The 252,275-nt window shown below is 38.3% G+C and overlaps 2 protein-coding genes across 5 annotated transcripts in view; one reads left to right on the plus strand and one right to left on the minus strand.

Moving 5' to 3' along the window:
* Positions 1–14,577, plus strand: part of LOC136884947 (calmodulin) — a 24,941-nt gene extending 10,364 nt beyond the window's left edge. Inside the window, exons 3-4 of the mRNA XM_067157282.2 lie at positions 8,471–8,713; positions 13,806–14,577. Coding sequence (XP_067013383.1) covers positions 8,471–8,713; positions 13,806–13,834 — 272 coding nt within the window. The 3' untranslated portion in view covers positions 13,835–14,577. The remainder of the gene's footprint in view (positions 1–8,470; positions 8,714–13,805) is intronic.
* Positions 14,578–66,248: 51,671 nt separating this feature from the next.
* Positions 66,249–239,609, minus strand: Ttc7 (tetratricopeptide repeat domain 7). 4 transcript variants are annotated; one of them, XM_068230171.1, is made up of 18 exons: positions 239,399–239,609; positions 232,099–232,250; positions 229,064–229,232; positions 227,317–227,481; positions 213,674–213,800; positions 209,665–209,798; positions 179,265–179,379; positions 174,523–174,670; positions 168,710–168,898; positions 161,398–161,576; positions 157,136–157,418; positions 146,341–146,494; positions 138,553–138,681; positions 128,681–128,919; positions 117,573–117,677; positions 111,693–111,784; positions 81,499–81,649; positions 66,249–66,430 (listed from the first exon to the last, which is right to left on the minus strand). In XM_068230171.1, the coding sequence occupies exons 1-17, from the start codon at positions 239,520–239,522 to the stop codon at positions 81,517–81,519; spliced, it is 2,637 nt and encodes an 878-aa protein (XP_068086272.1). In that variant the 5' UTR covers positions 239,523–239,609; the 3' UTR covers positions 66,249–66,430; positions 81,499–81,516. The 4 variants fall into 4 exon arrangements, with proteins under 4 accessions (XP_068086272.1, XP_068086271.1, XP_068086274.1 ...); XM_068230170.1 differs by having other exon boundaries at positions 227,299–227,481; XM_068230173.1 differs by lacking the exon at positions 138,553–138,681.
* Between the last annotated feature and the right edge of the window lie 12,666 nt (positions 239,610–252,275).

Consider the following 252,275-nt stretch of genomic DNA (forward strand, 5'->3'; position numbering starts at 1 on the left):
ACTTGTGTTGAAATATTAGATTTATCACATATACTAAGTTCACTTGGCAGTGCTGCAACAATGCTAAGGAGGTCCTGAGAAAAAGGAAGTCTTTCTTTCGTACATTTTAGGTGCCTTTACTGTTTTTTATTTGAACGGTCATTGTTAAATCTAAATTGTTACATAGGAAATACATTTTTGGAATTTCAGGAGGTAATTGTAGGTCATTGGAGTGCATTGACTAAAACACATAGGTGACGAGGTCAGAACGGAAGCTGCTACCCACTGTTAACTGGATAGTTCAAGCCCCCATGAACAAAATTACATTGTTGCACTCAAATTCGTGTAACACAAAACTTATTATAGATAATGGCCTCATTGAGATCTTAATATTATATTTCTTTGGAAGGAAATTGTGTATTTTCAGGCTTGCATCATTGACATTAAAAATAAGCCAAACTTGATTTGAATCAAATGTGTGAACCAGAGATTACTGGTTGTAGAAACTGGTACAATTAATGTTTTTTCTTGGTTCTGCACAACATAACCAGTTAATCGTGTTTAATGTGGAGATGGGTTTTGTTGCAGCTCATCTGAATTGTCATGTTGTCTTACTTGAAGCCAGGTTGTATTTGGACATTTTATTTTCTATATATATTTTTTTGACCCGATGGAAGCTCTGCTTAAGGTATTTCAGTTGGGGTCACTTTATTTTGGTGTAGTAATAAAGTTCTTTATAGTGGCTTGTCCTTCCCAGATTGGAAATTTTTGAATCTGGTTGCAAAATTAGGCAGTTCATATTTATAATTGATGAGTAAATTGTTCACAAGCTGTTGATCCTCTTGCTTAGTCTGTAGGCTCTGTGGAGTTGTCATTGATGACTGATCAAGCCAATCTTTACATGAAACATGCAGCCATGCAGGTTGCATCTAAAAGTGGGTGGAGGAACGTTACTTTCCTGTCTTCTCTTAGGTATATTGGTAGTTTTTAGGAAGTCTGCTGCTTCACAGAATGTAAGGCGATTCATTCCTCGTGGAATATATAATTTGCAGTTGGCTTTCTACTTAAAGTTGCAGAATGTAACTTTTTCTCTGAAGTGTTGTTTTTACTCTTGTCTTTACTGGCATTCAGCCAGGAGTTGCTAGGAATTTCCAGTCATCATACATCAGAATCTTCTGGAAATAGAATGTACAAATTTTTGTGAAAAGAGGGGGGGGGGGGGGTAGCGTAGCTAGACAGTTTGTTTGTGTTATTGAGCTACCAGAGCCCTATTACATAAGTTACGATTTTACAGGTGATAGGAATTTGTCAGGCAGGTTTGCATATTGACAGTTTTGTTTTGTTTTACAAATGTCTGTTTTATAAAACTTGACAGGTAAAAAGCTGACAAATTGTCAAATTGTAGCCTACATATAGTGTTAATGAAATAGATGTCATTTCTTGACATGGCAGTTCTATAAATATGTAAATTGCAGAGGTGACAGATGGGCCTTTTAATATCTTTATATGATTACTGTTAAAAGTGTGCAATTTGTAAATGTTAATAGTATTGAATAAGCTGCAACCAGAATTAATTCCTTTCGAGGTTACGATTTGTCGAGTTTTATGAAACAAGGCCCAGTATGGTGGGATGTTAACTTAGAATTCCTTAATTCCATTTATACAAAACAAATAAGTTAATATTCATTACATCACCTGCTGCTTGTTGACTAGTTGTAGGTGCTTGAGAGAACACCACATCAGTGACTCCTTGATTTCTTCTGAATTACTGTGATTGATTAGTATTGTATTGCTTGCCCGGGCAGTTCAGGTGTTAGAATGTAGTTTTCTTTGACCAAAATACTTGATGTGCTGGTTAATCTATTTCGTTTAATCAGATGCTAATATTGTTGGCTCAACTCAGGCAAGAATTAGTGATCAATGCATATTTTAAGGTTTAAAAATATTCTAATATTCAAGTAATGGAAAGGGACAGGTGACAAATCAAGCCTTATAAAGGAAGATAAGAACATTCTAGGATAAACTTGATTACCGGTTAGAGTAGAAAGAGGAGAAAAGGAGAAACATGAAGACTGACAAGGACAATGTTCATATCTTTATCGGGAGGCTGGGCATCAACACTCATTGCGGGAGGGGCTTTTGATGACGAGAGAGCCAATCTGTTTGAAGACGGTGATGTATGTAGATGTGTATATTGTCCTTTTAGGTTTTTGATGTTTGACCTTTTCTCTCTTTATTGCATTTCCTCCTCCTGGACTGACCTTCCATTATGTTTGTGATTGTATTGTGTTCCTACATTTATAAGTAGAAGCACCTGTTTTTTACAAAGCGCAAAATGTTTGTAAAATTGTTCATATTCGGCTCAAAACAAAGGTATTTACCTTTAAGCAAGGTCACAAAATAATTGACAAAATTATGTTGAATCGCTCCTTGGTCCAAGAAGGGTAATGAAAGGTGATTTAGAAAATGAAGTCGCTCATCTAATACAGCAAATTACCATCCTACAAGAACCTTCAGCATCAGAATATCTTCAACCATACACAATGTTTAGAGATCTATAATGGTTCCCTCATTCATTGAGAGAAGGTAAAGATATCGATGTGATAGCCATTCTTCTTTCCTTGAAATCGAAATAAATCATTTTGTGGAAGCTGTTGAGAAGGCTTTATGGATCCCGGTCATGAGAGGTCATTCTCAGCATAATGTACTATGACAAGAGAACAGGTCCTATCTGCTTTTTTTTCAAACTGATGTGCGTAAATTAAAAGTATTTATACTTCGCAAGGACTTTGTCGCTCGACCTTGGCCGCCAGTGGCGGTTCAGTTGCCGGGTACCGCGCGTGCGTATGTACGGCAGAATACTGTGCTCAAAACCATTGTCATGCATTTTATTCACCATGTTTACAGTTTATGCTAAAAATCTTTATCATGCACTTATGATCCTCATACCAAACACGCTTCAGTAAGGAGATAACTACCTTTACGTCTATTTTTATTGTTTACTGAACCTGTACGTTTGAATCTCTTGGCTAGTTGTTTTATTGTCCGATTGGTAGGAATGGGTCTCCCTGGGAAATTTCGCTCCAAACTTTTGTCTTGTCCTAGCGCACGATTTTCTGCACTTAACACGTTCGCGGCCGATGACAACACGTGCGTCATGACTCCACTTTCACTCAGTGCCGATGACACGTGCGTCACATTCCGCACCAAATATTAAAGCTCGTATTTCAGCCAGTGTATATGTAAACAGACCGACCTCTTATCTGTTCATTGTTAAGGTGTTAATAAACATATGCGCCATCCGGGCATCAGATCAATTGTTACAGTCTCTGTAGCTATTACAAGTCTGCATACATTTCCGCGTTGTCAAGAGGGAACAGTGAAGTTTCAGAACCTTCTCACCTGAAGAAACGTCTTAGCGGGATAAACAGGCGATTTTCAATTAATGATGATAGCCTGGAAGCTCTCCTGAACGCTAGTGACAATGACAGCATTGATAGTGATGAGTGTGAAAAGTGACTGTAGCCATTTGAGTGAGAATTTTAATCACGGATGCGTGTCGAGTGTCTACTCCCAATTCTCACATTGCAGAAGATGAGGAAGACGTAAGTAATATCTCGCCTCCAAATCTCCCGCAAAATAACATGGGCGATATTTCAGGGGTCATTTCTTGGAGTTCAGATTCGTCCTCAGTGAAACAAACAAACTTTATTGGTCGACCGGTAGTGCCGCTGATGCAGCGTGTGAGTCATGGCTCGCACGCACATAATATTGAAATAATTAAAATAATAATCTAAAATGCATAAGGACACAGAAATGAACTCCTGTAAACAAAGTATTACGGTACCATGGTAATGGTTGCCGATATCCGAGTGGCCACGAACGTGTTAATGTAAGTATTGTGCAGATATACACGTTCACGTAACGAATATTTCACATACATTACAGCACTATACACAATCGCAATAAAACACTACACAATAAGACATACAGTATGCAGTAGCTTCATTAAACACCCTACTATCTCAGAGTTCAGCTCTCAGCAATTGCAAGAAGTGCCGGAAACCCCGCGCGCCAGCGGCTGGTAGCAGCCTGTCATCGGCGGCCAAGGTCGAGCGAGAAAGTCCTTGCCAAGCATAAATAAAGACCCTGTATGTACATAAGTTAGGCCCTATGTCTTAAGTGGCAGGATCATTTTTTTTTCTTTCCAAACCTTCTTGTTATGCAATATGTGTTTTCAGCACAAGTATAAATCTCATTTTTCTTTTACTTATGCAAAAATAAAATATGATTTGTTGAAAATACGCTAATACGGCTTGATATTCTAAATTACCGTAACTTCACTAGTAGAAATCACTGGTTCCGTGAAAAACTGCAGGATATTGTGGGAAGTGCGAACTTGAAACGATATCCTCAGTTAATTAACAGTTCTTGTTATATGATATGTGGCAGAAGTAATGTGTGGATAAGGCAACGTGTGAATTGTTTTGAAATTTCTGCGCAAATTCATTTCATAGAAATGAAAACTGAATGCCCAGTTCCATTTCTGAACATCTTAATTGCTAGAATGTATAAGTCGGTCATTTTGGTAGCATTCTTGTGTGATCAATATTCTTGGAACATCGCCATTGGGATACAGCTGTTACAACAGGTTTGAAACCTGTTTTCATAAGGTTTAGTTATACACTGTCTTAAAACAGCATTTCCTTTAAAAATCAAACTTGCTATAAAATTGGGGGTGGTTACATTTTATAATAAATTAATTGCCTGTGGCTTTGCTCAAGTGTTCAGAGATAAGGATAGCTCCTTCTAGTGTGTTTACATTATGACTATGGTATGTTGGCCTACTTGAATTAAATCATAATTGAGGCGCACAGTTCCAAAATCTGCCTTATCCATTTTAGAAAATTTTCCAGGAGACGAAAAAAACGTTTCTTGCTCATCTTCATTAGAATAAAAGTATTTATTCATGTTTATTATATCAATGTACTTGCATGTGTTATAATTGAAGAAGATATTTACAAATCAAGATTGGATAAGGCGTGTTTTGGAACTTAACATTGGATAAGGAGGGTTTTGGAACTGTCATCGTGATAAGGCCAGGGTTTGCAAATGTAGCTAAAATTTTATACTAATTTTCATCATTAATTGACATTATAATCAACATTCTTTTATTATTTATGCTCTTTGAAATCATAAAATATATTTTAATCATACTATATAAAAATATAAAGGATATGAATGTTGGTGATTAAACTCAATATCATAGTGTGATAAACTAGCACGAAATTATCGGGAATAGTATTGCCAACAGTTTCAAAGAACAGACCGTGAACCTGGAACATCATAAACATCGTACTAATGCTTGCTTCGAGTATTATTTGAGATAAATTTGTTACGGTACCCCGTGTTTGGATAAGGCAGATTTTGGAAACACCACCTTAGAAAAAAAGATGGTAAATCGTATGAGTTAATAGAGATAAGCTAAGAACTCCATTTTCATAAAAAATGGATAAGGTGGATTTTGGAACTGTGCTCCTCATACCTTCCTAGGTGGGGCCAGCCTGATGTATGTGTGATGCTAATAAAACATAAAACGAGGTAAAACTGTTAAAATACAGAGGGTTAAAACTGCCAAATGGGTCAGCACATTTACTTTTGTTTGTTACAAGACTTATGCAGTAGATTTTCCTTCTCTCATTAGTCTGTGTTACCGATTGGTGTGAGAACTGCAGGCCACATCAAAGTCATTGTTCATGTTTCAATGTGTCTGTGCTGCACATACTGGAAGTATGTACAAAATTTCCATTCATTAGTTATTTTTTTCATCTTTCACTGCACACTAGTGATGCTTGTCTAGTTTTCAACTGAAATAAATTCTATTGTGAAATTATATGCTGACCTGATCGAGCTGATTAGCAACATTGCATAGAATACCATTTTGTTAGGGCTCTATGCTGGTTATCTGAACCAGTCGGGTGACATTGTCATTAGCTTACCACCGTCTCTCTTTTGAGATAACTTGGTTCTTTATTCCCATGGTAGAATGCTTGCAGTTAGCATAGGAGTTCTATTTGTAATTACTTAGTAACCAACTGTTGCTAGCCGAATTAGTCTGGCAGATTTCTTTATAAATACCTATGCTATTGTCCAACCAGACACCCCCCCCAATAGCACGTAACATGTTAACAGTGAACATACCGGGTGAGTTGGCCGTGCGGTTAGGGACACGTGGCTGCGAGCTTGCATCCGGGAGATTGGGGGGGTCGAATCCCACTGTCAGCAGCCCTGAAGATGGTTTTCCGTGGTTTCCCATTTTCACACCAGGCAAATGCTGGGGCTGTACCTTAGGCCACAACTCCTAGGCCTTTCGTATCCCATCATCGCCATAAGACTTATCTGTGTTGATGCGACATAAAGTCAGTAGAAAAAAGTAAGTGAGCATTGGCATGAGTGGCTAACTTAAGACTTCTGCTTTATAATAAATCTGACTAGGTGGTAACCAATCTGTGCATGTGTAGCTTACTGACTGAATAATCTCCGGAAAGCTAAATTTTCCTATAAGCAGTTAAAGTAACCACTATATCGTTAGCTGTTCTGTTAAATGAAATCATCTGCTTGGTTGTTGGGCAACTTATTTACAAAGTACTTTCGAAGGCAATATCTCAAAGGCTCGTCAGCATTAAATTTACCTACAGGATAGGTCACTTTTATGAATGGTGTCGGGTGTCTGTGATAATCTTGCTTATTGTGAGCAGTCTGTTGGAGATAGACATATGCTTCCAGTTACATTAACGTAGGTCTAATTAAGAGAAAATAATTACAACTTTTGCTCTCTGCATTTTTACTTTTTTTTTAAACTTCCTTGACCTTTCCTGTTACTGCATTCATCTTGTTCGAGTTATCTTTATTGTATAGTACAGTCTAATATTAAAAGTTAAGAATACTCCTACATATACAACTAATTCCATTGAAATATCTCCTGCAGTTTCCAAACATGGCAGAAGAAAGATATGAACGTCACTCTTTTATGTATAGAGGAATAGATTGTTGAATGGAATGCATCATTACAAAATTATTGGTACCATAGTTCATCATCATCATCTGTTTACCCTCCAGGTTCGGTTTTTCCCTCGGACTTAGCGAGGGATCCCACCTCTACCGCCTCAAGGGCAGTGTCCTGGAGCTCCCGACTCTTGGTCGGGGGATACAACTGGGGAGTATGACCAGTACCTCGCCCAGGCGGCCTCACCTGCTATGCTGAACAGGGGCCTTCTGGAGGGATGGGAAGATTGGAAGGGATAGGCAAGGAAGAGGGAAGGAAGCGGCCGTGGCCTTAAGTTAGGTACCATCCCGGCATTCGCCTGGAGGAGAAGTGGGAAACCACGGAAAATCACTTCGAAGATGGCTGAGGTGGGAATCGAACCCACCTCTACTCAGTTGACCTCCCGAGGCTGAGTGGACCCCGTTCCAGCCCTCGTACCACTTTTCAAATTTTCGTGGCAGAGCCGGGAATCGAACCCGGACCTCCGGGGGTGGCAGCTAATCACGCTAACCACTACACCACAGAGGCGGCATGGTACCATAGTTAATGAATTTTATTAGAAACACCAAAATGCAAATTTTTACTTTCCTTAATTATCTTTCTTTTGAATATGCCTGGATAAAAATCTAGAGGAAAAATCATGAACAAGTCTGTGTAGTGAGGCTCCTGGTAATCTTTGTTGAAGGAAGTTTTCTTTGCTGTCGTGTAAAATTCCATTAAAATAACTGTTTCAAACCGTACTTCATAACCCCTTGCTTTTTTTTATCTAAAGCATCAAGAATGAACAAAAATCTTCATTTCCTGACGTTTCAGTTTCTTCTGTCAGCATCCTTAGACCCTGATCAATTACATTGGACATGTTTTCAATCGCCTCGTAAACATATTTTCGGAATTCATCCCAGCACTGAATTATTTCTCAACGGAAAATTTCATTTGACTAGTAGTTTTCTACGTAATATTATTGAATCTGCACTGATCAAGTTTTGAGAAGCGTCACTATTTCCCGTTTGAAAATATTTTAACCTCATGAAAAATTGGATTTTTGTAAGTTGGAGGGCTCTTTTTTCTTTACTGAAATGAAACAAGGTCTGTTTTTATAGAAGGAACATTCATCAAAGTTTTCCTGCACATCTTCATTGACATTAGGCTGTCTTTCTGAAGTTATTGCAATCCCATCCTAATAGTATTGGGATAGTGAAATGATTCTCTGTTCAAAATATGCAGACTGAAGCAACAAGACGAGCATTTGCGAACTTTGACATGTAATCAGACGCGAGTCCTGATATCTTGATAGGACACATGCAACTTCTAGAGTTTTAGGTAATGTTCAATTTGTTTGGTTTGGACCTGTTGTTAGTAATGTGTTGTGGTTTATTAACAGTTGCTCCAACATTCTTGACATTTCTGTTGGGACATTTAAGTAATGATGCCTTGTAATTCTTCCAGGTAATGGCACAATTGACTTTCCCGAATTCCTCACCATGATGGCGAGAAAAATGAAGGACACGGATAGTGAGGAGGAAATCCGCGAGGCGTTCCGAGTATTCGACAAGGATGGAAACGGCTTCATCAGTGCAGCAGAGCTTAGGCATGTGATGACCAACCTGGGAGAGAAGTTGACTGACGAGGAGGTCGACGAGATGATCCGGGAAGCAGATATCGACGGCGACGGTCAAGTCAACTATGAAGGTAGGGGAATGAGGCAGTCATGGTGCATGCTACACACTCCTCACACTGCCTGACCTTATTGCTGAGAGATGGTGCTCACTGTTGCCCATGGAGAAAAGAAACTCGTTGGCTTTTTCGTAGCACATTTTAAATTTTATTAGTATTCAAACTCGGTATTGCTGTTTAGCATTTGGGTTACAAAACAAGAGTTCTTGATGGGCAATTTTGTTGTGGCATTAGGACCACCCACCTCTTGCATTTGGGTCAGGTGTATTTGTCTAACTGCACTTTTGAGTATCTTTTCAGATCTGCTCGGTTTTGTATGTACTGGAGGTACCTCATATGCCAGTTTTTTTAAATAAAGCTTTTTTTTTTTCTTCTTGTCTTTTTCTCATTCAAGGTAATTTGTTTGGGCTGTACACTGATTTGAGATTGGTTCGTGCTCGTGGGCTTTGCTGTAGTTAGGCGTGTCACATCTGGTACACATGTGTTTTTAGAACAAGACAACTTATGCTCGGCTAAACCATTTTTTATTTCTTTCACTTGCTCTTTAACCTTTCTTTAATAAAGTTTATTCTTAGGCCTGGCTTTTAGGCTTCTTAATGGGGGCAGACAGTAATCTTTTGAAGGTTTGATCTGTGTGTTTTGTATGACCGTAGCACTTAGGGTTGCAGTCGTTTGCATCAGGGTGTGGTATCTTTTGTCAAACAGAATTGCTTCTTGTGTTTGCACTGTTGGAAGGCTATACAGAACATAGCAGTTCTTTTAACACTTTGTTGTAAAGGAACAGTATTTGATTTAAAACTGACTGTGCTTGTACCAAGAGAGGTCATTTTCTCCATATATGCACTAGAATGCAGATGTAAACACTGTAGTCAGTTTTATGTTACATTAGGTTATCTACTAGGAATGTGCTTTTTGTCTGTTTTTGAACTTCTTAGGATTGGAGTGGCGTGTGGCTTACCTACCTGGCAGTACAGTGGAAGTCCTACTTTTTTCTTCCTTATTTTTTTTTTTCATTCCTAATTTCTTGTAAGGGAGGAAGATAATCTCTCGATTTAGACGTAAAATGATATGTCAAGGGCAGGACAGGAAAATATATAATTTTTCTACATTTTTTTGGGAGAGAATAGAATGGTTTCCAACAATGTATGGACTTGGGAAAAGGGCGGAAATGATTCGGGATTTCACTGTACTACTGTACGTTAAAAATTTCCTTTATAATCTCGGTGTATTTATTTAACACATCCCAGTACTTCATTAGATATTCTTAAATGCTCTTTGTTATTCATAATTTTTCAAAGTTTTTCTTTGTGATATATTTTTTCGTCTCTAGAATTCCTCTAGCATGAAATTCTGAGTGAAGCATGAAAGGGAAAGTATAAATGAAAACAAAACTTTGATTGTGGCAAATCTGAGGTGTTTGATATTGCACATTTGATTTAATACAGATAATGAATGGCATGTTTGCTACTGAAGGAAATTTTCACTCTGCTTTGTGGTTTGTTCATAAGAATGGTGATTGGTGATAATTTTAATGATGTCATTAAAAGTATCCTTGTTTGGCCAGGCAGAGGTGATAATCCAAATGGCTTTTGGGAATTTCTAATCAAGGTTTTGTTATTTGTCGGATCTCCAGTGCTTAGCTGAGTAACTTTTAGCTGTATGTATTATGACTATCTTTTTTCTTTCCGTACTAGATTGAATTCATTTACAGATTTTCTTATTCCTCTTCAGTGTTCTGAATATTATACGGGTGTGTTTGGGTGGCCCACTTTGGGAACGAACCATAATCCTTGCACACAGTCTGTTTGTCAATGCCACAAGCATGGCAATGAAAAATGGGGCATGTCTAATTTGTTCTTATATGTATAGCAGATTGATTGATTGGTTGGTTGATTGACTGATTGATTTTTCTTTTGTACTTTGTTGCTCTGGAAAGTAAGAAGTGTTTTGGACTAACTTACATTTTCAGTATTGTGGGATTCAAAAATTTACTGAGGAAAAGTATTTTGCTTCAATGTCTGTCATTAACTTCATTCTTTGCTTGTTTCACAGAGGGCTAGTGCAACTATCTTGGGATTTTAGTTGAAATAATGCACTGAAAGCGTGTTATTGTCCACGCCATTGCTGAGATTGCATTTGTTTCTGCTAGCTTGTGTAATATTATCACCTGCTCTTTTTCATTAATGGTTTATTTTGTAATACTTCTTATAAACTTGTTTTGGTTATACTTAGGTTTTCCCTTTGCTTTAGTTATTTTCTAGATTAATTATACTTAAATTGTTCCCTCTATATTCCATTACTATTTGAAGAAATTATCTCCGTGTATTTCTTTGCGTGTTTATATTAGTGTGTTCTGTGATCCTGTTTGTTCTTGTGATTTCTGTCTTAGAATTATTTTTTGTGATGTTCTAGTTTTCATTTTTCTAAGCTGGAGTGTAAGAAAGGCAGACTGTGTGAAGGGATATATTGTTCTTATTTGATATACACTTGTGTTTGATATATTATTTGGCGTGACGTAATTATCTATGTCTGCACTGTTGTGTTTCTTTTTTTAGAGCATATTCACTTGCAAAAGTTTGTCCTGTAACAATCTGTCTGAAACAATGAGTGGATGGTTGCGTTGTGCCAAGATTGTTGCTCTGTTAAAGGTCGTTTTAATTTCAAAGACCAAAGAAAAGTTGCAAGACGTACATTTGCAGGCATTGGTTGTAAGAAAAGCAAATTTCTCCTTTGCAGATTTCCATGCGCTTGCTCAAATAATTTTCACTCGATGTACCCGATAAGACTCCGCGTCACTCAGGCCAAACTCGGTGGTCAGTGCTTTAACTGCTTTTTTACGGAATGTTATTTGTCTTCAAGCACCCCCAGTATAATGTTCTCAGTCATACTTTATTTAGTCTCGTTTTTTAATATTATTACTACTACTCTAATTTTTTTTTTCTATTTTTATCTAACCCATTTTTCATGCAACCAATTCCAATGCATCATACATAGAAAATGAATCTCTAACCCAACACTTCCACGGTAGGTAGACAGAGTCTACTGCTAGGCTGTACCTGGTGACGCTCCGAGAACATGATATTGGATTTGAGAATGTGGCTTTTTGTTTTCTTTATCACCAGAATGGCTAAAAGCTTTCATTGTTCTTATCTAACTTCATTCCTGTTGGCGTTCTCTCATGATGTGTTAGTTGTACATAGTCTTGTTTTGTCGTTGGCATGCACGTTTATATTTGTAGGTAACCAAGTGACCGACGTTTTGTGGGTAACTTTGCCATCATGTTACGGAGCATGGTTCCAAAACAAAGCATTTATTCCTCTTTATTTAAAAAAAAAACATTCTCAATAAATCAACTACTAATTATCTGCCACACTTTTGTTTTCCGTCATTTGAATGATTCTATTTAAAATGGTAATGTTTTTTTTAAAAATTGGATGCCTTGTTTTTGAGTTGGGCATGGATGGGTCACCTGCAAGCCAAGCTGAGCTAGTGAATGTTTGCAGGGCTTAGGCTTGACTAACTTTAGTGCAGAGTATGATGTTCTAATGCCTATGACAGGATTGTGGAAAAAGCCACCTTATTTTTCAAAGTTTGAATTCCCTTGTGTTATTAGATTGTGGCTATATGAAGATGGTGTCTTTGTTCCAGTTGTCTTGTTAGCTGTGCTCTCTATATATAAAAGTACATAATTTGCTTCTCTTGAACTAAACTGTGTGAATTGTTTAGAGTAATCTTTGCCTTTACGTTGATGCTTATGCGAGATTGAGAAAAATGTTAGATTAACTAATGGTAATGGGAGAGTTTTGCTTGTACATGTTCTCATTGAAAAACACAGCCGTGCATCTTATGTATTAGCCTGCCACCGTTAGAAGTATTTGTAAACTGGAACCTAGCACATAGCCCTGTGCTAGAATGTTGATGTAAATATTAACAGACATAACAAGTTTGGCTTGTAAATTTGATACCTGTTTGATATTTTGCACAGCGTTCGTTTTGTTGGTGTGAGTTAGGAAGGGTGGCATTAAGTGTTGTTTACATACACAAAACATATTGCAGCATGCCACTGTTTTGTGAGGTTTTCTTTTAACTAAGCAGATAAATTTTTATTGGACGTCAGTTTTATGAACCTTTACTCTTCTTGAATTGTAAACATTTGAAATTATATATATATGAGTATATTATATATATTTTTTATTTTACTTTCATCCAAGAAGATAGGTGAATGTTACTGAAACTGGTGGTGTTGATTTGAACCCTGGAATTTTCAATGCGAGGTTATGTGCCGGCCTGTTTTAGTTGGAAAGAAGCTCACAAATTATTGCATCCGTTGTATTGTTGTAGGGGGTGTAAGGTTTCTTTGTATGCAGCTTAAATCTTGACCTATTTTCCAGAGTATCATCTGAATGTATCTTAACCTTGGTAATCTGTTAATAAATGTCAGCTTGGGGTTTTCTAAAATACTGTATACAAAATTAACGTATGTAATGTTGTTCTGGAATCTGCTCGTATATTTTCAGACCTAGTACACAAGATTTAGTGCACCGTATCGTGCTGCATGTAGATTCCAGAATGCCGGCCCTTGCCTTGGAAGTAACATTAAACAGCCTTATAATTAAGAGTTCAGTTGACTTCCAAAGTGTCGGCAGTAGGAGTTGCCGAATGAAGAAGAGTTATTTTTCTTTTGCATGCTCTTTTTTCTTTTAGTGTGAGTGGACAAGTTGATAGTCCCACCCAACTGGACAGTTGCAGCTTTTTGTTTTGTAGATAAACCCCAAGTGAAGTTTTCTGCCTCCCAAGAGTTGAGGAAGAATCTTCTAGATGTACTGTTAACCAGACCTGTGCAATAATGATATGTGCTGCGATGTCTCTGTTTCAGTGTTTCTTAGGTAGCACAGTGCCACTTAATAGTATCCATCGACTTAACTTGATGCGATTCAGCAAAAGTGTAATCTTTAAGACTGGTTTTCTTTTAGTGTTGCTGTCCCTCTTAGTAGCGAGTTCAACCTTAACTTTTGAAATTGCTGGTTAAGTCGATGTTTTAACTGTTTGTGTGAGAGTGAAGAAAGTATGTACCATGGCTGACCCGTTTCCCATTTTAATTTTTCAGAATTCGTGACCATGATGACATCAAAGTGAAGGCTCTCGCGATGTCGTAAGAAACTAATGTTAATACCAAGAAGAATGATAAGAGACCTGCATTTCTGCTTTCCAATTCTGACCTGACACTACATGAATGAGAAGTGTAGGCTTGATGTATTTCAGTGGTCGTTTTGAGAAGTGAATTCAAGGGATGCAAGTTTTTTTTTTGTGTAAATTTTTGTAAAATATTTCTCCCCCAGTCATGCAGTTTGTGGTTTATTAAATATTGTTTAATTGTGAATTTGTGTCCGTTTAAAAAGAGGAGAAATTCAGGAGTGGATTATGTGCCGTCAAATTAAGCCTGTTTTAAAAAGAACTTGTTCTTCATGAATGCTCCCATGGTCCTGTTAAAAATTCCTACCAGGCTTTTAACGATCGTTAAACTCACGGGATGTCTTTCAGTCACTTCTTTGTTCGTTTGTTAAGTAGAATAAGTTGTCCTTCATCAGTTTGTTTGCTACACATCTTTGTGTAGCATGTGGAGCAGGATGGCCAGACCAACCTGTTAACATTCCTTCAATCAACCCGTTGCTAAGTTGGTGGTGATGTGGCAGGCAGGCCGGCCGGGACTGTGAGTGCGTGCGTACGTGTGTGAGTGTGTGGAACTGTCTGTAGTGGGGCAGCCAACCCACACATAGGACACTTAGACTTCTTCCTCCACAGCATCATACTTTACATGTATTTGGTGACCTTAGATTGCATTGAATATAAAAGACAAAATAAATGTGTTTCTTCATTGATGGATGTTATATTAATGTTTACCTAAGTGCCCTTCACCCATCATATTCCTTGGTCTCATTATGATAGTTTTCTGAGAAAATGATAATGGTAGTGTTATATGGAACACAACATTGCAGGTCTCAGGACACGCATAGTCATTGCGATGTTCATATTAAGAAGCGATATGTGTATAGATCTCTTCTTAAATTAGTGTTTGTGAGTGAATTTGCTGTTTTTAAATAATATGGTGTTATTGTAGAATAAGGCATGTTCAGCCATGAGCATTACTACCGTATTTTCTTGCATAATTTATACCCTTCCATAATTTAATATCCCAATATTTTTGGGTCCAAAGTAGAGAAAAAGAAATGTTCACGCATTTTTCTTCGAACATCCATCATGCAGCTTTGGATGAGTTTCAAAATAAAGATGTAAACTACTAAAGTAGCAGCCTTTCTATTGCGAAATGCATTCCGAATACTGGGCAACGGGCTGTTATCAGTCAATAGGAAATACTACTGCACTATTTCAGTGAGAAAATCAGCGCTGAAGTTAGTGACGCTCTATTCCAGTCTGGTACAAACATATTTTACGATTGTTTCAAGTACGCGACATGCGTTTTCTGTGATCTCAAAATTGTTTGATAGTCCATAGTGAGCAAGAATTAGAGTAATACAGCACCATATAAACTCACGGTGATCATTACGCTGAACCATACGGGCAGTGGGCTGGAAGTACTCGGTGTCCAAATGCAACTTGCACTACCGCGGTAACAGAGAAGCGCACTTCAAGCGACCAACAAGTCTCGCAGCGCATTTCACGGATCAAAAGGCAGAAAGTTTCCTAAAGTAGAGGAGGATCTGCTTAAATGTATGATTTCATCAATGTTGGATAAGCCGTTTATCACGAAATGCTAGATTTTAAAGGACGAGAAATAGCTGCTGCTCGTGGAATCAGTGTCTTAGATTTGAAGGTTAAACCGTAGCTGGATGATTAATTTTATTAGGAGAGAGAGTTTCTCTTCGAACAATATTATGCCAAAAAATGCCGAATAATTTCAACCAAAAAGTAATTGATTTTCATCGCTTTGTGATTGAGAAGCTTAAAGGAATATTTGATTTCCCAAATAGGAACCACGGGTCAGAGGCCTATTGATTTCCATATGCTACAGAGTCGAACAATCGATACAAAAGTGACAAGAGTGTTATCGCACGCACCAATGGAAGTGAAAAATGCTGTACTGCAATGCTTGCTGTAACAGCTGATGGCAGAAAGCTTCCGCCTTACGTTGTTTTGAAATGAAAAACTGCCTAAAAGTAAAATTTCTGCATTCGTATCCTAGAAAAAGGGTGGATAGACACGCGACTCGTACAAGATTGGATACGAACGGTTTGAAGAAATCTAGCAGGATCCCTCCTTCGATGCCCGGCCCTATTCATGTTGGACTTTTTTTTCCCCTGGTATTTCATTATGTACTTCCATGAATTGTGCTTTTATTAGTTCATTTCACTTCAGGCCGTATTCTCAGTTCGTAACTGGAAGAATATTTACCAATGTCGGTACTTCATACCCACATCTGCAACTTGTCTGATGTACTTGGTACCTTATTTGACTTTTCAGGAAAAATCTCACGCCGGAATTTTACGTCAAATGACGATAACTGCAAACGAGTTGGACCAATTGTGTTTATATTTTATTTGATGTATCTTTTAAATGTAAATGAATTGTAAATAATTTTTTTAAATATCTAAATTCCGTGAATAATTTGCGCATTTGAAGTTTTCAATTGTATTTTTTATCAAAGTGCATTAATTACATGAGAAAATATGGTATGTACAAGCTACTCCAGATGTATACAGTATAACCTCTTTAAGGATTTTCTGCAGGGGACAAGGAAAAAGAACATGTTAGCAAGAACACTTATACAGAATACACAAAAACTATCCAACAGGGATATAGAAACACTGGATATGATTTTTTTCGATATGATAGTGTATTTTACGTCAGGTATCCGCGGGTATAGTGAAAACTATACAGTTTCTAAAGATGAGCAGAGATTATTATAAAGTGTGAAACACAAGAGAGCAAATATGAAACTCTTTCCTGCTGGGATTATGCAATAACAGTGCACTGAAAGGTGTAAAAAGAAAAACACGATAACAAATATGAAAACATTTATAAGGGGCCCATGAAAATAAAGTATTGTTGCAGATCACACCCTTTCCGAAACGAATGGTGGTAGAAGAATTTTATTTTGGACCAGTGGGTTATATTTAAACTTTATTTTCTGGTCACACTCTTAGACATTGAATTGGAGGTTACACTCTACCCCGACCATGTGACTTAATCTGTCATTTTGAATTGACAAAACTTCGATTCGACCAACTCGAGTGATTGAGTTGAAACTCGAAGGTGTAACTTTCAACATTAATACTACCTCTGCGCACTTAAAGATGCACGTGCCTGTCCATTTTCTGATGGATTTTAATCATGTCTTCATTAGTAAGGAATTTAAAGACTTTTCTGAATCCATAACTAGGCTGTCACAAGATAAATATGCACCACACTAGTCTACTTTACACGATTATGTTTCAAGGCTATCAGGTGACAAACATTCTCTACCCTTCACTGTACCACTCGACACATAAATTTCTGAATGGAGTGTGAAATAAAAGCACAAACGGGGTTGCTGTGTTCAACAATCTTGCTGCTAACCAGAAAGCAAAACTGAACATTCCTGATTCATGAGACTAACGGCTTGCTCTCTGAATTTGCAACTTATCCTGTGAAGTTCAGGAATTCAAGGTCTTTTCCCTTTATCAGGCTACTGGAGCGAGGGCTCTTTCTTACCTGAGTTGGAAATCACGTTCCTCACAAGGGACTACGAATAACATTTCCAGGGCTACGAAAAATGTGATCGTACTAAGCGGTAATATTGAACATTTATGGCGCGATAAGTAAGATATTTTTATATAGATACTCATCGTGAGTATCGGGACTTTAAATTTACGACGTGCTAGGCGGAAAAACGTGTTAACCCATTGAGCAGTACTGCCGTCTATTTACGGCAGTGTTGCGTGTGGCCCACGGGAGTACTGCCGTCTATTAACGTTCTCAAAGTTTGCTCTTGAACAGCACCGCCGTCTATTCACGTTTGAGGATGAAAGTTTGAAATTATTTCCTGACATCGTACTGGCGGGTTTTTAGAACAAAGTTGGGGGATATTTGACATGTTCAGTGAACTTTATTCTGTGTTTTATCACAACATCTCGTATGCTCTGTGAAGAAGTTCTGTCGCAGCATCCGTAGTACGTAACCTAACTTCTTACGGGATTGTGCTACAAATTACAACACCCGGGAACTGTTTTCTATTATTGTTTCCTGCGAGTGCATTGCATGAATATTCCTTGACAACACACATTATTTGTCTTTCCCCTCATCTCTGGTTTCCGTCAAAACAAAAACCCTATGATAGTAAACAAACACACGTGGTAATGGCGGAATTGAATCAAGGATGCGAGCTTGCTCCGGGAGATATAAGTAATATTTTGACTAACAAGGAGTTCGACGATGAAATTGATATTAGTGATAGTGAATGTATTTTGTCCGATGATAGGGAAATTAGTTATTCCTCAAAAGAAGACAACGCGGAAATTGAGGACGAAGTGCCGCGCTCCGCTGTTGCAAAGAAGGCCAACCTGTCAGCTACTCAAACCGAAGGAGAAAAGTGGAGTTCTGTAGGCAGGTTTCTTGCTATGCTTTCTGCTCATTTTGATCCATCAAATTCAGGCATTAGTGATAATCTTCATTTGAATGATAATAATTCAAGACATGGGGTGTCGATTTTCAAAGAAGTTGTTGATCGTAATATTAATGAACTTGATAGTGTCAGGAATGAACAAGTAGCCTACTGCTTATTTGTTACGGAAAATGCGGACGTAAAGGAAAAGTCGAAGTTACATACGTGGCAAGGCATAACCTTAGAGACTCGCTATCTTTTCCTGGCAACTGTTTTGTTGATAGGCCATGTGGGGAAAAAAAATTTTTTTTAAAAATGAAAAACTATTGGTAAATAAATAAATTGTTCAAAACTCCGATGTTCCGTAAAGTGACCCCTCTCAACAATTTCTCCCTCCTTCTAAGGCTGCTTCACTTTTCGAACAATTTACAACCCCAGATGAGAGACTTTACAAAATTAGGCATATAATAAACTATTTCAGAGAGACATTCCGATCTATATTCTAGCCCTTCCAAAATATCTATATTGATGAGAGCCTAGTTGCTTGGAAAGGTTGCCTAAAATGGAAAGAGTACATTCCATAAAAGCGATACAGGTTTCGTATGAAGGTGTTTATATTCTGCGACTGAAACTGGGTTTATCCCTGATTTTACTGCGTACACTGGAAAGGATATGGACATTAAACACAATGAAAAACTGGATAGCTGGGGTCAGTATCATACCCTAAAGATATATTGATAAGTGAAACTGTTGTAAAATCAAGTCGGTGTGTTGTAAAGTTTACAAACTTGATCACATAGAGAATAGACATAATTTTGTCAATTTTACTATTCTTTTCATTATTTTTAGAAAAATATTATCTGCGCCACTGATTCAATTAAATTGAAGATATCAGTTACGTATCTAAGTGTAAATTATGTAAATTTATTAATAGAGAAAAGTTAGAATCAAAATAACATAAAATTAAGAAATCAAAATTGTCAAGAGAAAGCTCGCTCCTGGTGGCCTGTGAGTGTCACCAAAACTCACTGATCAAAATGTTAATAAGAACACACTGATGAGGTTCCACTGTACTGTATGATGATAGTTTGTTAAAACAGTTACAGTATAGTATTTATTAATGAAGATATTGTTCACATTCAAATAAAAGTTCAATAGTAACTTAACTGATCTATAATGGAGTTTTTCATTTTCAAAAGATGCACAGTCTTTGTCATGAACATTTAATACCATAAACTGATCTTACTTTGTGACAGTTTTGATTTCTTCATTATAATCGAAATATCATTATTATGTAACAAGGTTTTTCTATAGGCTTTCATCATTTGTGGTTTGCAACAACTTTTAGATGTATATTTGCATTAAATCACTCAGTATTTCAAGAACTTGTCACAGTATTATACCCATTAGTGGGGAGGGGGTTACTTTGTGACAGTTTTTTTACCATTGCATTTCTGCGTTTGTAGATGTCGCAAAGTTACCCCCATTAAGTGGTTACTTACGATTTTAGCTAAATATCAAAGGAGAATTTCTTTCACAGCCATGTTAATACAATACTGGATATTTTTTTAAACCCTCAGATATAAACACTTGAAATATTTGCGTCATTCAGGGTAGAATAGTTGACGGATTGTTTACTTTGCACTGTGTTTTGTGAGTTATGGAGTGCCATACATTGCAGGTTTTCTGTTTTGTATGGTTGGATTAATTTTTCTTCCTATTTCATCTGCATTCTAGATTTAATCATTGGTATCTGGCCACTCTGCAGCGCTGTCCACTGCACTGATAAATGCACCTCATTTGTATACTTTCATTATGTTTCCTAGATAGTACTTGCCTTTGAATATTATGATTACGTGTGTTCAACAGTCTTAACGAATTCAAAGGTATGATTTTTAAGAATAGGAGGTTCTTCAGGGTCAGAATTATTGTTCTCCATGCAGTGAATTGTCTTAATTCAGTACAGATATCATTGTCATTTTTACTTGAATCCTCTGTTCAGGTGTTTTTATTGTTCTTTGAGCAACAGTTCCTGTTGGTGCTGCCACAGCTAGGAATCTCATCTGCAGTGTCAAAATCTGAAACTGTCATACGTCTCCCAGATGGCACATCTATGCATCTCCCCTTTCTTCAGCCATTAGTTGTTACCTCACCTCATTTGTGATTCAGGTGCTCAATGAAACTTACTCACAGCTTGTTTCACAGCATCACCTGCATCCATTGCCCTATTGTACAGGTGCTTCACCACTTCTTCCTGGTTCAGAGAGCAAATAAATTTCCTGAATCAAGAACATGGATTAATGGATTATTCGGACCATTTTCAATTAGCTCTAAAAAAAAAGCTAAGTCATCTCTATACAGGCCATTGAAGGCCCTTGGAGGGGTGGAAGGTAAAGGTTTCCACTATCCATAACCTCAGCACTTGGTGAGGGTAGAGTGGTCAGCACTTTGCCTAGCTGCCTTTACCCCCAGGAATTAACCTTGTACTAATGTTTTAGGTTGGCTGAGTGAACCTCATGGCCATATGCACCGCCGAAAGTGGAAATCACGTTTCTTGCATTTTTGTACTTCCTAGAAGGGAATCAAACCCACGTCCTTCCAGGTGAACCGAGCACGCCTTTACTGCCTCGACCAGGCAGCCCCTAAACTAGTTCTCAATTAAATCTGAACAAGAAATGGACATTCTTACTTCGGTATAGTGGAACTTCACTTTCTGTCTCCAGATTACTAAATCAGGCAATTTTAGAACTTGAGCCAGCCCCGTGGTGTAGGGGTAGCGTGTCTGCCTCTTACCCGGAGGCCCCGGGTTCGATTCCCGGCCAGGTCAGGGATTTTTACCTAGACCTGAGGGCTGGTTCGAGGTCCACTCAGCCTACGTGATTAGAATTGAGGAGCTATCTGACGGTGAGATGGCGGCCCCGGTCTAGAAAGCCAAGAATAACAGCAGAGAGGATTCGTTGCGCTGACCACACGACACCTCGTAATCTGCAGGCCTTCGGGCTGAGCAGTGGTCGCTTGGTAGGCCAAGGCCCTTCAAGGGCTGTAGTGCGGTAGGTTTTTTATTTTATTTCAAGAACTTGTCACAATATTACCCCATTGGGGGGGGGGGTTACTTTGTGACAGATTTTTTAATATTGCATGCATTTCCGCATTTGTAGATGTCACAAAGTTACCCCCATTAAGTGGTTACTTGCGATTTTGGCTAAATATCAAAGGAGAATTTCTTTCACAGCCATGATAACACAACATTGTATATTTTTTAAACCCTCAGATATAAACACTTGAACATTGTGACAGAGCCATTGTTGTCACAAGTTACCTTAAACTTCTCTTCTTTTATTTTAACATAAATAACTGAAAGTAAGCTTAAAACAACATGAGAATCGTGCATGTTTATCAGGAAACGTGAAATTAATATTTCCACTAACTTTGATGTGTGTGCCTCATTAATGTTTTCTGTTGCCGACAAAAGTTCCCTGCTGTTCACGAAACCATGCGCTCGGTACAACGCACCAAAAGGCTCTGTTGCCAACAATCCCAACACTTAAGTTATTGTACACACACGTAGCAGTATTATTGAGGAGTAAGAACATATGCTGTTCATTGTCAGAAGATTGATGCATATTCTGCAAAATATGAAATAGATATTTGGTGTGCAACTGTCACAAAGTAACCCTGGTTTACTGTATGAAAAATTACTTGCAAACAGCCATAATATTCAAGTACTCGGTCAAAATAGCTTCCAAAGAGTCCTGTTTCTTTCATTTCCTTGAAGCTGGTGTCTGATTCTAGTATCAGCCATCCTCTGTTTCAGTAACACTTCTTGTACATAAGGTGTTAGATCCCACAAGTGAACTGGCAGTCCTAATACGTTGATGAACAACAAACCACACACATTTTCAATCAAAAGATGATTCCTAGTTGGCATTGTGAAGTTTTCCTTTCACAGTCAACACTGGTTTTTAGCAGTGTTGATGAGGCCAATTTCACTTTATTCAGATTGTCTTTTGCACATATACTGTACAAAATCCCTAAATTCTTCACAATCCATGTATAATGGTATGCATATCCTTTTACATAGTTGTGCAAAATCTACTGGTCGTGTAGAAGTTTCCAGTATTGGGATTTGTTAGGTCAGTGCTTTGAACACCGATGTATTAGCAGCAACACTCAGTTGGAGGAAATTGTTGTCGGCAATCTATATTTCAGATTCTCAGGCGGTTTGTGGAGAAATGTATCCTCATTTATCTCCATCACAGACCTTTTTTAAATGGAACGTCTCAAAAATTTCCATTCTGTATGGCAAATTTCACCTTTATCACATATTTTCCAGGACATTCTTTCAGTAGCACAAATGCTTCTATGAATTATGCTGTAGACATCAATTAAGACTAGTAGAATCTTTCTACAAAAACTTATAAATTATTATAACTTTTTCGAAAACATCTGTTAATAGTGCTCATACAAATCATCAAATGCCGTTAGAAAATGTTCATACAAAGTTGTGTAACTCAACAGCTCTGCAAGACGAAACTACCGAGTGCACAGACGAAAGTCGCCTACTTCTGCTATTTGCAGTCCTAGCTCGTTTGCACAGGTCTGTAGTTGATACTGATTTTTTCAGGGGATCTATGGCACAATGAACAGATTTTATCCATAAAAATCTCAAATGTATTCACTCCAGACACTTGAGTTTACCGTATTGATACTTGGTTCTGCTATTCTGTGACAATATTTTTCTTCCTCTTCTTAGCATTTATCCTGCTTCATTGCAGGGTCTGATGTTCTGCATTTTTTTGTACTTGATGTGGTCTTTTGCATCTTAAGGAGAGACTTTCGCCACATGCATGTCCTCCTGCAGAGTGTCGAGCCAGCGCTTCTTTGGTCGCCCTTGTGGCCTGCGACCCTCAGGACTTAAGTTTAATGTCCTCCTTGCAACTGAAGAACCGTTTCTGCCAGTTAATATTTGGATACTTCAGATTCGGTAATTTCAGCACATCAGATTTTCTACTGCTAGAATATAAGCAGTTATGAAGGGTAAAACTGGGTTTTAGGATATTGTGGATTCATCTATAAAAACCGACAATTCAGAATCTGCGGAAGCTATTCCCTTGCATAACTATTTTTTGCATTTCTGAACTGATACACTTAATTATACTGGTGGCTGATGAATAACTGGAGTCCTATACCTATATCCAGTCTATTGGCTACCTGTTGATCAATTAAATTAGGGTATTTGTTACATGAAATGCAATTTTTTGCTACACTGTATGCTGTACGAAGAACCTTAAGTACTGGTATTTGCATGCTGTTTACCAAGTTCACAATTCGCATGCTTAGGATCATAAGGGCGTATCTACATTTCTGCCATTTTGAGAAAATCAGAAATATCACCACACAATTTATTTAAGAGTAAATCACCAGTACAAGATAAGTACCAGCACATGATGATGCAATTAAATGGTTTCATTTAGGTTTGAATTAAGCAAAAAAGCAAGTAATTCAAAACAAGTTCGAATAATATTGTTCCTAACTTTATTTTAAAATTCTTTTCCCTGACATACGCCCTTTTGTTATTCACAATTTTCAATGAGTCAGGTGGCGTAAGTACTTGTCTGGTACTTTAAAACTTTAAATAACGGCAAGGCGTAAGTCGAACTGTCCAAGAAAAATGAGATAATAATAATAATAATAATAATAATAATATTTTTATTGTTACGATACAGTAACGTGATCATTACATTATTAACACAACACTGACTGAAAACTTGCGTTTTACATGAAAAAAATGCCTAATAAACTCAATATGTTTGTGATGCAGAACACTCCAAAGTTACAACAGAACATCCATACAATATTTTATCTAGACTATGCTAAATTCAGACTGATAATAAGACTGATAGTTACTACATTAAACTTTGATAAATATGTAGATCATTGCTGATTTAAAGCATAACAAAACTAAACTAAAGCAATATGCCTAATACAGTAGACCAGTTTTGAATATTTTTCATATTGCTAATAAAAAACGGCACTGACATAACTTTGATGAAATCCGTAAGCAATAATTGCAAGAATCAATAAAGGAAAAGGATACTCATTAATTGCCAACATCATCTAGATCATTGTCACTCTCTTGGCTTGTGGTGACTGACTTCAGGGACATATAAAATTTATGATACTTGGATTTAGTAATACCTTGTTTGCAAAGTTCTTGAAAATCTTTTAACTTTCCAACCGAAATTGGAAGAGGTTGTGAATAGATCCTCTCTAACACTGTTACAGTTCTGTTTCCTCCTAAGTGCTAATCTCTTGTTTCCTACAATATGCATTTTGTTGAATTTTTCATGCATGTTGTACTTGAAGTAAACATGTTTGGGATCCTCTTTCAAGTAAGTTACTTCAACCACAGAATTTTCATCTAATTTTGACCACTTTTTTTTCGCTAGTTGTTTTACGTCGCTCCGACACAGATAGGTCTTACGGCGACGATGGGATAGGAAAGGGCTAGAAGTGGGAAGGAAGCGGCCGTGGCCTTAATTAAGGTACAGCCCCAGCATTTGCCTGGTGTGAAAATGGAAAACCACGGAAAACCATTTTCAGGGCTGCCGACAGTGGGGTTCGAACCTACTATCTCCCGAATACTGGATACTGGCCGCACTTAAGCGACTGCAGCTATCGAGCTCGGTAATTTTGACCACTAACATCTACTGTTGTTTGTTTATAGGGGCCTGCTTTACTTTTCTAAAATCAAAGAAATCATCTTGTGACATAACTTCTACTTCGTAAGGTGATTTTCTTGCTAGGCGGGTGACTGTCTTCCAACCAGATGGCTCAAATATGTGAACACTCTTCTTCTTTTTTTCGATCATAGAATGTACCAAATCAACCTCCATCTGTGTGTGGCCTGGAGTAAGATATTTGTGGTTGATTTCAGGTATATTTAATTGTTTTACAGCAAAGAGACACATTGCACAGATATACGCATTCCTATTTTGGCCACTACACGTATCTGTATAAAAACAATCTCTTTGCCATTTGCATTTTGAGTAAGAATCTTATAAACACATGATACTATTTCAGATGACCCTCTCTTAGCTATAGTCTCATTCAACGTGTAACAGACAGCACTATTTGCAACTGCATTTAACACTGTTAGGTTGTAGAAAGCTAGTCTTCTTTTGTAAAACAATGCTTTGGCATTTGTATGTGGCCAGTTCAGTACAGCTTGTAAATCGAATTCAATGAGTAGCCACTCACCTTTGCATCATCATCACATTTCTTAAATCACCCATATTTTCTTCAATGCTTGACAACGCATTACGGCATTCCAAATGGGGTAACTTGGAACACAACCAGCCACACACATATGCATGTTCCTTAATTAAATCAAAACCCACAGATCACACCTACAACAACACATCAGTATTGAAGGTTAACTGCTGCGCTAATACAATAAAATAAGCTTATTATAATATTTTAAGCCAGTTAAAATATGGGGCGCGCAGGTCAGAAGTTTAGGAAGTAGGCCTTCTATAAAAATATCTTTGTAACTGGAAGGATATATATGCAAACACAGTATTTACTTACATTTTCAGGTCACGGGGGAAGCGGAAGAAAGACCGCGAATCCTTCTGCACTTCATAGTTATTGCAGCCAAACGCAGCATATATCCTTCCACTCATATTGACAGGAGATATAAAGGAATGACACACGTTACTATTTACTTATGTCATCTTAATACAAACGTATAAATAACCCCCAAAACTTTGCAAACAAATACACGTACTCTTATGACAGAATCAGTAACTCTCAGGTCACTCCGCTAGATTGAGATCTAATCGCTGTCCCTCAATATTTCGCAGAGTGTCGCGTATTGTCTCTACTGTATTTGGTAATATACTTTGCTGATTTGTGTGGCTCATATTTTAGACTCACCTTCTTCATTTATAGTATTATTCTAGTTTTAAAACACTATCAAGTATTTCATTACTCTTATAGTGCTCGAAAATAGAGAAACTAATTCACCTCACAAAACGGTGATATGTTTAACACACGCTAGTTACACAGGTTTCCATAGAGAATAAACGAAATAATAGAGTGAAAGTGGCGTATCAGGTGTTACGCCATTTTGTTTCTAAAGTATTAGCCTCATGTCTTACGTGTTCGTGAGTAACAAATGAGCGTATACTCATACGCCCTTTTGTTATTTACTAAAACAAATCTCTTAATGACTTACGCCATGCAAATTTTAAAAACTAGCATAGTTAGAGATACGCCGTTCTGTTACTCAAATAAAGCATTCTTTCTGCATTGCAATGATATCATAACCTCAAAATGTCAAAAATTGTAGATACGCCCTTATGATCCTAGTCTTGTTAGTTGCCTCTCTGCAAGGTTAACTTTATATGAGCTGTGTGACTTTTTATGGTCATATATTTTCTTCCTTAGTGATGTTTGGTGTTTTGCTTTTGTGCTTCCATAATACAAAACCTCTCAGTTTGGCCATTCTTTTGAAATATAGAGCCCTGACTTTTCAATACCTAACCCCTATTTTCAGTCCTTTCGAATATATATTACAACCAATTTCCTGAGCTTCTACAGCTAGCCAAAGGTATAAATTCAAGAAAGTTTCTGATTCTTGGGCAGTCCAGCATTTTGGATATGAAGACAAACTTGGGTTGCTGCACAGTTAGAACTAGTACTGGCATATGAACTTACATCACTTAACATTAATCACAGGCCAGCATCAATCAGTAATGTTTCTTTTGTGAGTAGTAGATTCTCCAGATTCTTTGTAGAATGGGCATTCACTGTTTATTAAACTTAACTTTCTATAAACTTGATAAACACTCCAAGACTTCCAGAAGAAAAAAGCTGACCCAAGCAGGACCTATGTATACACCAAAAAGGAAAAAGGAAATTATACTACTTGTAGGATTTTAGTTGATTGCCGGCCCCGTGGTGTAGGGGTAGTGTGCTTGCCTCTTACCCGGAGGCCCCAGGTTCGATTCCCGGCCGGGTCAGGGATTTTTACCTGGACCTGAGGGCTGGTTCGAGGTCCACTCAGCCTACGTGATTAGAATTGAGGAGCTATCTGACTGTGAGATAGCGGCCTCAGTCTAGATAGCCAAGAATAACGGCCGAGAGGATCCTTCGTGTTGACCACACGACACCTTGTAATCTGCAGGCCTTCGGGCTGAGCAGCGGTTACTTGGTAGGCCAAGGCCCTTCAAGGGCTGTAGTGCCATGGGGTTAGGATTATAGTAGATTAGTATAATATTCTTAGATTTTCATAGGAAATGCTAATCACCAAGACAGTATTGAAGCCACAATTCTCATAGGTCCTGGGGGACCAGTGAGGATTTATAGCCCGTCGACCTAAAGGCCTTGAGTGCTATTTCTTGGTAACTATTGTATCAGGGGCAGAATTGGTGTGGTAGTTTGTGGACTATTTTGGGGGATCCAACTGGCCAGAATATGGCCTGCGCCCCTTGCGGGGCAGATGTTGGGAGCGGGGGGCGTTGGTTCTCTGTTACCAGAGGCCAACGGAAGGGATGAAGCGATGTCGGGTGGAGAGTAACCCATCCATTGGGTGACCACGCCCGATGTTGCTTATTGTCTTAACGTTTCCTTTTGTTAATGTGCTTAGATCAAGATAGGGGGGCTGATATTTGGTGGTGGTGGGGGGGTTCTGATACGGGCTTGTAATGTGGATGAGGAGTTAAATCATCTTGGTGCTGGGGAGGATTAGCTAATAACTAGCCGTCTGCTTGGCAATGAAGGCGGGTTTAGGGGCGAAAGTAACTGGATAAGGAGAAGGTTTAGCGGGGTGGAGTTGTCATAGCTTGGCAGGGCAGTATGCGGGTGGTTGATGGTACTGGGTTCAAGGGGAGAGTTACTTGGTGCCTAGGCGGTTTGGGGGGGGGGGGGTTGGTATGTGAGTGTTCGAGTGTTGCGAATGTCTGTAGTGTGAATTGCCTTTTTCAGGAAGGGGCAGCCAGGAAAGGAGGCAGCGCGATTGTCCTGGCAATTCGCACACCTCGCCTGGTCCCTTGGTACCGTGCAAACAGTGTGGTGTTAAGGACCGCTGCACCTATTACAGCGGGTAGCATCTGAGCACGAGGCTACAGAGTGGTTTAGATTCAGGCAATTGAAGCACTGAGTTATGAGTAGCTGTTTTGGAGGTGTAAAGTGTTGGTGTAGGTTTGGGCGTGGGGGCTGGTTTTTTACGCCTGCTTCCAGTCTGAGTATGTTTGGTTTGTGTGTCCTTGCCCGGTTGTGAAATTGAAGGGGTCTCACTTCTGGGCTCGGGAAGTGGCAGGGAGTCAGCGTGTGGTGGTGGTGTGATTGTGGATCGTGTTGTCTGGTGATCAGGTGGGAGTGTGATGTCGGATTGTGTGGGTCTGGAAATCTTGGGGGGAAGGTGGGAGAATAGAGTTTGAGTGTATTTGTGATTGATGGATGGGGATGTCTGGGTAGAGGTCTCAGTCCTGGCCGTGGTTTGTGTTGTCTGGTGTTGTCTCTTGATGATGTTAATTATACTGAACTATTCTTTGCCTGTTATGTATTATCAGTTGTGTTATATGTAGGAAAACCTCTTGGTTCTTATAATTCTCATTCCTTTCACACTACTAAAAAGATTAGTTTTTTTTCAGTTAATTTAAAAACAAAATGTTCCGTCACACTTGGAAGTTTGATTAATCGTTATCATGCATTCCAGAGCTTTATGAAGCAGTGTAGGTAGAAATACAGTTGGCAGTACTGATTAGATGCGGAAGTTCTTCACTAGCCCTCTGAAAAAATGCGGGAGATTTAAGCATCTTATAAAGCAAACTTCAGCCAATTAAAAGAAAAATAGGTTTCACACTGCGTTCCGTTTTTCCAGATAGATTTCAGACTTTGTTCTGGTGTGTTCTGCACCACTACATCTCTGACTATTGCAGTGCAATTACTATTCAATCCACAAGTAGGCTATTTGTAACGCTATTGCAGCATGGTAACAGGTTATGAAAATTCAAGAGAAAGGGCGATTTGCTTATGCAAGACTTCAAGGCGCTTCGTGTAATAGACTACTTTGATTCCTCTTCTAAGATGTGTGACACTAGACTGGTTTACGGCAATGGTTTTCAGTAACGGATTCCTTGACAGAGCTCTTGTTGGATATGGTAGTGATTCTCGTTTTTTGTGTGTGTGTGTGTGTGTGTGTGTGCAGGGGGGGGGGGGTTGGTGCAAAGTGAAATTATCAACCCCCCCCAATACACTAGAAGTTGCCAAGAAATTCTTAAGTACATCATTAGTCTACTCTCAGGAGACAGATCTGCTGTTGACTTTATTATAGGCTGATTTTAGTTAGAGCATTTCTGGTAGAGAGAGTGAAGTTCTGTCTTTCATAGAGATCTAAGTACTCATTCAGAAAGTGGGCCATGGTGAAATTAACCAAACAATAGAGACCTCTCTCATATGGGTATTCCATGTCTTATCATAGGACAGAGGGTCCCCACACTGCAGTACTTTCCTTATTTACTCACTAACTGTATCTACCTCTCTTTTTTGCTAGTGGTTTAACATCTTGCTAATTCCACCCATCTTCACAGGTTGTACAAAATGCAAATATTCCAAAAGACAATGCTAGTTTTATGTTGCCTACTGTAGAGACTTAAAGTCAACATGGTCCTTGCCCATTGCACTTCACTGCCTGGAGCAATGTACAGTAACATAAGATATTGATACACACAAAGCATACGTAACTTCAAAAATGGCTTTCACGGCCGCAGATCTTAAAATCTCGGGAACAGGGACCAGCTTTTGGGTGGTTAGGCCATGTGCGTTTGCAGAGTTTTGCCCAAACGTGCCATTTGGGCTCATCAGTTGGTTTGGAACGCCCTTCGAAGACTCTCTCACAAGGAAGGTTACCCAACTGTTGTGCACATTTTGAACTTATATAGTGTGTTGAATAAACAATATTGAAATATGCAAACCATGAAAAATTACAGCTGTTATGGACGAGAAACCTATGAGCTGCCAAATATAGACTATGAGAACACATAAAGATGGGAATCCTCGTGCAGATTTGTCCAAACATGGCTGAATATTGTAGATGGGCAACCAAATGCATTCAGAAACTTTTAAATACTGGAAATAAAATATATTACGGACCTATGGCAGTTCAAGTGCAGTAGACACGAAGGTCGATAAGTAATCCGTGGTCTAGACATAGACATCTTTCACAGTGAGCACATCGAATGAAGGCAAGCTGAACACAGTAATATTTGAAACATTCTTCTTCCAAACCACTCTCGAAACAGTATTCAGAAGGTGTCTGAAATGATCCTGGATGTTCATTGGTGTAACCACATTTGAAGAAAACAAATGGGATCAATTGTTTGAATCAATTTGCCGAAAATTTGAAATACACAAACAGTTGAATGCAAAGCAATTGTTCTCTTTGCCACACTTTAATTGTAGACGATAATACTATTGTATCTGTGATGAACCGTACATACTTTTGAATGGACGGAGGAAGAAAACATCCGCTGGTTGTACCAATCCAGTACATTTTTCATGGTTCAGCTTCTTGTGAAATTCAACATCTTTTGGAACTGTCTCATTGTATAGAGCATCATCTTTATTTGCTGTCCAAGAATCAACCAAAAGAATAATTTGATCTCTGCCGTGAAAATCTGGCCTTAATACCTGTTCCAGGGACTCTTCCAAATCCCATTTTGTCATGTTTGGTGATTTTCTAGCATATGCTTTCACACTGAGTAATTCAAGTACCAAGCTTGCTCGAAATGTCCCACTGGATTCTGAGACAACATACATGTATGGAAGAAGGGTGCCGTCCATTAAAATAACAGGCATTATAATGTATGAATGGGTGGTTGCTGCAGCTGAACCCATCTTACAATAAATTGTCTTTGCTCCCTTAATTGTCAAGAGTTTTCTCAGAACGTAACTCTTTACAAAATCTTGACTGATCTGCATTAAGTATCTGGTCTGGTGTAAAATTATACTCTTCAATAAAACGCCTTACTTCTGCAACAAACTCATCAGTTTTCTCTTCCATATCAGTGGCATCGCCAACAAATCTGCTGCCAACTTTATGTGTGATCTTGCGAGAAACATCAATGATTTGGAAGCTTTGAATATTAGTGTTGTTTGGATCAATTTTTGCGTGGTCCTGCCGTGTTAGCAAATAGGGATTGCTAACCTGCTAAAAGAGAAGTAAATTCTCCATTTTTTAAAATATGTACTCCCCATGGAGACACAATGTCAAACATGGCTATTATGGCTGCATATCTTAAAATCTCGGGAATAGGAACCAGCTTTTGGGTGGTTAGAGCATAAATTAGGAAAATGTTGTGTAGTTTTCCAGTTATAACAAATCAGCACTAGATGCACCCACTGCTGGGCAATTCCGCTAGGACTTGGGCTGTAAAACTTTCCGTTAACATCTCCCTTGCTGTTCCTCCTTATCAAAAATGTACATAAAAATATATATATATATATATTGAAATTAAGATTTCCAGTAGGTGTAAGGTTGGCTGATTTCCATTAAGTTTGATCACAGATATTTTTGGGAGAGTAAAAACATCGTTTTGGTTTTTCTATAATCCCCCAGTCCTTTCTGGGATTTTGAAATGGTATTAAACCTAAAACCTACCTTTGAATAAGTGAATTCTAAATGGTGAAGTTTAGTTGCAATATCTCCAGTAGGTTTGTTAATAGTCTTGTTGCACTCTTCACAGGTAACATAATACAAGTATTAGTGTTTTGCAGGGTCCATAAACAAAAATCTTTTTCACCTTGGAAGAAGTAGTTAACAGGAACTGTTGTTTCTCTTTACTGAGGCAGGAAATATGATAATCATTGAGAAGAGACCACAAAAAATGGACTTTTCAGTGTCTAATTTGTTACTGTTGTGCATTGCAGACAACGGTTGTACTACCTTTGCCTTTTTTTTTTTTTTTTTTTTTTTTTTTTTTTTGTGTGTGTGTGTGTGTGTGTTACGTAAGACACCAGAGACGTGTCATACTGGAATCCAAACATTGTGGATCCAACCTCATGATTTATTCATTAGAAATTCAGGGTGTATATCCCTCTTATTTTGTTTCTACTCTTTGCTTTACGTCGCAACGACACAGATATGTCTTACGGCGACGATGGGATAGGAAAGGCCTAGGAATTGGAAGGAAGTGGCCGTGGCCTTAATGTACACCCCCGGCATTTGCCTGGTGTGAAAATGGGAAACCACGTAAAACCATCTTCAGGGCTGCCGACAGTGGGGCTGGAACCCACTATCTCCCGATTACTGGATACTGGCTGCACACAAGGGACTGCAGCTATCGAGCTTGGTTTGTTTTGTTTCAGTTCCTAAGAAGAACATCAGTCCTTCTTCTAGTATGTATTCAGCTAATTGAATGCTGCTGTAATACTCTGGCGGAAAAAAAAAATGGATCACTTTAATTTAAGAGCAAGAACTGTATTTACCTTTAGCCTTGCTTTTTCTTCATTCCTACAACGTTATTATAAAATGAAGTTAACTAGTGTTCTGCATACTTCATTCTAATTATTGAAGTTGGTTTTTTTTTTAAATTTATCCTCTCTTGGATGCTGTCATTTATGAAAAAGTCGTTACCTTAAAAATTCCTACAACGTTATTATAAAATGAAGTTAACTAGTGTTCTGCATACTTCATTGTGGTTATTGAAGTTGTTTTTTTTTAGTTTACCCTCTCTTGGATGCTGTCATTTATGAAAAAGTCGTTACCTTAAATTAACTTTGCATTACACTGAGCAGTCTTATGAACATACCATTGAAAGTTTTCTTGATGACACCAAGGCAATATAAGTGTAAAGTACTGGGCGTTACCACCCCTGGTGATTATTACGGGGTCCATCCTTCTGCGACATGCTACCTAGAAGTTCGTGGATCATTTCCTGGGGGATGAGTGCTCATTCTTCCAGTAATATTACCCGCATTTCGTTGGAAGGTTTCAAAGTTGCGACACTGGACGTTTTGGCCACGCACATGTCACAGATGTTCTTTGGGATTGAGTCTGGACAGTCGAGTATTCGTATCCTGACATTGCATAGATATTCTGTCATACGTAATCTTTAGCTTTTGTTTTACACTGTATTATGCTAGATATTCTGTCACGCAGTGAGCGGCATGGAAGCGTGCATTATCATGCATTGCCAACTAAAATAGCATTGGGGATTATACGCTCTGCTAACATCAGAATGATGTAACGGTATGCAGTCAGAGCTCCTCCATCGATGAACAGAAGTTCCGTCCGGTCTCAAATTAGTGTCCCAGGTATATCGCGACATGATGCTATATTTATGGCCTATTCTATTAAAAGTCCCAAGTTCAAATCAAAAATAATTTCATATAGAGATCTACGAAGAATTGATAAGATTAAACTTTTACAAGACGCAGTTGCAGTCCCCCAAAGACATAAATGACAAAGTGACTCTCTTCAATCAACTTATGACTGAACTGTACGATGGGCACGTCCCTGAAAAGAAGGCTCGAGTTACGCGGAAGCCAGCTCCCTGGCTCTCAGATGAGATTAGAGCACTAATGGCTGAACGCGATGCTGCTTATAGACGAGTTAAGAAACATTGCACTCCTGACAATCTACTGAACTATAAGAGACTGAGAAACGCTACGACCCAACAGATTAGAAATGCGAAACTACGACACGCTCACAGTTTAATTCAACCAAATGTTTCAACAGCTGTGTTGTGGAAATCCATAAAGAGCTTTGGAATTAACAAAGGACGAAATGATGATGAAATAAATATACCCTTGGAAAAACTGAACGATCATTTTTCATCTAACTGCACATTAAATGCAGCCCTGAAACAGGAAGTTCTAGACGGGAATTATGCAAAGACGCGGACAGATAGAGAAAACTTCTACTTCCGTCCAGCAACCCACTCACAAGTCAGGTTTGCTATAAATCTGATAACATCAACGGCAAAAGGAAATGACAGTATAGGAATAGAGATGATAAAAATTATTCTGGATGTGATATTACCTGCACAAATTAACATATTTAACTCTTCCCTTGTAGAGAGCACATCTCCCGAAATATGGAAAGCGGGCATTATACGTCCTCTAAATAAAGTAGCTTCCCCTTCTGAACCATCTGACTACAGAGCCATCTGCATACTTTCTGCTTTATCCAAAGCTAGAGTTCATCGCTCGTAGACAAATAACAGACGACATGATGACTTACAACTTATTTGACCCACTACAATCTGGTTTTCGTCAAGCACACAGTACTACAACGGCACTACTGAAGGTCACAGAAGACATCCGAGAAGCTATGGACAACAAGGAAGTGACATTTTTTATATACTCCTAGATTTGAGCAAAGCTTTTGACTCTGTTGACATTGACATTTTGCTCTCGAAATTGTATTCCCTCCATTTCTCGGACAGCGCCCTCCTGTGGTTGCATTCCTACCTGCATGGCCGTCGGCAGTGTGTTACAGATAGAATAAACAAATCAACTTGGCGGTCTGTGCAGTGTGGTGTGCCCCAAGGGTCAGTGTTAGGACCTCTTCTTTTTTCTATTTACATTAATGATGTCTCCCAAAACCTAACGCACTGCAAATACCATATTTATGCTGATGATGTACAAATGTACCTCCATACATCTCCAAATCTAATACTTTCGGCCATAGACAAAATCAATCAGGATCTAACATCGTTTTCTTCTTGGTCTTTGAGATGTGGGCTTAGGTTAAACCCAGCAAAAACGCAAGCCATCATCCTTGGATACCCAAAACTACTTGCGAAGGTCAATCGACCAGAGATTCCATCTATAAGGTTGTGTAATACTAACATACCATTCATGTCATCAGTAAAAGTCCTAGGCATTACTTTCGATGATGACATGTCATGGAAAACGCATATCACGAACATCACCCAGAAAACATTCTCTGCATTGCACATGCTGCGTGGGTATAAATACTTATTTCCTGAAAAACTCAAAAAAATGCTGGTAGAAAGTCTGGTTTTCCCTCATTTCGACTATTGTGACGCGATTTATAGAGGCGCTCGAGGCAAGTTATTGAGCAGATTACAACGTGGTCAAAATGCTTGTGTGAGATACGTCTGTAACCTACGGTACTATGACCACGTAACTCCTTCATATAACCATCTATCTTGGCCCCGACTAGAAATCCGTCGCACTGTGCATTCCCTATGCCATCTCCATAAAATCCTTCATTCTTCACAACCATTTTACCTTACTTCATATTTCAAATACTTATCCTCTTATCACAGTCTTAACACCAGATCCACTAATAATTCCATCCTTGCTTTACCTACCCATAGAACTGCCATCTATGATAAATCATTCACAGTAATTGCCTGCCGTGAGTGGAGCCTCCTTCCCGAAAATATCGGGGTTAAGCGCTATTCGCACTTTCAAGAAAGCACTTTGGAGACATTTTATGCACCAGTAAGGATCATCTGTAAACTTGATGCTGCTACTTACAACCATTCTATTGTTATGGATGTCCTGGTAGAGAGTCTAAAATTCTTATCCGATTTGTCTTTAAAATCAAATTATATGTACTGCCTTTTTTTCTTTACATGTAGGATATTAGTTTTAAGAATTTATCCCTTTTTATATCTGATTTATTTCATCTTAATTTAATCTTAATTTATTTCATCTTAATGTAATCTCACCATTCTTGTATTATTATTAATTTAATTTGTATTACATGTAGTTATTGTAAGTAATGCAATGCAATATATGTATATGTCAGTTCCTGGTTAGATGGAAGAGAAGGCCTGAAGGCCTTAATCTTGCCAGGTAAAATAAAACATTACTAAACTAAAGCTGATACCATGTTGAGCCACCCCCAAATGATGAACCCTCAGAGATGTTGCAAGGTGAATATTGCTCCCCATGCTTTCTCCGCCTGCGCGCGTGTGCATGCTCACACTCTCTCTCTCACACATACACACACAACAGGTGACTGGAGGCAAAATCGTGGCTCACCTGTAGTAGATTTCTGGCATTGACAGTGGTAGTTTGGCGTTCTCTCAAGACTTGGATGACCAGAAACCTATTGTCCCTAGCAGATGTAGACCTCAGACGGCCTGATCCAGGTTGTCTATGGTAGGTACTGAGTTCACAAAATCATCTTAGAGCAGCTCTTGCAACAACTTCGGGGCTAAGAGGCATCTTAACTTGTCAAATATGAAAGAGAAACTGAAGGAAAATGTTCCTTTGTGATAGATAATTGTGTCACACACTGATAATCCATCAATAGCTTCCGCACCAGTATCGTAAAACTTAAAAAAGATTTTACTTTTTTTTTTGCTAGGGACTTTATGTCGCACTGACACAGATAGGTCTTATGGCGACGTTGGGATAGGAAAGGCCTAGGAGTTGGAAGGAAGCGGCCGTGGCCTTAATTAAGGTATAACCCCAGCATTTGCCTGGTGTGAAAATGGGAAACCACAGAAAACCATCTTCAGGGCTGCCGATAGTGGGATTCGAACCTACTATCTCCCGGATGCAAGCGCACAGCCGCACGCCTCTATGTGCACGGCCAACTCGCCCGGTAAAGATTTTACTATAATAATAATAATATAAAAGAATTTATTGGACTCCAACCTATTCAATACATTACTGGATGTTAACATTTTTAGTTAAACATCGTTAAAATGGAGACATGTTTCGCCCTCCATGTGGGGCATCATCAATCATATCAAAACACCTCAAAATTAAACCAGACGTCTGGTTGGAAATTATGAACGATATATGTAAGAAAGAATACATTAAAAACACGTACAAAATCCTATCCTAAACGAAATAACAACAGACTAGTTACACATAGTAAAATACGCTAGTGGTTTCTTAATATTAAAATGAGGTTATCATATGCACAGTATAAAAATGGAAGTAATCAAAGTCCGTATGATATTGAGTTCGATGGTAGTTCTGCGTAGTATATACAAATGTTGGCAAAATAAAACACAATTTATAATTACTGTACACTTATTTCTAATTGTTAAAATTGATGAGGTAAAACATTCCAATTTGTCTATTTGTAATTTGGCTCCAACCAAAATAATTCGCCCTAGGATTCATGAGGTAGTCAACTCCGTTGGTCACTCTCTATTTGAATGGAGTGCACAGTGCAAGTGAACAGCTTTTGTTGTTGTTCATTACTTGCAAAGATTTTACTGCCAGTCAATGCAATAATAAGATTGAGTGCCTAGCACTTAGGAGTTGAAAAGGGCTTCTTAAGTTTATTTGTGATCTCTAAACATTATATTCTTCTCCAAAACTGCCTTAACATATATAACAATGCAATCAAGGGAACAATTCGCTCTAATACCGGTAATTGTTATTTAAGAATTACGATTTCATTTTGACGAAGTGTTCCACTTTTTTTGTCTGCCAGTGAAGTACCTGTCACATTTCTTTTAGAATATTTTATTGGAACTGTCTGTCTCTTTACAATGTCTGTAGGCTTGTTCGACATAGAGTAAGGCCCCACAGTTTGTTTTCCGCAGTATATTTCCGGTTGTAAGTGTAGAAGATTTTACTGCTTCACATTGCTTACAACTTTATCCCATATTTTGCTAGTTTTAGGGACATAAATTGAACAAACCCACACCAGCCACAATAAGCAACTAACATTTCATCATTAGTGACAAATTGCCCTACATTGTAGCTACCTTGGCAATTAGTGACAAATTGTGCGCGAAACTCTCAAATAGCTGCCAGTTTTATGGTCTTTTGATGTTCTTGCAATTTACAAACTTCATCATATAGGTCCATATTGCTACAGCTTTACACTTTACAAGTGAGAACACCTTCAACGTTAACATATTTGTATAACATATTGTTATTATTATTGATGAATATCCAAGTGCAAACCTTATTTTAAACATGGTACATTAGGGCTCTAGATAACAAAAGTAGATTAAAACATAAAATAACAACATATTTGTATAACATATTTTAACACTGAATGTGTTCTCACTTGTAAAGTGAAGTGTATTGATTGGGTGGACAATTAAACCTAATACTATTTTTTAATTAGTTCTTTAGACGTTCACCAGGCTGAGTGACTCAGACAGTTGTAGCGCTGGCCTTCTGACCCCAACTTGGCCGGTTCGATTATGGCTCAGTCCAGTGGTATTTGAAGGTGCTCAAATGCGTCAGCGTCGTGTTGGTAGATTTACTGGCACGTAAAAGATCTCCTGTGGGACTAAATTCCAGCACCTTGGCGTCTCCAAAAACCATAAAAGTAGTTAGTGGGTCGTAAAGCCAATACCATTATTATTATTATTATTATTATTATTAATGTTATTATTATTATTATTATTATTATTATTATTATTATTATTATTATTATTATTATTATTATTATTATTATTCTTTTGACGTTCAGCTCATGCTGATATATTGTTGAAATTAAGGACTCGCATAAGAAAAAAGAAATTGCCTGCTATTGAAATTTACTTGGAGGATAGTCAAACCAGTATCATCAGTGTTCCAAAGTTCTAGGGTATTAGCACGATTTTCTTTCTTCAGAGCAATCAAAAATATGACACCATTGAGAGCCAGTATCTCTGATCGTGAGGTTTCTTTGTAGTCTCTGTCCCGGCCATGCCGATTTTCCATATATATATATATATATTTTTTTTTTTTCTTGGCAGTGTAGATGTTTGTGTACTTGACAATATTAACAACCCTATCAAGATGAATAATGTCCAAAAAAGTATCCATTGGTGCATGCTTTTGGCACTGAGTGGATGGCTGTGCGGTTTGGGTCACATAGATTACATTTGGGAGATAATGGTTTCAAAACACTGTCGGCAGCCCTGAAGATAATTTTTCGTGGTTTCTCATTTTCACACCAGGCAAATATTAGGGTTGTACCTTAATTAAGGCCACGGCCGCTTCCTTCCCACTCCTAGCCTATCGTCGCCATAAGACGCGACATAAAACAAGTTGAAAAAATGCTTATGGTGCACAGATCCTCTTGATCCAGGGAAAATGTTGACAGTGTTTTCCTGTTTTATTTTAGATTTCAGGCGTACTTAGCATCAGAGTAACCTCAGCTGATGAAAACTAGTGTGCAATGTAGGTTTATCAAACGTGAATTAGTTTAGTAGCACAAAGAGTAGGGACTTTTTCAGATGTGTGTGATGATTGAGATTGGTATAGTTGCCTTTTTTTTTTCCCGTGTGTGTGTAATTATATTTGATGTGTAGGGGAGTTAGAGGAGTGGTAAGGGGACCAAATCTATTCTGCTGAAATTGGGAGAATTTTTATGTGGCTAAAGTCTATACGTCTTGGCATGTATTAGAAAATGGATACACATTCATGATTTTGAACAAAAAATTGTATTTTAATGATTTAAAGAGTACTTCATGACTTTATTCTCATTTTATGCCTAAGTTCATAGAATTCAGTACAGATAAGAAGTATAACGCTAACCCATATTCAAGATGTACGCACTTTGCATCATATTAACCTCTAGTGGATTTCATTAAGAGCTGATGAAACAGAGTAAAATTTTGTTTTATCAGAATTGAATTAATTTAGTAGTGCGAAGAGGGGGGAAATTTTCCAGATGTGATTGATCATTGAGGTCTTTGTGGTTGGTTTCTTTTGCAATGTGTACTTCTATTGCTTCCTTTTATGTTTAATGATATGCTTTTATTTTTGATATGTAAAATTGTAAGATCTGTGTTGGCATCTATGAAATTGTGGGAGTTCTTGAATACGTGTTCTCTGAATGTTGATTGGTGACTGTGTCTAACTGCATTTTTGTCTGTTGTATCTGGTGTGGAAATTGCAAGTTGTTTGGTCTATATATTTGGTGTTGGAATTAGGTTTTTTTTAAAATATTTAATTAAATAAACTTCTGATTTGGAGAAATGGTCTTTCTTGTTTAGTTTGCATTTGCTCATGTAGTTTTGTCTGTTGTATCTGGTGTGGAAATTGCGAATTGTTTGGTCTACATATTTGGCGTTGTAATTAGGTTCTTTTATATTTAATTAAATAAAATTCTGATTTGGAGAAATGTTCTTTCTTGTTGAGTTTCAATTTGCTTATGTCTTTGTAACATGTTCGTTCTTAAAGCTAATTTTAGACCTTGTTTTTAGAAAGTGTTAGCTATCTTGTATATGTTCTTATTTATGTAATTGAGGTCAATATAGTTTTAGTTTTTATGTGTGGTTTTTCTGGTGTTTTTCCGTTTTTCTTTAATAATAGTTGATCTACTGTGTTAGGGGCAAAAGATCTCTATAGGTCGATGCCCCGAACAAATAGTAAATAAAAGAAAGATCCACTGTGTTAGGAGGGTGTTTTTCTTTTTTTTAAATTCTGTTTTATTATTTATATTTCTTTACCAAAATCTGTTATGTTCAATGGTATGGATATTGCTCTGTATCATTGTATTCAGTCCTGCTAAATTGTGTGTGTACAGAGGGTTGGATTCCTTGTATTTTTGTGCGAGTGGGTTTTCTGTATATTTTGTATGGCAGGTTGTTGTTATTGCTACTGATTGTGATGTCTAAAAAATGCATCTTCTTGTTAGTTTCTGGTTCCATTGTGAAACTGATTGACTTGTGTAAGGAATTCAGTGTATTTAATAAGTGCTGTGATGGGATTATCATACATGCATTTTATTTCATCTAGATATCTGCTCTAATGTAAGATGTTATTCAAGAAAATATTTGCTATTATTCCTGATTAGGTCAGCCCATTGTTAACCCTTCCTTTTGACAGATTTTGTTCTTGAATGTGAAACTGTTTTGGTTTACAGTTGTTTTTAGAAGGTTAATTATTTTGTTTGTTTCTTGGTGAATTGTTATCTTTTAGATGGTTTACCATAATTTTAATTGATTCTCCCATTGGTACATTAGTGTACATATTGGTGATAATAATAATAATAATAATAATAATAATAATAATAATAATAATAATAATAATAATAAATTAAATGCAAGAATAAGAGATACACTCTCATCAACTGTCACCCCCCGATCAACGAAGACAACAAGAAGAACCCACAGAAAGTTGATGACTTCTGGGATCTTCTGGAAACTGAAATCACCCGGATACCCAAGAGCAACGTAAAAATCCTGCTGGGAGACTTCAACGCACAGATTGGGAAGGAACGAAAGTACAGAGACATCGTAGGGGAATATCCAGCACATAAGAGGACAACCAAGAATGGGGAAAGGCTCATTGGACTCTGCAAAGCTTTTCAGTTGAAACTTATGTCAACACACTTCAAGAAACTCCCGAAAAAATCAAAGACATGGGTATCTCCGAATCCCGAACTAGGGGAATTCCAATTGGATCACAAGAAAAAACTCAAAGGAGGTGATGAACATCAAAGTAATTAGGAACGGTGAATTTGATTCCGACCATTATCTCTCCAAAGTTAAAATCCGTTTTCTCCCAATAGGACAAAAGAGAGACTCACCTAAAATAATCAGATACAACACAAACAAAATGAACATCACTGAGGACATCATTAGAAACTTCAGGGACGAAATCCAGGCCAGCAGAAAGGGGAACTGGCAAGAACTATGCGCAGGAATCAATGAAGCCGCAAAGAAAACACTCGGACAGTCTAGGAGGAAAAGAGAAATATGGTGGAATGAAGAGTGCATGGAAGCTCTCAGGGAGAGGTCCGAGAAATGGAGAAAATGGAAATGCTCCAGAGGAAAGGAACAAATGGAACAATTCAGGCAGCAGAGGAAAGAAACATCCAGAATATTTCGAAGGACTAAACGATCATTTGAAAGAGCTCAACTGGAAGAGATCCAGACCGACTTTGTCAAGAACAATTCCAGAGTCTTTTATCGGACCTTCAAGAGAAAACTCAAAGGATACCAAGCGCCAAGTTTGAGCTTCAGAAACGAACAGGGTAAAATCGGACTGAATAACCAAGAAAACTGAGATATTAGCCAGATACTTCCACACTCTCTTGAATTGTCCTTCCCCAACCTTTAAACTAGAATTTCCAGACATACCAGAGAACTCAGAAGATGACGAACCACCAACAAAGGATGAAGTCAAGGAAGCTCTTGTAAACCTCACCAAAACAACAGGGCAAGTGGAGAGGACTCAATAACGGCAGAAATGTTGAAATGGGCAGAACCGGAAATCTTAGATGATCTTCACCAAATCATCAAGGAAATCTGGGAGAAGGAGACAATCCCAGAAGAATGGAAAACAGCACTTATCCATCCGCTGCATAAGAAAGGGGACAAGCAGGATGTCAACAACTATAGAGGCGTGTCCCTCCTCCCGATCGCCTATAAAATTCTCTCAAAACTGCTTCTTAATAGAATAGAAGGTAATCTGGACCAACAACTAGGGGAATACCAAGCAAAGTTTAGGAAAGGCCGCTCCTGTATCGAACAAATATTCAACCTGAAGTCAGTACTCCTCCACAGAATGTTGAATGGTAAGAAAATTGTGGTGTCGTTTATAGACTTCAAAAAAGCCTTCGATTCGGTGGACAGAGAGACTTTAGATAAGATCATTAGGGAATTTGGAGTCAAAACCAAACTGGCAAATATAATCAGAGAGACCCTAACAGGCACAACCTCCAAGGTAAAATTCTTCGGGCATCTCTCACAATCATTTGAAATCAAGACAGGCGTGAGGCAAGGAGATGGACTATCCCCACTCCTATTCAACTGTGTCCTAGAAAAGATAGTGAGAATATGGAACTCAGAACTTTAACATCAAGGGATAATCCCGATCTGTCTAGGGAGAAAATCAGGTGGGATTAAAGTCAACTGCTTGGCTTTTGTTGACGACTTTGCTATACTATCAAAAAGTCCAGAGGTCGCAACCATCCAGATTAACCTCTTGGAAAGAATCGCCAGCCAAACAGGACTGAGGATCTCAGCAGAAAAGACCAAATTCATGACGAACATCAAAGATGGACCAAAATTCTTGGAAACAGAGATAGGACGGATAGAAAGGGTCAAGAAGTTCAAGTACCTTGGTGAGACGATACAGGAGAATGGACTAGAAAAAGCTGCAGTGGAAGATCGGATCTCAAAAATGGAGAGAGCATATGGCTTGACAAAAAACATCTACAATAAGAAGTGCTTATCTTGGAATTCCAAATTAAAACATTACAGCACGTGGTCAAAACAGAATGCCTGTATGCCAGTGAATGCCTGTCCATGAACTACAAGCTGGAGAAGCTAGAGGTCCTGGAAAGAAGAATCCTCAGAAAAATTATGGGAGCTGTCCAAACTGAAAGTGGATGGAAACTTCGGAGTAACAAAGAAGTTTACCAGAAGGTGGAAAGAATCTCAGAGACCATGAAGAAAAGGAGGCTGGCGTTTCTTGGACATCTATACAGAATGAACGCAAACAGACTTACTAAACAGATATTTGATTACTTCTGGAGAAAAAAAGACCACTACAGCATGGATTAAGGAAACGAAGAAGGATATGGAAAGGTTAAGCATCTTGGAAGACCAGCTGTTAGAAAGGAATACGTTTAGGAACACACTGAAGAATTTGGAAGGTGTTCAAGCCGCAGGAAGAACTAGGAAGACCGGAAGAGCCTGGACAGATGAACAATGGAAGCAGGCCAGCGAACGCATGAAGGAGTATTGGACAGAGAGAAAACTCCACACGAACAGAAAGAAATGAAGTTGTAGCGTGGTCCTTAGTGGTCCATTCGCTTGTAAAAAAAATAAAAAATAATAATTTTAATAATAATAATAATAATCATATGGTCTCAGCTACCGTGTGCAGACATTTCAATTTGACGCCATCTGGCTGTCTTGCTCGTCAATTTCAACGTTCCGTTTTACTCTAGGCCCACTAGATGGCAGACCGAGTAAACCGAAACTCTCTTGGGCGTCTATTGCTTAGATTTAATGAATTTTGTCGGGTAAACACGAAATGTGTCACCAGAGATCTTTTACGTGCCGACATCGTACGACATGGAGTGTCGAATGGACTTTTTTCCGCCGTTCAAAAATCCAACCACCTCTGTCGGGTTTGAACCCGCTGTCATAAGATATCATTCTTGTGCTCTCTGTTATTTTTAGATTATTTAGTTCTTCAATTAATGCTAGGGTGTTTTTAATCAAACTGTCTTCTTTGATAAAGATTTTTTTTCTGTTTAGCATTTGGTTGAATAGTTTACATGCATTGTAACTCAGTGGGTGTTTGAAATTTATTGTTGGTGATGGGACAAAAGTGTTTGTGTATTCTGGGGAGGGCTCTTAGGAGGGGAGTTTGGGATTTTTGATGGTAAATCTTATTCTCACAAAACAGGAAAAAGATGAACTTTCCATCAAAAATCCCAAACTCCCAACAACAAGAGCTCTCCCTAAAATACACGACGACTCGTCCCATCAGACCAATAGTAAATTTCAAACACCCACCAGCTACTCAATGAAATGCTAAACGAATAAATCTCTATCAAAGAAGACAGCTTATGTAAAAACTCCCTTGAACTAATTAAAGAGCCAGATAACATAAGTATAACAGGGCACAAGAATGATATCCTTTGACATTATCAATGTGTTCTCTAATGTACCAATAGGAGAATCAACTAAAATTATAGAAATCAGTCTAAAAGATAACAAACACCATAAGAAACAAACAAATTAATTCACCTTCTAAAATCAACTTTAAACCAAAACAGTTTTACATTCAAAACAAAATTCACTGTCAAAAGGAAGGGTTGAACATGGGCTGTCCATTATCAGGAGTAATAGCAATATTTTGCTAAATAACATTAAAATGAAATGAAAACCTACAACCTGTTTTCCAGTCAATGACGGGGTCAGGGACGGGATGAATGAAGCCCCCAACTTGCGGCGAGGATAGGAATTGTGCCGGCTGCCAAGGCCTGTCGCACTCCTCTGGGGCAATGATTAATGACTGACAGATGAAATGAAATGATAGTGGAGAGTGTTGCTGGAATGAAAGATGACAGGGAAAATCGGAGTACCTGGAGAAAAACTTGTCCCGCCTCTTCTCTGTCCAGCACAAATCTCACATGGAGTGACCGGGATTTGAACCACGGTATCCGGTGATGAGAGGCTGCCGCCTGAGCCATGGAGGCTCTAAATAATATTGAAAACAATTTCTTAACCAACCAGCTATCTAAATAAATCTTACACTAGAACAAATATGTAGATGACATAATATGTATGCGTGATAATCACATCACAAATGTAAAGAACATAATATTAAACATAGTGAATTCCTTACGCAAGTCAAATCAAATTCACAATGGAATCAGAAATCATCAAGATGATCTAGTTTTTTTAGACCCCACAGTCAGTAGCAATAACCTGTCATACAAAATATACAGAAACCTCACTCACACACAATAGACAATCGAACCATCTGTACACACACAAATTAACAGGACTAAATACAATGATACAATGAACACAAAAGATTTGAATTAATGAAATACAAATAATAAAATGGATTCCAAAAGAAAAAGGATACCCTCCTGACACAGTGGATCGATCATTACAGAAACAAAGGAAAAACGCCAGGAAAAAACATGAAAAAAAATAATACATTCCTCAATTACGTAAATAAGAACACGTACAGGACAGCTAATATATTGGTCCAAAAGTAGCTTTCAGAATGACCCCAAGGACACATTAGCAAATGCAACCAATAAAATAATTTCTCCATATCAGGAGTTTATTAAATTAAATATCAGAATCTTATTGCAATGCCACTTATAAAGACCAAACAAATTGCAATTTCCACATCAGATATGATGGACACAAAAATGCATTTATATACAATCAGCATTCAGAGAACATGCATACAACTGCTTCCATGATTTCACCGACATCAGTGCAAATCTTAAAATTTTACTCATAAAAAATAAAAGCAAATCATTAAACAGATAGGCAATAGAAATACACATAGTAAAAATGCCAACCAGACTGACCACAGCAATCATAAACATCTAACACCACCCCCTTTGCACTGCTAACCTAATTCAATTTCGGTAAAACAAAATTTTACACTATGCTTCATCAACTCTTACTGAATCTCACTGGATGTTACTCTAATGGAAAGTGCATACATCCGGAATGCGAGTTAGGTTATACTTCTTACCTGGACTAACTTCTCTATGAATTTAGGCTGTGGTCAGCCACTCAGGACCATTATGTAAGTTATTATTTTATCATTAAAAATAGTCATACAAGTACTCTTTAATTCATTAATGCGCATTTTTCATCCAAAATCATTTGCATGCATCCATTTTCTAATACATGCCAAGATATAGAATTTAGCCGTGTAGCAATACCCTCTCTCTTAGCAGAACAGATTTGGTCCCGTCACTTCCCCATCAACTCCTCTACAGATAGGTTAACAAGCCAAAAGCAAAGCATAACAAGTGGGAAGAGACAAATCATATCCGTGAAAGCAAGAAAATGTGTATCTTTTTTGGTACTTGTTTAACGTCGCACTAACACATCAAAGGTTTTCGGAGACGCAACGATTGGAGGGGACTTGGCTTTGGAAGATAGTGGTCTTGGCCTTCATTGAGGTACAGCCTGATGTGAAAATGGAAAACCATCTTCAGGGCTGCCGACAATGGGATTCGAACCCCCTACCTTTCAAATGCAAGCTCACAGCTGCACGACCAAACTTGTTCGGTCAAGAAAATATCGTTTGTGAGCAAAAAGTTTTTGAGGGAAGCACTGAAAGTGACTGCAAATGTCACTGTCAGAAGTGTTATTATAATCTATCACTTTGTATACAAGGCAAACATATTTTAATTCTTTTATACTTGTTAGGTTCTTCAGTCTGTCAAAACTAGTTTATGAATAAATACATTTAGAAACTACCTGAAAAAAAGAAACAACTAAAAATAGAATAAAATATTTCATTTTTGTAAGTACATCATCAGATTCTATCAAATCACGCTAAAAAATATTTAGAAACTAGCTGATGTACCCGTGCTTCTCTACAGGATTCTCAGAAAGAGTGTCTTTGTGGTTTTCCTAACTGAATCAACTTAGGACATTACAAAAACGTCAGTAGGAATGTAGCGATTAAGAGCAATGTTATCATATAAAATACTCGATCAAATGAAAAACCGCATATTTTCTCACTTTTAACGAACAGTACTACGGTGCCGATCTAACAGTCCAAAGTTCCAATGCTGGAATGACCAGGCTGCAACAGCCATGAACACTCCTCTGCCATTATTCTGTAAAATATGCACACTGCACATTCCAATCAGTGCCTCAGAGTAGGGATTGAATAGCTCTAATTCTGTGATGATCCAGGAACATCATCACGAAAATTCTGTTATGCTGATGATGTAACACTAGCCACTCAACATCGGGACCATAGTGTGACAAAAGAGACCTGATTTCACTTGAAACGTACTTCAAGAAATGGCGACTGAATCCTAACCCTAACAAAACAGAAGTGTCATGTTTTCACCTGAATAATTGCCAAGCTGGCATTAAATTTCACATACGTTTTTATCTTCGTGAACTTTGGCACAGCTGGTATCCACAATATTTGGGCATTACACTTGATCGCACACTATCTTACAAACATCTTATGAATCTGTCCAAAAAAATCAAAAACACGTTATAATATCCTTCAGAAATTGTGTGGCTCATGTTGGGGTTCATCAGCAAAGACTTTAAGATCTTCTGCTTTGGGACTGGTTTTCTCGTGGGCTGAGTACTGTGCACCAGTTTGGCTGAATAGCCCATGTACAAGACTCATTGATACTCAACTGAATGCTAGCTTGCGATTAATATCTGGTACTGTCCAGTCCACACCACTTTATTGGCTCCCAATTCTGTCAGGTATAATTCCGCCTGATTTAAGGAGATCAAATGTTCTCATTCGAGAGTTCAAGAAGATAGAAATGAACCCTCAACTGCGTGTTCTGGATGATATTCCTGTTCTCAAGATAACGAGGCTCAAGTCACATCATCCATCTTTGCGTGATGCTGTCACATTGGCTGATGGGAATTTTCACCCTTTTTGAAGAATGGAGAAGTCTCTGGAAAGTTGCTACAGAGAGTTCCTTACACATCTTTTCTGGTGAACATCTTCCTAGTGGACATCATCTACTGCATAAGATTTGGACCACTATGAATCGGGTGAGAACAAATCATGGACAGTGCAGGGATGCCCTTTATAAGTGGAAATATATTTCATCACCAGAGCGCGACTGTTGGTGCATCTCAGCAGATGATCCCCCATATTGTAAGTGAATGTACACGACGTTCCTACACAGGTACCCGAGTGACTTTTTGGAACCAACAGAGGAAGCCATACAGTCGATCACCCAACTGGACATTCTGCTATAAAATATGTTTCTTGTCTGTGTATATTTGTAAATATTATATACTTGTACATATGTATCTAAGTTGTTGCCATACACGAATAATAATAATATGATGATCCAGTGTGTTACCTACCAGTAGTATCAAAAAATTTATGAACCAGAGGAATGGCATATTAAAGAAGAAAGTTATCAAACTCCCCAGCTACTTCCCGCAAATTTCAGGCAGGCTGTTATACTTCGTACAACCGGGCGAGTTGGCCGTGTGGTTAGGGGCGCGCAGCTCTGAGCTTGCATCCGGGGGTAGTAGGTTCGAACCCCACTGTCGACAACCCTGAAGATTTTTTCCGTGGACCCCCAGTTTCACACCAGGCAATTGCTGGGGCTGTACCGTAATTAAGGCCAGGGCCGCTTCCTTCCCACTCCTAGCCCCTTCCTATCCCATCGTCGCCATAAGACGGTCATAATCTACAAGTTTCATTTCCGTATTGATTATATTCACAAATATGAAGTTTTGAAGCTTCCACCTAATCAATACATATATTTATATATTATTGTTCTACAGTACCAGTTTCAACCTTGTGAAGGTTATCCTCAGCTGACAATCATAACATACAATTAAAACATCACAATAAGAATGTCACATGATATGAGTGAAAACATATTCACTGCAATTGTTTAGTTTAAATAATCGTCTACAGTAACTGATATAATAATTAAAAACTTAACATTACTATATGTACATGAATGATGTATGTTAAAATATGTTTTCTTAAATTATAAAGGTGTCACATAGTATTGATAAAAACTTAATCAATTTGCAAATGTTTTTCGTCTTATCTTCGTCTACATTAATCGGTATGAGAGTTAAAACTTTGCAACACTATTATGTGCACAGGTGATATATGTTGAATGTACAATATTCTTGAATTGTGAAGTGTCCACTGTTTCACATTAAAACTTATGGCTAGATGAATAAAACATTTTGAAGTACAAATTAATTCTTGCGGCGTGTTGTATATGCGACTATGTTATCCAGCCGTGTTCGTCAACTGTTGGTATAATGGTATGAATTTCTTGAAGTGATATGAACACTTATGTTGAAATCAGGTAGTTGTCCGGTGTTTAGTGCGGGACTTTGTCGCCACAAGGCTTATAGTTTATGCTAAGACTGAATTGACCATAAAATACGGTATATAAATGTAGATAAGTTGTTGTTTTAGCGACGTGCTTCCTTTAGTTTATATGTTATTTGATTTCGTCAAATGTCAGTATGTATTAGGTAATACTTGATTTCAACATATTTTGTGTTTTAGTTAGCGTGAAAGCTTCTTTCTTCACTTTGTGTTGTAGGACGTATTTTGTATCTGTAAATAGAAATAAGGTGTAAGAAATGTTGCATCTGTCAAGTTTGTTCGAAGTCGGTGCGACGTAAAGCAGATGCAAAAAAAAAAAAAAAAAAACTGTATACAGCTGTATACAGCAGTAATCCCATCTATCGGAGATGAGTGGGAACAGAAGACACAAGGCACATCACAACAAACAATGGTCAATGTAATGTTATTGTTGATCAATGTTATGAGCTTTCTATATTGTAGGTTTTCACATTTAGTTTTCTTTCAACTCTGTGATATTACGGCGTCTTACAACATTATTCACAGTGTAGACTGTAGTTCATTATTCCCCGACTTTACATACCGATTTTCATTAAATTCTGTTTACCCATTTTCTGACTCGGAGCTGATATGGACTTGGCAACAAAATACCAAAATTCATGAATACCGGTATCTCAGTTATTATAACTGGTATGGTAAAAATGTATAAGACATAAATGATCGGAAATTTAATACTATATAACTTTAGTTATGTAGTATTTGTCAATAGGACCACTAATAACACAAATATTTGAGAATTAAATTTTAGGCCTTCCCCTAAACTACCATTTCACTCAGCGTGAATAAAATTATTTACGGCGTAGATTGTATTGACTTATTCTCCGACATTGCATACTGATTTTTATTGAGATAGGACCACTAATAACATAAATATTTGAGAATTAAATTTTAGGTCTTCCCCTAAACTACCATTTCTCTCAGTGTGAATAAGATTATTTATGGCCTAGATTGTAGCAACATTTCCGGACATACCAATTTTCATTCAGTTCTCTTCTGCCATTTTCTCGTGATGCGTGTACATACATGCAGACATTATGTAAATTTAAAAAGTGCATTTCCTTGTTACTATGGACACAACCGATATATAAATACCATCCCTTTTTAAATTCTGAGCAATGTGCAGACAAAACTCTTGTTTTTTTAATATATATATATATAAAACCATTTTAAGTTGAAATTCTGTTTGAATTCCTCATCATCATCATCATCTTCTGCAGTTTCCAGCTGTTGGCCAGGTCTGCTTGTTTAAATCCTTAAATACTGAAATTTGTAACTTACCTTAATGAAGTCCTCTGCAGTTCTCTTCTGTCAGTAGCGGCGATTTGGGGGGGGGGGGGGGGGTAGCTGCCCCCCCCCACTTTGTAGGGAATTTTTTAAATTCCATTTTAGCCACCTAACTTTTTTTAAAGTTTCGACAGACTGAAGAACCAAAGAGTTATTTAAAAATCGTCTGGAACTAGAAATTATAATTTAAAAAAAAGCAATTTGTACAATCTCTATTGTTTTTCAGCTAATTCCTTCCTTTAATTTCTTTAATTATTAAGGCAAACACTGAGCGGAAATACTCACAAAATAACGTTCGTTGCGACTAACCGATTCATACAGCGCAGTAGCGTGTAGCACATGATGCGATGGAAGGTAGTGGGGGTATACTTTTGCCAAGGTCATGGACACGTATGATTCACCCTCTTGCCGCTCGCTTTCGTCATTCTGGCAGTCTCACTCAGTAAATGTGTCTGTGTAGTTCTATCTAGTGTCTGTAGCTTTGTTAGTATGTAGTCAAATACTAAATTACATTTTAATTGTATAATCTCGCCGAATTTCTATTTAAATGTAATACATCTGTAATTATTGTCCCTTTGGTGAAAGTTTTATTGTATAGTAGTATTATTACCGCATTAAAGTTGGTAGGCTCAAACTTCGTCTCTGTAAAAATTCGCTCAGAGAGCATTAAAAAGGCTTACCATTTTGTAGCTATATTTTTTCAATTTTTATGCCCTATGTAAAAAGAAATCATCCTGGTGGTGTTGCAAACAGCCAAGCTCATGGGGAGGAGGAAAATGATGTTGGTGAAATTATGCTTGAGGAAGTGGAAAGGATGGTAAAAAAACTCCATTGTCATAAGGCAGCAGGAATAGATGAAATTAGACCCGAAATGGTGAAGTATAGTGGGAAGGCAGGGATGAAATGGCTTCATAGAGTAGTAAAATTAGCGTGGAGTGTTGGTAAGGTACCTTCAGATTGGACAAAAGCAGTAATTGCCCCTATCTATAAGCAAGGGAACAGGAAGGATTGCAATAACTATGGAGGTATCTCATTGATTAGTATACCCGGCAAAGTATTCACTGGCATCTTGGAAGGGAGGGTGCGATCAGTCGTTGAGAGGAAGTTGGATGAAAACCAGTGTGGTTTCAGACCACAGAGAGGCTGTCAGGATCAGATTTTCAGTATGCGCCAGGTAATTGAAAAATGCTACGAGAGGAATAGGCAGTTGTGTTTATGTTTCGTAGATCTAGTGAAAGCATATGACAGGGTACCGAGGGAAAAGATGTTCGCTATACTGGGGGACTATGGAATTAAAGGTAGATTATTAAAATCAATCAAAGGCATTTATGTTGACAATTGGGCTTCAGTGAGAATTGATGGTAGAATGAGTTCTTGGTTTAGGGTACTTACAGGAGTTAGACAAGGCTGTAATCTTTCACCTTTGCTGTTTGTAGTTTACATGGATCATATGCTGAAAGGTATAAAATGGCAGGGAGGGATTCAGTTAGGTGGAAATGTAGTAAGCAGTTTGGCCTATGCTGACGACTTGGTTTTAATGGCAGACTATGCCGAAAGCCTGCAGTCTAACATCTTGGAATAATATATAAGTAATAATAATAATAACGTAAATGTTTCCACCTTTTCAATACAATATATTCACAAAATTACAAAATTATACGGTACTAGTTTCGACCCATCTAGGGGTCATCATCAGCCGTATTGGAGCAAAGATCATTTGTGGCGAAATCCTAAGACAATATTATTTTAAAGAATAACAAGTGAAATGAGATGTTATGGTAATAGTTAATAATACAAGGAATATACATACTAAGAGGTTTTTAACAAAGAATAAAGTATAAATGGGGTGTTGTAAAAATTATAATCATGGAAATCAGTAAGTTCTTGTATTGAAATGAAATATGGCTTAGGAAGAGGGCTTAAGGTGGGGTTGAAGGGTGCGGGAGAAAGTGTAATTGTCTTGGAAAAGTACCTTTGATTAAATTTAGGATTGAGTTTAGGTTGGCTGCATTATTGTTTCTGAGGAAAGTGATAAATAGATCGAAGAGTATGTTGGGTTTCTCTGAGATTTCATTGAGATTGTGACTGGCATTAAAGTATTGGTCTAGGTGTATGTAGTAATTTTCCATTATGTTCAGTAAAGGGCCCTTGTTTGCTAATACGAGGATGTCCATGTCTTGTTCAATATTGGTGAAATTATGGTTATAATCTTGCATGTGTTGGCCGATGGCTGAAAACTTGTTGTATTTTATTGCGTTAGTGTGCTCGTGGTATCTGATAATGAAGTTTCTCCCGGTTTGCCCGATGTAGGTATTTTTACAGGTGGTACATTTGATCCTATAAACTCCTGATTTTAAAAAACTGCTGGTCTTGTTGATGTGTGAAGTATTGTATAAAACATTCATGTTCTTATTGTTGGTTTTGAAGGCTATTTTAACGCCTTGTTTCTTAAAGATGTTGGTTAACTTGTAGATATCATTGTTGAATGTGAAGGTGGAAAATGTTAGAGGTTTGGTTATTTCTTTTTTGAGGGTAGTTTTTGGGCGATGTTTGTGTTTATTGATTATCCTTTCTATAAAATGATTGCTGAAGCCGTTGAATTTTGCGATTCCGCGGATTGTGTTGAGTTCGTTTTTTAGATCTTTATTGGACATAGGTATGCTGAAGGCTCGGTGAACTAGGCTGTTGTATGTGGCTCGTTTGTGGGACTGGGGGTGCACTGAATCTTGGCGAATGGTGGAGGCTGTTTGAGTGGGTTTTCTGAAAATTTTATAACTGAAAGAATCTGAGTTTCTAGTGATGGTTAAATCTAGAAAGTTGATTTTTTGATTTGATTCGGATTCTAGTGTGAATTTGATATGAGGATCAATATTGTTGAGTCTTAAGAGGGTGGTGGGTGCGTTAATTGATTTCTCATTCATGATTACAAAGACATCGTCGACATATCTGGCCCAAAAGAGAATGTTTTCGAATTCGTTGTCAATTTTGGTGTATTCGAGGAAGTCCAGGTATATTTCTGCTAAGATACCTGAGGCCGGTGACCCCATTGCCAAACCATTTTGTTGATATATGACATTGTCAAAAGTGAAGAAGTTATTGTCGATGATAAGTTTTAATATTGTGATAAAATCTTGTATCTCTAGTTTGCTTAAGTGGCTGTTTTTGTTTAAATTGTTTATAATTATCGGAATTAATTTTGATACTTGTATGCTTGGGTACATGTTTACAATATCGAAAGAGTGGATGGAGTGATCCGGTTGCAAATTGAACTTGTTTAGTTTTTCTACTAGCTCAGATGTGTTTTTAATAGACTTTTTGGATAAGAATTGATAATTTTTTCTTAAGAAACATTGGATGAATTGTGATATTCTGTATAAGGGGCTCGGTCTATAGTTGATAATTGGCCGGATGGGAATTCCGGTTTTGTGAATTTTGGGAAGAGCTTTAGCAGTGGGGAGTCCTAGGTTCATATGTATGAGTTTGGAAATAACCAAACCTCTAACATTTTCCACCTTCACGTTCAACAATGATATCTACAAGTTAACCAACATCTTTAAGAAACAAGGCGTTAAAATAGCCTTCAAAACCAACAATAAGAACATGAATGTTTTATACAATACTTCACACATCAACAAGACCAGCAGTTTTTTAAAATCAGGAGTTTATAGGATCAAATGTACCACCTGTAAAAAAACCTACATCGGGCAAACCGGGAGAAACTTCATTATCAGATACCACAAGCACACTAACGCAATAAAATACAACAAGTTTTCAGCCATCGGCCAACACATGCAAGATTATAACCATAATTTCACCAATATTGAACAAGACATGGACATCCTCGTATTAGCAAACAAGGGCCCTTTACTGAACATAATGGAAAATTACTACATACACCTAGACCAATACTTTAATGCCAGTCACAATCTCAATGAAATCTCAGAGAAACCCAACATACTCTTCGATCTATTTATCACTTTCCTCAGAAACAATAATGCAGCCAACCTAAACTCAATCCTAAATTTAATCAAAGGTACTTTTCCAAGACAATTACACTTTCTCCCGCACCCTTCAGCCCCACCTTAAGCCCTCTTCCTAAGCCATATTTCATTTCAATACAAGAACTTACTGATTTCCATGATTATAATTTTTACAACACCCCATTTATACTTTATTCTTTGTTAAAAACCTCTTAGTATGTATATTCCTTGTATTATTAACTATTACCATAACATCTCATTTCACTTGTTATTCTTTAAAATAATATTGTCTTAGGATTTCGCCACAAATGATCTTTGCTCCAATACGGCTGATGATGACCCCTAGATGGGTCGAAACTAGTGCCGTATAATTTTGTAATTTTGTGAATATATTGTATTGAAAAGGTGGAAACATTTACGTTATTATTATTATTACTTATATATTATTCTCAGTTCAATACGGACCAAAAACATGAAATTCATAACCATCAATAACATCTTGGAACTTGAAAATAGGTGCATTGAGTATGGTATGAAAATTAGCCTCTCGAAGACTAAATTGATGTCAGTAGGTAAGAAATTCAACAGAATTAAATGTCAGATTGGTGATACAAAGCTAGAACAGGTCGATAATTTCAAGTATTTAGGTTTCTGTTCTCCCAGGACGGTAATATAGTGAGATTGAATCAAGGTGTAGTAAAGCTAATGCAGTGAGCTCGCAGTTGCGATCAGCAGTATTCTGTAAGAAGGAAGTCAGCTCCCAGACGAAACTATCTTTACATCGGTCTGTTTTCAGACCAACTTTGCTTTACGGGAGCGAAAGCTGGGTGGACTCAGGATATCTTATTCATAAGTTAGAAGTAACAGACATGAAAGTATCAAGAATGATTGCTGGTACAAACAGGTGGGAACAATGGCAGGAGGAAACTCGGAATGAGGAGATAAAGGCTAATTTAGGAATGAACTCGATGGATGAAGCTGTACGCATAAACCGGCTTCGGTGGTGGGGTCATGTGAGGCGAATGGAGTAGGATAGGTTACCTAGGAGAATAATGGACTGTGTTATGGAGGGTAAGAGAAGTAGAGGGAGACCAAGACTACGATGGTTAGACTCTGTTTCTAACGATTTAAAGATAAGAGGTATAGAACTAAATGAAGCCACAACACTAGTTGCAAATCGAGGATTGTGGCGACGTTTAGTAAATTCTCAGAGGCTTGCAGACTGAACGCTGAAAGGCATAACAGTCTATAATGATAATGTAATGTAATGTATATGCCCTACAACCCCCTCCCCTTCTCTGCTCTAGCCCTTAAACCCGGGCACTTTCTGCTGTCTATAATGTTTCTGCCCTCCCCACTTCTAACTCCCAATCGCCGCTACTGTCTCCTGTCTAGCATTGAATGTAGGGTGGTGTAATACTCTGTTATTGGCGTGATTCAAGTTGGCTGGTTAGTTCATTTTCCATTGCATCATGCTCTGGTTAGGTCAATGACATGCTGAACTGTACTTTTAGTTATTAGTATTATTCTTAGTGCTTCCATTGTTATTGTTATAATCATCTTTTAATTCTTTTATAAATTATGTAGGGGTTCTTTAATGGGCTGGCTAGTTTACTAGTAATTATCCATTATGTCATTTTCCATTGATATGAATGCCTTTTCCTGGAACTGTACGTTCATTAATATTAGTATTATAATTTCTGGTGAAATTTTCTATATCTCCTTAATGCTTTTATTTTTGATGTGTAAATTTTTAGATCTGTGTTGATGTCTTTGACCACGTGTGAATTGTCGTATACGTGCTTTTAATCGCATTTGTGTGTTCTGGTGTGGAAACTGTAAGTTTTGTTTATCCTATATACGTGGTGTTGCAGTTTGTTTCTTGACAGATGAGTTCATTCAAATTATGCTACCATTTTTATTTTTATTGTTATACTAGTACTTTATTTTAATTGCTTCTGAATAATCAATTTAAGGGTTGTTAAACGAGCTTTTAATGGGAACCCCTTTTGTGGAACTCTACTTGTAGTTATTATTATTATTGTGTATTTAGGTTAATGATTCAATGGAGCAGGGTATGAATTAAATTAAATAGTATCTTTTAAGACATTATTTTTATTGATAAGTGGTAACCTAATAAAACATCTGGAGTGGCCAATACGCTGTGTAAATTCAGAGAACTTACTTTTCTTTTTCTTTTTTTTTTTTGCTAGGGGCTTTACGTCGCGCCGACACAGATAGGTCTTATGGCGACGATGGGATAGGAAAGGCCTAGGAGTTGGAAGGAAGCGGCCGTGGCCTTAATTAAGGTACAGCCCCAGCATTTGCCTGGTGTGAAAATGGGAAACCACGGAAAACCATTTTCAGGGCTGCCGATAGTGGGATTCGAACCTACTATCTCCCGAATGCAAGCTCACAGCCGCGCGCCTCGACACGCACGGCCAACTCGCCCGGTGAGAACTTACTACAGATAAGAATATCCTAACTCACATTCCAGACATTTACGTCAAGAGTAACCCCCTGAGGGATTCATTAAGCACTAATGCAAAAAAAAAAGGTGGACTGTTAATCAGAAATTAAGTAGTACGAAGAGAGGTGGATTTTTAATTATGTGTTGTCATTGAGGTCAGCTTGGTAAAGTAATGTAAATTTCAATACCTTCTTTAACGTTCAGTGATTTGCTTTTATTTTCGATGTGTAAAATTTTTAGATCTGTGTTGATGTCTCTGAAGTGGTGCGAGTTGTCATATATGTGTCTAGCGAAGACTTAAGTGTCTGTTGTGTCTAATTGCATTTGTGTGTCCTTTGTACCTGGTGTGGAAATTACATTTCATCTGACCGATGTACAGTTTTGTTCTTAGTTTTTGAGTTCATATATACCTGATTTAGAGATATTTTTTCCCCCAATTTTTCCATTTTATTTTTAGTGTGTTGTTTGTTCTGAATGCTATATTAAATCCTTCCTTTTTAAAAAAAAATGCTTTTATTCATATAATTAAGAATCACATATTTATTGTTTTCTGCTAGGGGTTTGTTTAGGTTTTCTGTTGTTATTTTAATAGCCAGTCTACTGTGTTGGGATGATGGTTGTATTCAACCACAGTTTGTTTTATTTGTATTTCATTGTTAAAATCTGTTTTGTTCATTGGTATGGTTATAACTCTGTGTACCAACATGTTCAGTGTTGCTGATTTGTATGTGGTTGGGTGATTGGAATCATTGGCTATTGTCTGTGATATTTGAGTTGGTTTCCTGTATAATTTCTAAGACAGTTTACCTTTATTTCTACTGATTGTGATGTCCAAAAGTTGATCCTCTCATTTGTTTCTTGTTTAATTGGGAACTTGATTGCATTGTGTAAAGAGTGTAGTGTGTTAAATTGTTCTGCAATGTTGACGTCATTATCATATTTCACGTATTATGTCATCAACGTATCTGCTCCAATGCATTGTTCGTGTGGCGCATTGGTCTGTTAAGAGTTTGTTCCCAATGCTATTTAAGAATATGATCGCTATTATTCCCGACACTGGTGAACTCATGGCTAATCCTTCTTTTTTTGTAAATATGTACAAACATGTTTTGGTTTAAAATAGCTTTTAACAGATTGATTATTTCTTCTGTTTTTCATGTTGAATTGCTTTCTTTTAGATGTCTTTGTATAATTTTAACTGACTTCTATAGGTATGTTAGCATACATGTTGGTTATGTTATGTTATGTCTTGTGCTTTGTTATTTTCAGTTTATTTAGGCTTTCTTGTTAGTTGCAATGCATTTTTAATCAACATGTCATTTTTAATTGTTATCTTTTCTTTTAGCATTTTGTTGAGAAATTCATTAAATTGAAACTAGGTGTGTTTTTGAAATTTACTTTGAGTCTGATGGGACTTGTGTCTTTTTGTATTTTGGGGTTTGTGTTGATAATTTTTTCTGTTTCCTTATCATCAAAACCCCAAAATTCCAAAACTAAGATCACTCCTCAAAATACAAAAAGACGCATGTCCCATCACCAATAGTAAATTTCAAAACGCACCAAGTTTCAATGCAAACAAATGTCCCAACAAAATGCTAAAAGAAAAGATAATTACAAATGACAGATCAATTAAAAACACATTAGAACTAATGTAAGAACTATAAAACAGAAAGCACAAGAATTATATCTCTTGATATAACCAACATGTAAGCTGTGGAAGAACTGATTAAAATTATAGAAAAACATCTAAAAAAAGCAATTCAACATAAGAAACAGAAGAAATAATCTATCTGTTGAAAACAACCAAAACATGTTCGTGTTGAACAACAAATTATAGTCACAAAAAAGAATTAGCCATGGGTTCACCAGTATCGGGAATAATAACAAACATATTCTTAACCGATCAACGCGCAAAAGGAATAATGCCCTAGATCAGATACGTTGATTAAATACTATACAAAGTATGGTAATCACTTCACAAATGCAGAACACTTACTTGACACACTCACTTCGTAATACAATTCATTCAAGTTCACGATGGAACCGAAAACAAATGGGAGGATAAACTTTTTGGACATCAAGACCAGCAGGAATAAATAAACTGTCTTACAAGATATAGAGGAAACCTACTCAAACATCACACACAATAGACAACAGTCCAATCACCTAACCACACACAATTTAGCAGGACTGAACATGATGGTGCACAGAGCTAGAACCATACTAATGAACAAAACAGATTTTAACATTGAAATACAAATAATAAAACAAATCATGATAGAAAACAACCATCACCCCAACACAGTAGGCAGCTATTTAAAACACAATGGAAAACCTGAACAAACTCCTACCAAAAAACAATAAATATGAGGTTCTTAATATGGTAAATAAAAAAACGTACAAAATAGCCAATGTATTCAAAAAGGAAGGATTTAATATAGCATTCAGAACAAACAACACATTACTAAAACAAATTGATAAATGTAATTGAAATAAAAAAGACCATTTCTCTAAATCAGGAATACGGTATGTGAACTCAAATGCCAAGATCCAAATTGTAAAGCTACATACATCGGTCAGATAAAACATAATTTCCACACCAAGTACAAAGAACACAAAAACACAATTAAACACAACAGCCACTCAACCTTCAGTAAACACATATATTACAACTCGCACCATTAGATATATAGCACAGATCTAAAAATTTTACATATCGAAAATAAAAGGAAATCACTGAATATTAAAAAGGTACTGATATGTACATCACAAATAAAAGCTAACCAAGCCAACCTCCACGAGCACAGGCAATTTAAAAATTCATCCCCCTTTGCACTACTTAATTTTTGAACAACATTCCACACATTTTGCATTAGCGCTTAATGAATTCCACATGAGGTTACTCTGACTTAAATGTCTGGAATGATGGTTAGGATATTCTTATCTGTATAAATTCTCTTAATTTACACAGCATCTTGGTCACTCTGGATGTTTTATTAAGATATCTTTTATGAATAAAATTAATATCTTACAAGATGCTCTGTAATTCAAATCAGTAACTTTTGACAATGTTCATTGGAAAAGGCTGTTCAAAATTATGAAGGACATTCATTTGGACTGGAAAGACAGAAAAGCAATACTTAACCTCTACATCAATCAAAGAATAAACATCGAAAGTGATGATAAAGTATGCAAGGTGAGAATCAGGAAAGGAGTAAGACAGGGGTGTTCCTTATCACCATCTCTATTTAATCTGTACATTGAAGAGGCCATGAAAATTTTTAAATCCAAAACACCTGGCATTAAAATAAATGGAACAACTGTACACTGTATTTGATTTGCCGACGATATTGCACTTCTGGCTGACAATGAGAAGAACATGCAGATCATGCTCAACAAATTAACATCCATCTTAAAAGATTTCCAACTTAACATTAATGTAAATAAAACTAATGTTATGGTTGTAAGCAAATCTAAAATGAAGCCAGAGGCACAGCTCAGAATTGGAAATATTTTAATAAAACAGGTGCACAAGTTCTGCTACTTAGGATCAGTTATTACCGATGACAACAGATGCACTGTGGAAATAAAAAGAAGGATTTCCCTGTGTAAGAAAGCCTTTGAGGAGAAGAAGCAGCTCTTAACTAATAAATACTTAAATACTGAACAAAAGAAATTATTTATCAAAACGTTCATTTGGAGTGTGCTGCTATACGGCTGTGAAGGATGGACTCTCTTGAAGGAGGACGTGAAACGACTAGAGGCAGCGGAAATGTGGCTATGGAGGAAGATGACAAGAACCAGCTGGATTGAGAAGAAAACTAATGAAGCAGTGCTTAGAGAAATAAACACCCAGAGACATTTAATAACAACGATAAAAAGGAGAAAAGCATCAGTTTTCGGTCACATTCTCCGGCATAATAACTTCATAAAGAACTTGTTTGAAGGCAAGGTGATGGGAAAGAAAGGCAGAGGGAAACCACGGAAGAAGATCATTGAAGAGGTAGTTGAGATGATGGGATGCCAAGGTTATGGAGAGATGAAAAGGATCGCAGAGAGAAGAGATCAATGGTTGCAGCGACAAGGCGAAGCCTTTAGATGATGATGAACTTAAATTTACCCCCAAATACACAACAATAATAATAATAATAATAATAATAATAATAATAATAATAATAATCATAATAATAAAAACTATATCGTAAGTATAGTTCCAAGAAAGGCTTTCCCATTGAAAGCTGATTTGACAACCCTTAAATAACCTTCAAAAACAATTAAAATATGATAATAATGTAACAATAACAATAGAAATGGTAGTGTAATTTGAATAATTCTAATGGCAAGAAACAAACTTCTACGCCACATATACAAGTCAAACAAAACTTAATTTCCAAACCAGATACAAAGTACACAAAAATGTGATTAGATACAACCGGCGTTCAGCCTTCAGAAGGCATGTAAACGACAACACAGATCTAATAATTTACACATTAAAAATTAAAGCAAATACATAGGTATTGAGGAGATATCAAAATTTACATTGATAACAATAATAATAATAACAATAATAATAATAATAATGATGATGATGATGAATGCCTTTGCTGGCAAGATGTAGTGTTTACAGTGCATTTTGTCTTCTGGTATGGACTAGAATAAATTTGTTATTTTCATTGACCTGTCACAGTCTCCTCCTTAGCTTTGACAATATGAAAGTGACTGAGGTATTAGCGATGCTAGTAATAACATTCCTTATGCAGCCAGTTCCTGTTATGAATGGTGTGAAAATATTGCTCATAGTATCTGTACCGGGGGGTACACCTCTACGCCGTACATTTAAATCTTGCGCCAATTAGAACTCCTCTACAGGAGAAACACTGAACTTGAAACTAGACCTATTTAAACGTTTCCTCTGAAGATGTCACTACCGTAATTTTGTGATTATGAAGTTGCCAGTACTATGTGAATTTCAACTTGTTTTTGTTTTCTGTTCATCAAGAAATTTGGACATTCTCTCAGAGAGGTCACTACGAAAACTATGATCCATGCACCCTGGTGTGAAGTGAAGAAACTTTTTTGAAGAAATTGTGTATTCATAAGTTTTTTCTTCACTAAATTTTGTTCATTCATCTTTGGGTTGGCAATATTTATCTTTTCTTTCCGCCAGTTTTGAATTCAGCCAATCCCTAATTTCTGTAATTAATTTTCAGCCTATCAGGTATTTCTTCTTTGGTTTTTAGTGTAACTTTTGATTTTAACCAATAAAACGCCGTGGGTGTGTCTTGATTATTCAGGAAAGGTCTCGAACCTTCCCCAAGGGTTTATAAACTGCAGATTTTCACGTCTCTTGGCCACTTGATCAACATCTGTGTGTATGTGAAGCAGGAGGCGGGAGGTGCCTCTTTCATCAGTCAGCAGTACTTCGACAAGGTATGGCCACTTAACATCTTCACCTTTTGCTAGCTCCGTAGTTTAACCCGAGGGATAGGTCCGAAACTTTTCCATGTATCCTACTTTTCTAAATATGTAATTTTTTGCCGGCTTATGTGAAACTTCATAAAATCTTTAACTGTAAATCGGGCAAAGAGAGTGCTGTACCCTCTCGAGCCCCCTTCATATTGGTTTGAGGTGACAACGTTTCGTAACTGGTTTTCTTCATTTCTGTTATGTCTTAAATTATTCACCTCCATAGTTTTGGAATAGCCCCTGTTTCATCGGCCTAGTGCCTTTTAGGTTTTAGAATGAGTATTTAGGAGTGCAAATACACGCCTCCATTTATTTTGAAATTTCGGGCCATTTACTTATCCTGTTCTTTTTCCGCTAAGGCCCAGTAGGTTGGGTACAAGATACCCCCGTGTCATTTTTGTAAGTTGTGCCTTGATGGCAATTAATTGTAAAGTCTGGTATTGCCTTTAAGAGGCTTGAAAAACTGAGAGCAGGTCAGCTCTTTTGAAGTGTTGTAAAGGTGCCTCTGGGAGGCTTGACATTGACATTCTGGGAGCATGTGTTCCAGGCATTAGGGGATTTCTGCCCTTAAGTAAGGTTATTAGGTTGAGTGTGTAGCTCAGGAAGTGTAAAGTGAGGGCTTGAAGCCCAAGTTCTATTTATACCACCAATCTTGTCTTTCCTAGACTCGATTTTTTACCTTGTTACTTTTTTTTAAGGGAGAAAAAAAAAACCTTGTTACAGTTTTAAATTAACTTTGATTTGGTAGTTAGACCCATTCACCCCGGCACCTTCTTTCACCTCTGCTGATCCACCAACCACGGTAACAGTATCAGTTGGTGCATGTATTTCAGTGGGCTTGGCAGACTGATATGTAATAGCAACTTCTGGCTAAGTGATGAAAGCAATGGGAAACTTGTTTTTTCCGTATTGAAAGAATCTTAATATAATATAAGAAAATTTATTCTAACTTCAACCTATTCAATACAGTACATCCAATTTGAATTACGACATAATGCATCATTTTTACATGAGCTGGTCATAATACCACATACAAAATTTCACATCTTGAAGCTAATTCTGATTAAACTACATCAAGAACGTAATACTGAGGTTAAAAAAAAAAAATTATGGAAACTAATACAAATTTGGAATGCTTTTCCACAACATTTTACAATGTAAAATATGTGTACAGCAATTGTAATTATATGTATTCTGCACTCATTCACAATATTTGTATATAAATTTTAAACTGTCTTCGAACTTACCATCAAATAAGACTTTGAACTACCATTATTGTCAATACTGTACATATGACGGCCTTGTTTTAAGTAAAAATTCACCAATGTGTTCACTAGTGTAACATTTTTTAATCAATTTGATATTTTGTTAATGATAAGATCTTGTAAATGTTTTTTTAATGTATTCACTCATGCAACATATTTTTATAATTTCCAACCAGACGTCTGGTAGAATTTTGAGGTATTGATATGACTGATGATGCCCCACAGAAGGGGCGAAACGTGTCTCAACTATTTTAACGATGTTTGACTAATACGTTAACATCTTGTACTGTATTGAATAGGTTGAAGTTAGAATAAATTTTCTTATATTATATTGATCATAATGCTTGCGAACACTTGGATTAAATTCACTGTGGTCTTTTATAAAACCTCCTAAAACTTTGCTAACACTGTCTTCTTTCACTTCCTCAACCAGACTTGCTTTCATTGCATTTTGCAAAGTCATATAACGATGGAAGATGTTCACGGATATGCTCTTTCTCCCCAGTCGGGGATGAGTAGCTCAGATGGTTAAGGCGCTGGCTTTTTGACCCCAATTGGCAGGTTCGATCCTGGCTCAGTCCGGTGGTATTTGAAGGAGTTCAAATACGTCAGCCTCGTGTCACTAGTTTACTGGCACGTAAAAGAACTCTTACGGGACAACATTCAGGTGTCTCAATGTCTCCGGAAGACGTAAAAGTGATTAGTGGGACATAAAAACAATAACATTATGACTACTGAAACAGGCGATTTATTTACAATAGGCTTACCAATACTGTCATATATTACAGTATTATTTATCTTTCGTTTTATATTCATCCTCTTCCTCATGCCAGGATTCTCCAATTTTTCTAGAGGAATGTTGGCTTGCATAAATGCTTTTTTGTCTCTATTACAAATTGCTCTCTATAATTTTTCAACACCTTTACGATGTGTAAAATATCGCCAATTGTTATTTGCCGCTTAGAATTATGTTCATTTGCTTCATTTTGATTCTCTGCAGTGTTTATCGCACGTTCCCACTTTACGAATATTACCGGTACACTATTTATACATTATAATCTTTCTTGCAGCATCAAATACTATTGTATTCCTCGGCCCTCGGAAAACCTGTTGTGACTTCAGTTTTCAGCATTATTATACTTAAATTTTAGAAATTTGCCGATAAATGTTCGTAAGTAATGAACTCTCATTGCGAACTGCTGTATCTACGACCGGTCTTGCAGATATTCATTTTTATCGACTGCCTTATAGATCGCGGAACTGAATACACAGTGTGCACCGCTTTGTGAACATTTGTGTGGAGAATATACAGCGCTATCAAGCAAATGAGAAGGAAACTACGATAGTCAAGTTCTCAGAAGCATTTAAACGTTTATTGGAGAGCTCTTCCGGTGCCATTTCACATTTTTCGCACCAAGTGGTGTATATTTTGTGATTATTAGCGCAATAAATCAGATTTTGTGATATTTCGCGATTTCATTTTGCTAAAATACTGTATTTTTAGTACCTGGGAAGTCGTATATAGACAAGAAAGAAGATATCAAAAAACTTGTGCATATCGTTATTAAACGTAAGGAACTTCATCTTTTGGTCCGTATTGAACTGAGATCACAATTAAATTAGAATCTAGCGGGTTCCACCTTTTCAATACAAAATACAATGTTGTTGGATGGTATTTACAACATTATTTATTACAGGATAAATAAATAAATAATGTTGTAAATACCATCCAACAACATTGTATTTTGTATTGAAAAGGTGGAACCCGCTATATTCTAATTTTATTGTCATATCGTTATTACCAAAAAATACGGCCCCTACTAATCATCCTTTCTGTCTTTAAATGTACTTCCTTAAATGTTTGGTGTTCCTTGAGGTATGTTAAAATCATGACTACATGTAAAGCTTCTTTGGAAAGAAGGAATGAACATGCAATAAAAGACCCTTTTTTTTTTTTTTTTTGTAATATTCACATTTTTAAAAGTAAATTTATTACACATATACAACATTTACACTACGTACAATAGCCACTTCAAAAATACATATCTCGGGCTGTGAATGTGACTCGTTCCATTGGCACAATGAAGTCTGCATCAGCGGTGATGTTTAAAAATGGAATGTTTCTTATAATATAGGTCTTTATTGGGCCTGGAACAAGGGAAACATATCTTTAAGTCAAAAATAATAGAGATGGAAATTTTGGATTTCAAACTATTAACAGCATGCAATGTTACAAAGACCTTACAATATCAGTACAACAATAGATGGCAACAGCTGACTGTGAAACTCCATTTTATCATACACTGTACCATGGAAATACTTTCTCTTCTTGGAGATAAAATAGTTTAAAATATGAGAAATAGCAGTGCCTTTCAAAAAAAAAAAAAAAAAAAAGTCTCCTGAATTCTATGGTCAGAAGTAAAGACTGAGTAGGGTATCAGAATCATTGCACCCATATTCCAAGATCAATGTCAGTCATCAGTTTTCTACCCCTTCTAATAGCTCACAGTTTGTTCAAAGGTCTACACCATCTTAGCAGCATGTTACAATATCTACTCATCAATATGATGAAAAGGACCTTGTAACTATTTGACCTGGGTAAGAGAAAAGGGTGATTATTTTATTTATTTAGTGTGCGACATTATACAAAGCACATACATTTTGGAAACGAGCAATACTATTAAATAAATAACAGAAAACAGCTAGCCTATGAGTACTCCCAACCGAGCTCGATAGCTGCAGGTGCTTAAGTGCGGCCAGTATCCAGTTTTCGGGAGATAGTAGGTTCGAACCCCACTGTCGGCAGCCCTGAAAATGGTTTTCCGTGGTTTCCCATTTTCACACCAGGCAAATGCTGGGGCTGTACCTTAATTAAGGCCACGGCCGCTTCCTTCCCACTCCTAGCCCTTTCCTGTCCCATCGTCGCCGTAAGACCAATCTGTTACAAGTGATGAAAATCATTTTTATCCGTATTGAAAATTTAGTTAAGTATATAGGAAAATATTTAAAATTTTATTTCCACCTATTCAATACAATATAAGATATTGACATTTAACTTAAAACATTTTTCAAAAGTGAGACATGTTTCGCCTCATATCTTGAGGCATCTTCAGTCACTAATCAAAATCTTATTATTTCTGTCAGACAATGTTTCCAAATATTCTACAGTTATACAAATGTTCATGAAATAACTAAAACTCTATTGTAGTGATGAAAACATGTGTTGTTCACTTGATGAAAAGGACGTCATAAGGTGGTACAGTATTACAGAAGATGGCTTGAAGCCTTAGTCAGTATTAAATTTCAAATACATAGTGGAAAGCATATAAAATCATTTCATTAAAAATATACAATACATTTAAATGATATTAAAATAGTAGGTTCTTAGGTGGTACACTTAAAAATGGAGGTATCTTATAATTATGAGTGACAGTTGATGGCTTAAAGCCGTAGTCATTGATGCATAGGTAGAATAACACGTTAATATGAGATCCAAGATTACATTAATGAACATAAAAGATAAAGAAAAAACATTCCAAAATGCTGGGCAATTGTTGTTGACGCCAGCGTATATTTGCCCGTAATATTTAATGGTCAAACAGTTAGTTTAGCGAGATTGTGTTTACACGAAGTTTAAAGTTGGCTTAAATTTATTTTGAATCATCGGAGTAAGTTTGTAGAGATGATGATAAGCAGTTATTCTCTACGTTGGTAAGATTTGACATGAGGTTGAATAGCTGTTGTTTTCATAACTGATTGACAATTATTTTCAAAGTGTTGATATTGGAAATTTTATCTTATTGACGAATGTTGTGGAAGTTTGATGGGGCTGTTGAAATAATGTTGTAGATTGGTTGGTTCTGAAATGAAGAAAAAACTGTATTAATTTTGATGAGAATGGAAGAAAAAACTTGGGAAGGTTTTGTAAAAGTGTTGATGAAAAGAGGATGTTTGTGCTTACCTATGGCGTTGTTGGCCTGTTTGACTTGTTGTGAGAATCGTTGTCAGGATACTAGTGGTCGCTAACGTTTTTACTCCTTGTGTTGTACGCATGTCGTCTGTTTGGAGGGGGCGGGGCTGTAGGTTTGTGATTGGCGCACGGAAGGGAGTTGTGTATGGTGGGGGAAGCGGAGGGGTGTGAAGCATTTTTAGGCTTAAGATTGGCCCGTGGAGGTGAGTTACGTAAATTGGGAGGGGAAGGGGGGTGTGATGTGTTTGTTGACGTGGAAGGAGTGTTTATTAAAACTGTAAAGAAAATACTGAAGAAATTTTTGTCCTGAAAGTTTACCTTATCAAACAATGCCACCAATTGGTCATATAAAGGGCTTCTATTGTCTATTGGATCATTTACATTTTTATTAGCATTGAATTTTTGATCCAAAAATATATATAAATTCTCAAATTCCGTCATGAGTCTACCTTTTTTTAATCTTTTTAAAATTTGAAGGTGCTGTTCAATTGTGGTAAAATTGTGCCCAGTTTGCTGGGTGTTTATTATGTTTCTGAGCATTGAAATGTTCAGAGTACCTAGTTATGAAGCTTCTTCCTGTTTGTCCGATGTATGAGCTGAGGCACTCATTACATTTTAATCTATAGATACCGGAGCCTGAGTATTTATTATTTTCCGAATTTATTGAATTGTGGTTGAAGAACATTTTTTGGTTTGAATTTTGAGTTTGAAAGCTATTTTGATCTCTTGTTTTTTTTAAGGTACTGGTTATTTGATGTATGGTTGGGTTGGTGTATGTAAAGGTTGCGTACTTTGATTTTTCATTTTTTATTGGGGAGAGGTTTGTGGATAGTTTCAGTTTAACCTTATTAATTAGTTTGTCTATGATGGAAGGGTTATATCCATTGAAAGAGGCTATTCTTTTATTGTATTTATTTCTTTTTTTAAATTGATGGTTGAAAGGGGAATTTTTACAGCTCTGTATACCATACTGTAAAAAGAGGACTGTTTGTGTGATTGTGGATGTAGGGAATTTTGTTTAATAGTTGTAGGTGTGAATGTGGGCTTTCTGTAAATTTGGAAATCAAACTTGTTGAAAATTCTTGTTATTGTGATGTCAAGAAAATTAATAGAGTTATGGTTCTCATCCTCTTTAGTGAATTTGATGTTGTTATCTAGATTATTTAAATAAGTTAATATGTTCTCACTGTTGTTGAGATTTTTGTCAATTATTGCTAGCGTGTCATCGACATAGCGTAGCCATAGATTTAATCCATGGATGTTTTTTATTATTTTGTTGTTTTCGAGGTTATCTATATAAATTTCAGCAAGGATTCCTGACAAAGGATCTCCCATGGCCAGGCCTTCTTGTTTGTATATTTTATCGTTGAAAGTGAAATAGTTGTTTTGTAAGACAAAGTTTAGTACTTTTAAGAGTTCTTCTATTTCTATTTTGCTTAGACTGCTATGTTTGGAAAGATTGTTTTTTATTATTTCTATAGTTTTCTTAGAGGGAATGTTTGAATACATGTTAGTGACGTCGAAAGAGCACATTATGTGATTAGGTTTTAAGTTGAATTTTTTAAGGGTTTCACATAATTCTATTGAATTTTTAGGGTGTTTGTTAGGGAATTTAAAATGTTTTTTGAGCAATTTTTGGAGGAATTATGAAGTTTTATATGTCGGGCTATTTTGGCTGTTTATGATCGGTCGAATGGGAACGTCCTTTTTATGTACCTTAGGTAATGGTCTGACGGTGGGTAATTTGGGGTTCATATTAATGAGACTTAGGTATTCATGTTCATTAAATAAAAATGGAGAGTCTTTTAAAAGTGTTTTTAGGTTACGTTGAGTTTTTGTAGAGGGATCTTTTGGGATTATTGTGTAAGTTTCATTAGAGAAGAACTCCTCTGTTTTACGGATGTAATCTTGTTTTTTTCATTAAGACTATAGTATTGCCTTTGTCGGCTTTAGATACTATGATTTTATTAGTGTCAACTATTTTTCTTAGTTCTAGGATCTGTTTTTGTGAGCTGGAGTTATTTTTGTTAGAAATTTCTTTTACAAGAGCAGGTAATTTCTTTTTAATTTCATATTTAACATCATTCTGTTTGTCTGTTGGAATTTGTTTATTTATGTTAGCTTCAACCTCGGCTATTGTGGTAATTATATCTTCTGCTTTATGTGGGTTGGGCCAATTATATTTTAGGCCATGGTTAAACAATTGTGTTTCTTTGTCTGAAAAAGTGATGTCAGATAGATTGATTGTAGTAGGAACATTGTTCCAAGGGGAGGGGGATATTTTTATACTACTGTTCTGATTTAGCGATTTTGCTTTTTCTTCTTTTAAATATGTTAATTTGTGATTTAGAGTTTCTTGTTCAATGTAATCTGTGTTTTATATAAAATGTGTTGTTGATAAGAATTCCATTCTAGAGGTGATGACGATTGCGCGATAATCAAATGTTCGCGATAAAGTTGTGTATTCAAAAAATATTTCTTTTTATACAGTAGTTTTATTTCATTTTTGAGCCAAATGTTGTTGATTTTATTTTGAATGTCTTTAGATTTATGTTTCGAAATGTTTTTCCTTTGAGTTGATTTTAAAAACTTTGGCACTAAATTGGATCTTACACATTCTTTTAGGAACTGAATATCCTTTGAGATCTTGCTAATTTTAGATACTTGTTTTTATTAGCCTGGTTGGCTTTATTATTACAAGTGATGAAAATCAAAAACATTTGGCTCAAAAATGAAATAAAACACTGTATAAAAAGAAATCTTTTTTGAATACACAACTTTATCGCAAACATTTGATTATCGCGCAATCGTCATCACCTTTTAGAATGGAATTCTTATCAACAACACATTTTATATAAAATACAGATTACATTGAACAAAAAACAAGAAACTCTAAATCGCAAATTAATATATTTAAAAGAAGAAAAAGCAAAATCGTAAATCAGAACAGTAGTATGAAAATATCCCCCTTCCCTTGGAACAATGTTCCTACTACAATCAATCTATCTGACATCACTTTTTCAGACAAAGAAACACAACTGTTTAACCATGGCCTAAAATAATTGGCCCAACCCACATAAAGCAGAAGATATAATCACCACAATAGCCGAGGTTGAAGCTAACATAAATAAACAAATTCCAACAGACAAACAGAATGATGTTAAATATGAAATTAAAAAGAAATTACCTGCTCTTGTAAAAGAAATTTCTAACAAAAATAACTCCAGCTCACAAAAACAGATCCTAGAACTAAGAAAAAAAGTTGACACTAATAAAATCATAGTCGCTAAAGCCGACAAAGGCAATACTATAGTCTTAATGAAAAAAAAAGATTACATCTGTAAAACAGGAGTTCTTCTCTAATGAAACTTACACAATAATCCCAAAAGATCCCACTACAAAAACTCAACGTAACCTAAAAACACTTTTAAAAGATTCTCCATCTTTATTTAATGAACACGAATACGTAAGTCTCATTAATATGAACCCCAATTTACCCACCTTCAGATCATTACCTAAGGTACATAAAAAGGACATTACCATTCGACCGATCATAAACAGCCAAAATTGCTCAAAAAACATTTTAAATTCCCTAACAAACACCCTAAAAATTCAATAGAATTATGTGAAACCCTTAAAAAATTCAACTTAAAACCTAATCACATACTATGCTCTTTCGACGTCACTAACATGTATTCAAACATTCCCGCTAAGAAAACTATAGAAATAATAAAAAACAATCTTTCCAAACATAGCAGTCTAAGCAAAATAGAAATAGAAGAACTCTTAAAAGTACTAAACTTTGTCTTACAAAACAACTATTTCACTTTCAACGATAAAATATACAAACAAGAAGGCCTGGCCATGGGAGATCCTTTGTCAGGAATCCTTGCTGAAATTTATATGGATAACCTCGAAAACAACAAAATAATAAAAAACATCCGTGGATTAAATCTATGGCTACGCTATGTCGATGACACGCTAGTAATAATTGACAAAAATCTCAACAACAGTGAGAACATTAACTTATTTAAATAATCTAGATAACAACATCAAATTCACTAAAGAGGATGAGAACCGTAACTCTATTAACTTTCTTGACATCACAATAACAAGAATTTTCAACAAGTTTGATTTCCAAATTTACAGAAAGCCCACATTCACACCTACAACTATTAAACAAAATTCCCTACATCCACAATCACACAAACAGTCCTCTTTTTACAGTATGGTATACAGAGCTGTAAAAATTCCCCTTTCAACCATCAATTTTAAAAAAGAAATAAATACAATAAAAGAATAGCCTCTTTCAATGGATATAACCCCTCCATCATAGACAAACTAATTAATAAGGTTAAACTGAAACTATCCACAAACCTCTCCCCAATAAAAAAATGAAAAATCAAAGTACGCAACCTTTACATACACCAACCCAACCATACATCAAATAACCAGTACCTTAAAAAAACAAGAGATCAAAATAGCTTTCAAACTCAAAATTCAAACCAAAAAATGTTCTTCAACCACAATTCAATAAATTCGGAAAATAATAAATACTCAGGCTCTGGTATCTATAGATTAAAATGTAATGAGTGCCTCAGCTCATACATCGGACAAACAGGAAGAAGCTTCATAACTAGGTACTCCGAACATTTCAATGCTCAGAAACATAATAAACACTCAGCAATGAGCAATCACATGAAAGAAACTGGGCAGAATTTTACCACAATTGAACAGGCCCTTCAAATTTTAAAAAGATTATAAATTCTCGTTTGCAGACAGATTTCACTTTCTCTACCCTAGGCCTAGAGATACTTAGTTCACTACAAATCAAATAGTGGTCTGTATCATCGAAAAATCCCCGGAAAACTCATACATTCCTAACAGATTTCCTGAATTCGAAGTCTGTTAAGATATAGTCTATTATGGATCTGGTACCCCTAACCTGCCATACGTAGCGGTGAATAGCCTTATGCTTGAAGAATGTATTCGTAACAGCTAAACCCATCGAGGATTGTGGCAACGTTTAGTAAATTCACAGAGGCTTGCAGACTGAACGCTGAAAGGCATAACAGTCTATAATGATTATGTATGTATGTATGTATGTATGTATGTATGTATGTATGTATGTATGTATATAAATTCTCGGATTCAGTCGTGAGTCTACCTTTTTTAATATATTTTTGGATCAAAAATTCAATGCTAATAAAAATTTAAATGATCGAATAGACAATAGAAGCCCTTTATATGACCAATTAGTGGCATTGTTTGATAAAGAAAACTTTCAGGACAAAAATTTCTACAACATTTTCAATACAGTTTTAATAAACACTCCTTCCACGTCAACAAACACATCACAACCCCCCCCCCCTTCCCCTCCCAATTTACGTAACTCACCTCCACAGGCCAATCTTAGGCCTAAAAATGCTTCACATCCCTCTGCTTCCCCCACCATACACAACAACCTTTCATGCGCCAATCACAAACCTACAGCCCCGCCCCCTCCAAACAGACGACATGCGTACAACACAAGGAGTAAAAACGTTAGCGACCACTAGTATCCTGACAACGATTCTCACAACAAGTCAAACAGGCCAACAACGCCATAGGTAAGCACCAACATCCTCTTTTCATCAACACTTTTACAAAACCTTCCCAAGTTTTTTCTTCCATTCTCATCAAAATTAATACAGTTTTTTCTTCATTTCAGAACCAACCAATCTACAACATTATTTCAACAGCCCCATCAAACTTCCACAACATTCGTCAATAAGATAAAATTTCCAATATCAACACTTTGAAAATAATTGTCAATCAGTTATGAAAACAACAGCTATTCAACCTCATGTCAAATCTTACCAACGTAGAGAATAACTGCTTATCATCATCTCTACAAACTTACTCCGATGATTCAAAATAAATTTAAGCCAACTTTAAACTTCGTGTAAACACAATCTCGCTGAACCAACTGTTTGACCATTAAATATTACGGGCAAATATACGCTGGCGTTAACAACAATTGCCCAGCATTTTGGAATGTTTTTTCTTTATCTTTTATATTCATTAATGTAATCTTTTTCATATTCTTGTACCTCATATTAACGTGTTATTCTACTTATGCATCAAACTCTGACAACGGCTTTAAGCCGTCAACTGTCACTCATAATTATAAGATACCTCCATTTTTAAGTGTACCACCTAAGAACCTACTATTTTAATATCATTTAAATGTATTGTATAATTTTAATGAAATGATTTTATATGCTTTCCACTATGTATTTAAAATTTAATGTTGACTAAGGCTTCAGTATCTTCTGTAATACTGTACCATCTTATGACGTCCTTTTCATCAAGTGAACAACACATGTTTTCATCACTACAACAGAGTTTTAGTTATTTCGTGAACATTTGTATAATAGCTGTAAAATATTTGGAAACGTTGTCTGACAGAAATAATAAGGTTTTGATTAGTGACTGAAGATGCCTCAAAATAGGAGGCGAAACATGTCTCACTTTTGAAAAATGGTTTAAGTTAAATGTCAATATCTTATATTGTATTGAATAGGTGAAAATAAAATTTTAAATATTTTCCTATATACTTAGACCTATCTGTGTCGGTGCGACGTAAAACAACTAGGGAAAAAAAAAGCAGTACTCCCAGATGACAGTCAAGATTCTTCAGCTACCCAACTGCTTAAGGAGTAATACAAAGTCTTGTCTGCTGCCTCAGTAACTCCTGATGGGACATTCAAATAGTCTGCTTATTGTTTCCAACCCCACAAAATTGCTGAGGCAGCATAGCACAGTTCGTTTGCACTAAATTTTGGCTGGCCCATAATGGGAAGAGATGAAATTCTGGAGGTACAACATTTTGCCACAAGATGCCATTTCTAGAGGTGCCTTGCTAGACCTCTCCTCTTCTCAATTTTGTTCCAGGTTGAAGATCTACATTGAATAGATGATTTCTGTAGATATCGGGAATTTTATTGAAGTTAGTCGAAGTTTTAAGGTTTTCTCGTCTGAAACACCTTTTTTTTTTTTACAAGTTTATTTACGTCGCACTGACACAGGTAGGTCACATGGCGACCGTCTGAAATATCAGAATGGACAATATCTTTTTACACTGTCGATTTGGAGCGTTTTGCCTTCTGGGATGTGGAAGAAGGAGGTGGCAGTAATTATTGTTTTAAGAGGAAGTACAACTGGGCAACCACTCTCCGTTAAAAAAACCCACTTGTGTCCTTGTCCTGAGGTGATGTAGCTCTTTTCAGGCACATCGCCAATAGAGGTGAGCTGTATGTACCATTTTGACCACACATCAGCTCTCCTGACAATCTTAAATCTCTGGCATTACTGGCAATCGAACCCGGGCCTCTCAGGATGGTAGGTAATAGTGCTAACCAGTACACTATGGAGGCGGACCTGTTAACACTAATCAGAGGGGAAAAATGGAAAGCCTCTGACACTTTGAAAAATGAAGGTTGGCAGCCAAAAAATGACAAGGGCCACGAAGGGCGTAAAAATGGAAGAGTCCCTAGATGCGTAAACCTAATACTGTTGGGTCAGAGCAGTTTGGCACAAGTAAGTGGAAGCAATGCCAGGACTCAGCTAAGGGCCCCGTGGTCACCAACCCACGCTCTCAAGTTAAGAGCTCTTGGGACCCTTTTAGTCAACTCTTACGGCAGGCAGGGGATACCCATAGGGGCGGATGAAGAAGACTGCACCTGTCAAGCCAGACTGACACACAGTCTTCAGCTAGAGAGTGTAAACTCGAGTCTTCATAATTTATCTGACAGGAGTTCAGGTGCAGGCATGCACTGTACGCTTGCTTGAGCACTCCCTGAGGTGGTCTTCAAATTATAGCCCCAGAGGCTTGATGTCAAGTAAGTTAAACTGGCATTGACTAATCTTCAAATTTTAAAGTTGTTTTTCCACAGTACATTATAACATAACAATGGTTAGTGAGGGCTACTATTTACAACTTTCTTGTAGAGCTTTTGATGTTACAGTTTATTGTTTTTATGTCCGTATTGATGAAGTTCATGACTATAAAATGGGGATAATTCCACCTAATCAATACTACTTAAAAATACACTATTTGCAATACCGGTTTCGATCTGTATCAATCATCCTCAGCTGCCTTAAGAACATGACCTAAAACAACTTGTACAAATCATTGGACTTTACTTAGTTTAAGAATGTGATTAAAAAGCATGATGAACAACATTAATAACAAGTTAAAATCAATGAAATTTAAAATGTGTCCTTAGGTCCCTTATAGCACCCATTACACCTGTTGTAGTTCTATCTTCTTCATAATTGAGGTGCGCTTAAAAGTCCCGGTGTTTTGTTAGACACTTTGTATCTTGTGTGACACTTATTCTGGTGAGGTGTGGGCTTGTCAAATATAGTGCTGAAGTGTGTTGCTTTTTGTGCTAGCGGGGCTGTCTTAATGTCAGGTAAAAGATTGACTAATCTTCAAATTTGCTTGTGAAGATTGATGATGTGTTCTTTTAGGAAAGGTTTACTTGTTATTTATTATACATTGGAGTAGGTGGAATCATCTATGGCAGGGCCTCTCAGGGTGCATGCGCGTGGTGCATGCACTGTGCACGGTGCAAAAGACGACTTCACTTGGTTGACCAGAGTGCAGACCCCCACTCCTCTCTCCCTACACCTGTCTCCCCGTTCGGCCTGTCTCCGCGTTCCTCACCTTCACTGCTGTTTCTCCCCCACTGCGAAATGTTTACGTGTGGTGAGCGGAGACGCTCAGTTGTATGGGACAAGGTTACCAGTGTTATTAAAAAATTAAAAAAGTGAATTCGAAATGCACATACATGTTTGAGAGGAATGTAAACATAATTTTTAAAAAATGCAGAACCCGTAACCAAAATGAAAATGCTACAGTACTGGAACAAAACTCATTTGTGGATATAGAAGCTGTTTCAACTTCCTTAATTCTTTCTCTCTGCCGTCTCCTATGATTTCACAATAATTTTCCGAATGTAGTTTGTTGTAGTGTCTTTCAATAGATGATTTTCTTACGCACGTAATTATCGTCCCACAGATTAAGCATTTGGCGTTATTGTCACGACAAACAAACAAACAAAAATACGAAAGTTCCCAGTTCGATTGAAATGGACTTTCGGAAGTCTTTGCTTTCTTCGAAACAGGTTGCTCCATTATTATGTTGTTGTCGTGCGCTTGTCTATTTCACTGATAAACACGTCGTCTACCACCAAACGCTTCGTCGCTCTCAGCACACTACACCATCCGAGTCAAGCCGAGTTGAGGCGAAGCGTACCGATGCACAGTGCACAGAGCCTATGCACCTCGCTCTGCACGCGTGAGAGTTTGGGCGTTTGAGAGGCCCTGATCTATGGGATAGTAGTTGTGGAATCTAAATTGAAAAGAGAGAGATTGCATTTGAGAGAACATCTGTTCTGTGTGATACAAAGTGGGAGCTGTGTGTATTAGTTTACTCGCTCAGTTGGAAAGGCTAGATGCTGTCGCCCTGCTGGAAGCACATAGAGCACTGCTCCTCGTGTGGCGAGGGATAGCGCTGGGAGTAGTCGAGGTGGGGAGAGGGAGGGGCTGTGTCTTGTGGGGGACACGTTGAATGTTTTTGTTGTTGTTTATTCCTTAGGTAATGGCTTTGGAGTAATCGAGTGATTGTGTCATAAAGAATTGTTTTATCGGTTCGTTCATTTAAGTTGTGAATTGGATTAAAGTATTGGTCCATATGTATACAGAAATCCTGTGGTAATATTGAGTAAAGTGCCTTTAGGGGCTATTTTTAGGATAGCCATGTCTTTTTCAATGTTGGAAAACTTATGTCAACAATCCACTATATATTGTCCAAAGGAAGAAAACCTGTTATAGGGGCCGATGACTTAGATGTTAGGCCCCTTTAAACAACAAGCATCACCACCACCACCACCACCACCACCACCACCATCATCAAAACCTGTTATACTTGACAGCATTAATATGTTCTGTTTAGCGGGTGTTAAAACTTTGGCCAGTTTGTCCTACACAGCTTTTTTCACAATTCATGCATTCCAATCTATAGAGACCTGGTTGGTTGTACATATTGTTCTTATTGATCGACTTGGTGTTGTAAATTATTGCTGAGTAGTTGTTAGTGGTTTTAAAAGCTATGTTTAAATTATGTCTCTTAAATATGTTGGCTGTATGCTAGTATTATTGAATGTGAAGGTAGCATAATTTTTCTTGGAATTGGTTTCTTTGGTTAATGTGGTTTTAGATGGATGTTTAATTTTCTGAATGACTTTATTTATTGACTCATTAGAGTATCCGTTGTGTTTAGCTATTTGATGAATTGTGTCTAGTTCTTTAGTCAGGTTTTCGTCCAATAGGGGAATGTGGTTGAATGCCCTATTAATCATGTTGTAACAGGCCGCTCTTTTATGTGCCTCAGGGTGGGTGGAATTCTTTTATATGGTCTGAGCTGTGCTTGTAGGCTTCCTATAGATTTTATATGTTAGGTGGTTGTCATTTCTGGATTTTCATCATAATAGATGAACGGTTCACTAATGGCAACACCATACTGGAGCAAATCAATAGACTGGATCAGAATATAAAATTCACCATGGAGACTGAGATAGATTGCACTCTTAATTACTTAAGATGTATCAGTCACCAGGCATGACAACCACCTAACATATAACATTCATAGGAAGCCTACAAGCACAGCTAACACCCTAAAGAAGAACTCCACCCATCCTGAGGCACATAAAAGCCTGGCCTATTACAACATGATTAATAGGGCATTCAACCACATTCCCCTATTGGACGAAAACCTGACTAAAGAACTAGACACAATTCATCAAATAGCTAAACACAACGGATACTCTAATGAGTCAATAAATAAGGTCATTCAGAAAATTAAACATCCATCTAAAACCACATTAACCAAAGAAACCAATTCCAAGAAAAATTATGCAACCTTCACATTCAATAATACTAGCATACAGCCAACATATTTAAGAGACATAATTTAAACATAGCTTTTAAAACCACTAACAACTACTCAGCAATAATTTACAACACCAAGTCGATCAATAAGAACAATATGTACAACCAACCAGGTCTCTATAGATTGGAATGCATGAATTGTGAAAAAAGCTGTGTAGGACAAACTGGCCAAAGTTTTAACACCCGCTAAACAGAACATATTAATGCTGTCAAGTATAACAGGTTTTGATGATGATGGTGGTGGTAGTGGTGGTGGTGGTGGTGGTGGTGGTGGTGGTGGTGGTGGTGGTGGTGATGATGATGCTTGTTGTTTAAAGGGGCCTAACATCTAAGTCATCGGCCCCTATAACAGGTTTTCTTCCTTTGGACAATATATAGTGGATTGTTGACATAAGTTTTCCAACATTGAAAAAGACATGGCTATCCTAAAAATAGCCCCTAAAGGCACTTTACTCAATATTACCACAGGATTTCTGTATACATATGGACCAATACTTTAATCCAATTCACAACTTAAATGAACGAACCGATAAAACAATTCTTTATGACACAATCACTCGATTACTCCAAAACCATTACCTAAGGAATAAACAACAACAAAAACATTCAACGTGTCCCCCACAAGACACAGCCCCTCCCTCTCCCCACCTCGACTACTCCCAGCGCTATCCCTCGCCACACGAGGAGCAGTGCTCTATGTGCTTCCAGCAGGGCGACAGCATCTAGCCTTTCCAACTGAGCGAGTAAACTAATACACACAGCTCCCACTTTGTATCACACAGAACAGATGTTCTCTCAAATGCAATCTCTCTCTTTTCAATTTAGATTCCACAACTACTATCCCATAGATGATTCCACCTACTCCAATGTATAATAAATAACAAGTAAACCTTTCCTAAAAGAACACATCATCAATCTTCACAAGCAAATTTGAAGATTAGTCAATCTTTTACCTGACATTAAGACAGCCCCGCTAGCACAAAAAGCAACACACTTCAGCACTATATTTGACAAGCCCACACCTCACCAGAATAAGTGTCACACAAGATACAAAGTGTCTAACAAAACACCAGGACTTTTAAGCGCACCTCAATTATGAAGAAGACAGAACTACAACAGGTGTAATGGGTGCTATAAGGGACCTAAGGACACATTTTAAATTTCATTGATTTTAACTTGTTATTAATGTTGTTCATCATGCTTTTTAATCACATTCTTAAATTAAGTAAAGCCCAATGATATGTACAAGTTGTTTTATCTCACGTTCTTAAGACCGCTGAGGATGATTTATACAGATCAAAACCGGTATGGCTAATAGTGTATTTTTAAGTAGAAACACATCATACTTTTAATAAGCAGTATTGATAAGGTGGAATTATCCCCATTTTATAATTGATCTTTTGATGCTCAACCATTGTTTCACATATACTCGGAGTATGTTGTTGATAGCTTATACTCCGTACGGCTCTACTTCTAAATCGACGTTTTGGCAGATTTTGGCTCCGTCTGGTGATTATGCATGATTATCCCAATCTGCCATTCATATTGATTTATATCGGCAGAGCACGATCTCGAAACCCAGTTGCCAACTCTAATATTTACATTCGCCACGTGGTTAACCTATCTCTCGCTCAGCATGTATGGTATTTGGTACGCTTCGTGATCTTTTGCATGTTCCTTCAGTAATTAGTGTTGTTTTTCATATTGTTGGAGGGTTCTAGTGACTGAGATCAGTGGAGTGCTCCCTTTGTAGGCCATAACCTCCTTTCTGTGTCAGCCATTAGCAGCGAGTGATGTTTTATTTCCTCATTCTCTTTTATTCTTAATAATATATTCTCTTATTAGTGTCAGATGTTGTTAGTAAGTGTAGTTTTTGTGAATTTGTTTTCAATCCATGTTCATTAGTTTTTCTGAGTACAGTATTACATTTTACAAGGGCTGTTTACCGCGGTCGTATTGCATCAGCTGTTCTCGCGGGCGTAGCGCGCTGGCAACAGAGGAGAGGCGATGCTCGTTTGTTTTGCGAAACTTCAATTTAGCAGTAAGGCCGTGAAGAGTATAGGCAGTGTAAGCCAAGAGTGTGTTTGGATGGTCTTTTTTTAATAAATGTTCTCAACGGTGAAAACCAGATCCAAATCCAGTTGGTCATCATTAGTTTAGTACACACAGACACACACACCTATCAGGGACTTTTAGTTTTAAATACGGTTATTTTGTTTACATGATTAACATGGTGGTGACAACTTACGTTGCTTGCAACAATGGCTCAGTCAAATGTCAAGGGGATGGACGAGTATGGAAGGATGGGGCTGCACGTTTCCACTTCAAGAGCAGTTGCCATGCAGTCACTTGCTGAATCAAATTCACCGAGCGATTCCAACACCCTGCCAAGGTTGTACCTGCAAAAGAAAAGTCATTATAGCACTTTGGTCAAGAACTGACAAGACCAATGATAAAAAGCCTTTGATATATTAAGTTGGAAACTATGATTAAAGTTTCATTAAATTTCTCGACAAGAATCAGGTGTAATAGTGGCTATTCACATAAGAATCCTATTCGTTTTCTAGATTGGTACACTCTGAGAGCTTCACCTTTCCAACTAGTAATTAAGACATGCTAGAATATTTATCAAGTACGGTATGTATGAAATTCAACGATGGTTACCCCTAGTCAAGCTTGAGAAACCATGTGATTCTACTTAAGTTAGTCTAGTACTTGTACTTTGGAGTTCTGTAGCTCTTGAGATATGGCATAAGAGGGGGACAACATTAGAGGGTGGAAAATGTCATGCTTGTATTTTCACGTTTACCCTTTTCCTATTGCTGCTTCTTCCCCAGCAATGGGAAGTACAACAACAACAGTAGCTGGACTGATTTCCAGTTACCTGGGAAAAACTTTACTCAATTACAATTTACTTTTCTGAGACAGAGAGTGGGTGTGTATATCTGTCCAAATCTCATCCAATTTATCCACGGTGTCGTGTATGAAACAGAGATGAACCTTCGTAGCAAGTTTTTGCAATGAGATGCCATTCCTGATGTCAAAATCATCAGAGGAATTAATGTGATTGACTGAATGATGTGATATATGATAGTAAGAAGAGAGAGGATGAAAACCAATGCCGGCACATAGCCTACTCCTGTCGAATAGTACCGAGGGGTCTGCACAAGGCTTAATGGACAAATTATCAACAGTATCATATGCTCTCCATATGAACACTATGGGAATATTTAGAAATGGATCCAGACTTTTGGCATGCAAAATAATGATTAGAAATTGTACCTGTACTACTTTTTAAAATTTTTGCTTTACGTTACACCAACACAGATAGGTTTTACGGCGACCATGGGATAGAAGAGAGCTAGGAGTGGGAAGGAAGCAGCTGTGGCCTTAATTAAGGTACGGCCCCAGCATTTGCCTGGTGTGAAAATGGGGAAACCACGGAAAACCATTTTCAGGGCTGCAGACAGTGGGGGTCAAACCCATCTCCTGGATGCAAGCTCACAGCTGCGCACCCCTAACTGCATGGCCAACTCGCCTGGTACCTGTACTACTATACAGACAAATGTGTTCCACCTATCAATACTTTATTATTTATTATAAACGGATTTACATCAGTACCGCTTTCGGCCTTCCACGGCCACCATCAGCTGGTATATTACAATACTGTAGCCATTAGACATATGTCACAAAGATGTTATTATGATTAGATCATCTGGATGTCTAATGGGGTTAAAAGTAAAATATATTGTAGTAATGTTTGGTCTATGTGGGGTTAAAATAGTATCTATGATCAATGTGGCAGTGAAGGCTACAGTATATTAAAACTTATTGAGTATACATTCGACATATTGAGCACATTAAACATATTAAAATACATAAAGCACAGCACTAAAATATAAGGTACATGTATGTTAAAACACTTGTTAAAATTTTGAGAGTTCATGTTGTGTGGAGTTCCTTCTTCAAGCTTCCTTATAGTTCTTGCACTTCTATGTCTATGTTAATTTTGTTGCGTGAAGTGATCTTCGAGAATATTCTATTTGGCTGATATATGTCATGTTAATTCGTGGTGAAAACCCTTGTCGTAAAAATGTATCAAGTACTGTTGTGATTCAACCGTTGATATACTTCAAGTTTTGTGACAGACTGCAAAGTCTTGAGTTTTAAAAATTTTGATTAAAGGAGCTGTTGGTAGCAACACCTCTCTCGTCTGTATTTGTGTTGTAGATATTGCTGTTATCTGTGAAGATAAGCTAGTATAAGTATAGTGTGCGTATGAAGGAATGCCTGAGGTGTGTATGGGAGTGTAAAGGGTACTTACTGTTGTTGTGGAGGTCGTGTAGCGTTGTGTTTTGAAGCTTGCTGTGTTCTACTGTGAGTGCGTCTGGGACTTCTGTTCGCTGTGGAGAGGGATATAGGTGGAGGGGAAGGAGGAAAGGCTATTGTGGGGGGTAGGAGTGAGGTTAGGCATGTGATTCGTCGGTCTTTTGGGGCGCGCTATGTTCTGTTTGTTTACTATTTTGAGATAGTCATTTTTTAATGCAGGAATGGCTTTATCAAAGATGATGCAGTTTTTTATGTTTTTTTTTTGCTAGTGGCTTTACGTCGCACTGACACAGATAGGTTCTATGGCAACGATGGGATAGGAAAGGCCTAGGAGTTGGAAGGAAGCGGCCGTGTCCTTAATTAAGGTACAACTCTAGCATTTGCCTTGTGTGAAAATGGAAAACCACAGAAAACCATCTTCAGGGCTGCCCGCTATCTCCCGGATGCAAGCTCACAGCCGCGCGCCTCTAACCGCACGGTGATGCTGGTTTTCTCTGTAATGTCATCAATATTGGGATTGGGATTGGCGTATTGGTCCAGGGAAATATAGAAATCTTTGGTTATGTTGAGCAGGGGGCCCTTAGAGTTAATGTTTAATATCGTCATATCATTATAGATGTCTGTGAAACTATGCTTAATTTCTTCTACAAGCTGGCCTATTGATGAAAAATGGATGTGTTTTACTGCGTTTATATGTTTATTGTAGCAGATGGCGAAGTTTCTGCCTGTGTGTCCAATATAACTTGTGTCACACTTGTTGCATTTGATACGGTCACCTGATTGGTTATATTTGTTGTTATTGTTGACTGTCCTGGTGTTGTGTATGGTGTTGTGTGTGGTTTTGAATGTTATTTTCAGGTTATGCTTCTTGAAAATATTAGTTATAGTGTATATATGGGTATTGTTGAAGGTAAATAAGGCATAATCTTTCTTGGGTTTGACTGTTTTTGTTTATTTGGTTTTAGGTTGGGATTTTATTTTGTGGATGATTTTGTTGACTATTTCTTTGCTGTATCCGTTATGTTTGGCTATGTTGTGGATTAATTTTAATTCGTTATTTAGATCTTCCATTGTCATTGGAATATTAAGGCTCTATATACCATGCTATAATAGGCTGCTCTTTTATGTGTGTTAGGATGAATAGAATCTATTTTTAATGGTATTTAAGGTGTGAGTGGGTTTCCTATAGATTTGTAAGATAAGTGGTTGTCATGTCCGGTTATTGTCAAGTCTAAATAATTTAAGGTACGGTTATTTTCAGTCTCTTTGGTGAATTTAATTTGGGGATCCAATGTGTTAAGTTTATCTAGTATAGTCTGCATCAGTGGATCTATTATCTCTGATTACAAAGATGTCATCAACGAATCTGCACCAAAAATATATATTATCTATTTTATTGATTGACGTGTGTTCTAGGTAGTCTCTGTCAGTTTCTGGTAATATTCCAGAGGCAGGAGATCCCATAGGTAGGCCTTGTTGCTGGTATATATTGTATCATGAAATCTGAAGCAGTTATTGTTTATGGCAAATTCAAGTAAATTCATGAATTCATCTATTTCTAAGGTGCTCAAGTTGCTGTGGTTTTTTAAATTGGATTCTATTATTTTGATTGTTTGTTTGATAGGAATGTTAGGGTACATGTTTTTTATATCAAATGAAGCAGGGGTATGGTGTTGTTCGATCTTTAGTTCTTTGGTTCTGTTGAAAAAATCTATTCAGTTTTGTATTGTTTTGTTTGCTAAAAATTAATAATGCTTTTTCAGAATTTTCTGAATGAATTGCAACAGTTTATAGGTTGGACTGGCTCTATAGTTTATGATCGGTCTCATGGGTACATTTTCTTTGTGTATTTTAGGCTAGGCTTTTGCGGTTGGTAATTGAGGGTTCATTGTTGTAAGTTTAGCAGATTCTGTTTCGGTGAGAAGAAAGTGTGTGTTCTTGAGTAGATTTTTTAAATTCCTCTGTATGTTATTGGTTGGATATCAGCGGTTGATTGAAAAAGTGTTGTCTTGGAAACATTCTTTAGTCTTTGTTATGTATTCATTCTTATCCATAATGACCGTAGTGTTGTCTTTGTCGGCTTTTGTTATTAGAAGATTGTCCTGTTTTATTTTGTTTTTGAGTTTGTTTAGGTGTGGTTTATTGATGGTATTGATATTTAGGTTATTATTATGAATGTTATTGATGCATTGCAGGATCTTTTTACTGATTTCGTGTCTAACTTCATCTCGTATGTCATATGGGATTTTCTGTAAGGCAAGTTCTGTTTCGGTAACGGTAGTTATGATATTCTGATAGGATGATGCGTTACCCCAGTTGTGTTTGGGTCCCTTGCTCAACATAGCCGTCTATATATCGTCAAATGCGGTTTGTGTGAGATTTTTTATGGGTGGGTGGAATTTGTGTTGGGAATTCTTGTTGAAATGGAAAAGATCTTTGTGTTAGATTACGGTTGGTGGTTTTGATTTGCTTTGTTGTTTCAGTGTTTCCAGTTTCTTGTTTAGTGTGTTTTGTTTCTTTATGGCTAAATCTTCTATTTTATCTTTAGAAATGTGTTGAATGTAATTCCAGTAGCTGTGTGGGAGTTCATGGGATGCTTTAAGATGTGTTGAGTAAAGTTCATTATTGAGGTGTTGTTTCTTGCGATATAGGATAAAAAATCTCACATAAACCGCATTTGACGATATAGAGGCGGCTATGTTGAGCAAGGAACCCAAACACAACTGGGGTAACGCATCATCCTATTAGAATATCATAACTACCGTTACCGAAACAGAACTTGCCTTACAGAAAATCCCATATGACATACGAGATGAAGTTAGACACGAAATCAGTAAAAAGATCCCGCAATGCATCAAAACATTCATAATAATAACCTAAATATCAATACCACCAATAAATCACACCTAAACAAACTCAAAAACAAAATAAAACAGGACAATCTACTAATAACAAAAGCCGACAAAGGCAACACTACGGTCATTATGGATAAGAATGAATACATAACAAAGACTAAAGAATGTTTCCAAGACAACACTTTTTCAATCAACCGCTGATATCCAACCAATAACATACAGAGGAATTTAAAAAATCTACTCAAGAACACACACTTTCTTCTCACCGAAACAGAATCTGCTGAACTTATAACAATGAACCCTCAATTACCAACCGCAAAAGCCTAGCCTAAAATACACAAAGAAAATGTACCCATGAGACCGATCATAAACTATAGAGCCAGTCCAACCTATAAACTGTTGCAAATCATTCAAAAAATTCTGAAAGAGCATTATTCACTTTTAGCAAACAAAACGATACAAAACTGAATAGATTTTTTCAACAGAACCAAAGAACTAAAGATGGAACAACACTATACCCTTGCTTCATTCGATATAAAAAACATGTACCCTAACATTCCTATCAAACAAACAATCAAAATAGAATCCAATTTAAAAAACCACAGCAACTTGAGCACCTTAGAAATAGATGAATTCATGAATTTACTTGAATTTGCCATAAACAATAACTGCTTCAGATTTCATGATACAATATATACCAGCAACAAGGCCTACCTATGGGATCTCCTGTCTCTGGAATATTAGCAGAAATTTACATAGACTACTTAGAACACACGTCAATCAATAAAATAGATAATATATCTTTTTGGTGCAGATTTGTTGACGACATTTTTGCAATCATAGATAATAGATCCACTGATGCAGATACTATACTAGATAAACTTGACACATTGGACCCCCAAATTAAATTCACCAAAGAGACTGAATATAACCGTACTTTAAATTATTTAGACTTGACAATAACCAGACACGACAACCACTTATCTTACAAAATCTACAGGAAACACACACACACACACACACACCTTAAGTACCATAAAAATTGATTCTATTCATCCTAACACACATAAAAGAGCAGCCTATTATGGCATGGTATATAGAGCCTTGCCGGCCCCGTGGTGTAGGGGTAGCATGCCTACCTCTTACCCGGAGGCCTCGGGTTCGATTCCCGGCCAGGACAGGGATTTTTACCTGGACCTGAGGGCTGGTTCGAGGTCCACTCAGCCTACGTGATTAGAATTGAGGAGCTATCTGACGGTGAGATAGTGGCCCCGGTCTAGAAAGCCAAGAATAACGGCCGAGAGGATTCATCATGCTGACCACACGACACCTCATAATCTGCAGGCCTTTGGGCTGAGCAGCGGTCGCTGGTAGGCCAAGGCCCTTCAAGGGCTGTAGTGCGATGGGGTTTGGTTTTTTTAATATAGAGCCTTTAATATTCCAATGACAATAGAAGATCTAAATAATGAATTAAAATTAATCCACAACATAGCCAAATATAACGGATACAGCAAAGAAATGGTCAACAAAATCATCCACAAAATAAAATCCCAACCTAAAACCAAATTAACAAAAATAGTCAAACACAAGAAAGATTATGCCTTATTTAGCTTCAACAATACCCACATATACACTATAACTAATATTTTCAAAAAGTGTAACCTGAAAATAGCATTCAAAACCACACACAACAGCACCAACACCATACACAACACCAGGACAGTCAACAATAACAATAAATATAACCAATCAGGTGTTTACCGTATGAAATGCAACAAGTGTGACACAAGTTATATTGGACACACAGGCAGAAACTTCGCCATCCGCTACAATAAACATATAAATGCAGTAAAACACATCCATTTTTCATCAATAGGCCAGTATGTAGAAGAATTTAAGCATAGTTTCACAGACATCAATATTGATATGATAATATTAAAAATGAACTCTAAGGGCCCCCTGCTCAATATAACCGAAAATTTCTATATTTCCCTGGACCAATACGCCAATCCCAATATTAATGACATTACAGAGAAAACCAGCATCACCGGGCAAGTTGGCCGTGTGGTTAGAGGTACGCGGCTGTGAGCTTGCATCTGGGAGATAGCGGGTTCAAATCCCACTGTCGGGAGCCCTGAAGATAGTTTTCCGTGGTTTTCCATTTTCACACCAGGCAAATGCTAGGGTTGTACCTTAATTAAGGCCACGGCCGCTTCCTTCCAACTCCTAGGCCTTTCCTATCCCAGCATCGCCATAAGACCGATCTGTGTCGGTGCGACGTAAAGCCACTAGCAAAAAAACAACAAAAAAACCACCAGCATCATCTTTGATAAAGCCATTCCTGCAATAAAAAAATGACTATCTCAAAATAGTAAACAAACAGAACATAGCACGCCCCAAAACACCAACGAATCACAAGCCTAACCCCACCCCTACCCCCGCAATAGCCACTCCTCCTACCCCTCCACCTATATCCCTCTCCACAGGTAACATAAGTCCCAGATGCACTCGCAGTAGTACACAGCAAGCTTCAAAACACAACGCTACACGACCACAACAACAACAACAACAACAACAACAACAACAACAACAACAACAAGTACCCTTTTCACCTCCATACACACCTAAGGCATTCCTTTATACGCACACTATACTTATACTAGCTTATCTTTACAGATAACAGCAATATCTACAACACGAATACAGACGAGAGAGGTGTTTCTACCAACAGCTCCTTTAATAAAAATTTTTAAAACTCAAGACTTCGCAGTCTGTCACAAAACTTACTGAAGTTAATCAACGGTTGAACGGTTGAATCACAACAGTACTTGATAAATTTTTACGACAAGGGTTTTCACCACGAACTAACATGACATATATCAGGCAAATAGAATATTCTCATGCAACAAAATTAACATATACATACAAGTGCAAGAACTATAAGGAAGCTTGAAGAAGGAACTCCACACAACACGAACTCTCAAAATTTTAATAAGTGTTTTAACATACATGTACCTTATATTTTAGTGTGTTTAAAATTGTCAAGTGTTTTATACTGTGCTTTGTGTATTTTAATATGTTTAATGTGCTCAATATGTCCAATGTATACTCAATAAGTTTTAGTTTACTGTAGCCTTCATGGCCACATTAATCATAGATACTATTTTAACCCCACATAGACAAAACATTACTACAATATATTTTACTTTTAACCCCATTGGACATCTAGATGATCTAATCATAATAACATCTCTGTGACATATGTCTAATGGCTACAATATTGTAATATACCAGCTGATGATGGCCGTGGAAGGCCGAAAGCGGTACTGACGTAAATCCGTTTATAATAAATAATAAAGTATTGATAGGTGGAACACATTTCTTGTCTATATAGTGCATCCAATCATACGGAAAATGAAACTTATAAATAATAATACCTCTACTACTGGTCAAGCTTGAGAAACCATACGATTCTATTTATGTTAGTTTAGTACTTGTGCTTTGGAATTCCCTAACTCTTGAGATGTGCAATAAGAGGAGGACAATATCCGAAGGTGGAAGAAGTCATATTTATGTTTTCACGTTTGTTTGACTATTCCCCCCCTTGACTAATGGGACTTGAACCGGTGTCAGACCATACAGGTCTTGACAATCATGGCCATTGGGCAGGCTACATTTTCTACAAGTAATCAGTGTAATTACAATTACTTCAAAGAATGTCAGAAAAGTTCAGATGCTGTATGAGAACTGTACCAGCTGTGTGCGATTGGGTGACGGACATTCATCCTGGTTCAAGACCAAACGGGGAGTCCAGCAAGGCAGTCCACAATCCCCATTATTGTTTATCACCATCATGGATGACATAATGAAGAACATCAAGAAAACCTCTGGTGAACTAAATGCAATGGCCTTTGCTGAAGATGTTATGATCTGGGGAGAAACTGAGGAACAAGTACGGTCGAGACTCAATGAATGGAAGGTTAAGTTCCAGGAGTTCAATCTCAAGATAAGCACACTGAAAACAGTAGTGATGGCAATAAACAGAGAGGGACGACCAGCGAACATCATGCTATGAAACCATCCACTAGAAAGTGTGGAAAGCTTTACATATCTCGGCAGTGTAATATCTCGGGATACAGTAGCCATAAAGGAGGTGGGGTGTGGCAAATAGAGTGCAGAAGAGCTCTCACTTTTACCAGCAAGTACGAACACTCCTCTGGCATGCCAAAGTACCAACAAAATCAAAGCTGATGATGTTCCATCAGTACTTCATACCAATCTTAATGTATGGTATCGAAACCTGCATCCTCACTAAGAAAGACTCATCAAGGTTGCAGGCATCCGAGATGAAGTTCCTTAGGTCCACAATTCAAAAAACCAAACTGGACAAGTTGAGGAATGGAGACATGTGGCAGGGAAACAGATGGTGGGAAGATCAAGAACCCACTGGATGGACATCGTAAAGATGGACATTGCAGATCAGGGAAGGACACTGGAGGAAGTCATTAACATCAGAACGTATCTCAATAAAACAGAATGGAAGAGGCTCGCCAGCAGTACCCGGGAAAGTGGAACTGTTAAATGATGATTATGATGATGATGAATGTCAGTCATAAGGAAATCACTGATATGCTGACATGTCTTATGGCCAGGGGTCATCTGAAACTAGTGATACATACTGTGTGACCCACCCAATGTTACCTAGCAACCGTGCAGGCTCTGATGTGAAGTACTGATGGATGGCCATGACTTCTATCAGAGAGGCCACATCTTATCACACTCTAGAGAACTGATTATATCATTCGTGGTAGTTTCATACGCCCTAAGACAGTTTTCCCCTTTCGATGTACTGAATCCTACACTTGTAGACTCAAAATCCCATGCAGATATATCTCGAAGACAATTCGTTAGATGCAAATAAACTGGCCATTATCAATTTGAGTTTCACTTATTCAAAGACATTTATGATCATTTGAGATTCTCAAGGGAAAATATGATGCCAGTCTTTTTTCCACACGGAGCTGGTACAAAAATGAAATTCACAAAAAAAAACAAGTCCTACATTTTGTATTTTTTAGCATAGAGACATCGAAGTGGCTATTGTCGCTACATGAGACTTCGCATTAGAATTTTCAAAATGATTTTTTTCCTCTCAATTTTATAGTTAGCGGCCAGTCCTGCCACAAAATAAAGTCTACCATGTAACTTTCCAATATGTTATCGGCCTTTTCATATTTTATGCAGTTTTGAATGATTTAAGGGATGCTTAATGAGCATTTAGTGAATTATATAATTTAATGGAGTTTCAACTGTTTGTTTTCTTGATATGAGATTTAATTTATTATAGTGAAGACCGGGGAATCTTTTCGCTGGGTTTGAACATTGAGGTTTCTTTAATGTTATGTTCTGGTGACATCATTGGCTTTTGCGCAACTGTAACTTTTTAATATTATTATCGTATCTCAAACTGTTTTGGAAATATTTTAACGGATGTGTGTGATCGTTGGGGTTATTGCACTTGGCTTTCTTTTTGCCTCCTCTATGTTTAAAGCTTTTCTGTTATTTTCGATGTGTAATATTCTAAGACCTGTGCTGATGTCTGTGAAGCGGTGGGCATTGACATATCTGTGTTTGCAGAAGACTGAGTGTCTTATGTCTAATTGCGTTTTTGTGTTCTTTGTACCTTGTGTGGAAAATACATTTTGTTTGGCCGACGTATGTGGCATTACAATTTGGTTCTTGGCATTTGAGTTCATACATTCCTGACATGGAGAAAGTTTTTAAAAAAAAATTCAATTGCATTTACTAGTTTGTTTTTGTAATGTGTTTGATCAGAATGCCATTCTAAAACCTTGCTTTCTAATGTGTTAGCTATATACGAGTTTTTATTCATGACACTGAGAACAAATTCCCAATGCTAAGAGCACTTCCAGAATACACAAAAGATACATGTCCCATTAGACCAATAATATATATATTTTTAACTACCAAGTGACGATGCAAACAAACTTCTCAACAAAATGCTAAAAGATACGATAATCAATCAGAAATGACTGGTCGATTAAAAACCATTAGAACTAACGTAAGAACTAAATAAACTGAAAATAACAGCACAAGAATGATATCTTTTGATACAACCAACATGTACGCTACCACACCAATAGAAGAGCCGATTAAAATTATAGAAAACATCTAAACTAAAAGCAATTCAATACGGCAAATAGAAGAAATAATCTAATCTGTTAAAAACGACCTTAAACCAAACTACGTTCATGTTGAACAACAACCTATATTTGCCAGTATCGAGAATAAGAGCAAACATATTCTTAAATAACATTGAGAACAAACTCTTAACTGACCAACACTCCAAAGGAATATTGCACGGGAACAGATATGTTGACATAATATGCATTTATGATAATGTCACAAATGCACAACACTTACTGGACACTCTAAAATCTTCACACAATTCAATCAAGTTCACAAAGGAACCAGAAACAAAGCGAAGATCAATTTCTCTCCCATCACCATCAGTAGAAATAAAGATGAATTGTCATACAAGTTATACAGGGAATCCACTCAAACATCATACATATCAGACGATGATTCCAATCACCTACCACACACAAATAGCAGCACTGAAGGCAATGATACAGAGAGCTATAATCATACTAATGAACAGAACAGATTTTGACAATGAAATACAAACAATAACACAAATTGTGGTAGAAAACAACCAATCATAACACAACAAACCAGCCATTAATCCTTTCACTCCGGTGTAGTGAGTATGGTGGCGTGACTCTCTGGACGCGAGCAGCGAGTGCTTCACCGAGCCCGCTGTATGGGATACTTGTCTTGCTCCGCTCTCCAGTCTGCAGTCGGCTCGTGACGTGAGGAGAGGACAGCCAGAGATGTTATTCGTAATGCATATTCGGTGAAATGCTTCTCACTATACTTTTAGCACTTTTCACCCTCCTTGCACAGAAGAGTTATGATACTCGTGTTAAAAACAGCCGAAAGAAACTTAACATGGTAGCATTGTCAACTAACCTTTTCAATCCCGAATTAGCTGTGTCGAACTTTTGTTTCTTCGGATTCAGGTTTTACTTTTTCCAATTTAGTTTTCTGCTCAGTGGTTCAGGCATCTGATCCTCATCCTCAGTATCTTCATCTTCAGTCAAATCTTCGAAGTAGGCCGACCTTTTTTTTAGAAGACAAAGCAGTAACTGGAGTAGGAAACTTGCATGAAGTAGAAGGTGTGATTGAAGTCGTTCCATCACCAGATGATAAATCACTATCATTGTTATCTTCTTCAAAGTCACTACCCATGAGGGCAAGAGCTTCCCCTGCAGTATATCTTTCCTCCATCACCAGGCCTTTCACAATTTCAAAGCGAATGAAAGCTAAGTCAAGAAGCGCAAGCACGTTGGCATAAGGGAGCAAGTAGGCGTGAAGTGAGTAGCTTACCAGACAAATTGCTTTCGTCTTCGAAATGGTAATTCCTGTCATCTGGTGATCATAGCCGTAACTATAGACTCCCAAGACAGCCACGAAAGACCTCCAAGGCCGAAATTCCACAGCAGCCTATCGTAGTGGAACGGAAAACAGCCGAAAGACACACGACTTCTACAGCAGTCGACTGGCTATTAGGCACACCTCCAGTACGACTGCTACAGCAGTTCACCGGGTGCATGGCACAGCTCCCTCCCAACTGCTACAGCAGTCAACCGGAGTGAAAGGGTTAAAAAATAAGCACAAAATTCTAAACAAATCCTCGCTTGAAAACGATAAGTATGTCATTCTCATTTTTGTGAATAAAAACACATACAAAATAACTGATGTATTCAAATTAAAATGGCATGCAGAACAAACATCACTATACAAAAAAGAAGCGCAATTATTGCAGTCTTTTTTTTTTTTTTTTTTTAATTCTCCAAATCAGGAATTTAAGAACTCAAATGCCAAGAACCAAATTGTAATGCCACATACATCTGCCAACAAAACATAATTTCTACAATGGATACAAAGAACACAAAAATGTAATTAGACACAACAGACACTCAGCTAACACACATATGACAAAGCCCACCACTTCACGCACCTTAAAATGAATATTACACATTGAAAACAACAGAAAAGCTTCAAACAGAAAGGAGGCATTAGTTAACATAGCGATAAAAAAAGCCAATCACAATGACCTCTCAACGATCACACACATCTTAAACATTTGCCACTCTTCACTCTACTTAGTTAAATCACATATCAGTAAAGCACAACAGTTCAAACTATACTACATTATATAATTTATTAGTTTACTACTGCTCATTAAACATCCCCTAAAATATTTCCAAAACAATTTAAAATATAGTACTACTACTACTAACAATAATGGACTTCAATTTCAGTTACGTGAAAGGTGATGACATCACCAGAGTATTTAAAGATAAAAATTTCATTGTTCCGTATTGAAAATTATCACTGTTAAATTGAAATAATAAATATGGTAGTTCAACCTATTCAATAGAAGTAAATAAGAGATGTAGAGATTACATTCTTATTTAATTAAAAGTGGAAATGGTACCGGTTTCGACCCCAGTCTGGGTCATCATCAGCCGATTATAACTCGAAAAACAATGCATAAGTAAGAAAGAAGTTAACGGTCAAGTCCACACAATATCAGTTGAAGAGGCGATATAAAAATGACAGGGGTAGGCACTGTAAAATTCAGACGAAGTGGAATGTAAGTCACTTAAAAGAAGTAATGCGTAATCTTCCGAGCATCAGCACGGCACACGCAATGTTTGGCACTGTCTCACGATGTTCACGAAAAGCAGAGAACAGTTTAATGAGCCAGACTGCATAAACCGTCAGGCACAAAGTCACAACACAATCCAAATATGAAGATCTAAAGTCGTGAAGAAGCCGAAGACGAGCAGCTCAACCAAAGTAACTTGCAAGCTCCAGAAGATCGGAGCGGTGTTTACAACGTCAAGTGCTGTAGTTTCATACGCTGACGGAGATTGAAGGATAGATTAATGATCAAGTATTTGCTTAGTTCACGAAAATGTACCTATATATATATATATACTTATAATACGATTCAATATAATTGAATAAGTAATTATGATCTTGAAGATTTTTAGAACAGTTGACATGAAAAAACAATAGTGAATAGAAAAAATGGTAAAAAGCGCAATACCGGAAACAAATGAAAACGTGTATGCACAGTACGCTATTTCTTGCATATAAAAAAATTCAGGTCGTGATTGAAGTAGTCAAAGTTGGTGGATGCAAGGAATGAGTTTAAATTTTTTTTTAAGGTGAAAAGAAAATAGGATAAGTTAATAAAGAAAGAGGATTAGTGGATAAGAAAAGATTAAAAGGGTTTAAAGTTAAAAGGTGGTGAGAAAGGATAAGATAGGGATGAAGGAGGGGTAGTTTAGGGTGGGATAGGAGGGTGGGTTACTGGAGGTAGAAAATGTGGGTAGGAACTTTGTAAGACATGGAAAATTGAATTCAGGTTTTGAAATTTAGAATTTTTGAGAAGAAGAATTAGGAAGTCAAATAGGATGTTGGGTTTTTCAGAAATGTCGTTTAAGTTGAAATTGGGGTTGAAGTATTGGTCAAGGTGAATAAAACAATTTTCAGTAGTGTTTAAGAGGGGGCCTTTGTTAATGATTTTAAGTATTTTCATGTCTTTTTCAATATTGGTGAAATTGTGCTTGGAGTCATGTATGTGTTGTCCTATGGCAGAGAATCTGTTGTATTTAATGGCGTTGATATGTTTGGAGTATCTGATGTTGAAGTTGCGGCCAGTTTGATCCAAACATTTTTACTAAAAAACTTTCGATTTTTATGCAACAAATCTATCAAAAACACTTCTGAATTAATCTTCAAATTAAAGAACTTTGACAGCCAACCAAACTTTTCTCTCCATTCTTTTGACATCATAAACATGTACCCTAGTATTCCAATTTCCAAATTATTCCCCACAATAAACAACAACTTAAACAAATCCAGTAATCTGAGTAAACTAGAAATTCAAGACTTCATGTCAATCTTAAAATTGGTTCTCAACAATAATTATTTTACCTTTGACAACACCATTTATCAACAAGATGGTTTAGCTATGGGCTCACCAGCTTCAGGCATTCTAGCTGAAATTTACCTCGACTTCTTAGAAAACACAAAAATTAATAATAATTTCTCTAACATCCTCTTTTGGGCCAGATATGTCGATGACACATTAGTAATTTTAAACGGAGAATCAACCAACGCAGCCTCTACACTTCTCCTGCTCAACAACACTGACTCTAACATTAAATTCACCCTCGAATTAGAACACAACAAAACTCTTAATTTTCTAGACTTAACCATTACTAGACATCCTTCTTCTTTATCTTGCAAAATTTTCAGAAAACCAACCCAAACTGCAACCACAATACGACAAGATTCTTCGTATCCTCAAGCACATAAACGTGCTACTTATAACAGCCTAATTTTCCGTGCCTTCAACACACCTATGTCTAAAAAAGATTTAAATAATCCGTAACATCGCTAAATTCAATGGCTATAACAACTCCTTCATAAACTGTATCATCAACAAATTCAAACACCATCCTAAAACTACTTTATCTAAAGACGAAACCAAACCCACTGCATATTCCATTTACACTTTCACTCAAGAAGCTTATAAAATAACTAATGTTCTTAAAAAACAAAACATGAAAATTTCCTTTAGAACCAATAACAGAAACTTTGATATATTACACAACTCTAAATCACTAAATAAATCTAATGCTTTTTCAAAATCTGGAGTATACAGATTCAAATGTAACAACTGCAGCTCCACGTACATCGGTCAAACTGGCCGCAACTTCAACATCAGATACTCCGAACATATCAACGCCATTAAATACAACAGATTCTCTGCCATAGGACAACACATACATGACTCCAAGCACAATTTCACCAATATTGAAAAAGACATGAAAATACTTAAAATCATTAACAAAGGCCCCCTCTTAAACACTACTGAAAATTGTTTTATTCACCTTGACCAATACTTCAACCCCAATTTCAACTTAAACGACATTTCTGAAAAACCCAACATCCTATTTGACTTCCTAATTCTTCTTCTCAAAAATTCTAAATTTCAAAACCTGAATTCAATTTTCCATGCCTTACAAAGTTCCTACCCACATTTTCTACCTCCAGTAACCCACCCTCCTATCCCACCCTAAACTACCCCTCCTTCATCCCTATCTTATCCTTTCTCACCACCTTTTAACTTTTAAACCCTTTTAATCTTTTCTTATCCACTAATCTTCTTTCTTTATTAACTTATCCTATTTTTCTTTTCACCTTAAAAAAAAAAAAAAATTAAACTCATTCCTTGCACCCACCAACTTTGACTACTTCAATCACGACCTGAATTTTTTTATATGCAAGAAATAGCGTACTGTGCATACACGTTTTCATTTGTTTCTGGTATTGTGCTTTTTACCATTTTTTCTATTCACTATTGTTTTTTCACGTCAACTGTTCTAAAAATCTTCAAGATCATAATTACTTATTCAATTATATTGAATCGTATTATAAGTATATATATATATATATAGGTACATTTTCGTGAACTAAGCAAATACTTGATCATTAATCTATCCTTCAATCTCCGTCAGCGTATGAAACTACAGCACTTGACGTTGTAAACACCGCGCCGATCTTCTGGAGCTTGCAAGTTACTTTGGTTGAGCTGCTCGTCTTCGGCTTCTTCACGACTTTAGATCTTCATATTTGGATTGTGTTGTGACTTTGTGCCTGACGGTTTATGCAGTCTGGCTCATTAAACTGTTCTCTGCTTTTCGTGAACATCGTGAGACAGTGCCAAACATTGCGTGTGCCGTGCTGATGCTCGGAAGATTACGCATTACTTCTTTTAAGTGACTTACATTCCACTTCGTCTGAATTTTACAGTGTCTACCCCCGTCATTTTTATATTGCCTCTACAACTGATATTGTGTGGACTTGACCGTTAACTTCTTTCTTACTTATGCATTGTTTTTCGAGTTATAATCGGCTGATGATGACCTGAATAAATAAGAATGTAATCTCTACATCTCTTATTTACTTGTATTGAATAGGTTGAACTACCATATTTATTATTTCAATTTAACTATCACCAGAGTATGATACAATAAAATAACCCCAACATTCACATGCACCAAAAAGATTCCACAATCTTCACTAAAATAAATTAAATCGCATATAAAGAAAGCACAATTCAAAACTCCAAATTATTCTAGAGGACCCGTACTGTTCCGCAGCATTCGTTATAAAGAGGTTAGATAATGTGTCTTAGTATGAAATTGCTCCATGCGTTACCCAGGTACTTTTTTGAATGTTTACTTTTAGGATTCATATTACCTGTAAATTAACCCCTGAACTGGGGTATAGTTTCGTAACGTCAACCAGACAGTGGGTAATTATTCAGCACAACGGGCACTTTTGGAATGGGTACAGTAGCGTGCGGCAGATGTAAATACTGAACCGAAAAATAATATTTTACTTGATTTATTTAAATTATTAGTAATATAGTAGAAATTCAATAACATTAAATTATTACCGTTTTCCTTGTAAACCCGTAAATATATACATATATACACAGTGTGTTCATACAAAAGTGAATATAAAAAAAGTGTTCCTTTCATTATTATGGTGACATTTTTCAAGTTTTCAGATATGCATCAATAGTATACGTACTGGTTCATAGGTCATTCGGAAATTGCGCACAGTGTGGTAAATACGGAAGCATGCGCAAGCACAAAGTGCCACGTCACATTCCTCACAGCACTAGACAGTTTCCCATCGCCTCTGATTTGACAGGCACACAACGTTTTCTTGAGTGATTCCTACTTCCAGTCGGCGGGTTCTCAGATATGAAGTGACATGCGGTTAGTCGTTGAACTGGATCTCCAGAAGTTCTCCCTGGACGTTTTGATTTCACTGTCGAATCACAGTACTTCTGTGTCAGTTCTGATACCAGATTAAGATAAGTTGAGAATCAGTCCCACCTTTCTTTTGGAAAAGAACAAATGAATTGAAAACAGAAATGTCCAATAAGTGCCGGAACATTTTCATATACACAAATAAATTCTTTACGAATTTGGCGCGCACCGCACGAGGCAACACGAGATAGCTGTTGGACTGCCGCCTAGGCACGAACTATCCAACTGGAGTGAGACCGCATAAAAATGAATAGGACAGCAATAATAACATCTAATATGAGTGGAATTAGTTTTAAATTACCATAGTAGATGTCAGAAGTGATTAAGAATAGCCAGACGCCTATAGGCAGCTAACCCAACGTAAGAACACATTTAGAATTACAAGAACGCCTAAGGGCGTCAAGCCCAATACTCGTGCGACAGCTGTTAAGGGGTTAAGCATAACAAGTTTGAAAAACACACACACACGTCCATAATCTTGGTAATTTTGGAAATTTTCTTTTTCACCCCTTTTCACCCACAATGATGACAGAGACTTAAACAGCATCCGTAGTGTCACTATGCATCTCGATGACCCCAAAAACTATGGACTTAGCACTTATAGCTCGATTTTGATTATTTCTACATGTCGTTCCCTCCCCACTCCGCCCTTAGAGGTATTAGGGGTGTCGTACCCCCCACCCCCCACAGTATTTCTCCCGAGATAGTATTAAGTCATACATGTAGCAAGTTTGGTTTAAACTGCAGGTTTGCTTATAGACGCCTGTCATTTATAATCGTTTAGCTTTGCCAATATCTTTATGTGAAGATATTGCTTCTTAACTGAGTGCAACCCGCTAAGTACACTCATTTAGTGATTTGATTTTAGGATCACTCGAAGAAGACTGAACTTAAGAGGTGCATCAATGGAGAGAATAAAAAAAAGAATGAAGCAAATCAGTCCAGCAGAACGGCTAGACGGACTGGACAAAGCTGTTTTTAATAAACTTTTAAAATATTAATTCATTAATGCTCATTAAACATTCCCTAAATCATTCAAAACAATGTAAAACATGACAAGATGATGATAATAATAATAATAAAAAAGTAATAGTGGTGGTGATTGTTGTTGTTGTTGTTGTTGTTGTTGTTTGGGTCATCAGTCCACAAACCGGTTTGATGCAACTCTCCATGCCACCCTATCCTTTATTTACCTTTTCATTTCTACGTAACTACTATATCTGCTCTAATCCGTTTGTCATATTCATACCTTGGTCTATCCCTGCTGTTATTACTGCCTACACTTCCCTCAAAAAACAACTGAACAAATCCTGTCTGTCTTAAGATATATCCTATCAATCTATCCCTTCTTCTGGTCAAATTTTGCCAAATCGATCTGTTCTCACCAATTCGATTCAATATTTCTTCAGTTATGATTTGATTTACTCATATCACCTTCAACATTCTTCTGTAACACCACATTTCAAAAGCTTCTATTCTCTTTCTTTCTGAGCTAGTTATAATACATGTTTCACTTCCATACAATGCAACGCTCCAGATGGAAGGCTTCAAAAACTTCTTTCTACTTCCTAATCACAGTAAATAATAATAGTTTCTGGACACGTGAATTCACAAAACGTTTGATTGTACAGGAAGTACCACTGCATCCTATTAAAATAGGGGTATGTTAAGCGATACGCATACGGCGGATAACTGGGCCTATATCTTTTTATGAACACATGAACTCAGATGTGTATGCAAGAACAATTTTGCATCCATTTTTTTTTTTTACGGACGGACACGGGAAAGATTATGGATATTTTCAACAGGATGGTGCGACAGTCCATGCCGCTCTTAATTCTATAGACAGTTTTTGATGACTGAATCATTAATACAGGTTTATGGCCCCCTACATCAGCTGACTTAGCTTACTTTGGGAACCCTAAAGCACAAAGTTTACTGATGTAATCCCGGTATTATAGAAGAATAGAAGACGGAAACAGCTTGTGCAGTACAGTCTATTACCAAAGTGGAATTACAGAAAGTGGCAAATAATTTGTTTAAACAATGCGAGGCATTTCTTAACTGTTGAAGTGATCATTTTCAACAGTATATGAAATAAATGGTGAGTATTAAACCTGTAGCCCGCCTGGTGGTCATGATCATTAAGACGTAGGAGTCTATGGTTTGACAATGTGGTTAGACGGTTCGAGTCCCGTTGGTCGGAAAAATTTCACCATCAGAATGTTGGCCGGCAGGGTAGAAGAGGTTGTGGTATCTTCACTAAATTCTGTGCCAAAAGCCTGGATTGAATTCCAAACCTCTCCGCAGTGTTCATATGGAGTGAGGGCATATGACGCTGTTGATGGCGATTCATCCGTCGGATGGGAACGTAAAGCTTTTAGCAGACCCCTTGGTATTGTTCGACAGTAGCAGGCTACCTGCTGACACTGGGTTTCACCCTCTCCCTACATCATCATCATCCCACATCCAGAGGAGCAGGTCGCTTTTGGGGGTCAAACAGGAAGACCTTACACCAGGCAAGCCGAACATGACTTAGGGCACTCCTGGTATAAAAGCCATACAATAAATACTATATATAAATAAATGGTAATAAACCTGTATATACTGCACAGTATTTTTTAACAATAATATGTAACTTAAATTTTGTTCTTGTTTTATTCTATAGTCGCTAAATGTCTTGATTTGCCAGCAGAAAATGATCAAGCTCCATGCGGGAAAGTGCAAGCTGGGTTCTGTTGTAATCTAGTTTACTTGTTTTGTCACATGTCATCTGGTTTGCCATGGCTCCAGTTGACAGAGCCAGAAGTTGGCCAGAATGATCCAAAGTTTCCTCATAAAATGAGAGCACTGTATATAGTTGCAAAATACCAAGTACTGACCATATTTTGGTGCATTCCTGTGTTCTTTGTATAAAGTGTAAGAAAGAACACGTAGCTTCCTACGTGGCTAGGGAAAGCCATAGTGAACTATGCTCTAGTTCAGAAAACGAGCTGAGGGTAGTGTACTGTGTAAGTAGATCCTTCTGTGAAATGAAATGGCGTATGGCTTTTAGTGCCGGGAGTGTCCGAGGACATGTTCGGCTCGCCAGGTGCAGGTCTTTCGATTTGACATCCGTAGGTGACCTACGCGTCGTGATGAGGATGAAATCATGATGAAGACGACACATACACCCAGCCCCAGTGCCAGTGAAATTAACCAATGATGGTTAAAATTCCCGACCCTGCCGGGAATCGAACCCGGGACCCCTGTGACCAAAGGCCAGCATGCTAACCATTTAGCTATGGAGCCGGACAAATCCTTCTGTGGGTGGTGCAGTAGAGTACCCGTCGCCTTTCAACTACAAGGCCCTAGCTAAGGCTGGCATTGCTTCCTCTTACTTGTGTCAGGCTCCTCACTTTCATCTTTCCTATCCAACCTTCCTTGGCCAACTCTTGTTCTCTTGCAACCCCTAGGTCTAGGGAGTCATTCCCTTCCTTTCATATGCAAATATCTTCATTTTTCAAAGGATCACACTTTTCATTTCTGAAAATCTGTTTTCCCTGTGTTTTCCCTGGGATATTCCTGTTCCCCCTGCAATAAATTTAGATGACGATGATGATGATGATGTTTGTTGTTTAAAGGGGCCTAACAGCTGGGTCATCGGCGCCTTATGGTATGAGGTGAGTAAAATTAAAACTTCAAAATGTATCCACTGATTAGAATGTAAAACGAATCATGATGAAAAAAATTATAGTGAAACAAAAGCAATCAGTGGATCCAATTCACAAAACCTGAATTACTGGAATGATTCATTATTATCTAAAGGGGTCCAAAATCCAGGTCGCCAGCCCCTTATAATGGTATCAATCACAGGTAACGTAGCTTCATGTTGTTTCTCTAATGGTGGTACTGATCACAGGAAATATAGACCAATCGTATGTCACCACTCACAGGTAACACAAACACATAATGGAACTCAACGCAGATCCATGGTTTTCACACAGTGGTACTTATCAATGGCACCAGCCAAACCCGTGGCGTTTCTCAGATAGTGGTACTAATCACAGTTTAACGTTTAATCAATGCTCAATTCTACATCTCATCAAGATATGAATGATTTTAAAGAGTATCTACACTTCGCAGTGATAAGAATATCATAAGACTTCTTCTCCTCTACCACAACAACACTATGCATATATGCCCATTTCCACATCTCATCAAGACCGTGAATTGTTAATTGTATCTATGTTCTTGAATACTACAAAGAAGATTTTAAGACTTCTTCTCTTATATTCCTACAGCTAAGTGAACTAATTTCTTACAACAAATGTGTTTTCAGGAAATTCTATAAACAATTTTTCATAGTGTCAAACTTATATTTTTTTAAGACTATCTTTAACCTTTTAAGTGCTGAGTTACCAGTTGACTGTTTGGTACCTCAGTGCTGAGTTTTTTCATTTGTATGTAAATTTTTTTGTAGAAGCCTTAATTTTTAACTTATGAGTAGCGTGATCAGCTTAAAATGTATATAAACGTTGGTTCTTTATAGATCTAAATGCAAATGGAAAATCACACACTTATATTCAATATTATTTTAAATAATAATGTTATTTGCTTTACGTCCCACTAACTACTTTTTAAGGTCTTTGGGGACCCCGAGGTGCCGGAATTTAGTTCCGCAGCAGTTCTTTTACGTGCCAGTAAATCTACCGACACGGGTCTGTCGTATCTGAGCACCTTCAAATACCACCGGACTGAACCAGGATCGAACCTGCCAAGTAGGGTTTAGAAGGCCAGCGCCTTAACCCTCTGAGCCACTCAGGCCGGCCAATATTATTTTGAGAGAAAACAAAATTACACTTACGTGCCCATGCGTGCACGATCTATATACAAAGTAAAGAGCCAAAGATAATATTATTTCCTAAAATCTGTAGGCAACTAATACATGTAACTCCTTAGAGTATATAAGTTGATATTTTAAAATACATTGTAAACCTGGAATGTGGTGATAGTTAAAAGTTTTCTACGGGTTGTTTGTGATGCCGATTTGTTCAACTATCTGCATCAACTCCACTGGCACAAAACACTACTTGGCCCTCAGAGCCTGTCGCAGTTACTTGAAAGTCTGATGAAGAAAAGTAATCCGTCCACCACAAAAATAGTGATAAAATAGCTTTTGTACTCACCGTGTTTTTCTTCTTTCGTTTAGAAGGAGGCTCTGTTTCTTTCTCACATACAATATTTTCGGCACACTCTATCACTCTCACTTTCAAAATCGCTTAACAATTCATTAAAATCATCATCTCCATCATCACTTTCTGCTGTGGTTAATAACTGAAAGATTCTGTGATCTGAAATAACATCGCTGCAAGAGCAACTAGATTGTTGTTCCGCCATGTTTGTTTACATCACAGATGAACTCCACAGGCGTCTACAAAAAGCTCTGTAAGTTACTTCCTGAAGCTATAATCTCTGATCAATTAGTTCTACATAATGCCCAACAGATGGCAGAACATGTCAGAAACATAACTGGCACTTAAAAGTGAACCCGGAAACTCGAAAAAATTAAAATTCTTGTGCACCATCTACAGACTGGCATAGCGGTGCTGGACCGGCCGCATCAGCCCATCTATAGGCGGGCGTAGCACTCAATGGGTTAAATAAACTGTTTCAAATACTTTGTTCTACACACGATGAAGATGACCTTTAAATAGGTTGAAACTAGTCCCATTAAAATCTGGCCCTGCGGTGTAGGGGGCAACGCGTCCGCCTGTCACCCGGCGGCCCCGGGTTCAATTCCCGGCCGGGCCAGGGGTTTTTAATTGTTGTCATCATCATCATTTCTTCCCTCCAGCAAGCTGGGTGCAGATGTGTACAAGACTCCTCCAGTTTGCCCTATCCATCCACAGATGCTGCTCATATATGCGATGCCAGTTCACATCTCTAATTTCAAATTCTAAATTGTAAATGATTGATATCCCTGGCCTGGGTACTGGGTGTTTGTGTTGTCCCTAACGTAACGTTCCTCTCCTCACATTCAACTCTTTAACACTTCCGTAATATCCAAATACATGCAGGTTCATAACATATGGTGCAAGTAGTGGCAAAAGATGTTTGTAGGTCGCTGCCCCGAACAAACAGCTTTAAAAAAAGTACAATTAAATGTTTAATTAATAAACACTATTTAATTTGTATTGAAAAGGTGGAATAACTCACTTATTATTTTATTTGGTTTAATCAAAGTTCAATATGGACCCATAAAATGAAATTCATTTCTCTACACAGACATTAGTCCGCGCAGCCGAATGCCTGCTCCCCCACTTTGATGGAATACACATGATGGTACTAACCACATAACCGTGGTGTTCCTCACGTAAGGGTACCACTCCTGGGTAATGTAGTTCCATGGTGTTCCTCACATGCGGTACAAATCACAAGTAACGTTGATAAATGGTGTTCCTAATGTAAGGTGCTAATTACAAGTTGTCTCATGGTTCTAATATTATCGTCGCTTGGTCGCCCCTTTCAGTTGCCTTCGACGACAGGCAGGGGAGACCGTGGGTGTATTCTTCGTCTGCGTCCCCCACCCACAGAGGGTCATTAAATTTAGTGTGACGTGATACATAAAAGAGATAGTAGAGTATGTTTATAATACTCCGGAACCATCATCCTAACACATATTTTGCATGAACACTTACAGTGGCATAAAGAACTTGAAATAAATTTATCAAACAAGCTACACCTTACAAGTAACTAATCTCATTTTGTTCCGTATTGAAGATACAGTAAGGAAATTATTTCTTGAATAAAATTACTGTATCCACCTATTCAATACAATTATATTTTGCAGTGATTAAATTCTACATGAAATATAAACACTGTTAGGGACATGTTTCGCCCTAGTTTTGGGCATCTTCAGCCTACTATTAATCCTAAGGTCAAGTCTTAAATCTGTTGACATTGGAACTTAATACTAAACTTAAATTAATATGAAATACTAAATACAATGGTCTTATGCTTATTACATAGTTACATAGTTTACAATATGTACATTAACTAATGCCAGAATTAGGGAACAAGGAAGCACTAAAATAATTATTTTCAATGACTAGAAGACGTTTGAGATGTCTGGATGAAAGTTTATGCAAATGTGTAAGTACTGGCTAGAGATTGATCACAGCGTGAATATGTACATTAACTAAATGCCAGAATTTGTGAACAAGGAAGCAATAAAATATTTTAATTATACAATGACTAGAAAATGTTTGCGACGTCTGGATGAAACCTTATGCAAAAGTGCACGTATTGCCTAGAGATTGATCACAGCGTGAATTGGGGCTTCTCAAACTTTATGGATGAACTTAGGTTGAAGATTTTCCAAAGGTGGTTATGGTTATTATCATAAGTATATTGTTGCAAAACCGGAGCCGTGGTTAAATTTGATCGTGTTGAATTAGAATATTCCTTTAGAAAGAAGGATGATTGGTCAGTATTGTTTAATAGCCCAAAGCATGGATGTTGGAAACATATTGTTGGTATTGTTCATTGGAGCTCATTGGATTAAATTTTGAATTTTGTGCCATTCTTGTTGATTAACGTTCCCATTGGTGCTTGTTCAACCTTGGGAGGAATTATAAGATCTCTGTAACTGAATAAGAGAAAAAAGGAGTTCAGAATGTCAATCTAGAGCCCAATTAATCATGACTGTAAAGTGAAAGTGTTTGCCGCATTAAAGTGGACAAACTTACTTATCTTGTCGATGTTAGTTGGAACCACCTGTTCCGGTTGCGTCTGAATGACTAACCGTACTACTCCTAGTGAAGTACTGATGCGGTAACGGAGGGGTGGAGCGTAGAGGTGGAGGGGGAGTGAGTTTCAATTTGTGCGTCTGTGTTTATATTCCACGTAGAATTTAATCACTACAAAATATAATTGTATTGAATACGTGGACACAGTAATTTTATTCACGAAAGAATTTACTTAAGCTACACCTTATCATAAAGTGCTAATCTGTGAAGTGGCTTACCAGTAATCTCATCATAAACAGCCACTATAAGAAACATTACAACCAACAAAAATAAATTACATTGCTCACATCATGCCATCAGTCAATCACTCGTCAAACTAACGCCTTTGTTTATCAGGGACCTTATTCTTGAAATTGGCGTGAGTGAGTGTGCGTGCCAGTTTCTAAACATGCTTGTAACAGAAACGTACGGTTCAGTGTTCAGAAACTCAGAAATAATATCCCAGTTCCTATAGCAAATGGAAGTGTCATTTGAATATCTATACTGGTTAACTAGTGTGCAGAAAAACAAGCACCCCGGACAAAGTCTTTTCTTTGTAGAATGTTTTTCTGTAATAATTTCTAGTGATTTAGTGTTAAGAATTTCATTATGGTCCGTATTGAATTGAAATTTACAATGTTGAATAAGGATAAAGGGTTTCCACCTGTTCAATACATTGACATCATTTTACCGGTTTTGGCATCTCCCATGCCATCATCAATGTATTGAACAGGTGGAAACCCTTTATCCTTATTCAACATTGTAAATTGCTAGTGAGGCAAAATCCATAATAATTACGGGTAATCCCTAACAGCACCTCTATGTTATATAAATTACATGGGTAGCTTTTAAAACGCTGAGTATTTAAAAAAGGAGAGTTATTATCTTCTTAATTTATATTATTATAATAATTTAAGTTTTGGTTTAATGAGAAGAAGGCAATTATGAATTAAAGGGGAAAAGATATTATCTACAAACATTTAATTTTAGTATCAAAGTAAAGACCTGGAATTACGTTATTGTTAAGAGAGAATTGTAAGCTACACCAATGCAATACTAGATACTTTGAGCGGTCAGCATAAGTATGTCTATCTTTTTCATCCACTCTCCTTCTCTATCGCGCACGCTCACTCTATCTGCCTGCAAATCCCTCTCTGAAAGTACTACTCACTGCATCTACATATCAGTCTCGCCCAATCATTCCGCTCGCGTCCAGTCTTAGATCAAAACCTTAATTTTAACATGACAAATCATTTTCCTGTGTATTTCCCTGAGTTTTCCACATTTTCCCTGTTTTTACAGAAAATGGGTACGATGGACAAGAGAGGGGTTGCCCAGTCCAGCTCCTTGGCTGAGTGGTCTTCGGTTCAGAGTACCTTGGGTTCAATTCCCGGCCAGGCTGGGTGTTTGTGATCATCCCAATACACATCTTCACAACCACAGAAACATGCAACAGTGAATACATCCCTCAGCATAGGGTTGGCGTCAGGTAGTGTTCTGCCTTCTAGCCCTTGTTTTTATTGGTCAAGAGTGAGCGTCGTCACAGGCTTCTGTAATGACTTCCAGTATACACAAACAATGAATATTCATAATCCTCCATACACCATTAGATTTCTTTTAACACTGCACTTTTACAAGAGTGCGTCATCATCAACCACACAACAAAGCCAATGAAGATAGTTTTCATAAGGTTTCATAAGGGAATTACATCGTGTTTTAATGAATCATCTCTCAGCATTTTATAACATGCCACAAAGAATGGCAAAACCTGTATTTTTAGATAGTGTTTCCATTTTGTAATTTTTAGCTGAGGGTGGCTTAATTGTCGACTCTTATTTCGTTAGAATAGTATAAATAAGTATTGAATAGGTGGAAAACAAATATATTTCTGTTAAGGAATAAAAATTGATTTACGTAAAGTCAATACGGAATCAATAATAATATTATTTGCTTTACGTCCCACTAACAACTCTTACGGTTTTCGGAGATGTCGACGTGCCGGAATTTAGTCCCGCAGGAGTTCTTTTATGTGCCAGTAAATCTACCGACAACGAGGCTCACGTATTTGGGCATCTTCAAGTACCACCGGACTGAGCCAGGATCGAACCTGCCAAGTTGGGGTCAGAAGGCCAGCGCTTCAACCATCTGAGCCACTCAGCCCAGCAATACGGAATTCATGATCACGTTTATCAGTTGTACTTTCTCTTAAATCAATAACCACTACTGCCACCGCAGTAGATGTATTGAACAAATGTCCAACTAAGGGCCGGTTTCATCAACATGGGTTGAGAACCTTAACCCTGAGTTATACACTTTAACTCTGAATTTGAATATTTATTCCGTTCCATCAAGAAGGGTTACTTTTAACTCTGGGTTAAGCCCTCCTTTCACCTGGGTTAAACTGTTAACTCGAGGCTTAAAGCAAAATGGCTGCTGTAAGTCACGCAAAGTTGCTTTATTTAGATATGTTAAATGATGTTCCTAACAGAACTGTACTTACTAGGAGGAACAATTTCTGAAGAGGTATAGACTGTAAAAAATCAGCATCAGTAAAGTCGTCGATTAGAAGTTAGAATATATAAGAGACAGAAACAGTCCTCTCTTTTCTATACTGCAGGTAATGACTGCATTAACATTTTACGCCACAGGGTCGTTTCATACATGGTAATGGCTTGAGACAATGTTGGGGTGTCACAAGCTACCGTCAGCATAATGGTATCTAAAGTGTCTGCAGCTATATCATTAATATTTTTGTAGAACTGTTTAAATTGTTTGCTAGTTCGCACTGCCAAGTGGGCAATGCTATTAAATTACCTCCCCCTACGGGTGGGGATGTAGAATAACACCCACGGTATCCCCTGCCTGTCGTAGGAGGTTTCTAAAAGGCCCCCCAGAAGCTCTTAACTTGGGAGCGTGGGTTGCGACCACAGGGCCCTTAGCTGACCACAGGCCCTTAGCTGAGTCCCGGCATTGCTTCCACTTACTTGTGCCATACTTCTCACTTTCATCTGTCCTATCCGACCTCCCTTGGTCAACTCTGGTTCCTTTCCGATCCCAAAGGTATTAGAGCAATTGAGGCCTAGGGAGTCTTTCATTTTCATGCCCTTCATGGTGCTTGTCTTACTTTGACCGATTCCTTCATTTTTCAAAGTGTCAGATCCCTTCCATTTTTCTCCTTGATTAGTGTTAAGTAGAGGATGGTTGCCTAGTTGTACTTCCTCTTAAAACAATAATCACTACCACTATTAAATTATCCTGTAATTTCTTTCCGTGTGTTCTCTTTTTCTTTTTTTTTCTGACACCGTCAGTCTTCTTGCATTCCATAATGATTTGATACTTAGTGATTAACTCCGTGAATAATGTTTTACTTGTGCTTCAGTTTCTCTTCTCAAACTTCTATTTTTCTCATCACTGCTCTCAGGCCTATTACAAAAGAATAATTCAGGCTACCATGGAACTGTAGAAGGATACAAAATACGGTACTGCACAAAAATGAAACGAAAGAATCGCACAAGAAGTGTGTTCATGACCTCTGGTTTTCAGTTGCAGCCACCCTGATTGGCACGGTAGTCATTTGCAGTGACGGTTAATATGGTGTTAGTTAACCCTCTGCTGAAACAGAAACACTTGAATCACAGGAACGAGTTAAAATATTTACTCGAAGTTAATAAACCAAGAGTTAGAGTATATTTAACTCTCCCTGATGAAACCGAGCCCAAGAGGGTGGTATGTCGGTAACTGCAAGTTCATTTAGCCCGAGTCTAAGTTGGTCACAAATCTGATGAAGTAGAGTTACTGTACCCTCTGGTTGTTTCACTCGTAAAAGCCCATCAGATTAGTCAACTTTCTGCGACGTAGTTTTTATTATTATTATTATTATTATTATTATTGTTGTTGTTGTTTTTTAAACAGTTTTGAATGATCTAAGGGATATTTAATGAGCATTATTGAATTAAGGAATTATATCATTTCAATACTGAATCGAATTGGAGAGAGGAGACTGTTAAAGCTAAATTTGATGAGAAGAGTAGAGAGAATGACAGGACACATCTTACGACACCCAGGACTTGTTCAGTTGGTTTTTGAGGGATGTATAAAGGGTAAGAACGGTAGGGGTAAACCAAGGTATGAATATGACAAGCAGATTAGAACAGATGTAGGATGCAGCAGTTATGTACAGATAAAAAGGTTAGCACAGGATAGGGTGGCGTGGACGGCTGCATCAAACCAGTCTATGGACTGCTGACTCAAACAACATAATCATTTCAATGGAGTCTGAATTGATGTACTTCCTTGCTACATGATATAATTTATATAGTAAAGATTAGGAAATCCTTTAGGTGTATGGGTTCATTGAGGCAATTTTCCTTACAAAAATACTCATGACTAAACTTTAACGCTGTCTCAAAAATAACTTTGCGTGTCTCAATTTAGTATGGCTTTTGACTGACCATACTTGACATATATTCACACACTTACCATGTCTGATGAGAAGATGGGTCAATCTTGGCAGCATCTCGCAGGGTCTTCTCGGCCAACCTTTGACTGCCCAGGTAATGGTAAATCAAGCCCTGAAGTGTCAGACAAGAACATTTCACTCTTTCATGAAATATACATGTTTTTAATGGAAGAAAATCTATAACACCGGTTATTTGTTGATGTGGAATATATCGAATAATAATGATTTTGATTCCCATAGGGAAATATTTGTCTTGAATGATCAAATTCATGATTATAATATATAATATTACTGGAAATTATAAATTTTCCAGCTAACTGATTCTTGGCAGCCAACATTTCACCCCAGTGTGCCAATTTTTTGTAAGTGAGACCATGCGTCTTGGTAGGTGTGCTAGTTACCAACTGATGAGCCCAAATTGGCACACTGGGGCGAAATGCTGGCAACCAGGAATGAGTTGTCTGTTAGGTCATCAGCCCAGAGGCTGGTTGGATCCTCAAATAGCACCACCAAAGGTTATGCAGTTATAAGGAAACCCCAAAAACCAATGGCAGCACCAAAATGAGGCGTACTAGGCAAGATGAGGAGTGAGGTAGTTTGCCACTGCTTTCCTCAAGGAATGAGTTAGCTAGAAAATTTATAATTTTCAATAATGGGCCATTTATATTGGAATTACATCAGGTGTGTCATTAATTCCATTCCATTCCCAGAAACTCAATAACAGGAATGTTTGCCAACCTGCAGCACAGGTTTGAAAGATGCCTTAACACGTTCCTTGCGGGTTCGGGTCACCATGTGTCCCGAAGCATGTTACTCTTACCCGTCGGTGCGAACTTCCCAAAATTGTGGAAAAAGTAACTACGTCCTAGTTACAAATTTCCAATAACTAATGGCAACATAGTGTTCCTATCGAGTAAAGGATCGAGGCATACTGCTAGTTTCTATCGGCCCACCGGTGACCTGAACTAATATTTTTGCATCTTCCATTCATATCACTTCGGGTCACCTTCTGTTCGGATTGCTGTCTAACCTATATTTTTATGCAGAAATCACTTGCGCCGTTACGGTGAATGAAGCCTACAATGTTGCTGTCTTCAGATGGCAGACTGTTGTTTAATACGAGGAGTACCACCCGACATCTCATGTAACCTATTGCTTTCTACATTGCACTCAGGTAAGCGGATATAAGTTTTCAGACTATTATTTACTGGGGTAGTTATTGATATGTTTATTATCTTCTGTAGATAATATTTACAAGCAAGTTCACGTCTTTTTTTAAATTTTTAGCCATGGAGCTTTCACATCTGACTCACCGGTGGCTTGGAAAAGAAAGAGGTTCAGGACAGCACAGGATCCCGGATGAACTGCTCATGGTTTGAAACAAGGCGATGACAGTGACGGTGATTTCTCTCCAGTATCTGAAGATGACCTTACGTACAGCCTCGTCTTTTCTAATATTATTTTGTTATTAAGCATAATACAAAAATAATGAACATACGCTTATCATATTCCCACAAAAATAGATCAATGAACGAGAAACTAACATTTACTTCCGGGGTCATTTCTGGGTCACGCGTGAGCATGAGTAGCTTTGAATGCGTATTTCAGAAGATCGTGAAGAGATGGACCTATCATGTTATATACCATAAGAAAGAGAATGAGTCGCTCTTTCTCGCAGTCAAAAAACTGTCACAGAGGTAAATAAATACATGGGAATGCCTCTTAAAAAATCAAGCACACAACAAGCGCACCATCATTGTTTTGGATTTTATAGTAGGGAGTAATGAAAGTCAAATTCATCAGGTCACTGGGTACTCTGGTGAACCGAACCGATAATGCAGCATCGGGTCACTGGTGGACCGATACAACGTAAAATTAAGTCATTACAATTCACTGCCACAGGGAACGTGTTAAGGGGCAAGACTCCACCCAATGAATTAACTTTTCTTCTAGTACGTTGATTTCAGCCAAATTTTGAAATTATGTACCAAGTTCTGAAGTCCAGTTGGACATTGCTTTGCAATGAACTGAGAAATCTTCATCAATCTTCTTACAAACATTTGTTCGAAGTTCATTCAATGATATGTTTTTAATTTGCTTACATTATGTTTATGACTTATTTCCTTTACATTACCGTCAGCAATGCCACACAATTGTTAGAACTTAAAAACAATTAGTACCTAAAACCTATGAATTTTTTGCCGGGTATTAGAAGCATCCTGAAAAATGAAAACTACTGAAATGGCAATATATCCAAATATAAATTGCCGGGTATTAGAAGCATCCTGAAAAATGAAAACTACTGAAATGGCAATATATCCAAATATAAAGTTTTAAAGTTGGCATGCCTCTGTGGCTCAAACAGCAGTGCGCCAGCCTCGCATCGCCGGGTTCCATGGTTCAAATCCCAGTCACTCCATGTGAGATTTGTGCCAGACAAAGCAGAGGCGGGACAGGTTTTTCTCCGAGTACTCCGGTTTTCCCTGTCCACTTTCATTCTAGCAACACTCTCCAGTATTATTTCTTCTGCCAGTCATTAATCATTGCCCTACAGGAGTGCGACAAGCTTTGGCAGCCAGCACAATTCCTTATGGCTAGATGGGGGCTTCGTTCATTCCATTCCTGACCCGGTCGAATGACTGGAAACAGTGTGGATTTTCATTTTTCCAAATTAAAGTTTGCATAAGAAAACTGCAATAACTAATAGTTTCATGAACTGTTGAAAATGAAAACTCTACAACCTGTTTTCCAGTCTCTGACTGGGTCAGGGATGTAATGAATGAACCATATACAGTAAAACCTCTCTACAACGGACACCTTCGGGACTGAAAAAAAATGTCCGTTATGAAGGGGTGACCGCCCGAGAGATGTAATGAAACTGGTACTATTAAACACAAGTTGGAACACAATAACCCATGTATTGTATGTGTTAATAATTCTCACAAATGTAGGCCTACCTTTAATTGTATACTGTATACAGTATTGTACAATATACTGCACTGTTCTCACATGAGAAAGTTGTTGATGGGCTGCAGCAGCTGCGATGTACTGTATTAAAGAGACAAAAACACTTCTATGGAAACCTCTACTGAGCACACTGTACACTATTACCGTTCAACATGTTAAAGTTAAGAAGAACATACAAGTTTTTGAAACTTTAAATCAATATGAAGATGTAGCAATCTCTAGCACAGTACAGTAAAACATTAGCATTTGGAAAATCCTTAATGTTCGTTTGTTTTGTCCATTTTGGTTTAGCAATGATATTTTCACTATGATTGTGCAATTAAATCTTGGGTCAAATTTACACCTTTTTCATCGTTTTGTTTATAATAGAATTCTTTCAGTCGCTTAACAAAGCCGAGAGCCTAACTGTACAAGGTTACTGGCAGCACATTAATTTCCATATTTTCTTCAAAGTCGTCATTAACATCACCTTCACTCCCGCTTTCGTCAGAATCTTCATTTTTGTCCTCCTTCCCTTGGATTGACTGAAGAATCGTTTTCGTGTCTCCACTTTCACACTCTGTTGGAATATCTGAATCAATTTTGATGCAGGTGTTCACTTGTACACTGTAACCTGCTGCATTAATCAACTGTTGTGGTGTTTCCGTGCTGTCAGGAAGGGTATCCGATTCTATTTCGGGACGTCCGCCACTAGCGGGAAACCCAGCTTTCAGAAAGCAGTTACGAATTGTTAAGGCTGTAATGTTTTTCCATCCATTGGTTATCCACGAAATTGCCTGGAGAACATATAGTCCCTTTGTCAGTGTTTGAAGGGTTACTTCATTCCCATTAAGTTCTGATACTATGCGCTTCATCACTAACTGTCTGTACATAACCTTGAAGTTATGGATCACTCCTTGGTCAAGCGGCTGAGAAACTAATGTTACATTTGGTGGGAAAAAGACTATCTTCACATTTTGCAACTTAATTGTATCCGGATGTGATGCTGCATTATCGAGGAATAATAACACTTTTCGCTCCTGGCGTATCATTTTTCTGTCCAACTGTCCTAGCCACTTTGTAATTATTTCTGTGGCCAATCATGCTTTCCTACTCGCTTTTCATTCAATGCCAAACTTCGTAACATCCATGTTCTTAAAACACCTTGGTTTTGCAGCTTTTCCTATCACAAGGGGCTTCTCCCGTTCTTCACTCATACTTGCACATAACAAGACCATAAGACGTTCTTTTGCAACTTTTCCACCAATACAATGATTTCCTTTGAAACACAAGTTCTGTCGGGTAAAGCAAGGAAAAATAATCCAGTTTCATCGGCATTCAAAATATTTTCTGGAGCATACCCATCTATGATTGATGGTATTTTTGCCAGTTTTCAACAATCTCCATATTAACACTGGATGATTCTCCGCAAATCACTCTGAAGTTGATAACAATGCCGCTTTCTGAATCTTTCTAACCAGCCATTTGAAGCTTTGAAATCTCCAATACCTAATTCTACCGCAAATTCTAACGCTTTTGCTTGTATCATTGGTCCTGACACAGGGACATTCTGACTTCTTATTTTAGTGAACCACTCTAGCATTGCCTTGTCAATGAGAGCTCCACTACCACTTTGAAACAGTTTAATGCGCTGTTCGTTGCCATTTAAACACCATTCTTTCACTAGTTCCTCTTGCTTTTTCACAATTACAGCTGCCTGTGACTTTCCCATCTTGAACAGTTCGGACAGTTTACACACACCACACTTCTCACGTTTATGATAGTCTATTATGCCTATCTTTTATTTTAGAGTTAAAAACTTCCTTGGAACCATGTTTACACCAACTTACTAACGTAAAACTGAACAAATCAAAAGCCCACGAGTCAATGAAAAGTAACCTGACAGTGAAGGTACGAATTCCAGCGCTGTCGAGCATGTCAAATCACACAACTTCCGGAAGTGATAGCGTAGCTTAGTGTTGCCTTCCAAGAATGTGCACAGTCTGGACAAAAAGTTACGGTGTCTGTGATTCTTGGAAGTACCGCCTGTGCAAAAAGTAAGCGAATACATACTGTACAGGACACAATTACAGTATTTTTTTAAAAAGAAAGTGTCCGTTAGGAGAGGTTTAATTGGAGTTTCTCGTGGCTATGGTGTGTCCACGTCTGTAATAAAGGGTGTCTGTATAAAAGGGGTAAATTTCTCATACACAGCATGGTATTTAATTACGGACCTAAAAAATCGTCCAACAATGAGGGGTGTCCGCCGGTGAGAGGTGTCCGTTAAGGCAGGTTTTACTGTATAGGCTATTAGTATAATTGGATCGCCACTCCCGAAGTGATTTATGAATGACTGATAAATGCTATGAAATGATAATGGAGAGTGTTGCTGGAATGAAAGATGACGGGGAAAACCGGAGTGCCCAGAGAAAAACCTGTCCCAGCCTCCGCTTTGTCCAGTACAGAGCTCACATGGAGTGACCAGGATTTGAACCACGGTATCCAGCGGTGAGAGGCCGATGCGCTGCCATCTGAGCCACGGAGGCTCTCATGAACTGTTATTTACGTAAATTTAATACTAATCGTCGGCATGCGAAAGGCTAGTAAATCAATATGCCAATGGGTTAAGCATTTTAAGCATTTCAAAGAAGGACAACAGTCTGTGGAAGATGAAAAACTTTTGGGTTGACTGTTACCATGAACTCCGAAAATGATCACAATTATTCATGAAGACGTTTTGCGGCCCGAGATGTAGAACAACAGGACTGGTTGCTGCATCTCGACAATGCACCCATTCACACCTCACTCATGAGAGACTCCCCACAGTCTTAAAGTATATATGATCCATTTGAAACAATTTATTGATACAAATTATTCCCTTATCACTTCCATAAACCTTAAGCAGTGGATTTGAGAGCTAGTTTTTAAACAAATGCTCACTTCAGGCTACTTACCAAATGCTGCAAACTTTTAATATGCATAGGATTGATGGCCACAGCATTCTGGAAGCACAGCTTGGCTTCTACAAACTCCTGCTTGTACTCGTAGATTAGGCCTCTCTGCAACATATCAAGTGAAGAGTAGTATGACCTAAACTGGAAGGTGTTGGTGATTATTGTTTTAAGACGAAGTACAACTTGTTAATCATCCTCTCTTAAAAATAATCAGAGGGAAGAAACGGAAGGGATCCAATACTCCAAAAAATGAAGATATCGGCCAATGAAAGACAAGAGCCACAAAGGGCGTAAAAATGAAAGACTCCCTAGCTCTCGAATGCTCTAATGCTGTCAGGGTTAGAAAAGAACAAGATTTCACCAAGGGAGGTCAGATAGGATATGTGAAAGTGAGGAGCCTGGCACAAGTAAGTGGAATCAATGCCAGGACTCAGCTAAGGGTCCCGTGGTCGCCAAGCTACGTTCCGAAGTTAAAGCTAAAATTCTTATTATCAAACCCAACTGACTTAAAGTTGATAAACCAATAATCTTTTTTAAATCAAATTCAAAATTGGCCCCTAAACCTGTTATAAATATAGTAAGACCGGCTATAAGCAGTAAAAATTTAGACAAGAGTCCCTGGGGCATCTTTTAGTTATGACAGGCAGGGGATACCAAGGATGTATTCCACCACCTCCACCTACAGGAAGATCTAAATTAGAAAGCCATGATTTTATCTTTTTTTTTACTATTTGCTTTACGTCACACCAACACAGACAGGTATTATGGCAGCGACGGAATAGGAAAGGGCTAGGAGTGGGAATGAAGCAACTACGGCCTTTATTTAGGTACCAGCACTGGCATTTGCCTGGTGTGAAAATGGGAAACCATGCAAATCCATGGGGTTCAAATCCACTATTTCCCGAATGCAAGATGATAGCTACGTGACCCAAACCCCGTAGCCACTTGCTGTTCTCTTTACATTAAGGAAGCACATACACTTATCTATTTCCCAGTTGTGTGTCTGGTATGTCAGTTATACGTAGTGTTACCACTATATCTTTGAAAAATCATTGGTACAAAACATCTCAGCCCAGTTGGTGGCCATGCTGGTAAAGGCTTCAAGTCAATTTGGTCCGACACCATGGTTAACCGGTTCAAGTCCCGTTAGCGGAAAAAATATTTACCATCAGAATGTTGACTAGCGGGATAGAAGAGAAGGTGGTACACAAATGAAATGGCGTATGGCTTTTAGTGCCGGGAGTGTCCGAGGACATGTTCGGCTCGCCAGGTGCAGGTCTTTCAATTTGACACCCGTAGGTGACCTGCGCGTCGTGATGACGATGAAATGATGATGAAGACGGCACACACACCCAGCCCCAGTGCCAGTGAAATTAACCAATGATGGTTAAAATTCCCGACCCTGCCGGGAATCGAACCCGAGACCCCTGTGACCAAAGGCCAGCACGCTAACCATTTAGCTATGGAGCCGGACGGTGGTACACAATTTCCAGACATTGGATTGTGTGCCAAAAGAAACATACACAACATGTAGAGTGACAACCTTATTACAGTAAAGTTACGAAATAATCAGACTGAATGGGAACCGATCAGCACTGGTGTGAGACAAGGTGGTGGACTTTCCCCTTTGTTGTTCATAATCTATATGAACAACATAATGCAGGAATGGAGGCATGAAAGGCATGGATCAATCCCAGTCGGCAGCCATCTCGCACATCTAGATGCCATACTCTTTGCCATATAATGTTGCATTGGTAGCATCATCAGAAGATGATCTTCAGTGGTCAGTATTTAATCTCCAGAAAGTCTCTTCAAAATTCAACATGATCATTTCACCAGAAAAGAGCAAAATAATGGCCTTTAAGAGGAAGTACCCTATCCCCAGTAAAATCTGTTTAGATAGTAAAATTCTGGAGTCAATGAATTCAATTATCTGGGATACAACTGATCTTACCAAGGAGAAATTTATATCTCTGCAAAAATAACCAAGTTTACCAGAACAACAGGAATTATAAATCATATTATGAAGCCATGTCTTGTCCAAAAACATACTCGCTTACGTCTTTATAACACTTTAGCCATACCAACCGTTTGCTATGGCAGCGAGGCATGGATAAGAAGAACTCAAGGCATTTCCAGAATTACAGCACGTGAAATGACATTCGTGCGCAGAACAGCAAGCTATACAAAATGGAATCGTAAAAGAAATAAAGATGTACTTAAAGGACTTAATGTGAAACCAGTAATCAATTACATCTATGATTACCAAGAAAACTGGAAACATTATGTTCGAAGAATGGAATCCGGAAGACTTTTTTTTTTTTTTTTTTTTTTTTTTTTTTTACAATGCTTAGTAAAGCTAAAGGTTCCACCTATTCAATACGTTATCATAATGGTCTATTTAGAACATCACATATTTATTTAACTTATCATAAAATACATCTTTGGTACCGGTTTCGGCAATCCACTATGCCATCATCAGCCATTGAGTTTTTTATAGCAAGGAACATTCAAAAATTTAAAAATATGCAATAGCAAGTCCTATTCTTACATGAAAAACATTAAAAATATAGCTAAATAGCATAGGCCCATTGTACTATACAAATTAACATGTCTTTTTTGAAAAATACAATATTATTTAGTGCATCTAAAATTATTTTATATATAATTGGCAAAGTCTATGATTTGGTATACCTTATGTACAATAGAATCATGTAAAATTGATAAAAGAATCTCCTTTTTGCCATTTAACCAGTTTTTAAAACAACAAGTCCTATTTTACATGGAAATTATTAAAACTTGGCTAGTTAGTATTAACCCTTTTTTTTTATGTTATACAAGTAACATGTTTTGTTAAAAAATAAAGTATCTTTTTGTGCGTCTAGAATTGTTTTTTAGGTGCTTAAAAAGACTATGGTTTGATATAGTTGATACACAGGAAATTTGATGCTTCTATAAAAACCTCTGTCATTTTTAACACAGTTTCTTAGTTCCTCATAATATGCGACTTATACTGTTTTAGATAATAAATACAGGTTCTTCTTCCTTAAAACTTATTGAAACAACAGTCTGTTTGACTATGTAAGTCCTGATGTGTTTTTTCTTGTTTAAGTATTGCTTCTAGTATTTTCCAATGTAAATAACTGTGTGGCTGAGGCCGAAACTATGGTTAAGATCTTGAATATTATTTTATGTGCCAGATGGAAATGGGCCGTAAATAGTGTTAATCTCGAACCAGTACGGACCTAAAAAAGGAAATAGTGAAATGAGTATGAGTTATTGAGAACGATACGCGGTACTATAGAAAAGAATTGAAGATATGAAACTCACCTCAGGTTGAATGTAACAGCGTGCAGAGAGAGTGAGGAACAACTGCTGAATGTCTAACGCCAACCAGCCGGCTCAGCTGTAAGGCGGGGCGTATTATGTAGGGGAAGGGGACGCAGGAGAGGTTGCGTTCGCGTGTGCCTGTGTGTCAGGGGGGGCGTGGACTTTGCCGGGGATAGTAGGCAAGCGCGCTACGTAATATTTTATATACGGATTGATTTTTAGGAATTTTTAAACTGTTAATTAATGAAATAAGCATGTCAAATAAAATTGTAGGTTTTTCCGAAATATCATTTAGATTGTAATTGGGATTATAATATTGATCTAAAGTAATGTAACATTGCTCTGTTAGGTCTAGGAGTGGGCCTTTATTTATTGTTTCGATGATGTCCAAGTCCTTGTTGATACCGTAAAAATTGTGTTTGTATTCCTGTATGTGCTGACCTATTGCCGAAAATTTTCTATATTTTATGGCATTGACATGTTCATTGTATCTGATATTAAATGATCTCCCAGTCTGTCCAAGGTAAACACTAGTACAGTCGTTGCAATGAAACCTATATACACCTGATCTATCGAATGGGTTTTGTATATTAACCGATTTTGAGTTGTAAAAAATATCTAAATTTCTATTATTGGTTTTGAAGGCAATATTGACATTTCTTTTTTTAAAAATATTGGTTAAACGGAAAATGTCAGAGTTAAAAGTAAAAGTAGCATATGTTTTTGTTTTGGGTGTTTCTTTTTGTAATTTAGTATTGGGTTGATGTTTAAATTTATTTATTATGCGTTCTATAAAACATTTGTTGAAGCCATTATAAGATGCGATTTTGCGTATAGTGTCGAGTTCTTTTTTACGTTCTATATTGGACATGGGTACATTAAATGCTCTCTGTATTAAATTATTGTATGTAGCTCTTTTATGACTAGGAGGATGTTCAGAATCGTGTTTGATGGTCGTGGCTGTATGTGTCGGTTTTCTGTATATTTTGTATTCAAAAGAGGATGGGCGCCTGGTAATAGTTAGATCTAAAAAATTTAGGGTTTTATTGCTCTCAGATTCTATTGTGAATTGTATATCATTATCAATGTTGTTGAGATGTATTAAGGTGGAAGGGGCGTCGGTAGTGCGTTGATCCATTATTATAAATGTATCATCTATAAATCTGGCCCAGAAGGCTATATTATTGAATGTCTTATTATTTATGATTTTAGTGTGTTCCAGAAAATCTATATAAATGTTAGCTAAGATACCTGATGCCGGCGAACCCATTGCTAGTCCGTCCTGTTTATAAATTACTTTGTTGAAAATGAAATAATTATTATTAGTTAGGAACTTCAAGATTAGTATGAAATCATCTATTTCAAGTTGACTAAGTTTGCTGTGAGTGCGCAAATTTTTTAGAACGATTGGTATAACTTTTTCAGGTTTGATGTTGGCGTACATATTGGTGATATCGAATGAATGCATGGTATGATGTGCCTGTAATTTGAAATTTTCTAGTTGCTTAATTAGTTCTGAAGTATTTCTTATTGATTTCTTAGCTTGAAATGTATAATGCTTGCTTAAAAATTGTTGTATAAACTGAGCTGTTTTGTACAGAGGGCTAGGTCTGAAGTTTATTATGGGGCGTATAGGAACACCATTTTTGTGTATTTTAGGTTGTGCTTTTACTGTTGGTAGACTGGGGTTCATATTAATTAATTTGTTCTTTTCGCTGTCAGTAAAGAGGCATGTTGTATTTTTAAGAATTTGTTTAAGTTGTCTTTGAATAGATTGCGTTGGATCTTTATCTATGATTGTGAAGGTTTTGTCTGTAAAGAAATTCTGTGTTTTTGTAATGTAATCTGTTTGGTCTAAAACAACAGTGGCGTTACCTTTATCTGCTTTTGTGATGACAACATTTGAATTTTTTATTTTGTTTTTAAGTTGACAGATCTTTTTTCTATTTTCAAGCTGGGTTGTGTTAAAATCTATAGCTGGTGTGCTAAAGATGTTTTTAATTTGTTTTTTAGCTTCAATTTTCAAAAAAGACATGTTAATTTGTATAGTACAATGGGCCTATGCTATTTAGCTATATTTTTAATGTTTTTCATGTAAGAATAGGACTTGCTATTGCATATTTTTATATTTTTGAATGTTCCTTGCTATAAAAAACTCAATGGCTGATGATGGCATAGTGGATTGCCGAAACCGGTACCAAAGATGTATTTTATGATAAGTTAAATAAATATGTGATGTTCTAAATAGACCATTACGATAACGTATTGAATAGGTGGAACCTTTAGCTTTACTAAGCATTGTAAAATCTTGAGTCAATACGGACAAAAAATGAAGTTTTTAATACTAAATCCGGAAGACTACCAAAGGAGATCTCGGACTAACAACCAAGAGGACACAAATCTATAAGACGTCCAATGAAGTGAATGGAAAGAAATGCAAGACCGTAACGGGGCACATGGCCCAATACTTGGATTATGATGATAATGATAATGGATTGTGTGCCAAAAATCTAGATTAAATTCCAAACCTCTCTGCAGTGTTCATATAGAGTGAGGGTGTATGATGCTGTTGATCCATTGGATGGGGATGTTATGCCTTGATTAGCCCCCTTCCTGTTACTCTACAAGAGTAGGCCACGTGCCAACACTGGGTTTCATCTCTCCCAACTCATACCCGGACATTTGTGGGGGGCAGCTGAAGACCAGACGGGGGTAGCAGAAATCAATGATAGGAATAACATAAGTACAGAAGTATACCGTATTTCACGGCATAATCGTCGCACTTTTTATACAAAAATTTTCGAAAAAATTGTAGGGTGTGACCATTATACGATGAATATTTAATACCAGTATTTGTATTACTCAAAAAATGTATTTATAACTAAATTGTATTTGATACAAATTTAAGATGCACGTAATACTCGCGTTTATACATCAAAATAACTAAAATAGTCTAAAACAAAATTCATAATTTTTCGCAACAATTCGGCGAACGTTTTTCCAACCTGAAAATAAAAATGAACGTATTAAGTTAATTGTCATTAATTTGAGTATTAAAGTTAAAATATTACACTTGCAAAAAATTATCGCTTTGTTGTGAAATGCGGACTTACCGGTACGCAATTTATTCCAAATCTTCGGTGTCGCTATCGCAGGTTTCGCTATCTGATGCGCCGTCCTCGCCTCTGTTAATACCAGTATCAGATTCTTCGTCTCCCTGCCACACTGCGTCATCTTCGGAACTGTCTAGTGCATTCGAAATCCCAGTCCTTTTGAAGCTCTTGGAGACTAGTTCAGGTGGTATAAGATCCCAACTCTTCTTCACCCACGAGCATAACAAGTCCAAGGGTGGACGCCTGATATTTCCGGCGGGCGTCAATTGCTGATCGCCGCTCATCATCCACTCGTTGTAAAATCGACGTAAGTGGTCTTTAAAGGGTTTAACACATACGTCTAGTGGCTGCAAAGCAGATGTTAGGCCACCAGGAATGACTATCTGTCGTGTCTTATTTGTAGTGAGAATTTGCTTCACTTCGTTCACGAGGTGACCTCGGAAACTATCTAAAACAAGCAGAGCTGGTTGTTTTAGTAGTGCACCAGGTCTTCTATTCCACACAGTTTTAACCCAGTCCAGCATGAGTTCTACGTCCATCCAACCCTTTAGTTGCACTCATACATGAATTCCACGGGGAAACTGTATATTCTTAGCCATCGTTTTCCTCTTGAAAATGATGTAAGGCGGCAACTTTCTCCCGTCAGCTGTAATGGCTAGCATTGCCGTGCATCGCAACTTCTCACTACCGCTGGTTTTCATTAATACACTCTGTGATCCTTTTAGCGCAATAGTGCTGTTGCGAGGCATATCAAAAAAGATTGGAGTCTGATCGGCATTACCGATTTGAGAAAGCAAGTACGAAGTTTCCTTGCGCAAACGTATGACAAATCGGTGAATTTTTACAATCTTGTCCGTGTAATCAGCAGACAACGTTTGGCTTAGTGTTGTTCTCCTTCGCACTGACAGATTGTGTCGTCGCATGAACCTTTTAATCCACCCACGAGTCGCCTTACACTGAGTTACCGGTATGTTGTGTTTGCACGCTACCTCCTGTCCCTTAATTTGTAACATTTCATATGATACACTGCAGCCATTGTTACGTATTTCACTGACGTACCTAAACACTTCTTCGTCAATTATAGGAAACTTCCCTGTTTTAGGACCACTAAACGCGCGTCTAGAAGGGTTTGTGCTTTTTAGCTTTTTTTTTACTTTCCGCCAGTTACGCACCGACTTTTCACTCACTGAAAATTTTCTTTCTGCAGCTCTGTTCCCGTGCTGTTCAGCGAAGGCAATTACGCTTAGCTTGAAGCCCGCAGAATAGTTTCTATATTTACCCATAATCGCTTATAAATGCTTCACACGTTAATGTTTTGCGATATAAATGACTTTCCGTAATTGTTCACTATTAAAACAAATTATTTCTGCAAACACCCCAAACACAAATTAAAAACTTAAATTCTCACGCACACATGTCTACAGTAATCACGTAAATCTGAAACAAATAAATGCATCTGTGATCTGTCCATTCCAAAGCAGCCAATACTGTTAGGCAGCAAGGAAGCATGCAGCAATTTATCAGTTTAGCTCGTTGGTTGCGACACACTACTGCGCTTACATAAAATCAGCTTCATGGTCCGTATCGCACTTCAATAGATTCACAATTAAGTATTTCTTTATTTTCCACCTAGTCGATACAATGATTGCTTAAGGCAATTTTTAATGGTCAAAAGTGGTACATGTTTCGTATATTATCAACATCTTCAGCCACATAACACTGTTTAGATGAAAAATATATAAAATTGATAAAGTAATGCTTTAGAGGAAGTTGACTGTATTCCGAGACGTCAGTAACAAACATTCATTTTTTTCAATTTCTTTTAAACATACGGTAATTAGGTTAATATTTCTTCCCAGTTATTGATGATTTTACATTACATTACTGACGAGTTTATAAAATAAAACTTTAATAGCATTGGATAATAATTAACTTGACTGCTTGGATAAAAGTTTTCATCCCATGCCCGGGCACTTATGACGTAGTAGTAAGATAAGAGTCTAGCGATGACAACTGAGACATCGTAAATAATTCGGCTGACCGTGAGCTGAATAATTCCGTGGAAATCTGCATTATCGTCTTGGATTTCACTTCGTGCGCAATAACACAGGAGCCGGCCCCATGGTGTAGGGGTAGCGTGCTTGCCTCTTACACGGAGGCCTCGGGTTCAATTCACGGCCGGGTCAGGGAATTTTACCTGTATCTGAGGGCTGGTTCGAGGTCCACTCAACCTACGTACCCGGTATTTCCTGGCGACGTTGCCGATAAGCGATAACTTACAGCCTTACGTATTTCAAATGGGAACTCATAATATGTAGGTGGTGAATAAATAGTACACTGTCTCGCGACCACGTTGTCAAACTGCCGATAGCCTACCGGTAAGCCATGCGTCGTACATATACCGGTATTATTTATTTATACGTTGTGCAACATGTCGCAAACGAGACTATGTTGCCAAATTGCCCATAAACCATACACGTATTTAAATTGTGCATTCATGTGCAACTTACGTTGCAGTTCCATTTACCTTTTAACCAGATTAGTGAACAAAATTTGGACGTGCGACGATTATGTAATTAAAGGTTTAAAGTCCGATTTTTGTATTGAAAATAAAGGATGCGACGATTACGCGGTGGCGACGATTATGCCGTGAAATACGGTAATTTAAAAGTGTTTAAGTCACGAATTTCTGTAAATCAGATGAAAAGTCCAAGAGACCTCATGGCATGGGATTTAACTGTGTCTATATGAAAAGAGAAATTCAGTTTGCTATAATATATTTCCAAGATCTTTGATCTGAGCACACAACGTTATTTACAGTGAAGGCACAAATCAGTTAAATAATAGTAAATGAAATCGTCATATATGATAATGGAAATTAAAGTGTTCTGTTGCTGGTGTCCCGAATTGGCTACATGAATACATTATGTTTTTACCAATCCATCTCATAGGATTTGGTACCTACTGGCATCAAACATGATTTTCAACACTCTCTTTGACATGGATTTGGGCTGTTTGGACAATTTATTTTTCTTTCATATTATGGAACTCTGTACCAATGTATATTTTTGCATCATCTTCCCAATTTGGAATTTTTTGGGTTTGGTACCTTTTGGAAATAAGTTTCTCAAATGTAATAGAATCTTTTTTTTTTTTTTTTGTAAATAAAGTATAGATTTAAATACCATATTTCTCCGAATCCAAGGTGATCCTGAATGCAAGGCGCCCCATTTTTTCCTTCAAAAAAATTAAATCAGGTTTAAAACGTGCTTTGTGATATCATTATTTTATTTATAACAAATTTCAAATTTAATTTGAGAAAAAATAAACACACACATCATGTAAATCCTATTCACTTCCCTAATCATTTTCATTAGAGGTATCTGATACTACCTTTGGAAGTTCAGAGATTCCTCTTTGCGATCCCACATTTATATCGCACCTTGTGTTTCTTGCACACATACGTCACTATTTCATGTTCAACTTCTTTAAAGTGTCCTTGCTGCGGGCCAATGAACACCTTTCTTGAAAAGTACGCATTTTTTTTTGTGGCTCTACAATTATTCTTTATTTCTGTATGTTTGATAACCATTAACTTAAAATTGCCATCATAATATCAAGGAGAACCTGTTGAAAACTTACTGGCAATACCTGTTCCATGTGCCTCTATAATACGACGATCTATCATGAAAATATTCCTCTTGTCTATAAAACGTTTCTTTTACCAAGCGTTAGGTATAACCGGCTGCCGCTGGACGCACATCCCACTTGTCGGCATCGGCAGCTAGCGATGTATAAGAAAGACACGGACGTTGAAGGTCAACGAATTTTGTGCACCGTGGTAACACCATTCCTCTCTTGCGTTTTTCACACACATACCAGTATTTCTGAATTTTGTCTTTGCCTTCTTTAAAGCATTCTTGTTGCGGGCCACTGAATGCATTTTTGTACAGTGCGAAAATATTCCTGCCATTTACAAAACTCTTACTTTTACTAAGCATCAGGTACAGTAAACATGTTATAATTCTGCCAGTGAGTAGCTGTGGCCTTTCTAAGAATTCAAAAGGTCACACCCTTGCTATTTCAATTCGAATGCATTTTGTGCGCAGCTGAGGCTCAGAAGTACATTATGCTCGACCTTTCAATTAGCTCAAGACAGTAATGTTTTGATGCCATTCTGCAGATTTGAGAACCAGTGAGATTTTCCGAGAAGCAGTGACATCACACAGAGGCACTGTGCAACCTGCTGCTGCGGCTGGCGATGTATAAAAAAAAGACGCGGACGTTGAAGGTCAATGAGTATATGCGTGCACACAGGGTGAAGGGAAGCAGTAAGGTTACTGTGGCAGTTGCCAGTAGTGTCCAGTAGTGTTAGGTCACGAATGCAAGACGACCCTTGATTTTTAACATGAAATTCTGAGAAGAAAAATCGTCTTGCGTTTGTTGATTTAAAGACGCTGATGATAGATGTTCCATTTTCTGCTTTTAAATCATGCTAACCTGTTATACCCTCCTCTATTCTTGAAGTGGAAAATTATGAAGAGAAACAGGGTGTGTGTTACAGGCCCAGGCGAGTAAATACGGTGTTTTTTAAAGGGTGACTACCACCTGGAAACTACGTGCCATTTGAGATACCATCACTGCCAGTTCTAGTGTTCAGCTTACCATATACATGATGTGATGCGACAGAGGGAAGATGGCGCTGGCCTCCTGGACACATGCCATAGCAGCTGGCAGCTGATCTAGAGACAGATACACTTCGGCCAGCAGCAGCCAGATCTGTAACTGGAGGAGCCAGGCTCTCTGCGGGCCGGGCCGAGGCGTGAACGAGCTCAGAGACGACGCCACCTCGGACAGCGCCTGCTCCACTCGGGAGGCTGCCAGCGAGTGGGCGTGCAAGGAACCTGAGGCAAGACACTATATCGTATTAAACACAGGAAATTAAAAAAAAAAAACAGATGGTAAAACATCAAAGTAATTTGCAAATCACTAACGGAGGGTTTTACAAACTCTTTCACAACACAATCATGGGTAGAGATTTTAAAGGACAAAATATTTTTGACCACAACATCAAACACAACTTTGATATGCAGAACAACGAGCCTCCTTTTGTAAATAAAATGTAAGTTATAAGGAGAAAATCAATATATCTTGCATTTTGGGACATGAGATGAACCCCCAAATTCCAAAACCATCACTCACGAAGCTACAGGTGGGGTTAAAGGGGAGGGGGGAACCACACTGTGCAGAAAGAAACACTCAAATAATCTTGAATTTGTTACAATCATAACAAACAAACAAACAAACAAACAAACAAACAAACAAACAAACAAAAACATGCAAAGGAAAAAGAAAATATCGGGCACCAAGGCAGAATTGTTAGAATAAGACAGCTTCCAAATTACAATTCAAATATCAGTAGGTCATAAATTCCACATTTTCGAGCTTTTAGACTCCTTACAGTTACTTGGGATATTATGGATTATTGAAACATTCTGTCCTGATGGGATAAAAGATGACAGGTGAAAATGAGAAAGTGACAACACTTTTGAAAAATGGTGAAAGGTTAATAAACATTCTTTGGAGAAAGATCCTTAACAGGTTTGCCACAAAGTTCAATATTATTTTTCCTCCTCTTCCATACTGTTGTGAAAGGCATTAGAAAGAACATCCTTTTAATAGCCCAGACAGTGTTTTTTCAGTGTTCTTTCCCGTATTTTTGTGTGACGCACGATTGGCCTCTTTTTCTTAATGAGGCTACCTTGAATGATAGTCCAATTCTATTACGGAGTGTTAAATTGTGTGGAAATCATTGCAAGGATTTGACGACTCATCAAGTTTTCCTGCAATTACTGATAGTTTTTGGAGTTACTCTTCGTCATTGTGCGTCCCAGTTATTGCCGCCAACACGATCAATGGTCATGCCATACACTGTGACCTTTTGGGTGGGGGGCAGTAAGAATAACACCCAAGGTATCCCCTGCCTGTTCTAAGAGGCGACTAAAAGTGGCCCCTGGGGTTCTCAACTTGGGAGCGTGGGTTGGCGACCACGGGGCCCTTAGCTGAGTCCTGGCATTGCTTTCACTTACTTGTGCCAGGCTCCTTACTTTTATCTATCCTATCCGACCTCCCTTGGACAACTCTTGTTCTTTTCCGACCCCGATGGTATTAGAGCACTCAAGGCCTAGGGAGTCTTTCATGTTCACCCCTTCGTGGCCCTTTGGCTGATATCTTCATTTTTTGAAGTATCGGATCCCTTCCATTGTTTCTCTCTGATTAGTGTTATATAGAAGATGTACTTCCTCTTAAAACAATAATGCTCACCACCTCCTTGTGGAGCCACATGGTAAGAAGTGACTTCCCTGTTAAATCTACTGAGAAGGTACAGAGAGAAAAATCAATATGAAAGTGTGAACACGGGTGGTACTGTTGTGAACAGGAAAATTAAATAGTGAGAAATGTATGTCTCGAGTTCAGAATTGTGCTATCTGTAAGGCAGCTGGAGTATAATGGTCAATATTCCAGAATACTTGGAGAGTATGAAATAATAACAATAATAATGTCCAGCTACATGCCTTAATGTTCAGCTTCTTACAGTTTGGAGGGCCCTGGGTTGATTTCCAGCCAGGCCTGTAATTCTAGAGTACTGTTTACATAGTAGGAGAGTAAATTGTATGAAAACCAATACAGTTACAGACTACAAAAGGGCTATCATGACCAGATTTTCAGCATGCGTGAACTAACTGAAAATTGTTTCTAGAGGAACAGACAAGCCATACTCTTTTGTAGAGTTAGAGAAGGCACATGACAGAGTACCATGGGAAAAAATGTTAGCCATACTGAGGAATTATGGGATATGGGGTAGGTTATTTAATATAATAATGTTATTGTTTTTATGTCCCACTGACCACTTCTTCAGTATTCAGAGGTGCCAGAATTTTGTCCCGCATAAGTTCTTTTACATGCCAGTAAATCTATCGATACATGGCTGACATATCGGAGCTCCATCAAATACAATCGGATTCAGCCAAGACCGAACCTGGTTAATTTGGGCTCAGAAGTCCAGCGCTCTGCCGTCCGAGCTACTCAGCCTGGCGGGTAGGGTAGCACAAGTTCTTGTTTCAAGGTAGTTCTGGGGTTAGAGAAAGCTATAATCTTTCACCTTTATTGTTCATCACTTACATGGAACATTTAACGAAAGGTATAAAAGGACTGGAGGGATTCAGTACGGAGGGAATGTAGTGAACAGTTTGGCCTATGCTGATGACTTGGTCTTAATGGCAGATTGTGCTGAAAGCCTGCAGTAAAAAATCTTGGAACTTGAAAATAGGTGCAGGGAGGAGTATGATAGAAAAATTATCTTATCCAAGACTGTCCTCGTATTCCTTTCGAGGTGGTGCAGCTCTTTCAGGCACATCCCCAAAGGTAGGTGAACTGCATGTACCTTTTTAACCACATACTTTCTGTCAATCTTACATTTTCAGCAGTACCGGGAATAGAACCGAGGCCTCCAAGGATGGCCACTAAAGATGCTAACAGTTACACTACAGAGGTAGACATTTCCAAGACTAAACTGATATCAGTAGGGCAGAAACATAAGGGGATTGATTTTTAAATGATTTCAGTGAACTTGTAAATTTATAAAAGTTTTCCTTGATAAATCATTGCAATCCCCAATTCCTCTTCCTATGAACGAGTATATGCTCCAACACACCCTCTTGAATTCCAACTTTATTTTCATATTATGATATTTCGTATCTTTAAAAACTACATTCAAATTTATTCGTCTACTAATGTCATTCCAAACCATCTGTCCACTGAAAGCTCAGAACATACCACTTAGTCGAGCAGTTCGTCTCCTTACTCCCAAGTCTTCCCAGCCCAAAGTATACATGTTTTTGTAACACTACTCTTTTGTCACAAATCACCCATTGGAATAATTTCCAGTTCTCGGATCAAGTAATCCTGGTGAGGGTCCCATACGCATGAACCATACTCTAACTGGGGTCTTACCAGTGACATACATGCCCTCTCTTTTACATCCTTACTATAACCCCAATGAAGACCTTTCCATACATCAACACTTGAGTACTTACAGTGATGCCCGTAAGATACTTTCCACCTGCAGTAGCTCACAATCTTGTAACTTATTTACTACTCTGTATAGTACGAAGGTAATCCCAAAAATAAGGTCTCCTACTTTTTTATAAATACAGAACTCTTGTTCGTGTGGCTGTTGGTCACATTATTGTGAAGAGCGTTTCCCGCGCTCGCATATAAACGCTGAGGCACTCAGTCTTGGCTTGGCAGCCGTTGAGAATGGAGCTCCCGTTGGATGCTACCGCCAAGTGAGAAGTGTATGTGCATGGATGTCAAAAATGTTCGTAAGTGGTGTAGAGAGTTTGCAGCCGGTCGGACTGAAATTCGCGACTAACGAACAAAGGAGCGGGAGACCGTCAATTTCCGTCGAGACTCGTGAAGGTTGAGCAAATCATGCGTGAAGATAGGCGGACCACGCTGGATGATCTCTGCACTTTGGTTCCTGAGGTTTCCTGAAAACCGTTTACAACTTCCTGAACAGCACGGCGGCGAGCTGGTATGACATGGGCATACAAAAACTATCACAGCGTCTGCAAAAATGCATCGACCGAAATGGTGATTATGTAGAAAAATAGCTAAATGTTCAAGCTGTAAAATGCTACTTTGCTATTTGCTTTACGTCGCACCGACACACACGTCTTATGGCGACGATGGGATAGGAAAGGCCTAGAAATGGAAGGAAGTGGCCGCGGCCTTAGTTAAGGTACAGCCCCAGCTTTTGCCTGGTGTGAAAATGGGAAACCACGGAAAACCATCTTCAGGGCTGCCGACAGTGGGGCTCGAACCCACGATCTCCCGATTACTGGATACTGGCCGCACTTAAGCGACTGCAGCTATCGAGCTCGGTAGCTGTAAAATGATGTAAACTATTGTAGAAATAAACAGGTCTATGTATTTATTAAAAAAAATAGGAAACCTTATTTTTGGGATTACCTTCCTTCGTATAACATCATCATCATAAAGCCTCATCTCTGATTCCAGTTCTTTACACATGTCATTTATATACATAAGAAAATATGAGTTCTAGTAACAAGCTTCTCCTACTCTAATTCTCTGAGTTCTATTTTGTAGAAATTTAGCCACCCATGCAACCACTCTTTTGTCTATGTGTAGTCCCATAGTCCTCATTTTCGTCAGTGATCTCCCTACCGAGCTCGATAGCTGCAGTCGCTTAAGTGCGGCCAGTATCCAGTATTCGGGAGATGGTAGGTTCGAATCCCACTGTCGGCAGCCCTGAAAATGGTTTTCCGTGGTTTCCCATTTTCACACCAGGCAAATGCTGGGTCTGTACCTTAATTAAGGCCACGGCCGCTTCCTTCCCACTCCTAGCGCTTTCCTGTCCCATCGTCGCCATAAGACCTATCTGTGTCGGTGCGACGTAAAACAACTAGCAAAAAAAAAAAAAAAGTGATCTCCCATTAAGTACCCCACCAAACGGCCTTGGATGTGTCAATAGCGATACAGTCCATTTTGACCTCCTGAATGTAAAATATGAGCTATACCTTGCTTGAATCTTACAAGCTTACAAGCTTACAATTGCGATCAACAGCATTCTGTAAGAAAGAAGTGAGCTCTCAGACAAAATTATCTTTACTTCAGTCTGTTTTCAAATGATACTTAATGTACAGGAGTGAAAGTTTGGCAGACTCAAGATATTGAAATTTTTTGAGGTAACTGACAAGAAAGTACAAACAGATGGGAACAATGGTAGGAGGGTACTCAGAATGAGGAGATGAATGCTGAGTTAGGAATGAACTCATTGGATGAAGCTGTGAGTAAGAATCAGCTTCCATGAAAGGTCATGTGAGGTGAAAGGAGGAAGGAAAACAATGGACTGAGCCGTAGAGGGTAACAGAAGCAGAGGGAGACCAATGTGATGATGGTTAGACTCGATTTTTAAGGATTTAAGGACAAGAGGTGTACAACTAAATGATGCCACAGAGTTTGTTGCAACTAGAGGTGTGTGGAAGCACACAGTTAATTCACAGAAGCTTGCAGACTGAATGCTGCAAGACAAAAATTTTAGACAAAATTAGAACAGCTGAAGAATGAGTATTTATGCAGCAGGTTGGTGCATAAGTCTATAGTGTTTTCATTTTGCATGTTGGTACTCCAGTTGCTATGGGTTTATTTATTTTGTACAGAAGTGCAACTGCTGTACTTCAGGTTACGTATTGAATTTTTCATTCTTGCAGAGAGCGGATGTTGGAGTGTCAAGTGGGGGAAGTGGAACGTTTCCATATTCCTGTCTTTGAATTCACCAGAGGAGTGAAGGTAGTGGAGGCAGCTAGGAACATTTGCGCTGTGTATTGGGACAATGTCATCGGAGAGAGCACGGCAAGAAAGTGGTTTTCTTGTTTTAAGAAGAGGCGTTTTGACATGAGTGACACTCCACTTTCAGGAAGGCCGAAGACCGTTTAAACACCTTAATCCATAATGATCCACGTCAGTGTACCCCAGGATTGGCAAATATGATGAAGTGTGACCATTCAATCATCGTGCAACATTGGCAATCAATGGGCAGGGTTCAAAAATTGCGTGTATGCACATCGCATGCTCTAAGCCAAAATCGCAAAAAATCAGCATCCTGTCATAGATTGGCTCGTGGACAACATCAACCGTTCATACTGAATATTGTTACTGGTGACGAGAAATTGTGTCTTATACTAACTTAAGAAAAAGAAAAGAATGGCTGAGCCCTAACAAATAAACTCCCCTGCAAAGGTCAATGAACATCCACAAAAGATAATGTTATGCATTTGGTGGGATAAAGAGGGGTTGCTGGGCTGTGAATTGCTTCCCTGAAGTGTAACCATCACTGTCGACATTTATCGCCACCAACCAAGACGTCCTGCAGATGCGACCAACACGACTGCACAGTAATGCTCGCCCGCATTCTGCTAATCTGACAAAAAACACTATCCAGGAGTTGGGTACACACCCACCTTATTTACCTCATGTTGTGCCCTCTATCGAACAACCTTGAAAGAACTACCCTTCCAGATGAAAAAGCGCTCTGAACATGACTTACGCCAAGACTGCTATATGACATAGATGTTGATTCCCATAGGGAACTTGAAATATTTGTCCTGAATGAGCAAATTTATAATACCAATATAAAGGTCCGTTATTGGACATTATAAATTTTTTCAAGTTCCCTATGGGAATCAACATCTATGTCATTTGATGGCCAGGCAGGCATCAATTTTTTGGAAATGAGACATAGCTCTCATAGTGCATTGGCACTGCTGGTGGCTTCAAGTAGCCTATGCAGTGGCCTCCACGGTATGCACTAGCCTTGCGTCTTGGGAGGTGTGCTAGGTCCCAACTGACGAGCCCAACTTGGCACACGAGGGCGAAACGCAGGCAACCAGGAATGAGTTAGCCGGAAAATTTATAATGTCCAATAATGGACCTTTATATTGGTATTATAAGACTGCTATAGGCGTGGAATTGAAAAACTACTCCAGCATTAGCAGACTGTTGTAGATAGTTAATTTATTGTTCACGATTAACTTCTCCCTTATGTCTTTAATAAACTCGTACCGGGCGAGTTGGCCGTGCAGTTAGAGGCGCGCGGCTGTGAGTTTGCATCCGGGAGATAGTGGGTTCGAATCCCACTGTCGGCAGCCCTGAAGATGGTTTTCTGTGGTTTTCCATTTTCACACCAGGCAAATGCTGGGGGCTGTACCTTAATTAAGGCCACGGCCGCTACCTTCCAACTCCTAGGCCTTTCCTGTCCCATCGTCGCCACAAGACCTATCTGTGTCGGTGTGACGTAAAACCACTAGCAAGAAGAAGAATAAACTTGTGAAAAAGGCGCTACAAACTTATGCACCGACCCAATATTTATATATGTATTTCCTTGGACTATTCCATTACGGAAGGAGATATGTAGTAATATTTTAGCTCCCATTACCACCCAACCAACACCCACCTTCCCTACTTTAGGTGGTATCAGAAGAGCACCCGAGTTCATTTGGCCAGGCTTTTAAGGCCAGGTGCCCTTCCCGTCACTGCACACTGTTTGTATAGAAACTCCTACCTTAAGTTGCTCTGATTCAAACCTAGGACTCCTTAATTTGGGAGCAACGTGGCTAGAACTCTGTACCAGCCTGCCACCCAACCTGAATATGTAGCAATATAACAGAAATATCGTACTCTTCAGAGTTATTTGTAGGTTACAATATCCAAAAATTGTTATTTGAATTGTAATTTCAAGATATATATCCATTAAGGTGATTCATGACCATTTACTTACAGAACTCATCTCTAGAAACATTTTGAGGAAAAAAACATGTCAATAATACCATTTCTTATGATCAAGTGTGATGAAAGTGTGTAATGGACTAGTATAACTTGGAAACTATTCTCTAAACCCATGGGTAAATAGAAAATATCGAGCTCGATTAGTAGGTGGTGTTATTATTTTTATTATTATTATTATTATTATTATTATTGCTTGTGAGGTGTGTCTATGAAGTATTTTTACGTCTATTCATCATCATCGTCGTCGTCGTCCCATTCCAGTCGCCCAGGTGTGGTTAACAAGCCTCCTCCACTCTTTTCTGTCCTTCCACTTCTCCAGCTCCATTACTTTCGCCACAACCATTCCAGCTTTTCTCTAACGTCCTTCCAAATCTGATCCATCCACCCTCTTCTCCGCCCTCCAACTGGTCTCTTTCCCTTAACTTCTCTTTCCAGTTCACTTCTTGCTATCCGTTCCTTTCCCATTCTTTTTACATATCCGAACCATCTCAGTTTTGCTTTCTGTATGTTCTGTACTAATGGTTCTATATTTAGCTCTTCTCTGATTTTAATATTTTGAATTCTATCCCTTCTTGTCTTTATAATCGATGTCCTTAAAAATTTCATTTCTACTGCTTGGATCTTACTATCTTGTCTCTTATTAGTTACCAGCGTTTCTAGTCTGTATGTTACAATTGGTATGAAATACTGTTTATATAATGTTATAATTCTTTCATTCTATTCTCTTCTATCGCGTTCTCTTCTTTTTCTTCATCTCTTCTATTCTGTCTTATTGAGATACATTCTGTTGTTAATGACGTCCTCCAGTGTCCTTCCCTGATCTGCAATGTCCATCTTTACAACGTCCATCCAGTGGGTTCTTGGTCTTCCCGTTTCCCTGCCACATGTCTCTCCAAGTTAACATATGCTGTCCTTATTGGCTCCATCCTCATTACATGCCCACAAACCATCTCAGTCTGTACATGGTGACCCCATCTAACGACGTAACAATCCCAGCTTCCTTCCTAACCACATCATTCCTTAACTTGTCCAGTTTGTTTTTTTGAATTCTGGACCTAAGGAGCTTCATTTCGGATGCCTGCAACCTTGATGAGTCTTTCTTAGTGAGGTGCAGGTTTCAATACATAGGTTAAGATTGGTATGAAGTACTGATTGAACATCATCACCAGCTTTTTTTTTTTTTTTTTTTTTTTTTTTTTTTTTTTTTTTTTTTTTTTTTTTTTTTGAGGGGGGGGGGGGATCCCAGTGGAGTTTTTGTACATGCTGGTAAAAGTGAGAGTTCTTCTGCACTCTATTTGCCACCTCCTTTACGGCTAGTGCATCTCGAGATATGTTACACTGCCGAGGTATGTACAGCTTTCCACACTTTCTAGTGGATGGTTTCCTAGCATGATGTTCGCTGGTCGTCCCTCTCTGTTATTGCCATCACTACTGTTTTCAGTGTGCTTATCTTGAGATTGAACTCCTGGAACTTAACCTTCCATTCATTGAGTCTCGACCGTACTTGTTCCTCAGTTTCTCCCCAGATCATAACATCATCAGCAAAGGCCACTGCATTTAGTTCACCACAGGCTTTCTTGATGTTCTTCATTGTCATCCATGATGGTGATAAACAATAATGGGGATAGTGCACTGCCTTGTTGGACTCCACTTTTGTTCTTGAACCAGGATTAATGTCCATTACCCAATCACACACAGCTGGTACAGTTCTCATACAGCATCTGAACTTTCCTCACCTTTTTCTCGTATTTATTACTATTAATACATTCTGTTGTAATGTCAAGATATTTGTTTATTTACACAGTGTTTATCATTGTGCATAGATTGTTATTGTTAATTTTAAGAAATAACTTGACAGTTCCTATACTGTTGGCATGTTTTATGATATGTAATTGTGCAGTCTATGGAAGCTAAATGAATGAATGAATGAATGAATGTGATTTAATCTCTAACAAATGGCTTTCATAGTCACTGATAATGTGATTCCATTTTTGCTGAAAATGTCTCAGAAATGATTTCTATAACAGTAACTATTCATGAACCACCTGGTACAGTGGAAGGTTAAAAAAACCCAGAAAAAAATAAAACACGAATGAGGCAACGAAGGAACAAATAATAAGCATGAGGCTTCCAGTTCCACACTAAAAGAGGGTGAGACCACGGTGTACCTTGGGGGAGAAGATAGGGGTTGAGGGGGTGTAGTAATCCATGTCTAGACCTGGATATCAACTCACTATCTCCCTGCTGGGGCGAGCTGGTCATCGGGATTAGCGACTTAGACCGCTCGTGGGCGGTGCCTGAAAACAATCGACAGCCTCAACAAAATTTAAAACATTTCTCACAGGAGAAATCTAGGGAGAAAGAGTTACACATCTGAAAATCAAAGACAAATTAGATACCATAAAGCATTAATACAAAAAACATATGACATTCTGACCAACCACACTTAAATACAAGTATTAATGTTATGCACAGAAAAACAAGAAATGAAGCTGTGCGAACAAATTGGATTACAATATTTTTATAATCTACATCGGCAAGATGTAAAACAAGTTTTATGTAACAATTCAACTATACAATTAACTTTTACTATTCATAGGAGATACAATTTACAGTAAAACCTCATTCATTCGAAGTCGTTGGGACGCAAAAATCGAACTTCAAATTACGTGATATTGAATTAACTGCCAACTCCTAATTCAGAAATGCCAATCCTCACCATGTCACAAAATATTCTAAGACCTGTTACTGCATGCAATTAACCTCGATTCACAGTTTAAACCTTTCAAATGCCATGGAAAAAAACTATTTCCAAAATGTATCCAACAAGGTGCATTTACATTATTCAAATAATTCACTTGGATAAATCACTGGCAAACATAACCTCATGCAACAAAAGAAAAAAAGAAAAATGAATCAAAGACGAGGACAAATTATGCTGGGTCTCCTGTGCAAGGGCTTAAATTTTTGGATTACTGTACTGTTGCAGTTTTTAGACACCTTGCACTTGTACGGAAAGTACTCGACGCCCTTAAAACATCGTGGCTACCAAACTTTCCTATGACGAGGGTAAGAAGTGTCTCACTTCCGTGTGCATTGCAACACAGTACGACGACCCCCACCCGTGTACAATTTCCCGGCTGACACTCCTCTCCTTTAAAACCAGAAGTCCGTTTGGGCTCAGCATTAAGAAAACAAGGCAGTTTCATCGGCACTGACAATACTGTTTGGTGCATACGAACTCATTACATGAGCCGCGCTTTTGCGCTAACTGTCGGCATCACCAGTGTTTGGGGATTCTGCTTCTCCACACACTGCCTGCTACGTGATAATGTGGCGTTCCTTAAAATGCTGAATACAAAAGAATTACGATTTCACTCGAGCTTAGCAAATATGAAGCACAACACACCAAAGTGAGGGAAAGTGTGGAAAGCTACCCCTGCATGTTCCGGAAGACACGTTCTATCACGACACGGATAAATTTTGAAATTAAATTACTCTGTAAATTACTATTATTCTGTGGTTCTAATTCTGGTCACTCAATGTGAGATTTGTGCTGGACAAAGCAAAGACGGGGCAGGTTTTTCTCTAGGTACTCCAGTTTCCCCTATTACCTTTCTTTCCAGCAACAGGAAACTACCTCACTCCTCATTTCCCTAGTATGCCTCTTCAGCGACACCTAGGCCATCTATGACAGATGTTGGTGGAGCTGTAGAGGATCAAACCAGCCTTAGGGCTGAATACCCAACAAACATAAAATGTAAAGGTAGTTTTGAATTAAAAGTCTGAATTTCGATAATGGAACCGACATTGCTCTTGGAATGACAAATTATTCGTATTTCAAATTAAACAATTGTAATAACATGAAAAACCGTACTTTCCGGGAACGGGGGCTTCTTCATATTAGGCGAGATTTTGAATTAACCGATTTCTAATTATCGAGGTTCTGCTGTGGTATTTTTACAAATGATTTTCTCCCACACAAATGTTTTCATAGTAACTACACAGCATTTACTGACCTGTAAGAACACGTTTCTCTTAATTTTTATGTTATTTAAATGTTTTTTAATGTGAATGTTATATTTTATTTAAGCTGTAGCTGAGGAAGGTCACAAGAATGACTGAAACATGTCCTACAATTTGTAATTTTTAGTGAGTTATAACTGTGAAGTACTGAGTGGATAAATATATCATTACTTATATCAGAATAAATTTAATTTGTTAAGGTGAGTTCAGGTGGAAGATGTTTCAACTACTGCATGGTAGCACTCGTCAAGATGAAATGGCCCAAGCTGGTAGGTGCTTGTATTTTTATAGCAGCAAAAAGGCTAGTTACTGTCGGCAACATTGCCTTGCCTTCCTACCAGACTGCTGTTTCTAGGACCTGTGTAGTGTGACCCAGTGCGTTCATTCTTCTATCGTCTGGTGGTGAGCATCATGCTCATATATACTGGGAAGCTGTCGAGATAGTGAAACGTGAAAACTGCTTTTTCAATAGGAAACTGTTGCTCGCTGCCTGACGACAGAAGAAGGAACACATCTGGTCCCACTGCACAGGTCCTAAAACCATCAAACTGGGAGAGACTTAAGGCAATGCTGGTGCCACCAACTAGCCTTCTCGCTGCTATAAAAGTACGAGCAAACAGTAACTCATGCCACTTAATCACGGTAAGGGCTACCGTAGAGTAGATGATTGAAATGCAGAGATGCTTCATAGGTCAACACAGGCTAATACCCCAGAAGAGCATAAAAGCTTGTCTAAAGTGGAAAAGTTAAAATACATATGGAGAAAGATTAAGAAGCTTCGGAAATATTAAATCTTCAGCCAGTTTCCAGACATTCGACCAGGTCAGGAATGGAATGAATGAAGCCACTATCTAGCGGTGAGGATAGCAATTGTGCTGGCTGCCGAAGCCTGTCACACTCCTCTGGGGCAATGATTCATGACTGACACATGAAATGGAGAGCGTTGCTGGAATGAAAGGTGACAGGGAAAACCAGAGTACCCAGAGAAAAACCTGTCCTGTCACCGCTTTGTCCAGCACAAATCGCACACTGAGTGACCGGGATTAGAACCACAGAACCCACCGGTGAGAGGCCAGTATGCTGCCGCCTGCATCACAGAGGCTATTAAATGGGTAAAGATAAGATCCCAAAATAAACTGCCAGTATGGAATTTAGAAAGGAGGGGAAGAGAGGCCAAGTTAGAGCCAGAATACAATGGCTGCGCCTAGCTGACAACAGCAAACAAGAGTCATATGATGAGAGACAGGGATGTGAAAAGGAACATAGGATGAACACATTGGCAGCTCAGTAAAGGAAAAGGGAGCAATGTACAGAGGAGGCTAAATAACAAGGACGATCTTCACAGCTCTCCCCTCATGAATCACAGTTCTTCTACATCCATTTCTCTTCAGCCCCGATTAGCTCTCACATCAAACCAAAAATCTGTCAAGATGGCCTCTCAATGAAAACAAGCTTGTCAGAGGCCAAGAAGAAATTAAGAAGTGACACCGGTGAAAAGAGAGGCTCCCCATTTGAAGACAGCAGTGTGTGAAGATGTGGAGAATGTCCTTGTGTGTATTTCCATGTTTGTCCTTATTTCCTCTTCCTACACTCACCTATTACTACATTTATTCTGTGTTTTTCATCTTTCTATATATGACTTAATTTGCAATTAATTTGTAATTTTTCAGTCTCTACTGGTAAATGGAATATTTTAGTTTTTCTATAACTCAAAATGTTCTAGGCTACTTAACAGATTGACCTACTTTTAATTAGCAAATTCAAAATTACTAATAACAAAACAAACTACAGTCAAACCAGGTTAACCCCTTAAGCGGGGAGCTTGGTACACACTAGCTCTCTCTCAGGTGGGGAGCGATTTCCCTGATTGAAAAAAATATTTAATTACTTGATTAATCTTAGACTAAAATGAACAACTGAAGGGCCAAACGAGAAATATTTACTTGAATATAATGTGTTTAATTATTGAAAAATTCTATTATTTTAATTTTTCAATACTTCGTGCAAAAACGTACTAAGTGCTTTCACACTGTGATATCGAGATTGCTTCTTCCTAACAGCAAAGCTCTGGTTTTTGTTTATACAGTAACTTTCACCTGAATATTTTAGGCAGTTTACTATCAATCTCTGTCTGGAAATAAATGTTTCTGTATATGTAAACTGTAGATTTACAAAGTTTACATATACCGTATTTACGCGAATAATCCCCGCCACCAAATAATCCCCGCACCCTAACTTTAGGAAGGCTTATTTAAAAAAAAGAAGAAATGCCAACTTTGACGCAAAAACCACATACCAATTTCGTGGCTCAAATTTTTTTTTTAATGTGCGGGTATTATTCGCGTAAATGCGGGTATTTACGCGAATAATACCTGCCACTGAATAATCCCGCACCTTAAATTTAGTAAGGCTGATTTTGAAAAAAAAAATGCCAACATTGACGCAAATAAAACCCGCACCCCAATTTCGTGTCCCAAATTTTTTTTAAAAATGTGCGGGTATTATTCGCGTAAATACGGTACTTAAAAGATGTGCAATGGAATAAATTATAATGCTCACGAAATTTTCTGTTATGTTGGTTAGTGCTTTCGAGGGATCAAGTTTATATAGCCTCCCTACAATTACTAAGTCACATAAACGGACTACATTACACTACAATACAGGTAATATTTACAGTACTTACAGTCTGTTATGTCTTTTACAGCTGTTCATTATGATACACACGGAAGCAGGTCATGTTATATAACCTGTCTCGCCTTCGCATAATTTATATAATTCCATTCCGAAACGCGATCGTTTTCTTATTATGTAAACTTTCCACCCTAGCCACCCTTTCCATAGCAAGAGGTTCTCATCAATTGACATTTTGCCATCAGAGGTATAAGCTTCCAAAAATTTTGCTAACAGGTGGTCAAATACTGGATTCATCTCGTATATTTTTGGAGGAAGTTGTGCATTATTCACCTCATTGTCAGAGATATGTATAAAGCTGTGGAGGAAAATCTAATAATAATAATAATAATAATAATAATAATAATAATAATAATAATAATAATAATAATGTTATTGGCTTCACGTCCCACTAACTACTTTTACGGTTTTCGGAGACAATGAGGTGCCGGAATTTAGTCCCACAGGAGTTCTTTTGCATGTCAGTAAATCTACTTACAAGAGGCCGACGTACTTGAGCACCTTCACATACCACCGGTCTGAGCCAGAATCGAACCTGCCAAGTTGGGGTCTGGAGGCTGGTCAGGCCACTCAATCTGGCGAGAAAAAATCTCTTCTGTGTCATCAGCTCATAGAAAATAGGCATAGTGAACAAGCGATTGCGAGAAATAGTGTCCTAATTTAGGTTTCTGTACAATCCCCTGCGGCAACAGTATGGCCATAAGAAGCTTTATTTCATCCTTATTTGTTCGGACACGGTCTTGATCTCGATTCCTTCCTTTCGTCTTACTAAACTGGGTTTTATGTCAATTTCCTGCTCGGCATCTTTTGTCTGTTCAGCTATATTCTGGCATATCTCATCATAAAAAAGTAATTAAAATATTTCGCTCAGTTTTGTTTTCCCTAAAACCACTCTCTTTACATCACGATGGAAATTTGGATCAAAGCGGGAATTTCTTTGTCCATTTTCAGTATAAGTTGATGAAGAACTTGCAATGGTTGGATTGTAATCAGTATTATCGTCACAACTGTCACTGTCATAATCGCTACTTGAACTGGATAATACAGATGTTGATTCCCATAGGGAATCTGTAATATTTGTTCCGAATGAGTAAATTTATAATACCAACATAAATGGTCCATTATTGGACATTATAAATTTTCCAGCTAACTCATTCCTGGTTGCCAGCGTTTCGCCCTCGTGTGCTAGGCTGGGCTCATCAGTTGGTACCTAGCACACCTACCAAGACGCATGGCTAGTGCATACCGTTGAGGCCACTGCGTAGGCCAATTGTAGCCACCGGCAGTGCCAATGCACTATGAGACACTCTGTCTCACTACATCGAACATGTGTTGTCTCTTTTGCGACTGCTGAATATTCGCATCAGCTACGCCCAAACCCTGTATATTCGAGCCTACAGTACTTATTCCAGGTAATTTCCTGTCACTTACGAATTCCCCTTCGGCAGAACTTACTTCACTAATATCACAATTCACCCCACTAAATTACAACATTTCGTTTATCATGACCCGTAAATCATCTTCCTCTCACAGTGGGGGCCGGTATTCGTTATAGATATTTTAGCAGAAAAAATGTAAGAAAAAGGATCAAATAGAATCCTGGTCTCAGCAGTTTGGAAGGAAATCATAAAATATTACAGATGCGTACGATAATAAAATGTTGTGTAACTCGCGATAAACACACACTCCAGTCGTGAAGGAAGGGGATAATAAATCAGGTCACAGTTCTAAAATGTCATCAGAGAGGTCTTTTTGGTGTCATAATCTCTAGAAATCCCTTCAACAGCAATATTATTACATCCAAGGGACGATTAGGCGATAAGCTAAAGCTTCAGCGCGGAGCTATTAGGCCTTAGGTCGTTCTTGCCCGGACGTCAGTTGCGTTCTTTATGTTGCCACTCATGGATGACACATTGGTATTCGGAGAACATAGTTGAAAAAATTCACATTGGAGGGCAGGCTCATCCGAAATATGCTGCTGAAAAGAAAATAAACCTCTTCAGGGAGGCAACTGTGAAAAAAAAAAATTTGAATCGGCGGATATATCCGCGTTCCCCACCAAGCAAGCTACTTGTAGCTGCGGATCTCGCCGCATCGCCCACCCGACGGGTTAAGACATCTCCCTCTAGTGCATTTACCTAGTTATTGTGTCATTATTCTAAAGTCCCACTCCAAGTCCTATTAAATACATGTTAAAGAAACCTGGATAGCACATTTACCTCACCTTTCACTACGTTCATAATTCCCACCATAAGAAATTTAAATGAGCGTTCCTAGCCTCGTTGCACGCACGATGCGCAAGCGACGACTAGCCTGTGTGAGGATTTGGTAGAGAACTTAATTTCACAGCGCCAGCGTGTCTGCCTACAGCTACAGGGAGGTTCTGTCACAAGCCAGTCTTTGATGTGGGCGTGTGTTTGTCTGGATAGCGCAACAGTAGCTCGTTTGAAATGCTGGTGCTTAATTTTACTTTTGTAAGTGAATTGTGTAACAACGCACATAAATTAGGCGTACTGTATGTACGTATACAGTTGACGTGTTGGTCCTTAATTTTTATATTCGTAAGTGAATTGTGTGACAACGAACATAAATTAGGTCTACTGTACTTATGCATAGTGGTTTGCAGGACATTCAATTATGGAGAAGAAGAAAGCTACAGTTTACAAATGATGAAAAATTAAAGTTTATTGAGAAAGCGGATGCTAATCCACACATGAAACTTGTTCAAATCGCTCATATGTTGGACATTCCTACGATAACTTTAAGCGTACTGGTAATTGTAAGCGACATGTATACTGTAGTTCACGTCTCTAAGAATGGTTTTCCTTGATGTTCTACTCTGTTGTTGTTCTTAAAATGTATTATTTATTTCATTAATTATAATTGTAAAAACTTATTTCTTGGTTTTCATCATAATTATTTTTATGTTCAAACCTAACCTTAAATTCAACAGCGTAATAGATTTTCATTTTTTTAGCACGTTCTCCTCTTTATGACTTTTTTTCTAGTCCCCACAAAAACATCCTAACCAGTTTTCGCTGTACATACTGATTACAACATGTTTTTAAGTGACCAATTTTTATAAGTTTCAGAACTTGCGTTCCTTGCAGTCTGCAACTCCGATAAGAACGTGGTGCATCTCAACACCCCAATTGCAATGAGAACAATATTTGACATCTGCACTTAAACAACGGCATGAGAGTTCTGAATTGAAGAATGTGTGGACCACAAGTACTTACTAGAGTCCTTGTCCGACATCTCCGAGGTATATAACTGAAAAACGCTGCGAGTGTCGCTTCTCTTTTCTGACTGGTCGTTGAGTTCTACGTTCGTCTGGTCCTCGTACAGCGTCTTCCAGAGGGCTAGCATATGCTTGGCTGTGAGCAGTGCCATCTGGAAGGAGACAATCTCATCAGGCATATACTATCTGATCTAAAGTATCCGGAGACAGTCTGTACATGTCACTATGACTGCCGCTGCTGCTATAAAATTCAATGTCAAGAATTTCATTGTTTGTTCCATATTGAATCGAGATTCACAATGCAAAGAATTGAGGTATGAGGGTCCACCTTTTCAATATAAATTATGTAGGAATTTTTAAATCACCACATTATTATTTATTACATGGAACCGGTTTTGGCATGTGACCGAGTGCTGGATGTTGTTCAGTACTATGACATACCTACAGAACGGGGGTATCAAGGGAGCTCAGCGATTTTGAACATGGAAAGGTTATGGCTGTCGCACTGGTAAGTAATTAGTGAGGGTCATTTCCACCCTTCTCATGTTAACTGTCAGGGATGTGACTGCCAAATGGAAACAAGAAAAGACAACTACAAAAAAAAAACCATGGCCAGATAGACCAAGTGCGTCGACCAACATGGACCATTGAGCACTGAAGAAGGTGGTATGGGAAAATCGCATTTTATAGTGTGTATGTCACATGGGAGGGTTTGGGTTTAGCGAATGCCAGGCGAATGATACATGCCAGCCTGTACAGCACACACAGTGAAATTTGGTAGAGATGGGGTGAAAGCCTGAGGGTGTTTTACACAGAAGGGAGTTGGTCATCTTGTAGGACATTCTGACTGACCAGCTGTGTGTTATCTACAGTAGAAGACCAATTCGGAGATGATCACTGTACGTTTCAACATGACAATGCTCCCTGCCATAAATCAGAGATTATTCATGAGTGATTTGTGAACAATAAGGTCCTGGAAAAAGACTGGCAGCCTATTGAACACCTCTGGGATAAGCTGGAATGACGACTTCACTCCAGACCCCTTCTCCAATGATCCACAACTAAAACTATGCTTGCAATGCTGCTGCAGGAAGAATGGTCTGCTAATCCTCTGGAGACATTCTGACACCTGGTAGAGTTCGAGCTGTAATAAAGGCCAAATACTTTTGATCAGATAGTGTATTATCTTACACACAAACCAACAAACTATTTTTCTTGTTGCGACAGTACCACAGTATTGATTTAGACTAATGTTTGTTATTAACACCTCCTGTCCACTTGTAAATGGATGTTATCAACAGAATTCAATGTATTAATTTCAGCTCACTAGCAGAAAATGCGGAAGCGGGGAACCTGGTACAGGTAAGTGGACGCAATGGCAGGACTCAGTTGAAGGTCCCGTGGTCACCAATGGTAAATCATTCTTAAATTCAAATCCTCATTATTGTAGAAGTCTACCTCGTGAACAGCCAAGATTTTCTTCTGAAGAAGTGGAGCTAATTTCTTTGCGGAACGTCTATCATGTCTACAAGTACGAGCCATGAAAGCACCAATGTTAACTTGCTTACTTGTCTGAACGCCGCTGAATGGTTCTCTCATATAAAAAAGAGTGAACTCTTTCAACAGCTCATTAACCCTTTTCACAACTGACCAGATTGATGGCGTGATCAAGCTCTTGCAAGGGGGCTTGCAAGGGGGGTGGGTGGAATGTGTAAGTTAGCAGGAAAAAGATGTGACCTTTATTGAGGAGGAAATTTAATATAATGTATACTACATCATGTGTTGCATTACAAACCACATCTATACTTTTCTATAAAGATTAAGATTCTTTGCCTCCTTGGGCATTGGAGAGTTGTAAATGGATGTGAATGTGAGTTTTTGAAGTGCATGTAATCAGCAAACATTATTTTCGTTTTGTCCCTCAAATTAAATGTAATAAAGTTTAGTAGGAGGGAAGGGGGGAAGAGGGATAGAGGAAGTCATGTGTTACACATCATATTTTTTTAAAAGAATCCAGTTACCCCAACTACATTCCACCAAGCAATTTCTAAGTGGAAACCAACCAGCTTGGTTAGGTCTTTTCCCAAGTCTTCTTCCAAGTTTTGTACAAACTTATTAACTCATGTTTTTGACTGTCAATACCATTGCATTTGTATGTTTTAAGGGGAGTAATTGGGAACGCTAAGCTCTGGAAAGACTGAGAACATGATTTAAGAACAGTCACAAAGTGCTGGAGCTCCAACAGGAGAAGGAATTGAAACGTCAAGCTCTGGAGACCGTGAACCTGATTCAAGAACCGATAAAAAGGGCTAGGGCGCGAGAAGGAATCGGGAGTGCTGAGCTCTGAAAAGACAGCAAACAAGATTTGAGAACCGTCACAAAGAGTGGGAGCGGAGTCTCCGCGAGGGAAACCAAATGGAGCAGACAATTTCCGGCTCACTGGAGAACCATGACTCACTTTTTATGAGCCACGGCTCAGTTATTCTTTAACAAGAACCATTCAAAAGATCTAGATCGCTTGTGAACTACCCATCCGTAATTTCTTCTAAATTCAACATTACAGCAACCATTCTTTGCACAAATTCCTGTCCTATCTCTCTCTCTCCTAACTGACAAATAGACTTCAGACATTTCTAGAATGAGGGAATAACAAGTATAAGCTAAGTAATGGAAAGGAACAAAGAGATGAAAATAAAGTTATACAGGGTTATTCAACTACAGTAAAAGTCCGCTATAGCCAGTACGGCATAACGAGAACTCCGTTATAGCGACGACAATTTTCTGTCCCTTCAAAATTCCTATATTAAACTGTGTATCGTTCTTTGGTTACAGCGAGAACCCTATCACTGGCGCATCCGTTATTACAAGCGATTAAGCGCGCGCGATTTTTTCCGTTACCAACATTTATACACCCCAGCGATGATATTGCATGCGATAGATTACCTTTGGCATCGTTTCCTCGCTATGTGCACTAGCGATTTATCTCGTCTACATTCGAAGGCGATACCAATCTACATCATTCAAAGGCAATGTCGGAGTCTATTAGTAATACCCGCCGACAGCTGTTCCGTAAAGAAAATTCGAAAAGAAAGAGAACATATTTTCGTAATAAATGCATAAATAACGTGTCCGATAACGGTTGTTAACTTGTTAAAAAATTAAGGCTGACTAAACTACCGCTTAATTTTGAGGCTAAATACCGCAATTAAGTAAGAATGGGATAAACCTCGAGATATGGCAGAGTACTTAATTGATTTCAGAGGTTAGTTTATATTTTGTCGCGTCTGGTTAATTTACAGAAAGGCTATTATGAAAATTTATAGGGAGAAAGTTATAGTTTCTCTACTCTCGCTTGAAGTGTGTTTTCATCATACGTATAGTACGGTTAAGTTAGGATACGTGACGCTGTTTGAATAAGAAAACTGGAACGTTTGCAACAAAATGCGATCGATCATCTTCGGTACGGTATAGTTTTCTCGCTTTGTGCATTTGCGATCTCTCTCGTTGACATTCAAAGGCGATGTTGGAGTTGATTAGTAACACCCATCGACTGCTGTTCTTTAAAGAAAATTCGAAATGAAAGAGGATAACATGTTTTCGTAATAAATGCGTAAATAACGTGGCCGATAGCAGTTTGTTAAATCGTTAAAAATAAAGACTGAAATAAACGATCATTTTAATGTAATATACGGAAATTAAGTAAGAATGTGATACACCTCAAGATATGGCAGAGTACACCACTGATTTCAGAGGATATTTCATATCTTCTCACGTCTAGTTACGGCTAATTACATGTAAATTTTTCGCGTGGAGGTTATTTCTCTACCTGCGTTTCAAATATGTTTTCATGATAGGCTACATGTACGGTTAGATTAGGTGACGCTGTCTGAAGAAGAAAGCTGAGGTGTTTGCCACAGAAATCTCTGGAGTGATATCGTATTTTTCCAAATCCAAGACTTTTTTTCTCAGAATCTCATGCGAAAACTCAAGGGTTGTTGCATTCGCGGCCTAACAGTAAGTTAATTGATACCACTGGCAACTACCGCGGTAACCACGCTGCTTCTTTTCACACGAGCACAGAACTCTTTGACAATAAACGACCGCCTCTTTACTACACATCGCTAGCCGCGACAACCGGTTATGCAGTGCCTGTGTATTTCTCAAATCTGCAGAATGGCATCAAACCATGCGACCCTTCGAATTCTTAGAAAGGCCATGGCTACTCAGTGGCAGTCATAACGCGTCTATTGTACTTGACGCTTAGTAAAATTAAGGTTTACAGACAGCAGGAATATTTTCGTGATGGTTAGTCGTATTGTAAAGATACATGGAAAAGGTATTGCCGGCAAATTTTCTACGGGTTCTAGTCGATATTATGATGCCAATTTTAAGTTGATATTTATTAAACACTCGAAAATGTAAAATAATTGTGCAGGCGCAAGAACATACGGCATAGGCCTAACTAAAGCCAGTATTTGGCATTAGCGTGAAGACAAAGAGCTAAAAAAAATGCGTACCGGTACTGTACAAAAAATTCATTCAGTGGTCCGCAAAAAGGACGCTTTAAAGAAGTCAAAGATGAAATTGTGAGGTATGTGCACGAAAAACGCAAGGGCCATACCGTGACGCAATAAACTCGTTTGTTGACTTTCAACGTTCGCGATTAGGCCTATTCATCGCTAGCCGCTGAATTTGGCCGAACCCGACAAGCGAGTCGTGCGAGTAGCAGTAGCCGGTTATATCTGACGCTGCGTAAAAGTAACAGTTTTATAGACAGCAAGAATTATTTCCTGATGGATCGTTGTATTGTAGAGACGCATGGAATAGGTACTGCTGGAAAATTTTCAACGAGTTCTTTTCGGTATTATGATGCCAATGTTAAGTTAATGGTCCTTAAACCCGTGAAAATAAAGAATAATTGTGCGGCTACAAGAAAAAAAAAAAAAGAAATACGGCGTGACGAAAGTCAATGTACGGTGTCTAAAAATAGTCTAAAAATGCGTAGGCCTAATGTACAACAAGGCATTCATATGATTTTACAAACTTCTTTTTGAGCCTGATTTAAATTTTTTGAAGGGAAAAGTGCGGGTTCATCTTGGATTCGGAAAAATACATTACTATATTTTTTTCAGAATGAAATTAAACATACACTTTCACGTAGTATCGGATTACGAAAAATAACACACAAGTAAGCCGTAGTGTGGATATCATCTACGGAAATACAAGTTTTGAACAAAATGATTGCCGTTTCATACCGATTTTTATGTGCATGAAGGGTTTTCCGACTTTTAGACAAAAATCGGATATAACGACAATCCGCTATAGCGAGTAAATTTTTCGCCGTTATGAATTCTCGCTATAACGGACTTCTACTGTATGTTGTCCACCTCAAATATCTTCTGATCTGTTGAAGATATAGACATTCTGTTTTCAAATTCCTTAATTGTATTAAGGGCTCATAAAATATTGTCCAATTCATCTCCATCACATACGTAATTACTAAGAAACCCATAGAAACTTTGTTGTTGTAAATGGGACTATGCTAATTTCACCCAATAGAACAATAAAGAATCAAGCGACAAATTCTGTGATGATACCAATATAAATGGTCCGTTATTGCACATTACTCTGTGATGTGCTTATTTTGTAAATATTTTGGAGATATTAAAGGGTTTCATGTATGTAGGCATTAGACAGAAAGAGATGCATGACACATGCCTTGGTGATAAACATACATACCCCAACCACTTTTTGACTGACTGTACATTTCCCTGCATGACAGAAGTGTTTGAAAAGGGCGGAAAATGAAACAATGGGCCTAAAAATACCAGAACCACATTACCTAAACAGTAGTGTATGCTAGCATAATTTATTCGCAACTCGACCACTGCCTGTTGTATTCTCACTCAACATCAACTAAATATTAAAGTTTTATGTAATGATAATTTTTCCTAACATACCACTAACGTTTGTTTATTCATTGACTAGCAAGATACCCGTGCTTTGCTACGGTATTATACTGAAATTTATAATTGAATGCTTAACGTTTTATATATAATTCGCCTCTTTCTGAGAGAATCCGCCAAAATTCGCGATCCGACTCGTTTTCTAATAGATTACGGCAAGTTTCCTCCCATTTTTCAATCTTTCTTTCCAGCAATCGATGTCATGGTTCCCGGGCTAGGTCCAGGTATTCCACCTGATCAGCTGGGCCCCTAAATCTTTGCCTTTTTTTTTTTTTTTTTGCTATTTGTTTTACGTCGCACCGACACAGATAGGTCTTTGGCGACGATCGGATAGGAAATGCCTAGGAAGTGGATGGAAGCGGCCGTGGCCTTAATTAAGGTACAGCCCCGGCATTTGACTGGTGTGAAAATGGGAAACCACGGAAAACCATCTTCAGGGCTGCCGACAGTGGGGCTCGAACCCACTATCTCCCGATTACTGGATACTGGCCGCACTTAAGCGACTGCAGCTATCGAGCTCGATCCCCATCTTTTTCTATAAGCATTTTTAATATGGATCAAATCCTTCAGGAGATCCGGCGTGGTGTGGTCTTGGGTGCCTTGGAGGTACTGAACCCACGGCCGGACTGCATTCTTAGTCATTACCCGTCCAGGACCCGTTTCCAGCGCGGTCCGCACATTTGACGACGGTCCAGAATATTATTATTATTATTATTATTATTATTATTATTATTATTATTATTATTATAGATGTTCTGCACCCCATAGCAAGATGCAAGACCGCTACTTGGCGGTAAATTACATCTGCTGCCACTGTCGTGGTTGACAATGTGACCAGCACCACTGTCGCGCGTATGCAAGTGTAAGGGATTTCTGGCGATACGAATGATATACTTCCGTGCATTAACACCCTATTATAGAGGTGAACAATTGGATGGTCAATCTCATTCCTATCGTTTATTTCAAGGGTGTTTAAATATTTATTTATATGCCAGGAGAATCTACTGTAATCTAAGAACGTTCTCCGAAGAAAAAATGGCTTTTGAAAACGAACCCAGGAAAGATTAAAAATGATCGGTTTATGATCAGAATAAGTACATCGAAAATCTACAGCCTGTTTCCAGTCATTCGATAGGGTCAGGAATGGAATGAATAAAGCCCCATCTAGCGGCGACAATAGGAATTGTGGCGGCTAGCGAAGCACTCGTCTAGGGCAATGATCGATGAATGACAAATGAAATTAAATATTGGACAGTGTTGCTGGAATTAATGATGACAGGGAAAACCGGAGTATCTGGAGAAAAACCTGCCCCGCCTCCGTTTTGTCCAGCACGAGTGTCACATGGAGTGACCGGGATTTGAACCACGGAACCCAGCTGTGAGAGGCCGGCGCGCTGCCGCCTGAGCAACGGAGGCTCCTTATAAGTACACTGTGAACAGTAAAAACAATTGGTCTCACCTCCTTTTACACCCCACCGCCGTTAAGTTTATTTACCCCCCCCCCCCCAAAAAAAATTAAAAGAAGGCGTGTTTCTTTATGTTTAAAGGAGATTCCAAACACCAATGTTCGGGTCTATTACCTTCGGTTTTGAGATATAAGTTGAGATATAAGTATGCCCATAAAAATAATTCACTTTTTTCACTTCCTTTCACACTCCCCCCCAAGAGAATTTTCCGGCAAAAGTACTTGTTTCTTTAATAATAAAGGATCTTCTAAATACCAATTATCACGACTCTAACTTCTTCAGTTTTTGATTTATGTGTCCTCATGAAAGGAATTCAACTCCTTTCCACTCCCGCCCCCCAAGATGGTTTCCCCCCGAAAACGCGTATTTCCTTGTTTTAAAGGAGATAAAAATACCAATTTTCACGTCTGTAACAACTTTAGTTTTTATTAGATGTACGTATTCTCATACAATTAAGTCAATTAATTTTTCAGTTTTTTTTCACCCCCCCTCCCATCTTCATTGGATTTTCCGAGAATACGTGTTTCCTTACTTTTAAAGCAGATTCAAAATATCAAATTTCACGTCTGTAACATCTTCATTTTAGAGATATCAGTAACCTAATTAAAGTAATTCAACACCATTTTCAGTCACTTTTACCCCCCCCCCCCCCCATCCACCCAAGTGGTATTTCCAAAAATAAAAATACACGTTTCTTTGTTTTTAATAGAGATAAAAAATACCATTTTTCACTTCTGTAACATGTTAAGTTTTTGAGATATACTGTAGAAATTCTCATTTTAAAATTTCACCCCTTTTTAGTTCCCCTTAAGTGGAGTTTCCAAAAACAAATCACCTATGTTTCTTTACATTTACAGGAGATTCCAAATGCCCACTTTTTTCGTCTGTAACATTTTACGTTTCACAGATATTCTGTAGATATAGTCTTTCAAAAAATTCACCCCAATTTGTCACTCCTCTTTAACCGCCATTAATTGGATTTTCCAAAAACAAATAAATATACGTGTTTCTTTTTTAAAGGAGTTCCCACATACAAATTTTCAGTTCTGTAATATCTTCAGTTTCTGAGATATATGTATCCTCATTAAAGGCATTCAACCCATTATTCATCCATTTACACCCCTCCTATTGGGATTTACAGAAAACAAAAAAATACATGTTCCTTTATTTTTAAAGGAGATTCTAAATACCAATTTTTACATCTGTAAACTTTTAAAGTTTTAAGATATAGACACACTCATGTCAAAAATTCACCCCCCTTTTCACCCCCCCCCCCATTATTTGGATTTTCCAAAAACGAAAAAATGCGTGTTTCTTTATTTTTAAAGTAGATCCCAAATACAAACTTTCAGGTCTGTAATATCTTCAGGTTCTGAAATATAAGTAGCCTCATTAAATGCATTCAACCATTTTTCACCCTTTTCCATCCTTCCTTTTGGGATTATAAAAAAGAACAAAATACGTGTTTCTTTATTTTTAAAGGAGATTCTAAATACCAATTTTTACATCTATAAACTTAAACGTTTTGAGATATAGATACACTCATTTCTAAAATTCACCCCCTTTCCAACCCCCCCCCCCATTAATTGGATTTTTCAAAAATCAAAAAAATACGTCTTTCTTTATTTTTAAAGGAGATCCCAAACAGCAATTTTCAGGTCTGTAATATCGTCAGTTTCTGAGATATAAGTATCCTCATTAAAAGCATTCAACCCCTTTTTCACACTTTTCCACCCCTCCTATTGGGATTTCCCGAAAACAAAAATATACGTTTTTCTTTATTTTTAATGAAAATTCTAAATACCCATTTTTACACCTGTAAACTTTAAAAGTTTTGAGATATAGGTGCACTCATTTTATAAATTCACCCCCTTTTCATCCGCCCATTAATTGGATTTTCCAATCTTCAGTTTCTGAGATGTAAGTACCGGTATCCTGATTGAAGGCATTCAACCCCTTCCTCACCCTTTTTCACCCCTCCAATTGGGATTTTCTGAAAACAAAAAAATACGTATTTCCTTATTTTTAAAGAAGATTCTAAATACCAATTTTTACACCTGTAAACTTTTAAAGTTTTGAGATATAGATACAATCATTTTCAAATTTCAACCCCCTTTTACACCCCCTTTGCGACGGAATATCCAAAAATCCTCTCTTAGCGAGCACTTACATCTTAATATGAATATATCCCCAAAATTTCAATTCATTATGTCCAGTAGTTTTGGCTCGGCGATGATGAATCAGTCAGTCAGTCAGTCAGTCAGTCAGTCAGTCAGTCAGTCAGTCAGTCAGGACAAGTTATTTTATATATATAGATACTTCTTTAAAATTTGAGCCAAACAAAATAAATTGTTAAACTGTTTTTGTTCTTTGAGTGGAACTCACTGACGAAGGGAATGTACTACGTTCCTGAAACATGCTTGAATAAATGATTTTCAATGATAAAAGTGTATTGACAAGGTGGACCAAACATATACTATTTTAAACAGTCAGGTCAGGAACAAATACAAATGTCTATTATGGTTAAGTTTATCAACAGTGCTGTAAGTACATCGATCTTACATGTTAGCTGGTCCAAAGAGCCATTATTTCCAATGATCATGTCATTCATTGGATTTTCAAGTTGCTGATTTCATTTCAGGTACTGTGTACTCTAGAGAAAGACAATAAAGTAATTGAAGTATTACAATTTCACTGTGTTATCTTGTCTCTTTGCAATTCAACATCAATAAAACAAATGTTTTGTAAATCCGAAATTCTGTACTTCATACCACTGTTTCTCGAGACCCGCTCGAGATAAGGGTGAGGTATTCATGTTTATCAACAAGGCGTGAATTATGCAGTATCACAGCGAGTCTAATGTCTAATGCCTCCACATAGGAAACCCTTTAATATTCTCCAAAAGCACTCGTTGGATTTGCAAAATAAGCACATCACTGAACTTGTCACCCGATTCTTAGTTGTCATTTTTTCTTTTTTTCTAGTGGCTTTCTATTGCCCCTAACCGCATGGCCAACTCGCCCAGTCTTAGTTGTTCTATTGGGTGAAATTAGTATAGTCCCATTAAAAAAAACAACCAAAGCTGCTACCAGTTTCATGGTTATTATGTAAGTGACTGAGATGAATTGGACAGTGTTTCACGAGCCCCTTAATACAATTTAAGAATTTTAAAAGAGAATGTGTATATGTTTAATGGATCAGAAGTTATTTGAGGTGGACAACATAGCTGAATAACCCTGTGCATAGAAAGATAGGAACTATTTGAAGACAAGTCACTGTTCTGTGTTCCTTTAATGTTCCTATCTTTCTATATATGACTTGACAAGAACAAGCTAAGTTAGACATCACAAGCCAGTCTCACCTCTCCTCCTTGACTGTTGAGCTCGAGATGAGCTTTCACGTACAGCAGGTTCAGGTTGTCTGGGTACTCCTCTAGCGCTGCCTCCACGAGCTGTAGAGCTTCGGCGTACTGCTTTTGAGCCGACAGGAGCAGCACCAGCAGGTGTAGCGAGGGTACGTGCTCGCCACGTAGGTTCAGCGCCACCTTCACGTGGCTCATGGCGTCGCTCACCTGACAGCCGTAGGCACGCTGCAAGGCCAGGTAATACTCCGCTAGATGGTCGTTGGGGTCTGCCTGCTGCGCTCTTACAAAGGACAACATAAATTTAGTACTAAATGGCCCAAGATTCCTTAAATACATTATTTACATGGTGGTGGTGTTAAATGGCATTTTAACCCTTTTAGTGCCAGCCGAAAATGTAAAGGTGAAGTCTAAAAGTGCCTCTATTTTTAAAGATATGAAAGCAAAACTTAATTAGGAAGTGCATAGTCATCTAAACCTATGGTAATTTTCAGATCATTATGAAATATATTCTTCACTTTATTAATTAAAATAATTTATTCAGGAAAATAAAAATTAGAGCCTTTTTTGCTATTTGTTTTACGTCGCACCAAGACAGATAGGTCTTATGGTGATGGTGGGATAAGAAGAGTGGGAAGGAATCGGCTGTGGCCTTAATTAAGATACAGCCCCAGCATTTGCTTGGTGTGAAAATGGGAAACCACGGAAAACCATCTTCAGAGCTGCCGACAGTGGGGTTCGAACCCACTATCTCCCGGATGCAAGCTCATAGCTGCGCGCCCCTGACTGCACGGCCAACTCGCCTGGTATTAGAAAATTTGCTTATTCCTATTACCACAAGTTTACAAATGGAGTAAAAATGAACAGTGGAGAGACATACATAATACAAGAACCAAGAAATGCATTTTGTTTTTAAAATACCTGCAGTGGTGTCAAAAAGCTGAAATTCTAAAATCTAGCATACTGGAAAAAGTATACCAACAATGGCAAGCACACAAGTAAACATGATGACGGTGATGATGACTATGAAAAATAAACAGCCGTATAGCTAAGTTAAGTCGTGTCCTCATCCCGAGGTGGTGCAGCTCTTTTCAGGCACACCCCCAATGGAGGGAAATTGCAAGTTCCATTTCAACCACATACCAGACCTCCTGCCATTCTTAAATTTCTGGCAGTACCGGGAATTGAACCTGGGCCACTGAGGACGGCAGCTAATAATGCTAACCGTTATGCTACAGAGGCGGACAGCCATATAGGTAATCAATGAAGAGTCAAGTGCTTTCGGACTTTGTGGACAGCGATTCCAGTCTTGGATGTGGCTAATCAAGTGCCGATTCCGCCTCAGACAATGAATTACCCGGAACGTGACTGTACATGATCAATCAAGTGATAGTGATTAAATTGATTCTAATAGTGAATGGAATGTTGACCAGGACAATCCTCCGCAGGCTCTACGACACTCTAGGAATCATTAGTTCTTCAATTTCTTCCTCTCTTAAATAACATTCCCTACACTTCGACACCAAGGTTTTACGAGTCACCCGTAAACAAGTCTAGGAATCCTCCGCAGGCTCTACGACACTTCCAGGATTTTTTTTTTTTTTGGTAGGGGCTTTACGTCGCACCGACAAAGATAGGTCTTATGGCGACGATGGGAGAGGAAAGGCCTAGGAGTTGGAAGGAAGCGGCCGTGGCCTTAATTAAGGTACAGCCCCAGCATTTGCCTGGTGTGAAAATGGAAAACCACGGAAAACCATCTCCAGGAATCATTAGTTCTTCAATTTCTTCCTCTCTTAAATCACATTCCCTACACTTCGACACCAAGCTTTTACGAGTCGCCCGTAAACAAGTCTAGGTATTTTAAACATCCTTTGAGTTTAGTACAATTTACGAACTTCATCATATAGATCCATATTGAGACAGTTTAAATTAAAAAACAATGTTAGGTTCAATGGTCCACCCAATCAATACACCTCACTTTCCAACTGAAAACTATTTAATATAAAAACATAAACATAAAAACATAAAGATAAATGTTTCGTCTCATTTGAGACTTCATCAGCTATAACGTCTCGTAGTAGATTACAATTGCTCATTGTTGCTGTCTAGTAATTTAAAAACAGAAGAACCCACGATATGTTTAATATGTTTTTATATTAAATAGGTTTCACTTGTAAAGTGTCCACCTCGTTGGCTGAATGGTCAGTGTACTGGCCTTCGGTTTGGAGGGTCCCAGGTTCGATTCCCGGCCAGGTCAGGGATTTTAATTGCTATGATTAATTCTTCTGGCTTGGGGACTGGGTATTTGTGTTGACTCAACACTCTCCTCTTCATATTCACACAGCACACTACACTACCAACCACCACAGAAACTCGCAATAGTGATTACATCCCTCCATATAGAGTTGGCGTCAGGAAAGGCATCCGGCCGTAAAACAAGGCCGAATCCACATGTGCGACACAGTTCGCACAGGTGTGGTAAAAGCGGTAGGAAAAGAAGGAGAAGAAGAAGAAGAAGAAGTTTTTTCACTTGTAAAGTGAGGTATATTGATTGGGTGGACCATTGAACTTAACATTGTTTCTTATTCATTTGAGTTTATCGATAGACAGGAAACAATGAATGTAGCCAGAACATGGCAACTTGAACTCTCTCTAATGGTCATGCCAAGATCAGGCACCATTTTCTTTCTAGAAGCCTCTCTTGCTATTTGCTTTACAAAGCCTCTCAAAATATAAAGAAATGAAGTGTCTCTCAGAGGTATGCTGGCAAGTTTCATTCATATTTTGAGAATCTCTCACAGCAACGTATCAAATTGGGCTACGCACTAAATTTGAAGTATTCCGCAGGCCGGTCAAGGCAGGTACGGGGGTTCATTTAGATGTTGGGGTCCTACAACCTCAAATGGGATTAAATTCAAGTATGGGGAATATTCAACCAGTTTTTACAAGATGATGTTGATGGACCTAGATTAATGTACAAACTTATTGACCTACAGGTTAAAGTACAAACTTATTGACCAAATATCAAGAATCTTCTGACCCTCACAATGAGTCTGATTTAACTCTTTCCGGCCCTTAGCGCCCGAAAGCGCCCGACTGTTCATTTAGCCTTCCGGTCCTTAGCGCCCGAAAGCGCCTGGCTGCATTATCTGCATTCGTCTGCGATCTGTGCGATAGTTTTTTTATTTTTCTCACCAGTGAAGTGTTTATAAGGCATTTATGAACACGCAGTGCAATCTACAAGTCTTAGGGAATAAAGGAAGAGAGATAATCCGTCTTGACGTTGCCTAGGCAACGGTCTTGAACTTCTGCGAGCGGGGGTCAGCTGTTTCGTTCGTAAACACGGCGGGATTGAATATCGTGTATATTGAAACTGAGCTGAATATGGGCGAAAAAATGACACAGAATCCTTGAGTAGGGGTGCATGTGAATTTTTAAAGATTGAATAATGTATCAACGAAGATAATTTTAGTGATAACAGTGATATGAATGAAAACGAATATCGATAAATCGGACCTGATGGCAATGCCACGGCAATTCAGGTAACACAAATATTACGTTTCGTTACTCCGAATGATTAAATGGATGATGTTGAACCTGCACATAATTCGGAAAGAGTATGAGGGGAAAGAGATTGTTTTTTACGTATGTTAGGAGGAGAAAAACTATTCAGTGACATAGCCTATTGCGCATATAACAATGCAGCCTTCAAACAGTCACATTCCGGTAAGATAAAAACAGATTGGGAAGACCCTTGCCCAGATGAAATAAAATCTTATATACATGGGCATCATTCCACTTCCAAAATCACGTGATTATTGGTTTTGAGGGATTCAGACAACATGGGAATGTGACAAATGCAGACTGTCTCTGTGTCGAGTATCACAAGGAGGGGGGTGAAAAACACATTAGGACTCAATAAACGGAGAAATGGATGTGATGGTATATTTTCTGATGTTATTGAAAATTTTAATTCATTGTGATCAATAGTTTTTACTGTATTTAACTTTTTCTGAAACAATACGGTCTGTTTCAGTTTTTGCTAAATAATAGGTTGAAACCTGGGGAAAAGCGGAGTGAAAATGCGGGCAGGAAAGGGTTAGGAATATGGCCTATCAAAACATTTACAATTTATGCAACTCTCCAAACATAACCATAGATGACATTTGATACTCACCAAATAACTTTGCATTCTAACTTATTACAGGATGAAAATCTGTACTTCAATGATGATGAATCTCCCCTAAATGTTCTATACTTACTTCTGAAAGGCTTCAAACGCATTTGTTATAAGATGCTGTCGTTCGTGTTTGAGGTGTGTGCTAGCTGCCTGAAGGCTGTAGCCAATCCCCAGGTACAGATGGCATCTCGAGGCTAAGTTCTGCGGACTGGAGTTCTCCCGGGACAGAGCCTGCTGGCTCCATTCGATCCCTGAAGTTACCTGCCATCAAGAAAACACGATTAATTACTTTCCTCAATGCATCAAAATGAATCTCCGAGGAGGGAAAACACCTCCAGTGATGTTTCCCAAAAGTAATAATTCTTTTCTCTGTGGATGAAACATTCAAAAATTCTTTTGACGGTTTCATCTAGGTATCGTCTGCATTATCTGACCAAAGACAGATATCTTTTTTTTATTTTATCAAACTGAGAAATTGTTCCACCTAATCGATACTTTTTATTTTGCCTTTGGCAAATTTGATATACAAGTAGTATATGTTTAGTTTAGATTGACTAAACATCAGCTACACATTTTTGGTTTAGGTAGAAATTCATAAAAGTACAGAGGCATATTATTGCAAGTAAATCTTAAAACAATCTCTAACATATTAAAGGTTGAACCTTTGAAAACATGGGAGGGCCGGGGGGAGGGGAAGGGAGTGGATGTTAAGAACTTAGCTATGTCTACTTTGGTTAAAACTTATAGCTAACAAACATTTCCAAATACTTGTTATAACTGATAACTACAAATGTCTTTTTGTGTGTGTGTGTTCCCATAATATGCAAGGTAGAAATGTAAACTGTCTTCTTATAGCACCGTGTTTAAACTGGAAATTCCTAGTTGCGTCTTGTATGTTGAGGCTAAAAGCTGAGGCTATGGGTGCAGGTCACTTCCAAGGTAGTAGGAACGAGGAGCAATGCTCCTATATTCGGGGTCGCATTGCAAACCAACTAACCATTCAATGCACAAACAGGTGTTGCACAAATTTAAGAATTCTCGGAGTAACATTAAATTCCATCCCAATTATCATTGGCATCATCATCATCATCATCATCATTTTACAGTTCCAGTTTCCCGGATACTGTTGGTGAGCCTCTTCCATTCTGTCTTATTGAGATACGTTCTGTTGTTAATGACATCCTCCATTGTCCTTACCCGATCTGCAATGTCCATCTTTACGATGTCTATCCAGTGGGTTCTTGGTCTTCCCACCATCCGTTTCCCTGCCACATGTCTCTTCAAGTTAACATATTATGATGTCCTTGTTGGCTCCATCCTCATTACATGCCCAAACCACCTCAACATAGAAGACGCAACTAGGAATTTCCAGTTCAAACACGATGCTATAAGAAGACAGTTTACATTTCTACGTTCCATGTTACGGGAACACAAAAAGAACAAATACATTTCTAGTCATCAATTATAACATCCTTTTAGAAATGTTTATTAGCCATAAGTTTTAACCAAAATAGACATAGATCTTAACCTACCCTTCCCTCAGACCCCCCTTGACCCCTCCCATGTTATCAAAGATTCGACCTTTAATTTTTTGATATATCAGAGATTGTTTTAAGATTCTCTGTACTTTTATGAATTTCTACCTAAACCAAAAAAGTGCAGCTGATGATGTTTAGTCAAACTAAATGAAACATGTATTACTTGTAAATTAAATTTGCCAAAGGCAACATAAAAAGTATCAATTAAGTGGAACAATTTCTAAGTTTGATTTAATGATTACCGGGCGAGTTGGCCGTGCGGTTGTGAGCTTGCATCCGGGAGACAGTGGGTTCGAATCCCACTGTCGACAGCCCTGAAGGTGGTTTTCTGTGGTTTCCCATTTTCACAACAGGCAAATGCTGTGGCTGTACCTTAATTAAGGCCAAGGCCGCTTTCTTCCAACTCCTAGGCCTTTCCTATCCCATCATCGCCATAAGACCTATCTGTGTTGGTGCGACGTAAAGCCACTAACAAAAAAAAGATTTATTGATTACTTTATCGATATGGACCATGAAGTGGACAGTTTGCAATAGTGGTTTAATATAGTACTAACACTTAAGGTTTTCAGTGATGCAAGAAAGGGCTAGATTGTGAAGATCTCAATTAAGGTACAGCCACAGCATTTGTCTGGTTGGTGTGAAAATAGGAAACCATGAAAAACCATATTCAGGGCTGCTGACTGTGGGATTCGAACCCATTATCTCCCGAATTCAAGCTCACAGTTACACAACCCTAACTGTAAGGCCAACTTGCTTGGTAAGACAAGGTTTAAAATGCAGCTGTGCCCTCCAATCACTCTTCTATCTTCCAAGTCCTACTGGCTGAAGCAGTGGATCACTGGAGATTCTAACTTCACTACCGATGGAAGGGTAGTCTTCTGCCGAGCATAAAGTAAGGAGGCCCTTCTTTTTTTTTTATTTTTTTATTGAAGACTATGATCACATTTTGCTGTAGCATTTATAGGCTTATTAACTGATGTATTGTGGCAAGATGTTTCCTTGCAACGCTATATAACTATATAATTCAGGCATGGATGATGAAGATGTTGTCTGTAAAGGAGAAGCCAAGAAAGCAGTGTCCTGCCCATCGGTTCGATCAGATCTGGTGTTCCTGCAGGCGACTTCAACAAGCTGGAGAGGAGTGGCATGCTGCTTGTGAAGGAAGTGAGGGAAGTCTTGAGCAAACATCAGGGAAAAATCTGATAGGGTCCTGCAATGAAATCTAGGATGGAAAGAGATATTAAAAGTAGCCAATGTTCTACAAGGTTCTCACAATACAGAAACATTCTTCATGACAATAGAACATGATTGTTACCTTAAAATATTGAAGATTTGTTAGTTGTAAATTTCTTCCATAGTCACAGAGTGTACTATTAAATGATAAGTTTTTTTGCCTATTCAGTTACCTATTTTACACAACAGTGCCTATTTATGAGCCTATTTTGGTTATTTTAGTGCCTATATGTCTGCCTATTTTTTTAGAGCCTATAAATCCTAAACCTAGTGATCAGAGTAGGTAATCTTTTCAGGTAATTTATACATGGCAACTGAGTGTATAATGGCATGACATTAGGAGAGGAGCAGTTGAAATGCGCTGAAAGATTTAAATACCTGGAAAGTGCAATAACTGAAGAAAATAGAGGAAACAGGATGGAAATCACTGAAAGAGAACGGTGTGCATATGGATAGTTTAAGAGTGTGGGACAGCTGATATGGAACAAGGATGTACCACAGAGATGTAAAGGAATTATCTACTAGACTTATTTTGTGCCAATTTTGACATATGGATCAGAAACGTGAGGGATGAAGGAGAGGAATAAAAGTAGAGTACAAGCAGTGGAAATGAAGTTTCAAAGGTGTCGAGTAGCTTTAACAAGAATGGACAGAGTAAGAAATGAGAGAGGCTGCAGTGGTATGGACATATTAAGAGAATAGGAGAAGAGAGGATACCAAGAAAGATATTATAAATGGAGTTGAAGGGAAGGAGACCTAGAGGAAGACCAAGAGACAGATAGCTGAAAGGTGTGAAGAAGAGCATCGAGGCAAGAGGACGGAAGTGAACGACAGTGACAGAAGAGAAGTGGTGAATGGGGAGAAAACGATGGAGAGCTTTATGATCCAAACAGACCCAGTCTGTGCTTGGAAACTACCGTATTTCATGGCATAATCGTCCCCACCGCGTAATCGTCGCATCCTTTATTTTCAATACAAAAATCGGACTTTAAACCTTTAATTACATAATCGTCGCACATCCAAATTTTGTTCACTAATCTGGTTAAAAGGTAAATGGAACTGCAACGTAAGTTGCACATGAATGCGCAATTTAAATACGTGTATGGTTTATGAGCAATTTGGCAACACAGTCACGTTTGCGACATGTTGCACAACGTATAAATAAATAATACCGGTATATGTACGACGCATGGCTTACCGGTAGGCTATCGGCAGTTTGACAACGTGGTCGCGAGACAGTGTACTATTTATTCACCACCTACATATTATGAGTTCCCATTTGAAATACGTAAGGCTGTAAGTTATCGCTTATCGGCAACGTCGCCAGGAAATACCGGGTAGGTAGGTTGAGTGGGCCTCGAACCAGGCCTCAGATACAGGTAAAATTCCCTGACCCGGACGTGAATTGAACCCGAGGCCTCCGTGTAAGAGGCAAGCACGCTACCCCTACACCATGGGGCCGGCTCCTGTGTTATTGCGCACGAAGTGAAATCCAAGACGATAACGCAGGTTTCCACGGAATTATTCAGCTCACGGTCAGCCGAATTATTTACGATATCTCAGTTGTCATCGCTAGACTCTTATCTTACTACTACGTCATAAGTGTCCGGGCATGGGATGAAAACTTTTATCCAAGCAGTCAAGATAATTATTATCCAATGCTATTAAAGTTTTATTTTATAAACTCATCAGTAATGTAATGTAAAATCATCAATAACTGGGAAGAAATATTAACCTAATTACTGTATGTTTAAAAGAAATTGAAAAAAATGAATGTTTGTTACTGACGTCTCGGAATACAGTCAACTATACAGTAGATCTACACCGCACTAGCTAGAGCTCCGGTTTGCGAGCTTTGCGCAAGCGCAGTAGTGTGTCGCAACCAACGAGCTAAACTGATAAATTGCTGCATGCTTCCTTGCTGCCTAACATGGCTGCTCTGGAATGGACAGATCACAGATGCATTTATTTGTTTCAGATTTACGTGATTACTGTAGACATGTGTGCATGAGAATTTAAGTTTTTAATTTGTGTTTGGGGTGTTTGCAGAAATAATTTGATTTAATAGTGAACAATAACGGAAAGTCATTTATATCGCAAAACATTAACGTGTGAAGCATTTATAAGCGATTATGGGTAAATATAGAAACTATTCTGTAGGCTTCAAGCTAAGCGTAATTGCCTTCGCTGAACAGCACGGGAACAGAGCTGCAGAAAGAAAATTTTCAGTGAGTGAAAAGTTGGTGCGTGACTGGCAGAAAGTAAAAAACAAGCTAAAAAAGCACAAACCCTTCTAGACGCGCGTTTAGAGGTCCTAAAACAGGGAAGTTTCCTATAATTGACGAAGAAGTGTTTAGGTACGTCAGTGAAATACGTAACAATGGCTGCAGTGTATCATATGAAATGTTACAAATTAAGGGACAGGAGGTAGCGCGCAAACACAACATACCGGTAACTCAGTTTAAGGCGACTCGTGGGTGGATTAAGGGGTTCATGTGACGACACAATCTTACAATCTGTCAGTGCGAAGGAGAACAACACTAAGCCAAAAGTTGCCTGCTGATTACACGGACAAGATTGTAAATTTTCACCGATTTGTCATACGTTTGTGCAAGGAAACTTCGTACTTGCTTTCTCAAATCGGTAATGCCGATCAGACTCCAATCTTTTTTGATATGCCTCGCAACAGCACTATTGCGCTAAAAGGATCACGGAGTGTATTAATGAAAACCAGCGGTAGTGAGAAGTTGCGATGCACGGCAATGCTAGCCATTACAGCTGATGGGAGAAAGTTGCCGCCTTACATCATTTTCAAGAGGAAAGCGATGCCTAAGAATATACAGTTTCCCCGTGGAATTCATGTATGAGTGCAACCAAACCAAAGGGTTGGATGGACGTAGAACTCATGCTGGACTGGGTTACTACTAAAACAAGCAGCTCTGCTTGTTTTAGACAGTTTCCGAGGTCACCTCGTGAACGAGGTGAAGCAAATTCTCACTACAAATAAGACACGACAGATAGTCATTCCTGGTGGCCTAACATCTGCTTTGCAGCCACTAGACGTATGTGTTAATAAACCCTTTAAAGACCACTTAAGTCGATTTTACAACGAGTGGATGATGAGCGGCGATCAGCAATTGACGCCCGCCGGAAATATCAGGCGTCCACCCTTGGACTTGTTATGCTCGTGGGTGAAGAAGAGTTGGGATCTTATACCACCTGAACTAGTCTCCAATAGCTTCGAAAGGACTGGGATTTCGAATGCACTAGACGGTTCTGAAGATGACGCAGTGTGGCAGGGAGACGAAGAATCTGATACTGGTATTAACAGAGGCGAGGACGGCACATCAGATAGCGAAACCTGCGATAGCGACACCGAAGATTTGGAATAAATTGCGTACCGGTAAGTCCGCATTTCACAACAAAGCGATAATTTTTTGCAAGTGTAATATTTTAACTTTAATACTCAAATTAATGACAATTAACTTAATACGTTCATTTTTATTTTCAGGTTGGAAAAACGTTCGCCGAATTGTTGCGAAAAATTATGAATTTTGTTTTAGACTATTTTAATTATTTTGATGTATAAACGCGAGTATTACGTGCATCTTAAATTTGTATCAAATACAATTTAGTTATAAATACATTTTTTGAGTAATACAAATAGTGGTATTAAATATTCATCGTATAATGGTCGCACCCTACAATTTTTTCGAAAATTTTGGTATAAAAAGTGCGACGATTATGCCGTGAAATACGACGGTATTCCAGATGATGATGATGAACTGGCAACTCCTGCAGCTGGAACTGTTGTAAATACTGTATACACGCAAATACTCCACACCATTGAATAATCCGCCAAACCTAATTTTAAGAGAAATAAAAATAAAAAATAAAATTGGATTTCATTTGTTCTCCCATACTTTTATTCATCATCACCACCAGCGAAAAAAAAAAAAAAAAACATATTTGTAGAGTGCCTTCCTCAGTTCCATCAAGTTAATAGCGTTGTCCAGACTCGGTCAGTGTGGACATTGTACATTCAATACAACACACAGGCAAAAAAAAAAAAAACTAGCCGATTACAAATATCAGGATTCCCAAGGGTTATTAACTTGGAAGCGTGGGTTGGCGACTATGGGGCCCTTAGCTGAGTTCTGGCACTGCTTCCACTTCCTTGTGCCAGTCTCCTCACTTTCATCTATCCTATATGACCTCTCTTAGTCAACTATTGTTCTTTCCTGAATAGGGAGTCTTTCATTTTCACGCCCTTCGTGGCCCTAGTCTTTTTTTTTTGGCCGATACTTTAATTATTCAAAGTGTCGGATCCCTTCCCCTTTTCTCTCCGATTAGTGTTATATAGAGGATGGTTGCCTAGTTGTACTTCCTTTTTAAACAATCACTACCACTACCAAATGTCAGGGAAAGGTAAGCAAACTGCATGACAATTCTGATCAACCGATCATATAAGAGGGACATTGTTTGAGGTGAAGCAGTACAAACCTTATTTCAAATAATGCACGCACCCCAGTCTTCCTTAATTCCAGAAAAAATATGTGCGAAGAATTCGCATATATACAGTAAGTGGTGTATTTCCTGACAGACTAATGGCAAGCAGCTTACCTGATTGAGATGCTCGTAGCAGATCTTGGCCGCCAGCAGGCAGGGGACCACCTTATTGGGCACCAAACGAGCAACCTCTTTGAGTACAGCAAGAGCGTGAGCATAGTTCCCCATGGCTACCAGGGACAGGGCGTGCTGCATCCACACATGAGGTTCCTCAAACGAGAACTTCATGGCACGTTCAAATGACTGGAACAATTTAGTCAAAAGCACCACATTAATGAAACAAATACATAAGCTAAAAATACTTCGAAATCTATGTTTACCCTCTTATTGTTATAAATTCAGAATAAAGCGCACTGATATAAAGATCACAGGAGCTACAAAAGACAAACATGGTGCAGCTGTCTTAACACAATGATGATGGCCTATTGCTTTCAGAGTTTATTCATTGGGGGCAAAGTAAAAATTCAGGGATACCTGAACTCTAATGGATATATCTTAAGTATGGCCTCGAGGCCTTGAGATGCATTGTGTGCTGATACTGCCCGGCGGGTCTCATTGTTCGCAAGTAATGCATGGGGCTGGCATGCACTCTGTGGCCCGCCGGCGACCTCACTGAAACTGGCGGCATTTATGCAGTGTTGTTTGTTTGTACTTGAGGTAGTGCTGTGAAGATACCCAAAGGTCTAATTAGTAATGAAATCGTTAATTTTATATTGCTGGAAACAAACCGCAATGGAAGAAACAAATATCAGACTACTACGTATTTTTATACAAAAAGCTTTAAGAAATGGAACATGCATATTACATAATTTCTTAATTATCCTCTCTCTTATGTATCCCTTACATATCCCACATCATAAGAAGTTAAGTTTGTCTCCTGTACAGGTGAACCAGAAAGTAAGAAAGCATAACCTGCGAATGATGCACGGAGCAGCTCCTTTGTGTACAATGCATCACGAGACCCATCGGAAGGTCCCAATGTCCACAAGTAAAACGTTAGTCTCTCACAGTCACAATCAGCAATGTCAGATTCACGCTTAAACATTAATGTCATGAAGACGAAGATATTAATTGTGACGAAACATCCCGAACAAATTCACACCAACGGCAAGCGTACCGCCAAGGTAGTGGAACAAGTCACCAGTTTCCCTTATCTAGGAAGCCTGATCACCAATGACAATAGGTGCAACAAAAGGCGAATAGCATTTGCCAAACAGGTATTTAGTAATAAGAGAAATCTTTTAATCAGTGCAAATTTAGATTTTGGAGTTAGGAAGAAATATGCGATTTCTTCTGTACGGAGTGTGCTATTGTACGGCAGTGAATCTTGGACAATCAGAGATCAGGACTGGAAACGACTGGAAACATTTGAAATGTAGGTCTGGAGACAAATGCTAAGGATTAAATGGACTGAAAAGAAAACAAACAAAAGCGTTTTAGAAGAAATTCAAGGGAAGAGAGAACTGATGTTAACGATACAAAGAAGAAGAGCTAAATTCACTGGCCACATCTTGCGACACAATATCTTATTTACCAATCTGGAAGGAAAAATCATGGAGGAAAAAGGCCGAGGATGATCAAGGAAAAATTCCTTCAAGATTTGGCACAAAGTCTGCATTATGATTCTTATGACGAAATGAAATGAGGAGATGAGGACAGGAAATAATGGTTGCATAGACAAGGTATTGCCTTCAGACACTGATGATAGTCAGTTAGACCTTTTTAAAAAATGAATACTACCCATTGTATTCTGTGAATTAACACAGAATACAAGGCTGGACATGGAGAATAGCAAGAGGGTGTAACAGGGAATTTAGGGGTTGTAGTACGGATGTAAATGAAAGAGCACATAAGTCTCTGGTAAGACCCAAATTAGAGTATGGCTCCAGTACATGGGACCCTCACCGAGATTACTTGATTCAAGAACTGGAAAGAATCCAAAGAAAAGCAGTTCGATTTGTTCTGGGTGATTTCTAAGAAAAGAGTAGTGTTACAAAAATGTTGTAAAGTTTGGGCTGGGAAGACTTGGGAGAAAGGAGATGAGCTGCTCGACTAAGTGGTACGTAACTTAAAATCCAATAAAGGTATTTTATTAGTCCACCTATTCAATACTGTCAACTTATAAGTGGTTACAAATATACACGATTACATACGAAGCTAACAGACAAGTGATTAATGGTATATCGGAAGGTCGTGTGTAACATTTCACGGTGAACACGTAAGTACTCGCTCTAATTCAGTCTAAAAGAAAACCCCTCCCTTTTTGATTTCTGCTTTTAAGATTTCCTTTTTCTCCTTACAGAGAATGAATGGCCCAACAGGCTATCAAATGTTTTCCACAAGGAGCCCTTCATACAATGTGACTACACGGTATCCTGCATTTTAGCTTCACGATCTTGAACAACGGTTACAATTCGCACCTTATTTTACAACTACCCTTAGAGGGTTTAAATTGCTTTCACATCAAATGACAACAGTAGCTGCATGACCAAGTCTTATGCAAGACATAGTTCCTGTGCTTATGATATCACTTTTCCTTTGTTAGAATATATATTTTTACCATTCCATTTGGAGAAATATGAAACAATTCAATGAGACATTCTACAAGAACTTCACAAGTTCATATAAGACGAAGATCTAGTTTTAGTCTTGGAACAGATGGTTTGAGAATGACTAAGTGATAGTTTTTCAATGATGTTTTATCACATTTCTTATTTAGTGTAGTCTATATGTTACACTTAGTGTACCAGAATTTTAAGCATATAAGGTCACAAGGCTAATTATCTAGCTTATTGTTTTAATACTCAAGGTTAAGATTTTAAGATTATTACGGCTGAAGATGTCCTATAGAAAGGGCGAAAAATGTCCCGAAGGTGTGTGTAATCGTATGTATTTGTAACCACATATAAATTGACAGTATTGAATAGATGGACTAATAAAATACCTTTATTGTTTTTTAGTTATAACCACTTTCAATACGGAATAATTATGAAGTTTATAACATGTAATAAGTGGTACGTTCCAAGCTGTCAGTGGAGAGATGGCGTGGTATGACATTAGTAGACAAATAAGTTTGAGTGGTGTTTTAAAAGTAGCAAAGAACGCTATATGAAGATAAAGTTGGAATTCAAGAGGACAAATTGGGGCAAATAACGTTTACAGGAATGTGAGTTGGGGATTGGAATAATTTACCAAGGGAGATGTTCAATAATTTTCCAAATTCTTTGCAATCATTTAAGAAAAGGCTAGGAAAACAACAGATAGGGAATCTGCCACCTGGGCGACTGTCCTAAAAGCAGAAGATCAGTAGTGGTTGACTGACTGATTGCATTCTAACCAGAGTGTAGGAAACCTTGTCTGAAATAAGGAAGTACCAAGGAAGTGTAAAGAGATAATATACAAAATGTATTATGCACCCGTACTGACTAAGATCTGGACAATGACAAATAGGGAGGAGAGTAGAATTCAAGCCAGCAAAATGAAATACCTAAGAACTACAATAGGAAAGAAAGGAAAGACAGAGTGAGAAAGAAAGAAAGAAAGATATAACTTAAAAGCTTTCCAGCCTGTCAAACACATTATTAAACAAGGAATAAAAATACGTACTATTGAACAAGAACATGTATGTTATAGTGCAATATTTATTTTTAACTTGTGTTCAACAAACTGAACAGCTTTCAAGTTATATTTAACTGCATCGACACTGAAAAGTATGGCCTCCTCCTGAACAAACAAAGATGTGAAGAAAGGAAGTCGGAACAGAAAACCTAAAAGAGAGAATTGATAGGAATTAACTATATGTGTTTTCACAAGAGTTTAATCCTGATGTAAACATGGTATATTCACGCTTCCGCCAAAGAAAGAGGCGTGATTCGCTGAGCGTGTAGTACCTACCTCCACCCCGTCAACGTCTCGTGTTTGGACATACAGTGCTGCGCATCACATCACATCACATACGACAACAGTGCAAAGATCTGAACTTCAGAATAAAAGACTAAACTTGGATTGTGTTCACTCTGTTTATTGAACACATTCAGAATGCAGTGCCTATGGTCACTTCTCAGCGGTTTTCCACTTTTGTGCTTCACTACACGCGATGATGCTACCTCTTGCTCCATTTCTCTCACTATGAATACCGACTCACCGACTGATGGAAGATGCAACACCGTATCTCCGCACTCTACACCATGAGACTTTCCCCCGCTACGAGAAGAATTCCTGTATTACACCACACCTTATGCCTTCCTTTCTCATTATTTAATCACTATTTTATAAAAGAAGCGTATGTATATACCGGTATATACGGCAACCATATTGTAATTTTATTACGAACTCTTCCAGACTCTCTAAATGTAATAAACTAAACTAAAATAAAATAAAATAAAATTAATGCAACGTACTACTTTTCTTCGAGCTCGCATACAGTCAAGTGAGTGCGACGCTTGCTTCTCCAATCGACTATGTCTATGTCCATGTGTAAAGGAAAGGTGCTCCGCCTATTTGTTTACATCAGGATTAAACTCTCGTGAAAAGCGGTATAAGATGGTTTGGACATTTAAAGAGGATGCAGGAGGGCGATGATGGAGATGGAGTTAAGAGTGAAAGAGAGGGAGAGGGAGAGGGAGACCTGGAACAAGGCAGATCCATTCAACAAGAGGAGTGCAAGAAGAAGAAACCTGGACTGGGGCAAAATGATGGAAGAAGAGAAGAAGGTGGAAACGTGCCACAATGCCGCAACCCAGTAGGAGATGTATAAGGGAAAAGGAGGAGGATGAGGAAGATGATGATGATGACTAGCCGCTGTAACCTTACTTTCCAAATATACCTTGTATAACTGGCTACCATCAATTAAAGATAAGTATCTGAGAATTTAGACTAACAAGTTCTGTCTACACCAGGTCACCTTTGCCCCGAGCATTTAACTTGGTACTTATCTTTGCTGCAAGTTGAGTGAACTTCAAGGCCATGTGCACCTCTGGAAATGAAAATCTTGTTTCTTACTTTCCTTTTGATTTTCAAAAAAAGAAAAAAAAAAAAAAGACCAGATTTAATTTAAAGGAATAACTCTGGGTCTACAATATTCCTTCTGGATTTCTAACCTGCCATTCAAATCATCAGGTTATGACTCCGAATGAAAATAATATAATGTTAATTGTTTAACTTCACTTCAGTTGCTACCATTTTTAGTAAGAGATACTGGAATTGCAGAGTTTTATTGAGCATAAGATCATTATCCATATTAGTGGCACACCCAGTACATTTTTGGGCAGCTTTCCCATGTCACAATCGTGACCACACAAGAAATTCACGTTTAGGTATGTTCCATCATTTAGGATTACCCAAACTTTTATCACATTATACAATCTCCTTATCAAATGTCTGACATGATCCTTAGAAGATGGCATTAGCTGTTCCACACCTTTCAATGGCCCAATGGGAAAAATAAATCTGTGGGCTATCTTTTAAAATGTACGTTCGATCTATGATTAGTTGATGGTCAACACAGTACGTAACACTCAAGCAGAAGAAAGAGTTCTTTGTCACAAAAAATACACTATTATGTAGAAAACAATAATAACTATGTAAAATTGTATACATGTTTAGTCTCTTCCCTTTTCTGCATTAATCCAGCTTCTTTCTTATTCCACAATTCAAACAATACTGAAAATCTGTTAAGACGGTCTCTCAATGAATGTTGATTGGAATTAGAAATGAGCTCATCGGGAGTTGAGAAGAAATAGACGTGGAAGAACTGGGCTGATGAGGAGAGCGCTGATATATTTGAAGATGGCAATGTACGAGGATGTAAAGATTGTCTTTAAAGTTCATAACTTTCTATGACTAAATAAAATAGATCTATTAGTTACCTCGTGCAACAAGTCGACGTGCCCCCATCTGACCAGAGCGATGGTCAGCAGGTCATAGATAGCTGTGGCATTGCCATAAGCATGGATTCTGGCCTCCTTGAACTCCGGCGACTGACTGAGGACGGCATCTCTCACGGCCATTGCTTCGCTGTGCGAACAACACAACAGTGAGTGATTTGATGGGTAACAGACAAGAAGGCAGTGAAGAGAGCAGGTAGAAGGCAAGTAATCTACACACAAATGTGAAATACCACACACTTACTTGCTCATCACGATATCTTAGGAATCATCCAACTGACGGGAGAGACAGCAAGTTCAAACCCGGCAGAGGAAGTCTGTTTTTGAAGGGAGAACAAAAGTCCATTCGACACTCCACATTATACGATGTTGGAATGTAAAAGATCTATGGTTTGGTGTTTACCCGACAAAATTAGTTAAAATTCAGCCACAGACATAGACATCCAAGAGAGATTAAGTTCACTCTGCCATCTAGTGGACCTCAAGTAAAATGGAACGTTGAAATCTATGAGCAAGCAACCAAATGGCGTCAAAATAAAATGCTTGCACCTGGTAGCTGAGGTCATACAATTATCATCATCATCATCATCATCATAATATACTGTATGCGACTGAGCAAATTAAGACTATGCAAAGTACTTCGAGGCGTGCATTTGCCTTTCTTTGAGCCCATATTTCTTTCATTCTTTTATTGTGGGTCTCCTTTTTTGTCTTCAGACCAGGGTGTTCCAGTCTTCCTTTTTGGTCTATCATCTTGTGCAACCTGCCATTTGTGAATTTTGGATCTGAAGATTGCCCTGTTTTGGATATCTGCAGGCATAATTCCTGCCCGTTTCAAATCGGTTTTGATTTTGCCAATCCATTTCTTTCTTTCTCTTTTCTTTTTTGCCAGTGGCTTTACGTCGCACTGACACAGATAGGTCTTATGGCGACGATGGGATAGGAAAGGACTAGGAGTTGGAAGGAAGCAGCCATGGCCTTAATTAAGGTACAGCCCCAGCATTTGCCTGGTGTGAAAATGGGAAACTACGGAAAACCATCTTCAGGGCTGCTGACGGTGGGATTCGAACCCACTATCTCCCAGATGCAAGCTCACAGCTGCGCGCCCCTGACCGCACGGCCAATCCGCCCGGTCCAATCCATTTCATTGTGTCTGTTTCAGCTTTACTCCGGTTTACACAGAATTCAACTATTTGTTTGGCAAGTCTATCTGGATGCATTCTTTTAATATGTCCCCAGAATCGTAGCCTGCGTTTTCTAATATCACAGTGATATGTAGATAAGCAGCAGAGAATCAAGGTCTCCTGACACTGCTGGTTATCAGAGTGGGGGGAGAAATCGGGTGTGTCCGAGTGGTGTCCTAGGTCAGGTCTCGACTGTCTGACTGCTGGATGAGTCGGGCAGCTGGCTGTGGGTACAAACACTCTGAAGCACGCCCATTGTAAGTAGACTGTTATAGTTAGGCCATTGTTTTGCTTTGTTTTTGTTTTGTGAGCCGTTTTTGCCGTCTGGTTTTATTCAATAGGGTTGTCTATTATTCATATCTTTATAGTGCTTTTGTACTTTCTCAGTTTGGTTTTGTCTTGATTGTATTCTCTTTTTTGCATTTATATTGGTTTTTTGTTTGTTCCCTCTTTTCTATTTTCTCCGTAAAGATTAATTAAGTTGAAAAAACTGTAAAATCTGGAGAAAATAAATAATAAACTAATATCACTGTGAATATTTGTGTACAGTCTGATTTCCTGTCTGCTTCTAAGTTGGTACTGTCCGTCCATGAGTTTTGGGCCTAGAATTTTTCTTATGATTTTGCGTTCCTTTTTCTCAACGTTTTCAATGTTTGTTTTCCTGTTCAAAATTAGCGTTTCTGATCCATAAAGACATTCGGCTTGAATGACTGTACTGTAATGTCGTAGTTCTATTTGAACATTTTGTTATAGATATTTTGGGTTAGTCGATATGCAGTTTCCATCTTTTGGCATCTAAATTCATTGGCTTTTGTTTCGAGTCAATTTTCCTGAATTGTTCCACCAAGATATTTAAATTGTGATACTCGTTTAATTTTGCCGTATTATGTCTCCATGAATTTTGGTGCTTGTTTGCTGCAGGTCATGTATTCTGTCTTTTCAAAAAATATCTGAAGGCCGACCTTTTCCGCAGTTTCTTTCAGGAGTTAAATCTGATTTTGGACTGTTGAAATGTCTCAGGTTAATACTACCAGGGGCCTATTCCACAAAAGTATGGTCTTGTACATTACAAGTTACTAGTGTGGGTTCTTGTAATGTATGGAGTTGTACATTTCTGTTCCACAAAAGATTGATAGTCTCTTGTATATTACCAGTGAATTGTTACAAGTTTTACAAGTGACGACATATCAATAAACATACTACGTCATAGCATGAATCAGCTGTTTATCTTCGTATTCCATTCGTTGAATTAGGTTATGCTTGCCTCATTTATCGTAATATCGTATTTTACTGTAACTTACGCAGCAAAGATTGAAAGAACTAATATTCCTGTGAATTTTTTAATTCTGCGATGTTATTTTTCAGTTTATTTCTTTGATGATAGGAAATTACTCCGTTATTGTCACCCATTCTGTTCTTCCGCGATCCTCGCGTATGTTCTACGAGAGTCTAACATACCTACCTTGGTTTGTAATTAGGAATCAGATGCCGCTAATACCGATATTCGGCCGCCAAACTTAATTGTTACGAAATTGCAAACTCTGCATGAATTGTTAAAATGATGTCAAGAGAAACAAAGTTATTCATTTTGAAGGAAATAGAAGGTAGGAAAGATATTTGTTTCGGTGGATTTAGCGAGAGTCTGAAAAAACAAGACAAAATAAATGGTTGGATGGAAATATTTGACTTGGGAAAAGCTCATGGAGCTTTTGAGGGGAAAAGTTGGACGTATGTAAGAGATATTCTGCTCATTAATGATTCCAGGAATGTCCTTCTTGGAATATGTTTTTTTCAGTATTTTCAGGCCAACAAACAATTTGAGGAAATTTTATATCATTTATTGCAGCTACCACAGACCGAAGATTTTGCCATCCCAAGCCAATGTAATGTTGTTAGTAAATGTTGTTTAGCAGAGAGAGATTTATTTCTGTTTGTAGGATATTTTAAGCTATAGCCAATATCTATCAAAAGTTCTTCCACTTGTACTGTGCTTAACCTAAAACGTTCATTTTATTCAAATACAGTGTTAAACTGGAAGTTTATTCTTTCCCTGTACAGACGATAGTTTTCATTTTCATCACCATCACTATCACTACTGCTAGACCACATATTTATCAAAATGTATCCAAAATAAGCGTATTTAAATAGCACTAGTACATTTATATATTATTGTCCTTTCACTGGTAGAGAATTCTTCTCAATTCGCTAGTAAGTTACAAGTACTAGTACTTTTGTGGAACACGCCTATAAAAATTCACTAGTAATTTGTAAGTATGGAGTAGTAAAGTACAACTGTAGAGAATTCTTTTGTGGAACAGAAACTCTGGTATTTGTACAAGTTACTAGAGAATTTACTTGTAATGTACAAGACCATACTTTTGTGGAACAGGCCCCAGGTCGTCCACAAATGCTAGGCAATCGATTGCTAGTTTTCCTCTGCCTAAAGTGATTATTGGCTGGTGAATTTTGAGGACCAATTTCTGTTTACGCCATTCCTGAATCACTTTTTCCAGGCCGCAGTTGTAGAGTAAAGGTGAGAAGTCAATCTCCTTGTCTTACTCACATTCTGATTTCAAAGGAATCTGAGGTTTCTCTCATGAATTCAACCTTGGACTTCATGTGTGTCAGTATCTGTTTCGTGATTGCAAGTGTTTTCATCTCTATACCTTGTTCTTTCAGTATTTGTAAGAGTGATTTGCGATCAACTGAATCATAGGCTTCTTTGAAATCAATAAATGTGCAGACTAAATTTTTGCTACAAATTCTCTGATGTCTTAGGATTAGCTTTAGGTTCAAGATTTGCTCTGGACACGATCAGCCTAGTCTGAATTCTGCCTTCGATTTGCGGTTCTAGTTGTTGTTGTGCTCTGTCAAGAAGACATTGGGGTAGAAAAAGTCTTACGAGTGGATGCAATACATGACCTAAAAACTGACGTAAAGAAGACATCAAACTGGCAAAGACTAACAATATGATCCTTAAATTCTTCAGTGTTATTCTATTTTCTTCTTTGTACCTTTCCTTAGATTTAGATTCAAAATTATTAATTGTACAAATGCTAAAATGTTATGAAAAGGCATTCAAAGTTTGTACATTTTAGCTCAAGTGTTAAAACAGGGTCATCGAAAGAGAATCATCATAATTTTTAAAAGTTGCTGCTTCAGGTAATATTTAGGCAAATGCAGTCTCAAACTAAAGAGGAAAGAAGGGAGTTTTCTTAAACTGCTACTAGCAGTCGCCTTACCTTGACTGGGCATGTTAAAAAAAATCCCATATTTCCTCTTCAGTTTAAGACCAATATATTTACCCTACTTGAAGTAGCAACTCTTTAAAATACACGTATTCTTTTTCAACGACCCTGTACAGTGGAGTATTGAGTCTTTGAATTCTGAAATCATGTTTTCTTCAGAAAACAATTTTTAGACCTTCATGTTCTTTCACTTGCTCTCTTCAAATATTAGAAAGTTTATTTTTCACAATAGTTTTATTAGAATTTGAAGTGATCTGACTTTATCTGAAAGGTGAGCGATGAAGCAGATTACCTGATCAGTAAGAGCAAAATTATCTCTTCATTTGCATTTCGAGGAACGAAGAGGTTCAAGCCAGTGTACTTGCGAGGTTTCCACGGACTGTCCGTCTGGGCGGTCTTCTTGGGAGCTAAGACAAACAGAATACATTATTATAGCAAAATACAGGACATCATAATATGTTCAAACAAACTTTCAGAGCAAGAAAACAGCAGCACTACTGTATTATTCAATGTGAACAAGGTTTCCTTTTATCCTTCACTGCAACACACTCTCATTTAAATGGGGTTGGCTGGGAGTGTATGAAGGAAACAAAGATAGCAAACCTTTCAGTCCATATCATGATGGAGAGATTCTCGCAGCAGGTTACAATTATAATTTGGATATGTGGAAGAGATGAGTGACAAATTAACTATCCGTTCTGCATTTCTCATAATTTCCTTGATGAATTCATAAACAAATGCTCATCTTTTCTCAAAGTATTTACAGAAAACACTGAAAGTGATACTATAATAAGGTTACTTGATTAATATTCCTTTAATTTCTGCGTATTATGAGAGACAGACGTTGCTGTGTCAGAATTCAACCCTACGGGAGTTCTTAAATGTGCTGTAAGTTAATGATATGGAGCTACTGCATTTAAACACCCTCAATTAATACCACTAACTTCAGCTGGGATAGAAACCCATTCCCAAATGGAACCTGAAAAATTGGACCTGAATGAGTAAATTCAAATTCCAATATAATTGGTCCATTATTGAAAATGATAAATTTTTCAGCTAATTTATTCGTGGGTGCCAGTGTTGTGCTTGTAACACCAGAGATAGATTGTTTCTTAATGCATTTTGTTGTAGTTGTTTACAATTGGCTGTACGTCGCACTGACAAACACACACCTTACGCGACGATAGGAAGGAACTAGGAGAGGGAAGGAATTGGCCATAACCTTAATTAAAGTACAGCCCCAGCATTTAACTGGTGTGAAAATTGGAAACCATGAAAAACCACCTTCTGAGCTTTACAAAGGAAATTTAATATGACCTTCTATTCAATACATACACATCTCCATCATTAAAAACCAAACCCCATGGCGCAACAGCCCCAAAAGGCCATGGCCTACCAAGGGACCGCTGCCCAACCCGAAGGCCTGCAGATTACGAGGTGTCATGTGGTCAGCTTAACGAATCCTCTTGGTCGTTATTCTTCGCTTTCTAGACCGGGGCTGCCATCTCACGATCAGATGGCTCCTTAATTGTAATCATGTAGGCCGAATGGACCTCGAACCAGATGCAGGTAAAAATCCCTGACATGGCCGGAAATCGAACTCGGGGCCTCCGCGTAAGAGGCAGGCATGCTACCCCTACACCGGGAGGCCGGCCATCTCCATCATTAGAGGGATTAATAATAGTCAAACATGTTTCAACTCGTTTGAGCCATCTTCACTGAAGATTTCCTTTGTAAAGTGAAAACCGTGAATACGGAATGATTCTAATATCTTGTAATCTTCTGGGCTGCCGACGTGGGGTTCGAACCCACCATCTCATGAATGCAAGCTCACAGCCGTGCGCCCCTAATCACACGACCAACTCGCTCGGATCTTCATGTTTTAAATCTGACTAAAATTTGAAAATGTTTTTATAAGAATGGAGGCAGCTTGAGCTGGGTGAGCATCCTTCTGCCTATGGCACTGCACCCTGCTCTAACACTAGATAATCGCACCCCATCCCTCACCTCACAACATCTACTTGTCAACAACAAACACCATTACTATTGTATCCTCCACTGACGAAGTCTGCAAAGAAAAATTTTAGACTTGCGTTTCTTTTACATGGGCGCTACATGTGTCTTCTTACAAGATAAGTCGCTGTTCTGCAACGGTTATCTAGCAATAAGCTATACAATGACTACTATGTATTTCTACAGGCATTTACAGGTTCTTACACAAAGCCTAGCCTACAGTACTTTTGTTATATAATTGCATAGAACTTCTCAGTTAACGCAGCAGTAGAGTGGCTTTCACAACTTTGGTGAACGTGTACAGCGACAGAGGGATCTCTTAATGAACTGGTGCGTTATCTTCTCCTGCGCAGGTCATCAACTCGTTCCTCTAGCGATAGCTGGTTACCAACAGAGGGTGAAGCAACAAACAGGCTTAATGCAAATGGTGGCGGTACATGAAGTACAATAATTGCACGGAGGTAATCCTACCAAACAAATTTGTTTGTGTATGTTGTTGTTTATGTTTAATGGTGTGGGTTACTGTAGTCACGTCCTAGTTCGTGAACCATGGGCAACGGCTGAGTGGCCTAGTAAGTGGTCCTGAGAGTCGGGATATCAGTTGCTACGGAATGGGAGTGGGCATCTCGGACTTATTCTGAGTCGTGGCCCTCCTTGTGCTCAGGCGGCTAGGACTATACAATCCACCGGTGGTCCCTAACCTGTTAGAGGAGAGATCCTCACTTGGACTATGTGTAAGAAGGGTAGCATCCTGCTTCATGAATTTACCAAACTCAGAATATTTTAAGCAAACCTATGGGGAGTAACTCCCATAGGGAGTAACGGAGTCCCACTCCCATTTGACAGGCGAGGGACTCCTTGGAAACAACTTGGCAAATGAAATGGAATTCGATGGGGAGCTATCAATATTAATGGGGCTTATGGGAGAAAAAAAGTAGAACTGGCTGAGTCAGCAAAAGAATGCATATGGACAGTAATAAAGAATCTTAGGAAGGGAGGGAAAAAGGAAATGAACAGTGTTTTGGGTAATTCAGGTAAGGGAAGATAATGAGGAAGAGATAAGAGGTTAAAAAAAGTATACTTGACAGGTGTTCAAAAGGGAAGGGCAGAGTATGGGGTAGGACAGTTCATCAGCAAAGCTACTGCACGCAACATAGTTTCTGTTAAGGACGTAAATGATCGAATAATGTGGGTAGATTTGGCAGTTGGAGGAATTACGATGAGAACTGTTTCAGTGTGGGTGAGGGTGCAGATGAGAATGAAGTTGACAAGTATTATGACGCATTGAGTGATAACACAGTCAGCGTGAACAGCTAGGATAGGATAGTGCTAATAGGTGATTTCAATGCAAGAGTTGGAAATAGAACTGAAGGATACGAAAGGGTGATTGGTAAATGTGAGGAAGATATGGAAGCTAATAGGAATGGGAAGCGTTTGCTGGACTTCTGTGATAGTATGGGTTTAGCAGTTACGAATACATTCTTTAAGCATAAGGCTATTCACCGTTACACATGAAAGGGTAGGGGTACCAGATCCATAATAGACTATATATTAACCGACTCTGAATTCAGGAAATCTGTTTAGGAATATACAGGTTTATAAGGGATTTTTTGATGAAACACCACTATCTGATCTGTACTGAACTAAGTATCTCTAGGCCTAAGATAGAGAAAGTGAAATCTGTCTGCAAAGAAATAAGGGAAGAATATCTCCGGCAAGAGGAAATTACATAGAAATACATAGAGATGATTAGTGACAAGTTCCGAACAGTGGACATTAAGCAGGTTCAGGATACTGAAAGAGAATGGGTGACATTTAGGGATGCTGTAGTGGAAACAGCAAGGGAATCCCTAGGAACAACTGTGTGTAAGAATGGGAAAAAGCGAACATCTAATAATAATGTTATTTGCTTTACGTCCCACTCACTACTTTTACGGTTTTTGGAGATGCCGAGATGCCGGAATTTTGTCCTGCAGGAGTTGTCTTACGTGCCAGTAAATCTACTGACATGAGGCTAACGTATTTGAGCACCTTCAAATACCACCGGACTGAGCCAGGATCGAAGCTGCCAAGTTGGGGTCAGAAAGACAGCGCTTCAACCATCTGAGCCACTCAGCCTGCAAAAGCGAACATCTTGGTGGAACGATGAAGTGAGAGCAGCTTGTAAACGTAAAAAGAAGGCTTATCAGAAATGGCTCCAAACACGGGCTGATGCAGACAGGGAATTGTACGTAGATGAAGGAAAGAAAGAAAGAAAGTAAGTGAAACAAATAGTAGTTGAATCCAAAAAGAAGTCGTGGGAAGATTTTGGTAATAACCTTGAAAGGCTAGGTCAAGCAGAAAGTAAACCTTTCTGAACAGTAATAAAGAATCTTAGGAAGGGAGCGAAAAAGGAAATGAACAGTGTTTTGGGTAATTCAGGTCAACTCATAATAGATTCCAGGGAATCACTGGACAGGTGACTCGTTGGCTGAATGGTCAGCGTACTGGCGTTCGGTTCAGAGGGTCCAGGGTTCGATTCCCGGCCAGGTCAGGGATTTTAACCTTAATTGGTTAATTCCATTGGCCCAGGGGCTGGGTGTTTGTATTGTCCCCAACATCCCTGCAACTCACACACCACATATTACACTATCCTCCACCACAATAACATGCAGTTACCCACGTGGCAGATGCCACCCACCCTCATCGGAGGTTCTGCCTTACAAGGGCTGCACTCGGCTAGAAATAGCCGCATGAAATTATTATACTGGACAGGTGGAGGGAATATTTTGAAAATCCTCTCGACTTAAATGGAAAGCTTCATGGTGGTGTTGTGAACAACCGAGCTCATGGGGAGGAGGAAAATGATGTTGGTGAAATTACACTTGAGAAAGTGGTAAATAAACTCCATTGTCATAAAGCAGCAGGTATAGATGAAATTAGACCTGAAATGGTGAAGTATAGTGGAAAGACAGGGATGAAATGGCTTCACTGAGTAATAAGATTAGCATGGAGTGTTGGTAAGGTACCTTCAGATTGGACAAAAGCAGCAATTGCACCTATCTATAAGCAAGGGAACAGGAAGGATTGCATCAACTATCAAGGTATCTCATTGATTAGTATACCAGGCGAAGTATTCACTGGCATCTTGGAAGGGAAGGGGCGATCAGTGGATGAGAGGAAGTTGGATGAAAACCAGTGTGGTTTCAGACCACAGAGAGGCTGTCAGGATCAGATTTTCAGTATGTGCCAGACAAATGAAAAATGCTATGAGAGGAATAGACAGATGTGTTTATGTTTCGTAGATATAGAGAAAGCATATGACAGGGTACCGAGGGAAAAGATGTTCGCCATACTGGGTGACTATGGAATTAAGGGTAGATTATTAAAATCAAAGTCATTTATGTTGACAATTGGGCTACAATGAGAATTGATGGCAGAATGAGTTCTTGGTTCAGGGTACTTACAGGGGTTTGACTAGGCTGTAATCTTTCACCTTTGTTGTTCGTAGTTTACATGGATCATCTGCTGAAAGGTATAACGTGGCAGGGGGGTTCAGTTAAGTGGAAATGTAGTAAGCAGTCTGGCCTATGCTGACGACTTGGCCTTAATGGCAGATTGTGCCAGAAACCTACAGTCTAGTATCTTGGAACTTGAAAATAGGTGCAATGAATATGGTATGAAAATTAGCCTCTCGAAGACTAAACTGATGCCAGAAGGTAAGAAATCGTCGTTGCCGGGACAAAACCTCCTATGTGATAATATGTTTTGGAGATACACTGACCCGCAGCACATACATTGTGAAGAGCGAGAATGCCTTGACAATATGCACACAATATTGCATCTTAGATGACAGAACCTTACCAGCCAAAGTTCTAAGCTAAAATTATTTCACATAGGAGGTTTTGTCCTGGCAGCGACGAAATTCAACAGAACTGAATGTCGGATTGGTGATACAAAGCTGGAACAGGTAGATAATTTTAAGTATTTAGGTTGTGTGTTCCCCAGGATGGTAATATAGTGAGATTGAATCAAGGTGTAGTAAAGCTAATGCAGTGAGTTCACAGTTGCGATTAACAGTGTTCTGTAACAAGGAAGTCTGCTCTCGGATGAAACCATCCTTACATCGGACTGTTTTCAGACCAACTTTGCTTTACGGGAGTGAAAGCTGGGTGGACTCAGGATATCTTATTGATAAGTTAGAAGTAACAGACATGAAAGTGGCGAGAATAATTGCTGGTACAAATAGGTGGGAACAATGGCAGGAGGGTACTAGGAATGAGGCGATAAAGGCTAAGTTAGGTATGAACTCGATGGATGAAGCTGTATGCATAAATCGGCTTCGGTGGTGGGTCATGTGAGGCGAACTGAGGAAGATAGGTTACCTAGGAGAATAATGGACTCTGTTTTGAAGGGCAAGAGAACTAGAGGGAGACCAAGACGATGGTTAGACTCAGTTTCTAGCGGTTTAAAGATAAGAGGTATAGAACTAAATGAGGCCACAGCACTAGTTGCTAACAGAGGATAGTAGCGACGTTTAGTAAATTCACAGAGGCTTACGTCAGATATCAGGGGGTGCGATACCAGCAAGATAGTACCATTTTTCTAGCAGTGTAGGTCTTAAACAACCTGTGATGATGCAACACGTTTCATTGATTCCCACGTCTACTTCTTCTTCTCTTTCCCCAGAATTCCACAAAGAACCTTCTGTTCTAGGAGGTTTCTGATCATACAGGTAAGCTGATAGTTAATGATGATTTTGTAGAGTTTTGGAATTCAATATTCAAGCTCGAAACCGTGATCATGTAAACACAGCAGTTTCGGTGGTCATGAAGAGTGTAATTATGACGGCCTTGCCTTCTTATATGCATGAAAATGAAAAATGAATATTTTTTAATTAACAATTGTTCATCAAGATAAGAATCCTTGTGTATGAAATATACTGAATATTTTAACTGTGTACGTGTGTGTTTCTGTGACCACGTTTGTGGTCATAGCTTTATAAGATTCAGTTCTATTTGATGTTTGTATTAAGCTCTTAACTATCTTGCTATGAATAGCTGAAGATGGAAGTTTACATCTGCAGAAACTAGTCCTAGTATAAAATAGTTATTGATTATGTGGTCAATAAAAAATTGTATTATAAAAATAAGTCATATCCATCAATACGGGCCTAATAATGAAATTTATTGCTTATGCATGAAAATGGAAAATCATAGAAAACCTTTCTCAAGGCAGCTGAATACATGTGTTTGCTGGATGCAGAGCTTGGCCAGTAGGTCTCACAGCAACGATGGGATAGGAAAGGGTTAGGAGTAAACAGAAATTGGCCGTGGCCTTAATATTAAAGTACAGCCCCAGCATTTGCCTGGTGTGAAAATGGGAAACCATGGAAAACCAGGACTGCCAACAGTAGGGTTTGCACCCACTACCTTCTGAATGCAAGCTCACAGCTGCCCAACCCTAAACGCACAGCCAACTCACTTGGTACAGCAAACCTTGGCTCAATAGTCATAGCAAGTTAACAATAATTTATAATTGCTGGGAATTACAGGAATATGTGGCACAAATACAGTTCTGTGTTGGTCCAAAACTACACTCATGTTCATAAAAACCAGAACACCTTGAAAGACTAGAGATAGGAAGTTCATATTCACAGGACATGTGCATTAGTGTGTTCTGAAGAAATGATTAGCATCTGAACCATGTCGACCCTCAGGTTCAAGGTCCACATCGATTTCTCAATGCACCACCACCGACTGGTAAAATGTGCATGTGGCTCTAGTTGTCGCTATAAAATGGAAGGTAATGGATCAGTGTGGCTTGAACATATGTGCAGGATGCCTCGCAGACGTATGCGAGAACCATACTGTCAAATGAGTGAGTTTGAAAGGAGGCGCATTATTGGCATGAGAGAACGTGATGCACCCATCCGGGAAATTGCTGCTCATGTGGGATGAAGCGTGTCGGCAGTGCAACGGGTGTGTACAGAATCCCAGAGAAATTAAGAAAATTCAGTACTCAATGTATTACACACCAATTTTGACATACATGGTGGGCACATGGACAGCAACAAAACATGAAAGCAGAATACAAGTAGCTGAGATGAAATTCCTTAGAGGAATAATTGGGAAGACACAAAGGAATAAAATCAGAAGCATAGACATCAGAGAGAGAATTGGATTCCCTAAACTGCAAGACAAGATAGAGACCAGTAAGCTGAAATGATATGGACAGATGATGAGAATGGAAGAGGATAGAGTTACAAAGCGAATATTCACAGAGAAAATAACAGAAGGAAGACAACGGGGAAGGCCCAGAAAGAGGGGGAAGGATACGGTAAAGGAGAGTCTAGAGAGGAGAGGAGTAAAGGAATAAGAAATACTGGAGGAAGGAGAGGAGTGGTGGAGCGATAGAAAACTGTGAAGGTCCTTGATTCACAACCCAACCCAGCAGCAGCAGCAGAAGAAGAAGAAGAAGAAAAACTAAAAGCTTTTCCCATTCAGGGATTGCCATAAGACGAAACCTATTGAACACTATGATTTTATAATTAAAAAGAAGAGTGGTTGGAAAAATCCCTTTGAAAAATACTTTGTAGTTTACCCTTTTAGAGCAGGAATTACAATTCTTAGAGCAAAGACACTGTCCAGATGGAAAATGCACATTGCTCAGAATTAAAAAAGAATGGTATTTCTATACCGGTCATGTCCACACTAAGAAGGAAATGTAGTTTTTAAATTTTCTGCCATGTCTGCCTGTATGTGCATCAGAAAAAAATGGCTGAACCAGTGGAGTATACTGAGGGCTACCAAGGCTACTGGTGAAGCCCAAACCTCAAATGAGAACGATAAAAATCTAAAGCACATTATAATGTAAGCATCTGACATATTGTTCCATTTACAGAACTTAAAGCAATGAGGAAAACCGCTGCTCGCATTTTTGAGTGCAAGGCATCGGAGACTGACGCTGCAGTTGTTGATCTACATCCATCTCCCCTCAACTCGACTCGACTCGCCTCGCCTCACTCCGCGCGGCTTACTGCTGAATGGCCGATAGGTGCGAAGACCGGGGGGATAGGTGCGCAAGACTGTTCCATCAGTTCGCCATGAGAGAGTTAGCACAAATACTCGAAGTTCTCCAGAAATTTCCGAAGGGACACGATTGACAACCACGCGTTCCTCATAGTATAGACTTCCTGACCTCATACTTCTGACTAATTATATAGATAACAGAGTGCTGGTATATCATTCCCTTTTGCTTCTACATCCTTGTAGGAAGACACTGCAGGGATGCTTAAAAATATTCCAAGTCAATACAGATAAAAACTGGATTGAAAACATTTTTTTAAAAGGTTATAGTGATGTACGGTCCATGACGAATTAAGTCTACAAGTGAGGCATATTTATTGCATGTTATTTCTTATTTCATTTGCTTTGAGAAAACAAATCTTGCTAACACTGTCATGTAGATTAGTAACACTTATGGCGAATATTTTTTTTTGAGAAGTAAAATTGAACTGTTGACGTAAGTTCTGATAGGTTTTTATAAATATGGACTGGAAGAACTCCTTGAAACCTTGGTTATAGTTTTGTCTAAGATAATAAATTGGCTGGGAGTCTCCCCGTAGGTCCTGTAGTGTTTGTTCCATATATAATGTCCACTGGCTGAGTTATTATATTGCATGTTATAAATCTCATTCCGTATTGACGGCTATCACCTTACAAATAAAAAAAGTCTTTTCAATCCAAAAATCCATCTACGAGGGGGTACCCAAAAATAACCGTAAAAACATTGCCGAGAGCGAAGCTTGTGTAGTATGCATTTCTGCCGCTAGGCGAATATAGCGCAACTCATTGCCAGTTCAGTGCTGCCTGTGTTGTCAACCTGGCTTGTTTTGTTCACCTGCAGTGATTGTTTCTACTAGCACTGTTTTGTTCCTGTTTCTTTTTTTTATGATGGCAAGTTTAAGTGAACAACGTGCAAACCTTTCATTGGGAAGTTTTAAGAAGATTGTGCAACACTCTTTGTCAAAAAAGACCTGATTTGTGGCAGACAAGAGACTGGTTCGTCCACCACAAAACGCACCTGCACACACAGCCATGTCTGTTGGACAGTTTTTGGCTACAAATGGCATGGTTCTGCTGCCCCACGCACCTTACTCGCCTGACCTGGCTCCGTGCGACTTTTCCTTATTTCCATGCATGAAGAGGGGCATGAAAGGAAGTTATCGTCCATGTTTTATTACCATACAACGCCATACTCTTCAAAAACATCTTCCTAATTCCTATATTAATGTTGGAAGTGAGCACATTTCTTTTCTTAAGAAAGGCCTTTTTGCTTGTGCTAGTCTGCATTTTATGTTCTCCTTACTTCTACCATCATTAGTTATTTTACTACCCAAGTAACAATATTCATTTACTTCCTTTACGGACTTCATTTCCTAATTTAATATTTCCTGCATCACCTGACTTTGTTCGACTGCACTCCATTACTTTTGTTTTCGACTTATTTATTTTCATCTTGTACTCCTTACTCAAGACTCTGTCCATACCATTCAGCAATTTCTCCAGATCATCTGCAGTCTCAGCTAAATAACAATATCATCAGCAAATCTCAGTGTTTTGATTTCCTCTCCTTGGATTGTGATTCCCTTCCCAAATTCCTCTTTGATTTCCATTACTGCCTGTTCTGTATAAACATTGCTAAACCTAAGCTGAATTAACGCCAATACAGTATTCTATAACGATACTCAAATTATAAAGAGTCAAAAGTAGTGGACCCTGCCTTCGAGCAGGGTAAACACTGAAGAAAAAGGAGAAGAAGAAGAAGAAAACAAAAGAAGAAGAAAGAGAAGAAGAAAAAGAAAAGGAGACAAACTGCAAGCGCTAGAAAAAGCAGAAGTAAATTCATGTTCTTGCATTATCCAGGGTAGTGTAGGTCCTTTCCAGTACACCTATGATCAATGGCCAGGATCAAACCTGGGCGTCCAATAGTGGCAGCTAATAACGCTAATCGTTACACCACTGGGGTGTATGGGGAACGCTTCACTCGCCAAGTGTGTGAAAGCCACTTCCTACCACAATTGTTTTTAAAAACTCCTTACGTATCATCTACAAACACTCACAAGTTTACAGATACTATCACCTTCAGGTCATCACCAAACTACAAGGAGAAATTGGCACTTCTTACTTCTAACTTTCTGTCGACGAAACCATGGGCTGGATTGGGAGCTACTGGGAACATTTGAAGGTGGGTAAGTTTGACGAATCCTGCTTTCTTCACTGGGCATCAGCAAAGAAACTGGAAGCAATACATTCAGTACAGTTGCTAGAGTAAATCTTAGATAGAGACTTTCAATCCACTGGGCAACTTTCCAGTTTGTTTGTTGTACCAAATCTTCAGGATGTCTCAAAACTGTTAACATCCCAACAATCAAGCAGAGTGCATGTTAATTGTATTTTGTTCAGTTTTCTTTGGAGTCAGAGATGTCGTATTCAGAAAGGTTTCACGACAGTATACTACTTCGATTACTTCTAAACTTGTTTATCCTGGCATAAGCCAATTACGAGAGTAAAAAGATGTCTTCTATACACAATAAAGAAGGAAAAAGTGAGACAGGAAAGATGTCTTAGCAAGAAAACAATGAAAAAGAAACATCAAAAACATAAAAAAATAATAACAACATAATGCATGTCCAATTCTTGTCCTGCATCTCTACAGGGTCAGGTATGAAATGAGGTGAATATTTGTAGTGAGTTTTCACAACTGGATGCTTATCTTGATGTCAACCTCATCAGAGGAGTTAATGACAAGAAATGAATGACGTGATACATGATAGTACGAAGGGAGAGGATGAAACCCGGTGCTGACACGTTAAGCTACTGCTGTCAAATAGCACCAAGGGGTCTTCTATTCGATGGAAGAATCACTACGGTACAAGATGGAGTTTAGATAGGTTCCACCTACTCAATGCACATTTAATATCAAATAGATTTTATATTTTCATTATTATCTTAGGACTGAGCCTCTGTGGCTCAGGCAGCAGTGCACCGGCCTCTCACCGCTAGGTTCCGTTGTTCAAATCCCGGTCACTCCATGTGAGCGGAGGCGGGACAGGTTTTCCTCCAGGGTTTACCCTGTCATGATTCATTCCGGCAATACTCTCCAATATCATTTCATTTCAACTGTCATTCATTAATCATTGCCCCAGAGGAGTGCAACAGGCTTCAGCAGCCGGCACAATTCTTATCCTCGCCACTAGATGGAGCGTCATTCATTCCATTCCTGACCCGATCGAATGACTGGAAACGGGCTGTGGATTTTCATTTTTCATTCTTACGACTAGGTCATTTTCATTTAAAGATATGAACTGCATTAATGTTTCTGTATTGAATTGAGATTAACAATAAGATATCTATTAGGTTCAACCTTTTCAATACTAATTAGGTACGTATTTAAGTTACAAATACCTTTTAGTCAACTTTGGGACCGTAATTTAGTGAAGAAGTTCCCCACCACTGGGTCCATTCTTAACAAGAAAACATGCAGGAGATGAACCGTTTTAACAGAGGAAAAGTTTGACGAAAGAGAAGCTCTCCTGGAAAAAATTCCAACAAACTCTCTGGCACGTCTTGCCGTACAAACTGATGTGTCATTATCTTCGGCCCACAAAGCAACAAAACTGTTAAAAGCCAAACCGTACAAACCCACCACTGTCCAAAATTTAATAGGACCTGACTGTTTCGCTAGGGTTCGGTGTATTGTAACTGGTTGCTTCAGTCCGTTCACGATGGGTATATTAAATCAGAACTTTTATTTTTAAGTGATGTGGCATAGCTGCACTTAAGTGGCAACATAAACAGATAAAATAATCGCTACTGCAGTGCAGAAAATCCCCATCAGCTGCATGTCCATCCACTTCATGATGTAAAGATAGGAGTTTGGTGTGCAATGAGTACTCGCAGAATTACAGGGCCTATATTTTTCCATGAAACAATAAATGCTGACCAATATATAGACCTCATTCTCAGGCCATTCTTTCAATAGCTGACGGAAGAAGTAAGGAGTAATGGTTACTTCATGAAAGATAATACGATGGCACACACTGCTGATCGGTCTATGGAGATAATACAGGAAGTTTTCGAAGATTGTGTGATTAATTATCCCACCAGATCTTCTGATTTAAATCCCTGTGATTATTACTGTTGGGAGGATGCTAAAGAGAAAAGTGTATGTGAACGACTCTTACACAAGAGAACATTGCACAAGTTATTTCGAACATCACACAGGCTGAGTATCTGCAAACCTGTTTACGAGGTGTCAGGCATGTTCGACAGCTGAGGGACAACATTTAGAGCATCAAATGTAATGCTAGGTAGGTTTTAGATTAATAGTTTTACTAGAAATATCTTTCTATAAATGTGAATAGCCGCGATACAGTGGGGAGGAAAGGCGCGCATTGTACCGGCTAGCGGCTGAGTGTCATTACGCCAGCCGTGCTGTGCTGTGCTGTGCTGTGAGTGGTGCTACGACCAAAAACTTAAAAACCCTGTATAAGCAATGCACAATCATTGTATGGACATTTTCCTAGAACCATAAATGGACATTGGTTTACACTTAATATCTTCATAACCAAGTTGACGTTCAATCTTCAAAACTATTTTTTATGAACTTTCATCAACACAGTTTATAAATGCTTGTGAATCATTCATATTTTAGCTGTTGCTTTATTCAATTTAGTCTTTTCACCATTTTAATCATTTTCCCCAATTTGTGTTCAATTTGTTAATGGGTGAAGATGACCTCTTTAGCAGGTTGAAACTGGTCTCGAGGATAATAATTACAATTAAAAAATCTACCAGTGGCCTGTCGCAACAATAGCTGCTAACAAAGACTAAACATGAAACTGATGATACAGGAAGCATGAGAAAAGTAACGGAAAATATAGCGAACTCTGGAAGACCATTTATTTGCCTTTAAACTTAACACTTCCATTGTGGCTATACATAAGGAATTTTTGAATCTTTGCAGTTTATAGAATTTTTACAATGAATTCTGTCGGCAAGACTTAAAAATGGTAAGGAGTTAATCCTGCAATGTGGCTACGGTTAGCAGAGGGTCATTGCACTACTATACTGCTTTACATGGTTCATGAAATCGTTATCATATAGCATCATACCTTTAAGTACGTCGTTTACCAAACCACTGTGGCAACACAAATTAAAATGTCCAGTTACCACTTCCAGAGAGAAACGTCGTGCTTGGCAGTGCATACAGATTTCATTTAATAACCCTACATTGAATAATGCAAGTTTCTCACTTATTAGAACCAACATCGAGTAACAACTAACATTCTTGCGATAACTTGATTACACAGAGCCATCTATTGGATTAACATAGAATGATCAGCAGAGACAACTTTTATAGAGCCATCTACTGGCGAATAAAGTTAACCGCATGACCTAAGCATAGTATTAATTAGAATAAATTACTATTTTATGCAAAATAAAGGACTTCATGAAATATATTATATTTTTCTTGTAAACCTGAGATTGAGACCTTTCTTTTGATGTATGAAACATAGGTGTTAATATTGCAGTTTTCTCACAATATTGTGTTAAACGTTCAAATTATATAAACAGAACATACTTGCCATTAAATTTGTATTGAATAGGTGGACCCTATCTTAACTATATCTATACATCATAATTTCGTCAATATGGATCAGTCATAAAATTCATATCTTATGGGATGAATCACCATCAACAGTATGAGCACTGCAGAGAAGTTTGGAATTGAATCCAGGTTTTTGGCACGTAATTTAGTGGTTACAAATTGTATACCACCACCGCCACTCCTACCCTGCCGGCCAACATTCTGATGGTGAAAGTTTCTTCGATCGACGGGACTTGAACTGGCTGACCACATTTTGGGTCTTATAGACTAATAATAATAATAATCTTCCTAATGACTAAAGAATTACTGAAATCAGTTGAGTAGTTCCCGAGATTACTTTCCATATAGAAACTCACCAACTTTCTATCTCTATAATATTAGTATAGATGACAGTAGAAATATGATTTCAAATATTGGAAATAACACTACACAATGCGAATGTCGATGCCGTGGCTAGGCACTAAAAACTCTTATTATTACCACTTACTCAGCCACTAATGTTTACAGGCCAGTTCTGAACTTACCACCTGGTTCCACAAAACCTCATTATTTTGAAGTCTTTCTGGAAGTCTGAAAGTTTCAATTTGGAGTACGGGTTTCTTCCTGGAATGGCATCAAGGAACAGGAGTGGAGGAAACAAACTAAGGACTCCAGGAAGAACAGCATGCATCTGTACATATGTAACTTTACAAAATATTAACACAATACAATGAAATCTCATTAATTCAAAGTCAATGGGACGCAAAAATCGGACTTCGAATTAACCGCCAACTCATAATTCAGAAATGCCAACCCTCGCCGCGTCACAAAACATTCTAAGAATCATTACTGCATGCAGTTAACCTTGATTCACAGTTTAAATGTTTCAAATGCTATGGAAAAAAGAAGTTTCCAAAATGTATCCAACAAGGCGCATTTCTAGTATTCAAATAATGCACTTGAGTAACTCGTCGGCAAACATAACCTCACGCAACGAAAGAAAGAAAACAACATTATTCAAAGACAAGGCAGTTTTAGATGCCTTGTACTTGCACAGAAAGCACCTAACGCCCTTAAAACATCGTGGGTTATCGAACCTTCCTATGACAAGGGAAGGAAGTGTTTGATGACAACCAAAAAATCATTGATATTTTAAAAACTTTTGTGCCAGTGGAGTTGGTACAGATAGTTAAACAAATCGGCATCACAAATAACCCGTAGAAAACATTTAACTATCACCACATTCCAGGTTTAGAAAGTATTTTAAAATATCAACTTATATACTACTAAGAAATTACATGCATTAGTTTCCTACAGATATAAAGATTTATCATTGGAATAATTGCCAATGTTGCCAACAATGTATATATAAATTGTTCATTTGTTTTATTCCAAGAGTAACGTTCCAAACTGGACATTGTGTTCCCATCTGTTGTGCGAAAGGTTAACTATCTCGCGCTACCTCGTTCCTACAAATAAAAACGGGCGTCGTGAGTAATCTAGAAATTGTAAAATAACACTATTTTGGGCTTTTTATGAATAAATAACTCATGCCTAGTATACACAATAGCAACTTAGATTGCATTAAATTTTTAAAAAAATTATTTATTAACGTGTAAGTAGTGCCAACATCTTGAAAATACATCTCGTTACGGTGCATTCAGTCTTGAAAGACATCATTTTAAGAAGAATGGAACTTAGGCAAAGTAATATTAAATGTCATCCATTAATACTGTATATTTGTGATAGGCTACATTTCTTCGTTACTGTATATAAAACATTTTCGTTAGATTAATCGCCAATGTTGCCAGGAGTGCATATATTAATTGTTCATTTGTTTTATTTCAAGAGTAGCGTTCTAAACTGGACATTGTGTTGTCATCTGTTGTGGGAAATGTAAACTATTTGCGATATCTTGTTCGTTCTCGGAAGTCGTACAGAGTGGCCGGATGTCATAAAGGGCCGTCTGCCCTAAACCGGATGAATGAATGAACGAACGAACCTGGAGGCGGAAAGCGGCCTCTGACTTTCTCGGCTTTTGAACGACTCTCAGTTAAGAGCGGGAGCGAATGAGCTAGCTCCCTCAAAAGAGCTAGTTCGACCCATCACTACTGCAAGACGCGTTCTATCATGACGCGGAGAAATTTTTGAATTAAAATTACTCTGTAAAATACAATTTTTAAAATGTAAAGGCAGTTTTGAATTAAAAGTCTGAATTTTGGTAATGGGATGGAAATTGTTCTTCGAATTATGAAGTATCCGTATTTTGAATTAAACAATTTAAATAACATGCAAAACCGTACCTCGTGTTTCCGGGAATGAGTTTCCGGGAAGGGTCCAATAACAGACCATTTATATTGGTATTAACGAGAGCTTCTTCGAATTAGGTGGGACTTTTAATTAAATGAATTTGAATTATCGAGGTTCTACTGTACATTAAATGTACTAACTGTGTATAAGGCTATTGAATTGACTGAAGTGGAATTAAATAGGCCAGGAAGTGCTGAACTCCCAAGTTAGGACTGACAAAACACGGAAGTCACAGTATCCTGAGCTCCTCACATCTTTCCGTTTTCACATAATTTTATTGTCTTGAATTTCCTCCTGTATGGTTTTTCTGTTGCATGTTTATATCTGTATGATAGCTTACATATTTTATTATGCTTTTAAATTTTTGAGGACATAAAGCTTAAAAGTAGTGAGAGAGAACCTTTGCTTACATGGTTGCTATGATATTAGTTATGAAAGATTTTCAGGTTAACTTTGCACAGAAAAAAGGGAATACACAACGAGTGCTGTTCTCCTTAAATGAACCCTATTAAAGAAACTGAAAGGAAAGAATGCCAGTCAGATGCACGACTTTTAGCACGAGATGGAAAACTAGAACTGGATTGTGGAATGTCAGAACCTTGGGAGAAAGCAGTAGATTGAGACAGGTTGCAAGAGAAATGTTCTTCTATAGATTGGACATCCTCGGATCCAATACCTGAAAGGCTCATGGTGGCCCGCTTCCAAAGTAATGCTTGCAGTTTAACCATGGTCCAGAGGTATGCACCTTCGGAGGTTTCTGATCTCAGATTGAAAGAATAGCTCTACCTTCTCCTCAATGAAACGATTAAGGGACATTAGTATAGTTTTGAGTGATCTAAACGCCAAAGTCTGTTACAGTAATAAGGATTGGAGCAAGCGACGGGTGTTCACGGATTTGAGGAAAGGAATGAAAACTGAGAAATGTTAACCAACTTCTGTTCAAATTGCAATTTAAGAATCTCATATTTGGAGTGTTCTGTACTGACTGTACAGTAAAGAAAAATTCGGTTCTATTCGGCCTTCTTCAGCCTTGAAAATAGAAATATACAGTCCAATAATAATGTTATTGGCTTTACGTCCCACTAATTACTTTTATGGTTTTCGGAAACGCCCAGGTGCCAGAATGTAGTCCCGCATGAATTATTTTACATGCCAGTAAATCTATCGTCATGAGGCTGACGTATTTGAACCCCCTTCAAATACCACCAGACTCAGCCAGGTTCGAACCTGCCAAATTGGGGTCAAAAAGCCAGCACCTCAACCGTCTGATCCACTCAGCCCGGCAAATATACAGCCCTTAGAACACACTAAAAGGACACGGGATTGAAGGAAAAACTGTTTGGACTAATGGTTGCTATGATATTAGTTATGAAAGATTTTCAGGTTAACTGTGCACAGAAAAAAAGGGAATACACAACGAGTGCTGTTCTCCTTAAATGAACCCTATTAAAGAAACTGAAAGGAAAGAATACCAGACAGATGCAAGACTTTTAGCACGAGATGGAAAACTAGAACTGTTCGCTTTCCATTGGAAAACTGTTTCCTCCAAACAGTTGAGTGCTTTTCTTTTCTGTCCACCATTAGCAGGCCTCAAACCACCTTGCTTCTACATTGCTATCTTGTATAGCATACATGCATATTTCATTGTATTTAAATTTTATTTTGGTTGTTCTTTGTTTTATTGATTTATTTTGTTCCTGTAGCTGCTCTAAGGTTACATAAATAAATGATAAATCAGAAGACTGAAGATCTGTCAAGATGATCCCTTAATGAGTGTTGATGTCCACCCTCCAGTTGAACTGGGGAAGAAGAAATGATCTTGTTGGTGGCTGAGAGGAAGTGGGTCTGAAGTGCAGAAAGTCCATGTATTTAACCCTAGAACTGGCAACTGTCGAATATTTGACATGTTCATATTTAATGTAAAACAAAAGCTAAAGGTTTCCACCCATTCAACACTATTTATTGCAACCTTAAAAAGGTTACATATCTTTGATGAAACTAGTTTCGGTCTTACCGGAGACCATCATCAGTCAAAATCAATAAAAGTTAAGGCAGGACATAAATTATAGATAAAATTTATGAATCAAGTGTGTGTTGTTGATATGCAGTGCAAGACAAGTACGGTTAAGATTTGGATATTGAACACTCATCACAATAACACATTGACGCAAGCATGATAAACTGATATAACTTGAAAACAATATTCTCTCACCCATGGGTAAATAATGCAAGTATCAAGCTCAAATTATTATTATTATTATTATTATTATTATTATTATTATTACTACTTGTGATGTACATCCACTTGTTAGTATCATTATTAGTTTACGATCGCATTATTTGTGAGGTTATGTCATGAAACATTTGTTGTATATAGACATTTATATGAGTTCAGTTAATGTAAGAACTTGTATATAATTTGTTATTACCTGGATATATAATTTGTAATCCACTACAGAATTGTGAAACACACTGTAACATCCAGAATGGTACTGAGTAGACGAGAACGCTGTAGAATATTCTGTACATTATATCTGGGCCTTAAGCACTCTAGAATTTACGAGAAAATGTATCTTTCTAAAAGCATGGCCAGGCACGTATATAAAGAGGTGGTCTTGATGGTAGAGACGAGTTATTACTTAGTTGGAGTTATGGTTTAACAGGAGTATACTTGTGACCACGTGTTGTGGGCGACATGCTGTTAGCATTACAAGTGATGAAAATCATTTTTCGTCCATATTGAAAGTTTCATAAACTGTATATAGGATAATATCTTTTGTTTATTTCCACCTATTCAATACATTACAAGAAGTTGGCATTTACTTTAAAACATTATTCAGATGAGACATGTTTCGCCTCTCACTGTGAGGCATCTTCAGTCATTATCAAAAACCTTATTATTTTACCAGGCATCTGGTTAAAGATATTCAAAAATGTGTTTGATGATTATAAGAGAGGTGAGATTTACGTTAGTTATAAACATGTTCATGAAGTAACTAAAAATCAAATATATTGATAAAAACATATGTAGTTCTTTGTTGAATAGGACTTGTTTGATTCTACTATAGTAAGAGAAGGTGGCTTGAAGCCGTAGTCGTTAATAGATGTCTAATAGATAGTGGAAGGCATAAAATATTAGTTCTATGAGAATATACATTACATTCAAATGATACTAAAAACTAGTGGATTCAAAGGTAGTACATATAAAATGTTCAATGAAATAACTATAGATCTAATAAAATGATAAACACATATGTAGTTCTTTGTTAATTAGGACGTCGTAAGATTGTACGGCTTAAAGCCATAGTCATTAATAGATGTCTAATACATAGTGGAAGGCATATGAAATCAGTTCAATGAGAATATATAATACAAACAATTGATACATAAAAACTGGTAGATTCATAAGAGGTACATCTAAAATGAAGGCGTCATGTGACTATAAAAGACAGTTGATGGCTTAAAGCCGTAGTCAAAGTTTGAAATATAGGTCAAATAACTGCTAAATATATGGTAAAAAGATATAAGTCAAAATATACAGCTTAGTATAAAAAATATGAAGGAAAAACATTCCAATTGCTTGACAAAAGTTACTTGACGTTGGCATGCGTATGTCCGTGATATTTATTGGTCAACATTTCGTAGGTTATTTTAGATTTATTCGGCAAGATTGCGTTGACAAGAAGTTCACCAGATGTTTATAGTTGGCCTAATTTGTAAAAAGAAAGTTGCAGAGATGATGATGGGTGGAAATTCTCAACGTTGGTATGGTTTTTTTGATGTGAAGGTTGGAGAGCTGTTGTGTTCTTCTTCGATGACAATATATTTTATAAAACGTTGATTGTAAATAATTTATACTATTGAAGAGTATTATGGAAGTTTGATGAAGCTGTTGAATTATTGTTGTTATAGAATGGTTCTGAAATGAAGAAAAAACTGTAGTTAATTTTGACGAAAATGAAAGAAAACATGGGAAGGTTTTGTTTAAGTGTTGTTAGTGAGAAAATGTTGGTGCTTACCTATGGCGTTGTAGGCCCATTTAACAAGCTGTGTGAGGCGCTATTAGGATACTAATGGTCACTAACGGTTTTTACTCCTTGTGTTGTACGTATGTCGTCTGGCTAGAGGGGGGGGTGGGTAGGAGGGGGCGGAGTTGTAGGCTTGTGATTCGTGAACGGGAGGGAGTTGTGAATGGTAGGGGAAGCGGAGGGGCGTGTATCATTTATTGGTTTATGAATGGCGCGTGGAGGGGAATTACGTTAGATGGGAGGGGGAGGGGGGGTATGATGTATTTGTAGACGTAGGGGTGTTTGTTGATACTGTTTTGAAAATATTAAAAAACTTTTTGTCTTGAAGGTTTACATTATTGAATAATGTTACTATTTGGTCATATAAAGGGCTTCTATTGTCTATTGGATCATTTAAATTCTTATTAGCATTGAATTTTTGGTCCAAAAATATGTATAAATTTTCGAATTCGGTCATAAGTCTACCTTTTTTTACTGTTTTTAAAATTTGAAGGTCCTGTTCAATTGTGGTAAAGTTGTGCCCCGTTTCTTTCATGTGATTGCTCATTGCTGAGTGTTTATTATGTTTCTGAGCATTGAAATGTTCTGTGTACCTAGTTATGAAGCTTCTTCCTGTTTGTCCGATGTATGAGCTGAGGCACTCATTACATTTTAATCTATAGATACCGGAGCCTGAGTATTTATTATTTTCTGAATTTATTGTATTATGGTTGAAGAACATTTTTTGGTTTGAATTTTGAGTTTTGAAAGCTATTTTGATCTCTTGATTTTTTAAGGTGTTGGTTACTTGGTGTATGATTGGGTTGGTGTATGTAAAGGTTGCGAACTTTGATTTTTCATTTTTTATTGGGGAGAGGTTTGTGGATAGTTTCAATTTAACTTTATTGATTAGTTTGTCTATGATAGAGGGATTATATCCATTAAAAGTGGCTATTTCTTTTATTGTATTTATTTCTTTTTTAAAATTGGTCACTGAAAGGGGAATTTTTAGAGCTCTGTACACCATACTATAAAATGAGGACTGTTTGTGTGATTGTGGATGAAGGGAACTTTGTTTAATAGTTATAGGTGTGAATGAGGGTTTTCTGTAAATTTGGAAATCAAACTTATTGGAAGTTCTTGTTATTGTGATGTCAAGAAAATTAATTGATTTGTGGTTCTCGTCCTCTTTAGTGAATTTAATATTGTTATCCAGATTATTTAAATAAGTTAATATGTTTTCACTATTGTTGAGGTTTTTGTCAATTATTACTAGCTTGTCATCAACATAGCGTAGCCAGAGATTTAATCCATTGATGTTATTTATTATTTTGCTGTTTTCGAGGTTTTCTATATAAATTTCAGCAAGTATTCCGGATAAAGAGTGTCCCATGGCCAGGCCTTCCTGTTTGTATATTTTATTGTTGAAAGTGAAAAAGTTGTTTTGTAAGACGAAGTTTAGTACTTTTAAGAATTCTTCTATTTCTATTTGGCTAAAAATTGCTATGTTTGGAAAGATTGTTTTTTATTATTTCTATAGTTTTTTTAGCGGGAATGTTTGAATACATGTTAATAACGTCGAAAGAGCACAATGTGTGATTAGGTTTTAAGTTAAATTTTTTTAGAGTTTCACGTAGTTCTATTGAATTTTTGGGGTGTTTGTTATGGAATTTGAAATGTTTTTTGAGAAATTTCTGGAGGAATTGTGAGGTTTTATATGTCGGGCTATTTTGGCTGTTTATGATTGGTCGAATGGGAACGTCCTTTTTATGTACCTTCGGTAGTGATCTGACGGTGGGTAGTTTGGGGTTCATATTAATGAGACTTTGGTATTCATGTTCATTAAATAAAAATGAAGAGTTTTTTAAAAGTGCTTTTAGATTACGTTGAGTTTTTGTAGTGGGATCCTTTGAGATTATTGTGTAGGTCTCATTAGAGAAGAACTCCTCTGTTTTATGAATGTAATCTTGTTTTTTCATTAAGACTACAGTATTGCCTTTGTCGACTTTAGTTATTATTATGTTAATAGTGTCCACTTTTTTTTTCTAAATTCTTGGATCTGTTTTAGTGAGGACGAGTTATTTTTGTTAAAAATTTCTTTTACAAGGGCAGGTAATTTCTTTTTAATTTCGTATTTTATGTCGTTTTGTTTGTCTACTGGAATTTGTTTGTTTATGTTTGTTTCAGCTTCGGCTATTGTAGTGATTATATCTTCTGCTTTATGTGGGTTGGGCCAATTATGTTTTAAGCCTTGGTTGAATAAACGTGTTTCTTTATCTGTAAAGGTGACGTCGGATAGATTAATTGTAGTTGGAATATTGTTCCAAGGAGAGGGGGATATTTTTATATTACTGTTCCGGTTCATTGATTTTGCTTTTTCTTCTTTTAAGTGTGTCAATTTACGATTTAGTGTTTCTTGTTTTTTGTTCAATGCAATTTGTATTTTATATGTAATGTGTTGTTGATAAGAAAGCCATTCTAGCGGTGATAACGATTGCGCGAGAATCAAATGTTCGCGATAAAGTTGTGTATTTAATAAGGATTTCTTTCTATACAATAGTTTTATCTCATTTTTGAGCCAAAGGTTGTTGATTTTGTTTTGAATATCGTTAGATTTACGTTTCGGAATGTTTTTCCTTTGAGTCGATTTTAGAAATTTCGGCACTAGATTGGATCTTACACATTCTTTTAGGAATTGAATATCTTTTGAGATCTTGCTAATTTTTGTTTTAAGGTTTAGATACTTGTTTTTATTAGCCTGGTTGGCTTTATTATTACAAGTGATTTAAATAATCTGGATAACAATATTAAATTCACTAAAGAGGACGAGAACCACAAATCAATTAATTTTCTTGACATCACAATAACAAGAACTTCCAATAAGTTTGATTTCCAAATTTACAGAAAACCCTCATTCACACCTATAACTATTAAACAAAGTTCCCTTCATCCACAATCACACAAACAGTCCTCATTTTATAGTATGGTGTACAGAGCTCTAAAAATTCCCCTTTCAGCGACCAATTTTAAAAAAGAAATAAATACAATAAAAGAAATAGCCACTTTTAATGGATATAATCCCTCTATCATAGACAAACTAATCAATAAAGTTAAATTGAAACTATCCACAAACCTCTCCCCAATAAAAAATGAAAAATCAAAGTTCGCAACCTTTACATACACCAACCCAATCATACACCAAGTAACCAACACCTTAAAAAATCAAGAGATCAAAATAGCTTTCAAAACTCAAAATTCAAACCAAAAAATGTTCTTCAACCATAATACAATAAATTCAGAAAATAATAAATACTCAGGCTCCGGTATCTATAGATTAAAATGTAATGAGTGCCTCAGCTCATACATCGGACAAACAGGAAGAAGCTTCATAACTAGGTACACAGAACATTTCAATGCTCAGAAACATAATAAACACTCAGCAATGAGCAATCACATGAAAGAAACGGGGCACAACTTTACCACAATTGAACAGGACCTTCAAATTTTAAAAACAGTAAAAAAAGGTAGACTTATGACCGAATTCGAAAATTTATACATATTTTTGGACCAAAAATTCAATGCTAATAAGAATTTAAATGATCCAATAGACAATAGAAGCCCTTTATATGACCAAATAGTAACATTATTCAATAATGTAAACCTTCAAGACAAAAAGTTTTTTAATATTTTCAAAACAGTATCAACAAACACCCCTACGTCTACAAATACATCATAACCCCCCTCCCCCTCCCATCTAACGTAATTCCCCTCCACGCGCCATTCATAAACCAATAAATGATACACGCCCCTCCGCTTCCCCTACCATTCACAACTCCCTCCCGTTCACGAATCGCAAGCCTACAACTCCGCCCCCTCCTACCCACCCGCCCCTCTAGCCAGACGACATACGTACAACACAAGGAGTAAAAACCGTTAGTGACCATTAGTATCCTAATAGCGCCTCACACAGCTTGTTAAATGGGCCTACAACGCCATAGGTAAGCACCAACATTTTCTCACTAACAACACTTAAACAAAACCTTCCCATGTTTTCTTTCATTTTCGTCAAAATTAACTACAGTTTTTTCTTCATTTCAGAACCATTCTATAACAACAATAATTCAACAGCTTCATCAAACTTCCATAATACTCTTCAATAGTATAAATTATTTACAATCAACGTTTTATAAAATATATTGTCATCGAAGAAGAACACAACAGCTCTCCAACCTTCACATCAAAAAAACCATACCAACGTTGAGAATTTCCACCCATCATCATCTCTGCAACTTTCTTTTTACAAATTAGGCCAACTATAAACATCTGGTGAACTTCTTGTCAACGCAATCTTGCCGAATAAATCTAAAATAACCTACGAAATGTTGACCAATAAATATCACGGACATACGCATGCCAACGTCAAGTAACTTTTGTCAAGCAATTGGAATGTTTTTCCTTCATATTTTTTATACTAAGCTGTATATTTTGACTTATATCTTTTTACCATATATTTAGCAGTTATTTGACCTATATTTCAAACTTTGACTACGGCTTTAAGCCATCAACTGTCTTTTATAGTCACATGACGCCTTCATTTTAGATGTACCTCTTATGAATCTACCAGTTTTTATGTATCAATTGTTTGTATTATATATTCTCATTGAACTGATTTCATATGCCTTCCACTATGTATTAGACATCTATTAATGACTACGGCTTTAAGCCGTACAATCTTACGACGTCCTAATTAACAAAGAACTACATATGTGTTTATCATTTTATTAGATCTATAGTTATTTCATTGAACATTTTATATGTACTACCTTTGAATCCACTAGTTTTTAGTATCATTTGAATGTAATGTATATTCTCATAGAACTAATATTTTATGCCTTCCACTATCTATTAGACATCTATTAACGACTACGGCTTCAAGCCACCTTCTCTTACTATAGTAGAATCAAACAAGTCCTATTCAACAAAGAACTACATATGTTTTTATCAATATATTTGATTTTTAGTTACTTCATGAACATGTTTATAACTAACGTAAATCTCACCTCTCTTATAATCATCAAACACATTTTTGAATATCTTTAACCAGATGCCTGGTAAAATAATAAGGTTTTTGATAATGACTGAAGATGCCTCACAGTGAGAGGCGAAACATGTCTCATCTGAATAATGTTTTAAAGTAAATGCCAACTTCTTGTAATGTATTGAATAGGTGGAAATAAACAAAAGATATTATCCTATATACAGTTTATGCTGTTAGCAGTCAACTGTTTCAACTGTGTTTTAAGGTTGCAAATCCATGAGGCGTGTGCTCAGTGATAGTCATTTGTTAAAGATGGCAGTGTGTTGATGTGTATATTTTGTTAGTGAGAGCAGTTGATTAAGGTTATGTGTACATTTATGTGAAGTTAAGGTGAAACAAAGAAGTGTAGCAACTGACAGCATTTTGTGTGCGTCTTTGTAGATACTTCATTATCTTGTGTAAGTTCTAAGTTTTCTTCTAATTTGAAGAATGCACTTCATATAAGATGAGGTGAAACACTTAAAATACTAGCACTTGAAGAATCATCTTGAATTCAGTTCAGCTGAAACATTTGTTTTCAATATGGATAGTTGAAAAAGCTGAAAGAGCAAAAGCATTTTTTTTTTTTTTTTTGCTTTACGTCGTACCGACACAGATAGGTCTTATGGCAACGATGGGATAGGAAAAGCCTAGGAGTTGGAAGGAAGCGGCCGTGGTCTTAATTGAGGTACAGCCCCAGCATTTGCCTGGTGTGAAAATGGGAAACCACAGAAAACTATCTTTAGAGCTGCCGACAGTGGGATTCGAACCCACTATCTCCGGATGCAAGCTCACAGCCAGAGCAAAAGCAAAAACAGATAGAAACTTTGACACAAGATACTTTGAACATGTAAATTCATGTACACTTTATGATGGACTCAAACCATAAATTCACGAATATTGATCAAGATCTAAAAATCTTAAAAATGGTTAATAAGGGCTCTATGCTCAATATCTTTGAAAATTGTTTCATCCACCTGGATCAATTCTTTAATCTCAATTTCAACCTTAATGAGATATCAGAAAAACCAAACCTTTTATTTAATCTATTAATTCCTATTTTCAATAAAAAGAAATTAAGTACCGGTACTCTAAACCCCAAATTCCCACCTGCAATCACCCACCATTCCACATCTCTCAGCGCCACCTTAGGCTACACTATACCTCCTATCGACAACTCAGCTCTATTCTATTTCTTTGCTTTTGCTCTTTCAACTTTTTGAATGATCCATATTGGAAACAAATGAACATCTCAACACTTTCCCATCAACACTATTCTGTTCACACTTGTTTCAGCTGATTTCACCTCATCTTCTGTGAAATGCATTCTTCAAATTAGAAGAAAACTAACAACTTACACAAGACATGTGATCGTGATGAGTTAACATCCAAAATCTTGACTTGTCTTGCACTGCATATCAACAACACATGCTTGCTTCATGAATTTTATCTATAATTTATGTCTTGCCTTAACTTTTATTGATTTGGCTGATGATGGTCTCTAGCAAGACCTAAACTAGTTTCATAAAATATATGTAACATTTCTAAGGTTACAATAAATAGCATTGAATAGGTGGAAGTCCAACTCGTTGACTGAATGGTCAGCGTACTGGCCTATGGTTCAGAGGGTCCTGGATTCGATACCCAGCCGGGTCAGGGATTTTAACCTTCATTGGTTAATACCAATGGCTCAGGGGATGGGTGTTTGTGCTGTCGCCAACATCTCTGCTACTCACACACCACACAAAACACTATCCTCCACCACAACAACATGCAGTTACCTACCCATGGCAGATTCCACCCACCCACATCGAAGGGTCTGCCTTACAAGGGCTGCACCCAGCTAGAAATAGCCACATGAAATTTAAAATATAAATATATATATATGTGGGAACCTTTAGATTTTGTTTTATATCATACTGCTCTTCAATACGGAATAATATGAAATTTATCACCTACGATCTTCATATTTCTTCTCGTAATTTGCTTATTTCTTCAACAGATGTCATGTCAGTCTACTTCTTGCCGTTCTCGATGTCCACAGCAGCCACGAGTTCAGTTTCATTCCTATTTACAATTTCCTTGGGCGCAATTTCACAGAAATAAATGAGTGCAGTTTTCCAACCATCTGTTTGAGCGCAATTTCTGTAAACAAACCTTCACGGGCTCTGCTCTACTATTCTATTTCATTTTATTTCGTAGTTTTCAGTTTGGCGCAAGTTATTTACTTTTGTATATATACTGCTATTTGTTTCATTATATACATTTTTAGTGCAGTGTGTGTCTAAATATGGCATCCTCAATTCATTACGGAAAATTAGTGAAGAAGTATGGCAAAACTTGTTGGAAGATGAAAGTGACAGATCCGACTTTTGATGTTATTGAGAATGAACTGACAGATTCAGAGTCAGATTTGGAATGTTCATCAGCTATTTCTTCGCATCAATATCGGAAAGTGAAATTGATGACAAAACTCCCGTAAAGCAACCTATCATAACAACGTGGTCTGAGGTCACGCCCCCAAATGATTGCATGCCAATACATTTTCCCTAATATTTTCAAGACTGTACCTCTCAGAGTAATGAAACTTTTGCTAGTGCATTACAGATACATTATTGACAATCTGTATATTTCAGTTTGTTTGTGACATGTTCCAGTTTCCTGTATATATAATCCAAAGTTTTATTATTATTATTATTATTATTATTATTATTATTATTATTATTATTATTATTATTATTATTATTATTATTATTTTGAATCTAGGAATTACACTTTTTTGAGCAGACTGTACATTTTTCTAGTCAAAATATTTTTGTAATTTCATGTCACCACGACAATCCTCAGTGTATTAGCTTTCTGTAGATATATAAAACTTGGCTGACTTATTTCCTATCTTGCAGTTATTTTGTATTTTACTTAGACAAGTAAAAGCTGCCAAATATGGCTGCCACCACAGGATTTAACACTGCCAGTTCTAAGGTTAAAGACGGCAGTGTATAAAAATGTTGAGATTACATTGTCCTTTTTTGTTTCCATGTCTGTCTCTTCTTTCTGTTCCTTCCTCTTCACACACTGACCTATCATTGTGTTTATAAGCTCAAGAGACAAAATATTAGTCACTCTAGTACAGATGGCGCAGCGAATGAGTCCCATGCTCAACCGCACGCGCACTGCCTCTACGTGAGCACAAGGCAGTAGCGATCAGCGAGACAATGATGTTTCAAGCGGACACTGGGTAGATGTAAGGACGTGACAGAGTGGCAAAAAACGAGCAATCGTGTCTGGCCGTACCCATGAACATCCGATGTGTAAAGTTGTTGGATTTGTTGGTGTTTCACAGCAGACTGTTCAAGTGTCTACAAGCAGCGGTGTACTACACGTGGCCATGAAACACAACGTCATAATTGTGGTGAGAATACGATCCTGACTGAAAGGGACCGGAGAAGCGTTTCACGGCGTGTGAATCAAAATGGCTCCGAAACCCGCCAGGAATTTCTGCAGTCAGTGAATGAAGGGCAATCCCAACCAGTCAGCGAGACAGCATTGCGATGGGAACTGCATGCAAAGAAGATCACCTCGCTTATACAGGCACGTAAAGCTGCTCGTCTTCAATGGGCTAAAAATTACCGAATGTGGACAGTAGACGATTGGCGGAACATAGTATGGTCTGACGAACCACGTTTTTGCCTGTATTCCAATGATGTATGTCATCGAGTGCACCGAAGGCCAAATGAAGCATTTCATCCTGGATGTGTGCAAGGTGAGGTTCAAGCTGGAGGTGGGTCTGTGATGTTGTGGGGGTGTTTTTTGTACCATGGACTGGGCCCGCTCACTGAAGTGGCCACTAACATGTTTATTTAAACATTGTGGATGATTAAGTGTTCCCTTCCAGTCAACGTCTGCACGATGAGTATGCTGTTGATACCCCGAATTTTCAAGATGACAACAGCAAAGTTCATCGGGCTGGACGCATATGTGACTGGTTTTATGAACGCTCCCCCGCCCTATTTTACATCTCGATTGGCCTGCAAAATCACCTGACATGAACCTCAACGAAAATTTGTGGGACATGTTGGAACAGCGGGTAAAACGCCGACATCAGCATCTCCACAATTTGGTGGAATTGTGCAATCAAATCCTCAGCGAGTGGCTTAACCTGGACGCGCCGTACCTGCACAACCTTGTGGACTCACTTCATTTGTCAAGTCCGGGGCAGAGTTACACGGTATTAAATAATACTTGTAATAATTTCTCCTGGAGTGACAACTTTTTGTCCGGTGAGTTTACTATTATGTTCTTTTCCATGTTCCCATATTTCTATATATGACCTGACCATATTTCTGTGAGTGTATCTCCTTTCCTAACTTGCCTATGTGGTTAGAGTAATCTAACAAATAAAACAGAAGGAAAACAGTTTGAATGTTCTTGTCATATTATTGATTTAATGCTAAGTCTAGTGTCACCTGAAAACAAAATGGAGCGTTTGGTTCTTCATTTTAAGAAAGGAAAGGATTAAAACTACGACAAACACTCAATAATGATTCGGTAACATGCTAACACTGCTTGGGCTATGCAAAAGCTACATTAAATTTGAGAACATTTTTACTTTGGTTACATTAAATGGTGGTTTTCCTAATGACGATACTTACCCAAGTCCATACTTTTATCTGGACTGACGTAGACATTCCCGGTAACACCACGTAGGAGTACCTCCGCCAACTGTCTCGTCAATGTGAGTCGCAAACTTTGAGTGGCGCTCGACTCCACAGCGCTCAGCATTGTCCTGTATGAGCACATCACATATTAAAATCTGTGTTTAAATACCATGGAACAATAAATAAAATGGTCGACTAGTTTCATGAGGATGAATATGCATCAAAGACTGAAATAAAGGAAGCAGGATAGGTGCATAAAAAAATATAAAAACAATCAGTGGAGAAAAGAATCCCAACAGGTAAACATCTACTGTAAACAGGGTGTATAAAATAAGGTATGATCAAACTTTCAGGGTACATTTCTCACATGTAGAACAAGATAATATGTTACGAGGGGGGATCAAATATAAACAGGATTTTCTTCTTTATTTAAATTCATTTATTGAAAAACACAAGGTAATTATAATTTATTTTTCCACATAGTTTCCTGCTTTGGAAATGCATTTGTCCCAGTGTATGGGCAGCTTTTTGATGCCCTCATCGTAAAAAGAACAGGGTCGCGTCACCAGCCAGTTGCGCATAAAGTCTTCCACACTCTCGTCATATTCAAATCGTTGCCTTCCTAGAGCTTCTTTAAGAGGTCCGAACAAATGGAAATTGCAGCGTGATAAGTCCGGGCTGTAAGGAGGATGATCAAGTGTAGTCCAGTGCATTTCCTGTAGCTTCGAGACAGTTAAGAGCTGCAGTATAGGGCTGCGCATTGTCGAATCCGTTGGTCTCGTCTTTTGTGGCGATATGCAACCCGCGCCTTGTTCAAAAGCTCGCAGTAGTAAGCAGCATTGATTGTGCATCGCTCATGCAAAAAATAAATCTGCAAAATGCCTCACGATCGACAAAAATGATTACAAGAACCTGCCAGCTGACAGTCGCGCCTTGGCTTTCACTGGTGCCGCCTCACCTTTCCTCCGCCACTCCTTACACACACGCGTCCTTGACAATGTTTGATCAATGTCAATGTCCGGCTAATTTCCGCCGCTGTATCTCCTTCATGAGCAAGAAATTTCATAATTATGCATTCCGCAGTGGAGGGGTGCACCTGTTGCTCCGACATCGTGAGCATTACTGACGAAACGGCGGGAAATATCTAAGAGCACGCTTTCCCCGCTCCTAATAGTCCCGCCTAAGCTTAGCAGAAGCGCGGGGCCAGTCCTACCAACTGTTGATGTTCAGGAACAAAAGTCTGTTTATATCTGATCGACCTTCATATATGAACATGGGTCCGGAAAAGCCTCATTTCCATGTTAGAACTCATTTTCTGATAGTGGGAACAGAATATACCAGCATACCACATGAAACTTGTCATTAGATGACATTTTCAAAATGCCTTCCATTCGTGCGCAGCTCCATAATACGATCTGCAGAGCTGCAGAACCGCCAGAACGAAAGATATAATATACAGCGATTAACGATCGCATCCTTCATATTGAGTGTTGATATCGAACCAAAAGTCGATACCCTTACAGATACTGGTGATCTGGCAGATCTGTGAATGACAAAACATTAGGAGAGCAACCTTAACTACAGCTTTCTTCTGACAGGTGGCTAAGAGTCGCTTTTGCAAGTTGCTTTGCGTCGCACCGTCACAGATAGGTCTTATGGCGACGATGGGACAGGAAAGGGCTAGGAATGGGAAGAAAGCGGCCGTGGCCTTAATTAAGGTACAGCAGCAGCATTTGCCTGGTGTGAAAATGGGAAACCAGGGAAAACCATCTTCAGGGCCGCCGACAGTGGGGTTCGAACCCACTATCTCCCGAATACTGAATAATGGCCGCACTTAAGCAACTTGTAAAAAAAGAAAAAAAAGATAAAAAATTAAGAAAAGTAGTAGGAGCTGCCAAGGAGGAGTGTATGAAAGGGAAAAGCAAAAGAAATTGAGGAGTTTCAGGACAAATGTCAATATCAATCGTAAAATCAGGGAAGCAACAGGCAAGCACAAACAGAAGCCTACTTCATTCCTCCTCAACAATGACAGAAACCTGGGGGTGGTAAATGAAAAAAAGAAAAACCCTCTTCATCTGTTAGGTGTTCACTAAAGAACTATTCTGTGACGAACGAGGATACAAACCAAACGTGGACAGAACAATAGGACCTCCAATACTCATGAGTGACGTGAAAAGGGCACTTGAAAGATCTAAAAGCGGAAGGGTAATGGGCCCTGATGACACCTCCACCTAGAAATGTTGAAGGTGATGGATGAAGCAACCAATAGACAACCGACAGAGCTCTTCAACTCTTCAGGGATCATTCCACAGAAATGGCTAATTTAGACTTTTGTGATTCTGCCAAAGAAACCGTTCACGAAAAAATGTGAGGATTTCTGAACCATCAGACTCATCCACATGCTAAAACTCTTTCTAAATATCACACATGCCAGAATCTATGAGAAATGTGAGAGAATACACAGGCAAAACACCATTTGGATTCTGCAACTCCCTGGATACCCGCAAAGCTTTCTTCATATTGCAAGTACTCGTTTAGAGCTGCCATGACGTGAGCTGTGACGTGTTTGTGTGTTTTGTTGATTACACCAAGGCTGTCAGCGCCAGAAGATAATCCAGGCCCTTCGTAGAGTGGGTATTGATGAAAAAGACCAATCTCTACTGGTATGAGCGTGCACAAGTCTGAGTCAAAGGCCAGGTGACCGAGTTAATAGAAATACTTAGCGACATCAGGCAAGGTTGCATACTTCTCCCCCGTTCTATTCAATACTTACTCCAAGGAGATCTTCATAGAAGCTTTGGATGGTCTAGAATTGGAGAACTGAATCAAAGGAGAGTACCAGAGCAACCTATGGTATGCACACACGGTCCTGTAAGCCGACAGCCTGAAGGGTCTGCAATTTGGTGGAGCATGTAAAAACTGCAAGTGAAGCTTCTGGATTAGAACTAAATACTAAGAAGACCCAGTTCATTGTGATAAGCTGCACAGGAAGGGCAGGCGTGCTAATGGCAGGAATTGTAGAAATGGAGAGAGTTGACAAATTGGTCTACCTGGTAAGCAGTCTCAATGAACAGTGGGACCCCCCCTGCAGAAATCAAAGCCTGAATAGAAATCACCCGCTTGATACTACCTAAAATGAGACCCGTGTTATGCTCCAGAGATCTGAGACTATTGACCAAAATGTGTATCGTGAAGGGTTATGTCTACCCTGTTCTGTTATATGGAGTCGAAGTGTGGACACTAACGCCAACAACTGAGAGGAGGACAGATGCGTTTAAAATGTGGATTAGGCTGTTCAGGATATCTAGGATGGACCATGTGACCAACATCATAGTACTGCAGTGGATCAGACACAATAAAGAGTTGATGAAAATCATGAAGCAGTGGAAACTAGAATAATGGATACGTCATGTGAAACAACGATGAGAAGTGCTGAATTCTCCAACTCATCATGCAAGGCAAGATATTCACAAAAAGAGGCCCTGGATGCCGTTGGATCTCCTGACTGAAAAACCTATGTCAGTGCTTTGAACTGTCATCTACTGAGTTGTTCTTAAAATCTCTGAACAAGACTACAATACGCCCAATGATCACCAACATTCAGACCGGATGTGGTTTGAGATAAAGAAGAATCATTACTATAACCTACAGCGAGGACTGTTCATATGAAGAAGACATGTCTAATCGTATATTACATGCCAAGATCAATTCTATACAAAGCAATATGAGTGGCGTTGCTACCAGTGTTACCAGGCATAGCAGGGTTCTTTCTTCCTCCCCCTGTGCAAAATATAAAATGAAGAATTTTCTCTGGTATATTTTGCTACCTTAGGGTCAGACTGACATGACTGCAGTTTTTGCCATTTTTGACTTATAATTTTTGACCATCCTTTTCTGCTTGTAAACCCATGATATGTAACATTCTGTTATAACGGCAAAAGCTGTAGTTATGTCAGTCTGACCCTAAGTTAGCTATTTATGAGAACAGTCATAATGTTGTTACCTGTATCGGTTGACAGCATTCTGCAGCTTGCCAGCCTGGATGTAGAGTATGGGAGCTCTCTGCAGAGCGGTTTCCAGGATAGGTCCGATCTGTTGCTCAGGGTTCGGTGGCTGAGGAGAATAAGAACCTGGAGGATAACCAGAGGGAGTTAAAACAGAGAATTTAAAAACTAAAATATAAAAATATAACGTATAGTTTTTCAAAATACAAAAATAGTCAATGTTACCAACATGAAAACATGACAGATGCAATAATGATGATGATGATGATTATGATGATAATAATAATAATAATAATAATAATAATAATAATAATAATAATAATAATAATAATAATAATACCACCACCACCTTGTTCCTTGAGGACATTACATTGCATTAATATTTACATAACACATGCATACAAGGTCTGTTCAAAATGCAAATGCAACCAACCTTTGAAAATAACAAGTCTTTAAGCTTATGTGCAGCCTAGTTAGCTTTGTATTCTTTGAAATACAACCCCCCCCCCCACATCCATTCATATCATGCTCATAGGTTTGTTTGTTATGATCTCTTTTGTTATTTATTACATTTTATGGTCTTCATTTGACCACTAGTTAGTTTCATAAAAAGGGTTTTTCAATTTTCTGTCAGCGCAATACTCAATTTCTCAGATCTTAACTTTCTTTCTTCGTCTGAAATCACCCATCCCACTGCCCATCTGTTGATCTTAATTTGTTTGCTCATGAGTTCCTTCATTTTGTCTGTTTTGTTTTTTTAAATATTCTATATTAAATTGCAGTTCCCTCATATCTTCCTTGATTTCTGTAATCCATCTAATGTCGCTCTTACTGTTCCATAATTTTTCTGTAATTTTCAGATGTCCTGAGTAGATGCCCAAAGAATGAGATTAGTTTCTTCCTGATTTTGCTCATCACCAGTTCCATTTCTTTGTAGACTGTTTTATTAGAAGCTAGTCTCCAGTGACCATTTCATTGGTAATTTTTGTATATGCACATGTACATTTATGTCTATTTGTGCAGTGCCAAAATCAGTCAAAGTGGAGATTGCGGTCCTGATATCAAAAGACAGATTTTGCTTGAACAAATTGCTATGGTGATTATGTCCCCAATCTGGAAGAGCAGAGATATCAATTTGGTTACCAAGTACAAATTAGTCAGTGGTATTATATTCCCACTCTTCATGTATGGATGTCAGAGCTGGACACTGAAACAGGCAGACAAAAAGAAGAACAACGCTTCTGAGCTCTGGTGTTGGCAAAGACTCTTTCGAATACCATGGACTGCAAAAATTACCAATAAGGCAGTTTTAGAGAGCATCGAGCCCCGTATGTCATTGATTGAAAAGATTAAGAAGCTGAGACTAGCATACTTTGGCCATGTTTTGTGATCAGATGCACTGGAAAAAGCAATCATGCTAAGAATGATCAGTGGTACAAGAAGACCAGGTCGCCAGAGGACTCATTGGTTAGACGCCATTAACACAGACACCACCCTCACTCTGGAACAGCTAAAGGAGGCAGTGTGGAGCAGAACAACTTGGAGAGCGCTATTTCATAGAATCACCGATGGTCAGATTCAACTGAATGGATGACATCATCATCAGTTGTTTTGAAAATGGTTTCACTTGTGAATGTTACTTCTGGTTGTGTAACTATGTTTTAATTTTGTGACTATTATAATCAGGAAGGAGCCCTGGTAGGGAATTTGCGGAACCACCACCTCTTCCTCCTCAACTACCACTATGTTTTAATGCGGTTAACTGCGGTTTGCGTTGTGTTATCCACAGCAATTTTTAAATTAAAGGTATAAGAATACATCCTAACAATTATTTTAAAAGTATAAATATCATCAGATGAGTAAAGGTAATTAGGTGAAAGGCTTATGTCACTCCATACAGATTTCTTGGTTCACAGATTCAGCTTTGCCTAGCAAGTCTAAGTTATTGTGTCACCAGCTTGAACCTGAATTCCTATGATTCTATTCATAAAGATAGGTACCAGTTTACCTTTGTTAGGGTCAACTACCCCAATGAAGTATGTAACTCACAGTGAGGAAACAATTTTGAAATTAGTGAATACAAACACAAGGTTTGTTGAATTTTTTTTTTAAATTACCCCACCTGCTACACGCAGGAGTGGTATTTTGGAATTATTTGGAACATAGTATTTTTCCACAACAGGAACAACCGGAACTGTTCCACAAAAAGAACAACTTCGACCACCTCTACTTCTGATCAGATAGTGTATACGTGACCCATTGCGCGGAAAGAGACCCCAAAGTCGGCAATAGAAATTTTACAGCAGGGATGAACAAATGTAAAATTGCATTTCTATCTTTTGACTTCTTGCACTACCTATGGGTCTTCTTAACAAACTAAGTTACGCAGCAGTTTGAGTCTTCACCTCTCAATGTCATGAAAACTTTGTACAATTGGTAATAAAAATGAGTGAAATTGATGATTGCGTTTATCTCAAAATACAGTTTTCAGGCATTCCATTGCAATGGAAGTTACAGTTGAACAGTCAAAAAGACAAATTTGGTGAATGAAATAACAATTGATCAAAATCTCATCAATTGCAAAAGATAGCTCTTACTTTTGTGAGTACTATGGGCTATTATTTTCTGAAATAAAACTTTTCCCAGTACTTTAAATATTTTAAAAAAATCATACTGTAACAAGTGTTGAACGAATGCAACCCAGTTGTTGAGGTAGAATGGTGAAAATCAATAAACTCTGTGAGATGACAGCTAATAGAAACTTGGAAATTTTATTGCAGAACAAAGAAACTCTAGAAAAACTAAACATATAATTTAAAAAAAGGACAATTACTGTTTTTCTTGTTATTTCACTATTTTGAATGTAACGGCTGTTACACAGTTGACAGAATACATTATAATTGAGCAGGTTTATAATTAGAGGGATACTTAAGACAAAATCTAGCACTAATATTGTTACAAATTCTACTTTTTTCATTTTGAAACCTCAAAAACTGCATATAAACTTTAATAATAATGATTGTTAAAATATGTTTATCACTAGATATGGCCATTTATAATATGTACCGTACTGTTCATATAGTTAAACATATCACTATATTTGATAGTTTAATAAACATGTCAAGGTTGCACTTTTCATGGAATCCACATTTTTTTTTTAAATAGCAACAGTCCATAATTAATAATTTCTGAAGTATTACACCTAGAAGCATGAACTGTCTTTTTTCTTTTAATGCTCAGTATCTTATGCCAACTTTAAAAGCACAAAAATCTTCAAAATGAAAAATCCAACTTTAGGTCCCTTTCCGTGCAACGGGTTACATGTACACAAGTTACCCTTTCTCAAAACTTAGAACACAATGATCAACATATTTGATACTTCTACATTACAGAATAATTTGCTCCTCATACAAAACTCTACTTTTAGGAAAAAACATCTACATGACACAATTTCTAAAATGTACTCACAGACAAAAAAATATAAGTGGAACAACTTTTAGAACTGTATACTGTAGTTGGGAGTGATTTTATAACAACAGCTTATAACATGATAGAACCTCTTAGGTAACAAATTACAGAATCAAGTCAGAGAAAGAAGGTGTTGTAATGCTAAGCTAGTAGTAAGCTCAACCTACAGTATTGTAAGCCATAGGCCCGGTTTCTTCAATGAATGTTAAGTGTTAACTCTGCTGTTAAGGAGACTTAACACACAATTTAATAAAATGGTTGTCTCATCAAGAATTGTTAACTCTAGCAAATTGTTAATACTTGTGTTAAATTAACCTGACAGCACCCCTGTGCAGCACAGCTGCTAAAATTTAAAAATGGAGGCATGGAGAAGACGTAAGTTTGAAGCTTTACTGCTGTATGAAGACTATTTATAAAATAAAGAAGGCAAAGGACGACCCATACTAAGAAATAACGACTTTATAGAGTTGTCAGAAGAAATATTTCTAATTATCAAAGCCATAATGAATAAGGTACTAGATGATATTGAAAATAGGTTAGTTTTTCCAACAGATTGAAACTTATCAGTGTCTCCAGTGCAGCAGTTGCTTATAGATTTTACAAGGAGGTGTCAGACTCTGCAACCAATCGATTTCAACAAACTTAATGTACCTGTTTGGGGACACTCTACGAGGACGGTTTGAAAAGTTCTCGGAATCACCGCTAGATGTCAGTCTTAGAGCAAAGAGGTTCCCACGCAATAATCACACATGCTTTGTGAGTGAACACGTGGCGTGTCAGTGCTCTAGCTGCAGGAGTGTGGTAGTGACGACTCTTTGTTGTTGTTCCCGCGTAGTGATTTGTGACAATGGAAAAAAACTGAGATTCGAGCAGTGATTAAATACTTTGTAAAGAAAGGTATGAAAGCAAAGGAAATTCATGCCGACTTTCAGAACACACTGGGGGACTCTGCTCCTTCATTTTCAACTGTTGCCAAGTGGACCAGCGAGTTTAAATTTGGTCGGGAGAGCTTGGATGATGATCCGCGTAGTGGACAGCCAAAAAGTGTTACGTCCCCAGAATTTATCGCAAAAGTGCATAAAATGGTTATGGAGGATCGTCGACTGAAAGTGCGGGAGATTGCTGAAGCTGTAGGGATGTCTTCTGAACGGGTATATTATATTTTAACCGAAGAATCGGGTATTAAAAAATTATCCACAAGATGGGTGCCGCGGCTCTTGACATTGGACAATAAACGCACCAGATTGGAAATGTCCGAACAAAGTCTGGCCCGTTTTCAGTGCAACCAACAAGATTTTTTGCGCCGGTTTGTGACTACAGATGAAACTTGGATCCATTGCTATACACCAGAGACAAAACAGCAGTCAAAGCAGTGGAAACATGCTGATTCACCACCACCAAAGAAAGCAAAGGTCATGGCCGGAAAGGTCATGGCCTCAGTTTTCTGGGATGCAAAAGGCATTCTGCTGATAGATTATCTTCCTACTGGCCAAACAATTACGGAGCAATACTATGCAAACCTCCTAGACCAACTACAGAAAAAGATACGCGAAACAAGGCCTGGTTTGGCAAGGAAAAAGGTCATCTTTCATCAGGACAACGCTCCGCCGCACACAAGTGTTATTGCCATGGCAAAACTTCATGAACTGGGGTACGAATTGTTGCCACATCCACCTTATTCACCTGATTTGGCACCATCAAACTTTCATCTATTCCCCAAGCTGAAAATTCTCCTCGGTGGACAGATATTTTCTACAAGGGAAGAACTGACAGCCGAATTGGAGAGGTATTTTGCAGGCCTGGAGGAATCTCATTTTCGAGATGGGATCAATGCATTGGAACATCGCTGGACCAAATGCATTAGTCTACAGGGAGACTATGTTGAAAAATAAAAGCAGTTCCACCGAGGTAAGATACTTAATTCTAGTACATTCCGAGAACTTCTCAAACCACCTACGTACAGTAACTCGTGTATAAGGGTTTAGGTCAATACACTTTCGTTTTCGAAAAAAATGAGGACAAATGTCATGAGGCAGGATCCACTTCGGATCACGTGGAGGTGATAGAAAATTAAAATGCGAACACATTTAACTTAAACTTGTCAGGCCGTAACCTAATTATTTCCAAAAAAAATATGAATCCCCCGATTCTAATACAACGCATATATACTTGAAAAATTGCAATCCAGACAAGTGGAGCAGTGGCCGAGAGTTTGAGTCCCGCCATGGCCAAACTTTTTTATACAAATTAAATTATTATTTTAAGGAATGTGAAGGTAAAAATGCAAATAAAAATAATAATCAAATTGCAGTAGAACTTTATTTTCTACCTCAAATTAAAATATATACAGAGAAAGAGATCCGGCAGTAACTGTGAGAAAGTTTAGGCCTATATTAATTTCAGGTAGAAAATAAGTGTACTGCAATTTGCATAATATGTTTGTTCCAATTGTTATATAACGTTCCCTCAAGTATTAATTTATTTTGTACGACAATTATAGCTGCGACAAGACTCGAACTCACGTTTACAAGGTTCGCGGACAAGTACAATGACCACTATGCCACCACTCTGTTTGAATGTGATGAAACTCCCAAGTATATATGCCTTGCACTGGAATCGGGGATTCATCAATTTTTCAGAAGTTATTAGGTTGCAACCTGACATGTTTAAGTAAAAAAATTTTACCTTTTAGTATTCTATCATCTCCACTTTGTCCAAAGCGGATTTTGTGTAATGACATCTGACCTCATTTTTTTCGAAAACGAAAGCGTATTGACTTAAACCCTTATATACGAGTTACTGTTGAGTGTCTCCCCATAGGTACATTGAAGCTCGGTGAAATCGGTTGACCGCAGGGCTCTCTACCTGTTAGATGTTATGCTTGAGACACTTTTCATGTAACTGTAGGCGACTAAGTTCACGAGTGCAAGAAAAGAGTGGGTAGAATCCCGCAAAGAATTCCTGCTGCCATTGCAGCATTAACAAGGCATTACATTATTTTCCCCTCAATAAAAGAATGCCTGAAATTCATTCAAAACATACCAATTATTACATTTTCCTGGTGATGTAGGAGCCTTAGTTTGCACTCCTACAAGAATAGGCTACATCGAATGTTGTGATATAACAGTCCATTATTTCATTTTTTAAGCACACTCGCATAATTTTAAATTAAAACTATAACAACATTAGTCTCGCATTCATCATAATAACCCTTTTGTTGCCTCTTACTTGACATGTTTAAGTCTTAGCGGCCTCTGCTAACCATAACCTATATAAATGGTCCGTTATTCGACATTATAAATTTTCCAGCTAACTCATTCCTGGTTGCCAGCGTTTCGCCACCGTGTGCTAGGTTGGGCTCATCAGTTGGTACCTAGCACACCCACCAAGACGCTGGCTAGTGCATACTGAACCATAACCTATAATAATGTCAACCATGTGTCTGTGTGACGAAGTACTATTTCAACACACCACTAGGAGCGCTATATATAAAGAAACAAAAGACGCTCACTGCCAAACGCGTTCAGAAATCTTACGGAAATGTGTTAATTTGTCTTTAACAATTGTTTCGTAACAAATGTTGGAAATGTGTTTGTGAAACAGGCCAACTTGCCCAGTTGCTTGTGTTTCCAAATTTGAAATGTTTCAGCCATCTCTTAACACAGCACATATGCACCTGCATGCTAAAGTCTTTGATGAATTTCAGCAACAGAAATTTATTTTTTAACCAGGAATTTAATGACAGCACGTTGCTGAAACAAAGTATTACTTTCAGCCATTTTGTAATAACTGTCTGTGTTCACACGATCAAAGCCAATACCTCAATATGTGTAAGGTCTATAGATTGCAATGATGTATTTAATAATACTATCCTGATAGATTCTATTATTTTTTAAATTCATCATCATTACCTAGGACAGTTTCCAGCCACTGGCCAAATTTATTTGTTATATACCGTATTTATTTGTGTAACAGACAGATTTCTTTTCCAACTTTTATAATAAAAATCTAGGATGCATCTTTTATATGAGGAAAATTCATAATTAAGACATTATTTGCCATATTTTTATGGTATCAGACACAAAACGACCTGCAGAACCAACTTCTTAGCACATCCTCTAGTGTGCAAGAGAGGAGGAGTTTGGCAAGACTTTGTAGTGGAAGAGGTTACATGCTTCCTAGTCCAGGCAGTACTTGCTGTCACTGTAGAAAGAATTCAAGACCAAGTTTGAAGCTGAATCTCTATTTTTACTAAATAAACTTCAAAATTAAGCTACATATATTTATAATCACAAGTGAAAATATGAATGAATTCACGTCATCGTTTGGGATCAAGAACAAAGAAAAAGGTTTTCTTTTCAAATCTGTTATGAGCAAATCCAAATTTTGGGAGACCGAGCTTGATAGCTGCAGTCGCTTAAGTGCGGCCAGTATCCAGTATTCGGGAGATAGTAGGTTCGAGCCCCACTATCGGCAGCCCTGAAAATGGTTTTCCGTGGTTTCCCATTTTCACACCAGGCAAATGCTGGGGCTGTACCTTAATTAAGGCCACGGCCGCTTCCTTCCCACTCCTAGGCCTTCCCTGTACCATCGTCGCCATAAGACCTATCTGTGTCGGTGCGACGTAAAGCAACTAGCCAAAAAGAATTTTTTAAAAAATAAAATTGGGAGACAATTATAAAGAAATGGCTGAAGCTATTGTTACCAAACAACACCACCATATGCCTGCAACATTTATAAATGTTCAATTAAAATTTCTCACCGATATATTTTCTTTAGGAGCTGTTGTTGCAATCTACATCACTGGTGTTGCAATATATTTGATAGTAAAATAACAGAATACTCTTAATTGTGGTGAAGTTGAAGGCATAGTTTACAGCAAATTTAATTTGTTTTAAAAACGGTCCATGCTGGCTGACATGTTATATGGGGAAGGGTAGAGCTTGTGTAGCTAAGCCAGGCTTCCAATAAAAGTAAGGGGCTGAAAGAGAGACACGTAAAGTGGATTCAAGAACAGTCATTATATTCGTGGTACATTTAGAAAACATGCACTATCTCGAATGTGAAATAATTAATAACATTAATTAGCAATACAGCGATATAGTTCCTGTTTAAATGCGCCTAACATCTAGGTAGTCGGTCCCAGTAGCAACAACAAACGATGTATTGATGGTCTCACTATAAATGATCTGAGATCCATTGATCGATAAATCGATAACTAGAATCAGCTGTGTAACTTATGTAACAAATACAGCACAACATAACTTAAAATTGGAAATAAAATACAGCAGTAATTCTTCTTCTTCTCCTCCTCCTCCTCCTCCTCCTCCTCCTCCTCCTCCTCCTCCTCCTCCTCCTTCTTCTTCTATGACCACATAGGATCACTTTAGTCAGTCCGTCGTTCAGGTCTCTTTGAAGGGATTATAAAAACAAAAACATTTTTTATCTACCTTTATCAAGTAGATTTAACTCATTCCAGACTACTGCAAGCGTCCAACAATACTCTGTTATTAGTCACAGAATGTATTTTGCGCACATTACAAAGAACCAATTGTGATTAGAGTATTCAAGCACCATTCTTTAAAAACTCGAATTTGAACATGACTACTCCATCCTTCATTTCTTATCACCAATAAATACTGTACAGAAACTCAGAAAATACCCTGTAAACCCCTTTACACACAAGCCATGGAAATAACTGCAATCCTTCACGAAGATCAGCACAACTGAGTTGATCTCCATGCACTAGTTTTATTGCATACTACATCCAGCTCGATGGCTAAATGGTTAAAATGCTGGCGTTTGGTCACAGGGGTCCCGAGTTTGATTCCCGGCAGAGTCAGGAATTTTAACCATCGTCGGTTAATTCCACTGGCACAGGGGCTGGATGTATGTGTCGTCTTCACCATTATTTCATCTTCTTCATGATGTGCAGGTCACCTGCGGGCATCAAATCAAAAGACCTGGACTTGGCGAGCCGAACATGTCCTCTGACACTCCCGGCACTAAAAGACATACGTCACTTCATTTCATTTCATTTCATTTCATTCTATTCCATACTACAATCCATCAAATTTTTAAAATATTACAAAAATCAGATCAAAAAATTAGATGTATGGTTTTTCAGGCGTTTGCTCTATTAAACAGCATTTCGTCTTAGGTCTGACAGTAGACTCTTCAGAGTGGGATGTGTCAGACCCTACCCACTGATGCTGGGGTGTATGCAGGTGAACTTATCAGAAGCCTATTTAAGAGGCACAGTCTGATAACTGCATACGGGAGATAAAACTCCACAATGGAATTAATGCCTGCCTAGCAATTCCAAATGGAAATTCTAAGTTCCCATGGAGGGAATTAGATATTTTTCCATCAATAGAGCATATCAAAGATCAGATAAAAAATTGGATGTATGGCTTTTCAGGCGTTTACTAATTACCATTCCAAACTCCTTCAGATTTTCATTCCAAATGTCCAGTCTCCTTTGTACTTCCTTTTCTCCCTTTCCCCAAATCACCACATCATTTGCAAATACCAAAGCATTCACTTCATCACTACTGTACAATCGACTGTAAACTGACCTCCTCTGCTCATACAAAGTCAATAAAATCCCGAGCTATGCGTAGCCTAGGCATTTTTTACAGGTTCATTGAAATTAATTATATTAATGCCTTAAAATTATACTTCATCTCTTATGTCCTCCCCATTTTTTTTAGTTTTGTTCCCCTATTTGGTCCTCATCTGCAGTTAGAAACATATTTCAACTAAACAGTACTTCTAACTTTTTCACTTTCATTGTTAAGATCCGCAATCCTGTTTTTAAGAACACAACTAAATCTAACATCTTGAACTACCTGGGTATACTTGACCTGAGAAGCCGTTTACAGTTCTCTAACCTTTGTTACCTACATAAAATAATCAATGGCTATACCAACGCACTTCCTTATATACGCCCCCTCCCCAATTCCGTCTCCCTACTCTTGCTAACTCACTACCCGATATTGACATATTCACACCCTTTGCATCCTTCACAGAGAATTAAAAGATTGCTTTGAAGTCCTCTCCAGGTTTGCATTTTCTTCCGTCCTTCCAACACATGAACTTTCTCCTTGCTAATTCTGTAACCGACTCTTGCCAGTTATCGTTGCCATTCCTGTTACGTTGTTATTGTTGTTAACTTTCTGTTGATACTTAATACTGTTATTTATACCGATTGTTATCTTCTTTCACTTAGTTAAATTTGTTACATTATTAGTGTAAAATGGCCTTCCATCCTCTGTATCTAATAATTAAATACAGTAAAACCTTGTTAAGTCGCTTCTGCAGGGGACAAGGAAAAAAGAACGTGTAAGGCGAGAAAATGTACTACTGAGTATACAAATAAAAACTAATGGAAACACTAAATATGATTTTTTCAGATAGGGCTTTTTACGTCGTGTATCTGCAGGTACAGTGAAAATTATATCCACAATTTCTAAAGATGAGAGGAAAGTAGTAAAATTTAAAAAAAATTTAAAAACCCACGAGAGAACAAATATGAAAATCTTTTCCCCTCACGCTTATAAAATAACAAGTGTACTGAAAGGTGTAATAAACACCAGACAACATACGTAGGTGGATCAAAAGGTTAGTTGCACTAACGCGCCGAAGCAGCGCGCTGTGTGTCGCAAAAGTGGGCACAGCGGAGAAAGGGACAGATACTGCCCACACGTCTCTTAGGCAGGTCGCTGTGGTGTCTCGTCTAGTATTGTGGGAATAGTGGCCAAATGCAATGGTGCGTCAACTGGACGTTCACTCCAAATATGAGGTGCGTGCGACAAACCGATTCCTATGGGCCAAAAGGAAGAATTGCACGGACAGTCATCATGAAATTAGTGCTGTATATGGGGAGCGGGCCATTTCCCGGCAAGGTATCATAGTGTCAGCAATTTGATGCCGGACGCACGGATATCACGGACAACCATGGCGAAGGCAGGCCCGCAACGTCCAGGACCCGTGCAAAGGTCAACAGTGTGAATGTGAGCATTAGACAGAACTGGCGCATTAAACTGAGAGAAATCGCGGCGCAGCTGAACATGTCGTATGGCAGTGTGTTCGCCATTGTTCACGAGGACCTAGGATATCGTAAGCTCTGTCAAAGATGGGTCCCACGTCTTCTCACCGATGAGCACAAGGGACAACATTTCCAATCCTCCCTGGCATTTTTGCAACGCTATGCCGCAGACGGCAACGGATTTCTGCGGCAAACGTCACAGGCGATGTAACGTGGGTCCACCACTTCACCCCAGAAACGAAGCGAACATCAAAGGAATGGGTGCACCCCTCATCACCACAACGAAAGAAGGCCTAGGTTCAACCTTCAGCCGGTAAGGTTATGGCGACAGTGTTCTTTGACATGGAGGGTTTGCTGCACGTGGAATTCATGCCGAAAGGAACGTCGATCAACGCAGCGTCGTATTGTCAAACGTTGCACCGGTTGCGTAAAGCGATTAAAGAGAAGCGCCGGGGGAAATTGAGCGCCGGTGTGATTTTGTTGCACGATAACGCAACACCTCACAAGGCCCGCCAAACGAGAGAACTGCTGCAGCGTTTCAAGTGGGAGGTCAGGCAACATCCACCCTACAGTCCCGACCTAGCGCCATGTGACTTTCATCTGTTCGGTAAGCTAAAAACGGAGCTTGGTAGTCGACGTTTCCAGGTGAAGGCTGCTGTCTCCGAGTGATTGCAGAACACTGGAGGAAATTTCTACGCATCCGGCATCGACAAGTTGGTTGTGCGTTCGCAGAAATGTTTGGAGTCTCTTGGAAACTTTGTGGAAAAGTGACGTTACAGTGTATGTCGTTATAGTCGTTTTGCTGTTGCATAGGTGGTGTAATAAATGGCCATAACTAGGAAGTGCAACTTATTTTTTCTGATCTGCCCTCGTACATGAAAACATGCACCGGGGCCAATAAAAATATCGGAAGTATTATTGCAGATCACACTCTTTCTAAAACAAATGTTAGTAGAAGACATTTATTTTGGAGCAGTGTGTTATTACTGCTTTCATCTGTTCGGTAAGCTCAAAACGGAGCTCGGTAGTCGGTTTCTGGTCACACACTTACACAATTAATTGGACGTTACGCTCGACCATGTGCGACCGAGAGGAATGACTCTGGCCGCCATTTTGAAGTTGACAAAACTTCGACCAACGTGAGTGATCGAGACGAAACTCAAAGGTGCAAGTTCAACATTCGCGACCTCTGTTCGCTTGAAGATGTGGATGCCAGTCCACTTTCTGACGGATTTTCATTTTGTGTTCATTAGTAAGGAATTTCACTTTTTCCATATCCATAACGAGGCTATCATAAGACAAATATGCAACACGCTAGTCACTTTCACACGATTATGTTCCTAATCCAGATATAGGCTACCATATCATACGACAAATATTCGCTACACTTCACTGTACCACTCAACACAAAATAAATTCCTAACTTCTGAATAGAACGCAAAATACATGCACAAAATGGTTCACTGTTTTCCAGCAATCTCGCTGCTAACTGGCAAGCAAAACTGAACATTCCTGAGGTTAAAGGCTTGCTCCCTGAAGGTGCAAGTTACCCTGTGAAGTTCAGGAATGCTAGGCCCTTTCCCGTAATTACGCAACTGTGACGACAGCCATTACCCGAGTTGGAAATCACGTTTCTTTCACGAGGGATGACAAATTTTCAGGGCTAGGAAAAATGCGATCGTACTAAGCAGTAATAGCAAAAATTTGTGACACGATAAGCGGGTTATTTTTATATAGATTTAATACAATCAGAATTGGGACTTCAAATTTATGACGTGCTAAGCAGGAAAATGTGTTAATGTGGAACGCACTAACAAGGTTTCAATGTAGCTAAAATTAATAAATTACGGATAGGAGAAACAGGAGATCCTCAAGAAATTCAGCCCTGTCTCTTCTTTGTCCAGCACAAATTTCCCACATAACAACCAAGATTTAAACCCAGTAAGTTAGTCAGAACATCAGAATGCAGACCATTCATCCCCAGAATTGGAAAACAAGAGATAATACAGTTCTAAAACTTGATCCAATATTCATTTTTTGGCTGTGAGTGTACCTTTAAAAGATGGCATGCTCTCCATACTGTCAAAGAATAAAGAATCTATTCACCTGATCGGCTAAGGGTACCTGTACTGGTGTTAGTGGCCGTCTGCTGCTGCAGTTTGTCTTGTTCCTGCAGGTACAACAGAGTGAGGTCGCCAGCCAGCTCGAAGCACTGGATTCTCTGTTCCTCCCACTCTGCTTGTTTGTATTTAGACGATGATGATGGAGGAACTTTCTCCAAACACAAGCCTTTAAAAAAAAAAAAACACATGAGCTTAAGCATACATATAAGAATTACTGCATTTTCACTTTAATAGGTGACTCGGCAAACACATGTAATGGAGAAAGAATAATCAAGTGGTCAACTATGTATCAAAAAGGGGAAATTAGGAAAGAGAACAGCGTAAACACAATGACAGGACAGTGTGGGAGGAAAACATAAGAACAGACATGAAAACACAAAAGTACTAGGACAATTTCCACATCTTCATGCAATACTGTCTACAAATAGATTGACTCTCTCCTCATCAATCCCAGTTCTTCTACAGTTCCCAACGAGCTTGTTTCTGCTTCTGAGCTTCATCAGAAGGGTGGGCATCAACACTTCCGTAATTATCCTACGAGGTGGAATCATATATAAACAGGATTTTACTTTCTATTTAAATGAATTAATTGAAAACACAAGGCAATTACAATTTATTTTTTCACATAGTTTCCTGCTTTGGAAATGCATTTGTCCCAGCATACTGGGCAGCGTTTTGATACCCTCATCATAAAAAGTACAGGGTCGTGTCACCAGCCAGTTGCAGATGAATTCTTCTACACTCTCATCATCTTCAAATCGTTGCCCTCCTAGAGCTTGTTTAAGCGGTCCAAACAAATGGAAATCGCAGGGCGATAAGTCCGTGCTGTAAGGAGGATGATCATGTGTAGTCCAGTGCATTTCCTGTAGCTTGGAGACATTTAGAGCTGCAGTATGGGCCCACGCATTGTCGAATCGGTTGGTCTCGTCTTTTGCGGCGATATGCAACCCGCGCCTTGTTCAACAGCTCACAGCAGTAAGCAGCACTGACTGTGCATCGCTCATGCCCAGTCAATCTCTGGCAAATTTCCGCCACAATTCTACTTACCTGGTATTATCCAAACAGATTCATAATCCTCCAGAAAAAGAAAATCTGCTTTACTTATACGAGCAAATGTAACACTAGCAGACGTTGTTTTTTGTTTTTTTTCTGCGGCATATCCAGACATAATTGTTTACATAACTTTGAAGAATATTTAACACATTATACTACTCATCTGTGTGTTTGTCCAACCCTTGTCCCATTTCTCTACAGGGTGAGATGAGGTAAGGTGAGATGAATCTGTCGTGGCGGATTTTTAGGACCGGATGCCCCTCCTGACGTCAACCTCATGAGAAGAGTTAATGAGATGAAATGAATGGCATGATATATGATAGTGGGAAGGTAGAGAGTGAAACCCGGTGCCAGCACATAGCCTACTCCTGTCTAATAGCTCCAAGGGGTCTACTGAAGGCTTAACATCTCCATCTGACGGACAGACGAATCGCCATCAACAGCGTTATATGCCCTCACTCCATATGAGCACTACGTAATTTATCTTATTTATTTATGTTGAAATACTTTATGTATCTGAGCTTTAGAACATATGGTTCTTCATTGTAAGTGCCTTAACCCTCTTTATAAATTTCTGAACTAGATTTATGCTCAAAGCACTCTCCTTGCTGAACAGGTTTTAAGGTTGTACCCTTAGTTTATAATCTTACATGGCAGGGAGTACACTAGAATACGAGGTAAACAGATGAAATCACCTTTAATGGCGTACGACTCTGCGACTATCCTGAGACTTCGACTCGGCAACTGTTTCTCTGTTAGGGTCTGAAGTTCTGCCTGGTTGTAGTAGTTGAGAGCTTCCTGGTAGTTGCCCATGGCATAGTGAACCTTCCCCAAGAGCAGGTTAGAGTCTAGGAGAACACCAGCCTGAAACAGCACAGACGTGGGGCACATTACACAAAATTTACTTTTGCCTTGGTACAGAAAATCCAGTAAAGTGACAGAGAAACTGTCCAACCTGAGAATAACGGCCGAGAGGACCTGTCGTGCTGATCACACGACACCTCAATCTGTAGGCCTTCGGGTGAGCAGCAGTCCTTCGTAGGCCATGGCCCTTCGAGGTTGTTGTGCCGTCTGGTTTGGGTTTGGTTTTGGAGTCCAATTGCTCGGTCATAGGTCTCCTCTTAGTTTGTTTGATTAATTTTACAACTTGTTTTCTGGTCTTGAAGAAGTGTTGTTGAGTCTCATGTTATGTTCCATTGTATTTCTCAAAGGCTCTCTTCCATAATTCCAGTGCTTCTTCACATGCTGAATCCCACCATGGGTGTTTGTTTTCTTCTTCAGTGTGATTACCTTCCTGGCTTTCTGTATGATCTTAGTGCGGCACTGATCCCAAGTGTTGGTCTGCTCTTTTTCCCGTTCTTCTTTTATATTAGTCTCCTGCGTCCTTTTCATGTCAAATTTCTGAATGTGTGTTTTCCTTTTCTAACCCTGTTGGTTTTCAATTTCACCAAGTTATTTGAAGTGTGGAATGTGTTTTATCTGTCCATATTTAGTACTTAATTTCTGAATGTTGAATCTATTACAAATGAACTTATTTTTCCCAAATGCAATTTGTAGCCCAACTTTTTCAGCACATTTCTTGAGGACTTTGATATGTTTGATTGCTGTAATTTCACTGTCCGCTAGTATTGCTAGGTCATCTGCGAAAGCCAAGCAGCTGATTTTGATGTCATCTTTTGTTCATCTGAGTAAGTGGGTTTCCAGTGGTTTTGAATTTTTAGTTCCAACTCTCTAGTAACTTTATCAAGAACAAGATTGAAAAGGAGTGGTGGCAGTCCATCGCTTTGTCAAATGCCAATCTTAACCTCGAAAGAACTTGACATTTTGCCGATGAATTTTACTTTTAATTTTGTGTCAGTGAGTGTTTGCTTGATGAGGTTTTAAAGTCTTTGGGTCAAGTCCCTGTTCTTCTGATATCAAAGAGGGACTTGTCGGTCTACTGAATCGTACGCCTTCTTGAAGTCAACGAATATGCAGATGATCGGACAGTTTCTGGTTTCCCTTCATTTCAGTGCCACTTTCAAATTGAAGATCTGTTCAGCGCAGGAACGCCCTGGCCGAAAACCCGCTTGGTATTCACTGATCTTATGTTAAAGTTGCTCTTGTTTTCTTTGAAGCAGACATGCCGAGAGGATCTTGTAAGTGACTTGAAGGAGGGAAAACCCTCTGTAGTTATTCATATTTGACACTGGTGTGCACAGTCCCAGTGTCACAATGACTACTTATTCATTGGACTCGTATAAAAACATTTATACTTCGTGTATTGACAAAAAAGGAACTACACATAGATATACCATAATTTGTATGAATATTTACGTGCAAAATACTACAGAATAACCCTCAAATAAATTTTCCCATTCACATTCAAGAACAGTATTTTTTTTTTTCCACTTTATTCACTGACAGTCTGTTAGTGAAAATTTGACCAGCTTTCGAAAACACACCTTTGGCAGGCGCGGATGTTGCTACAACACACAACTTCCGGACAGCTAAACAGTAAATGATGGGATACTGAAGATTTCTTCCCAACTGCCATTTTAACAGATCTGCCTGCCTAGCTATTAAGGGGTCTTCCCAGTACGACAAAGCATATCCCGTTTTAAACATTTTACTGTCAATTTGAACGATATACAAGATTTATAAATATTTCACACTGCTATGCTCTGGTTTTTATCATCTGGAATGAAATAGATCCACAAAGGGCTAGATTTTTGTCTGTCTGCCATTGACACGAAATTCAAGACAATCAATAATAATTATAATGACAGAGAATAAAGCATAGTGTGGCACGGTCTGGCAGCACTTGACCAGTAGGTACCGTAGAAGCGATCTGTCCTGGTGCACTGCAACTGACACCGGCACGGATCTGAGAAGCACTGGCCTGCATGTCCCGTGCCAGTGGCACAAGGCAGTCACATGGCCACACACAATAGTGCTTCATTCGGCAACAGTGCCAGCCGCCAGTGCCCGCCATACTGTTTGATGTACTCATGGAAAAAATACTTGATTGACATGTGTTTTTTTTTTCCTTACTAACGGCATAAATAAGGTCAATATTCACATCACGAACCTTTTTATTCTTGTAAACGTTTCACATATTTATTTCTATGGCAGTGCCACTGGCACTGGTTCATTTTAAATCGTGGCACAGTGCCTACTGTGCCGTCTCTGGCACTGGTGTCAAAGCGCAGTGCCAGTGCCTTCCTTACGTCAGTATGCACCACATATTGTATCATTTTCTCAAAACTGTGTTTTTCAAAACCGTTTCTCTTGTAACTCCTAAATTATACAGTGTATTACAATGATTCTTTTCTCTCAGGTTCTTAGTGATAGAGACTACAAAACTCACCAGAATCATGTGCCTAGGGTTGATAATTGTTTGGAATTTTATTTATCTACATGCAAAAAACTTGACCAAAATATGTAAATACTTAAGTAACACAAAATTAAAAAGACTAGCCTAATTTTCAAATATAATTCTGGTAGTGGTCAGTTAGGTAGCTTTAACTTAAACTGTACAACTTAAAAAGCAGAACCCCAATATATTGATAAATGGTTCAGTTACGAAGGGAACGGTGAGTACCGACATACAAATAATTAATTAGTTTAATAATGTCAAAATCAATTCTGATATATGTGCTTGCATTGTAAACATGTAGCATGCTTCATTTCAATTAAATTAAAACAGAGGTACACACAAGGTAAGTAACTCTGATGAATACAAACATACCTTCTTTCCAAGCTCATTAGCAGTCAATAAGAGATATCCTTTAGCTTCAGCCAATCCCGTCCGAGCTTTGAATATGTTCGCTTCGACTGGTGGGTTCTCCTCTAGATAAGATTCTAATTTTCCTTCTCCTATCAAGAAATTGGCAAGACATTCTGTAAAAGAGAGGTTTGATAAGAATTAGAAATACAATCTGTCATTCATATTTACATCTGGAAAAAAAAGAAAAGTTAATGCAGCATCCTTACAATGCAAGAAAAAAAAAAAAAAAACAAATCTTAGCAACACACAACAATAGCTCCCTCTGTGGATCAGGGGTAGAGTCGTCTTGCAGATCCCAAGATAGCGTATTCAAACCCGGCAGGGGTAGTAGGATTTTTGAAGAGCGGGGAAGAAGTCCATTCGACACTCCAAGTCGTACGATGTCAGAGTGTAAAAGATCTCTGGTGATAAATTTGGTGTTTACCTGACAAAATTCATTAAAACTCAGCCAGAGACGCCCAAGAGGGATTCAGTTTACTCTGCCATCTAGTCGGCCTAGAGTAAAACAGAATGTAAAAATTGGCGAGCAAGCAGCCAGACTGCGTCAAATTATAATACCTGCATACGGTAGCTGAGGACATACAATTATTACTTCTTAACTCGTAATAATATAATAAAAATAATAATATTATTATTAATAATAATAACAATAATCCATCTCCCTTTTCCAATTACAGCTGCATTGGGAAGTTAATGGGACCCTTCCATCTTCCTGTATCAAACCATCATTTCTGATCCTTAAGGTCCAGTGCAAACAGAGCTAGTACCCACTGCTATGCCGCCCACCTGGCGGTTATAGTCGTTAAAGCATCAAGTCTATATGGTCCGACACTGTCTGTTTGAGCCCCATTAGTAGAAAAAAGAAAAGAAACAAGCGAGCAGATGTGTGGTATGGGGCACATAGCTGTCAGCTTGCGTTCGGGGGATAGTGGGTTTGAATCCCACTGTTGGCAGCTCTGAAGATGGTTTTCTGTGGTTTTCCATTTTCACACCAGGCTGCACCTTAATTAAGGCCATGACTGCTTCTTTCCCAATTTTAGCCCTTTCCTATCCCATCGTCGCCATAAGACCTATCTGTGTCTGTGTGACATAAAGTAAATTACCGGTACAAACATTCTAGAAAATATTCACCAACAGAATGTTAGTGGGTGTGAAAATGGGAAACCATGGAAAACCACCATCAGGGCTGCCAACAGTGGGATTCAAACCCACTATCTCCCGAATGCAAGCATATATCTACGCGACCCTACCCACACAGCCAACTTTTTCGGTACTCAAACCTTAATGATTTAAGGATGAAAGCTGAGGAACTGAGCAAGTTTACACAGCTAGCTGCAAACAGAGGATTGCAGAGATGTTTAGTTAATTCATACGTGCTTGCAGACTGAACTCTGAAAGACATAATAGTCCATTATGTAGGGCCTATATATGATTTGCTAGTGGTTTAACTTCACACTTAAACATAAAGGTTTTCAGTGACAGTGGAAGAAGATAAGGCTAGGATTGAAAAGGAAGAGGCCCTGGCCTTAATTAAGGTACAACCCCTGCATTTGCTTGGTGCAAAAATGCAAAACCATGAACAACCATCTTCAGGGCTGCCGACGATGAGGGAATCCACTAAGGAGTGTGTAACAACTCACCTGCCAAAGCAACTAGCCCTGAAAATGGATGATGCTGAAGCGTCTTGCCTATACTCTGCTGTCAGCTCGGCAATGAGGGGTATATTATTTTGCTTTGGCGGCTCACCCCGTGACGCCCTGACGAGTATATGCTCGGTATATGCTCAGCAATGAGTCAAGTGATGGTTTTAATTAATTTTAATGGATAAACATCAAATGTGTCACCGGAGATGCTCTACATGCAGCCATCCAATCCACGGAGTGCCAAATGGAGTCTTCTCTGCCCTTGAAAAATCAGACTACCTCTGGCGGATATGAAGTCGAGTTGTCAGAATTTAGAGGCAGGCACTCTACCACCGATCCAGAGAGGGAGAAATATTAATAATAATTTACACTTTTCTCATGTCATAATTCTATGAAACTTTGGCACCCCTGTTAATAATTTTCAAAATAGTCGAAAGTTTCTTATATAATGTGTTTGTAAATTCCAGTGCTTTTTTTTTTTTTTTTTTTGCATAATATGAATTTTTTTTCTTAAAACTGAAAATAAATCTTATACTGTATATCTTACAAAAGATCAGACAGTTATGTTCTTCATATTCTGGTAAAGATTTAGTTCCATAACTCTAAAGGCTGAGAAATTATCATTTCTTCTTGAAAGCCCACATTCTTCACAATAAGTGGCTGGCACGTGTAGAGCACACCTTTGCATTATTACCTGGCACTAAGAGGGTTAAGATAAGTTCCAAATTTAAACTTTTTTAGGATTTAAGCAGAAATAAACATAATTTTTTTATAAATTTCTAATTATTTTGAATGTGATTTGATAGAATCTCATAATGTTCTTTCAAGAACAGAACATGTCTTTGTATTTTAATTAAGTTGTTTGCTCTTCAGATATAATTCTGTTACTATATGCATTGTCATTTTCAGGAAGTTCACAAGCTTTCCAGCTGAGTAGCGGTCACTTGATAGGCCATGGCCCTTCAGGGCTGTTGCACCATGAGGTTTGGGGTCGTAAATTTATTTATTCCAAATTAGTTTTGGCAGACTGAAGAATGTCATCATCATCATCATCATTTCTTTGCTCCAGCAAGCCGAGTGTGGGTTGTGTACGAACCTCCTCAGGTCTGTCCTCTGCATCCATACCCTGTCCTCCTGATCTCATCACTCCCCTCGCCTAGGTAAGGACGGACAGCTCGCCTTGCAAAGAAGTGCATTTCAGACAAGTATCCAGTCATGGACTTTGTGCAGCTCACACGAATTGAAATTCAGTACAAGTATATTACAGATAGATTGGCTTAGCAAGCACTTCGAGATTTATACAAAAGCTGTAAAAATTAATTAGTTAATTACCTTTTTTTTTTACAAGTTGCTTTACGTCGCTCTGACACAGATAGGTCTTTATAATCATAAGCTATAAATTTCATTTTTGTTCCGTACTGAAGTACAATTATAATAAATAAATTGAACTTACAAGAGGATCCACCTTTTCAACACCTTTTCAACGATGTCTGGTATTACATGCAAGCTCAGTTCTGCATGACGTCACAAATCTCATTTTTGTCCCATACAGGCATCAACGCAACTAAGGTTAGGTTGAAGGAAGAATCCCACCTTCCAAACGATGTTACATGATTATAAACGAGCAGCAGAACACTTAGAAGTTCAAACTCCTCTTGTTATGTCTTGTTGGTGAAAATAACACTGATATAGCTCTATTCTGTAGATCATATTTACCTGTCTGATATTATTGTTAATTCTCTGAGGGGAATACAATGAAATTTTATCATATTCATTTTCTACATAGTATTCCCCGCCCGGTTACTTATTCCTGACACCTGGCTGATGACAATTTCTGGGGAGAAAACTGCATATGTATATTTAACCTTTTAACAAATCCTGGATAGTATCACATCTGTAAAGTACCAATCTGTGGAATTCATTTTCATCAGTCAAGATGAGGGGCCACTGAACGGAGAACTACACTTCATCAACGCACACACAACGAATACTGCGAAGGACTGTGTTAAGTGCAGTAACAGAACAAAAAAAGGTGAACAGAAACCCCTTCATGTTCAAAATATTTGCAATGAAACTAGGCCTTCATTGAGATGTTTGCTTTGAGGTGTGCTATACAGATGGTAACAGAAAAACACAAAAACACACCTACAAATTCTTGATTTCCAGATATACGTAATCTTGTAAAGAACTTCATTTCAGTTTTCGTTCAATTTTAGCTGTAAGAATAAACAGCACTACACCCACACTTTCCCAGAAAAATATATATGAGAAGAGTTATGTAACCAAACTTGGTGTTAGTAAACTTGGCCATATTCACCTCTATTTGATCTGTACTGACTAGTAACACTAATTGAAAAACCTGTGAAACAGGGCTGTAATAGGACCGCCTGGACAATACAATTACAATGAAAACAATTACACCTAGAGCTCGGCAACTCCAAGTGAACCCCTGCAGGAAATTCGAACTTCAAATAACTCCCCCCCCCCTGCCCTTCTGTCCCTGGTCATGCAAGACCAAAAGCTTTCTCATCTGTACAGGGGTGTGTTTCATCACAAGCCAATCAAACTGAAGATTGCCTAATGTTGCTGAATAGTGATTGCAGGTCAGTTCTCGCCTAGCTCTCAAGGGAGACGTATCTTTTAAGCCGGCATTTAAGTGCTCTACCTCCGTGCTTTGTCTGTCACTGCACATGGCTTGGCAACACCGAGGCTTATAAAACCAGTGCTGCCAGCTCTTGTACACTGAGTGTTCCAATGTAGTGTGAGATTTTCGCTGACGTCTGTGTTGGAATATGATATTACATCCTATCAGAAGTTTATTACCTCAGTGTGTTAAGTAATGCTAAGTGTTAAAAACTATGTTATTCATGTGAAGGGAGAGAGAGATAGCAACAGTGCATTCACTGTCTACTCTCTCATACTCACCCTGCTCTCTCTATGTCAAATCAGCTGACAGAACTAGCGTTTATGTTGCTTGGCTTCCAGGGTCTTATTTCAAATTGTTGTGCAATACAAATTGTAATTGTATTGACAAGGCGGGCCTAATACAGCCCTGTTTCACAGGTTTTTAGATAACAGACAAACTTATTTGAGTGCTAAGGGTTAATAAATTTCATCCAATGACCGTGGCTGTTTTTGCCAGAGGTATTGAAAATATCAAGCCATTTCTGATATTTATAGCCTACATACAAAATCATCTTTCTGTTTGTAGTTTTTAATATTGACCAGATAACTGGTCTTTACACTGAACAGGACAAATAATAGCATATGTCACGTTCAATTTAATTTGTGTCTTTCTCTTTTCGGCATCTCAGGAGAATGTATTGGTGGATTTTCATGAAATATGGTATTTAAGTTTAGGAAAAGGATGAGCAGGATCTTAGCTGTAATTCATTTTTTTTTTAAAGCAGGACGGGCTTTAGAAGGAGCCGTAAACATAAAACTCTTTGCATCTTTTTTTATGGTTGATTTTACAGGAAAATTGCTAATGACAACATTTATTTTGAATATTATTTACAAAGCCTGTCTTGCCAGGGTTTACGGGATTGAGTAGATCGTACAGTCAGCGACTCAACGCCAAGTGTTTGGCAGCGGTAAATAACCCAGCTCTCTTTAAACGGGCTGTAGGGGGTGTAGTAAGGATGTAAAGGAGAGGGCATATAAGTCTCTGGTAAGACCCCAACTAGAGTATGATTCCAGTGTATAGGACCCTTCCAGGATTACTTGATTCAAGAACTGGAAAAAATCCAAAGAAAAGTAGCCCAATTTGTTCCGGGTGATTTCCAACAAAAGAGTAGCGTTTTACTTGTAAAGTGAAGTGTAAGGCCTATTGATTGGGTGGACCATAAAGCTAACATTGTTTCTTAATTTTAACTGTATCAATCCGGATATCTATATGATGAAGTTTGTAAATTGTACTAAGTGGTATGCTCCGAGCTATCAGCGGAGAGATGGCGTGGAATGACATCAGTAGACGAATAAGTTGGAGTGGCGTCTCTAAAAGTAGGAAAGATCACAATATGAAGATAAAGTTGGAATTCAAGAGGACAAATTGGGGTAAATATTTGTCTATATGAAGGGGAGTTTGGGACTGGAATAATTTACCAAGGGAGATGTTCAATAAATTTCCAATTTCTTTGCAATCATTTAAGAAAAGGCTAGGAAAACACCAGATAGGGCATCTGCCACATGGCAACTATCCTAAATCGAGATCAGTAGTGACTGATTGATGAAGGAGCCCCTAGTTTCCCAGTGGAGGAAATGCCACTGAAACTCAGCAGGCAGCGTCTGTTCTCCAGGTTAGTGGCGGTATCATTGAAACCTGGCAGTTACGTATAAAATGCCTTTAGGTCTGGTGAGCCCACTGTAATAATAACCTGTATGAAATGTCAAAATGGATCAGAACAAAGATCTCAGAAGTGCCCCAGAAGCAATGCATATCTGTTGTATCTCCAGGGAAGTGGGAGAAATAGATGAAGTTTTTTTTCTTTTTCTTTTTTTTTTTTTTCTTTTCTTCTGACAGTCTGAAGAACCTCATAGGTATAAAAAAATGAAGGTCATGTTTGCCCAGAGTTTAAAAGAGACCTATTTTGATGTAAATGACCAATGGAGAGAACAGAATTTAAAAACCAGCCCTCATTTTTGGTCCTATTTAAATAGAAACAGCCCTCCACCTGGTTTTGATCTGCCAAGGAAAATGTCAACATGTACTAAATGATCACATTATGTCTAAATGCTTGACAAGGTCATGTCAAAGGGATAAGTCTTTTCTGTTGGCAATACCTGCAGCCCTACAATGGATCAATGTATTAGATCTGAGACTATAACTTACATCATCTTTGACATGTGACAATGTAAATATTAATTAATATTGCCTTACAATATATAAATTATAGGCTATAATGTCCTCTATTTCTTTTAATCCTGTTGTGTTGTTCTCTACTGTTCGTCAATTTGTTTCTCCGCTGTACCAATGGAATTATAAGCTCTTGTTAACGATAACGTACAAAGTTAACCTAAAAAATGGTCACCAATGTAACCAAGCGTCAAAGTCTACTTCACGACAAGACTGGGAAACTGCACCATTCAAATAATCTAGTTGAGTTGACAATAGCTATCCCGCGTATAGTCTTTAGTGATTTTTCTTTCCCCCACTTTGGAACTAATGCCGAAACATAACGTATTTCGACTCCCAAGGCACCAATTACAACGCAAGACCCGAATATCAGCTACATAACCAAGAAATGTCGGAATTCAACATCAAAATAACACTAAGTACCTATTAGTCCTAATAACTAGGTTAAGCAGTGTTGGACAAAGTTAGGTTAAGAGAGAATCGAAAGGGGTAGCGAAATTCACGATTCATTTCCGGGAAGTTATAGTGAATGAGTAACCCATCACCACACAATTCGGTAAACAGACAAGATAGTCCGTAACCGTAAATACTATCATATATTAAAATAAAGTGGCATGTGTAATCGCTAACAACCTTTGCTATTCACCTACTATACAACAGAAGAATACCATAATACTATCAAAAGACGTAGGAATTCTTAACAAATCTGAGAAAAATTGTCATGTAAAATACCAAAATTTCCAGAGGACAAAATTAAGCTTACCCGAGTTCGGAGACCTAGTTTTTAACTGTTCTGCTAAATCAATCACTCGTTTCCAGTTTGACTCTTCTCTACTTTTTTCTATTTCTGTCTCAATTCGAACCCAACTCCTTCCTTTCCCAGTCATGATCGCTCGGCTACCACTTGTTGTTCATGGGTTTAAACACCCACGCATGCACCCACCCGCACTTCGCTTTTCCTAGTGGATCCAAAGTGGCTCTTTAACTCAACTGTCATCCTCTTTGGTCAGAGTCACTGCCATTTTGATCCAATCAGCTGATTGTATTTTAAAATCTCAAACTATGGTTAGAGATTAAACCCCGGACATGCTTTGTTTGAAGGTTCTGCTCAATGTAACTGCAAAATTTAGTCATAATTCTTCGCGAATTATATTAAAAAGCGAAACATTGCTCGCCTTATTCCCTCGATTCACTTTTTGCGCTGTTCTAAGCGAAGAGGTTATGTATGTGAAGATTGACGTTGATTGAAAGCAAAGATATGTTATCTCCCTCATGCTCGTGGCGCAAGACTATTCAAATCCTCGCGCCGTGAAAAGTGATCACAAAAAACGAATTATCTCCTAATGAATGTTAACTTTGAACTTAAAACTTGAGCATGATTTTGGAGTAGGCCTAACGGTTTCTTCTTTCTCTGTGGTTTAGCCAAATCCAGTAGACTCTTTCGCATGAAGCTTCCTCTTTGTTTCAGATTAACTTGTTGTTTGAGTCATCAGTCCTTATACTGGTTTATTACAGCCCTTCATGCCACCCTATCCTGTGCTAAACTTTTCATTTATACATAACTACTACATCCCATATCTGCTCTAATCTGCTTGTCATATTCGTACCTTGGTCTACCCCAACGAGCTAGAACTCGTTGGTCTACCCCTACCGTTCTTACCACCTACACTTCCCTCAAAAACCAACTGTGTGTCTTAAGATGTGCCCCCATCATTGTATCTTTTCTTCTGGTCAAATTTACCCAAATCGATTTCCTCTCACCAATTCGATTCAGGATCTCTTCAATCGTGATTCGATCTACCCATCACACCTTCAGCATTCTTCTGTAACACCACATTTCAAAAGCTTCTATTCTCTTTCTTTCTGAGCTAATTATCGTCCATGTTTCACTTCCATACAGTACCATACTCCAGACGAAAGTCTTCAAAAACATACTCTTTAATTCCTACACCGTATCAATGTTCGAGGTGAACAAATTTCTTTTCTTGAGAAAGGCCTTCCTTGCTTGAGCTAGTCTGCATTTTATGTTCTCCTTACTTCTGCCATCATTAGTTATTTTGCTACCCAAGTAACAATAGTCATCTACTTCCATTAGGCCTAAGACTCCATTTCTTAATCTAATATTTCCTGTATCACCAAACTTCGTTCGACCGCAGTCCATTACTTTTGTTTTGGACTTATTTACTGTATTACATCTTGTATCCCTTCCCCAAGACTCTGTCCATATCATCCAGCAAGTTCTCCAGATCTTTTGCAGAGTCAGATAAAATAACAATATCATCGGCAAATCTCAGGGTTTTGATATCCTCTCCTTGAACTTTGATACCCTTTCCAAATTCCTCTTTGATTTCCTTTATTGCCTGTTCTATGTAAACATTGAAAAGGAGAGGGGGACAAATTGCAGCCTTGCCTCACTCTTTTCTAGATTGCTGCCTCTTTGTCAAAGCCCTCGATTCTTATCACTGCAGACTGATTTCTGTACAGATTGTAGATCGTTCTCCTTTCTCGGCATCTGATCCCGATCAGCTTCAGAATCTCAAACAGCTTGGTCCAATCAATCAACATTATCAAAGGTCTTTTCTAAATCTACGAATGCCAGGTATGTGGGCTTGTCTTTCTTAATTCGGTCCTCTAATATCAGACGTAAAGTCAGGACTTCACGTGCTCCCACATTTCTTCTGAAGCCAAATTGATCTTCTCCCAACTCATTTTCAACTTGTCTTTCCATTCTTCTGTAAATAATACGTGTTAACATTTTGCAGGCGTGAGATACTAAATTAATGGTGCGGTAGTTTTCACACTCCGTCAGTACCGGCTTTCTTGGGAATAGGTATAACAACTTTCTGCCGAAAATCAGGTGGCACTTCTCCTGTATCATACATCTTGCACTCCAAACGGAACAACCTCTCCATGCTGATTTCTCCTAAGGCAGTCAGTAATTCTGAGGGTATGTCATAAATTCTCGGTGTCTTGTTCCTACTTAGGTCTGTCAAAGCTCTGTCGAATTCTGACCTCAAAATTGGGTCTCCCATGTCATCAGCATCAACAGCCTCTTCTTGTTCCAGAACACTATCATCTACTTCTTTACCTTGATACAACTGTTGGATAACAGTATGGTCCTGCCATCTTTCTGACTTGTCGTCTTAACTTATATCAATTCCTAATGTTCCTAAACAGTACGGTAGTCAAGAAATAATTTCAGGTTTTTAATTACAGCATGCTTATGCTGGTTTACGTTATAGCATCCATTTAATCAACAAAATCCTTAATTTCAAATCATTTGTCGGATACTTCTTTCATTTCAACTAACTGTCTTGATTAGGGATGTATTTTTTTTCATTAACACAGGTTCAGAAAATAGCCTACTATACTGATGAAAAGTATTTTCCTCCAGTTTAAATGTTCTACTCATTAGTGTTTTGAATATTGTTAGGTAGACCTACCGTACCGGCAATAAATACGGTAGCCTATAAATAGTTTATATTTTGAAGATTACTTCAAGAGTAAAGCATGTACCTAAATATTCTCTAAAATATTACCGTATCGGGAATGTGCGACGACAAAATGAAATCTATTCTTGTACTTCTGCAACTCTTATGTTATGTAAAGGAAAATACTCTAATCTATTCTTGTATCTCTGTAACCTTCATGTTATGTAAATATAAATACTCTGTAATCTATTCCTGTAGCTCTGCAACTTTTATGTTATGTAAATGAAAATCCTCTGTAATCTATTCCTGTAGTTCTGCAACTTTTATGTTTTGCAAATGTAAATACAGTCAGAATTAATTCTCTGTAATCCTCATATTGATGATGTACATATTTTATATATTGTATGTGTTTATATGCTCAGCCATTTACTAATAATCTTATATACACAAACTATATTTTGATATGTAAGTGCCCGCCATATGTAATGTCCTGTACAATTCCTATGTTTGAACCTGCAGGCTCGTTGGAATTAATTGAAATGAATGAATGAATGAATGAATGAATGAATGAATGAATGAATGAGGGTAATTAGTATCGGAACAGTACAAAAATAATTCAGGCAGACTTAGAGATGAAAACAGGAGATTGATGAGGACATTTAGGCGTATAGTCAGCAGCCAAAGGCATACCTGCATACCTGTTTTCAAAACCACCGAGGTGCCGCAGTTTTGTTTCGCAGGAGTTCTTTTACGTCACGGTAGATCTTCCAAAACGAAGATGGCATATTTAAGCAGTTTCGAATACTAAAATACCACTGGACGAAACCAGGATCGAATCCGCCAAATTGGGCTCATATATTCGCATTCTTACCGTCTGAACCAGTCACCCCGGTAATAGAAGGCAGAGAGAGATAGTAGGTATTACTGTATTACATTACATTAGTTCAGAGGAATTACTGATGGACATACTAGCCTTGAAATCAACCCTTACGCAGGGCGACCTTCGATTACAGAAAATCAGGTTCTGTGCCCGTCCTCGAAAAGCATGCCACTTGCTAATACCCGTGAATTGTTGGCTTCCATTCACAGTTCTTATCAAAGAGGAGTTACTACGCAGCGACACTATCTCGATATAATAAACACAAATCGACGAGTTTATTCATATTATGAACTGATCACAGCCCAGATCCTGTGACAAACGATTTCTCAAACATATCCTGCGTGATTAGCTCTGGAAACGCACTTGTCATGTAATGGAGATTTGGTTCATCAAAATCATTAGGGGAGGGGGACAAATTAGGTGGAATTTCGAAGATTCGTTATCTTCAAATTGGTCCCAAATAGTGATGGAGTTCAGTAGCAGCGATTAGGAACTAGAAGTGGGGGGGGGGGGCGAGGGGTAAAAATAAAATACACCGGGCGAGTTGGCCGTGCGTGTAGAGGCGCACGGCTGTGAGCTTGCATCCGGGAGATAGTAGGTTCGAATCCCACTATCGGCAGCCCTGAAAATGGTTTTCCGTGGTTTCCCATTTTCACACCAGGCAAATGCTGGGGCTGTACCTTAATTAAGGCCACGGCCGCTTCCTTCCAACTCCTAGGCCTTTCCTATCCCATCGTCGCCATAAGACCTATCTGTGTCGGTGCGACGTAAAGCCCCTAGCAAAAAAAATAAAAAATAAAAAAATAAAATACAGACATAAGTACCCGAGTTTGCGGAGGGAGAAGGGTGTATAACTCAAAACTTGTAAAAAAAAAAATAAATACAAAATTGTAAGTTTTCTGATGCTCTCTGAGCGAATTTCGACAGAGAGGTAAAGTTTAACAGTTTACCAACTTAAGTGCGGTAATAATCGTTTCTTAAGATTTTGATTCAATGCCTTCAATGCCATACAATAAAACTTTCACCAAAGGAACAATATTGCACATGTATAACAGTTAAACAGACTTACTGCGTGATTATACAATTAAAAATAATTTAGTATTTGACTACACACTAAGAAACTAACAGACACTAACAGACGAATGCGCGTGACAAATCATACGGTACCTCAGTGTACATGACCTTGGCAAAGGAAAGATACCCCTGCTACCCTTCCTGCTGCGCGATTCTCCGCTTCTTGCTGTGGTGCTATGCAGATCGCTTAGTCGCGACGATTGACATTTTGTGCGTATTTCCGCTAATAATTTTGTTCATAATTAAAGAAATTAAACTAAAGAATTACCTGATAAGATAACAGAGCTTGTACAATTTTTTTAAATAATTCCTGTAATTCCTGGCTAAAATGGAATAAGAATGTAAGGTTTTCTCCACAAAGTGGAAAGTGTGCCCCCCTCGCCCCCCCCCCCCCCCAATCACCGCGACTGGTGGAGTTAATGCTGAGTTCTATCGTGAGCAACTGGGTAAAATTTACGAAGTATGAAGATGATATCATTCAGCTTTAAATCAACAGAAAGTAGACTATATTGCAGGGAAATAATGTCCAAATCATCACGCAACATCAATCTTAACAGAAAGTCCAGTAACAAAATTTTGCTGTGTAATATTAAAACATCAGTCTGGCTCATTGCTAAATGATCAGCTTTAGGTTAAGAGGGCCCCGGGTTCGATTCCCGGCCGGGCCAGGGATTTTAACTCGGGTTAATTCTTCATGCTCGTGGACGGGACGCTTGCGTATGTCTTAATACACATATTCAAGTACATACAGCTCACCACACTATAAACCCATCAAACAAATGGCTGTGTGGTTTCGGTCACGTAGCAATCAGCTTGCGTTCGGGAGATAGTGGATTCGATCCCCACCGTCGGCAGGACTGAAGACGGTTTATCCGTGGTTTCCCATATTCACACCAAGCAAATGCTGGGGCTGTACCTTAATTAAGGCCACGGCCGTTTCCTTCTCCACTCCTATCCCGTCGTCTCCCCCCTGTGGGTGGGGGCGGTAGAATAACACCCACAGTATCCCCTGCCTGTAGTAAGAGACGACTAAAAGGGGTCCCAAGGGTTCTGAACTTTGTAGTGTCCCAGGATTCAGCTAAGAGCCCCGAGGTCACCAGCCCAAGCTCCCAAGTTAAGAGCCCCTAGGGTCCCTTTTTTTCGTCTCTTACGATAGGCAGGTGATGTTATTCCTCCTCCCCCTTCCCACCCACATGAGATCAGATCAAAGGATTGGCATTGCCAATAAAATGCAGATGTTGGCAGAGATGGGTGTAAGTCACAACTTTAAAAACTCTTAATGTCAATGACCAGAAATAACAGTAATTTTCTGTTAAGTTGATATTCTTATGAATAAAGAACAAACTATAGGAAGTACTTTTAATCGAAACAAGCCTTCATGGCTCAGGCGGCAGCGCGCCGGCCTCTCACCGCCGAGTTCCGTGGTTCAAATCTCAGTCACTCCATGTGAGATTTGTGGTGGACAAAACGGAGGCAGGACAGGTTCTTCTCCGGGTACTCCGGTTTTCCCTGTCATATTTCATTCCAGCAACACTCTCCAATATCATTTCATTTCATCTATCATTCATTAATCATTGTCCCAGAGGAGTGCGACAGGCTTCAGCAGCCGGCACAGTTCCTATCCTCTCCGCTAGAAGAGGGCTTCACTCATTCCATTCCTAACCCGGTCGAAAAGTGGATTTTCATTCACTTTTAATCAAACGTGTATTTCTTAGCTTTTGGAACATATACTGTATCGTTATTTTTGAAGTCATATTTATTTACATACTTCTAGGTTTTGGTCAAAATTATCTGAGCATTACTCACGAGGACTAAATTTTAGATCATACTAAGCATACTGCATAAACTGTCGAAGTAAATTCAGAACATGCACTTTCACATGTAGGCCTAACGGTAGGTATGAAAACAGTTATGCCGATTATTTTCTTTATGTTCACAATAAAATGTACAGGGTTGTCCATATGTTTTGTTAGGCCCCACCCTCCCGGAAATAATATCTTGTTATCCCTAATTCACTTTTTATTTTGCAGAGATGGCTGACACAAGCTCCTACAGTGTGGACGAGCGTCTTGTTGTCAGAATTTGGGCTCATGAACGTCCACGTACTGGCAAGACCATGGAGGATGTGCAACGAGATTTCACGAGACGATTCCACAAGACCGCACCTCCTTAAGTGACAATACTGTGTTGAGAAAAGAAACTGTTTTTATTGGGATGTATAAAAGTCAAACAGAGGCCTAGAGCACCAACCAAACGACATAGCCTACCACATATGCAGGAGTGGAGGCATCTGTGTTTCGGTCACCAAGCATGTCACTCCGCAAACGGTCTTCTGAACTTGGAATCCCGAAAACAACAATGTTAGGAGGGACGACACATTAAGAAGGATCTTGGATTGAAATCCTTTAAACCCAGTGGCGGCCGGTCAGTACGTGCTACCGGGCTCCAGCACGTAGCTTGAAACTGTAAGGAATATTATTTATGTACAGTAAAATTATCCTGGTGCCTTTTCGTTTTGAGTACGATATGAATTTGTGTTTTGTGAAAATCAGGACGAGATCTGTCGAACACCTAGCGCCGTTCTCCCGGGGAACAAGGCTCGTGCTCATGTGAAGTGAGCCCTTGCCTGTAGCCTGGAGGAAGCAATACGCAGGCGCAGCCAAGCTTGCAACACTCCCCCTAGCCGGCGGAGTATACCATAAACCGGGATCAACTTTCACTGATCCCGTCTATAGTTACTTCCTCTCCCGCAAGGGGGTAGAAGTACTCGATGTCTCCTGCTACCTTGATGTTCACGGCCGACTGGATCCCTCGCTGCGCTCCTTAGCTAGCTAGAGCGACGCATCAAGTCGGCCGTGTAATGTTGAACGTGGTAAGCGAGTCTGCCACTAGAGAGTAGCATCGTCTGGGCTCGAAAGTAAAGCGTAAGCGGAGGCAATCTATCTCACACATGCTTATTAAAATATCCATCTTCCTTTTGTGTCAAAAATAAGGAATTCGTAGGTGAGTCAAAGAATCTTTGAGTGACCCTAAATGTGATCCCGCATTACAATGTAATTTACTCTGGTGAAATGAAATAGCGTATGGCTTTTAGTGCCGGAAGTATCCGAGGACATGTTCGAGGTCTTTTGATTTGACTCCCGTAGGCGACCTGCGAGTCGTGATGAGGATGAAATGATGATGAAGACAACACATACACCCAATGATGGTTAAAATTCCAGACCCAACTGGGAATTGAACCCGGGATCCCTGTGACTAAAGGCCAGCGCGCTAACCATTTAGCCATGGAGCCGGACATTTACTCTGGTAATAGGGGAGGTCTCAATGAATCAGTTGGCAGCTCTTTCAGTTGCTTTGTGCAGTTTTTAATCTCGCGGTTATATTACTGGTGCGTGTTTTTTCTGTCATTGTGTTAGTGCTCAAGTTTATACGGAGATTTATCAAATTATTTATCCACTGCAGTGTATATAAAGTGAAATTAAATTAGTGTTCTTAGTGGGGATCTATATTCCCACGATTCTATTTGCACTGATGTAAGTTGCGCCATTAGGTTAGTAAAAACAATATTTCTCGAATGAATTATTTATCTCGTAGACAGTTGTCGAAGAATTCATCTGCTTCCAAATTAATGTTGTTTTTGTTTGTTCTGAGTTATAAATTGTGAGAAAAGTTGTATTGTTATTATTATTATTATTATTATTATTATTATTACCAAGTTTGAAGTATGCGTTGTTCATCATGGCAATATGCAGATTTAAAACAGCGTATTTAGCTTGCTTTTTGTAGCACGTAGGACGATTTTTTCACGAGCCGCCACTGTTTAAACCAGCAGCCGTCAACGAGTTCCGTGATGATGATGATGATGATGACATGTGTAGACGACTAGAAGCATGCGCAAGACTGTTGCAGGTATTTAAAACATTTCCGCAGCGGGCTGAACTTTCCTACTTCGATGAATGTGTACGTGCGAGGAGTGCTTACATCTAGTCCAAGGAAAATCCTCATTATTACGAAGAGCTGGAATATACCCCCACCCCTCACATCTGATGTTCTGGGTCGCTATGTCTGCTAAACACTTGATAGGCACCTATTTCTTTGATGGCGTAGTCAATCAACTCACCTATCTCCAAGGGCGCCCGTACCCGGGGCAAGGTGGGGCCGCCCCCCTCCCCCACCCTCGCTCTCAGGGAAAGGCAAAAATCCTCTCAAGAAAATGATTTAAAAGACAGTATTACGTAGAAGCGGTAGTACCTTCCCCCACCAACAGGCAGGGGATACCGTGGGTTATTCTACCGCAGAATACAAGTCACCATTTATCTTCCAATATATTAAAAATACTACGTACCCCCAGGTCTGCCCCCCCCCCCCCCTATAAACTGTCACATGGGCGCCCATGCCTATCTCCCCATGTTACAGGAACTTTTTGTTCCATTCCTAGTGTCAGCAGGATGGAGCACCGCCACACTATGACATCGCTGTCAGGGAATATTTAAATAAAGTGTTTCCCAATAAGGGGATAGGACACGGATCAGTACATCTTCTGGCACGTCTAGACTGGCCTCCCAGAAGCCATGATCTCTCGTCTTGTGACAATGCCCTCTGGGGCATTATTAAGGCGAAGGTATCACGACAACGATACCAAACAACGAACAATTGAAGGATGCTGTTAGGGCTGCCTTTGATACAATCAACAAAGGTTTGCTTCGTAAAATATCACACAGGTCATGGCGCCGCATCATTTTGTGCCACGAAAATAATGGTGGTCATACTGACCTTCTGAATGAGAAAAACATTTTGTGCCACGAAAATAAACATAAGCCTGGTTGACGTTGAATCCATACTACCTGATATTATACTATATTATTATAAAGCCATGTAAGGTTATGGGGGTAACATTACATATAGAACACCCTGTATATTAGTCTATATTATTAAAACCACAGTTTCTGTACTCATGAAATAGTGAAACTGCACTTACGCTTCACTTTCGGTGGCATGGCGACGTTACATTTATGCAGGACGAAGACCTACTTCAACAATGGTTGTGACACATTCAAATCATGGATGAAACTAAAAAAACAAGTGACAAATGTCCCAGAGTATAACTAAAATCGGAGCATTTAGCATCACGTTTGAAAATATTTCTTTATTTAAGGATTGAGTTAATAATATAGCCTGACTGACATCTTATTTCATATTCTTTGACGGCGGGATCGAGACATGAGAATGCAAGGAATACACAATTTACATACATCCGGTTGGTAACTGCATATCTATTTTCATGAGAACATTTTGACCAATAGGAAGCTAAATATGGTGTTGTGCGCCAATAGTGCAACTACAGTGATCCGACCAAGACGAGTAAAGAATAACAGTGTTCGTTGCGTGATATGTAGCTAATAAATCAAAACAGAATCCATGATAAATGTTCTGAATTCAATAGACTTGTATGTGTTTTCGAGAGGCTGCCTGACCGAGGCGGTAAAGGTGTGCTCGGTTCACCCGGAAGGACGTGGGTTCGATTCCCCGTCAGGAAGTCGAAAAATTTAGGAAACGAGATTTCCACTTTCGGAGGAGCACATGGCCCTGAGGTTCACTCAGCCTACACCAAAATTGAGTACGAGATTAAGTCGTGGGGGCAAAGGCGGCCGGATTGGGAGCTAACCACCCTACCCCACGAAGTGCCGAGGTTACGTATGTATGTATGTATGTATGTATGTATGTATGTATGTATGTATGTATGTTCAGTCCGTCAGCGATTCCGCTGGTGGGATCCTCAACAGCTCTGCCATCAGCTATCATAGATGACCTAGGCATCACTGAAGAGGCGTACTAGGGAAATGAGGAGTGAGGTAGTTTCCCGTTGCTTTCCTCACCGAGCCAGAGTTGCTATTACATATCAGTCTGCGAAGCCCACTGAAATGCATACACCAACCGACCCTATGAGCAACATTTTCACACCATTCATAGCAGGGACTGGCTGCATAAGGATTGGCATTACTAGCATCGCTCATACCTCAGTCACTTTCATATTGTCAAAGCCAAGGATAAGACAGAGACAGATCTATGAAAGTAACAAAATTGCTCTAGCCTATACCAGAAGACATAGTGCACTGTAAACACTAGGTTCTCCCAGCAAAGGCATAGGTTACGAATAGTGGAAACTTTTACCTTCCGCAGCTCCAAGGGCCTTCACGGCCTGTACAGAGATGACTTTGCTTTTTGTATGTGTTTTCATCAACGTGTAGTGGAGTGCTCCCTCAGTCCACAGTAAGTTAATACACGACTGTTTCCGATGTGCTGATTTGACAGCTGGGTTGTTAAGTCTATAAGGAAGACAATGAAGTGCCTTTCCCAAGGAAATGATTCAGCATATCAGAGAGCATCCCAATAAAACTTTAAATTTCTTGACGCTGAGTGCAATCAGAGGCGGATCCAGGGAGGGGCTAAAGGGGGCTTTAACCCACCTCTCCCTCCATAGTTACATTTCAAAGTTTACAAAGTCATTTTTGTTTCATGAAATTAAACTTAACAGCATAGCGTATTATGCTCTGGAATTATTTTGTTTAATTTTATTTTTTGAACTCTTTCTTCCTTAATTAAATTTTCTCCAAATCTGTTATTTAGCTTAGCTATCTTTGATTTTATAATAGAATACTATATTTCTTTTTTTATATGTACAGCATTATCCCGTATTTGACGTGATTAAATGTAAGAGAGGGCCAAGAACCCTAACTTCACCACTGCTAAAATAAAAAATAAGTAAATAAATAAATAAATAAATCCGCCTCTGGGGTATTGGTTAGCGTGCTTAGCTGTTGCCCCCGGAGGTTCGTGCTCGATTCCAGGCTTCGCCACGAAATTTGAAAAGTGGTACGAGGGCTGGAACGGGGTCCACTCAGCCTCGGGAGGTCAACTGAGTAGAGATGGGTTAGATGGCTTAGTCGAGGTACTGGTCCTCCTCCCCTGTTGTATCCCCGATGCAAAGTCTCCCGCTCCAGGCGGTCGAGGTGGGATCCGTCACTGAGTCCGAGGGAAATAACCAACCCTGGAGGGTAAACGGATTAAGAATAAGAAGAATAAATACCGTAAATAAGAGAAAGTTCGATCACTTGGATCACTTCCCCGCGCGCCCTACACTTGCTATTGCATGCGGCAAGCACCACGGCGTCTGGCGGTTGCTACCTGATTTAATTGCTAATCTGTGAATGTCCATGTGACATTACCTTGATTGAAAATAATGCTTCAGACCTCCACACAGAATGAAACGAAGGTAAGCGAAGGTCACTGCGTATCGTCTTTCTTTAGCCGAGACCTTCGTTTTTTTTACTAATGGCTTTACGTCGCACCGACACAGATATGTATTATGGCGACGATGGGATACGAAAGGGCTAGGAGTTGGAAGGAAGCGGCCGTGGCCTTAAGGTACAGCCCCAGCATTTTCCTGGTGTGAACATGGGAAACCACGGAAAACCATCTTCAGGGCTGCCGACAGTGGGATTCGAACCCACTATCTCCCGGATGCAAGCCCTTCGTTTTTCGAAGTGCCGGATCCGTTTCCTTTTTTATCTCTTATTAGTGCAATATAGAGTATGGCTGCCTAGTTGTACTTCCTCTTAAAACAATCACCACTTCGTATGATATTTCAGGCTGAAGCGGTGACAGTAGCGGCGCTAAGAAGTCCCCCCCCCCACCTTGCAATAACTGAAAATGGGCCCCTCGTTTCCTGATAAGGAAAGTTGCAAGTTTATTTCATAGTACAAAGTTGTATATTATTACAATGAACAGCAACTACGATAATAAGTTACAGAATTTAGTTTTCAAATCCGGAAGTAATAAACATAATACACGTTTATGACACACACACACACACACACACACACACACACACACACACACACACACACACACACACACACACACAAGAAATGCATATTCCAATAACCAAAACATGCCTACCGTCACAATTTTCCGGAATAATCTCGTTCCTAAGACCAAATAATTTACAACTCAACCATCCATCGTAGACCTACTTATAGCTATGTACACTGACTGCCGAGAGTGATAAACAGGCTCGAAAATTCAGTATTCAGAATTTAGATAAGGAGGATGTATCTGTTGTCGCATTTTCGCTGACTACTGGGTAATTACTTCAAAAGCCGTGTTGATTGTTGTGAGTGGCAGCAAGGGATGGTTATTATTGGAACAGGCTGGGAAACCCACATTCTTTCAGAAATAACTCGGTACCGTGCTGT

Source organism: Anabrus simplex, chromosome 13 (assembly GCF_040414725.1).
Source record: "Anabrus simplex isolate iqAnaSimp1 chromosome 13, ASM4041472v1, whole genome shotgun sequence".
In the NCBI taxonomy this organism is placed as follows: domain Eukaryota; kingdom Metazoa; phylum Arthropoda; class Insecta; order Orthoptera; family Tettigoniidae; genus Anabrus; species Anabrus simplex.

What these genes read in the sequence shown, in the direction of transcription:
- Ttc7 (XM_068230170.1), bottom strand. Translation starts at nt 239,522, where the DNA reads ATGACTGGGAAAGGAAGGAGTTGGGTTCGAATTGAGACAGAAATAGAA. An exon ending in AACTAGGTCTCCGAACTCGG is followed by an intron (nt 232,251 to 239,398) that starts GTAAGCTTAATT and finishes TCTCTTTTACAG; the next exon opens with AATGTCTTGCCAATTTCTTG. An exon ending in AGATAAAAGTATGGACTTGG is followed by an intron (nt 179,380 to 209,664) that starts GTAAGTATCGTC and finishes TGTTTGTCTTAG; the next exon opens with CTCCCAAGAAGACCGCCCAG.